At 41.8% G+C, this 219,530-nt stretch overlaps 2 protein-coding genes and 1 pseudogene across 2 annotated transcripts; 1 reads left to right on the forward strand and 2 right to left on the reverse strand.

Moving 5' to 3' along the window:
* The first annotated feature begins 7,955 nt into the window (after positions 1-7,955).
* LOC149471048 (U2 spliceosomal RNA) lies at positions 7,956-8,070 on the forward strand (annotated as a pseudogene).
* Positions 8,071-72,192: 64,122 nt separating this feature from the next.
* Positions 72,193-123,101, reverse strand: HSF5 (heat shock transcription factor 5). Its single transcript, XM_089657943.1, has 5 exons — positions 122,636-123,101; positions 114,783-115,148; positions 110,466-110,557; positions 74,082-74,450; positions 72,193-72,210 (listed from the first exon to the last, which is right to left on the reverse strand). Exons 1-5 carry the CDS (start codon positions 123,099-123,101, stop codon positions 72,193-72,195), a joined length of 1,311 nt encoding a protein of 436 aa, XP_089514069.1.
* Positions 123,102-133,995: 10,894 nt separating this feature from the next.
* LOC149471050 (4-hydroxyphenylpyruvate dioxygenase) lies at positions 133,996-190,203 on the reverse strand. The gene is made up of 14 exons (XM_089658022.1): positions 190,077-190,203; positions 181,006-181,032; positions 176,120-176,182; positions 173,839-173,943; positions 171,102-171,144; positions 165,456-165,538; positions 152,090-152,179; positions 151,676-151,782; positions 150,677-150,754; positions 147,933-148,095; positions 145,466-145,537; positions 141,936-142,058; positions 141,738-141,854; positions 133,996-134,264 (listed from the first exon to the last, which is right to left on the reverse strand). The coding sequence occupies exons 1-14, from the start codon at positions 190,077-190,079 to the stop codon at positions 134,151-134,153; spliced, it is 1,188 nt and encodes a 395-aa protein (XP_089514148.1). The 5' UTR covers positions 190,080-190,203; the 3' UTR covers positions 133,996-134,150.
* Positions 190,204-219,530: the final 29,327 nt, after the last annotated feature.

Raw genomic sequence — 219,530 nt, forward strand, 5'->3', positions numbered from 1 at the left:
ATATATTACATTTTGGGGCTGGGGGAGTTAATACAACTTTAAAAAGGTTATATCTGAAGTAAATATATGCAGGGGCAGGGGCGGACTGACAACTCATGGGGCCCCCGGGCAATAGAGGATCATTGGGCCCCTGTGCCCTTGCCCAAACTCAAAAAAGCCTAAGAAAAAGGTACCTGGGGCATCTCATGGGGCCCTATACTGACCCCAGGCCCTCGGGCAGTGGCCGAGTTTCCAAATGGTCAGTCCGCCCCTGTGCAGGGGTGTAACTACATAGTAACATTTGGAAGGGGTCCTCAGCCACCTCCCTTCTGTTACTAATCTTAACAAAGTCTTTAGAATTGTGTTGTCCAAATGACAAACATGAGTTGTGTAGACCAGCCGTTTTCAGCCAGGGTGCCCAGGCACCCTAGTGTGCCTCCAGAGTTCTTCAGGGGCCTTGGCAAAATGCTTAAAATTGCCCAGAAGATGTATACAAGCCAGTGGGTGGAACAAGCCCGCCTTTTAGCTACACAAAGCCACAGGTTTTCATTGTGCAACATTACAACTTTCTAGCTGCTGGTGTTGTAACAATTCACAATGTCATTGTTTGATAAGGAGGACATCGGGCCCCTGCACAACATCCTTGTTTACCCCTCCCCCTCTCTGTTAGCTCTGGGGCCACAATCACAGAGTGAGTGAGAGAATCTGAGAGAGAAGAGAAACACTGGAATACGAGCAGGGGCGTTCCTAGGGTTGGTGTCACCCGGTGTGATACCACTTGGTGACACCCCCTCCGACGATCCACGCAGAATGGATCAGATCTGCAGATTGAGCATAATGGATTGGACTCCGATCCATTATGCTCCCCAATCCGCAGATCCGATCCATCCTGTGGGGATAGTCGGCATGCAACCTATACGGGGTGACACTGGACACGCTCCACGAAAATTTAAGTTGTAAAGAAAGCCGACGATCCATCCTGCGGGATCATCGGCTTGCTTTACAACTTACCTTTTCGCGGAGCAGGTCTGGTGTCACCCCGTGCAGTAGGTGTCACCCGGTATGGGACGCACCCCCCACACCTGCCTCGGGACGCCACTAAATACGAGTAAGTACCAGTCTTAGCAATTAATAACACTATGTAGCTGACAGGGTCCTAGCAATCAGTGACACTGTAGCTGACAGTGTCCTAGCAACCAGTGACAATATGTAGCCAATGGCCTCCCAGAAACCAGTGACACTGTGTAGATAACAGCATCCCAGCAACCAGTGACACTGGGTAGCTAACAGCATCCTAGCAACTGGTAAAGTTGTGTAGCAGACAGTGTCCTAGCAACCAGTGAAGCTGTGTAGCTGACAGCCTCCTAGCAACCAGTGAAGCTGTGTAGATAATGGCATCCTAGCAACCAGTGATGATGTGTAGCCAGTGGTGTCCTAGCAACCAGTGACACCATGTAACTGTCAGCATTCTGGCAACCAGAAGCTGTGTTGAAGACAGCATCCTAGCAACTAGTGAAGCTGTGTAGACAACACCAAACTAACATTTGTTTCCATTTACATATGATTACCTCTGAGTCCATCTAGGTCCGTAAAAAAAAAAGGAAAAATAAAATCTATGTTCTTTTCCCTCTTTTTGGACATAAACATAATGGATCTGAGGTAATCAGACATAAATGGATATGAGACCACTTACATATGAAGAAGCAGCAGAAGGAGCCAATCAGGTATGCCACAGTGCGAGGAACATACTGATAGGAGCTCATCAGTGTGCTGCTTCTCCTCTCACTGACCTGTCACAATGCAGGGGTCCTGTAAGTGAAAGTGAAACTGTAGCAATAAGCAGCTATGCTAGACAGAGTTCTTTATTATTATTATTAATATTATTATTATTATTAATAATAATAATATTAATAATAATAATGTATTTTTGTTCGGGTTTAGATTTTGTTCGGGTTTAGATGTTTAGGTTTAGGTGTTTATTTTGTATTATTATTATTATTATTATTAATAATAATAATAATAATAATAATAATAATACTCTGTTATATTTTTTGTGGGTTAGGGGGTTAGGAGTTAATTATTATTTATGTATGTATTTATTTATTAATACCTAGTATTTATTTATGATTTTTTTTTTCATTTGTGTATTTATTTTACATGTATTTATTAATTTTATTATTATCATTATTATCATCATTAACCCTAACAAAAAATAAATAAATAATTAGAAAATAATAAGTAAAATACTATAAATAAAATAATAAATAAAAACTATTACCAACCTAATCCTAACCTAACCATAACTAACCCCTTACCCTAACAAAAAACAAAATAATAAAAAATTAATAATAATAAAAACTAAAGCTGATGGAAAAACTAAAAAAAGAAAAAACAAATGATGTAACAGATTACATTTTTCTCTATTGGCTAATAAAAAAATGCCAAAGTTCAAAAATGCCTAAAAATGCTCTATGAAAACGTGCAAAAACTGCACGCCACAAAACATGCCAGAAACACTGAAAAATGCTACACACAGATCTGAATGGAGCCTTAAGGTGTAAATGGGCCCTGAGACAATTTTCACTGGAATAGTTGTCCCCAATGGTCAGGCCGAGTGGCTTTTCACGGTCCGAGCATTGCTTCCCAGGAGGAAGGGGAGAAGGTCACATGTTCCACCATACCCAGAAATTCTAGGTATCTCCAAGGACTTGTACAGATAAAGAGAGCGGCAGGGGAGCACAATGAAGATGAGTATTTGCTGGGGGTGTTATTAAAAGAGACCATAACTTTGCCCATTAGGGTGCATGTAAAAGTAAAATTAAGTCCATTATAAAAATGTCAATTCCTAATGTAATGTAATGCTAGCTGTATACTTGGACATTTTTTGAGCTTTCAACTTTCAACTACATGGGTCGCACTGTTTAATTTTCTTTTCCATTTTTGAGGCAATTAAATAATGAACATTGCGGTGGAAATCTATTAAAAACCACTGAAAGGTATTTTTATTACTTAAAACTGGGAAACGATTGAAACATTTAATCAGCAGGTAATTATAATTATACAGTAAAGAATTCATTAAAACCTAATTAAACATTTATTTATATTCAACTATTGTAATATTACAGCTACATGGGCATTAGTAAATCACACTGTCATAAAACCTGCCATCAGTCACCTGCTTTAGGCCTCATTCACACAAGCACAGAGGGTCCTACAGTGCTAAGAAGGTGTGGCCGGGAGGCGTTTGCATTCAGCTGTCTGTACTCATCATTGAGGGGTCACAGCACATCCAAGTGTTTGTATGCATACAGAGACAGGTGAGCAGCCATGGACACAAAGGGGGGGATTTACTAAAGATGGTTCACTTAAATCTGGTGCAGCTGTGCATGGTAGCCAATCAGCTTCTAGCCTCAGCTTGTTCAATGAAGCTTTGGCAATTAAACCTGGAAGCTGATTGGTTTCTATACAGAAGTGCACCTGATTTTGCACTCTCCAGCTTTAGTAAATAAACCCCAAACTGTCTTCATCCAGGGCTGCGTAGCCATTCCTGTACACATGCAAACACTCATCTGGTGAGTGACCTGCACACAACTGCAGCCTGTCATTGATTTGTACAGACTCAGGTTCCACCCTGCCAGATAAACACATGCCTTCTTTATGTTCTATGGCTTCCTGTGCCCAGGCAAGTTAGCTGTCAGACTCCATGATCGGCCTCTCATCCAGGCATCTAGTTCTCTCTACTGTTATAAGCAGAGAAATGTATGTGAGGTGCCGTAAGCTCCACAGTGTTGTCTTCATTTTATGAATGGGCCACAAAATGCAGGTCGTGGTGAGAAGACTAGCAAAGTGTATCAAATCTCTGAGCCGAGAAGCAAACAAACTTTACTTTACACATACTGTACATATATATATATATATATATATATATATATATACAGTATATTTACTTATATTATTCTCATTGTTTTTTATTCTGTAAAATTCATAGGCACTTTTAATCCCCATGATCATGTGACCACGATGCTCTAAATCAGTTGCATTGTCGATAGTAGTAGTATTTTTTCCTATTATTTTGGGCAACTGTAATTAGTCACTTCTTTCTGCGATTTTGTGTGATTTTAAGTACATAAAATATAGAACATTACCCCTTTGTAAAACATTGATTGCCTGAAACAATTGTAGAACATCATTGCACACAGAGGCATGGCATTAATGCATCACTAATATAATAAATTAGACTTTTTTTCAAACTGATTAACAATGTATGGCTAAGTTCACACTCGATTATTCTCTGAAAATCAATCTAAGTTGGCCACTGTCAGGCATTCAGGAGGCGATCTTGCCACCTCCTGAATGCCTGCAATTTACAATTAGATCAATGCACAACAACCACGTTTGGCCTGTGGTTATGGCCTCATTGACTTGAATGGGCAAGTTTGGCAGGCAGTGTTGTCTGTCAAATCAGGGGCGGACTGACAACTCATGGGGCCCCCGGGCAATAGGGGATCATGGGGCCCCTGTGTCCTTGCCCAAACTCAAAAAAGCCTATGAAAAAGGTACCAGGGGCATCTCATGGGGCCCCCTACTGACCCCGGGTCCTCGAGCAGTGCACGAGTTTCCAAATGGTCAGTCCGCCCCTGTGTCAAATTGACATGCATGCCACTTTAAATTTGCCATGGCCAGAATGCAGAGCATCACTGCTGCGGTATGTGAATAGCCCCTCTGGCTAGACTTCAGGGGGACAGTCAGGGGGTAGTAAAACTGTAGCTCAACCAACTTTTTTTTTACCACCACCCAGCCACCTGTGTGAAAGAGGCCTAACAATGTAAAGCTGGTTTTGTATTCTCATTTAAGTCTATGGGAATGCAAACCCCCACATGCCAAATGCAGGTCAGAAGGAAGTCAACTGCTGATGAAATGTACCGGTCAATGAATTTTGAATAATCTGAGAAACATCTCAAATTTATGCCATCAATGGAAGGCCAAGACCTCAGAGTACTCCAGTTTCCTCCCAAAATCCAAAGACATGCTGGTGGGTAATTGGTTCCTGTCTAAATTGGCCCTAGTATGAGTATGGATGATTGTGAGTTTGGGATCCTAGATTTAACCACTTCCCGTCTGGCCCATGTATATAAACGGCCAGAAAGGAGCAGTTCAGGTGAGGGTGGCCGTTTATAAACATCCTCCCGCATTCCCTGCCTGTGCGCGCTACCTGGGAGCGCGTTGCACTGGAGGACACAGCGGAACACCGATCGCTGTACAGCCAATCAGTGATCACATGAATAGTAGTAAGCAAGATGTCATTTCTGACATCATTGCTTACTACTAGTGAAATCTGTGAATGATCACAAAGGTCACATTGTACAAGACTATTCACAACAGCCTTGTACCATGCGACAAGCTGTGACCAATCACAGCTCTCACTGTATTTCTCAATGGCTGCAAGAATGCAGCCAGAGAGAAGGAGAAATTATTGCTTTTACAGCTTTTACAGTGTAAAAGTAATTAGTGTGAGAAAAAAAAATCTTCATCACCCCCCACAAGTAGCACTGCTATGGTGACAGTATGTTAAAAAAAAAACCACATAAATAATAATATAAAAAAACAAAATTAAAATGTAAACAAGTGTTTTGAAAAATTATAAATTTTGGTTATAAACTAATTTGGGTTTTTTTTTGTTTTGCTTTTTACTAAAAAGATAGCTAAATACATTTTGGCCAAGATTTGTGAAGAAAAATTATTTATTTGCAAACTTTTATAAGAAAAACATGTTTTTTCAAAATTTTTGGACTTTTTCATTCATATAGCAAAAAAATAAAAATCCCAGTGATGAATAAATACCACCAAAATAAAGTTTTATCTGTCTCAAAAAAATGCTAAAATGTTCATATGGGTACAGTGTTGCATGACCGCGCAATTGTCATTCAAAGTGTGATAGCACTGAAAGCTGAAAATTGGCCTGGACAGGAAGGGAGTAAAAGTGTCCGGACTTGAAGTGGTTAAAGCTCCTTGAGCAATATAAATACCTGCAATAAATAAAGCCCCTTGACACAGGTCTTAACAGTGTTAAGATGGTGTATCCATAAATTTTGGAAAAGCCATAATTTGTTAAGGTGATTGGTGGTAAAAAAACATTTGGAATTGGCAGTTTGGTTACCATCTACTGTATATTCTATGGATGAGTGTTGTACTTATTGGGAAATCACTGGGCACATATCCACTTGGTCGGTATGCTTCCAGGCAATCCCGTCTGGAGAAGAGAAGTGAAGTTATGTACATGTTCTTTCAGGTCAAGCTTCAGAAAATCCCCTCTTCCATCCTATTGTGTACTCACTGTCAGCTAAATAGTGATGGCTTTCAGCATGTAATGTATAGCTATGGAAGGTATGCAAGAATGATCAGTTATGTACATTGTGCACTTCATATATAATGTGAAAAATGTCATTGATAAACATGACAGGAAAACCGCTCTCTGCAGTATTCACTGCTACACAAGTACAAAACAGCCAGTCTACTGTAATAAAATGTATTTATATGAAGCATAAAATCTTCAAAAATATTTTTATACTGAAAAACAGTTTTTATAGGATGAAGATTCTTTTAGGGAGCTACCAAGAGCTACCAAAACAGTCTAAGAATAATAAAATACACTCTCATCTCTTTTATGTCATGCAAATTAGGCCTTAAATAATTAAAGTGGCACTTTACCCATAACAACTTGATAAAATAGAATGTTCTTTAGCAAGGAACATACATTCCACATGAATAATTATGCCACTAACAGTGTGTGCTGTAAACAGCCTCCGACATTGTTCCTATTTCTTGTTCGCAGAGGCTGCCATTTTGCTGAAATCCAGATCCTCTGAGCAGCAGTACATCTTTAGGCTGTCTGCAGATCTGCCTCTACATTTTCAGTACAGTGCCGAAAAATATAGAGCAACTGAGTGTGTGCAGAGCAGGGTGAGACAGTGTATTACTGGGTTTTAAACAGTATAGGCACTTCTTTTTAATGTTTTACTTTAAAACATGTTTTACCTCAAACGGGGCCAATATGGATTGATCTAGCAGGACTTTATTTTCTGACAAAAGTTCCACTTTAAGAGGTGTGATTAAATCAGCATGACCCTATCCATCAGACACTTGGCATCAGGGTGCCTAAAACCATAATAAGTTAGAGGTACTGTATATCTAGAGCCAAGAGTATTAATTTAAGAACCACAGGTCAACTCTGGCCCCTGGATTAAATGAAAATACTTCTGCACCTCCTTAACCTCTCACCCCATAATAGGATTCCTAAAAGTGTTCACTAGAATGTGCAAGACACTTGCAATATCAAACATATTAGGTCCATTAACCACTATGTGGAAACCTAGACTTTCCTTTGGGCCAAATGAAAAGCTTCCTATCCTTCTGGCATCTGGCTCCCACACTTATGGCTAGGACATTCTTTGAAAAGGACACTAAAAACTCCCCTAACACACTAAATGAAACAGCCCAATGCCCTATTGGGAAAATTTCCAAAAAAGACCATTCTCAATACAGACAACAATACCTATGTACCTGCACACCCTTTGAGGCCTTATGTTCCTCACTAGACCCAACCCCCCAACCTGATATCGATAATTTATGTTGGTATGGCCCAACCCCATCTCCCAAGGATTTGTCCTTCTGGGAAAGGGAAAGTGACCATAATCAAAACTCTACAGCTGAAGTATGAGATTAAATCAATTCTGTATTTTTGCAATGCTCCATTCATTTCAACATCCAGAAGACCAATCATTATCTCAAGTCCCGTTGCTACCAAATCCCCATAGTGCTACATCACGAATCAGCAGATATCCCAGATAAGTGAAATGGAGCTTATTGTGTTGTGCCTCTCCCTATCTAGGACAGACGTACTCCATGGAATGTTACTTCTGGGATGACAAAACAATTGTACCCACCATGCTAAACCTTGCTGTTTATATGACATCTGTATCGCTTCTCGGCCTTTTGGCTAAGATCAAGTGTAGTATCTGTTCTTATCAGTGTCCAGTGGGGGTGCTACCGACCATTCTAGTTTACGGGGATGGTTGTTGTACAGTACCCTCACTGGTATGATGGGGGTCCGGAAGGCTAGTACCGGAGGGACAGAAACCAGGGAGCGCCATGATTCGTTCTGGGGCCTTGGGAGTAATTCCTCTGGGGAGACCGGAAAGACCCAGTTCCTCCTGGTTCGAGCATGCTACCTTGGTCTGGCCTGGGGCTGAGGAGGCAAAAAGTCCGCAAACTCAGTGCCCCCTGAGGAGACGCGCTCAGGGGTGTCACTAGTAACACTTGGGTGTGGGACCCCACGGTGTGAAGATGACACATGGCCACTGTTTTTACACTCTTTTTTGCACAGCGCCCTAAGGACCAGGTCTTTTGGCTAAGTCCAGGGCAATTTTTGCTACGGGCCTCAGGGCCTGGTCTGTGCACTATTAGGCACGGTACCACTTTTTTATTTTTATTCTATTTATTTATTCACTCCCACGTTTTGTCACTTTTTGCTTTCTTATGTGTGTGTTTTTCCACGGATGGAGGGTGTGGGTCCTCGGGCCTTACCTGAAGTCTAGGGGGAGGATGTGTGGCCATACGGTTCCTTCCTCCCCTGATCCCTAGGGGGTTTTCTCTTCGGGAGAACCCCCTTGCCTAGTACTGGATGTCCGGCTTCGGCTGGGCATAAGGAACGGTGGTCCACCAGGCCTTTTGGCCAGGAGGACCAAATGGGAACCTTGTCCCTGTCAGGAGCTTCGTGCCCCGGGGGATCGGGTGAACGGTCCAGCCCTTTCGGGGGTAGGACAAACACACCCCTAAGTGCACGTTTTTCGTGTGTGTGTTTCTGCACTTGCACTTTTTTGCGGACACTTACGGGTTTTTTCGTTACAGTCTCACGTTTGCGGATTTAAAAAAAAAAAAAAAATTAAAAAAAAAAAAAAAAAAAAAAAAAATCTGTATCAAGCTTCATATTGTACTGTCCTAAGTATGATGTTAAAAAATAAATTGAAACATTTTGAAAAAAAAGGCATAGGATGAAAATTTTTCTTATTTGTTATATAAGCAAACAAAATTCTAACTGTTAATGTAATGTGATCCCTAGTCAGGAAAAAATCATACTTATTATAACGTGCAAGTGCTGTGAAAGATTTAATTTGGAATTACAACTTGTGGTCTTGAATATTCAATTTTGTTTAGTGATTACGTATTGCATAGGAATGTATGATCAAACAGCTTGTAATATTCATATACTGTAAAGTATGTAAGTAAAATTAATTTCAATTCTTCTTTAGTTGATTAGCAAGTAGCAAGTCCTGACAAAAGGGCCTTCAAACAAAATTAGTTGACTTAATCATGACATTATTGAATGCTTTGACAAACAATTTTCAGAATTTCATACAAATGTTGAAACAAAAATATAACCACTTATGGCCAGCTTTATTCTGAAAATCATGTATATCTGTAGTAATGCAAACTGATACTAAAGATAATGTATTTACTTATTCTCAATGAGCATTGTAAATAAATCATTTTGCAAACTATTGCAGTCATTATTTTATTCTGATGGTTTATTTTAATTTAAGGTAAGCCTTTCCATTTTCTTCCTTTGTCATTGAGTCTTTGGATTGATCCTCTGGTGCTGACCCTACAAATGTATAGGTATCTGCCAGTTGAGAATAGATCTCTTCACCCACATATACATCCAACATTCTCTCATTAATTTAAACACAATTTTGTCCACTTGTTGCATTTCCTGCATGTCTGAATTTTAACAGGAAACCTGTTTTCTACAAATACTATCAAGGTTGCAACTGTTCCTGGCTGTTGTTTCAATGAAAATCCAATGGGGGACCTGTTGCACATTCTCCTCGGACTAGCTCTGGGTTTCAGTTCTTGCCCAACTGTAAAAATAGCTTTTTAAATACAAACAAAAAATAAATCCATAATTACCATGTCCAGTTACCAGCAAGCATCGTATTCAAAACAACAGCAAAAGGCCAGTAAACATTGCAGGATGCCTTGATACATTTCACACCCAATTCTTTACTCATAAGAGCTGTAATGCTGACCCAGTGGCCTAAAGCCCAACTCCAGAAATTAAACAACATTTGTCTATGCTGCGATGTCCCCTGCACTGTAATGGTTAACCGATCATTAAGTCTAGGGGTGCAGAAATAAGGAATAATACTCGCTTCCTCACTTCTGTAGACTCCCTCCATCTTTGTGAATGCTCCCACTAAGCCTCCTCTCTAAAGTGCTCCCAGATATGATTGCAGCCTACTTCCTCCATGTACAATGCAGGGTTAATAGCCCTGCATTGTAAGTAATGGCACTGAAGGACTGCCTACATCCCAGAGCACCAGAGGGAGAAGAGGACAGTGCTGGAGCCTGCCAAAGTGGGGTATGTAAGATAAGTAATGCAGTCTTTTCAGCTCCCCCTAGACCTAATGAGAATTTAACCCTTGCAATGCAGAGGGAGGTAACTTCAAGAGAGGATGCTGTTTGATTCCTGAAGTTGGGCTTTAAGTTTTTTCCTGGAACAAGCATGTAGAACAGGATATCATACTTCATTCCGACTTTCTTGCTTGGCATGCTTGTTTTGGCTCATTGAGTCAGAAACTACCGATAGCAGAGATAAACAGATGACTAGCATTTTCACAAGGTCGGTGGACTTTTTTTTATGAAGGCTGGCAGATTGATTTCACTGATCCCTATAGTGTCTAATACTTAAATATCTATACACAGGAGTACCTCAGTTTATGAATTTAATGCGTTCTCCGGGACGTTCCATATTGCGAAAAATTCTTAAACCGAAACGCGGTTTCCCATAGAAATGCATTGAAAACCAATTAAGCCATTCCGGAGGTCAGAAAAAAGTAAAAAAAAGTCTTATCTGTTCAAAACTCTTTATAGAGTGCACTTTAAAGGCACGGAGCCGGCGCTGTAAACCTCCCAGGCTCAATGTATCCTGGGGAAACTTGATTCATATTGCAAAAAAAATTCATAAACCGAGGCACTATTTTGAATGGATTTTCATTCGTAAAACGAGGTATGCCTGTATAATGCAAAACGCAAAAAGAAGGAAGAAATTTGTTAAATGTGATAGTTACATCATAATCACTTTGAAGTGAACCTAGGATCAGATACAATTTTTTGTTCATATGTGTTAAAAATAGAAGTATGACCAAAGCTTTTTTGGCCATACTTCTCTTGTGGGTCACAGGAATACATGTACTTTTGCTCTCCTGTGATGCAGAGTCAGCTTATAGCGGACTATCAGCTGATGTCAGAGAGCTGCTTCAGGCTTTGGAAGGATCCTAGTCATATTGTCAGGAATTTGTGAACACAGCCAAGAACTGTACTGGCACCTCTTTTACCTCTTTTGTCATCTCATCTGGCATTTCTGTCCTGGAAGTAGATACTAACCCTGGATAATGCCTGAATAACGTTGGTGCTGGAGGACTGTGTACACAAGACCTCCAGGTAGCCATATTACCTTACATTTTATAGAAAATTACAGCACTGCAGATTAATTATTAATTTTTTTCATTTGCTAATTTTTTTCCCCACAAAAGTGGGGTTAACCTTTAAGTAATGTGTAAGGATAATTTTCAAAGGTATTTATCATCTCTCAAACAAATCACAATATTGGCTCTCCATCTGTTTTTCTCTCCAAAGGGACAGCACCATATTTCTCAGGCATTATCCAGAGTCAGTATCTACTTCCAAGACAGAGATGCCAGCTGAGATGACAAAAGTATGTAAAAGAGTTGACTATATAGTTCTTGGCTGTGTTCACAAATTTCTGGCGCAGAAAATTTTGCGGAACTTGGTGTAAAAAGTATTCCCCTTAGTGTATCCAACCCCAAGTCTGCAAGAGCTACAGGTCTTTAGTAAACTGTCTCTCTATGCCAACCTTTCTCAACTTTTTCAACAAGAGGAACCCTGGAAATAATTTTCCGATCTCAGGGAACCCCTGCTAAAAATTTCCATATCTGTAACTTGTGATACGTAAGTGTGATATCAATGAGAAGAATGCTCCTTACATTGGGAAGAATTTCCCCCTTACAGATACAGTAGCTAAAAGGATTAATGGTGCCAGTAGGAACTTATCTGAGTGGCATAAATTGGTCAATACTCATGGAACACCTGGCAACCTCTGGAGGAACCCTGGTTGGGAAACCCTGCTCTAGGCTGTGTGGTTGTAGCTATGTCATTAAAAAGAAGACATAAACAGATTATAGGACAAAAAGTTAACACCCTAGTATTACACTGACTATACACTGGTAGAATTTTGTTAGAAAACAGTTGTTTTTGAAATGTTCGATTTTATAATGGTTAGTGTGGTCAGATCAACAATTGTTTTCAACTGCTGTGATGATGAACATCAATGGAAAAGAATCAAACTTTTTTCTTATCTGATGGAACAAAATTCTAACCATGAATATGGTTCCCATTCATAAGCACATTTACATCTCTCTATCCCAAAGTGAAATGTTAAAGTGGAACTACACTGCATCTGAGCAGCACGATGAGAGGGCTCCCTTTATGGCTAAGTGCAAAGCACCCCTGAAGGTGCTTACAGAAGGTGAAGTGCCCAAAGAAGCACAGGCTGCCAATAATGTGTTTGCCTGGTGGTTCCAGATGAGACAACATCCATGGGAAGAGAGAATACAGTAGATGACTCTCTGGAAGACTGGCGGATCTTGACAGATGGGTAGAGCAGGAAGCAGAGTCAGAAGCTAGAGTCGGGGGTCAAACACAGGGTATAAATCAGGATCAGAGCCAGAGGCATTGTCAGGAGCAAGCCAGGGTCATAAACAGGACATCAATCAGGAATAGACAGGAGCAGGTCCGAGTAGCAAGTCGGGGTCAGATCCAGGAGAGAAGCAAGAGCAGGTTGTGGTCAAGCCTGATTGGGAACGGGAAATCAGGCAGAGTAACTGGCACAGGAACACAGGAACAGAAGGCTGATGATATTCAAGCAATTGCTGAGAGGAGCTGCAATCCTTACAAAGGCCACTGGGCTCCAGCAACTATCACGCCTTGTGTATGCCGAAGTGCCGTCGTCGCGCGCAGATGCAACACTACATGCCGTGCGCCTATGCGCATGCACTCATTTTTGCGTAAATTAGTGCGGCCATATTGTGCACTGGTGCATCTACCAGGATTTCTCCGATTTCTTCCCTGACAAGTACAAACCAAAAACACCATTTAATTCATTTTTAATATTCAAAGCAAACCCATCCAATCATGTCTTCATGCTTTAATTTTCTGAGAAATCACTCTGAAAAACACCCTTTTAGCATTTCTGGCCATCTTAAGTAAGGGCAGATTAATTTACTTCCTGGAATCTGGAATCCCGTCCTGAAGACTCCTGTTATGTATGACATCATTTGGGATGTATGACATCATTTGCCTAGGCATGGAGACTAGGAAGTAACTGAAGAAATGTCAATAAAGTTTACAACAAGTAAATATACTATACTTTCCTATTTATTTACTAACGCTAGCAGCATAAAGATTAAAAATAGTTACTTGAGAGAGTGGCGTTCTGTTTTAACATTTGCAACATTGTCATGGCAAATGAACAAAAGTTTTCAGGAATCTCATATGAAATTTGTATACTTACTGATGGCATTATTGAATGCTTTGGTCGAATAATCTTTGTGTGAAGGTTCAAAGGAAAACAGCATATGGCCAGCTTTAGCGATAAACCTACTGTGAGCAGCCTATGGAATATACTTGAAGATTTTTAAAAACAAAGTAAAGTACATAAATATTGCTGTATTCTGAAATAAGAGAGACAAGAGGATGGGAAGAGAAAGAGGGAGAGAGACAGAGATAAAGACAGAAGCGATAGGAGAGAAAGTGTTCAGCTGATGGTTGTAGATTTTGTTGTGGCCTGATGCGGAAAATTGTTTCTGCAACGATTCCAAAGCATAATTATCACCTGTCTGTGTGTTAATGTTCATCAAAGGGTAGCTACACCCAAAAAATGATTTACGCTTGCACTTAATTGCCTCTAAATCATATGTAGATTGTCTTGTTACCATGTGTCTTTTTGATTGCGCTGTTTTAGTTTCTGATAGAATCAGTGACAAGAGAAATGTAAATTGTGTGTCTGTCTTTAAAGGTTTCTTTTAAATTAACAAATTAACAAAATGCATCACTACACTAAAGAACAACTTTGTATGCATCACTTGCATTCAAAATGAGCATAAAAAGGCAAATAATACATTTTGTGCATTAATGAAGGGTTATGCCCCTTGTCTCTTGAGTAATTTATCGAAAAGGAATGTATAGTCATTTTCTAAATTTTTTTTCTTTTTAGATCAAGACTTTAACAAAATGCAAATGTTTTTCTTTTTTCAGTCAGGTAAATATAAAATATTACTTGTTGTGAACCATAAACTGCAAAAAAATTAATCTAACAAAATGAGGAACATACAGGGGTTAGACAAAAAAATTGAAACACCACTTGATTTGCAGATGTGAAAGTGATGACGTTTCCCATTAAACCTGGAAGTGATGTAACATTTTGCTCCTGCTGTGTGATGAGACACCTAGCTAACAGGTGAGAAGCCTCACTTTCATCATTCACTGCGTGCGCTGCTAGTGATATGGAGTCGAGCTTACTGAGCTTCAAAGAGGGCAAATTGTTGGTGCCCACTTAGCTGGTGCTTTTGTGACTGAAGGTACAGTATCAAAGATTATGACAGCGTATACAGTTTTCAGAAAAACATCGTCTGATAAGCATGAGCGCGGTTGACTTGGTCAACTGACCAAAAGAGACAAAAAGGACATTGCGCAGGATTGTGACCTGGAATAAGAAAACAACTGCTGCAACAGCGACTGCAGAGCTCAGTCTTCATGGGACTGAGATTGAGCTCTCTAGTCACTTTTGCAGCAGTATTTGTTTTTGTGTCACAATCCTGTATATCACAAATCAGATGCATCACTAAGCATAGAACATGTCTTTAATCCCTATATACAGATTGTGTTAAAGGGGGCAGAAAATCTGACCATATTCACTTCTGTATAGGATCTTCCTTCATGACACCCTAATTTATACCTGAGCATAACATTGTATTCTTTCCTTCTTTTTGTATTTGCAAAGCCCTCTGGCCAGTAAAATGATTGAAGCCTTTATGAGCATAGCAACTATGCTCCCAGGTTTCCAGATGCGAGCCAAAGGTGAGCAAAAAGGGCTTGTAAATTGGACCTTATCCAGTCTAGTTTCAGGGCTTTGGCTTATAGCATTCAGACAATGGGAATGAGCTTGAGTCACGTTGAGACATTTCCAAGTTTGGTGTTGCTTCTAGGGCACCTGAAGGACTCTGGAGAGCTCACTTAGGAGGTATATTTATAAAGCAGTGAATGTGACAATCACAAAATATTCACTGCAGGTGTTTCTCATGTTTTGCCTTTTTAAACATGCTGCAAATACAAAAAACAACCCAGGGTGTGCCTACAGGAGTAGCAATTGTGACCCGGCCACATGCTCTAAGGGGCCCGTGCGGCTCCCCTGTACACCTGGATCGGAGGGGCAGCAGCTGCAGCATATAAAGGAACCGATCTCCTACATTTTCCTCCTACAGCTGTTGTAAGCCAGGCTTTCAGCAGCTGCAGGAAGAAAATGGAGAAGATCAGTTCCTCTATTTGCCCCCTCCCCATGCCCCTCTTATCCAGGTCTTGCTGCCCCCCGCACTCCTGCATGCTCCCCTAGATCCCCCCCCACCCCCCAGCCCCGGTTTTACCCTTCTTTCTCCTGCTGGCTACTATGATGAAGAATGGAGTAAGGGGCCAGTAAATATGTAATTACCGTCCCCTTCCTTTTCTGAATGGACACCGATCAATGAAGCTGTCAATTCATAACTGAGGCATGGTAAACTGTGTTTACTATGCTTCAGTTTGTGAATGAACAGGAAGCTCTGTACAGAGCTATTTCCTGTTTACTCTCTGTGTGCAGCTGAGGCTGCGTCCTCAATCTCCTTTCTCTGCCTCAAAGGTGGAACATCAGAGGTTTGTTTAGACCCATTATATCTCATCAAAGCTCGCCCCCAATGGGCGTCCTAAAAAAATTAAGAAATAATAAAAGATAAATTAATTAAAAAAAACAAACAAACAGATAAAGTAAAATGGTAAAAAATGATAAAATAACAAAGATAACAAACTACTGACACCACTGGCAGAAGCACCAGGGTTGCAAAGGTCGCACATGCGACCAGGCCCTGGCATTCCACTACCTTGGGGGGGTGCTGCAAGATGGCAGGAAGGGGGCCCACTGCAGAACAGGGTCTCAGAGGAAAGGACCCCAGCTGGGGGTCAGGGGGGGCCCTTCATGGTTTCTTTCACCTGAAGGTTCTAGTTCTGCCGCTTAAACCACCTATGTCAGAAATATAGTATGCTTCTACCTTCCTGTTAGAGCTGAAAACACAGGCTCTTTTGCAATTCTAAGCACATGGTGTTAGCCCTGCCTACCTAATTTCTGTTGGACTACAAAAGAACACAGTTCTCTCATTATCTTCATGCATAACCTCTTGTGCACAGGAAGTCATCATCTCACAAGATTTCCATCAGAATCAAATCAAATAGAACAGATATAAATAAACACACTTTCAATGGTATGTTAAACAGAAAAAAAGGGAGCAAAAAGGAGAAGCTCATTGTTAGGGTTTACATACATTGATCGGTATGTATATCAATTCATAATAATGGTTAAAATCATGTTACTTGGGATTTACGTTAACCATAATATACATTATGTATATACAGCTCAACATGTTTTGGATGGAAGCCAAACATCTATATGTACAAAGAACAAATGAGAAATCAGAATCTCACTTAACTTCCTTAGAGGTAAAATACAGTAAAAGGTGTCCTTACATGACTTTTTATAGTCTTTTTATTCACAAATATTTGCAGGTATTACGCACTCAATAAACATAGCAGATCCACTTAACAACAATAAAGCGATAACTTGCCCAACTTGAAAGTGTCCTTTCCTGGAATAATTTACAGACCATCCATAACTATAAATGTACAAAGCAATAAAACAGTATAATGTTATCAAGAGCTCGTATTTAGTTTGAAAGTGCACGTCATGAAAAAAAAAAACAATGACCTTCTTCTCTTACTTGCTTGGTTGTGTCCATCATACTAGTTACTTGGTGGTGTCAGTACTTCTGAGTGACGAGCCTAAAAAACACCTTCAGCAAATGGAAGTTCACAAAGTGTCTTAATTTTTTTTTTATCTATACATGTTCTGGGCCAGTGAAAGTATTGAAGCAAAAGCAGCAGCATGAGAGCAGGGGCATTTGCCTAGGGCGGTATTTTTCAGGGTGGCAGCGCTGCCCCCCGGAAGAAGGGATGGAAGAAGGGGCACACGCAGCATGGGGACCAGGTGGGATCTGAGAAAGGCTGCAGGCTGCTTGATGGTGTATGCAGAGCCCAACTCTCGTTACCAGGGATGTCCAGAGCTGTGAAGGCGAGTGTCTTCTCTCTCTCGCTGGGGAGGGGGTGGCCAGTATATGGGGGGGGCGGTGGTAGAGGAAGGCTCTCTTGGGTGGGGGTGGGTCTGGGTTGTTGTTGGTCAATGTCAGGCTCTCTTCGTGGGGGGGGGTGTTGGTCAGTGTCAGGGTCTTTCCGTGGGGGGCTGATTTTTGTGTTGCCTAGGGCAGCACGATACCTACATACACCACTCCTTTTGAGCCAGGGAAACAGAGGTCAGCAAAGCCAGCCTACATAATTCCTCTAAGTAGCATTCTCTGTAGTTTACTGGATCTGACAGTTCTTTCAGATACAGAGCAGCAGATACATACAGTGGTTACTGTTAAATGATAACATTTTACATATTATGTACATTGTTTCTGTCAAAGACTTTTTACAATGATGGAGTTGTTTTAGCTAGTTGATCAGATGACTTTTGCATATAAAATTTCAATTTGCTCAGGGTTTGGAGTGGTATACTTTTTTTTACAACCCACAAAAAGTAGGTGCCAAATAAACAAGGACTTTCTGTTTCAACACTTTATCGGTTTTCAAGGAGAAGAAAACAAAACAGTTGCTCATGCAGGGTCTACATAATAATAGTAGTGTCTTATACCAGAGACGTCTATACAGCATGGTCCTGATGTCCACTAAAGGGTGTCCTCCTATGAAGATGTCCAGAGATGCAGACATCACCTAGGAATAAATGGAAGGTGTGGAGAAATGGCGGGAAGGGGGAGGGGGGGGGTTAGGATAGATTCTCAGGAATCAGAGTTAACTACAAAACTAAGATTCCCAAACATCAAAACAATCTGCACTGGGAGTCAGTAAGAAAGTATTGGAGTTTTTTATTAGAAAGTAATGCATTCATGTACATCCTGACTTTTACCCAATCAAGGTATTCCATGCTTCAGCTATCCATGGTGCCACTTCAGGGTCCTTTGGAACAGCCTTGCAAAACAGTGTGAATGAGGCCAAAGATCCTTAACCAAAAAGTGAACAATTTAGGGTATGTCCACCAAATTGGCAGGACATCACCTTTCTGGCCACATCCTCTGAAGCATCTGTGATCCTAGGACAGTGAGCCTTTGCTTTTCATACTGGTGCCCAGTTCTAGTGAAAAAGAGCTTTGTAATTAGATTCATGAAAAGTGGTGTTGAAGGAGCATTAAGCTGGGTCAGGCCTTGCTCTAGTCCTCAAGAAGTATTGCACAATTAAAGTTTTGTTAACGTGGTTGTAAACCCAATATCTACCAATATCAAACACTCATATCTCTGTACAGTTTGTAGAATGAACATGACAAGCACATTATTTGTTCTTCAATTTTTTTTTATCTCTTTGCCTGTTTCAGCCCGCTGAATGTCTCCCAGTCTGTGGGCATGTACAGTGCCCAGAGTTTGTCATGGCGAAGTCATGATGTCACTAGACTCCCCTCCCAGCTGTACACACAAAGCTGTTGGATGGTAGTGCTGCAGGTCCAGAGCAGAGAGGAATGGAGAGCAAGTGACAGTGTGGGCTCCATGCTAAGGCTGTGTGAGACACCTGAATAAGTCTGTCATTCAAAGGAGGGGGGCGTGGTGACACCTTTTTTATTTAGGTGTCGGAATTTTTTACTGTAGAAGAGAGGAGAGGATTGCAGATGACAGGATGCTCTTCTCCTGGCCAAACTGAGGATAGTAGAGTTCTGCTGCGCTGCTGAGTTAGATTCAATGTTCAGCTTAATTTAGAATTTTTCAGTTTACAACCATTTTAAGCAACAACTTTCTGTGTAGGAATCAATCATTTAATTGCTAGAAGAAGTCAATCAGCATTAACCTGCACTTAAACAAACATTTATCAGTGAGCAAGATTGAGGTTTGGCCGTCGTTAGTAGGTGGGAACAATGAATAAGTATACAGAAGATGTTAATTAGTATTTTAATGTAGTTCTGGCTATTTATTGGTGGGATGTCAACACTTTGCAGGAATCTGGTCCAACTCAATGACCCATCGCTGAAATCAGGGGAGGCATTAATCCACTGTCACCGTAAGTTAGTGCTTGCAGTAGGTTGTGGCTGTGTAGGTGGAATCATATTCTACTATGAGTGTGCAAGAGTAACTCTTCATGTATTCACTTACATTTTTGGGAATCTGTACATGCATAGTAATTATTTAGGCAGGTGGCAAACTGCAAGAAAGCTACTAGTGCCCATTAGGTAACAGATGCAGCAACACATTTACTACTGCTCTAGTGTCTATCTACAAAATACATAATAGGGTACTTGGTTGAAGAGCCTTCATAGGCTGAGAGCCCAGTTGTATTATCTGTACTGACATAACCTACCCTACCAGACACCAACCTGCAAGTCCATCCTCCCTTGTGAAGTGACAGGTGGGTGTGTGATTTTGGCCAATTGTGCTATCCCCCTGGTTTACTGCAGAAGAATAAAGGTTGCTGCTGGGATTTCCCCTGGACCTCCTTCAGGCCTTAGGTTCCTGGTCAGCTCTGATTATAAATTCAAGGTAATCTGTCATCTGTCATGGACAGCACAGTGGTTTAGTTGTTAGTTTACTCTTACCTGGAAGTCTCTATTAAGAGGAGCTGTTTGCTAACCTCTCAGCCATTTACTAGTCTACAAAACATAAAACACGTCTATTACTTTGTTGCTACCAGCTGACCTGGAACTAGTATCACTCTCAATAGTCAACTATACCACAGGGAGCCACAGAGAGAACAGACTCCTTAATTACTGCATTCAGGGCTGAAATAACCAGCAGGAGCGTTGGCAGAACTTGTCACATAGGACATCTGTCCTGAATCATTTACTGAGTGTTCTAGGTTGTCTACTGGCTGACCTAGAACTAGTATCACTCGCAAGACTCAACAGTACCACAGGGAGGTACAGAAAGAATAAGAGAGTAAAATGGAATTGACGCCTGTTGGGAATCACAAGTACGGAGATCCTAATATGAGTAAATACAGCAAATAAAATCACATACAGTACAGATAAAAGGTGATATATTGGGCATAAAGTCCAAAAATCCAAAAGTCCCAAATAGGGTATGACAGGTGAAGGCAGCTCCCCATAGAGTGAAGCAGTACTCTGCAGGAAATAAAATCAAACAGAAGGGGGCGCCAATCTGAGTGTAGAGGGTTAATACTTTAATGGTATCAAAAGGAGTAAAAACTACTCACAAACGTAAGGAGTTAAAAGGCATGGTTTAAAATCATCCTCTGGTAAGCTGTTGTTAGCCAGCAATGTGGTTGTGGGTCCTGGTCAATCGGGATGACTTCTCCTCGCTCTGCCATTGGTTGCCCGCCGGGTCAGGGATTTCCTTTTGGTCCACGCTGGTAAACAGCACCATTTTCAAATCTCCTGCACCGCTGACAGCTGACGGCTCCATCCCTGTTCATTCTGATTGACCAGGACCCACAATCACATTGCTGGCTGACAAACGGCTTACCAGAGGATGATTTTAAACCATTTCTTTTTTAACTCTTTACGTTTGTGAGTAGTTTTTACTCCTTTTGATACCATTAAAGTATTAACCCTCTACACTCAGATTGGCACCCCCTTCTGTTTGATTAGGTACAGAGAGAACAGATGCCTTAACTACTGCATTCAGGGCTGAAATAACAACAAGAGCATTGGCAGAATTTGGCACAAAGGGCATCTGTCCTGAGTCATTTATTGAGTGTCTTAGGTCCCTTTTGCAGTAGTTTTGTCTCTAATTCCAAGTATGACAAACTTACTTTAGCCTTTGCTTTAGCCTTGAACTTTAGTTGTGAGATTTTTTTTCTTTAATCATATATATTTTCACATCCACACTAGCATCTCCATTTTTTCCATCACAGTTCTTTAGAATTATACCAAATGGATCATTTAGTGAATTAAAAATATAGCATTTTTAATGAATTACTGAATTCTTTATGTTACCTATACATTACATATTTCTCTTTAAAAAAAGTGAATCTTTCCATCTCTCCAACAAGTAAATATAGTGGTACTGTAATGATATGCATCATCAGTTTTTTCAAGCACACTACCCAAACATGCAGTCTAAACAACGCTGTTACAAATTTTGACTTTCTCAAGATTTAACAACTAAGCCCTCATTATCTAGAGCATGTCTAGAGCTGGCTAAACATTAGTAGAATTTTGTTGGAAAAAATGTTCATATTCAGTACATTCAATGGATTTTCTCTTCATTAGTCAAATAGACATTTTTTTTAATGTTCGACTTTACTGGTGAGAAAATTTGAAGCAGCAGGATAGAAAAGTTTCCTCAAATGATCTCAGTTCTAAATTTGAATGTGGTTTATTGTATTGAGCATGTTCAAGGTATAAAACAAAGCTGTTTAGTACTTCTGGGATTCCATTCAAGTAGCACATCTAGATGAGATTTTAAGGACTTTCAAACAAACTTAGTTGACTGAAAAATGGTAAGGTCAAATGCTCTGATTGTTTTGGAAATTTAGTATGAAAGTTCAATCAAAATTCTATGGCCAGCTACTACCCACTGGCTGGTGATGTATGTGGAGGACAGAAAGGGCAAAGGTGTTCCTAAAATATGGGCTGTAATTGACTGCATGGTATTTTATCTTCTTTATTGTGCAAGAGAGAAGATGGTGGCACTCAAATGGGAAATATCTGTGACTTTGGGGACACATTTATGTTCCTTGATTTTGCACTGTGGATTATAAGCTGAATAGTTCCTATATGGTTATGATTTCTATAAATACTGAAAATGAAATGGGTTGCTTGGACTTAAAGTGTTACTAAACCCAGGACCCTGCATTCACTATATCTGGTCTCCCACAGTACACAATTATTTTAGTAAATATAAATTGCTAAATATATTTTCATTCTGCTCTGTCTGTCCTATGAGGCTGCATAACCCCTGACCCTCTATCTGGGCAGTGCTAATTGGCTCTGTGCTGATCACATGTACTCTCCTAAAGAAAAAATGTGCAGAGTGTCTCCTAAATCTCTGTATCAGCAGATGGATTGGGGACAGTAGAAGAAGGAGGAGATAAAAGGGGGACACTGGAAGAAGGGGAGGATCAGAGAAGACAGAATCAAACAGCCTTTTTACATCATGCGTAGTATTAACCCCTTAGGTTCCACAGTGAGTATAACAAGCATGCTTTACTGCATATATAGACTGATTTTACTGTTGTGGGTTTAGTAACACTTTAATAACTAAAGTTCAAAATGTGCTCTTGAAGATCATGTAGTTTATCTGTTTTCAACTAACTTACTTCTTTTTAAAGCAATGATCCATTTTTTTTAACTTTCATTTTCCTGGCAGCTCTATGTCAGCACAGCTGGGTAAGGGCCCTGCCCCCCCCCCACCCCCATGCTTCCAAGACCTAACTCATTAATTTGAGGCCACATGCAGCCTCAGCATTCCTCTTTTTTCATCCAATGTGCAGGACCTAGGTGAGCTCCTCTACCTAGCTGGCCTAAATGGCTGTCTGTCCATGTGTGTGGGTTTCAGATGTACGCGGTCCCTGGTGTACCGGCTAAATGACCCATAATCCAGGGAACACCACTGCTGGTCCTCAGGCCGGCATTTATCATGGCTAGCACCCTTATCTGGGGTTCGCTGGGTCCATGTGAAGTGGGCAGTGGTGTCAGCAGAGTCTCCCCTAGGAACGCACACCCGCGCAGTGCCAGTGTTTACAGTCGGGTGACAGAGGTTGGGTGAGCGAATGTAAAAATGCTTTGTATCCAAATAAATGATGCATTGCTGGGTATTGATGTGTCTTTCTCCCTGCAGCTGCTGTGCAAATCCTGAGCTCATCCACAGATTGTACTCATGCATAACACGTGCACAAAGAAATACTTTGTCTGTTCACACATGGCATTAACTTGTTGGTGGTTTCTCATGTTTGCTTTGCTGTTGTGCCATTATAACAACCCCCTCTAAAGACCAGCATTCCCAGAGAAGGTAAGAGGAGTCGCCTGTGGATGACTACTGTAGCCAGAATTGCCTGCTGGAATATAGGACATTCTTTCATATTTGTTTGTGCTTTCCACTTTCTCAAAAGAGAAAAAAAAAAGACAAGGTGATGTCAACAATTTCCTTGGACGGTTTGTGTACATTGTAGAATATTATTGTAACTCTGTTGCAGATTCCTACTTTTTTGTTGCTCTTCTTAACAAAACATTTCATTATCTCCTGCTCTCTGGCAAGGCAATGTTTGGTTCATTAACCGCCTGGTGAAATCTGGCTGTGGATGGAAGCTGAGTATCAATCTCCATCTTGCAGTTGCTAACCCTTTAGGGTTTGTTTTTAACCGCTTCCATACAGGACACTTTTACCCCCTTCCTGCCCAGGCCATTTTTCAGGTTTTAGCGCTCTCACACTTTGAATGACAATTGCGCGGTCATGCAACATTGTGCCCAAACTAAACTTTTATCATTTTCTTCACACAACTAGAGCTTTCTTTTGGTGGTATTTAATCACCGCCGGGGTTTTTATTTTTTGCTAAATTAACAAAAAAAGACTGAAAATTTTGAAAAAAAACCCCACGTTTTTCTTTGTTTCTGTTATAAAAGTTTGCAAATAAATAATTGTTCATCATAAATTTAGGCCAAGATGTATTCTACTACATGTCTTTGGTGAAAATAACCCAAATTAGGATGTAATATTTAGTTTGTAGGAAAGTAAGGGCTTGTTCACACTTTACTGTTTTACCAACGCTTGCCAAATGCCCCTATAGCGTTTGGCAAGCGTTGGGCCGGCGTTTAAATGGTGTTACCGCTCCGCAAATGCCCGGAACCGCGTCACAACCGCACCGCAAACGCCGGCTGGGCGTTTTCAGAGCGGCACCATAGACTAGAATAGGAGGCTTCAACACCTCCTGACTCGACCAGAGGCGTCTGTTTTGCCACGACGCGACGCTAACGCTCCCATTAGAACAGCACCATTTGCTGCAATGTGCAGAATTGTCCGAGGCATTTGGGAAGCGGTAAAAACGCTTCCCAAACGCCTCTCTGCTGCCTACACACAAAGCTAGTGTGAACATAGCCTTATAGAGTTCACAAACTATGGTATATATCTGAAAATTGATCAATCGTGAAGAACTGACAGCTAATCTAATTTCTTAAGGTCCAAGAATGTCAGAACAGTATAGATATCCCCCAAATGACCACTTTTTGCAAAGTAGACAGTCGAATATATTTCATGAGAGTTATGGCGAGTTTTTTGAAGTTGTAATTTTTTTGTCATAATTTTTGGGAAAATGAAAAAATTTTAAAAATTATTTTCACTATTTTTTATTTTACATACTGTCACCAGTGCAGTACAGCGTCATCATATAACTGGCATGGCAGTGATCAGGGACACTGACAGTATGAAAAAAAAAATTGATAATTTTTAAAAAAATGTTTACTTTTTTTTATTAGTTTTCATTTTTTATTACTTTTTTCTCTTTTTTTTAAATTTTTTTTTTTCATATTTCACTATGACCAAAGTAGTATAATGTTACCATAGTAACATTGTACTACTTTGTGGAAGTGATCAGTATTATTTTTTTTTTTTTTACACAATTTGCTTATAGCAAAGAATTACTTTGCTATAAGCAAGCATTTACCTGAAAAACATCGATTCATTCAGGGCTTTTTTTTTTGTGCTTAGCTGTGATTTGGCCATGGCTATTCACATGACACAGCTGGGTTGTGACTGGCCCAGCTTGTGCATGTGATCGCTGTGACCATTCAAACTAGACACACTTGTATACAATGGATGGCATGAAAGGAAGCCATCCATTGTATACAACTGTCATGTGACCTGCTGTGATTGGTCACAGCAGGTCACATGGTACTGGAAACTGGGCCGGTACACATATCTGTCATCGGCCATGTCCGAGGTACACGGCCGGTGACAGATCGTGCTGCAGAGCGGCCCTGCGGGCAGGCGCAATGCGCGTGCCTCAAAGGACGCCATATTGTGTACACCCGGAGGGATGAGCCGCTCGTCCGGCCACCATCTGGCTATAGGCTGGGCTGCAACTGGTTAAGCAAGCTATTTTCTACTTGATTACATTATTATTATTTTTTTAACTGCTTGTAAAGTGGCAGGCAAAACCCTATGAAAGGATTATCTAGTCTGGCAATGAGCACTCTCAGAGTTTTCCCAAGTAAAACAACCCTCTTCAGACTTTTCAAAAAGAAGACGCAGATGAATATGACTGTATGATGGACATGAATGTAGGTGTTTTATTCACCCTGTAAAGGGGTTAAATGTTCTAGGAAAGAGCAGTCTCATAGCCTTCCCAGGCAAAACAGCCTCTTCAGACTCTCCAGAGGGGAAGAGACAGATGAACATGATGGTATATATCTTGCTTTGTTCAAGCAACCAGAAATGAGGATGATTATACCTAACATGTTGTCACATTAATTAAACAAGTAGCCAATACACTCGAAAGAAGTTGTTTCCACTCACCTTGTGAAAGGGTTATATGTTCTGGCAATCAGAAGTCTCATAGCCATGCCAGACAAGACAGCCTCTTCAGACCTTATGAACAGGAAGATGCATATAGGCATGACTGTATATATCCTGCTGGTTTAAGCAGCCAGGGATAGAGATGACACCTAACAGGATGTCACATTCAATAAACACATTGCCAATACACTCTTAAGGAGTGGTTTCCACTTACCCTTTAAAAGGGTTATCTGCTTTGCCAATGGGAAGCAGCCTAGCCTTCCTAGGTGAAACAGCCCTCTTGAGAGTTTCAAAAAAGTATGATGGACATGACTGCATGAATACTGCTTTGTTCAAGCAACCAAGGATAAAGATGACACCTAGCAGGTCATCAAATGAGGCTAATACACTCTAGAGGAGAGCTTCCACTCACAATGTGAAGGGGTTATTCTACTCTATCAATGAGCAATATCCTGGCCTTCCTGTAAACAATCCTCTTCAGACTCTTTCAAAAGAGTTGGATGAGCAGGACTGTATCAAGCAGCAAGGGATAAAGAAGTTAGCACCTAAAAAGTTATCAGATTGAATGAACATGTGATCAATACATTCTAAAGGAATTGCTTCCACTCATCTTGTGAAGGGGTCATCTATTCTGCCAATCAGCAGTCTCAGAACCTTCTCAAGCAAATCAAACCTTGCCAGATTCATCCAAAGAACATGTTTATGAACATGACTGTAGGATTCCTGCTTTGTTCAAGTAAACAGCGATTAGGATGATAGTGACCATGTTGCCACAATTAATTAAGCATGTGATCAAGACACTCTAAAGTAATCGCTGAATTCACCTTCTGCAAGGGCCATCTGTTCTGGAAATGTCCAGTCTTCATTTTAGGGCCATTATAACTGATCTCAGAGCCTTCACAAGGCAATCAATCCTCTTCAGTCCCTTCTGAACAAGAAGACGAGAGCGACCTTTGTCCAGGTTTTTGACTCCTCCTTTTGTAAGGTTGATGAAACAATTAAATAGAAGCAAAGCTGTGGAAGTATTTCAAGTGCCTTCAGAGGATGGCTTGACAATTATGGTGACTGAATCAAGTGCTTGTTCTACAAGATGGAGCATGTTGTCACAGCAGGATGTCAAGGGGTTTGAATCACCTCTTTGGTCAGTGTGTCCCCTATGGGACTGGCCAGATACATGACTTTACCATTAGAGGATGCTGTGGTCTTTAAGAATGTACTCAATCACCATATTGTTCTTGATCTTAGAAAGTGAAGCCTAAATTAGCAGTGGTCAGTTTGGCTTCCTGCCTCAAAATTAACATCTGTTGAGTTAAGGGAGACTGAAGAGTCAGTTTCCAATCTCACTCCAGAGAGGTCAGCGAAGAGCTTTATGTCAGGATGCTTTCTGGTATTTTGGAGATTGTGCTATCCATACATGTCTTATGGGCTCCTGCTGGCTCCACCTTGCCAGCAGGAGCCAGCAGGAGCCCATAAGACATACATACAGCTTTGATGATGGACACATGGTCACTTAAGGCATGCATTTCAGGAAATATTTGGGAGAACGTTCATCCTTCACATCTCAGATTGGGCAGCATAAAATCACCTTGCTCCAGCAAGTTAGATAGGTTCAGCTGAACTCTCACCCCCTTTTAAGTCGAGTTTCTGGACTGGAAGTAGTCAGATGGCCTAGGTCAGAAGATATGGATTACGCCCTATATGAAAGTGAGCCTATACTTGTGGATGGAGAAGCAGAATCTTCTGAGATGTCATTCTCATCTGATGACCTAGTGGCTGGTAATGCAGTAAGACACCAGCAAAATAGTTGGAGAGCCCTAATTCAGGAACAATGGGCTCAGGACCAATGGCCTTTGTCAAGGGTCCAAGATCGTGTCCAACATCCTTAACAAAATTTCAGGCTCTCCTGGACCTGTTCTGGTGAAGTTAGACAGTACAATGACTGTGGCTAACATCCAGAAACAAGGAGGCACTCAGTGTCTCCCTCCTGAAGGAGGTTTCTCCAATTCTAGAGTTGGCCCAAGTAAATATCTTGCAGCTATATGTGGCCTATGTGCCTGGTTGGAAGAATCTTTTGGCAAACAATTTGTCCAGGTCAATCCTGGATGACAATGAATGGTCCAGACTGCCATAAGTCTTTTGAGAACAAAAGGGCTTGATAATCTCTTCCAGAGGTAGACCTGTTCACATCCCTAGTCAACACCAAGTTGCTAAAGGTCTATTCCAGGGATCCACAAGAAATCTGGGTGGAGGTGCTGATCAGACTGGATCTCCAGGACAGCTTTTACCTTTCTGCCTCTCCCTCTGATTCTCAGCTTCCTGCTGAGGCTGTGGTAGGGGAAGGCAATAGTTCTGGTGGTGATCCCAGATTGGTCGAAGGGGCCTTGGTACCCTCTGCCCCTCCTAATGGGTGTCAAGGATCCACTCCCTCTGCTGGTAAGATTGGATCTTCTCCAAAGTCTCATTCATCCAACATCTGACAAGCTCAAACTCAAGGCTTGGGTCTTGAGAGGCAGAGGCTAATAGATCTCGGGTGCTCTGTAGAGGTTGTGCATATGAAAGCAAACAAGAACAGCACTAACAGTTCCTACAGTAGCATATGACATAAACTCACAGGATTGCTGTTGATCAACGTTTTACACTAGGATCTTGACAAGTCTGTCACATTCTGAAGTTTCTGCAGGCAGGGCTTGATTTAGGTTTATGCGTAAGTATGCGATCGGCACATTTCGGCTATCTTTGCCTTCACTGGCATACAGTGAGCATTCAGTACTCAATTATACTGTTTTTAACCTGCAACTTGGTTGAAATCTACCAAAGGAATTTTTGTTTGTGAGATGGGATCTCCCATTGGTGTTGGACTTGTTTGCACCAGATGCCTTCAATCAAAGTTGCTCCCTGTGGTACCTCTTGCTGCAAACTGCTTTCCTGGTGGCAATCACATCAACCAGAAGAGTGTTTACTTTGGCAAACCTGAGGTTTAAAGAACCCTTTCTTACGTTCATCCTAGATAGGGTGGTACAGATGCTCAAGATTGTGCCTAAATGGCCTTCAGAGTCTATATCACACAAAAGGTTGTCCTTCCTACATCTTTTTTGGGGAGTACCCAAGAAGTTAGCCCTTCAGATGTGGGCCAAGCTTTAAAATGTTACATCAAATGCTACATCAAGGCAACATCTCGCATCAGAAAGCCAGAGCACTTGTTTGTCATTCCAGGTGGAGATTGTAATGATTTCATAGCTTCCAACAAGATTATTGCCTCTTGGTTGGTGAAGTATATCTCCTTGGCCTACAAGTTGAAAGGGTTGGCTGTACCAGGGGTATCGCATCACTGTCCACCCGAAAGGTGAGTGTTCCCAGACACTATCTGCAAGGCAGCTACCTAGGGGTCAATATATACATTAATGACTTATTACTGTAGAAAAGCAGTCTTAATGACAGTTGTGTTTAGCAGAGGTATGTTGGCTTCTGCTTTCAGTCAGAATGGAGGAGTGTGTAGCATTATCCCTCCCCTGTGTGGCTAGTTAGTTCTCAGCTGTGCTGACATGGAGCTGTCAGGAAAACTAAAAATTGAATGACAGATACTTACTAAAATTTTCCTTTCCTAACAAGCTCCATGTCAGCACAATTCCCACCCAGGTTGGTAGGACTAGTTACAGAACGCCGAGACTGCAGGTGGGCTAAAATTTATGAGTTAGGTCCTGGAAGCATGGGGGGGGGCTTACCCAGCTGTGCTGACATGGAGCCTGTCAGGAAAGGAAAATTACGGTAATTATCTGTCATTCAATGTTCTGTTTTTTTGTTATGTCCTCTCGTCCAAGAAGTTAGTTACACATTCTTAGATCCAGACAGACTTATATCTTAAAAGACTGTGCTGCAGCTTAATTGGAAACGAGTGGTTAGCAAAGGCTTATTTCATTCTATAGAGCTGGCTATACACTAGTAGATTTCTGAATAAACATTTGTACGCACATTTGCATGAAAAGTCTTTGCACATTTGATGACTGAACGTGCTTCAAATTTTTATTTGCTTTTAATATTTGATATTGGATTGAATGTAATTTCTGGAACAAAAACAACATTCAATGTTAGAAAATAGTTATTTGAGAAACAAATTAGTTCTTTTTCTTTGAGAAAAAATTCCATCCTGCTCTTTCAAGTTTTTCATCACTGTAGTTGAAAATGAATGTCAATTGACCCTACTAATGATTAAAACATCAAATAAATGTTCCGAAAATTAAAACATTTGAGCAAAATTCTACTAGTGTATAGCCAGTTCAAGGGTAATTTACAGATATGCAACATTGTGATGGACACTGTGGAGTTCCAAGCTACATTTCAATCTTTCTGAGTGCCTGCTTCCCTGGCTTGGGACTGCTGTCAGCACACAACATCAATGATTCAATTCCAAAGGAGGGAAGGGGAATGAAATCAAAGTAAGGAAAAACAGCAAAAAGAAACAGGAAGGAAAAAAAAGAGATGACATGTTAATAGGAAATGGCCTCATTAACATTCCATCATATTATGCTACCTGGTCCACCATATTTCAATAAAGGTGTCCAGGGGGCTTCTGGTCTTTTACGACCCTATCAACAACCATAAATAACAGCCTACCTTTGAAATTGAAAGTCACTACCCTGCCCTTTGATTTCCCCAATAATTCTGTGAAACAATGCAAAGACAAAATGGCAGATAAAGACGGTATGGGACCTCCACAGACAGCTAATCTCTTTTCAGGCAACATCTGGATAAATAAAAGCTTTATGTGTTATTGCACACACTAAATCCCACCCAACCCTGAGTTTTCAGCAAAGGACAGCTGGATACTTTTGGCCTAGAGGATAAAGTTGAGTGGCTCATTCAAAACGCTAGAAACCACTCAAATATTTGCAGTAAGATTGTTACGGGAAAGAATTCTTAGAGTGAGACATAATGGTTCAGCCTGATATCCTGTTGCTAAATAGACCATACAACTATAAAGCATAAGCAATCACAGGGGAATTTGGGAAAGAGAAACATGATCATATATTTGTATGATTGATATTTGTAGAATCCAAAAGAGCCAATTTGTTTATTTTAGTGCTTTTCCTAGAGTTACAGAAATTATTTCCATTACTGGCTGTAATTCTTTCAATTATGATAGGACAGTGCCACTTTCACCTTTTTAATGTTTTACAACATGATTGTAGTAACAATGGCTTAAGATATGTGATACACCAAATTGCTTAGCTTGCATTTCAATCAAAATTTGCCTGTGACTGAGACATTTTGCAACAGCTTATAATACTGTTTTTTAATTAATACTACAGGTTGCATGAAAATAAAATAATATTAGGTGTTTTTTTAATGCTGACAGGTATCAAATACATCAAAGTTTAAAAGAGTTTTTACAAAATAAAAAAAAAGCTATTTGGATGGAACCCCAGACATATTAAACAGATTTCATTACAATACGTATGATTTTTTCCCAAATGAAAAACCACATTCACAGTTACATTTTGCTAATTCCAAAAAAAAAATTTTCATTCTGCTTCTTTGAATTTTCTCATCAGAATAGTCGAAAAAGAACATTTTGATTGGCCCCACTAACCATTAGAAAATTGAATGATTGTGCTGAAAACAAACATTTCAAACAAGATTCTACTGCTGTATGGCCAGTTTAAAACTAGTGGGAAGTACAGTACATGAAAGAGAAGCAGTTGCATCAGATAGGTATTTACTGGACACAATTTGTGGCTAATGTCCTCAGGTAAATGCTTTTCCTATGCAAGTGTCATCTTCTGAAGATAACTAAATGGCTTAAAGCTTGTGCAAAGTACTTTATATTCCATTCTCATGGCGTAGACAAATGTACCACATCAGTAATATAAAGAAATTGCTTTCCATCCTTCTAATTCTTTCTTATATAACAGCTCAGGACAAAATAATGTTTCAATCCTTTTTCCCCATGTTAACCCTAATCAGAGTAGGAATCAAGCAGATGTCAGAGGTCAGGAATTCAGCTGTTCCCATCCTTTGACACTCATAGGACGATGGGGCTAATGCTTTGCCAGTGACCTCTGACCCCACAATGGTCCTGCAAAGGTCAGTGTTGGGCATTGGCAGCACAAAAGCCGCCCCACTAACACACTCTACCCTTCCACCTCACTAAAGTGCTTCAGTACTTCACAACAGAGCTTCAAGAATATAAAGGCGAGCCACCCGAGGCAATAATACAGACACAAGTGTGATTTCAAACAACAAGCCAGACCACAATTATTAGGGACAGCTAATTAATGACGTATGTTATTTAAAGCCTTTGAAGTTTTTCGCCTAGCACCAAATGACTGCGATACTTGAAATACTACTGATGTGCGTATTCATCTATTTCAGCATTGTCGGCTTTATTTAATACTATAGTGGAGAGCGATGATAGAGAACTCTTGTGAAGTCACACAAAGAGTTCTACTTGGTTGCCAAATGCAGCTTAAGTTTTGTCTTTTAAAGTGAAGCTGAATGGACAAAGCGGGAAGTTCACCTTAATACTGGTCCTAACAGTAGCTTATACTTCCCATTATTTTGTTCCAGGAAAGCAAGAGTGACCCACTCTCCTTCCTCCCATCTGACAATAATGATGCTTGCCAACTGGCAAGGACTGGCCAGGGACCAATGCTGTAATGCTGGGATGGGCAAAACTTGGTAAGGTCAAAACTTTTGGCTTCTACTGGGATTTTATCCATGCTCCTGCAGGTGCTAAGATCACCAGGGACAAAGGCAATGTCCAACTGGCCATACAAGGAGTGATTTTTGGACAGTTCCCAAAATCAAGCTGTGGGTAGCCCAGTCAGCATACTCCCACCCAATCTCCCTTGATCTGACATTTGAAGACAGAAAACTGTTGGCTTACCAGGGACTGCTTCCAAACAGATGCAGGCACTGGAGACACACGTGTCTGCTGTCAGAATACAGTAGTTGGTAAAAGAGATTTGCCTATCCACACTGTTTAGCATGGTTGGAGGAATCAAGTGATTTCTCTCACTCTCTTTCATCTTACAGTGTACGACCAGCTTAAAGTGGTTGTAAAAGCAGAAGATTTTTTACCTTAATTCATTCCCCCAGCCACCCAGGGCCCCCCCCAGCCCCCACTCCCCATTCCCCCCTACTTACCTGAGCCCAATCTCGATCCAACTATGTGCGTGAGAGCAGCAGCTCTCTCGGCTCTCTCTCCCCTCATTGGACAGAGAGGCAGCAGCAGAAGTCATTGGCTCATGTTGCTATCAATCGCAGCCAGTGAGAAGAAGGTGAGTGGAGCCGAGCCATGCTCTGTGTGTTTATGGACACACAGAGGCAGCTCAAACGTGAGCACACACAAATTCCCCCAATAGCAGGTGTCTTGCCATAGGGGCACTTGGCAATGATGAGGGGCCAGAAGCGGTGGCGGGGGACCCAAGAAGAGGAGGATCAGAGCTGCTCTGTGCAAAACCATGTCACAGAGAAGGTAAGTATGATAAAAACATTTTACCTTTAGTAGCATTTTAAATAGAAACAGCTCCATAGGTACAGCACATGTTCAATCTGAATAAAGCATTCAGTATATATTTAAACCAGCTCAGATTAAAAAAAGACAAAAAGAAATAAATACAAATGATTGTTTGATGCTAGTATCTGTTTATAAACCCTTTCGCAGCCAGAGCCTTTTTTGCACACATGTATAAAAAAAAAAAATTTAGACCTGAAGATTACACAAACCCCCCAAACATTATATATTTTATGAAAGCAGACACCCTAGAGAATAAAATAGTAGTTGTTCCAATTTTTTATGTCACACGACAACTGCAAAAAGTCTAGGAAATGCAAAATTTCAGTAAAAAACACACTAAAGTGAATATTAAGGAAAACAAATGCAATAAATTACCCATATTTTTGGTCAAATATATAAGACGAGGTTGTGCCGAGTAAACAGGTAATCAACATGTCAAACTTTAACTTTGTGTGTGCCTGTGAAATGGCAACAAACTCCAGTACCCTATATTTTCTATAGGTGATGCTTCAAAACAGGGGCGGACTGACAACTCATGGGGCCCCCGGGAAATAGGGGATCATGGGGCCCCTGTGTCCTTGCCCAAACTCAAAAAGGCCTATGAAGAAGGTACCAGGGGCATCTCATGGGGCCCCCTACTGACCCCAGGCCCTCAGGCAGTGCCCGAGTTTCCAAATGGTCAGTCCGCCCCTGCTTCAAAAGATCCTACAGGTCATCCGTTTAGTGTTACAGAGGAGGTCCTGTGCTAGAATTATTGCTCTCACTCCAGCGTGTGCGATGATATTGTAACATGTGTATTGCAATTGATGTTTTCACGTAGTGGTACCCCCAACGCTGTGTTTACATTCATACATGCATATATGTGGAGGCGGGGGCCTCAAGAAAAATTTTTTGGGGGGTGTTATGTGCTTGGGTGTAACTTTTTTTTGCAAACAAAAACATTTTGTTTTACCTAACATTTTTTTTCATCACATAGGGGACACAAAGTCCCCTGTGTGATTATTTTTAGGTGACAATTTCTCTTTAACGAGACATGCAGGGTCCTCTGGGCTCCACTGCATGTACTGAAATGCAGATTGCATTGCAATACATCTCTCCCCAGCTTTTCTAGCCTGGAAAAGTGACAATGGTGACCTGGAAGTGACATCATACACGTCGCTTTTCATGTCACAGTAAGAAAGGGGAGGAGAGCGAACGTGTTTCCGCTCTCCTCTCTCCACCTGCTGGCACCCACTATGTCAGTCCTGGGTGAGCAAGCAGAGCCCGAATTACATGGTGAAAGCACACATGAGTGGGCGAGGGCATGTTACTGGGGCTGTGGAAGCAATCTGAAGGTAGTGCAACTGCCGACTGCTTTCACCTGACAGGCAGGAGTCTGCTTGTCAGTTTTAGGCACAATCCCGGTGGCTGCAGCCACTAGATTGTGTGAGAAACCCCCTGCTGTCAGGCCTGTACAATGTACGGACCTGGCAGTAAAAGGGTTGAAATGTATGTAAAACCTAACAATAAACTTCTTTTTTGGTCCCTTAAAAGTAGGCCATGGACGATGTGAAAACCAAATGAAAATTTAGAATTGTTCGTCTTTCGCATCATTATTGTACCAGTGGTGACACATGATTTTCGGCCTGCAAATAAAAGTGCCAGAAAAACAAACAATTGATGGCACAATCATATGAGCTATTTTCATTTTTCACTCGACAGAACTTTTGACTGGTCTATGGCTTACCTTATGCCTGGTACATACTATCAGTTTTTTCATTCAACCCAGCGAGTACAGCGATCTCCCCTCTGACCTACTGTGTTCTGACAAGGAGGATGCCCCCTGCCCAAACACACCAGCCATAGGTTGCCAGCACTGATCGGATGCCGATGGGATGCTGGTTTTCCAGCATGCTGATCAGCCGACTTCTGTCTGTCATGCAGGTACACACAGGCCGAATATCGGACAGTTTCTATTGAATTGGCTGATACTGGTAGATATTCAACCTGTGTGTACGGAGCTTTAGTCTGTAAATATACCCCTGGGAGCGTTTTGTTTTATCTGTTTGACAAGTTCATAAAAATACTCATGCCTAAAATCTTGTGCTTTTTGCTGCTATCAATTACTGTGTTCACTGAAAACTTCAGAATGTTTTGGGTTTAGATAGGTTTTAAGACAGTGTAAAATTTCATTTGCAATGCAAAGAAGGTAGTACTTTAGCTAACTACTACTAAAGATAATTAAACTTAATTTCATGAAATTTTTATAACTGGTTCCCTGCTACGGTTGGACTGATTAGTCAGGGTTTATGGTGTAATTGTTTGCCAACTGGGAATCATCTGAGCATGGAAAAATATGTTGTTATTATGGTGATCACATTGAGTATGCTGCCACTGTATAAGTTATTTATGTCCTGACAGGTTCATGTTATGTTTTCTTGATGGAAAGGCACAAAATGCAAAGATGCCAAATTACACTCACCAGTCACTTTATTAGGTACACCTGTTCAATTGCTTGATAGCAGAAATTGCTAATCAGTCAATCTCATGGCAGCAACTCAATGCATTTCGCCATCTAGACATGGTGAAGACGAATTGCTAAAGTGCAAACCGAGTATCAGAATGGGGAAGAAAAGGGATTTAAGTGACTTTGAATGTGGCATGGTTGTTGGTGTTAGAAGGGCTGGTCTGAGTATTTAAAAAACTGTTGATCTACTGGAATTTTCACGCACAACCATCTCTAGGGTTTACAGAGAATTGTCCGGAAAAGAGAAAATATCCAGTGAGCGGCTGTTGTGTGGACGAAATTGCCTTGTTGATGTCAGAGGTCAGAGGAGAATGGGCAGACTGGTTTGAGATGATAGAAAGGCATGCTATCATGTCAGTATGGAACAAATTCTCTGAAGAATGTTTCCAACACCTTGTTGAATCTATGCCACAAACAATTAAGACAGTTCTGAAGGCAAAAGAGGGTCCAACCCCATACTAGCAAGGTGTACCTAATAAAGTGGTCGGTGAGTGTGTATGGCAGTTATTACAAGACATGGAAACGAAGGCTGACATTAGTACCTGTTTTATACATTTTAATATTAAAACTATAGTCATGGTACTTGGGAAGCTGCAGTGCCTAAGATCTCGTGCCACAGATATACAATGTGCCTAGGCACACTCATATACCAGGAAGTGCATTGCTATTTGCCAGAGAGAAGTCAAGACAAAGTGAACATTTTTAGGGTACTTTTTTGGTAAATGTTGAGTTTAGGTCTACTTTAAAATAGATGAAACCCCAAACTGATGAAATTTAGTCTTCTGAAACAATTGACAGTTGCTTGATTTTTTTTCACCCATTTTTTTCTGCTAAAACAAACTAGATTTAGATCTTTATTTCTTTGTTTTATTTCACTGCTGTTAATCTCCTGTAGCTTCTTTTATAACCTGTTCGTGTCTACAGGCCTGTACCTGAGTGATGGCAGCAAGGCATTTCTCAAGGGAGGTTTGCTGATGGTGACTATGGAGGACTATGTCTATATAATGTGTGTTGAAACCTCTTGTAATCTTAATAGCATCATGGGTCCCTGGGCAAAGTAAATGCGCTGGGGCCCCTACACCAGGGAGATAGTGACCTGTGGTGCGCTAGGGGAGCCACGGCAAAACGTGAGTGTGGTTAAATTATGCTACATATTGGGCGTAGCTTTTTAGTCTGATTAGAAACAATGTTTTTTTGATTTTCTAATAATTAGTGGGGTCAATTTGATGATTCTTTTCGACCGGACTGAAGAGAGAATTAAAAGAAGCAGGATTAAAAAATGTTCTTATCTGAAAGAGCGAAATTCAGTGAATATGATTTCTGTACATATTGTAATGTGCATGTGGTAGGCACAAAAAACTGTTAAATACATCTGGGATTCCATTCAAGTAGCAGGTCTATACAACATTTTAAGGGCTTTTCAGCAAAATTAGCTGACTCAATCATGGCAAAATCAAAAGCCATGATGAACGCTCTTTCAAATGCAATTAGAGCACTGTATGGCTAGTTTTAACAGAAGTGATATAAAATATCAAAATGTTAATATATGTTTAAAAAAGGAATTAAATAACTACCTGGAAATTAGATTAATTTATTTATATCACTGTCTGGGATGTTTTTAAATTATTGTTTTTGGAAAAGCAACATTTAATACACAAAATAAATGTACAATATATTCCAGTTTTGTAGTCATGTCATAACTGGCCATATGGTGTTTGTGGGACAGCATTACATTTGATAGGCTTTGATACATCAGCTCAGATGCAAAGTGTCCCTAGAAATAATTTAAAATGTTGGCTACTAAGCGTGGGATAAAAGAGGGGAAAAAAAGAGTAAAACAATGAAATGTTTGATCTGCATCTAAGGAAAGTGAATCAAAATGCAAGTGAGATTTTACGGATTATAATGGCGTATCACAAGCATCAAAAGAATTGGAGAATCAACCCAGCGGCTTTTCAGCATCTGTTCTTGAGCTTTGTGCCACACACATACACCGTGCCTTTGTAGGATTCCAACAATCTCTGAAAATCAGCATTACAAAAACACGAGGGGATAACAGCTTAGAACAGGGCCAGCAGTGCATTGCTGGGATCTGACAGAGGAACAGCTAACAGACCTGAACTGAAGGTACAGATAGCTTAATAATGGAAATGTATCCAGTAATTTCACAGCAGGACTCTGAAGAATGTTAAAATTCCAGCAGTGACATCACTTGAAGGTTCAACAATAGGATCACTATGACTTCAAATGGTGAATTAGCTGAGATATAATATAAAAAAACAAGTGCAGACTGGAATCATATTTAAACATCAGCGGCTTCTGATTTTCTGTTTTCTTTTTAAACACTGTTTCTTCAAGACATTCCTTATGTAAACAGCATAGCCGTTTCATCAAATCCTTAGCTAATTCACATACTTGCATGGCGCTAAACACACAAGAGTATTTTTTTTCTTCTAGTAGGTGTGGTTTGAATCATTCAAAAGTTGTTTGAAATAACTTGTTGGGTTTTGTCTTTGAACAGAATGAATGTACGGCCTTTAACTGCTATTGATCTTCACAGTTATACAGTGGTGTAGCTTTAAATCTATGTAAAATGAGGAATGTTTAAAGACATTTGCATGTCCTTGTAAGGGCCTCTGCAAAACTAGAGCATTTGCACTAGGGCAGAGCTTTCATGTTTGGTCTGGTCACTGCTGAGACACAATGGGGTGGATTTATTAAAGGCAAACAGTTTGTGCTGTTTGCAAGTACAGTTGCTTCAGAGCTTAGAAATTGAGGAGAGGATCTACTGACTGCCATCATCTTATGTGCAAAAATGCTGTTTTTTTTTTTATTTACCTTGCATGTAATTGGATATTCTTTTAAAATTAAGCTTCACCTCAGTTACTAAGCTCTGGAACAACTGCACTTGAAAAGTGCACAGTCTACAGTATTTGCCTTTAGTAAATACACCCCAATGACTGCTGCTCCAGCAGTCCCATCCTAGAGAAGAGACTTAATTTTCTTTTTCAAGTATAGATACCGTTCAAATCAGAAGATAGAGGGGTTGGATGAGGAAAAAGCTGGCCATACACCAAATTAATTTTGTTTGAATGTTCATTTGGACATTCAGAAAAATCTTAAATCAGAGCATTCAATAGTACCATTATGGCCTCAACAAATTTTGTAAGAAAATGCAGAAAGATTGCAAACTCATGGCAACTTCTATTCAGGCGTCACCCAGGTGGCCCTCCTTTTCATGATCCTTGGATCCTTTAGATGCCCAAAAAGAGACATCCTCAGCAGGGGTGGACTGACCTTTCGAGCACTCAGGCACTGCCTGAGGGCCCGGGGTCAGTAGGGGGCCCCATGAAATGCCCCTGGTACCTTTTTTTTGGTAGGCTTTTTTGGGTGTTCTTTGAGTGTGGGCAAGGACACAGGGGCCCCATGATCCCCTACTGCTTGGGGACCCCATGAGTTGTCAGTCCGCCCCTGGTCCTCAGATACTTCATTGCTGTAGCTAGGGCAGTTATTCCCCGCCACTAGAAATTGACAGCACTACCCTCCCTTGAGGAATGGGCAACAAAATTAGACTCCATAAGGGACCTGGAACACTTGTTGGCGCAGGAAACAGGAAAGGAAGAACAATTTTCCTACACCTGGACTGCATGGTCCATGTTTCACTACTTCCTTGAACTTCAAGCTTGGACTAAAGTTGACCAGACCCTCAACTCACCTCGGCCATGATGGAGTGTCTCCAACCTTATCCTCGCTTTCACCCTTCTATCCTGGTTTCTACTCTTCATATTCCCACGTCCACCTCAATTTCCCCTATATACAGGTGAAACTAAAAAAAATTGAATATCGTGCAAAAGTTCATTTATTTCAGAAATGCAACTTAAAAGGTGAAACTAATATATGAGATAGACTCATTACATGCAAAGCAATATAGTTCAAGCATTTGTCGTGATTGTGATGATTGTGGCTTACAGCTCATGAAAACCCCAAATCCACAATCTCAAAAAATTAGAATATTGTGAAAAGGTGCAATATTCTTGGTTCAAAGTGTCCCACTCTAAGCAGCTAATTAAGCCATAACACCTGAAAAGGCTTCCTGAGCCTTTAAATGGTCTCTCAGTCTGGTTCAGTAGGAATCACAATCATGGGAAAGACTGCTGATCTGACAGTTGTGCAGAAAACCATAATTGACACCCTCCATAAGGAGGGAAAGCCTCAAAAGGTAATTGCAAAAGAAGTTGGATGTTCCCAAAGTGCTGTATCAAAGCACATTAATAGAAAGTTATCTGGAAGGGAAAAGTGTGGAAGAAAAAAATTCACAAGCAGCAGGGATGACTGCAGCCTGGAGAGGATTGTCAGGAAAAGGCCATTCAAAAGTGTTGTGGACTTTCACAAGCAGTGGACTGAGGCTGGAGTCAGTGCATCAAGAGCCACCACACACAGATGGATCCTGGACATAGGCTTCAAATGTCGTATTCCTCTTGTCAAGCCGCTCCTGAACAACAAACAATGTCAGAAGCGTCTTACCTGGGCTAAAGAAAAACAGACCTGGTCTATTGTTCAGTGGTCCAAAGTCCTCTTTTCTGATGAGAGCAACTTTTGCATCTCATTTGGAAACCAAAGACCTAGAGTATGGAGGAAGAATGGAGAGGCACACACTGCAAGATGCTTGAAGTCCAGTGTGAAGTTTCTACAGTCTGTGTTGATTTGGGGAGCCATGTCATCTGCTGGTGTTGGTCCACTGTGCTTCATTAAGTCCAGGGTCAACGCAGCCATCTACCAGGAGATTTTGGAGCACTTCATGCTTCCTTCCACAGACGAGCTTTATGGGGATGCTGACTTCATTTTCCAGCAGGACTTGGCACCTGCCCGCACTGCCAAAAGCACCAAAACCTGGTTCAATGACCATGGGATTACTGTGCTTGATTGGCCAGCAAACTCGCCTGACCTGAACCCCATAGAGAATCTATGGGGCATTGCCAAGAGAAAGATGAGAGACGTGAGACCGAACAATGCAGAAGAGCTGAAGGCCGGTATTGAAGCATCCTGGTCTTCCATAACACCTCAGCAGTGCCACAGGCTGATAGCTTCCATGCCACACCGCATTGAGGCAGTAATTGCTGCAAAAGGGGCCCAAACCAAGTACATATGCATGCTTATACTTTTCAGAGGTCCGATATTGTTCTGTGTACAATCCTTGTTTTATTGATTGCATGAAATATTCTAATTTTCTGAGATTGTGGATTTGGGGTTTTCAGGAGCTGTAAGCCATAGTCATCACAATTATGACAAATCACAGCTTGAACTATCTTGCTTTGCATGTAATGAGTCTGTCTCATATATTAGTTTCACCTTTTAAGTTGCATTACTGAAATAAATGAACTTTTGCACGATACTCTAATTTTTCGATCAGGTGATTGACTCGGCCATTGCAGAATATTCCACTTCTTTTCCTTCAAAGCTCCTCGGTTGCTTTTGCAGTGTGTTTTGGATCATTGTCTATCTGTACTGTGAAGTGCCATCCAATCAGCTTTGCTGCATTTGGCTGAATCTGGGCTGACACTATATCTCTAAACACTGCAGAATTCATCCGGCTACTTCTGTTTCCTGTCAAATCATCAATAAACACCAATGACCCAGTGCTGCTGGAAGCCATGTATGGCCATGCCATCACACTGCCTGCACCATGTTTTACAGATGACGTTGTGTGCTTTGGATCATGAGCTGTTCCAAGCCTTCTCCATACTTTTTTCTTCCCGTCATTCTGGTACAGATTAATCCTAGTTTCATCCATCCAAAGAATGCTTTTCCAGAACTGCTCTGGCTTTTTTAGATGTTTTCTGGCAAAGTCTAATCTGGCTTTTCTATTCTTCAGGCTTATGAATGGTTTGCACCTTGTGGTGAACCCTCTGTATTTGCTCTCGTGAAGTCTTCTCTTGATTGTAGACTTTGACAATGATACGTCCACCTCCTGGAGAGTGTCCTTCACTTGTTTGGATGTTGTGAATGGGTTTTTCTTTACCATAGAGAGGATCCTGCGATCATCTACCACTGTTGTCTTCTGTGGACATCCATGCCTTTTTGTGATGCTGAGCTCACAAACGCCTTCTTCTTTCCTCAGAATATACCAAACTGTTGACCTGGCCACTTCTAATGTTGCTGCTAGCGCTCTGATGGATCTCTTACAATGGCATGATTCACTTGCATGGACAGCTCCTTTGAACTCATGATGTAGGTTCACAGCAATAGATTCCAAATGCAAATGCCACACTTAGAATCAACTCCAGACCTTTTACCTGCTTAATTGATGAAGAAATAACAAAGGAGTAGCCCACACCTGAACATGAAACAGCTTTTGATTCAATTGTCCAATTACTTTTGGTCCCTTGAAAAAGGGGGCATGGCTATTCTTAAGAGCTGTAATTCCTAAACCCTTCCTCCAGTTTGGATGTACATACCCTCAAAGTGTGCACTTTCAGCCCATATCCATTATATAACTATAGCTTGAATATGTTTTGGTAAATTCCTGGGAAAAAAAACTAAAATTGTGCCTGTGTCCAAATATATATGAACCTAACTGCACTTGCAAAACTTCAATAAAGTAGGATTGAACAGAAAAAACCCCCGAAAGATGCTTTCAATTGCCATGACAATTCATGAAAACTCTTTGATTAATTTCAGGACTTGGCACATGGTTAATTGATGTTGGGTTCGTCATTACATCATCAACACCACTATGCATCATGGGTAGAGGTAAATGTGATTTTCAGGGGGGTTCACAACATCAATTAGCCTGGTAGTCTGTTTAAAGGGAACACCTTTTTCTTTATTTGGTGATATAATTACAGGTGCATCAATTACTTTGATGCTGAATATGATATTGGACAATTTTCTAGTTAGCTGGTTGAAAGCTTTTAAAGTTGCATGCAGTATAATTTTTTTTACTGTTTTTGTTAACTCTCAGTTTAAATTCCAGTAGAGTGGAGTTAGAACCTTTGTAAGGTTTTATCTGCTATCTGTGAGTCCCTATTAGGGGGACTTCCTTCCCCCTTACAGTAGTAAGGAAATCTTGCTAATAATGACAAAAGACAGCAACAAACACATACCTTCTAGCTATTTTCCACTCAGGTTTAAAAGAGGTGCTGTTATTGCTGTTTGTGCTTATGTGGAGAGATTTCTCTCACTTCCTGTCCTGGTTATACAAGAGGAATTTCCCCAGTGGGGTTATTGGAAGTACGGGCAGACAGTGTAATGACAGTTTACAAGAGCCTGACATTGCATCCGCGATCTGCTGATCCCAGTGGGGATACAGAAACTAATAAATACCTTTTTGTTTGGAATTTTACTATAAAATGTAAATTATTCTTATTATACAATGTTTATATAGCGCCAACAGTTTTCTCAGCGCTGTACATTGCAATGGGAGACAATACAAGAGACAGTACAATGACAATACAATGCGATACACGAGGGGTTTGAGGGCCCTGCTCCTTGGAGCTTACAATCTAGGAGGGAGGGGATAGTGGTACGGGAGGAATATCTGTGGGGGATGGAGTGGTAGGAAGAGTGGAGGAGATCGGCAATTAGCTTAGGGTGGGGTAGGCTTCCCTGAAGAGATGGGTTTTCAGGGTGTGCCTAAAGGAGAGGAGAGTAGGTGATAGTCTGATGGATTGGGGTAGGGAGTTACAGACGATGGGGGAAGCCCTGGAGAAGTCCTGGAGACTGGCATGGGAGGAGGAGACCAGTGAACTAGAGATTAGGAGGTCTTGTGAGCAGTGGAGAATATGTTTGGGTGGTATTTGGATATCAAGTCAGTGATGCAGTTTGGGGCAGTGTTATGGACAGCTTTGTACGTCAGTGTTAGCATTTTGAATTTTATCTGTTGGGCAATCGGTAGCCAGTGGAGGGATTGGCAGAGGGGTGTGGCGGATATGGAGTGGTTAGTAAATGTAAATGTACTTTTGAATAACCCCCTCACTCCAGACCTCCAAGGCCTCCCCACCGTAGGTAGCAAAATTTTTAATATGGATTCATGGACTAAGGACTGGTAAGCTGCATATTTAGATTTTTGGGTTTAGATACAATCAACCAGAGGACTGGACTAAACTAAAAAAAAAAAAAAATCAGGTTCCTCCATCCACAAACAGGTTCCTGTGTGCACACAAACAACATGGATGGAGGAACCCCCCCCCCCACCGTCAGATTATTGTATTCTGACAGTAGCAACTGGCAATGTCAGAATACGCTGATCTGCAGATTCAGTTGATTGGCTGCAGTCGGTGATCCATGGAATATTTTCCAACAGGCCCCTTTGACAGAGGTTGATTATACAATTGACTTCCGTAAAGTGGTGAACCGCACACTGTTCAAAGTTTGGCACTGATTGAAATTTCAATCAGCATATGGCCAGGCTCTAACCCTTAGTGGTGATCACTTTCGTAGTCCATTGAGCTTTCTTGACTTCAGTAACTGCCTTCCCATATTGGAGGTACGGGCAGACAGTGTAATGACAGTTTACAAGAGCCTGACATTGAACCCGTGATCTGCTGATCCCAGTGGGTGCAATGCTTTACCTGCAAAAAAAAGCGTTTTTTTTTTTTAGAGGTGAACTTATCCTTTACATTAAGTTAAACATTTTGATGAATATAGTTGCATTATTTGCTGGATCACAGTTCACTGATTTCAAATGCTGCATAGAATTGTTCTGTTGCTATACTTATGGTTTGTTTTATAGACTTCTGCACAGACTCAATTATTAAAACAATTTTCCAGTCTAACTCATTTTGGCATCAATGATCAAAAAATAACACACAGATAATAAAAAAAATGCTTCAAAGTGTTCAGTTGCCATGAGTAATATAAACACCCTTTGTTGTGCTACTCTCCCCTCTGGCAGTGTAACTATCTAAAAATAACTGACCCAATATACAGTATAAATAAGCTGAATGTTAGACTTTTGTCCAAAAGGCAATGCAAGTTGAAACATCCTTACTGCTTGCAACTACATTTGAGGATAGAACCCCCCACATCTCCAGACTCTTTCAAAAATACATTTACTAATTTATAAAATTTACACACAAAATTCAAATGTGGTAAAACACACGTAACAAATACAACTACAATTAAAAAACAACACAAAACAAATTTCTGTTTGCTCAGAAGCTTGTGCCCAGAGGCGGTAATTCAGCTACAATTGCTGGTTTCTGAAGATCAAAGGAGTTTACAGTCAAATGTGTTGACATTATTATTTCCCTAAACTTCAATCCAGCCGTGGCTTCTGCTTTACATTTATAGCCTGTGTTAGTTACAAAGAGACAGGGATAATATGGCTGCCATTTTCATGGGGCAGGAAACAGGTTGGCAATTCATTAATCGAGAACATTCTTACAAGAGGTTCTCAGACTACATTAACTTATTTGAACTTACTCATGATAATAACACTTCTTGGCACACCTTCTGTCCTATTTTTCATTTAATTTAAGTAGGATCATAATTTAATTAGGCAAGTGTATGATTCAGAATGTCTATTGTAAAGGGTTTATATGATGCGATATAAATAGTTTTTGCAGTGTAGTCTTTTAATTAAATGTACGTTTTCAATGTCGCTGTTTTCCAGCTTGTGGTGATACTGGCATTGTGACAAGGCGAATGAGCAATACAATTCTAGGAAAAAGACGAATTAATGTGATACTTAAGGATTTAATGAACAGAAGGACTAAGTTGTGTTTAAAAAGTGTTTCACTTTAATCCCTCTTTTGCTCCTTCTATCAATGGCTAATTCAGTTAGGGTGACCCTTAGACACAGGATGAAGATCTGTCAAGCACAAGCAATTAATTATTAGAAACATTATTCATTCAAGCTAATACAATATGGAAATATATGACATGCTTTTACAGTTTAAAATTGTTCATCAGTTAAAACAAAAAATTAAACACATACAGGAAGCGTACGCATTTTGGTTTTTCATTCAGGCATTGTAGTAAACACTAGTCCATCCTGCTTATTTCTGTCAGTAATATGGTAATCTTTAAAGCTCTGCTTGTGATGCAAAAGAGCTATTTTCAAACATATCTTCTGCTGGTTACTTGCGATATTTCCCATTCAGATAACCGAATGTAAAAAAAAAAAAGACAAAAGCAAACCATACGATTCCCCAATGCTGGGCTACTGTATTCTGACAGCTGTTTGTCATGCTTGAGGTTATATTTAAGAAGTTTATTAAACTTAACAGTTCACAGGTGATAAGTAAAGTCAACGTGTTTCAAGGGAAATGTCTCCACCTTAATCAGCGCTGTGATGGTAGGTGTGGTCTGAACACATCTGGAATCATGATTTAGCGTAAGCCTAGTTTGGTGCTGTCAAATGATAAAGTCATGTACTTTTTCATCTAAAAGTATTTTGCAGAGTGTTTCTTCTGTCAGCAGCCCAAGACCCTAACAGGGCTCATCTACACCACACCTTCATCGGTTACAAGCCCCCTTAAGGGACAACATAGCCCAGATTACACCCGTTTAGCGCTGTCACACACATTGGATTTATTTGTTGCCTGGAATTGGTCTGTAAAGTGTCAGGGTAAAAACATGCATTACACCAGAGCATTACATGCACATATTTAACTATTTAAACAGAGTACAAATTTGTACTACAGATAATCCAAAAACTTGCAGATTTTTCCCTATTCGACAACCAGACAGCAGTTTTTTTAAATCTGACACACATGCCCAGAAAATGCTACTACAAATCTCTCCCTAAACATCCTCTAAATGCTGCCAGGGCCTTTATCCCTACCAAGTGGAAACGACAGTTCCCACCTACTCTAGCACAATGGTTTGCTAGGGAGAATGATATACAATGCTTAAAACAACTGACCTCTGCCGTTCGGGGGGGAATATGAATAACATAATACCGGATTGCTTTGCTGCAGTGCTGGGACAAGGTCATCCAGTGCCCAGGTCAAAGATGCCAAACTGCCCAGCCATATAACAGGGGGAAGGTGCCTCCATCCCTACAATAAACAATTGCTCCCACAGCCGCCCTTTCCCTACAGCCGCTCTTCTGCTCACCCCTTGTTATGGCCCTGCTCTATTGAGAATTACTTTGATTCTCTGATAAGTACCTTCAGTATGCATAAAGTTTATACTTATACCCTTTCCTTGCATATGACAAGAGGTGCACCCCCCAAGCCACTCCTCTATAGCCCTCTTCCCTGCCCTCTTCCCTCACTCCCTTTTTTTTTCTTCCACTTTTTATGTCACTCCCTTCCCCACCTAAGGTTACTTCCTTCCCACCCTCTACCAAAACTTGAAAAACTCACAAATTTATGTGACTGATGACATGTATCCGTTGATAAGAACTGACAATTTAAGGTTAAACCTTCAAATGTATTACCAGTTTACCTTTGACTTTATGTTTAATGCTGTTGAGAACATCATTGCTATTAAGTGTGAACTTATTCCCCATTCTGGGAAATGTTGAATTGCCAACTTGGCCTGTTCCCTCTTCTTTCTTTTATATACACAAGAAACAGGATAATTTCTCTCGTCTCTGAACACAATTGTGTTTATTGCTAACATTTACAAAACATTGTTATTAGTCAATTTGTTCATTTCGTTTGCATACCTTTAAAGAATTAAAAAAAAAAAAAAAAAGGAAATATATCTGTTGATCTGGTGTAAATGTAGTGTGGTCTTAACGTTTTCTTTGGCTGGGTGGACTAAAGAACTCCATCTATCACCCAACCTTCTCTGTCCTGTATGCATCCATTTCTTTCCCAGCAAAACCATGTTTCTGCTTGGATTCCCAAGAGCCTGCCTCCACATTGAGGTGGATTTACTAAAGAAGTTGAGATTCTTCACTCAATAAATTGTGTGAATATTCACTTCATCCATTCATGTGAAAAATAAGCAAGTAGGAAGGAATTTGCTTTTGACATGAATTGATAATTGAAGCGAATATTTAAAATATTCACACAAATTATTTAGTCAAGTAAATCAGCCCAACTATATGAAAAAAATGGCCCTCTGGGAGAAGTTCTGGGGGATGTGCTGACATCATTAGGAATGCAAAAATGAAAAATATGGTAAAATGTCCCAACATTTATACTGTTTTGCCAACATCCCAATATACAGAAACCAAGAAAAAATGTAGAGATATCCCCCTGGGACTTTGTATGGCAAAAAACGCAGTGAGTATACCAAAGTGTAAAACAGTAATGTTTATTACAAAAAATTATTGCGATAAAACGAATCAAAAAGATTCAATGCAAATTACAATACAATGGTTCATAGTTCACATACAAAACATACACAGTGTGTATAGGACCTGACAATCTGTATTACATTATTATTATTATACAGGATTTATATAGTGCCAATAGTTTTCTCAGCGCTTTACAGTATAAAGGGAGACAATACAGCAATAATACAGTTCAATACAAGAGGATCAACTGACAAATGGGCTAGCTACCCAAAAGAGCTTGTACAGAGATATTGTCCAGATAAATCTAACGCGTTTTAAAACTCATATTTCCTTCTTCAGGTAATACATATGTCAGGTCTAGAACATAACAACATATCAGATAAATATAAACAACATAATAGATGTTAACACTGATGTATAAAGCCGTTCATAACTCTGCCCCAAATTACATCACCGATCTTGTCTCCAAATATCACCCAAACCGTCCTCTCCACTCCTCCCACTACCTCCTGCTTTCTAGCTCCCTTGTCTCCTCCTCCCATGCTCGTCTCCAGGACTTCTCCAGGGCTTCCCCCATCCTCTGGAACTCCTTACCCCAATCCATCAGACTATCGCCCACTCTGCTCACTTTTTGGCGCACCCTGAAAACTTCTCTCTTCAGAGAAGCCTATCCTGTCCTCAGCTAATACTGAAATCCTCCACTGTTCCAACCACTCCATCCCCCACAGTTATTACCTCTTATACCACTATCCCCTCCCTCCTAGATTGTAAGCTCCAAGGAGCAGGGCCCTCAAACCCCTCTTGTATTGAATTGTATTGTTACTGTACTGTCTCGTGTACTGTCTCCCACCATAATGTAAAGCGCTGAGCAAACTGTCGGCGCTATATAAATCCTGTATAATAATAATAATTATATCACTTTAAAGATATGTGGTAAAAATCTGGTTACTCAAACACTTACAAATTGCACTACATCTAATAATAGATCAAATATTCGTATAGAATTTAATGAGGATACTTTCGGAATGACACATTAGCGAGAGGACAGGCAGGGACACCCCTGATGGACCATCCACCAACAAGGACCACATTAGAGCAGCCAATAAGGGGATCTATCAAGTATAATAGAAGCCATAAATAAAAGATCTACTGTTTATTATTTTACACAAAGGTGTAGTCTAATATATAGCTCAAACACATAAATCATTGATGTAGGGGCTCAATGCAAATATATAATATAGTAATCAATAACCTAGTAAGTCCAGCCCGAGTAAAAATTGTAAAAAACACACATGTGAGCCTATATCTACAAGGACCCATCCCACTAAAAGGACAGCATGGAAGAATATTGAAATATTATAAAGTGCTCACTGATGGTACCGCTGTATTATCACATGGAGTTATGTCATTAGGAACTGAGCTCCCAACAGGAACCTCTGCAAAATTTTTATAAGCCTGGCAATGATGTCCTAAGGAGTAATAAATAATGCTGAGGCATGTTCTAGAACGGGAGAAGTAAGTTCTGCTGAAAAATTTGGAGATGCCTGGATGTAAAATGTACTTCCAACACATACATTTGGCCTTAACTAGAGTTATAAAGGAAGTGATAATCAGAAGAAACCAATGTACCTAACAAGGTCAAGGTACACTTTTCTTAGTTATTCCTTTATAACACAAAGACCTGGTTCACATACACAGTGCCTGCATTACTGAATAGTATACTGAAATAAGAGAACTGAACATAATTTATTATATATAAAACACATATAAAAAAAAAAAATCAGAGCAAAAAGTGAGCTAGATAGCACTAGTATTATTTGTAGCCCTCTTTTGGGGAAGGGGGAGGGGTTATGAGTAATGACCTTCCCCGAACAGGATATTGCTCTAAACCAATAGATAAATAAGAGAACCAGAACCTTTGCTAGGTCGAAGAGTGGGTTCGATAATAAAGATGGCAGTGCCTCCACCCTGGACAGGGCCTCTGAACAGAGAGGATTCCCTTCTTGGGAATTTAACCAGTAATATAATTAAAGTAATTGGGAGCAGAGGAACTACTGCAACCATAATATAACAATAAACGTAAGTATACAGATGCACACCAATATGGCAATAACACATGCTTTATGTAAGGAAAAATGTATATTATTAATAATAATAATAATAATAATAATAATATTACATGCATACAAACAGGTATTAGCAAAGGAACCAACAAGAGCCCTGTTGGAATTGTTCACATACATTGCAGCAAAGTTCATTTGCAGGGGCCCCTGAGGATGATCGCAATGTGGCATTCATCTTGGTGTAGGAGACCTGAAGACTAGATCAGTAGTGATGGGGAGATCCTCCAGCCCTGGTCCAACCAGCCCAGAGTACTGATTCTCACCAGTGTGGTACTGGATTTCAGAGTCATCTACTCTGCGTCTTAGTCCCTAGTAGTTTCTAATCTTTTGTACAACTGAAACTAACTCCCTGAAGTGGAGATCGAATGCCTGGCCTGCCTTTAGGCTATGTTGGTTATTGAGCCCCAAGCTAAAACTAGCTATAGAATTGCAGACCAGAAGAGACAAGGTTAACTAAAATAACAGGAGTTGCATATAAACTCTATAGAAATAAATAGGTTCACCTACTCACATTCAGCAAGGTGACCAGTACACAAACACACAAACATATACACAAACTGTATTACAGACATAATTCTCTGGTATAGTGCATGTAGAATAACAACAAGGAGACAGATACTCTCTTTACCCAGTTTTTTATTATATACAAATATACACCCAGAAGCTATGGGCAACAATAGTAAACTAATAAAATAACACTTGCCTAATATCCCTGTTTCTGGTTTGGGTTAGCAAAAGTTCTTCCAAGGGAACATGTGGTCTCTGCATCTCTCTCGGTCTCTCTCTCCCCTTCCTCATTCTGGGGTTTTCAACCCAGATAATCTATCCTAAATACCCTTATGCCATTGTACAGGTAAAATCAAAGGCCCTGGGAGGTACAGTTATTCTTCATACTCAATGATCATAATACAATCCTAGATTGGACTCGATTTTTTTGCTTGTGTTTGTATTATGGACAACCGATACTTTTATAATACCTGTCTCACAACCCCTTTTTCCTTGTTTCCTTGTATCCTGCATCCTGTATATTTTAAACTTGAAAAGCTAATAAACGCATATTGCAAATAAAATCCATATCAGACCCGCAGGGCCTGGTAGGAATTTTGGAAGGCTACTGTTTTTTTTTCTTAACACTGTTCCCACGCCAGTTTTTACATTCACAACTGGGAATCCCCAGTTGACAGCTGAATGGGTCGGGTGGAGATGGGTCATGGCTAAACATTTAATTTCCTGCTGGAGCTGCAGGTTCAGTTCAGTTGCACACTCATTTAGTTTGGCCATTCACCAAATCTCTGAACAGTTGAAATTCTGTCTGAACTGGCATCTCATCTTTACTGTTGAGACTAGCAGTCAGAGGCAGCAGTGCCTTAGATCTCCCACTGCATATACAGCTATGAGGTTGTAGGCAAAGCAGTGCCTAGGCATACTCACCTACTAGAAAGTGTACTGCTATGTTTTAGGAGAAATTCAGGACAAAAGATTCATTTACAGGGTACTGCATAGTCACAGAAGCACAAATATTTCTAAATATTTCATATTTTGTTACACATTTTGGGTGCCATTGATGATGAATCTCATAAATGCACACAAAACACTTAACTATGAATGCAGCCTTACAGTTTTGTGTGTTTTTTTTTAGAAAATCATAACTGATGGTAGAATTATTAAAATTCTATGATTTTTTTTTCTTGGAATAACAGGCCAAAAGTCTGGTGAGTACTGCCTTCTGGTAGATTTAAGTGGGTTTCATCATGGTTAAGTTGTGTGTTTCTGTCCAAAAGTTTACCCCCACTTGAGAAAAAAAAAGAAAAACCACAAAACACAAAAGGTCACTTTAGTCACTGCTGGTGGACAAAGACAATGGCAAGTGGTACTGTAAAAGCAACCTGTTTTATTACATTTCATCATGTGAGCACAGACTGAAAAGTCATATATTTTCAAAGCACTAGTAATTTCCCCTGGGCAAAGGGGTTAATTAAGATTCTTTATACTTTTTCTTTATACTTTTTGTACACTCCAGGGGCTGGGACATGTGTTACACCCTTTTGGTGAGCTGAATGGATGAATGCCTGATTAGAAATGATGGTTTCTTTTATCTTAAAAGATTAATTTATACTTGCAAATTCCTTTCACATTTATGTTGACGTGTTAGCCTCGATTAACATGGGCAGTAAAAGAAGGTGCTAGGCATGTGTCCCCAGCCAAGTGCTTCCTAAACAATGGGGCAGATATATTGTACTGAGCCAAATGTGTATTTAATAAAATTCTCACTTCAAATTGGCACGTCTCTACACTAACCAATATTACTACTACTACTACTACTAATAATAATAATTTGTTACACAGTGCCTTTTTTTAAGCAGCAGTATTAAACCCAAAACCAAAAATGAAATATATTACCAATCCTTGGATTCAGTGGCTGCATTCGTTTTCTTTTTTTTAGGCATTTACCCCATTGTTTTCACCTGGTGATCTGGACAGTATAATACCTTCTGTATTAGAGTGCCCCCACTCTGAATGAAGGACAGGGGCACCTTTGGACAGTATCACTGTTAATCTGGGGGGAGGGGAGTGTTAGATGGTCTAGCAGATTTATTTCAAATGTTTTTATTGAAAGATTTTAACACAATAAAAAATAATATATCATTACGGTTCACAATCAAATGTATACATACTTAGATGAAGGAGTAAGAGAAAACCCCACCAATTGGTCGGGGGTATATGAACAATTAGTTAGTGTTTCAACGTGTTATTTATTTAGTGTGAGCCGTTAGGTACAAAACGTTATATAAGTTGGAACGGGGTAGGGAGGAAGAGAAAAGAGTGGGGGGGGCCGGTCTAGCAGATTTAGATACACCGGCGGAGCCAGAGACACAAGACGTCTGTACAGTTGGGTGGAAGAACATTAGGAAGGTGCTGCAGCCTCTAATGGTGATGCCACCAATGGTGGATTGAGTTATTGTACATGCGAGTTATCTGTTGTGTACCAGTACCAGTGCAATTTTACATGTGAGTGTGATTTTATCTTTAGCTTTTTAATAAAAGAGATCTATATGGAAAGCACAAATTGACAAGCCAAGGGCTTTTATATCAGTATCATAAATTGCAGTGCTAGGTTACATTCTCTTATGTAGCCTAACTGTGTGCAGAGATTTGTACACCCAAAAATCCTTTTAATGGTGGTCATACACATTTTGATGTTATTATTTGACGTATGTGTGTGTCAATCAAAACAATTACATAGTCATAACTTTTCTGCTGATCAATTTAAAGTGTTACTAAACCCAGGACCTTGCATTTACTATATCTGGTCTCCCACAGCACACAGAACATGGAAGTGCAATTAGATTAGTAAATATAAATGGCTAAATAACTTTTCTCATCAGCATTTAGAGCAGTCTTGTGACTTCTATTAGTGTCCTGCTGAGCCCTGGTTAAAGCTTGTAGGAGGAGTTTTCTCTAGAAGGATGCAAAACCGCTGACCTTTGGCTGGACAGTGCTGATTGGCCCTGTGCTGATCATATACACCCTCCCAAGAAAAAAAAACCTCTCTAGCAATACACACTAAATTGAGCATGAGCAGAAGGGCTACAGATTCAGTCTGTCTTATTAGCATGGACATTTGAACAAGAGGAGGGGCAGAGAAGAAAGAATCAAATGGCCTTTTACACAATACAGAGGATTAACCCCTTAGGTTCCACAGTGAGTATAACAAGCTTGCTTTACTGCATACACAGACTGATTTTACTGTTGTGGGTTTAGTAACACTTTAAACTTACATCAGATTTGATTCTTGATCAGTCAGGGAGGAAAACTATTGATTGTGTTGCATCGATCAGTGCACTGAGATGCTTTGTTCATGAATGCAATCATTTCATTCGATCAATCTGAATATGAGACTGCATGGTGAAAACTTAAAAAGCAAGGACAACGACAGCCAAACCCCAAAGTGATGTACTTCACTTCCAGGTCCTTATTAAGTAGAAGAGATCAACAAGTGAACATTCACTGGTCTCCCTACCCTATACGTGGTGACACTAGTCCATGGTCTTCAGGGTGTGTGGAAGTAACTAGAAAGCAATACAGCTACCTGAATGCTTCTACCTGACAGTTGGCTTGTCAGATTTCTAACCCTCCTTCCCTTTGGCAGTGAGTTAAAAAAACCCGCTAAAACACTGTTCACCCAAAACACTGCACACTGTAACGTCAGGTGCAATTCTTTTCCGTATGCCCATAAACACAATTTTTTCCAGAAATATCAGAGCTTTATTTTTGCAAAGTTACTGCAAAGTGAGCACCGCTGCTACAGTGATTGCTGCTAGTTTCTAGGTCCTCTGCTTTTTTTCAGGTTTTTATTGCTACCTCTGCCCGTTATTTACCCTCTCTATTTGTCCTGTTAACTGTTATCATGGAAAGTGAAAGTAAAAGAAAATCCCAAATTTTGGGTTGTCGCCAGAAAGTAATAGAGGGGAAATCTTCCAATGCGGACACTAGTTCCGGTGACCCTGGGGGAGCCCAATGGAGTCCCTAAATTTGCAGAGATTTCTTCTCACTTCCTGTTTTGACTATGGGACAGGAGGTAAAAGGAAATCTCCCCAATGGGATACAGATGGCCCAAAAAAATGACAGGGATTATAACCCTCCCTTACTCTATCCAGATTTAAAAAAAAAAAGTTTTGTCGATAGTTCTACTTTAAAGCAGTATATAAACCCAAATGCAAACAATTATTATATTGCTGCTTACCAGTTCCTAGATGTAATGACTGCTTAAGTTTTCTTTTTTATGCTTTCTTTTTTTTTCATCTGGTGATCCAGCATGAAAGTATATTGTTTTTCAACAGTACAAGCTTTCCTGCAGATGTAGCAGTTAGCAGGTTGAGACAAACCATTTACCCCTCACATGGGGTTCTTACAATAATTTGTTTTTATTTATATAAAACATTTATTTACAGTTGCTGTAACTGCTTGTGTAGTGATAGCTGGAGTTTGGCTTCAATTTGTTTAGTGTATTTAAATCTGGATGTGGGTGGGGCCTCCTCCCCTGATGTGGGGACCCTTAGCGAGCACTCTGGGAAAATGGTGGGGCTGGGGCCATGCGAAAATCAGCATTAAGACGGCACAACAAACATAGAAGCTAGTCATTTGCCTTGTACAGTTCCACTTTAATACACGTAAAGCAGAACTTCAGGTCATCAACACTGACTCTTTTTAATCCTTATGCTTCTAGCATTAGTAATCAGATAGGAAAGTATATTATACTGTATTTATTTGTTTTAAACTTTTTTTTACATTTCTTCAGTCACATCCTGGTTTCTAGGCCTAGACAAACAATGTCATACATCTCAGGAGTCTTCAGGAGAGGAGGGATATTTTCACCTAAGCACACCCAGCTGTCTGTATGTCTGAGCTAAGGGCAGATGGATTCCAGGAAGTAAAGGCAACATGAATCATCTTCCCATATGGTGTTTTCTAAAGTGATTTCTCAGAAAAATAAAGCATGGAGACATGGATGGATGAGTGAATTTGAATATTAAAAATGAATTAAGTAACATTTTTGGTTTGTGGTGCTCAAACGCAGTGTAGTTCTGTTTTAAGCACTTCTCTGTCAACACTCTTTCCATGACACTGTACAGCTTTTCTTCCTCCTGAATGCAGCATTTTGAGGGGGACACCGTGGAACCTGTCTCCTGCTCCATCCCATCAGCTCAGCCGAGCCTTGTCACCTCAATCCCAGTGACAAAGCAGAACAGCATTATATATTTGTGAATCCACTTCTCTCTCTCTCAGTCCCTCCAGTTAGGTCCATAGGCTACCTGTGCTGCGAGTTTGATCCTGGATACAAAGGGGCACCGTTCACTATGCAGGGGGTCATTCCACCAACCTCCTTGCTACCAGCAGATGCCATCCCCCATGCCTGGTACTACCATTCCGCTGGCTGCTATAGCATTCCCACCAGTCCTTGTTACTCATAGCAACAGCATGTCAGCCATCTTTCTGCCAACTCCACTGTACAACTAACCCCTACATGGTGATTCTCTTACTTTAATCCTCAGTGCACCTTGATGTTACAAGCTAATGTTTTTTTTTTAATACGCCATGTACCTTAATGCACCCCTTGGAGAACATTTGCTGAAGCTTCCTTGCAAATACAGAGTTAATAAAACACAGCCTCTCACAGTTCATTACAGACATAGTTCCAATTCATAACATAGGCTGCCCATATCATACCTCTAAGCAAAGGAAGAGTCCTTGAAAGGTCCATCATCGGTTTCCGGACAGTATTCTTACCTGTGTGTACCAGCCTTAAAACGTGTCCAGGTCTAGGCAACTTCCTTTCCTACTCATCTCAATGATCATATTTATACCTTCAGCTGAGTCAGAGAAACTATAGAGACAGTCTTTGTTTCCATTATTTTATAAGATTGTAAGATCCAACCTCAAGGAAACCATCATTTCAGAGATATGGTTGGGCCTGTTGCTCAAGTGTATGTGAGTAGCAAAGCCGCTACTCATCTCAATGATCATGTTTATAACTTCAGCTGAGACACAGAAACTATAGAGACACTCCGTTTCCATTTTTTTTATATGATTGGAAGATCTAACCTCAAGGAAACCATCATTTCAGAGATATGGTTGGGCCTGTTGCTCAAGTGTATGTGAGTAGCAAAGCCACTCTGAGGAGTCCTTTACTTTACTAGTTCATGCCTAGCAGTTGTCCCTATGCCAATGTCAGAGAACAAATCGAAACTTATGCAGGCCATACATGGTTCGAATTCTGAATGATTTTTCATCCGAAAATCGGAAACGCTCTGTAATCCAACGGTGCCATCATTGATTTTAAAAATCGGCCGACCAAGTCATAAAGTTCACCCTATAGAACATACAAAACTTCTGTTCCTTCCAGGTCATGGCTCATGCGCATATTCATTTTGGAAAAACGATTGTACAATTTGACCATCATTGAGTCAAAAATCAGTCGTTTTTCACGAATATTCCAACATGCCCGATCACCGAAAAGGGGAGGAACCATGAAAATCAGCCAGTGCCATTGACCCACTAACAGAGCGAAAATTGACCAATTATTCTTAGGTCTGATTGTCAGATGAAAAATCGGTCGATTTTCGACCTATTAATGGTCGGCCTTAGTGGGTATCTTTAATTTAGACACCCTAGACAGCCTGCAAAAATCAAATTGCTAACCTTATAAAAAACACAGTAAATAGAACATTGTAAATCTGTTCTGTTTTATCTTCACAAACTACTAGAAATAGGCTTTCAAATGAACAAGTTGGATGACCACAGTGAAAGTCTGAATCTTTCTAAAAACCATAATATTTGAGCAAAACCATTGTAAATGTTCCTCTGATAAGGGTGGGCGGTAAACCAACTAAACATATAGCTACACGAAAAAGCTTTTTGGAAATGTTAACATATCCTCCAGCCCAGGCATGCTTACTGTGATCTGTCTTACTTTTCCGAGTCATTTCATCTATATTTAGGTAAAAACAATAACCCCCCTTTTTTGTTTACGGATGAGCGTTCCTGGTAACAAAATACAGACGTGGTTCTTTGAGACTGAAGGTATATTGACTCACACCTGGTGTCAATGTAATCTGCAACAGTAGTATAACAGAATGATCCTTTATTTGTCACCAAATTTCCACAACGTAAAAGGAACACATATCCAGCCGGTACACATCTTCAGTCATTCTTTATTTATGTAAGCGTTAAAAAAGTAATTGACGAGAGCAGAAAAACAAACATATTTTCTATAGCAATTTGGGCATATTGTATTTCTATTTTCAAATGGGAACTACATAGAACGTTTCATTTAAAAGTGAAAGTCAGGTGAACATTCAGTAAAACAGCAGCATATGAGTTTTTTATGGGGGTATCACTAGTTATTTGTATTTTGTTCAAGTACTGGAAGTTGCTTGGGAGACTACTAATGGGTTGATTGCTAAAGAACTTATCAAAGATCAATTTCAGGGACACTACTACCAGAGTACTAAGTCATCTACCCCACCTTCTTTCAAATTAAGAAAGGTTGCTTCACAGTGAGACCATGCCTTTTCTAGAAGTAGCATATTGTTTTGCAGTATTCAACACATAGCAAGATTTAAAGTAGAATTAAAGGCAAAACTTTTTTTTCATTTTGGATAGCATAGGGGAGGGTTATAGCTGCTGTCGGTTTATTTTTTTGCCTTCTGTGTGCCTTTTGGAAGATTTACTTTCACTTCCTGTCCCCTAGCCAAAACAGAAAGTGAGAGGAAATCCCTGCAAATTAAGGGAATTCCCTGGGGACCCCCAGGTCAACAGAACTTGTGTCCCAATTAGAAAATTTCCCCTATATTACTTTTCTGGGGACAACTCTGTAACGAACTAGGAGCGCAGAGAGAGAGTACATGGAGGCAGACTGCACGGAACCCGACGTGCGGGCATTTATTGGGGGGTTTCGTGGGGTTACAGATGATTGGGCAGCTATTCCACAGAACAACACAACACAGAGCAAAACAGTAGGGTTCTCAGGATGGCAATATGGGACAACAGGGGACTGACAGTCCTCTGGGTTCAAGAGGACAGAGCGGCGGGAGTACCGGCAGTATTGGGCTAAGTCCAGCAAGGCAGAGATCCGGGCAGCATGGGGTTAATCCACTTGCTGGATGCAGGGAGCAGGACACGGAGGGTTAAATCCACACAAACAGAGATCTGGGCAGCACAGGGTTAATCCACTCACTGGATGCAGGGAGCAGGATACAGAGGGATAAATCCACACAGGCAGAGATCGAGGCAGCACTGGGTTAATCCACTCGCTGGATGCAGGGAGCAGGGCACAGAGGGTTCAGTTCACACAGGCAGAGATCCAGGCAGCACAGGGTTAACAAACTCGTTGGATGCAGGGACCAGGACACAGAGGGTTCAAGTTCACACAGGCAGAAATCCGGGCAGCACGGGGTTAACAAACTATCTGGATGCAGGGACCAGGACACAGAGGGTTCAGTTCACACAGGCAGAGATCCAGGCAGCACGGGGTTAACAAACTCACTAGCTGGCCGTGGAGAGCCTGGATAAGAGAGGGCTGGGAGGTCTGTAGCCGGCTTGCAATGGAGGAGGCTGGTGAGAAGAAGGGTGGGGAGAAGTCTGTGGGGGCATGGCCACCGCACAGACCTTCCTCAACCTCAGGCAGGGGAGCAATCAGCAACGAAACACAGGGACCGGGGGCCCACTCCGCATTATAAATGGAGCTGGGCACGTTCTCGTTGCCTTGGTAACCCAAGACTTAGTGTCGGGTTTCCATGGCAATGGGCCCTGCCACTTGATGCCGGCCCCGCACAGGGAGCGCAACCTTTGTCTCTGGCCGTCATGGAGCGTGGGAGAGTGGGATTGCGCCAATTTGGGGTTTCTTTTACTTTCACTTTGATGATAATGGTAAACAGGACAAATAGGGGGAATTTCCCAAAGGGGAACACAGACAGCAATAAAAAACCTCATAGATGTTCTAATCTCTCTCTTTGCCGTCAGTTATACTTTAAGATTTTCAATCTTCATAAAAGTTACCCTGCTATACTGCTAAAGACGCTGGACATCCTAGAATTCTTATCAATGTCTGAAGAGGGATTACTTTTGTATGCCCTTCCCAGCAACTCAGTCATCCTGCACCAACATTGGTGTAACTGGGCATTGCAATGGCACATAAAACAGGGTCATCATAGTATGTTTTACTTTCTGGTTAAGAAGCAGGCCCTATTTGTTGCATTTATTGATGTTTTCCATCTCACAGTTGATCTCTGCCTACTGGGAATATTTCATGTCATTAAATACAGTAGTAAGTTTTTGAGGTTTTTTTCAAACAGCCTTGTCCAGTAGACTTTCAATCAGATAAGTGGAAAAGCAAGGTACAACATTGTATTAGGAAATCGCTGCCTGTAGTACATATTGCAAACTAAAACAAGGTTTTCAATGTAATAGCATATGCTGATAATATTATTTACACTAATCCAATATTTTCCTCATATATCTAAAACAATAGAAAGACTACAATTCCCCTTTACTGCAACCAATAAAAAAATGACATTTTCATATGTAGTGCTACTCCTGTAGGAGCTGCAGGAGTACTGTCCAAGTCTTCTCCACAAGCTTTGCCCTGAAGCCAGGCAAATAGGCTCATGCAAAGGTTTCTCCAATGACAAGTCTAAGGGTGTTTTTGTTGTTTTCATTTTTGGAGAACTTGAATGGGGTTGAGGGAATGAGGTGGGATACTCCAAAAAATCATCTACACTATGAGAGGTGTATTTTCTGTTCATATGCAACTACACTATACTGCCAAAAGTAATGGGACGCCTGCTTTTACACACACACACACACACACACACACATTTTAATGGCATCCCAGTCTTAGTCCGTAGGGTTCAATATTGAGTTGGCTCACCCTTTGCAGCTATAACAGCTTCAACTCTCCTGGGATGGCTGTCCACAGGGTTTAGGAGTGTGTCTATGGGAATGTTTGCCCTTTCTTCCAGGAGCACATTTGTGAGGTCAGGCACTGATGTCAGATAAGGAGGCTTGTCTCGCAGTCTCCGCTCTAATTCATCCCAAAGGTGTTCTATAGGGTTGAGGCCAGTCAAGTTCCTCCACCCCAAACTCACTCATCCATGTCATTATGGACCTTGCTTTGTGCAGTGGTGCGCAGTCATGTTGGAAAAGAAAGGGGCCATCCCCAAACTGTTCCCACAAAGTTGGGAGCATGAAATTCTCCAAAATGTCTTGGTATCCTGATGCTTTAAGCGTTCCCTTCACTGTGATGACATGCCTTATAAAGGGGTCCTGCAAGACCCCGAAACGTTGCTTTGCTGTAACTATGTGATTGTTCATTAAAACTTTTGGACCCATATTGGTGATCCTCGGTGTGCTGGTGACATTCTCCCTTGGTCACTCCAGAGAACACACCTCCACTGCTCTAGAGTCCACTGGCAGTGTGCTTTACACCACTGCATCTGAAACTTTGCATTGCACTTGGTGATGTAAGGCTTGGATGCAGCTGCTCCGCCATGGAACCCCATTCCAGGAAGCTCTCTATGCACTGTTGTTGTGCTAATCTGAAAGCCACATGAAGTTTTGGAGTTCTTTAGCTATTGACTCTGCAGACGGTTGGCGACTTCTGTGCACTGTGCTCTTCAGCATGCACTGACCCCGCTCTATCATTTTCCGTGGCCTACCACTTGCGACCCATTCTTTCACAAATGTTTGTAGAAGCAGTCTGCATGCCTACGTGCTTGATTTTATACACCTGTGGCCATGGAGTTGATTGGAACACCTGAATCCAATGATTTGGAGGGCTGGCACAATACTTTTGGCAATATAGTGTATATTGGTCTCCACCTGAGTTTTATTTTGAACTACCAGTGGCTGTATTTATGTGGAGGTTTCGGGTTCTGGCATACTAACCAAAGCGCTCACTGACCACTCTGTACAAGGGGGTCAGTCTGGTAAGCCCACATATTGCTTATATAGTGGTGTTGGGTGTCACTGGTGAATTTAAGAAGATCACTAAGTTTGGATTGCACACCTTCAAGCGTACTGTTATATAATTTACTTTCTTGGATTCTTCAATTCTTGGTTTTTACACTGGAATATTTGTGCGAGTTACATTCGGTGTCCTGCACCGCACAAGTATGAACCTAGACTTAAAGCGGCTGCTGCAGCCAGTCCACATCTTTAGAACACTTGTAGACTGTAACTTTTTGGTTTGCCTTTTGAAGTACCCTATGAGAAAACCTTGACTTATATACAGTATATTATGTTCAAATATTAAAAAGTATTTTTGCATTTTGATCTGTAGCTACTGTGATTTTCTAAAAATACCTAATAAAAAAATGAAAAATTCTGCACAAAAGTTTGTCAAATTTCAGGTATCATCTGCGATAGGACCTTCATTTTTTTGTGAAATACTCCTATTGCCAAAATAAAGATGGTGCTCCCTTTCCAACTGAGACAAATCAGGTAGCAGTAATGAAGACAGACCTTCCATCTCCTGTTAGTTTCAGAACTCATATGATCAGAAAAATCACATTAATTTAAGAAAGGGAAGAATCAACCAAAAAAATGTGCTAAAGTCTTCAAAAATATATCATACAGCAGGAAGGATGCTTTGAACTGGGCTCACAAAACACTCTGAACAATAAGGGTTCATGTATACTGTTTTCAGCAGCCCCTGAACTCTAATGTCCCTAATGTTTTCCTATGTGTCCATGTACACTATGTCGTTTACAGGCAGCTGCGTATACAGTTGTATTTTTGAACGCACCAAACTTGCGTTCAGAAGTAAATTTTATCAGCATTTCAAATGCTTGTAAATGCGGTTAACCACGTTTATAAGCGTTTGCGTTTAGAAGCATTTTTTAACTGTTCCATATCCAGATGCTGTCCAGATTTTTTTCATCAGAAAACGCACGCATGTGTTCAAATGGACCCGGTACACCAGTGCAGTCACTTCCAGGTTTTGTGTGAAGGAAAAAATGGTAGAACATGCCGCATTATGCTCATGATGGGATCCATAGTGAATACAACCAGAAAAAACAGGTAATTTCAACACATACTGCTCTCTCTGCTTCTGCTCTCTCTATTTCTCTCAAAATGTCTAAAATAGTTAATTTTTTACTGTTTTTCAGTGCTTTCTGGGCATTTTGGAAGGTCTCCTCAGATTATCTTAAAAAAAGCTTGTAAACACAAACGCTCATAAACACGCATAAACGTGGTATGCAAACGCAGCTAAACAGATGTTTTTTAACCTACGTTTTTCAGCAGTCAGTTTCCATCGTTCAGAAGAGTTTTCCAAACATCCCGTGTACCTGGAGCCTTTACAAAAAAGGCTCTGATACTCTGTGTATGTTTGTTATCAGCATGAAATTAGGAAGTTGGCAAAACAGTGATTATCAGATTTTAGGTGACCTATCACCTCTTACTCCAATTCAATACAGTCATACTCGCAAAATAAATTATGCTGCATAAAAGGGCAAAAATAAGTCTTTCCTAGGCATGCCTTCACATTTATGATAATTTAGGATGAAATTCAAATTCTTTAAGAAGGCAAATTTAATGTTTTTTTTTCTTTTCCAATGTATTTTCTGTCCTACTAATCAAACTCCCACTTCCTTTATGGCTTAGCCCACTTAGCTCATTGTCGCAAAAACTGCGCAAAACACAGTGAAGTACGCAGTTCAACCATTTTGTAGGCACCTCCATCTTGGTACGGAGTATATATTGTGTCTCTCATTTCTCATTCTCCTTCCCCCTCCCTTCCTGAGAGGCACAGTGACAGATGTGTGTGAGTTAATAGTGTCATTGGCAGGTAGTGCAGCAAGGGGCCCAGAGCTACAAAGCCCCCCAAGAGAGACAGAGCCTAGCTGCCCAAGAACATGTGTAATCTCTCACCTCGTAACAGCAATAAGGCAGCTTTTCCCAGGAAATAAAAGAGATTGTAACCTCATAAAACCTAGCAGCGTAGGTGACAGAATTAAATGAACATTCCTCAAGTCAGTTTGTCCCCTATGTTTCATATTATGAATTATGAAGATGTTGGTTCTAATTCAGAGTCCGCCCGATGATCCCTCCCTTAACAGAGTATTGGTCAGTTACTCAGAGCCACCCCCCTGCTGGGGGACTTTAAAACACAGGCTAGCAGGCCTAAGAAGTTAAGTTGAAGACTTCTCCCATTTTTTCCATCATAACAGCGGGAGATCAAAGCACCATTCTGCTCTGCAACTTGGATCTGCTTACATCAAAGGCTTAATGGCAAGTAACTTAACCCTTTAACTTCCTTCCTATTATCTCTCTGCTGTGCTATGGTTCTTTGTGTGTATATATATATCTTAGTTACATCTTTTTCTGTAAATATTTTATTGCACCTGTTTGACTCTTTTAGTAATAAATCTTTCTTTCTGAAAGTGTTAAACTGTTTCTAAAGTGCTTAATTGCAATTTACGAATTCCTGCCTCTAAAGAGATGCTACTGTGTTTGTTTAATCCTCTGCCCAATTGGCCTGCGGTGACCGTATTGGACAGATGACTTTTCAACCATTACAGTGTATATTTGATAAAGAGAGTTTCCCCTTTCTCTGTACAAAAAGGGGTGGTGGCAGTGAAGGGTTAGTTGTGTAATTAACTTGACCCAGTAACAATCGCTCAGGCTGATGGCACATCGATCGGTTGACCATTAGCTGGAAAATCGCTGTGTAGGGTGCAGCTGGGTGTGGCAATGTTACGCACGTCACATCGCGGTCTGAATCGCCCAGTCCTTTGGTCACGAGCTTGGTGAGAAGGTCTGGGGTCTGATGCTGCGATCGTGACATATTGGTGGTCGCGGTCATGAGATTGTCGCATGTTGGTGGCGGGGATCTTGCACCCGTGACACTCATGTATACTGCAGCTCCTAAACTGACGTTCAGGAGCTGTTCAGCGTTTTTTTCAGCAGCCCCTGAACTCTCCCTAATGTTTTCCTATGTGTCCATGTACACATAGTCGTTTACAGTTGTTTACAGGCAGTTGAGTTTGCAGTCGTTTTTTTGAACGCACCAAACTTGCGTTCAGGAGTAGATTTTACCAGCATTTCAAAACGTACCAATCGCTTGTAAATGAGGTTAACCACGTTTATAAGCATTTGCGTTTAGAAGAAGTTTTTAACTTCCATATCCAGATGCTGTCCAGAGCCTTTTTTCATCATCAGAGATGCATGCAAGGCATTTTCCATGTATTCAAATGGACCTAGTACACCAGCGCAATCAGTTCCAGGTTTCGCGTGAAGGAAAAAATGGTAGAACGTGCCGCATTATGCTCATGATGGGATCCATAGTGAATACAAGCAGAAAAGACAGGTCACCTCAACACATACTGCTCTCTCTGCTTCTGCTCTCTCTATTCCTCCCAAAATGTCTGAAATAGTTAATTTTTACTCATTTTCAGTGCATTCTGGGCATTTGGGAAGGTCTCCTGAGGTTATATTTTAAAAATGCTTCTAAACGCAAATCTACATAAACGCGCATAAACACGGCTAAACTGACGTTTTTTAACCTACATTTTTTAGCACTTTCCATCGTTCAGAAGAGTTTTCCAGATGCCCCGTGTGCATGAGCCCTAAGGCTAATCTATGCAGTAGCAGTAGTTCACAGTTTGTTTTTACTGTGTCAAATTAGAAGTATTCTGAAATACAGTCAGAATGTAAAGGCTATCTAACTATCATTTGGGTGAACACAGACATCTTTCTTAAAAGTTGATTGTTTTCTTGCACTGTGCTTTGCGTGTTTATCTGATGCCTTATCTGACGTTGATCAAGTTTACTTTTTATGAAAGAAGTTATACCAGACTCTGTTGATAATATCAAGCTCAAACTGAATTTAACAATGACTATAGATTCAATTAAAAAAAATACATGGTTGCTATAAAAAGTCCAGTTTTACTACTCCCAAAAAATTAAATATTTTAAGTCAATGTTAAAATGCATGTGGGTGCAAATCATACTCTTATCATACTCTTTTAAATGCTGGGTAAAATAACTTTAATAAACACATGCCTTATATATTTTATATAGCAGAATTAACTGACACACTGCAGATTAACATTAAAATCTTGTCTGTACTAAAATCAATCTCACCCAATTGTCAGGCTTTAAGGGAGGTTTCATGAATAGGACCCAGTGCCCAGGCTGACCTACAGTAGCTAAAGACAGCTAAATCACAAGAATGACAATGGAATTCTCTGAGAAATCCACTGCAATATTGTAAATCTTAGTTTCAAAGGGGTCTCATTCTGTTATCTCTTCCTCTTGCTATGCTAATTCACACTGATTTCCATGAGTATCCAAGGCCAATGACGTGTCAGCAAAAAACGAAGCTGTTTATTTGGACCCTTAAAACTGCTTATTTGTGGTGGCACAATCTTTTAACTGATATGGGAAAATCTCACGACAGGGAAGTTTAAACAATTTTTTTAAAACAGAAAATGAAACAATTATAAACAACTAAACACATATATAAAGTCTCCTAAAGCCTCGTTCACACCATACATGCAGAAAAACTGATGGAAACCGACATGCAGGTTTCACTTGAAGTTTTATACATGTTGCAGATTCCTGCATAGAAAAAATCCACATGTGATACTAGTGTTGTGGTGTGAACAGGGCACATAGAGAACAATTGTTTTCACTGTGCCCTCGCAGGACGCATGCAGAAAAACTCACATCTCTTCACACTGGTGTGGACAAGGCCTAACAGTCCAAAGTTTTCTTTCAACCAGTGTTGAGATTCAAGACACTTGTAGAAAAGTATGGCCGGGACTTGCCCTTCCAACCCCCCCAACTTAATTACTTCCTCCCCCTAATAAAGTATGTCCTATCTCATCTGATAGGAGCAATTTATCTGTACATTTGCTCATAGTAATGACACTGAAGAGTGTGGATATGGCTAGGTAGGATCAATGAGCTCCTTCAGAACAGGAGTCCAGAGCACTTGCTATCTCTGCTAATCCTGATCCTAGGCCTCCATACCCCAGTCTTAATGCGGTTGTACAGGAAAGTACAGGAGACTGATATCAATAGAAATTTAGGATCTTTTACTATCTGTAAAAATGTTTTTGTTTCCTGTTATTAGATTAAATACTGTTTTTTATCAGTAAGGAGTCCAACTTTGAGAAAACTGCAACAGTTCAACATGCAAATATGACCTTGAACTAAATCACTTCCTTTGTGTACGTTCATTTTTACCAAAACTACCTAATATTATTTTGGCCAACATGTATAAAACTCTTTTCCCATCAACAGATGTTTTTAATGCTCTGGCTGCTGTTGAGCATTTTTTTGAATTATCCCTTCTTGTATAAAAAAGGCTTGATATTTCAATTTTGAAAGAAAAAAGATCAAAAAGTTTTCTTTATCCTTATACTGCCCAAATCACCTTGCTCTAAAGAAATGTAAAATATGCTTCTCCAGCAGGTCGCTTCTGAAAAAATCCTCAAAAGATCCTTGAAGTAAAACATGACAGAAGAAAGGAAACAGAGAGCTTTATCTGAAGAATCCTATGTGTATTGTCCCAGTGTTTAAAGACATCTGGATCATAAGGAAACAATTTTTATGTGCATTTAAGAATCATGGCCAAAATGTTCCTTTTTTCATGCTGTGGATTAAATATATGCTCTGAGGCAACGGTACTGTATCCAAAGTAATGCTTTATAAATATAGTTAAAAATACCTTCAAGGAGTTTCCTGGCACTAACATCCACTTCATTGGATATGGTACATGTCAACTTCTCACTTGTGGCATAAAGCTTCTATGCAGCACAGGAGGTGTTACTAAACCCACAACAGTAAAATCAATCTGTATATGCAGTAAAGCATGCTTGTTATACTCACTGTGGAGCCTAAGGGGTTAATCCTCTGCATTGTGTAAAAAGGCCATTTGATCCTTTCTTCTCTGTTCCTCCCCTTTTTCAAGGGACCACCTCTTATCTCCTGATAAGACAGACTGAACCATAGACATTTTGCACTTGCTTATTTTGGTGTGTATTGCTAGAGAGGTGTTTTTTTCTCTTGGGAGAGTGCATGTGATCAGGACAGGGCCAATCAGCACTGGTCAGACAGAGGTCAGGGGTTTTGCATCCTCCTAGACCAGAATGAAAACTCCTCCTACAAGCTAGTAGTGCTTGGCTGAACACTGATAGAAGCCACAAGACTGCTCTAACGTCTGATGAGAAAAGGTATTTAGCAGTTTATATTTACTAAAATAATTGCACTTCCATGTTCTGTGTACTGTGGGAGACCAGATATAGTGAATGCAGGATCCTGGGTTTAGTACCAGTTTAAAGTGAATAAATATAAATGGTGAATGCTTGTGAGCTATTATGAAATGAGGTGTTCAATATGTGACTTTAGATGTCCTTATTTCTCACGTGAGGTTCGCTGGCACTTGCACTGACTCATATGCTAGTGTATATATAATATTTTCAAAATAGATAGTGCCGCGCTCCCATGTACCAATATGTATATCTTATACTTTCAAAGTGCTAATGAATAGCTTTCAAGATACTGCATGTATCAAACAATTATTACTAGTGACTCAAAACATCATTGTGAATATTAATCTTCATGCAAGTGACATTAATAACTGATAATCCTAAGGTGATAGTGCCTATTAAAGTACAGTGATATACAAATCAGAAATACTCCTCTATTCTACTGTGATCCTTATATTTATATTGTGCAAACACATATATATTATGTGCACGTGCTTATGATATATTCAATAAAAAAAAAAAAAAAAAAAAAAAAAAAAAAGTCTTTCAAAATAAATGTGCAGGTGGATTCTTGGTTCCCTCTCGCCGAGTGCTTAATGGTCTCCCTATGTGCTCACCTCTATATTTGCCTGAATGAATCCAGGCAAATACACTTTTTATCCTTCCAGGATAGATGGGATGGAATGATGCTCTTGAATTATCTCAGAAGGTGGATGTGGATTTATATTTGTTCTCCTGTAGCTGCTCATGAGTGGGTATACTGACCATCTCTCTGAGGATCTCCCAAATCCCCTCCTGGGGCTGTTTCCTTTTCCAGTCCTCCTTATATCAGCTCAAAGGGTGTTGTTCAATTGAGAAAGGAAGACAAACAGACCATAGTGTCTTATCCTTGTGCAAAAAGGGGGTTTATTGCTGCCAGTTGCACAGTAGTATACAATTGTAGTCCAGCATAAATGTGCTCTGCCTCTGTTCCTGCAGTGCTGTCTACCTGTGTCTGTATTCAGATCACCGAGCCTCTCCAGTGCAATGTCGTGACGTCAGAGCCCCTCCCCTACGCGTATCGTCACAGGGTCACGTGACTTCATCAGGGGGAATGATGAAGTCACGTGACCCTGTGACGATACGCGTAGGGGAGGGGCTCTGACATCACGACATTGCACTGGAGAGGCTCGGTGATCTGAATACAGACACAGGTAGACAGCACTGCAGGAACAGAGGCAGAGCACATTTATGCTGGACTACAATTGTATACTACTGTGCAACTGGCAGCAATAAACCCCCTTTTTGCACAAGGATAAGACACTATGGTCTGTTTGTCTTCCTTTCTCAATTGAACAACACCCTTTGAGCTGATATAAGGAGGACTGGAAAAGGAAACAGCCCCAGGAGGGGATTTGGGAGATCCTCAGAGAGATGGTCAGTATACCCACTCATGAGCAGCTACAGGAGAACAAATATAAATCCACATCCACCTTCTGAGATAATTCAAGAGCATCATTCCATCCCATCTATCCTGGAAGGATAAAAAGTGTATTTGCCTGGATTCATTCAGGCAAATATAGAGGTGAGCACATAGGGAGACCATTAAGCACTCGGCGAGAGGGAACCAAGAATCCACCTGCACATTTATTTTGAAAGACTTTTTTTTTTTTTTTTTTTTTTTTTTTTTATTGAATATATCATAAGCACGTGCACATAATATATATGTGTTTGCACAATATAAATATAAGGATCACAGTAGAATAGAGGAGTATTTCTGATTTGTATATCACTGTACTTTAATAGGCACTATCACCTTAGGATTATCAGTTATTAATGTCACTTGCATGAAGATTAATATTCACAATGATGTTTTGAGTCACTAGTAATAATTGTTTGATACATGCAGTATCTTGAAAGCTATTCATTAGCACTTTGAAAGTATAAGATATACATATTGGTACATGGGAGCGCGGCACTATCTATTTTGAAAATACCAGTTTAAAGTGAGTTGACTTGCACCATAGCTAATGCAGTGGTCATTAGTAGCCAGGAACTGTGTTGATGGTGTTCCTATTTGTTCTAATAAAGCCTTATTCAGAGGACATTTTTTCTTAGGATCCAGATAGCTCAAGCAGCTAGAATGTATCATTACAAATTTGGACAAAACTGCCAGAATTAACTACCATAGCTCCAAATAGAGCAGAAGGGTAAAGGACACATACAAATGTCATTTCAAACATTCACAATTTTAATATCTCATTTTGTTTTCTGAAAGATTGCTGAGGATGCTGTATTTCAGAACACATGAGATGTCTGGAGTTGTTAGCTTCTACAATGTGTTGTGCAAAAACAGAGGACTGCTGATGAGAGAAAGTTCACATGGGTGCTGGATGCAGAAGCTCATCCAGTGCCAGGTTATGCAAGCCCCATATGTCCTGCACTGAGAATGCTCTCATGGCATGAAATCAATGGAAAGGCAAAGCCCAACTGCTAAAACACAGTCTGGATTACAGCTATATGACACAATGCAAATCTAGAAATGTGTACTGAGCTCAGAACACCCTTTCAAACCCGTCAGCTTAGAAGACACTTGAAAGGCAATGAAAACATGTGGCAAGCACTACATTTTGAAGCTCATGTGAACTTACCCTACATGGCATATGGACAACATAAAATATACAGATGACCCTTTATGTTCAAATTATGTGCAGGCAAAATTTACTGTAGTTCTCCTTATCAACAACCAGCATATACATTACTTTCCTCCTGATCCTCTCATCCACTGGCCTTTGAGTGATACAGCTTGATGGCACCTGCCTGGAATGTCCATATCTATAAAATTTTGGTCATTACTATGTATAGCCAAATTTCTACGGACTGGGCTTCCCACAGGAATTCACAAGCAGCTTGATTTGCCTATGTATAGGAGTTTAAAGATTTAGAGAAAAAATGTGTTTCTAAAATGGCTTTGGTGTTACTACTTACTTACTAAACCCAGGACCCTGCATTCACTATATCCAGTCTCCCACAGTACACAAAACATGGAAATGCAATTATTTTAGTAAATATAAACTGCTAAATACCTTTTCTCATCAGCAGTTAGAGCATTAGAGCAGTCTTGTGACCTCTATCAGTGTTCAGCAGAGCACATGTTAAAGCTTGTAGGAGTTTTCATTTTGCTCTAGGAGAATGCAGGACCCCTGACCTCTGTCTGGACAGTGCTGATTGGCCCTGTGCTAATCACATGCACTCTCCCAAGAAAAAAAAAACAGCTCTCAAAAAACACACCAAACTGAGCATGTGCAGAGTGCCTCCACGCCATATGTCTTATCAGGAGATAAGAGGAGGGCACTGGAAGAAGGGGATGATAAAAAATTCAGGATCAAACTGAATTTTTACACAATGCAGAAGAGTAACCCCTTAGGTCCTACAGTGAGCATAACAAGTATGCTTTACTGCATATACAGTCTGATTTTATTGTTGTGGGTTTAGTAACACTTTATTTTATTATGGTTAAAATGGTGCTTAGTAGAATTATTCTTATTGTAGCGTTCCAGGCAAAACTTTGGTTTTGTGTAAAGTAGGAAACCTCTGTCAGGTTGCTAATGCTATCTCCCCATTGGGAAGATTTCCCCCCATTCCCTGTCTTGGTGACAGGTGCAAATCTTACCAGGAAACGAGAAGCAATATGTCTTACTGACAATAAAATAAATAAATACATGACCTCCTAAATCCCACCAAAAAGTCACACTTTCTCCCTAGAAAGTACAGTATAATAAAATACCTTTTTGTGTAAAATTCAAATACTGGATGGAAGTTTGGAATTTGGACTTTTGGATTTTGTTGGACACATTTTGTTGGACACATTTGAATTGGACATTTTATGATTATATTTGGTGATAATTTTGAATTATTTTGAATTATTTTAATTTTAATTGTATTTGAATTTTACACAAAAAGGTATTTTATTATGTCTTACTGACAGTCTGCCCTTGTGCACTTGGTTTCAATAGCAATACAAATGAAACTAACTATTAAGCAGTGAATATGTTAGACTTCATTTATGTCTACAATTTGCCATTCTCGTTAAAATATGACTAGTTCAGTGAATGAATACTCCAACATCACATCCCTCTTCTTTCTTTAGGAAACTTGATGGTCCTCAGAGTTCTTCTACTGCAAGGGTGTGGTCTGTGGATAAAAAGCAACAAAACTGTTTATGATATTATCTCATGTACATGACGTGCTGGTTGTCCATTCCAGTTATAAATTGGGAAACGATTCCATGCCACAAGAATTCCAGCTTGTTGCACAGTTGTAGGATATGTTTGTGCCTCCTAGTCCCCCCATAAATGCTTGCAAAATCTGTGAAAGGGATGTGCTGGTAATTGACACACAGCTGTTCAAGGTCCTCTCTCTATACGGTGGGCCAAAGAAGGAATGGGGCATCTGGCAAGTGACCATTGTTCATGACTGGTCTGAGCTCAGTTGTATGCTGTTTGTTGAAGCTTGTAATGGAACTTGTAGATGTATTCACTGTGTGTTGCTTACTGGGACCTGTAGCTCATCTCCTGTGTGTCAGCTGCTGGATCCAGTAATCCCTTTACTGTGCGGTTCATTTTCAGAAAGCTAACAACAAATCATTAATATTGGTTTCTTTGGTATTACCCCTAGACTTTTTTTTATTGTAGGATGACATCTATCAATAATGTAGCAATAGTTCCATGACTCAACTGGATGTTTATGCTTTCTAGTAGTGTGTATAACCTGTACTATCTTTGTTGGAGCCTTTTTGAATTCAAGATACATACTGCAAGTTGAGTCCCTTTGCTCCTTGTTTGTTAAATTGCATAATTACAGTGTCCACACTGATACAGAACTAGGTAAATGTGGCTATAATTTTTTTCCTACTGGGGTTAAAGTGATATTAAAGCTTATCTTTTTTTCTTATTAAAATAAAAAATAAGAGGTTTATACTTATCTGTTCTGTGCAACGATATTTTAGCGGTCCTCTGCTGGTGCCATCCGCATCTTTTTCCTGCAGGTGCTATGGGGGCAGCCATGCGGGCATGCTCCCAAGCAGGGCTATGTGCATCCATAGACACACACAACACAGCTCGGCCATGCTCCACCTACTCCCTCCTCACAGGATTTGATGACAGCAGCAGGAGTTAATGGTTCCTGTGAGACCAAGAAGTAAAGGGAGAATACCTGCAGCCAGGACAATGCTAGGACAGCAATAATAATAGAAACCAGGGATATACAAAGATATACAGTTTTGCTGGGGGAAAATACACTTAGTCTTAAAAAGATACTGTAACTCAAAAGCTTTAGCTGTCATTGCCTCTGCACAAAAGCTGGGGTGAGTGTAATTCTGTTCCTTCTCCTTTGCTAACAAGATCATGCTAGATGGTACATCCTTGAGCACATTTGCAAGAGAGAACGTGTGCTTGTGATCTCAACTCAGTGGATGATCTCAGGATGTAGCAAATGTCTCAATAATAGGGGAAAGTAAACAAGCATTGTTAAAAATTTACAGCCAAAGGATTCAACAAAAATGTTTTTTATTTACTGTAAATATCAGTAGCCACAGAATGACCATTTATAGATATGGATGGACCCAAAGCAAGTCATCTGGAGCAAATGCCCTTGCAGACTGCAACTGCACTTGTAAAGTGCACAGTCTATAAACAATTGGACATCTGCTATCAAGGATGGGGCACTATTACTCCCCCTAACACTAATTATGGGGCACTAATCCTCCTTTGGACCACAGGCTCAATGTAATTTTTTTTAATCCCACTGATGCTGTGGTAATTTCTACTCCCACAGTCTAGCCCCCCTAACGTGTAAAGGACAGTAAATTGGCCCTCTGTTTAGAAAGTCTGGAGACCCCTGGTTTAAGATAGTAGAGCTAGGAAACTAAGCAGAAACAGCTAAAGTCATCTGGCAAGGGATTTGAGGCACTAAGGTCCTGAGCAGTAAACATATGCCCAACTAAGGAGCCCCATGTTATGGTACATACAATTCCATATAAAATAACGGGAGAGCCTGCCACTTACCTCAGTGGTACTACTTGAAGGACATGTACCATCTGATGCCTGTGTATGCACGAAAGGAGCAGCCTGGTATGATCTCACAGCACAGTTGGTGATGTTTATATCTGCAGGCTGTAAGCATTCCAATTGCGGTGTTGGACTATGTTCAAAGGTCTCTGGAACATGACTATGATTTAATGATGATAATGGCTCTTTGTGTTTTTCTTGAACATCTAGTTGAGCTGTTTCTAGCTGGGGTGAAACCTGCAGGTCATCTCCAACCTGAACAGCTGTATCCAAGTTCACCTGGTCTTTCCTGAAATCATCATAGTTAGCAAGTGGTAAATATGGATGGAAGCCCTCCACAGGGAAAGGTGCCTGAATTGGTGGTCTCTGTGAGATGGGGATAATATTGTGATAATTAAGTAACAACATATGTTTTCTATGTATGATAATAAAATGAAAACCTGAAGGAGAACTACAGGTATTTCTATTTTTTCCAATATGAGGCTTAATTTATTATTGAGTATTTCCAGCCAAATGTTTTTTATCTTTGGAGTGGAGAACTCTTGGGAGCCATTTGTAAGTTTTTACTGCTCTCTGTGGATATTTCCCCTTACATCCTATCCTGCTGATGGGTCACTTGGAAAGGAAGTGGGGGAGATATTCAATAAAGACAGCAATAAAGCTCTTTTTTTGTGAAATAGGAAAAGGCTAGAATTCCCTATAGTGTTATATTGCTGTCTATGTTGTAGTTTGTGAATTTCCTTCATTTCTTTTTAATGTTGACAACCTTGTTTCCAAGAAAGGAAGCGAGGGAAGTTCTCCCCAACTAGGTCTAAAGCTGGGTACCCAAAGTTAGTTTTTTTCATTCAACCAGTGGGCTGAATGAAAGAAAATCCTGATTCCTGCATCCTCACAAGTGAAGTAAATGCAGGACACCCCACCTTGTCATGCTGTGCTACTGTATTCTGAGAGCGGTGCAGCTTATTGGCTGAAAGCTGCTGGTCAGAGGAGGCTTCCAAGCAGGACTGTTGCCCGATTTCTCCCACTGACACCATTGGGCCATAATTTCTCCCTCTAATATCAACGAAAGAGTACTATTCCTCCCATAGGGGAGGAATAAAGCTGCAACTGACCACAGGCTCTATGCAATTGTTTTTACTCCCATTGACTACCACTGTCTACTCCAACTGAGTAGAGACCTCTGGTTTGAGATAGAGATTGGAGCTAGGAAGTTAAACAGCCAAAGTCATCTGGCCAGAAATCTGAGGCATTTAGGTTCTGAGCAGAAAACATTTATCCAACTAAGAACCCCCATGTTACAGTATACACGATTCTATGTAAAATAACAAGAGAGAGTCGGCCACTTATCTCAGTGGTACTGATACAAGAGAGGAGCAGCCTGGTATGATCTTGCAGCACAGTTGATGTTCATATTTACAGGAAATAAGCATTCCAACTGTTGTGCTTGACTATATTCAAAGGGCTCTGGTACATGACCATAATTTGAGGATGATAATGGCTCTTTGTGATTTTCTTGAACATCTAGTTGAGCCATTTCTAGCTGGTGTGAAGCCCTCAGGTCATCTGCAACCCAGGCAGCTTTATCCAAATTCACCTGGTCTCTTCTGAAATCACTGGAGTTAGTATGTGGTACATAGCCGGATCTAGGAGGGTGCTGGGGTGGGCTACGCCCCCCCAGATTTCTGTTTTGCCCCCCAGGCCAGCCACCCAGTGGATGTTTTGCCTGGGTACTTCCCTCTAGCCCTGCACTCAGCGCTGGTACAAGCCTACAAGGGGAGGGCAGCCTGAAGCGGTGAAAGGCAAAAAAGGAGAAGTGGCAGAGAGAAGAGAGGCTGTAGCAGGTGCTGTGCTTTCCCCTCCTATCAATACAGCATTCTTTTATGCGTCAGATAACACAGGATCGCTCTTCCATTAGGCTCCACATGTACTTTGATTACCTACTCCCTATGTCCTCCAAGGGCTACTCATCACCCGGCAGCAGAATACGTGAGTAGGGAGCAGGTGGTCAAACACCGTGTGCAGTCTGACAGAAGAGTGTCCAGGAGGGAAAAGCACAGCATAGCACATACCTGCTCCTAGCTCTGTAGCGGTTTCCCTCCCATAAGGTGGGGGGTGATATTACAGGCAAATAGCACACAATGTGGGGGAATGATATACAATAAAAGCGGAGGGGGACAGAACAGTTATTTGTAGGGGGGGGGCAAGGGCAGACTGACAACTCATGGGGCCCCCGGGCAATAGGGGATCATGGGGCCCCTGTGTCCTTGCCCAAACTCAAAAAAGCCTATTAAAAAGGTACCAGGGGCATCTCATTGGGCCCCCTACTGACCCCGGGCCTTCGGGCAGTGCCCGAGTTTCCAAATGGTCAGTCCGCCCCTGGGGGGGGGCTATTTGTGCTGGGAAGTATAATGAAGGGTTTAAATTTGTGCTAGGAAGGGGAAGTTGCAGGGATTTGGGAATGTGTGCTAAGAGGAGGAATGGGAGAAGGATGGTATGTGCTAGGAGGAGGAATGGGGGAGGGATGATATGTACTAGGAGAAAGAATGGGGGAGGGATGATATGTGCTAGGAGGAGGAATAGGAGAGGGATGATACGTGCTAGGAGGAGGAATGGGGGAGGGATGATATGTGCTAGGAGGAGGAATGGGGGAGGGATGATATGTGCTAAGAGGAGGAATGGGGGAAGGATGGTATGTGCTAGGAGGAGGAATGGGGGAGGGATGATATGTGCTAAGAGGAGGAAGGGGGGAAGGATGGTATGTACTAGGAGGAGGAATGGGGGAGGGATGATATGTGCTAAGAGGAGGAATGGGGGAAGGATGGTATGTGCTAGGAGGAGGAATGGGGGAGGGATGATATGTGCTAAGAGGAGGAATGGGGGAAGCCTGGTATGTGCTAAGAGGAGGAATGGGGGAGGGATGATATGTGCTAGGAGGAGGAATGGGGGAGGGATGATTTGTGCTAGGAGGAGGAATGGGGGAAGTTTGGTATGTGCTAGGAGGAAGAGTGGGGGAGGGATGATATGTGCTAAGAGGAGGAATGGGGGAAGGATGGTATGTACTAGGAGGAGGAATGGGGGAGGGATGATATGTGCTAGGAGAAGGAATGGGGGAGGGGTGATATGTACTAGGAGGAAGAATGGGGGAGGGATGATATGTGCTAGGAGGAGGAATAGGAGAGGGATGATATGTGCTAGGAGGAGGAATGGGGGAGGGATGATATGTGCTAGGAGGAGGAATGGGTGAAGGATGATATGTGCTAGGAGGAGGGTTTGGGGGGGAATTAAGCCAGGAGGGAGGATTGGTGGAAATGATTGTGCTGGGAGGTTGTAGTAAGAGGAGGGATTGGGGGGAGAGGGACTTGTGCTAGGAGGGAGGATTTGGGTAGGGAGGGAGGATTTGTCCTAGGAAGGGTAATTTGTAGGGGGTTGTGCTAGGAGGAGGAATTGGGGGAGTTTGTTTTGAGTGAAATTGGGGCTTGGGGGGCTGTGCAAAAAGGGGGGTGGGGGAATTTGGGATAAAAGGGGGGGAGAGATGATATGTGCTAGGAGGGAGTTTGGTGAGAATTGAGCCAGAAGTGGGGATTGTGAGGAATTTTTGTGCTGGGGGGTTTGTACTAAGGGGGGGATTGTGGGGATTTGTGCCGGGGGGGGGGGATAGGGGTAGGGAGGGAGGTTTTGTCCTGGGAAGGGTAATTTGGAGGGGTTGTGCCAGTGGGAGGGATTGATGGGAGAGGATTTGTGCTGTGAGGGGGGATTGAGGGGGATTTTGTACCAGGAGGGTGTAGGGAAATTTAGGCTAATAGGGTGACTGGGAGAGGGGGTTGTGCAAGGAGGGGAAATTTGGGGGGATTTATGATAGTAGGGGGGATTTTGGGGGGAGAATTTGTGCTAGGATGGGAAATTTGAGAAGAAAGAGAATGTGTGCTAGGAGGGGTGACTTTTTGGGGGGGTGACAGAGATTTGTGCTAGGAGGGGGGAATTGGTGTGGAATTTGAGCTGGAAGGTGGGATCGGAGGGCAAAGATTTGTACTGGGAGGGTGGATTTGAACCTAGGAGGAGGTGGAATTTTTGCATTTTTGGGTGAAAGAAATGTAGATTGCAGATGGAATTTATGCTTATGGTGAGTGTGCTAATTAGTGCAGTCTTTTTTTCCTTTTTTAATTGATGGGGAGGGATTTATGCTGAGACAGGATGCTTACACTTCAGGGGTGCAGTTTGTCACCTTCAGCCTAGGTGCTAGATGACCTTGTCCCAGCACTGCCCGTGCTGCACACAGGGCACACAACAGATTCCCCCCTCCCCCCCCCCACACACAGTACATAGCTTAGATAGAATTTCCTTACAGACACAATCTGCATAGTGTATAGCTGGCTGCTATGTTGCAGTTTTGACCTGTGAAATTCCCAGATCTGAATGGCAGCACAGCTCCAGTAGCCAGCTACAAACTGTGCAGATCAGGGCTATGTTTGTAAGGGAATCCAACCTGAGCTGTGTCCTGTGTGGGGAGGAAGAGATTGGTCAGGGTGCCCAGGTTATATGCAGTGGGGGGATGGGAGAAGGAGTGATCTGCCACTAGTAAACCCAGTCATCTTCTCTGCTGACCCCTGTACACTGACCCCATCCTCTACCCTGCTGCCCCCCTGTACCCTGCTCTGCTGACTCCTGTACACTGGCCTGCTGACCCTTGTCCTCCGTCCTGCTGACCCCTGTACAGTACCCTTCTGACCACTGTCCTCTGACCTGCTGTCCCTCTTTCACCCTGCTGACCCGTCTTCTGCCTTGATAACACTAGTTCTCCATCCTGCTGATCCTTGTCATCTTCTCTGTTGACCCCTGCTCTCTGCCCTGCTGACCCCTATCCCCTGCCCTGCTGACCAACTGTACACTGCCCTCTTGTGCACTCCACTGCCGACCTCTCTTCTGCTCTGTTGACCCCCTGTCCACTGCCCTGCTGACCTCTGTCCACTGTCCTGTTAACCTCATACACTGCCTTGATAACTCACTGTACACTGCCCTACAAACTAATAATCTCTGTACTCTCTGTGTCCTAAACACTGCTGACCCTATTCTCTGCTCTGTTGACCACTGTACACTGTCCTACTGACTCCAATACACTGCCCTGATGACCTCACATCCTCTGCCCCCCCATTTTATACTGCACCCCCACATCCAACAGGCTATATCTGGCCCTGGTGTGGTATATCTGGATGGAAGTAATCCACATCGAAGGGTGCCTGCATTGGTGGTCCCTGTGTGATGGGAAAATAATGTGATCATTAATAAACAACATGTGTACTGTGTATGATGATAAAATGAAAACCTAAAGGAGAACTTTTACCGTTGGGCTTATTTTCCACAGATATTCCTATGTTTTTCCAGTAAGAGGCGTACTGTATTATAGAGTATTTCCAGACAATTTTTGTGTGAACTCTTAGAACCATATGCCAGTTTTTACTGCTCTCTATCATCCCATTGTGGACATTTCCCCTTACACCCCGTCCTGTTGATGGGTCACTTGGAAAGGAAGCAAGAGAGATCTTCAATAAAGACAGCAATAAAACGAGAAATAGGACAAGGCTAGAACCCCCCATAGCTTTATATTGCTGTCTTTGTCGTTGTTGGTGAATTTCCCTCACTTTTTGTTGACAACCTTGTTTCCAGGAAAGGAAATGAGGGAAGCTCTCCCCAACTAGGTCTAAGACAAGAAAAAAACCCAACAGAGTTTATAACTGTTCCTGTTTGTATCCAAAACTACATTACTAAAATGTGAACTTAAATCCTCACATGAATGCGTTATCTTTTGTTATTTATGTAATGATAATATTGTCTTAAAAATGTTACATTTACAAACAGACAGATCTCCTAAGTGTGGAAATATTATTTTGAGCATTTAAACATTGATATTCTAATTTCCTCCCAAGGTGCTTCTTTTCCTGCTCTCCTCAAAAGGCACCTATTTGAATCACACAGAGCAATAGTATTCATGAATAAGATTTCTTTTTATAGTTTTATTGTATTTACAGTGGGGCAAAAAAGTATTTAGTCAGCCACCAATTGTGCAAGTTATCCCACTTAAAAAGATGAGAGAGGCCTTTAATTGGCATCATAGGTAGACCTCAACTATGAGAGACAAAATGAGAAAATAAATCCAGACAATCACATTGGCTGATTTGGAAATAATTTATTTGCAAATTATGGTGGAAAATAAGTATTTGGTCACCTACAAACAAGCAAGATTTCTGGCTCTCACAGACCCGTACCTTCTTCTTTAAGAGGCTCCTCTGTCCTGCACTCATTACCTGTATCAATGGCACCTGTTTGAACTTGTTATCAGTAAAAAAGACACCTGTCCACAACCTCAAACAGTCACACTCCAAACTCCACTATGGTGAAGACCAAAGAGCTGTCGGACACCAGAAACAAAATTGTAGACCTGCACCAGGCTGGGAAGACTGAATCTGCAATAGGCAAGCAGCTTGGTGTGAACAAATCAACTATGGGAGCAATAATTAGAAAATGGAAGACATACAAGACCACTGATAATCTCCCTCAATCTGGGGCTCCACCTAAGATCTCACCCTGTGGGGTCAAAATGATCACAAGAACGGTAAGAAAAAATCCCAGGACCACACGGGGGGGACCTAATGAATGACCTGCACAGAGCTGGGACCAACGTAACAAAGGATACCGTCAGTAACACACTACGCCGCCAGGGACTCAGATCCTGCAGTGCCAGACGTGTCCCCCTGCTTAAGCCAGTACATGTCCGGTCCCATCTGAAGTTTGCTAGAGAGCATTTGGATGATCCAGAAGAGGATTGGGAGAATGTCATATGGTCAGATGAAACCAAAATAGAACTGTTTGGTAGAAACACAACTCGCCGTGTTTGGAGGAGAGAGAATGCTGAGTTGCATCCAAAGAACACCATACCTACTGTGAAGCATGGGGGTGGCAACATCATGCTTTGGGGCTTTTTCTCCGCAAAGGGACCAGGACAACTGATCCATGTACAGGACAGAATGAATGGGGCCATGTATCATGAGATTTTGAGTGCAAACCTCCTTCCATCAGCAAGGGCATTGAAGATGAAACGTGGCTGGGTCTTCCAACATGACAATGATCCCAAACATACCGGCCCAGGCAATGAAGGAGTGGCTTCGTAAGAAGCATTTCAAGGTCCTGGAGTGGCCTAGCCAGTCTCCAGATCTCAACCCCATAGAAAACCTTTGGAGGGTGTCAGGCTCCGCCCAACGGGATCTCTAGTGGTCCACGGCACGGGGTCTCCCAGGACGCGGAGTCTAAGTCCCAGTCTGCCTTTTCACCAGGGCCCCTGATGGTGGGGATGGACTTGGTGCAAGAGTGAAACCAGGTCGCGTCCCTGGGCACCCCCGGCGGTGGCAGAGGGGTCCCGCTGAGGGTATGTGCCCGGGTAGAGCCTGCTGTGAAGGGGATGACAGATCCCGATCCGAGCGGGATGGATGGGATGACAGATCCTGATCCGAGCGGGATGGATGGGCAGCTATCAGGAGTAGGCAAGGTCAGACTAGCCGGGTCGGTATTGTGCGGGCAGCGTGGTACGGGGGAGTAAGCGGAGAATGGTCGGGGTCACAAGCCAGGTTCAGCAGGTAGCGGGCAGCGCGGTGCAGGAGGTCAGGCAGAAGGATGGTCAGGGACGAGCCAGGGTCAGAGCAGGAGAAGGTCAGCATAAACAGGACAGGCAGAGTTTGGCAACAAGAAGCGTACTTACAGGAACAGGAACGAGACCTTGCGGCAACTTGGAGATGCACAGGCAGCTTTAAATAGGGCGCCCTGCTCTCCCATTGGTGCGGTCGCGATCGCTACTGCGCATGCGCGGCCGCCGCGATCGCCGAGGATTCTGCGCTCGCCGGCTGGGACCGATCGGCGGTCTGCGCATGCGCACGCCGCCGAGGACCCGGGATCCCTGACATTGCCCCCCCCCACGGGCAACCTCCGGATGCCCAACCGACCCCTACTCAACGGCTGGTTCCGAAAAAATTCCCGCACAAGCCTTGGGGCGTGCACATTTTGGGCCGGCTCCCATGAATTCTCCTCCGCCCCATATCCTTTCCATTTAACCAGAAACTGAGTTTGGCCTCCCCTCTTCCTGCAATCTAAGATAGCTTCAACTTCAAATTCCTCCTCCCCATCCACGTCTACTGCCTCCGGTGGCTTAGACCTTCGATCCGGGAAGGGGTCTGGAGTTGCCGGTTTCAACAGGGACACATGGAAGACCGGATGAACCTTCATAGATTCGGGCAGTGCCAGCTCGTATGCCACCTCGTTGACCTTACGTTTGACCCGGAAAGGCCCCAAGAACTTGGGAGCCAATTTCTTTGAAGGGCAGGACATTTTTAAATTTGCGGTGGACAACCAAACCTGGTCCTCTGGCCGCAAACTCAATTCCCCTCTTCTCTTCCTATCAAACGCCCTCTTGTTGTCATCCTGGGCCTTTGCCATTGCTTCCTGCAATACCTTGCTATTGGTTGACAGAAAGGTCAACATATCCTGCGTAGCTGGGACTGCGACCTCTGGGATTAGATCTGGCAGGAATACAGGGTGGAACCCATAGTTTGCGAAAAACGGGGACTGTCTAGTAGCAGAGTGACTCGCATTATTATATGCGAATTCCGCAAGCGGCAGAAGAGTAACCCAGTCATCTTGGAGGAAGGTGGTATAGCACCTGAGGTACTGCTCTAGGGTCTGGTTTGTACGCTCCGTCTGGCCATTGGTCTGTGGGTGATAAGCAGAAGAGAACGATAACTTAATCCCCAGGGTTTCACATAGAGCTTTCCAGAACCTGGACGTAAACTGAACCCCTCTGTCAGATACAATGTCCCTGGGAATTCCGTGGAGTCTTACTACTTCCTTAATAAACACACGTGCTGTTTCAAGGGCCGTAGGTGTGTCCTTTAAGGGTACAAAATGGGCCATCTTGGACAGGCGGTCCACAATCACGAAGATTGCTGTGTGGTCCTGAGAAGGTGGAAGTTCCACGATAAAGTCAATGGAAATCATGGTCCATGGCCTGTCGGGAATGGGTAATGGGCGCAAGAGACCCCAAGCTTTATTCCTAGTGGGTTTGTTTCTCAGACACACGGGACAGGTCTTAATGTAGGTTTCGCACTCCCTGGCCATATTAGGCCACCAGAAAGTACGCTGCAGCAGCTCCAAGGTCTTACGTACCCCGAAGTGCCCGGCCAGCGGGTGATCGTGGCAGTATCCTAATACCAATGTACGGGCCTCCTCAGGGACCACAATCTGATCCTCCTTCCAAAAAAGTCCTTCCCTATTTAGTAAGGGAACCCCAGGTGGACCTTGCATTCCTACGGACGCGGTCTGCAGTTGAGAATGGAGCTCCGATTGGAGAACTAAGAAATTTCCTGGGGACAGGATAGTGTCTGGCTTGGGGTTCTCTTCGGGATCCCCAAACATGCGGGAGAGCGCGTCTGGTTTTGTGTTCTTGGACCCTGGCCTATAGGTTATATGGAAAAAGAACCGTGAAAAGAACAGCGCCCACCTGGCTTGACGTGGCCTCAGACGTTTAGCTGTCCTCAGATACTCTAGGTTCTTATGATCCGTAAAAATCAATATTGGGTGTACCGCCCCTTCTAACAAGTATCTCCATTCCTCTAGTGCCACCTTAATCGCCAAGAGCTCCCGATCCCCGATATCATAATTCCTTTCCGCAGGAGTCAGTTTCCTGGAGAAGAAAGCCACTGGGTGCATGAGTTCTTTGATGCCCTTCCTCTGGGACAGGATCGCCCCGACCGCATTCTCGGATGCGTCCACCTCCAAGATATATGGCAAGGACGAATCAGGGTGGCTCAGAATAGGAGCCGCCGTAAACAATTCCTTCAAGGCTTCGAAAGCCCTCTGTGCCTCGGGTGTCCATTGGAAGCGAACCCCCTGCCTGGTCAGCTGGGTGATTGGGGACACTAGGCCCGAAAAGTTCTTAATGAACTTTCTGTAGAAATTCGCGAAGCCGATGAAGCGTTGGACCGCTTTCTTATCGGCGGGGGCTGGCCAATCTAAAATGGCCGAAACCTTTTGAGGATCCATGGCTATTCCCGTGGGAGAGATGGTTAGACCCAGAAATGAAATGCTACTCTGTTCAAAGCAGCACTTGTCTGCCTTGGCATATAAGCTGTGTTGGCGGAGCCGTTCTAACACGCGCCTCACGTGACCTCTATGGTCCTCCAAGGTTGGGGAAAAGACAAGGATATCGTCCAGGTATACAATGACGAAGATATCTAGGTAGTCCCTGAACACATCGTTTATGAAATGTTGGAAGGTGGCAGGGGCGTTGCATAGGCCGAAGGGCATAACCAAGTATTCAAAGTGTCCGAATCTGGTACGGAATGCTGTCTTCCACTCGTCCCCCTCTCTGATACGAACTAAATTATAGGCACCTCTCAAGTCTAGTTTAGTGAAGACAGATGCTGACTTCCGCCTCTGAAACAGCTCGGGGACGAGTGGTAGCGGGTAACGTTTTTTTACTGTGACCTTATTCAAGTCCCGGTAATCTACGCAGGGCCGGAGGGACTTGTCTTTTTTCTCCACAAAGAAAATGCCCGCCCCGGCTGGTGACGTGGAGGGTCTAATAAACCCCTTATGGAGGTTTTCATCTATATACTCCTTTAGTACCCCTAACTCCCGCTCGGATAAGGGGAATATCCGCCCAAATGGGATTTCCGACCCCGGGAGGAGATCAATTGGGCAGTCATAAGCTCGGTGCGGAGGGAGAATGTCCGCCCCCCGCTTGCTAAACACGTCCAGAAAATTATGGTAAACTGACGGAATGACTTGCGCCAGCTCTGCATCTGTCTCTAGACACAACAAAGTCGGTGGAATCGGGGAGATCTTAGGGAGGCAATGCTGCTGGCAGTATGGGGAGAGGAACTGCATAGAACCCGCCTTCCAGTCCACCTGGGGATTATGGGCTCGTAACCATGGGAGCCCCAAAATAATTGGAAATAGTGGGGATGCTATGGCGTCCAACCGAAGGAGTTCTTCATGATGGGTCGATATGGTAGTACGGATAGGTGGGGTCTCGTGGTCCACCACCCCTGACTTAATACGTGATCCATCTGCTAGAAAAATATTCAATCCCACCTCCTTGGTTTGTAGGGGAATTTGTTGCTGAACTGCAAAGTCTAAATCTATGAAGCAACTACACGCCCCAGAATCCACAATAGCCGTGGTCACCACTGTTCTCCCCGGCAGCTGAAGTGACACAGGTACCGCCAGATAACTAGTATTGCCCACACTGTTAGAAGTGACTGTAGAGAAAACAGCGGAACACTTACCCCTCTTGGCTGGACAGGTACGTACCACATGGCCTGCTCCCCCACAGTAGAGGCAGAGATGGTTGGCAAGACGCCTCTGGCGTTCCTCAGGCGTAAGTGTCGGTCGGATCCTTCCCGATGGCCCGGTCTCGGGTGAATCCATGGCAACCTGATTCTGGCCTGCCGGCTGTAACTGGGTAGAGGCCTGAGGGGGTGTTCCAGTTGATCCTTGTCCTTGGTTGCATCTTCCCTGCCTGTGCTCCCGTAACCGGCGGTCAATTCGAATAGTCAAAGCTATCAAGGCCTCCAAAGTGCTAGGTATGTCTATTCGGGCCAATTCGTCCTTCAGGGGTTCAGCTAACCCTACGCGGAACTGGTGGTGCAGAGCCGCCTCGTTCCATTGGCAGTCACTATGCCAACGCCTGAATTCGGTGGCATAGTCCTCCACTGTCCGGTGACCCTGCCTGAGTGTATATAGGGCCCTCTCGGCCGTTGTGGTGCGCAGCGGGTCGTCATACAAGAGGGCCATAGCCTCAAAAAATACCGTCACTGACTGCAATAGTGGGTCTCGCTTCTCTCGGAGACAGTGGGCCCAGTCTTGGGGTCCCCCCTGTAGTAGGGAAATAATGAACCCTACCCTCACTGATTCGGAGGAAAAGGTCTGAGGCTGGAGGTCAAAGTATAACTGACAGGAGTTACGAAAGGCCCTGAATCTACTTCGGTCTCCGGAAAAACGTTCCGGTGTGGGGACACGGGGTTCTGGTGCGGGTAACAACCCCGGAGTCTTCCTAATGGGTTCCCCAGACCCCCTGGTAGGGGTAGCTAAGGTCTGCGTGCGTCTGTCCAATACCGTATAACCTTCCTGTAGGCCCCTAATTCCCAGTGTAAGGGTCTCCATCTGTCGACAGATGTCATCCAGAGGGGAAGTTCCCCTTCCAGGCTCAGTCATGGCCGCAAGGTACTGTCAGGCTCCGCCCAACGGGATCTCTAGTGGTCCAAGGCACGGGGTCTCCCAGGACGCGGAGTCTAAGTCCCAGTCTGCCTTTTCACCAGGGCCCCTGATGGTGGGGATGGACTTGGTGCAAGAGTGAAACCAGGTCGCGTCCCTGGGCACCCCCGGCGGTGGCAGAGGGGTCCCGCTGAGGGTATGTGCCCGGGTAGAGCCTGCTGTGAAGGGGATGACAGATCCCGATCCGAGCGGGATGGATGGGATGACAGATCCTGATCCGAGCGGGATGGATGGGCAGCTATCAGGAGTAGGCGAGGTCAGACTAGCCGGGTCGCTATTGTGCGGGCAGCGTGGTACGGGGGAGTAAGCGGAGAATGGTCGGGGTCACAAGCCAGGTTCAGCAGGTAGCGGGCAGCGCGGTGCAGGAGGTCAGGCAGAAGGATGGTCAGGGACGAGCCAGGGTCAGAGCAGGAGAAGGTCAGCATAAACAGGACAGGCAGAGTTTGGCAACAAGAAGCGTACTTACAGGAACAGGAACGAGACCTTGCGGCAACTTGGAGATGCACAGGCAGCTTTAAATAGGGCGCCCTGCTCTCCCATTGGTGCGGCCGCGATCGCTACTGCGCATGCGCGGCCGCCGCGATCGCCGAGGATTCTGCGCTCGCTGGCTGGGACGGATCGGCGGTCTGCGCATGCGCGCGCCGCCGAGGACCCGGGATCCCTGACAGAGGGAGTTGAAAGTCCGTGTTGCCCAGCGACAGCCCCAAAACATCACTGCTCTAGAGGAGATCTGCATGGAGGAATGGGACAACATACCAGCAACAGTGTGTGCCAACCTTGTAAAGACTTAAAGGAAACGTTTGACCTCTGTCATTGCCAACAAAGGATATATAACAAAGTATTGAGATGAACTTTTGATATTGACCAAATTCTTATTTTCCACCATAATTTGCAAATAAATTCTTTCCAAATCAGCCAATGTGATTGTCTAGATTTTTTTTCTCATTTTGTCTCGCATAGTTGAGGTCTACCTATGATGCCAATTACAGGCCTCTCTCATCTTTTTAAGTGGGAGAACTTGCACAATTGGCTGACTAAATACTTTTTTGCCCCACTGTATATATATATATTTATCCACATTCAGACCAAGTTACTCAACAAAAGTGACACTGACAAGGCTTTGGGACAAACTATGCCAGAGTGCTTATGATAGTTCTTAGCATGTTCTTTACAAAAACCCTGTTGCCGCAACTGCTCAAGTACTGCTCACCTTTTAGTTTATCCCAACCCCTATCATTGCCCTTTGTTGCTAGACAACTGGATCATCATGTAAATGTAGAGAAACATATAAGGGAACACCATATTCTGAATTTTGTTCATGCCATGTATATGCATATTTCCTACATACAGTTATTAGAATACAATATTGGTTCTTTAACCACTTCCTAACCGCCCATCCACCCACAATGTACTGTGGGTAGACGGCTGCTGTAGGCAAAGTGATGTACTCGTACCTGTGCTTACTTCTGGATTTTGGATGCGCGCATGCGCACCCCCTTGCTGGCACCCGCTGTGATTGTATACAGCGCGAGCCTGTCAGCAAGTCCTAGCCAATGATTCAGGCCAAGACCTGTTGATCAGCTGTATACGATCACCTCCCAGAGCTCTGTGTTGAAAATCAACACATAGCTCTATACAAAGAGAACAATCTCTCTGTGTCCCTGTAAAGCAGGGATGAGAAACGTAGAGATCTAGTAGTAAAAGCAGCGCACATTACACATAGTGCAGCATATATTTAATCCCATAAATGCCGTAGATGTTAACCCCTTCCCAGCCAGTGTCATTAGTACAGTGACACTGTACTGACACATTCCACTGAATATACCATAGTTTGTAGGCTGTATAACTTTCACACAAACCAATCATTATACACTTAAGCTGGCTATACATTATACAATTTTCTTGAGATTTTTGGTTTAGATTTACCAAAAACCATATAATAGGAGGTCAAACCTAACAACACTTTCAATTGTATCCAATTAGGCAGGCTCTTGCACTACATAGTTGAAGGTAAATCTAAAGGAAATTGGGCAGAAATTGGACAGACAATTGTATAGTGTATAGCCAGCCTTATTGGGATTTTTTTTTCAAAGACATGTAGCAGAATACATTTTGGCCAACATTTATGAAGATGTTTCATTTTGTTTTATTTTTTCAGACTTTTTGTATATATTGCAAAAATAAAAAAAACAAGTGGTGATCAAATACCACCAAAAAAAAGCTCTATTTGTGTGAAAAAAATGACACAAACTTTGTTTGGGTACAGAGTTGCATGACTGTGCAATTACCAGTTAAATTAGTGCAGTGACAAATAGAAAAAAAAATGGCCTGGTCATAAAGGGGGTAAAATCTTCTGGTGCTCAAGTAGTTTAGTAACTGTCAAGTGCACACACATTAGCAACAGTCCAAAGAAAAAGTACACAATAATACAGTGTAAAAAGGAAGTGAGGTTATATCTTTTACAGACTAGTGAAAAACTGTGCATGGAAAAAAAAAGCCAACTCCCACATTAAAATTGTGATTTTTACAGTCTAAAGGGGACAGATACAGTTGCAAGAAAAAGTATGTGAACCCCTTGGGATTACGTGGAGTTTTGCATGAATTGGGCATAAAATGTGCTCTGAACGTCATCTAAGTCACAACAATAGAAGAACACAGTCTGCTGAACATAATACTACACAAACATTAGATGTTGCCATGGTTTAATTGCACATAACATGTAAACATTCACAGTGCAGGAAGGAAAAAGTATGTGAACCTTTGGACTTAATAACTGGTTCACCCTCCTTTGGCAGCAATAACCTCAACCAAACATTTCCTGTAGTTGCAGATCAGACCTGCACAACGATCTGGAGTAATTTTGGACCACTCCTCTTCACAAAACTATTTCAGTGTAGCAATATTCTTGGGATGTCTGGTGTGAATCGCTCTCTTAAGGTCATGCCACAGCATTTCAATTGGGTTGAGGTCAGGACTCTGACTGGGCCACTCCAGAAGGCGTATTCTGTGCTGTTGCAGCCATTGTTTTGTTGAATTACTTGTATGGTTTGGGTCATTGTCCTGTTGCATCACCCATCCTCTGCGGAGCTTCAGTTGGCGGACAGATGGTCGTACGTTTTCCTGCAAAATGTCTTGATAAACTCTGGAATTCATTTTCCCATCAATGACAACAATCCGTCCAGGCCCTGAGGCAGCAAAGCAGCCCCAAACCATGATGCTCCCTCTGCCATGTTTTACAGTGGGGATGAGGTTTTGATGTTGGTGTGCTGGGCCTTTTTTTCTCCACACATAGTGTTGTGTGTTCTTCCCAAACAACTCAATCTTGGTTTCATCTGTCCACAGTATATTTTGCCAGTAGTGCTGTGGAACATCCAGGTGCTCTTTTGCAAACTTCAAACGTGCTGCAATATTCTTTTTGGACAGCAATGGCTTCCTCCGTGGTGTCCTCCCATGTACTCCATTCTTGTTTAATGTTTTCCTTATTGTAGATGTGTCAACAAAAATGTTAGCATGTGCCAGAGATTTCTGTAGGTCTTTAGCTGACACTCTGGGATTCTTCTTTACCTCATGCAGCATTCTGCGCTGTGCTCTTGCAGTCATTTTTACAGGACGACCACGCCTAGGGAGAGTAGCAACAGTGCTAAACTTTCTCCATTTGTAGACAGTCTGTCTTACCGTGGACACATGAACATCAAGGCTTTTGGAGATACTTTTGTAACCCTTTCCACCTTCATGCAAGTCAACAATTCTTGATCGTAGGTCTTCTGAGAGCTCTTTTCTGCGAGGCATGGTTCACATCAGACAGTGCTTCTTGAAACCAGTAAACCCACAAAAGGTGTGTGTTTTTTAAGGGCAGGACAGCTGTCAGCAACACATCCAATATCATCACACTACTTGGAGTCAAGGTTGGCTCACTCCTGGCTCCAATTAGCTCTGGGAGAAGTCATTAAGCTAGGGCCTCACATACTTTTTCCTGCCTGCACTGTGAATGTTTACATGTTATGTGCAATTAAACCATGGCAACATCTAATGTTTGTGTAGTATTATGTTCAGCAGACTGTGTTCTTCTATTGTTGTGACTTAGATGACGTTTAGAGCACATTTTATGCCCAATTCATGCAAAACTCCACGTAATCCCAAGGGGTTCACATACTTTTTCTTGCAACTGTAGATAAAGCAGCACACATGCTATTCTCTTGGTGAAAGCACTAGCTGGATTTTTAACTGAAAACACACAAAAGATCATACAAATTGACAGTAAAACATGAAATTCTAAAGAGAAATATATTCACAGTAAAATATAAGAATTGTGAGAAGAATAATTTTACATTTGATCAATATCAGATTTTAGTGTAATTTGGTCATACTATAACAGACACATCTAGCTACAGTCTGCTCCATGAATCCCTAAAGCAGGGGTGGGCAAACTTTTTGACTTGAGGGCCGCAATGGGTTCATATATTGGACCCGGGGGCCGGACCAAGAGTAGATGAATGATGTGTATGTGTCATCCATAGTAAGTATAGTAATATTCCCCCATAGTAAGCATAGTAATTAATCCCCCATATAGTAATTCATCCCCCACATAGTAATTCATCCCCCACATAGTAATTCATCCCCCACATAGTAATTCATCCCCCATATAGTAATTCATCCCCCACATAGTAATTCATCCCCCATAGTAATTCATCCCCCATATAGTAATTCATCCCCCATATAGTAATTCATCCCCCATAGTAATTCATCCCCCATATAGTAATTCATCCCCCATATAGTAATTCATCCCCCATAGTAATTCATCCCCCATATAGTAATTCATCCCCCATAGTAATTCATCCCCCATATTAATTCATCCCCCATATAGTAATTCATCCCCCATATAGTAATTCATCCCCCCTATAGTAATTCATTCCCCATATTAATTCATCCCCCATATTAAGTCCCCAAGTCCCCCCTGTGTCAATTCACTTACCTTTACTCCGCGCGTTCCTCTCGCCGTATTCCCGCGCCGTTCCGGTGTAGCATGAAAATCTGTCTCCTATGAGGATCTGTCCCCCTCGACGTATCTGCGCATGTGCCAGTTTCAGGCATTAGCAGCCGATCGGCGATCTCCGGCACATGCGCAGATACGTCAAGGGGGACAGATCCTCGTTGGAGACAGATTTTCATGCTACACCGGTCTTCAGGGCGGACTGTGAGAGGAGCCTAGCGGGAGCCTAGCTCCGCGGGCCGGATTAAAAGGTCCGCCGGGCCGTAGTTTGCCCATTGCTGCCCTAAAGTCTGTAAAATAGGTACTGATGTATTCCCTGCACATATGCTGCAACAAAATGTTGTCTGAATTGTAAGAAAAATCAAGTCAGGACATGGCTGTGAGCAATCCAGAAAAGGGTAGCCTGGTCTCAAATCGTCCAAGATTTTTGGTAAGATAAATTAATGACCAAGGTCACCTAGGCCTTAAAGTGTTACTAACCCCACAAAAAGGATGTTTGATCCTGTCTTCTCTGGTCCTCCCCTTCTTCCACAGTCCCCAATCCATCAGCTGACAAAACAGCCTTGGGGGCAAGATGCACTTGCTCAGTTTGGTGTGTATTGCTAGAGAGTTTTTTTCTTGGGAGAGTGCATGTGTTTAGCACAGGGCCAATCAGCACTGTCCAGACAGAGGGTCAGCGGTCCTGCAGCCTCATAGGACAATCAGGGGAAAATGAAAACTCCTCCTACAAGCTTTAACCAGGGCTCTGCTGGACACTGAAGAACATAGATGTTACAAGACTGCTCTAGCTGCTGATGAGAAAATATATTTAGTAGTTTATATTTACTAAAGTAATTGCATTTTCATGGTCTGTGTGCTGTGGGAGACCAGATATAGTGAATGCAGGTTCCTGGGTTTAGTAACACTTTAAGTCTGAAACCTGGGAACTGGGACCTCACATGAAGATTTTTAAATGCTTTCAATTAAAGTGTTATTAATGTTATTTTTTTGTAATTAAAATAACAAACAGCTTATACTTACCTGCTCTGTGCTACGGGTTTGCACAGAGCAGTCCCGTACCTCCTCTGCTGGGATCTCTCGCTGGAGGTCCTGGCTCCTCCTCTTCTCAGTGGGCCCCCATAGGAAGCCGTTTCCTATGGGGACCAAACTGGTTAGGTCTCTTCTGAGCTGAGCTGCCTGTATCCTCAGACATTGCTGATCAGCCCCGCCTCCTGGTCACAGGATTTGACAGACAGCAGCAGGGGCCAATTGTTCTCACTGATGCTCAAGTCCCTGTGCGAAGAGGAAGAGAGGGGAGAGAATAATGCCGCTGGGACAGTGCTGGATTCCTGATAGGCTCAGGTAAGTGTTTAGAGAGGGTGGGGGGAGGGGCTAGGGAATTAGTTAGTGGGCTTTTTTTTTTACCAAAATGGAGTGAATGCATTAAAGCAGAAAACACCTAAGCATTTAGAATCACTTTAATCTGGCCAGCATTTCTGGGTGGTTGGTTTGGATTACAACAATTTGCCCATCATTATTGCTTTTCACGTTTTTTAACAAAAGGCATCCAGCATTATAGACAACATGTTTGGTTAAATTACAATGCTATGGAAACATAGCATCGGGAGGTGACAGCTCAAGTTAAGAGCTTACAATCACATTTGAAAAGAACATTACTTTACACACTAACATTACAGATATCTAAGTAGAGTCACATTCTTTTCCTGACTAATTTTTGATCTGATAACTTATAATTGATGCAATCTTAAAGTGTAACTAAAGGCATTTTTTTTCATTTTGGATAGAGAAATGGAGGGTTATAAACCCTGTCAGGTTATTTTTCACCATCTGTGTCCCATTGCGGAGATTTCCCTTCACTTCTTGTCCCATAGCCAAAAAGGAAATGAGAGGAAATCCCTGCAAATTAAGGGAATTCCTTGGGGGCACCCAGTTTCATGAGAACTAGTGTCCTAGCTTCTACGTTGGCAGACTTCCCTTCTATGACTTTTCTGGGGACAACCTAAAATTTAGGATTTTCTTTTACTTTCACTTTCAGTTATAATGGTAAACAGGACTAATAGAGAGGGTGAATCTCCTTAACAGGGGCACAGACAGCAGTAATAATTGACAAATGTTCTAATCCCTCTCCAGTCTATCCAAAACTAAAAACAAAAGTTTTGCCTTTAGTTACACTTTAAGGGAGTGCTTTAACCCCTACAGTTGTTTTGACATCTTTCTCACATGGGGAGATTTCCTTCACTTCCTGCCCCATAGCCAAAACAGGAAGTAAGAGGAAATCCCTCCAAAGTGATGGAATCCCAGCGTGTCACCAGGTTCACCAGAACTAGTGTCCCCATTGGAAGATTTTCTTTATATTATTGTGCTGATGATTGCTCAAAATTTGGGGATTTTCTTTTAGTTTCAGTTTTGATGATAAAGGGCACAGACAGCAATAACAACTGCCAGGTGTTCTAATCCCTCTCCACTCTGTCCAAAACTAAAAAAAAAGAAAAAAGTGTTTCCTTTAATTACAATTTAAAATTAAAAACTCCTATTTTGTATTGTGGCTTAAAGTGTACGTAAACGTTAACAAAGAACTTCTATTTGCTCTTTTTGATCTACCATTAAATGTGTTTTCTTACATATGTGACATGCTACTGTCTAGCTGCACTAGGGTCATCGGTTCAAATCCCAAGCATGGCACTACCTGCCTGGAGTTTGCATGTTCACCCTGTGCCTGTGTGGGTTTCTTCCGAGTACTCCAATTTCCTCCCACACTCCAAAGACACGTTGGTAAGTTAAATGGCTCCTGTCTAAATTGGCCCTTGTATTTGTATGTATGAATGTGAGTTAGAGACCTTAAACTGTAAGCTCCTTGAGGGTTAGGGACTGATGTGAATGTACAAAATATATATATAGAGCACTGTGTAAATTGATGGAGCTATATAAGTACCTATAATAAATAAATACATAAAATACATGTTGATCTTCTGACACACTGAAATCTCAAGCATTGTTAAAAGCCCTACCCAGGGTATTTTTCTGACACTCATTAGAATTACAAAACAAGACCAACTGAATGTGCACGCTATTGTGTGTAGAATTTTCTGTCTATCCCTGATCCTGGGCACAGTGTCTAGCATTAAATATGGATTTAGGCCCAGGGCTTTATGTACACAGGTGAATAAATATCTTTACTACTGAGAGATTCAACTACTTGCTAACATTTATCTCATTACCATGACATTAAATGCAGTTTGCTGCAAATAAGATGACTGCCAACAAATTATTAAATCTCTAATTTTGCCTGGAGATGGCCTTTAAGATCTGTACTAGCAAGCTGGAACTGAAAAGTACTTTGGGGGCTTTGAAAATAGGAATTTTGACCTACCTGTAAATTTCTTATCTTGGAGTGCAGTACAGGACACGGGAGATGTATTTATTGATCATGGGTTATACCCCGCTTCCTTCAGTTGATTGGATACTGACCAAAACATACACAGAGACACATATAACCCTGCCCACTCCATAAGTCTCCAGTTTTTTAGCAAGCAATAAGGAATGATGAAGACATAGAGAGGAGGACAACGTGTTCTTTACTGTACTCCAGGATAAGCAATTTACAAGCAAGTCAAAATTCCCATTATCTATGTCATACAGTACAAGACACAGGACTTGTGTTTGTAGACCATGGGACATACTCAAGCAGTAAACTAAATGGTGGGCAACAACATAGCAAACAGAACTGCCAACAAGATAACGGCTAAAGAACAGCTTGAAGTATCTTGTGGTCAAAGCTCACATCAGTGGAGGCTTGATGATCCACTTAGTAGAACTTGGAGGACATGTGAACAGAGACCAGGTAGAGGCCCTGCAATCCATGAAGCAGATGCTTGATACTGAGGAACCCAAGAGACACTAAGAGCCATGGTGGAATGAGCTCTAATAAAGAAGGGGAAAACTCAGTCCATAAGGGTGTAGGCCCTGGAGATGAGTTGCCTGATCCACCTGGCAATGGTGTAGTGGGAAACAGGATGCTCACATGCAGGACAAAGAGGGCCAAGTGGATCCGGACAACCCTGAACACATCCAAGCAATGTAAGACAATTTACTTGTTATTGTCAGGATAAAATTGAAGGAAGAACAATGTCCTCACTGAGGTAGAAAGAAGAGACCACCTTAGGTAGGAAGAAAGGTTTTATTCTTAAAGCCACTTTGTCCTTGTGCAAAAGAAGAAAGAACTCTTACAGGAAAGAACTCCCAACTCAGAAACAGATGTAATGGCTAACAGGAAGGCAACCTTACAAGTCAAGTTTTCCAAAGGAATATCTCTAATTGGTTCACGGGTCTCATAAGTACAAAGAGCAGAAGGTTGGGATCCCAATATGACATAGGAGGTTGAATTTTGGATTTATATGAAGAACTCCCTAAACAAAAGTCTTGATTAGGGTTTGTGAGGCAAGAGGTTTCTGGAAGACATTGGATAAAGCAGACACCTGTCCCTTAAAGTGGTTGTAAAACTCAGACATGAAGTATGAACAAAGCATATCCCTTTATAGTGTGTAGCTGTCTCAATCCAGAGCACTAAGTGTCATTTCTCTCTGCTGCCTCATTCCTCTGCTATCTGCAGGGGTCACTTCTGACAAGTTTTCCTAACACCAAGAGAAAAAGGTGATAGGGGAGGGAGCTCCAACAGATAGACAGCCTCAGCTCTGTTCCTGTGTGCTGTGTGTTGTGTCCCTTCCCTCCAATCAGCTCTGAGAACTTCCCTCACTGAGCTCTGCAGTGTGTCATTTCAGCTCTCCGCCCACGTTTTTCTGACAGCTCAGATAACCTTTGGACATTGAATGGATGCAGAGAAGAGAAGACTGCAGATAAACATTTGCAACTCATATTCAGTAGGAGGATTTGTTTCATCTCTGTGTATCACCTGAGGCCAGTTACTTCACTAGGTATTTGTAAGCATTTACAACCATTTTAAGGGTACTCAAGGCCAGACGCTGGTCAAGCAGAAACTGCTAAAAGGTCAAATTACAAGTGATAGATAGAATATTCCCTTAGACTGAGTTTCCAGTCCTTGCACCAGTAAGACTTCAAAGTGTGAAGGTACTGTAAATCTTATGAGAACTGGATTTTCTTGCCATTAGTAAGGTGGGAATTACACAGTCAGAAATACTCCTATCATTTATCTATGCTGTCAAAGCCAGCATCTGAAAAGCAGGATGGAATAGGGGACTTTAAATATGCAGTAAATCTAGTTTGCTTTGAAGAGGCCAGGTCTCGTCCACCAGAAGACAGAGTATGTCTGTGTATCATATTCCTCTGGAACAATTTGGTGCAAGAAGAATCACTGAAAACCATTCTTCCTCTATAATTTACAGCAGTCAAGGGAGGTTCTTTATCAATAGGAAGGCATAAACCTGCTTGAACTGAGTTCAAGTAATCACTAGAGCATCTACTACAAAGGCTATTGGATCCCTGGGCATGGCTACAAGATTGTGGATGGCCCAGAGTTTCTGTCCAGGAAATGATCAGACTTGTTTCTCTTAGAGCAGGTGGACATCTGGTAGCCCCTTGGTAGTTTATGTAGGCCACAGTTGTGGAATTGTTCAGCTGTATCCTGAATGGGTGACCCTGCAGAAGTGAGATCCAATGTCACAGATATAATTTGATAGCTGTCACTTGGAGAATGTTGATGGGAAGTTTTGATTCCTGTGGGGACCATGCACCCTGGACAGTCGGAGAGTTGTAAACTCCTTCCTAGGCTGTAAGGTTAGCATCCATTGTCACCACATTCCAAGGAATGTGAAGGAAAGACCTCCACAACTCCAGGGCAGGATTGGGGAGCCACCATAACAGGGAGAGCTTTGTCTGCCTGGACTCCCACTAATGCCAGGGCATTTTCTACTCTACTGACCACAATCCAGCCCCCCTAAAGTCTAAAAACAGTAAACTGGCCCTTTGTTTAGAAAGTTTGTAGACCCCTGCTCTAGGACATCAACACAAAACAGTAAGGCTGAGGGCATCAGCTATAATCGTTCTAAAAGAGCAGAGTCCTCAACGACAAGTTTCTGGTCTATGTTCATCTGTCTTGACCAGTTTGCAATAATCTGGCAAGAAGTCATGGCAGTAATAGGAATGCAGAACATGCTGTGTGCCTTTTTAGCTGAAAAGGCAGGCAAGAATTCATCATCCAGGAGGCATGACACACTTACCTCATCTCCCTGAAACTAAGTCTATATAGGAGTAAAGGATGCCCAAATTTAAAATTAATTGAGCCATGAAATGCTAGAGACACAATTGTAGGGAGTACCACAATAAAGTGAATACCTCCCTAATTCTTCACCTATTAAATTACATAGTGTGTAATACACTGTGGATAGTAATATTAAACGCCTGCAACAGGTGTTAATATACAGGGTAATTCTTTCTTACTTTACCGTGCTGGGCCTATTAGAGGTCCAGGCTTCCGTTATAGTGGGCAAATGTCATACGGGTCTGGGAACAGCAGAAATGCACTACTATGTGCCAAGTTATGCACCTAAAGCAAGATTCAGTGCCCAAAGCAAACATTACAGGCCTTCTTCAAGTTACATTGAGAGTAACCAATCTGGAAATTTTGTTACAAAACTTTAGCGAAAATAATTGAATGGTTTAAAACAAAATACATCTCCAGAGGAAAACAGGTCAATCATGCTAGCAAAAAAACTAGAGGCTCTCGATGTGGATGGGGTTATATGTGTATTCTCTAGGAGCGGCCCTAGTAAATTTTTACCAGTGCCCTAGCAGTTTTTACCTAAAGGTACCTGAGTAAGACTCATGGTCTATAACTACAAGTCATGTGTTCTGAACTGTACGATTAAGATAAACTGCTTGATGCATTTGAAAAGAAACCTGTCAATGTTGTTGACCCCTCCTTTGAAGATGCTTGTTTCCTGGCTGTCATGTTTACCTTCTTGTTTTAGTATTTTTCTTTCACTTTCCTAATCCAGATAAGTAACTTAGAATGTATTGAAGGCAGAAGGAGGTCATAAATGGTACGCTCCCATATTCCTTTCACGACAATGTAAATGCTGTGGTCAACATAGACGTAATTAAAGTATAATTAAGTGCTGCTGCCTTCAAAAAGAATAGGACCCTGGCAAGGAAAAAAGGTAATTGGCTAGCCAGGTATAACTCTGTCTACACCCATCATTTTTTAGTTTTGTAGCAGTACAAGGTATAGATCACAAACATAGAGGGGTGGAACCTGTGCCCCTAATGAACATTAAGAAACACATTTTTTTCTAGTAAGTATAATAATCCTGTTTTCTTCTCATTTATTAAAGGGCATATTATTCAGTTATTCTAAGGTCATTGGGGTGATCAAAAGCACCCCAAATCAGGGGTGGTTGTAGTAATAGTACAGTAACAGGCCCATATAACAAAACAGTAAAACTGGCCAGGAGCCAGCAGCCAAGACAGCTGCCTAAAAGACATTATCCCTGATGCTGACATCAGATGAGGCCTGAACATTCACCTTACCAAGCTGCTTAAAAGTATATGTGAACTCTCAATTCGTAAAACAACCAATTCAGTTTAAAATAGAAATGCAAGGCAAAACATTTGTATATAATTATAAAAAAAAAATTATAAATACCTTTTTTTTTATACATGATCACTTAACCTCTGTTCTCAGTTATCTAAAAGGTTTAGAGAGTTGAGGGAGGAGACTACAGGGGATATGTCAGTAGGAGGCAGAGAAAGACCAATACACTGATCTTTCCAGTGAATAGCTGTGCAGTAGGGTGTATCAGCACAAGCCATTGAAGGACAGGCAGGCTGTGCTCCTAGAACAGTCAGACAACTGGCCATGCTGGGATGGATATGCGTCTATGCCTAGCGTGGTCAATTTGAAATAGGAAAGCAGGGGGACTGGCTGGATCACCAGGAATTTCACACAAAGGTAGCAATGCAAAGAGAACAGGATACTTTTGATTATATATATATAATCCAACATACAAATATCAGGAATATGAAATGTTGGCGTATCATATTGTACACTTTATGAACATGTTAACAGGATATTAGATGGCAGTCTTGCATATCTTGGAAAAAAATGTATAATGCCAAAAAGCCCAAGAAGTACTCTCAGACCAAGTAGAGTGTACCTTGACAGGAAAGGGTGGAACCTTGTCCTTAAGACCATATCATGTACAATGACCTGTTTGGGCCACCATAAAATGGTGGAGTGAGAGCTGGCTGGGTGACAAATAAGAGTCACGCCTTTTAATGGAAGCAGTGCCTGAGAGGTAATCCCACAGAGTTTTGATATCACATCCAGGTAGTGAAGGAAAACTTCCTTTGGATGTCTTGGAGCTGGGCAGAGAGATGAAAGAACAATATCCTGGTTTAGGTGAAAGGCCAAAACTGCCTTAGGAAGGAACAAAGCTTTAGACCTCAATACTACCTTGTGCTTGTCTAGAACCAAACTGGATTCTATACAGGTCAAGGCTGACAGCTCAGACATATGCCTGGCAGAGGTGATGGCAAAGAACAAAAGCTTATGAGAATGGAAAAGTTTTTTCGAATGAATGTCAAAGGTTGTTCTTGAAGTGCTGACAGAACCAAATTTAAATTACATGTAGTCACAGGTGGTTGCACAGGAGAAGCACAAGAGACACTCTGTACAAACCCTAGTGGCTAGTGGTCTTTGGAACATCGCAAGGGCTGACATTTGTCCTTTGATGGTACTTATGCCAAATGCTGATCCAGACTTAGCTGCAAAAAGGTTAGGATTCATGGGTTGAACATTTCTTTCCTTGCACCGTGCAAAGTAAACCTTCAATGTGCAATGAAGTACTTGATAGCTTTTACCACTGTGGAAATTACTGGATCCCTTTGGACCAGGGCTTCTAAACTACTCTGTTAAAGCCAGCAACTGTGAAGCAGGGTGACAAACTGGTCCTTGGGATAGGAGATCTGGTTGATCTGGAAGAGCACATAGGGTGTCAGGGCACTACATCTATCTGGGCCAGTTTCGGCACTATGAGAATCACCCAAATGGAATGCCTCCATCTTGAGCTTGTGACATAAGTGAGGATAGAGCTTCAGAGGAGGAAAAGCATACATCAGGCTATATTGACTCACCAGATCATCCACTGCTTCCATCAGAGGATCTCGGCATCTGGAGACAAGCCTGTCTAGTTTGTTGTTTAACCTGGAGGAAAAGAGTTCCACATCTGGCATTCCCCTTTGTGACACAGGTACCGAAACACTTCTGGATATAGAGACCATTTCCTTAGATCCAAGCCAAATCCTGAGGTAGTCTGCATGGCAATTGTCCACGTCTAGAATATGAATGGTAGACAAAGCTGGAACATAGAGTTCTGTCCTGACCAGAATCCTTTCTACCTCTCATACCATGGCAAGACTTTTGGTCCTCCTTGGTGATTGATGTACACAATTGCTGTGGTATTGTCTGACTGGATCCTGATCAGATTAACCTTCAATCTACCTTAGATTGTACACCCCTTGAGGGTTAGGGACTGATGTGAATGTACAATATGTATGTAAAGTGTTGCTTAAATTGACGGCGCTATATAAGTACCTGAAATAAATAAATAAATAATCACAGTGTCCAACATTGCAGGAACGAACAAATGACTCAGAGTTCCAGAATGTTGATCAGGAGAAAAGATTCCTCTGTCAACCTAGTTCCAAGCACTGACAAAGTGTCTAGGACTCCTCCCCAACCCTTCAGGCTGGCATCCATTGTGGCAAGATAGTGGAAGGAAGGATTTATCCAACTTCAGAGTTGGATTCTTGACCACCAGGCTAGAGACAACCTGGTCTGCAATGTCAGGCAACTGATTTGCCTCACAATGAGAGAATGCTATGTTTGAGGGGGCTGAAGTGGAACTGAGCAAATTACACTGTCTCAAAGGAGGCTACTATCAGGTTGAGGACTCTACAGAGTGGTGTAGTTTGAGAGCAGAGAGTTAGGATGAGATCCAGACACTGGAAGCTAAGCTATGTGTTGGTTCCGGTGCTTACCTATGAATGCTCAGAATACATCTGAACCTTTTTAAGTCTGGCTTGTTCACATCACATTGTCAGTTAGAATTTGTGTCGACTGTTCATCCAGTAGGACACCATCTAGGTATATAATGAGTATACCTTGGCAGCATAGTAAGGCTAGCATTGGTGCTGATATCTTGGTGAACACTTGGGGTGCAAAAGACAGGCCAAATGTTAGGGTCCCAAGCTGGTAGTGTTAAGTGCCCATAGCAAAATGGAGGTTAGTGTTGGTGCACTCAAAAATTGTGGACATTCAGGTACACATTCTGGAAATCCACAGAGGCTAGAAAGGATTCCTGTTTGAGGGAAGCTATGACAGTCCTGGTGGATGATATGCTAAGACATTTAAAGCCTGCAACAGTGAAAAGTTTTTTTGCAACACTGAAAAGATTGGAGTAAAACACATAAAACAACAGTAATAACTATCTGGCTCAAGAGATCTGCAAGAGCAGCTTGATACGTCTGCTAGTCTGCGTAGGAAGGTTGGATTGTATTAAGCAGGCAGGGGGCAGAGTGGAATTCTAGCCTGTAGCCATAGGAAACCACTTCTATTACCTATGTATCTGAAAAAGGCCAACAAATGTGCCCCCACTTTGGAAAGTGGGGGCATTCTTTATTACTGAAGAAAACTTGTCTGAAGATTTGGGAGATTTACAGACTCCAGGTCTATGAATAAACTGGGCATCTGGCTTGGGTCTAGACTAAGTGGTTAAAGCCTGGAACTAAGGAAAAAACTCTTCTTGGCCTCATAGAGTTCAAACAGGTACCAAAGAATCATTCTCTATCAAAATACATTTCTAGCAATAGCTTTTTGCATTTCTGTTAAACAGACCAGCATTGAAGCCAAACAGTTCTTTGTCAGAGGACTCATTTGGTAAATATCATATATGTTATTTATTACAGGCACAGGAGCTTACAGTCTAAGGTCTCTAACTCACATTCATGCATACACAAACTAGGGCCAATTTAGACAGGAGCCAGTTAACCTACCAGCATGTCTTTGGAGTGTGGGAGGAAACCGGAGAACCTTGAGGAAACCCACGCAGGTACAGGAAGAACATGCAAACTCCAGGCAGATGGTGCTGCCAGGCAGAAGTGCTAACCATAACCATTTAGCCACTGTGCTGCCCTATATATGTGCAACAACACCGCTTTTATATATATATATATATATATATACAAAAGAATTGGGATGCCCAGTCTTAGTCTGTAGGGTTCATATTGAGTTGGTCCACCCTTTGCAGCTATATCAGCTTCAACTCTTCTGGGAAGGCTGTCCGCAAGGTTTAGGAGTGTGTCTATGAGAATCTTTGACCATTCTTCTAGAAGCGCATTTGTGAGGTCAGGCACTGGTGTAGGACAAGAAGGCCTTGTTTGCCTAATTCATCTCAAAGGTGTTCTATTGGGTTGAGGTAAGGACTCTGTGCAGGCCAGTCGAGTTCCTCCACCCCAATCTCCCTCATCCATGTCTTTATGGACCTTGATTTGTACACTGGTGCGCAGTCATGTTGGAGCAGGAAGGGGCCATCCCGAAACTGTTGCCACAAAGTTGGGAGCATGAAATTGTCAAACATGTCTTGGTATGCTGACACTTTAAGAGTTCCCTTTACTGGAACTAAGGGGGCAAGCCCAACCCCTGAAAAACATCCCCACACTGTAATCTCCCCTCCACCAAACTTTACACTTGGCACAGGCAGTCAGACAAGTATCGTTCTCCTGGCAACCGTTAAACCCAGAAACCTCCATCGGATTGCCAGGCAGAGAAGCATGATTCATCACTCCAGAGAACACATCTCCACTGCTCTAGAGACCAGTGACAGCGTGCTTTACACTACTGCATCCGACGCTTTGCATTGCACTTGGTAATGTAAGGCTTGGATGCAGCTGCTCGGCCAAGGAAACCCAATCCATGAAGTTCTCTATGCACTGTTGTGGTAATCTGAAGGCCACACGATGTTTGGAGGTCTTTAGCTATTGACTCTGCAAACAGTTGGCGACTTCTGCCCACTATGCGCTTCAGCATGCACTGACCCCGCTCTGTCATTTTACGTGGCCTACCACTTCCTGGCTGAGTTGCTGTTGTTCCCAGTTGCTTCTGTTTTGTTATAATACCAATTGAGTACTGTCCGTGATACTTTTTTTATTTGCACTAACATACAATTTTGAGGGCAAGCTTTTGGGGAGTGTCCCCTTCTTCAAGGTTCGAGCAGTACTATACAAATCACAAAGTTTTAGCAGAATGTTAAAAGAGATGAAAAAAAAAAAAAAGAGGCTAGAGATAAGACACAGCAAAAGCAAAGGGGGTGGGGGGGTGGGAGACAACACTCACTCACACAGAGGGAGTCAAGCTTGAGCTGATAGTCATAAAACTGTTGTATAATGAGTGAGGAATGCCATGTCCAAATTCAGGCCGTTATCTCTTGTGTCAAATAGAATTATCATTCTTAGTTCAAAAGCTTTTCTTTCCTGAATGGATTGGAAATTTCCTTTAAGAACTAAAATATTGAAGTCTCCCATTATGTGGTCTGGTTGTGCGAAATGGTGTCCCACAGGTGTGCAGAAGTCATCTTCTTTATGTTCCTTGATGGTGTGTCTGTGTAAATTCATCCTTGTTTGCAACTTCTGTCCTGTTTCGCCAACATAAGATCCTTTGCTGCATTTTCTGCACTGGATAAGGTACACAACATTACTGGAGGTGCAGCTGTATGATCCGGAGATATTGAAGATCCCTTTTGAGTGTCTGACACTTTTTGATGGATTGATTTGGTTGCAGCTTTCAGCGTTTTTTATTGCAGGGTTTGCTTTCATTATTTGTGACATCATAATCAGAAGGAAGTTTCCTAGTGATCAGTTTATTTCTGAGGTTGGGGGGTTGTCTGAAGGCCAGTATTGGGGGTTGCTGGAATATTTCTTTCAGAGTTCCATCCTCTGTTATGATGGGTTGTAAATCTTTGATTATTTTTCGTATTCCTTCTAGTGCTGGGTTGTATGTGGTTACTAGAGGTACATGGTTGTTTGTTTTTTTCTCTTTGTACTGAAGTAGATTTTCTGTTTGGGTTCTCAAGGCTGTTTTTATGCTGGTGTTGATAGTTTGTCCTTGTAACCTTTCTTATGGAAGGCGTCTGCTAGTGTCCCGAGATGTTTATCTCTGTCTCTTGGGTCAGAACATATTCGGTGGTATCTAATGGCCTGACTGTGTATGATGGCACGTTTCGTGTGTTGGGGGTGGAAGCTGGAACTGTGGAGGTAGTTGCATCTGTCAGTGGGTTTCCTGTATATTGAGGTGTGAAGCGTATCATCCCTGAGGTATACTGTGGTGTCTAGGAAGTTGACCTGTGTGTTTGAGTATTCCATTTTTAGTTTGATTGATGGATGAAAAGTGTTCATCAATGAGTAAAATTGTTTTAGGTTTTCTTCACCTTCTGTCCGTATAACGAAAATATCATCAATATAGCGATAGTATTTGTATGGTTTTTGTTCCATGCTGTTCAGGAATTTTTCCTCCAGGTCAGCCATAAATAAATTGGCATATTGGGGTGCCATTTTACTTACCATCGCAGTACCCATACATTGAAGATAGATGTCTTTATTGAAGGCAAAGTAGTTGTATGCAAGTATGAATTCAATGAGCTGTGTAACATCCTCAGCAGTGTATTTATGGTTTGGTGACGATGATAAGGATCTGTGACATGCAGCTAATCCATCCTTGTGAAGGATATTACTATATAGGAATACTACATCCATAGTCACTAGAAGTGTATTAGATGGTAATTGCTGTATGTTGTTGATCTTGTTCAGAAAATCAGTTGTGTCTTGCAGGAAACTAGCAGTATTCTTAACTAACGGTTTTGAAATATTTTCTACAAAGCCTGAGATTTGTTTGGTGAGTGTATTCATACCTGTTATGATGGGTCTGCCTGGATTTCCAGGCTTGTGGATTTTGGGCAGCATGTAGAAGTCCCAGATTTCTGGATGATCCGAAATCACTAACAGTTGACTGTGGAATATTTAGCAGCAAGGAAATTTCACGGATGGACTTATTGTTCAGGTGGCAACTGATCATACAGTTGTGTCCAAAATTATTCAACCCCCACTGAAATTGAGTGTTTTGGCCAGTTTGACATTGCTTTTGATCATTCAGTCATCTTGCTTACATTTACATTAAAGAGGCACTTGTAGGTCAGACAAATATAACATAACAGTTATAATGAAATAACCACAAATGTCTTTTCTGTGCTCACAGCATTATCAGTTTTATTCAACCCCCAAGTGACATTCAATCTTAGTACTTAGTACAGCATCCTTTTACAGTTATAACAGCTTTTAAACGTGAAGCATAGCTTGACACAAGTGTCTTGCAGCGATCTACGGGTATCTTCGCCCATTCTTCATGGGCAAAGGCCTCCAGTTCAGTCACATTCTTAGGCTTGCGCACTGCAACTGCTTTCTTTAAGTCCCACCAGAGGTTCTCAATCGGATTTAAGTCTGGTGACTGCGATGGCCACTCCAAAATGTTCCAGCCTTTCCTCTGCAACCATGCTCTAGTGGACTTGGAGGTATGCTTGGGATCATTGTCCTGTTGAAAGGTCCAACGTCTCCCAAGCCTCAGGTGTGTGACGGACTGCATCACGTTTCCATCCAATATCTCCTGGTACTGAAGAGAATTCATGGTACCTTGCACACGCTGAAGCTTCCCTGTACCTGCAGAAGCAAAACAGCCCCAAAGCATGATTGACCCTCCACCATGCTTCACAGTAGGCAAGGTGTTCTTTTCATCATAGGCCTTGTTCTTCCTCCTCCAAACATAGCGTTGATCCATGGGCCCAAACAGTTCTAATTTTGTTTCATCAGTCCACAGAACACTATCCCACAACTTTTGTGGTTTGTCCACATGGCTTTTGGCATACTGCAGTCGACTCTTCTTATTCTTTGGAGACAGCAAGGGGGTACGCCTGGGAGTTCTGGCACGGAGGCCTTCATTACGCAGTGTGCGTCTTATTGTCTGGGCTGAAACTTCTGTACCCACATCTGACAAATCTTTTCTCAGTTCCTCAGCAGTCACACGGGGACTTCTCTCCACTCTACGCTTCAGGTAGCGCACAGCAGTCGAAGTCAGCATCTTCTTTCTGCCACGACCAGGTAGCGTTTCAACAGTGCCCTTTGCCTTGAATTTGCGAATGATGCTTCCTAAGGTGTCTCTTGGTATGTTTAACATCTTTGCAATCTTCTTATAGCCATTGCCCTTCCTGTGAAGAGAAATCACCTCTTCTCTTGTCTTCCTGGACCATTCTCTTGCCTTCACCATGTTTGTAACCACACCAGTAAATGTCTAGAAGGAGCTGAGTATCACAGTCATTTTAAAGCTGCCTAATTGGTGCTTATTATGCTTGATTGCTGCTCGGTGACATCCACAGGTGTTTTCAATACCTGATGGAAAGCACCTGTATGAACCTCTGTTCTTCAGAGTGGTAGTCTTTAAGGGGTTGAATAATTGTGGCAATGAAGAAACCACATAAGAACCATTTACTACTGTATTACATAAACAATTGATGTCATTTTAGTTGCATTTGGGTAGTTACAACGTCCTTGTAGGATTTGATTCTGAATACAATTCCAAATGTACACTATAGTCCCTAAACCCCTTTACAGCATTGGGGGTTGAATAATTTTGGACACAACTGTAGTACCACATTTGAATTCACTGAGCTCCTGAGAGTGACCCATTCTTTAACAAATGTTTGTAGAAATAGTCTGCATTCCTAGGTACTTAATTTTATACACCTGTGGCCATGGAGGTGATTGACACACCTGAATCCAATGATTTGGAGGGGTGTCCCAATATAGTGTGTGTATATACATACATATATGTATATATATAATTATTTCAGGTACTTATATAGCGCCATCAATTTACGCAGCGATTTACACATATATATTGTACATTTACATCAGTCCCTAACCCTCAAGGGGCGTACAATCTAAGGTCCCTAACTTACATTCATACATATACTAGGGCCAATTTAGACAGGATCCAATTAACCTACAAGCATGTCTTTGGAATGTGGGAGGAAACCGGAGTACCCAGAGGAAACCCACGCAGGTACAGGGAGAACATGCAAACTCCAGGCAGGTGGTACCGTGGCTGGGATTCGAACCAACGACCCTAGTACTGCCAGGCAGAAGTGCTAACCATTTAGCCACTGTGCTGCCCATATTCCTTATATTGACCAATATTACTGCTATTTTAAAGGAACAATGCAATTTGAAATCATATTGTGAAAAACACTGTAATAGCGCTATTCACTCACTATTAAAAATAAGTGTATCCAGCTGTGCAATAACAAATAAAAATGTTTTTTTTACAAAATAATCCAAATACATGTGCTTCAATCTAAAAACATATGTAAAATCCAATTTTATATGTGTAACATACTTCATTCTAATAATGTGGATTTCCTATGAATTCTTCCCAGCTTCGATAGTACTCTTACCAACGTGATTCACACTTCAAAACACCATATGGTAAACAGCGCTCACCAGATACCCAAGACCTTTTATTACAGAAGGTCAAAGTACAGCACAATCCTTGATCAAGCAATGCAGTTTCTCTGTAGTCTCCACTTCTCCTTTACAGCTCCAAAAGTTTATAGTATGACCTCAGTTAGAATCAGAAGAGTATGTAAGAAAAGAAACCAAATAGTGTAATATAGCTTTTTATTTGGCTCAGCAAAAGAATACAATTACACTTACATTGTAAAAGTGCATCACACCAGTCTTGCATACCTCCCAACTTTGCAACTTAAGGGTCTATTCTCACCAACCACCGGGTTACCATGCAGTGGCTGGAGTGTGGTGCAATTAGTGCAGTGACATTTCATTAAGTTTTTTCGGCTGGTGCTCAGTGACTGCGGTGTGCTGGAAAACAAGCATGGCCAACCACAATGCAGGGATGTGAACTGGCCACACCATAGATAAAGCATTTTGCTGAGAGCAGGCAAGGTTTAACTGGAATGAAATGACCAAGTTACTGCAGGATACAGCAATGAATACCTAAACTGTGTCACCTACAAATGGGAGCAATGGGGGAAAACAGCTACCTCACAATGAAAATGAGGGAACAGACTGGCCCTCCAGCTTGTGACACAGCATGTAATTCCCCAGTGTATTAGTCCTTATTATGGACCCAACAAAAAGAGGGGCTGATGATGCCCCTCCCCACGATTACAATGAAAATAGTAGCTCCTGATGCTCAGCACACATGGTGCACTCACAGAGCCTTCAGAGGATGGGTCACACATGAGAATGTGCCATGGCTCTGTGTCTGAAGAGCACTCTGTGGCTACCCAACACCGTACACTCAGGTCTAGAAAGTGCCACAAGCAGAGTCCAATGCAGTCTTCGGTCCAGCAGAGTCCAGGTATTAAAATATATTTAACCTTTTTGTGATATAGTAAATTAACAAAATAAATTAAATTAAGAAATCATAAAATATATACCAAGAAATATAAAATATAAATAAAATAAAAAATACAAAACTCCCCAAATCCAAAAGTGTCCAAGAATAAATCCAAAAATAAGTCCAAAAACAGTGTCCAAAATTCCAATCTTTTTCTCCAAATACGAAAGTTGACCTCTATTTCATCCAAAACATACCTCAAAAAAATATAAATAATCTAGTGCAATTCAGTTAATTAAAAGAAATCACCCCGTGCAACTTCACACTTCACTTCAAAAATATTTGTGAAAAAAAAACTATATATATATATAATTAAATTATTCCAGTCTTAATTTTTTATATATAGTGCATCTAGACACATCAATCCAAAGTGTACACACTCTGTGATCACTGCAACTCAGTGAATAACATCAACCACCACACAATAGTACTAAATACTATTACCCTCTGTGAGCATTATGAGAGCTCTACAAACATTATGGATTAGTAATCCTCCAAACTCTTCTTTAAGAATATTTTTCCAAGGTCCTCACAAAGATAAAATGGTCTTAGGAGCAATATTCAAAGCATAGGGATAACATTTATTAGTAACTCACATATTAAAACCAGATTATCAGCTCCAGACTTGGTTTCTATCTGTTTCCACCAAACATTTCCTAAACCATGTGGTGATAAGCTTAAAAATGGCCGCGGCGACACTTCCGGTCTGCGTACGTGCGTCTTGACGTCACTCCTTTAACGCGTTTCGTCACTTCCGGACTTCATCTGAAAGGATCCAGGTATTGCCCCCAGTACTATTGCTGAGAATAAAACAGTCTAGACAGTTTCTTAAAAAGTCCAGCTCAGCAGAATTTAGATGAAGTCTTGGTTAAGAGAAAAAATAATCTCGAAAAAAGATAAAATGGCTTGAACAAATGGTTAAACTTTAGAAAGAGAACAGATGTTCATCCTCCCAGGACACTAGCAAAAGACTGAAGCATGATAGGAGTGGGAGGGGTTATACCTGACTTGCCATTGTTTTCTTTGTTTGCCAGTGTCTATTTCCTCCAGAATTTGGCAGTATAACCCAATTGTCTCAGAGTAACTGAACCCTGTTTCTCTTAAAATATACAGTACTTTTTAAAAACATAATATCTTTATTTTTGTAATCAGGTAAATAAAATTAAATATGGAATGTGAATACTATGTATTCTAGTTTTCAGCAAACAGGTGGACCTTGATGCACTTTCAGACATGTTTACTTGTCTGCCCTTATTTGCTTCCTGAAAAATAAAGCCCATTAACAGAGTTCAATAGCTCAGGCTGAAATGTACACAATGAGTCCAAACAGTGACTCAGCTCTCAAACCTCTTCCAAATGTGACTGCTCTGAAATTTCAAATAGAGAGGAAGTCTGAAAGTATAAAGCACTTTGTCATCTGTGCACCCTTTATTGATTGTTTAAAAACTTGTGAATAAAACAGTAAATTTAAAAAAATAGTTTTTAAAACATATAATTATAAAAAGCTATCCCTGCCCAAAACCACTATTGTTTCTCTTTAACTTTCAAATCTATGTATTACATAAAATGTACTTCTACTTACCTGATAATAACTATCAGGGTTGTATGAGAAAGCAGGATTAGAAAAGCTTGAGGGACATTCCATGTATGATGATGGAAAATCCTGAAACATCGCTAGACAGAAAACAAAGAAAGCTGTAATAGATTATATAACTTAAAGTGATTGTAAAGCTTCATTTTTTATTTAATTAAAATAACAAACATGTTATAGTTACCTGCTCAGTGCAATGGTTTTGCACAGAGCAGCCCTGATCCTCCTCTTCTCAGGTCCCCCCCAGCGTTCCTGGCTCTACCCCCCCACCGAGTACCATTTGCTCTAGGGGCACTCGTGCGTGCTCACTCCCAAGCCCACCCGTTCCTTATCACTGGCCGTGACTGACAACAGCAGCAGCAGAAGGAGCCAATGGCTCTTACTGCTGTATCTGAGCCAATGAGGAGCAAGAGAGCTGAGAGAGCTTCTTCTCTCGTGCACATCGCTGGATTGAGATGAGGCTCAGGTATGTATTTAGGGGGGGGGGCTGCAGGGAGAGCTGCACACAGTAGCAGTAAGGTAAAAAAAAGAGCAAGGTAAAAAAAACCCTTCTGCCTTAACAACCACTTTAAATTATTCTACTAAAGACAACAGGGCAAAAATAAATGACTAGTTTCTTTAGAGAATAAACACCGGCTCCACTGCCAGGATATTTCTACATAGGATTTCAAAACCATAAGTGTATTGGAGCTGTCTATTAGGCTTCAAGCACGCGGATGTACAGATACGGTATGCAGAGGCTGCGTAATCGCTTTCCTGGGATCTGTTGCTGCTGTGTACAGCCACTCATTGAGACTAATAAGAAAACGTGGCTGAATGCAATTATACACCAGGTGTTGCATAGGCAGCCCAAGTGAAAGCAGATAGTCATGGCCACTCTCCTGTGTCCAGGGCCAACAATCACTGCATGAGCAATTACATGCAAACTGCCGCAGCTGGCAGCAGGAGCTGACAGTCTCCCATTGCTTTCAATTGGGGCTTTCTCCTGCAGCTAATTACTGGGACCCCCACTGGAGTTCTTGCAAATAATCAGTGCTGGGTGCATTCGGAGATGAGAATGTACCCTTAAAATGAAAGCTTCATCATTTCTGTGGAAACAGGAGCCAGTATAAAAGAACCACAGCCACACACTGTATATACAGCGTTCTTCAAAAAGTCTTATTGATTTTGATGCTAAAGACAAGGCCCTGCTAGGGTCCTCCCACTCTGACATTAGCCAACAAAAAGCAGTCTAATATGAAGAATAAAAGAAACGGCTATTCTGTTTTTTTATTTTTTTGGTTTACCATTATTATACTTAACTTTGTGTGTAAATAAAAGATAAGGAATTTTAGGATTGTGAGCATAATGATTCCATTTATGGCATGATAAGTCTTTAAACTAGTTTAAATGCACTGCATTGTTGTGTCTGTTTTGCTAAGCTGCAATTAGCGTATTACACTCGGCGCTCCGGCAAGTTCACATCCAGGCAAACAGCTAAATTCACACATGAAATACATTTATTGAAGCTGATTTATCTGCTAAATGATTTTTATCTCTGTCCATCCAGTCCTGAGATGTACACAGTTCTGCCCCACAGAGGAACAACACTCCAACCCAGTAGAGTATTTAGATTTTTGCTGCCCTAGGCAAAACAAAAATTTTGCGCTCCCCCCTCCCCAATGAGAGAGCGAGAGAGTTCAATAAGTGTGTGTATGTATATATGGTTCTCTCTCTCCCTTTTTTTCTGTTCTCTCTCTCTTCCCTTTCTCTCTCCCTCTCCCCCCCTCACTCTCTCTCTCTTCCCCCTCTCTCTCTCCTTCCCCTCTCTCCCCCCCTCTTTCTTTCTCTCTTCCTCTTTCTCTCTCTTCCTCCCTCTCTCTCTCCCTTTCTCTCTATTCCCTCTTCCCCTCTCTCTCTTTATCTCTCTCTCCTTCCTTCTCTCTCTTTCTCCATCTCTCTTTCTTCCCCTCTCTCTGTACCCCCCTTTCTCTCTTCCCCCATTGCTCTCTCTTCCCTCCCTCTCTTCCTTCTCTCTATTCCTCTCTCTTCTCTCTCTCCCTTCTCTCTCTTTCTTCCCTCTCTCCCTTCCCTCTCTTTCTTCCCTCTCTCTCTCTCTTCCCTCTCTCTTCTCTCTCTCTCCTTCTCCCTCTCTCTCTTCCCTCTCCCTTCTCTCTCTCTCTTCCCTCTCCCTTCTCGCTCTCTCCTTCTCCCCCTCTCTCTTCTCTCTCTCTCTCCTTGCTTTCTCTCCCCCCTCTTCCTCAGATGTATGGGACCACACACACACCCACCCCTCCACCCTCTCCAAGGGCTGCTGATCTCCGTGCAGCAGGAAGGGGGGGAGGTGTGTGCTGTCCCATACGATCTGTCAGTGATCAGTGTCAGTGTAATCTGTTGGATGGATGACAGGAGGGAGAGCCCACAGAAGACAACACAGCTCACCTCCTTCATGCTCTTTCATCACTTCTCTCCCTGCTCCAAGACTTTCCCTGGTCCTGGCTCGTCAGCTGCTGGAGAGAGAGGCGCACAATCGTTGCTCTGCAACTGCCCTCCCCCACATCGATCTTCCTGCTGTCCGCCGCTGCTCAAAAGGTCCCTTCTTGGGGGGGTGGTAGAGGGGGGGAGCAGTGCCGCCCCCCTAAAAATTGCCACCCTAGGCAAACGCCTTGTTTGCCTTGCGGTAGATATGCCCCTGCTCCAACCAGCAGATGATGTCAGCACTCAATCCCTTAGCACTCAATCCCTTAGTGCTAACCCCTTCCACAGTAAATTGATTAAAAGTGGGAATTTGAAATGGCACATAGCAACCCTAGTAGGATTTTAGATATGGGATGTCCTAATAAACTTTCTAGGATGCTTCTCCTACAGTCTTCTCCCCTCCTCCTGCTGCTGCTCCCCATGCTGCTATTACAAGTAATTTTAGTAGAGTGTTATCTGATGCCCAATAAAACTGTGAAATCATGCAAATTGCACATATATTCTGCCTAGTGTCATACATTGTGCACTCCTCTCCTGCACATGATGCTCGCTGTCATACCTGTAACACCCCTCTCCTGCACATACTGCTCATTACCATACCCTCCACACAGCCCTCCTACATGTACCTCCCCCTATCCTACCCTTAAGTCCTCATGAACACTGGACGTTTTGATAACGCTGGTAACGTTAGCTGTGTAAAGTCGCGTTAAAAGCGCAAGTTTATCACTTTTTTTAGCGTTTTCGCATTAGCGTTTAGCGTGTTTCCCGTATTTTTCCGTGTTTGCAGTTTTTAGTAAGTTTTTTTGGTCAAAAAAAGTCCAAAAATGCAGTTTTGCAGCGTTACAGCGTTTTTCAACGTTAGAGTGTTTTTACAGCTAAATAGCTCCTCTAGAAACCCACTAGTCCTGGTTTTTTTTTCCAGCCAAAAATGTTAATTAAAGTCTATGTGTGCATGGACACATAGGATAACATGCAGGGGGGTTTACTGGCTGTAGAAGAAAACATCAAAAGCCAAAAACAGCAGCTGTAAAAACGTCAAGTGTGCATGAGGACTTAGCCCTGGTTCACATATGTGCGTTCCTGCGGTCTGTGTTTTGAGCGGGCACGAGAGCCCATTCATCTGAATGGACTCCCGTGCCCCAGGACATGCAGGAAAGTCCCTGCACTTCTGAAAGCGCAGACCACATAGGAACCTCGGTTCCCAGTGCAGTTGCAATTTCCAGTGCGGGCGGCGTGCCATTAGAATTAATGGCACCCACCCACAGGTCCGCAATCTTCTGTGCGGGTGGTGCGGCTGCACGGATTTTTGTGTGGATCCGCAGCGGCACCACCCGCACATATGTGAAACTAGCTTAAGACTTCTCTCCTGTATGTACTGCTCTCTACCATATCTTCTGCACTCCTCTCCTACACATTTTACCTGCTTTCTTACCCTCAGCACTCCTTTCTTGCACATACTGGCTAATATCATGCCCTCCGCACCTCTCCTGCTCATAGTAGAAACTATCAAAGCGTCCGGTACTACTCTTTAATTCAGCAGATACTACCTTCTACCACTCTTTTCCTACTTCTACTGGCCACTGGCATACACTCTGCACGTCTCTGCTCCACATACTACCACTGCCAAACCTTCCATTGCTTCGCTCCTGCAGACAGAAAACCTTTAATCACTCTTTCACTACAAAAGTGTACGCATTATTTCTTCTTATTATTGCCACTTCTGTAAGTAAAGCTCTTTGCAATATCCTTTACCAGCTCTGGAAAAAACAAATTTTTTCTGATCTACATATAAAATGTATTTGATGGACACCTTCAGCAGATCATCTTGTTGTCTAGAGACTGACGACTCACCTGCTGGATAATAGGCATTAGGATACTGCACCGTAAGTAAGTTTCCATAATTATGTCCAGATTCCATTATGACAGAGGGACTTTGTTGGTCATAAAGAGAAGTGGTTGTAGATTGCAGTATGTATTCAGCTGGAAACTGCTGTATGACAGCAAAACGGGCTGGACATTCTCGGTATGGTGATGGAACACTTAAGTGCCCTTGATAAGGTCCCACTGAACTTGGCAACATCCTAGTAGACACTGGAATTTCAACAAAGTCTTTCATAGAAGATGCAGAATGGCTTCGGGATACCGGACCAGCATATGGATATAGAGAAATATTTTCTTGCCTAGGAAAATGATTAATGTGTTCGAGTGGTAGCACACCTACAGATCAGAAACAGCACAAATTAGATAAGACAGATAATGAAAACTTTAAACTTAAAGTGTTACTAAACCTACAACACTAAAATCAGTCTGAATATGCAGTAAAGCATGCTGGTTGTACTCACTGTGGAACCTAAGGGGTTAATCTTCCACGCTGTGTGAAAAGGATGTTTGATTCTGTCTTCTCTGTTCCTCCCCTTCTTCTGCTCTCCCCAATCCATCTGCTGATAGAACAGAACCTTGGGGGCAAGCTCATGTTTGGTGTGTATTACTAGAGAGTTTTTTTGTCTTTTGGAAGGTGCATGTGATCACCATAGGGCCGATCAGAGCTGTCCAGACAGAGGGTCAGGGGTCCTGCAGCCTCGTAAGACAATCAGGGGAGAAGGAAAACTCCTCCTACAAGTTTTAACCAGTGCTCTGCTGGACACTGATAGAAGTCACAAGACTGCTCTAACTGCTGATGAGAAAAGGTATTTAAACATTTACTAAAATATTGCATTTTCCATGTTCTGTGTACTGTGGGAGAGCAAATATATTGAAAGCAGGGTCCTGGGTTTAGTAACATTTAAAAAAAAACTACACTTATGAATTTTTTAGGTTAGGTCAAGGATACTTTAAAGAAAACATGGTAGCTATTTTAAACTGTCAAACGTTGTAGCCTATAAGGGCCTGCTATTAACTTTGCTATTCAGATAGACTCTTTTGTGTGTCCTTTTTTAAATAAAAATTTACTTTGGGGATCTCCTATCTTTTATTTTATGCAGAAAAAGAAATCTTGCTAAAATGGACTTCACCAACTCCCGCTAGGGGTCTTCCTGGGAGGCCATGGTGGATGCGGCCCTACCTATGTACAAACCTACCTATATGAGTTGGGTTGTCCTTGGAAGTATGATAAAGTGTGGTTCCCCTTGGACTTCCGGCTCATGAGACTTAACTGTAATCCCATTTGGATGGTGGGATAGAGTGCACTGGACAAGGTGATAGGCTTGTGTTTCCCTGTGCCTACACCCCCCCCCCCAATCTCCCTTCTTTCTCCTTTCCCGACATCCTAAACTGCGCCATTTACCCTTTCCTCCCTGTTGGTTATGGAAAACGTGACTGCTGCATTGACTATGCTGATCATAACCGTGGTATTCTATTGGTATTTTAACATATTATTAAACAGGATTTATATAGTGCCAACAGTTAGCGCAGCGCTTTATAATATGAGGGAGACAGTACAATTACAATACATTTCAGTACAGAAAGAATAGGAGGGCCCTGCTCATGGAGCTTACAATCTAAAGGAAGGGATTCTGATTCCTCTTTACCATTTGTATATTTTCTTTCACTGACTAATTGAACTGCTATACTTTCTGATCACCATTTCCTGGATTTGTAATGCACTGAACCATGTCACTTTGTATAATTTATGCTGTTTATCCTCCCTGGCAGTATTCCCGAGTTTAGCTCGGGGTAAAGTTTCAGTACCACAAGCGGTAACCCCGAGCTACACTCGGGCTTACCATGCGGCGCTGCTCCGGGATCTGTTCTTCTCTTACCTTGTCCTGCGCTCCCGCGATGTCCCTCCTGCAGTGTCCCCTGTAATGTCCTCTGGCGGATGCCGGCATCTGTCTTCTGGATTCCGTCCCCTGCGACGTCGGGACGTACGGGGACGGAGCGGTGGGAAATTTGAAAATGACAAAAAGTGACATTCACTAAATTCACTAAAATAACATAGTAAAACATTACTGTATCAAACCATTTATTATTATTATTATTATACAGTATTTATATTTCGCCAAAAGGTTTGCTCAGCGCTGTACATTATAGTGGAGGACAGTACATGAGACAATACACGAGGGGTTCAAGGGCCCTGCTCTTTCGAGCTTACAATTTAGGAATCTATTTCACATACATTTTGTCCCTAGTGCTTTGTCCTGTGCCCTGCCTACATTTTTACCATTCTTTCTTCCTAGAAACTGAGAAACGTCCATGGCGTCCAAAAAGTGTCCCTTTAGGTCAAAATCGGTTTTAGACCAGCTAGAGAACAGTGATAGTAAACTAGAACCACTTGCAGAATTGAGTGATAATGATTTGTGGGGAAATTCGTCATCAGACACTGAAACGATTTTGCGACTTTGCTCAGTGATGTGCGAACTTGGCGCTCTATTTTAAAATTCTGTGTTTTTGGTTTGATTATATTATTGAATTAAATTTACTATTATATTATTATTTTTTATGATTATTTATTAAATTATAATTTATGTTTTCGTGTTTCAAATTTTAACATACACAGGATGTTTACTAGACTCTAGTTCGGACAGATTTCAGTGAGTTATTCCTAAAAATTACAGGCCTACAATAAAACAAATACATATTTCCATGTACCGCTTTGAGCACAGAAATGTGGACATAATCAGACTGCTAGGGAGGTTAATGTAACTGACTTTAACCATTTGCCCTCCGGAGGATTTATCCCCCCCCCCTTCCTGACCAGTCCATTTTTTGTGATACAGCATTGCGTTATTTTAACTGACAAATGCGCGGTCATGCAACGCTGTACATAAATTAAATTTATGTCCTTTTTTTCCCACAAATAGAGCTTTCTTTTGGTGGTATTTGATAACCTTTGTGGTTTTTACTTTTTGTGCTATAAATGTAAAAAGACTGACAATTTTGAAAAAAAAACTATTTTTACTTTTTGCTATAAAACATATCCAGTAAAAAAAAAAATTTAAAATCTAATTTTTATCACATAGGGGATAAAAACAAACTATGAAGCTTTGACCAACACTGAATAATGCCCTCGCTATAGGTGTAGGCCAGGGCTTGACAAATCTGCTTTGAATCTAGGAGCTAGCTAAAAAAGTTAGGAGACAGTTTTTAAATCGGCTGCCTGGCACCCCAAACTGCATGTCCAGGGCAAGAGGAATTGCTCACACCTGGTGCTAAACAAAAAAGTTTTTTTTAGATTCTGTTTAAAATTTTGAAAATAAGTATTTTTTTATCCTTCACTGATGTGCTCTGATGAGGCTGCACTGATGGTCACTAATAGGCGGCACTGATGAGGAGGCACTGTAAAGCGGCCCTGAAGGACACTGATAGGCGGCCCTGATGGATACTGATTGGCGGCCATGATGGACACTGATAGGCAGCCCTCATGTACACCTACAGGCAGCCCTGATATGGGGCCCTGATGGGGGGCACTGATGGGGTGGCACTGCTGAGGAAGCACTGATGGGGCTCCACGGATAATGTTTTGTTATCTAACTCAAACCTTTGTTTCTCTTTTAATGGGGGGGGGATAAAATGAACTGAAGCTATAGCCAGCTGCCCCACACTCCCTGTCCATTCACCGGTGGAATCTGGCCAGGGATGTGCAATTCATATCTCCCAACGCCCAGGAACAGGCGCCAGGGAGGTAGGCTTTTTTTCCTTTAGCCCTGCAAGCAGCATGGCTCATCTGTAAGGTGAGCTTGCTTCCACACAGCCCACAGTGACAGCTGTCGCCCCCCCCCCCCCTTCTCGCCTGTTATATGTCCTAGGCTCCGCTTGCCCAGGACTGGTTCAGTGGGTGCCGGGATGCGATATAGAGGAGGGAGAAGAGCGGACACATCCGCTCCCCTCCCGTTGTTGTCCTGACCCAGAAGTGATGTGATATCACTTCCGGGTCCCCATTGACAGATTCATGGTCATTGAGGCCGGGAAAGAATGTAATGCAGTGCGATGTGCACTGCAATTATATTCAGTGGAGCATAGGGAAGATATCTGGATGTCTCAAAAAAGATAACCTATGACCAAAAATCATCACAAAGGGAACTTTTTGTCCCCTATGTGATAAAAAAAAAAATTAAGTAAAAAATTTTTTTAACCCCCCAAATTTTTCATGGCCCCACACCCCACATATGTACGCATGTACAAATGTAAAAGCACATGCCGGGGTGCCTACACATGAAAGCGATTATTGAGATACACATGTTACATATTGCCACACACACCAGAATGACAGCAATAATTCTAGCAGCAGACCTCCTCCGTAGCACTATGCTGATGACCTATAAGGGGCTTTAAATGCGTCACCTATAGAAAATATAGGGTACTAAAGTTTGTTGCCGTTTCAGGAGCGCACACAAATTTAAGGTTTGATATGTTGGATATCTATTTACTCGATGCAACCTCATTTTTTATATTTTACAAAAAAATTGGATAATTTATTGCTTTTTGTGCTCTAAAATTAATTTATGTTTATTTTTGTACTGAAATTTAGCATTTCCTAGACCTTTATGATAATATTGTGTGACATACAAAATTGGAACTACTGCTATTTTATTCTCTAGGGTCTCTGATTTCAGAAAATATATAATGTTTTGTTTTTTTTTTGTCATCTTCAGGCCTTAAATTATTTTTTTAAACGTGTGCAAATAACACAAATACGGCTCTGGCAGCAAAAGGGATAAAGGATAAGTCGGACACTCCTCTTTCCTGACAAGCACCCAATCAGTGCTCATTACACTGCAAGGTCTCTCCCCTCCCTGCTAGTCCTGGGTGTGGTGAAGGGAGGGGAGGAGAAGATAAACAGCGCAATGATAAAAATATTACACGTTTAAGTCGCCATAAACTTATGTTTTTAAAAGCCCCAGACATTCCTAAAATCACCTCCGATTTAAATATGATTTTGGTTAATTTATTTATCTTTTATCAGGCCAAGTAGATTGTCATGAGGGACAAGTAGATTGGGGCACCGATTTAGTCCCTGTACAAGCAGTTTTTTCACAAATTTTCACACCCCTGCTGGTGCCCATAGCTGCAGTTCCAGCACCCAGCTGTCAAACTGGGAAGGAGATGTTGGCGGTGGCCGGGCAGTGACAGCAAGCAAGGGGAAGCCCTCAGTAAGGATGGCAGGCACGCCGCACTCATCACAGAGGAGGACACTGGTTCCCACAAACAAGAGATGTATCAAGCTCCAGCAGGCCGCAAACCCGCGGCCTCAATTACCAGGCATCCTGACTGCTGCACCCGCATGGGGGGGCGCCACATGGGGCTGCTACACTGTAGCTCAGGCACCAGGACACAATTTCCAGTCGCCATGGCAACCTGGTGTCTGGGATTTGTTGAGCCCTGGTGTAGGCCATTTGCATAACTCATGAAGTCTAACTGGAGAACTCTCAGAACGTTGCTATGGATGTTGCTAAGAGAGGCCCAGCTGTTACTGATCACCTCCACCATCACAGCAGTGAGCTCTTTTTGTATACCAACCCCCTCACATGTGTATTCTATCCTCTAATGCAATAATTCTAAGCTCATAATTTGAGAGTTTACTCCTGTATTTGTGCAGGTGAACAGTAACAGCTAGATGTCTCATAGCAACGTCCTGGGAATTTTCCAGTCAGGCTTCACGAGGTCCATAAATTGCCTACACCTATATCAAGGGAATTACTCAACTTTGGTCAAAGATGCACAGCTTGTTTTTATCTACAGACGCCCCTTATCTGCATACACAATTTTTCAGTAAAAATGAACTAACCTTTTAAAGCGGTAATAAACCCAAAGCCAAAAACGTAATATATTGCAGCTTACTAATCATTAGATGTGGTGGCTCCATTAGTTTTTTTAGGCTTTTTTTCTTCAGTTTTCACCTGGTGATCTGGCCAGTAAAACACCTACTGTAATACATAGAGTTCCCCCATTCTGGATGAAGGAACAACAGAGACACCTTTGAACAGCAGCAGCGCCAGTCTGGGGGAAGGGATGTGTTAGATGTAGTAGCAGATTTAGATACACTAACAAATGGAAGCCAAAATCCAGAAAATATTTTGTAAGCAGTTACAACAAACTGCTTTATTCCTCTTTTTTTAACGTTTTGCATATATAAATAAAGGCTGATCATTGTGAACACCCCGTCATTGGTATATGAAGGCCATCTAATAGCATCATGGGCCCCTGGGCAAAGTAATGCACTGGGGCCCTTACCTGCCTGCCCCAATTTACAAAACTACTCTAGAGAATTAAAGTGTAAATAGTTGATAGAATTAAACATTCATTTATTAGTACTTTCAATAAAAATTGATTTTAAACAATAAGAAAGCATGTCCTGTATCAAAATCTAATCAACACAAAGGGCACCTTATGGGGGAGGGGGGGGGGGCGTTGGGGGATAGGCAGAAGGGCACAGTACAGGGAGAGTTAGGAGAGCACAATACTGGGATCAGGAAGGCACAGTAAAGGTTCTGGGACACTACCTATTCCATCCTGGGACACCTTAGTAAAAAGCCTGACTGTCCCGGCAAATCCAGGACAGTTGGCAAGTATGATGTAATGCAAGGAAGTGCAGCGCTGAAGAAAATAAAAATATAAAGTCCAAGCAAATCAATAGACTCAATAACTGAATATAAATTATAGATATCCCATCTAGGGACCAATAAAAGCAAGTTGATAAATAAAATCAATCAAAAGTTCCAATAAATAAGATAAAGTGACTCTGGTGCTTGGTGAATCTGGACCCGGTAATGGTGCAATAGTGGTAATAGGTAATGCGCACTCACCGGACGCACATGTTAATTGCGCCTTATGTTATTAATCCAGATGTCATCAGATAGGGTCAGGAGATGGATGGTCTTCACTCTAAGGGATGGTGGGTCATCAGACAGGATACTAAGAAGCTGGTATAGGTATTCCTCGTCCTCTAGGGGTCCCCCTTTCCCAGACCAGTGTTAATCTCTTGGTAAGTAGGTATATACTAATGGGTAGTAATCCGTCCTGGAGTGGTGGGTCTGTAAATTTAAAGAGCTCTCCCAAAGGGTAGGAACAAGGATACTCCCATAGTGTAGTAAGCAATTACAACTTTATTGTGATGCATCAAAAGGTATAGGTAAAAAACAGCAGATAGTGATAATGACTAACCATCTGAAATCGAAGATGGCCACCTGAGCTCCATGTTGCTCCGGCGGCGTGATGTCACGGCGTGATGTGGCTCCTCCTTAGGAGGACAAGTACATCATACTTGCCAACTGTCCTGGATTTGACGATACAGTCACGCTTTATACTAAGGTGTCCCAGGATGCCTGGAGTTTGCATGTTCTCCCTGTGCTTGCGTGGGTTTCCTCCGGGTACTCCGGTTTCCTCCCACACTCCAAAGACATGCTGGTAGGTTATTTGGCTTCTGTCTAAATTGGCCCTAGTATGAATGTAAGTTAGGGACCTTAGATTGTACACCCCTTGAGGGTTAGGGACTGATGTGAATGTACAATATATGTAAAGCACTAAGTAAACTGACAGCGCTATATAAGTACCTGAAATAAATAAATAAACTCTCTGCTAAATCTGCAGAACACATTGTTGTTTTAAAAAGCAACAGACTTACTGGCCAGATCACCAGATGAAAATAAAACAAAGAAAATCTAAAAAAGAAAACTAATGCAGCCATCACATATATGAACTGATAAGCTGCAATATAGTAAATGTTTGCCATTGGGTTTAATACTGATTTAGGCCAACCTCGGTCTCACCTTGACACTTTCCCCTTCTCTGTTCTTCCAATGGATTTATAAGTACTTTCTGGTATCGGTTCGGAGGACTGGTGTGCACTTTAACTCCTGCTTCCACCTTTGCCTTGGTAATGCTCTTCTTCCTCTTTAAATTGACCAGATATTCTGGGTGATCTCTGTGGAAGAAGGCACAATAGAAGCGAGAACTGTGAGCTCCACCTCCTAGGTTCCTGGCAGAGTGACCGAAACCGCCAGACCTGTTCAACTTCCTAAAGCCATACGCATTGAGCTGACGGACAAAGCTGCCAAAGCTGGTTACCTTTAATGAGTCTTTGGGCACAGTTATGCCTCTGGGGACCAGTAGCTCAGCCTCCAATAACTCCTGATCGATGGTAATTCCTTCTCCGCAGAAGTCCCATTGGATAGACCGGTATTGGGGGTCATTCACAAGTCGCCATAGCTTGGCTGGAAAAGTATTGGGCGTCATTTGAGCAGGTAGGTTATATAGCTCTACAGACATTGGAAGGGCTTGTATGAACAATATATAGAATATTCTATATAACACCAGCTGAATGCTGCCTAAAAGCTGTGAGCCCCCTTTAGGTACCCCCAGATCTCTTCTATCAAACAATTAGGAATTTCTTCTACAGAATGTGGAATCGTCTATTTTCTATAACACCTATTTTCCTGGCACACCTCAACACCCGGTTAGATAGATGGTACATCAGGTCTGTAGAAGGAAGGAGCAGCCTGTCACCCGGGAGATCCCTCTCATCTAATCTCTGACGTACTTTCCTTAATGCGTCACGTTCCACCGAACTGTCACTGCAGCTCCGCCCCTCCCCGCCCTTCTCAGAACTCCAACCAACCGGCTTCCGATTTTGCTTAACAAGGGCTGTCCGCTGCTCCGTCACCTATAGTCCGGCCCTCGCGGGCCGACCGGCGTCTGGGAGGTGCTGCTGGGAAGGAGGAGGAGATTCCGCTGTGGAGAGATTCGGCCTTTAGAACGTTCTAGATTGCATGGGGGACGTGAAGTTGGCTGTCAGTGCAGGGGCGAGCCCGGCTCCTAGTGGAGTCCTTCTTTCTACAGACGGACAGACATTTTTTTTACTTTATGGAAAAGAAACCAGTGTGTAATAATTCAGTAAGGTGTCATTACTATGTATGTTGTTTTTTTAATTAACCACTTGCTCTCAGCAAGATTTACCTCCCCCTTCCTGACCAGGCCATGTTTTGCGATACAGCTCTGCATTCCTTCAACTGCGCGGTCATGCAACGCTGCACCCAAATAAAATATATGTCATTTTGTCCACCACAAATAGAGATTTCTGTTGATAATATTTGATCACCTCTTTGGTTTTTATATTTTGTGCTGTAAACAAAAAAGACTGACAATTTTGAAAACCCACTATTTTTGATATTTTTTATTATAAAACATATCCAATAAAAAAAAATAAAATGTCTTCATAAATTTAGGCCAACATGTATTCTGCTACATGCTTTTAGTAAAAAAAAAAAAATCCCAATAAGTGTATATTAACTAGTTTATGTGAAAGCTGTAGTGTATACAAATAGCGATATATATATATATATATATATACTGGAATTTTTACTTTATTTTTTTATACTAGTAATGGTGGCGATCGGCGACTTATAGCAGGACTGTGGCAGGCATTCTGACACTAACACTGAGTGGGAACTGACTACATGCCACTGACATCTCCAGTGACACTAAAAACAGTGATCAGTGCTGATAAAAAGCACTGACACTGTACTAATGACACTAGCAGGAAGGGGTTAACATCTGGGGTGATCATAGGGTTAATTGTGTACTGTTTTGTGCTTACTGTGTGGTGTTTTACTAGGGGAAATACTGCTTTCTATCTCTCTTGCAGAGAAATAGAAAGCAGCATCTGCAGCCATAATCCTGGTACCATTTTTTTAAAGTGATATTACAGGCAATTTACCCACTTGCCCTCCAGAAGATTTACCCCCCCCCCCCTTTCTGTCTAGACCATTTTTTGCAATATGGCGCTACGTCACTTTTACTGACAATTGTGCAGTCAAGGAATACCCAAATTAAATTGACTTCCGTTTTTTCCCCACAAATAGAGTTTTCTTTCGTTGGTATTTGATTGCCTGTGCGTTTTTTTAATTTTTTGCACTGTAAACAAAAAAAGACCAACAATTTTGAGAATAAAACAATATTTTTGACTTTTTGCTATAAAACATATCCAGTAAAAAAATTTTAAAAAATCAAATTTCGTCATAAATTTGGACTTTGGAAAATGTACTGTTACATAAATCAATAAAGAATGCAGCGCAATACTATACATGTAAATACAGTGCTAATAATATACAACGTGCATATATGAATAGTGAAAACAAAAAATTGTGCTTGTGACAATAATATGTGCTACATCAAATGTATATCAACATATACACATAAATACCCATAGAACTGCATATACCATGCTGAAATGAATAGCGCATACAAATACCAAATGAACCGTTCTAAATAGTGAACTGTCCCTTTAAAACTCCAATATCTTCATGTGTGCTTGTGTGGTATATCTCCTGTGCATCGTGTTCCAAATATACCATCAACAAGTGTCTCATAAATATAGTCTCAATAAATAGCGAACCGTCCCATTAAATCCGCTGTACTCCAAGTGGGTCAGTGTGATGACACTACTGCATACACATGTATGGTGCTCCTGTGTGTCTCCCCTTAGTGCTCATCCACTTACAACAAACTGTTGCACCCACCTCCAAGTTTGACCCATAATACCAGGTCAAACTATGCTTTTCCCTTTAACCAAATAAAAAATGACTTTATTAAAATAATCAATACACTCACATTTAAAAGTGTCCCATGGGGCAGGGTCACTCAGGTGATGTCCCCAAGTGGTCCTGCCTCTTACATTTTTAAGAACTGTCAAGTTGCCTCAGAGGCAGAAGGCTGGAAGCCATCGTTGGGAACGGAGCCTTTTTTTAAAATTCTTTTTGCAGGTCGTTGGCGACAACGGGCATCGTGATTGACGTTGGATCTACTGAGGGGGACAGTTTTTTCTTTTAATAAAGGACTTGTCAAAGACCATGTCCTGTCTTTTTTTCACGCTACACTTTTTGTTTTTTGTGAATGAGTAGGGGTACCATGTACCCCATACTCATTCACATAGGAGGGGGCAGCATTTGGGGGCCCCCTTGTTAAAGGGGGCTTCCAGATTCCGACAAGCCCCCTGGCCACAGACCCCCACAACCACTGGCTAAGGTTGTGGGGAAGAGGACAAAGGACAAGGTGCTTTGGGGGGGGCTGCCCCCCGCCCCAGAGCACCCACCCATGTTGAGGGCATGTGGCCTGGTATGGTTCAGGAGGGAAGGTGCTCACTCGTCCCCCACCTTTCCTGACCTGCCGGGCTGCATGCTCGGATAAGGGTCTGGCATGGATTTTGGGGGGGACCCCCACACAATTTTTTAAAAAATGTTGGCGTTTTTTTTAATTTATTATGGTACTGGTTTTTAAATGTAATTACCGCTTTTTTTTTCCTTCACTTAGAAATTCATCTGTCACTTTCCCCCCAGCTAAAAGAAAGAAAGTTTTCTTTTAGTTTTTTTTCCCAGTTACGAGAAACAATGTTTCTTTTTAGTTTCTTAAAAGAAACAAAGTTTCTGTTAACTCTGGGGAAAGTGAATATTTCTGTGAGTTATAGTGAAGAAAAAAAGGAAAGCAATTGCATTTAAAAATCAGCACTGACATACACTTCGTATTGCGAAAACAATTTGTAAAAAATTTGTAAACCGAGGCATTATTTTCAATGGAGTTTCATTCGTAAACCGAAAATTATGTTGACCGAGGCATTTGTAAACCGAGGTATTACTGTATATATATATATATATATATATATATATATATATGCAGAGCAATACAAAGCAGCATGCTGTAGCTGACGGGAGAGATCTGTATTGTTTACATACAGACCTCTCCCTCGTCAGTGATAGTTGGCGATCAACAGGTGGCGGCAGGGAATCTCCAGCCGGGACCACGTTGATTAACAGCTGTAGCTGCCAATGGCAGGGCGGGTAGGGCGTGCGCTCCCTACCCGAAAATACATTTTTCGCAGCCCTGCCACCCTGTAACAATATTTGTGCTATAGGGCAGCGGGGAAGCGGCTAAAAAAAAAACAGCAAACAACAAGCATGTCTATACTCACCTGCTCTGTGCAGTGGTTTTGCACAGAGCAGCCCCAATCCTCCTCTTCTCGGGTCCCCCACCGGAACTCCTGGCTCCTTCCCCCTGCCGAGTGCCCCCACAGCAAGAAGCTTGCTGTAGGGGCACCTGAGCAGGATTGCTCCCAAGCCCTGGTGCTTTGTGTCCATTCACACACAGAAGTGGATCCTGGTATAACTGCTCGCTACCCAGGACATTTATTTACATACGTTAAGCAGCAAGCAGTTAATACCTTTCTTGGGGAACACATCCCTGCACATCCTGATATATTCAGGCTTCCGGAATTCTCACATACAGTAACTCACAGAAGGAAGTACACCCCTCACATTTTTGTAAATATTTTATTCCCCTCAAAATAACTGAACACACAGCCATTAATGTGTAAACCGCTGGCAACAAATAGTACACCACTAAATGAAAATGTACCAATTGGCCCAAATTAGCCATTTTTTCCCTCCCTGGTGTCATGTGACTCATTAGTGTTACAAGGTCTCAGGTGTGAATGGGAAGCAGCTGTGTTAAATTTGGCGTTATCGCTCTCACTCTGTCATACTGGTCACTGGAAGTTCAACATAGCATCTCATTGCAAAGAGGATCTGAAAAAAAGAATTGTTGCTCTACATCAGTGTTTCTCAACTCCAGTCCTCATGGACCCCCAACAGGTCATGTTTTCAGGATTTCCATTATTTTGCACAGGTGATTTGATCAGTTTCACTGCCTTAGTAATTACCACAGCTGTTTCATCTGAGGGAAATCCTGAAACCATGACCTGTTGGGGGTCCATGAGGACTGGAGTTGAGAAACACTGCTCTACATAAAGATGGCCTAGGCCAGGGGTCTGCAACCTTTAAGACATAAAGAGCCACTTGGACCCGTTTCCGAGAGGGAAAAAAAGACTGGGAGCCGCAAAACCATTGCAACATTTAAAACAAATCCGACACTGCATATATTGCGAAAAGCGCTCTGGTCATGAAGGGGGTTTAAGGGCCCAGTAAGCAAAGGGTTAACCAGGGCCACAGTGTATCATCATAATCACAATCATAGCCTTAGGTCAGTGGTGGGCAACCTTTTTTTTCAACTGAGCCAAATCTCGCCAAAACCACGATTGAAATTTATTTTGAGAGAAACATTTTTAAAACTGAAAATACATCCCCCATATAGTAATTCATCCCCCATAGTAATTCATCCCCCATATAGTAATTCATCCCCCCATAGTAATTCATCCCCCATATAGCAATTCATCCCCCATATAGTAATTCATCCCCCCTATAGTAATTCATCCCCCCTATAGTAATTCATCCCCCATAGTAATTCATCCCCCATATAGTAATTCATCCCCCATATAGTAATTCATCCCCCATAGTAATTCATCCCCCATATAGTAATTCATCCCCCATAGTAATTCATCCCCCATATAGTAATTAATTCATCCCCCATAGTAATTCATCCCCCATATAGTAATTCATCCCCCATATAGTAATACATCCCCCATAGTAATTCATCCCCCATATAGTAATTCATCCCCCCTATAGTATTTCATCCCCCCTATAGTATTTCATCCCCCCTATAGTAATTCATCCCCCATATAGTAATTCATCCCCCATATAGTAATACATCCCCCATATAGTAATTCATCCCCCCTATAGTATTTCATCCCCCCTATAGTATTTCATCCCCCCTATAGTAATTAATCCCCCATAGTAATTCATCCCCCATATAGTAATTAATCCCCCATATAGTAATTCATCCCCCATAGTAATTCATCCCCCATATAGTAATTCATCCCCCCATAGTAATTCATCCCCCATATAGCAATTCATCCCCCCTATAGTAATTCATCCCCCATATAGTAATTCATCCCCCATATAGTAATTCATCCCCCCTATAGTAATTCATCCCCCATAGTAATTCATCCCCCATAGTAATTCATCCCCCATATAGTAATTCATCCCCCATATAGTAATTCATCCCCCATAGTAATTCATCCCCCATAGTAATTCATCCCCCATAGTAATTCATCCCCCATATAGTAATTCATCCCCCATATAGTAATACATCCCCCATAGTAATTCATCCCCCATATAATAATTCATCCCCCATATAGTAATTTATCCCCCCTATAGTATTTCATCCCCCCTATAGTAATTCATCCCCCATATAGTAATTCATCCCCCATATAGTAATACATCCCCCATATAGTAATTCATCCCCCCTATAGTATTTCATCCCCCCTATAGTAATTAATCCCCCATAGTAATTCATCCCCCATATAGTAATTAATCCCCCATATAGTAATTCATCCCCCATAGTAATTCATCCCCCCATAGTAATTCATCCCCCATATAGCAATTCATCCCCCCTATAGTAATTCATCCCCCATATAGTAATTCATCCCCCATATAGTAATTCATCCCCCCTATAGTAATTCATCCCCCCTATAGTAATTCATCCCCCATAGTAATTCATCCCCCATATAGTAATTCATCCCCCATAGTAATTCATCCCCCATATAGTAATTCATCCCCCATATAGTAATTAATTCATCCCCCATATAGTAATTAATTCATCCCCCATAGTAATTCATCCCCCATATAGTAATTCATCCCCCATATAGTAATTCATCCCCCATATAGTAATGCATCCCCCATAGTAATTCATCCCCCATATAGTAATTCATCCCCCATATAGTAATTCATCCCCCCTATAGTATTTCATCCCCCCTATAGTAATTCATCCCCCATATAGTAATTCATCCCCCATATAGTAATACATCCCCCATATAGTAATTCATCCCCCCTATAGTATTTCATCCCCCCTATAGTAATTAATCCCCCATAGTAATTCATCCCCCATATAGTAATTAATCCCCCATATAGTAATTCATCCCCCATAGTAATTCATCCCCCATATAGTAATTCATCCCCCATATAGTAATTCATCCCCCCTATAGTAATTCATCCCCCCTGTGTCAATTCACTTACCTTTGCTCCGCACGTTCCTCTAGCTGTGTTCCCGCGCCGTTCTGGTCTTCAGGGCGGACTGTGAGAGGAGAGGAGTTCGTCACGCTGCCCCGCCTACATCCTGACAGCCAATGTTTGGAGGAGGGAGGGGAGCGGGCGCCCGGCACATAGAAGAGCTGCATTAAAAGAGCCGCGGCTTGCCGACCCTATTGCCTGTCACCTGGTGGGCAGTGTGCTCCGGAGCCGCAGGAAAGGTGAAAAAGAGCCGCATGCGGCTCCGGAGCCGCGGGTTGCCGACACCCGGCCTAGGCTATAAGAAGATTGCCAAGACCCTGAAACTGAGCTGCAGCACGGTGGCCAAGACCATACAGCAGTTTAACAAGACAGGTTCCATTCAGAACAGGCCTCGCCATGGTTGACCAAAGAAGTTGAGTGCACGTGCTCAGCGTCATATCCAGAGGTTGTCTATGGGGAATAGACGTATGAGTGCTGCCAGCATTGCTCCAGAGGTTGAAGAGATGGGGGGGTCAGCCTGTCAGTGCTCAGACCATACGCCGCACACTGCATCAAATTGGTCTGCATGGCTGTCGCCCTAGAAGGAAGCCTCTTCTAAAGATGATGCACAAGAAAGCCTGCAAACAGTTTGCTGAAGACATGCAGACTAAGGACATGGATTACTGGAACCATGTGCTGTGGTCTGATGAGACCAAGATAAACTTGTTTGGTTCAGATGGTGTCAAGCATGTGTGGAGGCAACCAGGTGAGGAGTAGAAGGATAAGTGTGTCTTGCCTACAGTCAAGCATGGTGGTGGGAGTGTCATGGTCTGGGGCTGCATGAGTGCTGCTGGCACTGGGGAGCTACAGTTCATTGAGGGAACCATGAATGCCAACATGTACTGTGACATTCTGAAGCAGAGCATGATCCCCTCCCTTCAGAGACTGGGCCGCAGGGTAGTATTCAACATGATAACGACCCCAAACACACCTCCGAGGCGACCACTGCTCCCTCAGCCTAAGCACTGCACCCAGTCCCCAAGTAAAATAATCCAGCCCGTGTAGCTGCTGGGGGGACAGTGTCAGTTGCAGGTATAATGTGTATAAAAATACCAGGAGGAGTAGTCCCAGAAAACACTCAATCCTTGAGCCTGCAAACCCAGGCTTTACCCTCAACACCACACATTACTTACACCATTCTCTGAATGGCAACATAATTATTTTTGTCTGTGGGCAGAATAGTTCTCCATCATTGATGTCAGTGGTAGAAATAGTGCTCCATCGTTGGTGTCCATGGGTGGAGAAATAGTGCTCCATCGTTGGTGTCAGTGGGAGGCATAGTGCCCCATCACTTATGTCCATGGTAGAAATAAAGCCCCATTGTTAGTGCTGGTAGGAGGAATAGTGCCCTATAGTTGGTGTCAATGGAAAGAATAATGCCACATCATTGCTGTCGGTGGGAGGAATAGTGCCCCATCATTTGTCAGTAGGAGGAATAGTGCCCCATCGTTGATGCCAGTAAGAGGAGGAATAGGCCCCATTGTTGGTGTCAGCAAGAGGAGGAATAGTGCCTGATTATTGGTGTCAGTAAGAGGAAGAATAGTGCCCATCACTGGTGTCAATGAGAAATAGTGGTCCATCATTGTCAGCAAAAGAAAGAGTGCTAGATCAATGGTGTCAGTGGGAGGGATTGTGCCTCATTATTGGATGATGGAAAGAAACTTATCCTTTTGCTGGTATCAGTGGAAGGAATAGACCTCAAGGACTAGTTAAAGGCAAGCAAAGGTAGGCTGCAGTTTAAGGTCTAGGTTAGAGCATTTGTCAGTATTTTATTGTCATCTGTGCCCCTATTAGAGCAATATTTTTCCTTGTTTTCTGTTAGGACAGGAAGCGATGGTGGATCTTTCAGATGGGGGTGCACACAAAAAATAAACACATTTCACTTTTCATACAATGAGGGAGGGTTTAATTTGTAAACAATTTGGGTATTATTAGGCTTTAAGTAACAGATTTGCTATTATTCGGAACAATATTTTATTGTGACATTATTTTATGGGTTTCAGCATACACAGTTATATCTGTCAAACTATCTGTTTGGCTAATTCATATGCAATCCTAGTTGCCAGTTCAATGGAAGAATTTACTAAGGATAATACAAAATAGGATTCCCACTCTAGTACTTTCAGTATTTGATGATATCTGTGGGATGTAAGGCCCAATTTATAAGGCTGAAGGAGATATGAAAATTTTTGGGGGATAATCGTCAAATGTTCAGTTAACAAACTTTACTTAGTTTAATATTTTTTCTTCTGCATGAAATAAACATTCTACTGTTGAAAGCCTAAATTTCATATAATTTGGCTGTTTACTTCCTCTGTGAAAAGCAGAATTAAAGTGACAATATTTGGGCCTCTTCATTGGCCAGGGGGAGATAATGACACTCCTGTGCATGTGCAGAAGGCTGTCATCCCAGCACTCAGAGACCAGCCCAGTGGTGTAAGCTGAGCTGTGCATGTGCAGCTCAGCTTACAGTGCCAGAGAAGACGACGAGCATGCAGGTAGGGGCATTTTATTGCAGAAGAGACATTGCATGTTGGTGTTGCCTTTTTATGTGTTTTTTACTTAAAGTGATTGTAAAGGTTTGTTTTTTTTCTCTTAAAATAACAAACATGTCAATGGTTTTACACATAACAGATCCCCTCTTCTCAGGTCCCCCGCCTGTGCTCCTGGCTCTCCCCCTGCTGAGTGCCCCTACAGCAAGCTGCTTGCTATGGGAGCACTCGTGCATGTACAGTGCCCTGCTCTGTGTGTCCGTAAGACAAGTCGAGTGCTCGGCCTCGCCGCCTGCTCCCTTGGGACTGACTCTGAATGACAGCAGTGGAAACCAATGAGAAGCAAGAGGGCTGAGAGAGCCTCGGTTCTCATGCACATCGCTGGATTGAGATTGGGCTCAGGTGAGTATTTTGGGGGATCTGCAGGGAAGCTGCATGCAGGTTTTTTTTTACCTTACTGCATAATGCAGTACGGTAAAAAACCTTCTGCCTTTACAACCACTTTGATGTAGGCAACAAATGAAGGAAATGTGAACCGAGACATACCGTACATAGCTTGCCATTCACAGCTGACTTCTGTTTAAAATTGCTCTTTGCCTGGTTGCCATACTGATTCACTGACCAATAAAAGTATGTATATCAAGGTTTCCTACATCACTTGCTGCATGCTTGTTCCAGGCCAGTGATTCTGATAGTGTTGGGGTCAAAAACAGCCAGGAACCTAGCTATTTAATAACGGGAGCAGCAATTGTAACCATCTGTATTTCTTTGCATGGTCGTCTTCCAACAGTGCTATTCATTATCTTGCCTGGTAGAATATTGCATTTAAGGGGTTAGGCTGGCCATACATTATACAATTATCTGCAGATTTTCTGCCCAATTTCCTTTAGATTTACCTTCAACTATGTAGTGCAAGGGCCTGCCTAATTGGATACAACTGAAAGTGTTGTTTAGGTTTGTCCTCCTATTATATGGTTTTTGGTAAATCTAAACCAAAAATCTGCAGATAATTGTATAATGTATGGCCAGCCTTAGTTCACCTGTACAAAAAACTGCTTATGCAGATAAGGGGTGTTTGTAGATGAAGACAAACTGGGCAGCTCTGACTAAAGTTGAATAATTCCCTGACTATAAGTGTAGGCCACTTACATACCACCCAAAGCCTGTCTGGAATACTCCCAGGACATTACTAAGTGAGGCCTAGTCATTACTGTTCACCTCCACCATCACAGGAGTAAACGTTTTCTCTGATTCAGAGCCTCTCACATGGCCTTTCTCTCCCCTGATGCAGTAGCTCTGAGCTCAGAATTTAATAGCTCATTGCTGTGATGGAGCAGGTGAGCAGTAATGACTAGGCCTCTCATAGGAACGCCTTAGCAACATCCTGGAAGTATTCCAGTCAGGCTTCAGGAGGTATGTAAATGGCCTACTCCTGTAGCAAGGGCATTGTTCAACTTTAGTCAGAGCTGCAAAGTTTGTTTTTATCTAAAGACACCCCTTATCTGCATAGTCAGTTGTTTGGTAAAAGTGACTTAACCCTTCAATTTTGTTTTGTGCATTTATTTTAAAAATAGTGGCATAAAATAAGAGTGTAGGCTCTTCCTGCATAGTTTAAAATATACCGTAAAGCAGCTATAGTCACAGTCAGTTTGACAGCAACAACTTTATTCTTACAAACATAATATAGGTAATAAATGAAACATTTTAGACTTTATTGATTTATGTAGTTGTTGCATGTATTCAAATATTCCCGTTATAAATGTGTGCCCGCTCAGCCATTCTTTTCATTTCCCCTGTCTTCAGTTGAATGCTTGTTGCTCTCCATTACTCGTGTACACCGTTAGGTTTCCTCTGGCATCTTGATCCTTTTCTATTGCCTCAAACAAAGACTTGAAATTACCAGCTCCAAAACCCTGCAATATGAATAGTTGTATCATATAGTATGGTGATGAGCATTTTCTACTTTCAAGATTCCTGAAAATTAGATTTTTTTTTTTGTTTCACACGTTTATTTACTTATTTATAGCATGTTTATGCACAACTTTAAACATTTGGGGGCCCATTTTTAACAGAGAGCAGATATTGCTATCCACTCTTTACTCTAAGTTCTCATGCACACTGGCCGTTTTTACAGCTGCTGTTGTTGGCTTTTGATGTTTTTTTCTACAGCCAGTAAACCCCCCAGCATGTTATCCTGTGTGTTCATGCACACATAGACTGTAGCGTTTTTTCACAGGGGCGTTTTTTGGCTGGAAAAAACTCCCAGAACTAGTGGGTTTCTAGAGCAGTTTTTTAGCTGTAAAACACTCTAATGCTTAAAAATACGGCAAAATGGGGTAAAATGCAGTAAATCGGTCAAAAAAACGCAACCACGGAAAAATGTGAAAAATCGCAGCAAAACGCCGCTAAACGCTAATGCAAAAACTCTAACAAATGCTGAAAAACTCAAGTTTTTAACTTGACTTTATACAGCTAATCTTACCAGCGTTACTAAAACGCCCAGTGTGCATGATTACTCTACAACCATGGACTGATTTTTTTCTTTTTAATGCCTGCTGTGTCAGTACCTGAATGTAACCTGATGCCAGCCTTGTGCACCTCTGTGTAGCAGGGCTGGAGTTTGAGAGGAAGAAACAGCACAAGGAGCCAGTCAGTTCATGAGAAGGAGCATGCTGATAGGAGGAGAGAGAAGAGTGTCCGAGAGATTAGCTTATCACTGTGCTGCTTCTCCTTTCGTTGCTCAGTCACAGGTTGGGTGGGTTTAGTGTGACCTGGGCTCAGAGGAGTGGGTTGAATGATGCAGGGTATCAGTCTACGGACGTCTAATGCAGAAAAAATGTACTGTAGGGATAATCACTAGATTGAAGGTGAATATTTCATCAGAAGCTGATATGTTATCTTTTATTGAGCCATTAGTTGTTATCTATTATATTTGACTGGAGTCCTGCTTGTCATGTTTCCGGCCGTATAGCGCATATGTGTCACTGTGTTGCCAATGTTTCTGTGCTGAGAGTGCGCACAATGCACACACTCAGCACAGAAACTGAGCTGCCAAAGACAGCTTTCAGTCCAGAATAATGATCAGTAGCCGGCAGGTTCAGCTCCTGATCATGTGACCAATGTGACAGCCTATCACATTGGTCACATGATCCTTGATTCTACTCCCTGGGCATTCAGAACTTTTTAAATGGACGTTGCAGTGGGTGTAAAGGGGTTAAGATACAGGCCAAGGTGTGTAGCCTGCAGCATGTCAGAGAGTTATCTCTGCTTAAAGTAGCAAAGAGAACTATATGATTAGTAGAGATGCTGGTCACATGATCGAGTACTCCTAGAAACTTTTAATTTTTTAAAAAATTTTACTCAACTCTTTATAATAATAGGAAGTCAAGTCAGTGTGGTGTAAACACAGCTGTGCTTGATAAATGAAATAAAATAATTTAAAAATAATTATTTAAAAAAATAATTAAAAAAAAAAAGTTAGCAGCTACAAAAACTGTAGCTGTTGACTTTTAAAATACAGACACTTGGGTTTCGGGGATTCTATTCTCTCTTGGATTCAAGCCTTGTATTCCTTTCCTTCGGCTTCCGTTAAATACGCTGGGTATTTCTCGGATCCCTTTCCTGTTGGGCGAGGGACGAGGCAGGGCTGCCCGCTGTCCCCGGCGCTCTTTGTCCTGGCGCTTGAGCCACTGGCTTTAGCGCTCCGGACCGACTGCAATGTATCGGGGGTTCCATACGCGGGACAGGAGTTTAAGCTGAGCCTCTTTGCGGACGATGCCCTCTTGACCCTTACTAATCCTCTGACGACGCTTCCTAATTTGCAACGGGTTCTTGAGCGCTTTTCCTTGATCTCGGGTCTACGTATTAATTTGGATAAAACCGTTGCTCTCAATATTACTTTGGCTTCAGATTTGGTTTCGCGCCTACAATCCCACTTCCCTTACCGGTGGGCTTCCTCTTCTCTTGAATACTTGGGCATTCGCTTGACCCCCACCTATGACTCCCTTTTTGCTGCAAATTATTATCCTTTGCTTAGCTCCTTATCTTCTCTTATGCATTCCTGGCAATTTCCGCACCTGTCTTGGATAGGACGGGTTCATTCAGTGAAAATGACCATCTTGCCGAAATTGTTATATTATTTTCGCACCCTCCCAGTGCAAGTTCCCCCTCATTTTCTTCGGTTGCTTCAGGCGAAGTTTATGCGTTTTATCTGGGCCAATAAGCATCCCAGAGTTTCTAGAAATACGCTCTTTGCTCATAGACTCCAAGGTGGTCTTGGGGTACCCAATGTAACTAAGTATTATCAGGCGAGCCAAATTGCCCCGCTGTCTATGTTGCACGCTTCCTCCGATGTTCCTCTCTGGGTCCTGCTGGAACTGCCTAATTGTGCCCCTATCGCACTATCGACACTTCTATGGCTTCCCCCTGCCCTGCGCCCTACGGTGCTGAGTCCGATGTTGCTCCATGGCCTACGAGTCTGGGACTCGGTACGTTACTCCAGTGGCCTGATGTCACCTTTCTTGCCCTTGCTTCCAATCGTTAATAACCCTCTTTTCCCACCGGGTCTAGATCACCCGAGGGCATTTTCTTGGTGGGTGGCTCATGGTTTCTCACAGGTGCGACACTTTTTGATTTTTCGGTCCTTTCCCACCTGGAATGTCTTCCGGGAGTCTCGGGATGTTCCCCCAGCGGAATTTTTTCGGTACCTTCAATTGCGGCACTGGCTACTCTCACTGAGGGCCACTTCTGCTTTCCCATATCAGACATCTGCCTTTGAACGGCTTTGCCAGCAGCGTCCGGGCGCCCCGGGCCTTATCTCCCTTCTTTACGCAGCTTTGAACAGATGCTCGTCGCACACTTCTCTTTCATATGTAGTTCAGTGGGAACGCGACCTGGGAGTGGCTGTGGATCCGGAGGACTGGAATAAAGCCTGGTCACTCATAGCTAAATGTTCGTTTAATACGACCACGCTGGAAGCAGCCTATAAGGTATTGTTTCGTTGGTATTGGGTGCCGGCTCGTTTGGCCCAGGCTAACCCTGCCTGTAGTGATCGATGTTTTCGGGGTTGTGGCCATCGTGGCGATGTACTGCATATCTGGTGGTCATGCCCGAGGTTGGTTCGTTTTTGGTCTCGTGTGTTTGGCCTCCTTTTCACTTTGTTTCATCTCTCCATACGCCGGGATGCTCGGTATGCTTTGCTTCATTGCCCCATACCGGGCCTCTTGGCTCGTCAGCAGCGATTGGCTTCCTATTTGTTTTTATCGGCCACTAGGACAATTGCCCAGGCCTGGAAGAGTCCGTTTGTACTTTTTCAGGGGGTGCGGGATCGTATGACTACTATGATGCTCAATGAACAGATGTCGAGTATATGCAATGACTCTCAACATAAATTTTTGAAAATATGGGAACCGTGGTTGCAATATGCCTTTCCCACGCTCCCCCCGGCCAGTGTAGGGAGGTGATGGAGTTTTGTATTGGCGCTCATGGACCCTTGCTCTCTGATGTGTGTTTTTGTTTTTTCTCTTTCTTTCTTCTCTGCTTTTCTTCTTTCCTTTTATGTTTGTTTTGATGTGACAGTGGACAGCTGTCTTTAGTTGCGTTGATCTGAGTTTCACTGATGTTATTGTAACCTATGTGCCATTGATAGCCCCTACGTGGGCATACGTTTTGCCTTATTGGAATTAGAGCGTTGTCTGCTCTATTATACATTTTCTATCGGTGCAATTGATAGCCCCTGCGTGGGCGTGTTTTGTTGCCTCTGTTTTATACTGTTTAAAATTAATAAAAACCATTGAAATACAAAATACAGACACTTATGCAGGCCATAGATGGGGAGAAAACCGGCCATTTTTTTAACAAAAAAAGAAAAATCGGTTGTTCAATAGGCCAACGTTACCACCAACAGTAAAATAAATCGGCCGATTTTCTTCCCGTCTACGGCCGGCATTTAATTGCTTCTGTCCCTGCAGAGAGCCCCACTATTATATTTGACATTAAAAAGTAACGCGGTTGCAACATTCTCCTCTTCTTTCTCTTCTTCCTCTTCTTCTTTCTACTCTGCTTTCTCTTCTTCTTCTTTCTCTTCTTCTTTCTTCCTCTTCTTCTTCTTCCTCTTCTTCTTCTTCTTCCTCTTCTTCTTTTTCTTTTTCTTTTTCTTCTTCTTCTTTTTCTTCTTCTTCCTCTTCCTCTTCCTCTTCTTTTTCTTGCAGGTCACGGCTCATGCGCAGATTTTTTTATCGGTAAAAAGATCGGCCGATTTGCCCATCATTGCTGCGAAAATCGGCCGATCAGCAAAATCGGCCGATTTTTTTCCAACTTTACCGATCAAAAAAATCTGCCAAAATCCAGAAAAACAGGCTGACCAATTAACCCATTAACAGTGCAAAAATTGGCCGATTTTTTTTTTTCGGTTGAAAAATCAGCTGATTTTCGACTCATCTATGGCATGCATTACCTGTCCCTCGGTACAGCGGTGTCTTCACAACCGCTGGGTTCACCATCCGTCTTCTCTACCTGGAGCCGCCATCTTCAGTGTAGGCACCCGGCTGTGACAGCTGGCGGCTTCCCAGCCGGGTGCCCACTGTGAAGCGCTGCGCTTTGTGAATGGCCCCGTAGTCTTCTGGGACTTGTCACGTATCCCAGAAGACTACAGGGAGGGAGGGTAGGACATCTTCCGCTTCCGATCGCCTAGGCGATTGCAGCGGAAGTAGGAGCGGGTACCTGTCAAATTCAATTACCCGCTCCCCAAAGGTGCCAATCCTTAATGGGGAGCGGGGGACAAAGGCTTAAAGCGGAACTTCCCCTTTTGGGTGGAACTCTGCTATAAATAAGCAGTATTGCCGTGGTCAGGTCATAACACTGTTTTATACACTGTGAGGAAAGTCCATTTTTTTGTTCTTGTGCTCGTGTTATATCACATAGACTATTACAGTGTCATATGCACACCTGTGTGTTTCCCCGGGGGAAAGGGGGGGGGGAATTTTTGTGTTGCCTAGGGCAGCACACAAAGGAAATACACCACTGACCCTGCCCAGTGAGAATACTTCAGTGGTCAGATATGGATACCTATAGTTTATATGCTGAAGATAATTTATGTGTTTCCCTGAAAAATATAGTAAACCCAAAATTTAATTGAAAAAAATCTTTCTGTGTGTGCACTACAGCCGTGGCCAAAAGTTTTGAGAATGACACAAATATGAATTTTCGCAAAGTCTTCTGCTTTAGTGTTTTTAGATCTTTTTGTCAGATGTTACTATGGTATAATGAAGTATAATTACAAGCCTTTCATAAGTGTCAAAGGCATTTATTGACAATTACATTAAGTTAATGCAAAGAGTCAATATTTGCAGTGTTGGCCCTTCTTTTTCAAGACCAATGCAATTCACCCTGGCATGCTGCCAATCAACTTCTGGGCCACATCCTTACTGATGGCAGCCCATTCTTGCATTATCAGTGCTTGAAGTTTGACAGAATTTGTGGGGGCTTTTTTATTCACCCGCCTCTTGAGGATTGATCGCAAGTTCTCAATGGGAATAAGGTCTGGGGAGTTTCCTGACCATGGACCCAGAATTTCGATGTTTTATTCCTCAAGCCACGTAGTTATCACTTTTGCCTTATGGCAAGGTGCTCCATCATGCTGGAAAAGGCATTGCTTGCCACCAAACTTGTTAGTGAGTTGGGAGAAGTTGCTCTCAGAGGATGTTTTTGTACCATTCTTTATTCATGGCTGTGTTCTTAGGCAAAATTTTTGGAGTGACCCACTCCCTTGGCTGAGAAGCAACCCCACACATGAATGGTCTCGGGATGCATTACTGTTGTCATGACACAGGACTGATGGTAGCGCTCACCTTTTCTTTTCTGGACAAGGTTTTTTATTTTTGGATGCCCCAAACAATAGCAAAGGGGATTCATCAAAAAAAATTACTTTACCCCAGTCCTTAGCAGTTCAATCCCTGTACCTTTTTGCAGAATATCAGTCTGTCCCTGATGTTTTTCCTGAAGAGAAGTGCCTTCTTTGCCGTCCTTCTTGACACCAGCCATCCTCCAAAAGTCTTTGCCTCAGTGTGTGTGCAGATGCACTCACACCTGCCTGCTGCCATTCCTAAGCAATCTCTGCACTGGTGTTGCCCCGATCCCGCAGTTGAATCAACTTTTGGAGATGGTCCTGGCGCTTGCTGGACTTTCATGGGTGCCCTGAAGCCTTCTTCACAATAATTGAACCTCTTTCCTTGAAGTTCTTGATGATCCGATAAATGGTTAATTTAGGTGCAATCTTAGTAGCAGCAATATCCTTGCTTGTGAATCCCTTTTTGTGCAAAGTAGTGATGACTGCGCTTGTTTCTTTGCAGGTAACCATGGTTAACAGAGGAAGAACAATGATTTCAAGCACCACCCTCCTTTTAAAGCTTCCAATCTGTTATTCTAACTCAATCAGCATGACAGAGTGATCTCCAGCCTTGTCTTCATTAACACTGGCACCTATGTTAACAAGAGAATCACTGACATGATGTCAGCTAGTCCTTTTGTGGCAGGACTGAAATGCAGTGGAAATATTTTTTTGGGGATTAAGTTAATTTTCATGGCAAAGAGGGACTTTGCAATTAATTGCAATTCATCTGACCACTCTTCATAATATTCTGGAGTATATGCAAATTGTCATCATAAAAACTGGGATAGCAGACTTTGTGAAAATTAGAATTTGTGTCATTCTCAAAAAATTTGGGTCAGGGGTGTACTTTTCTCTGTTGATGTTTCTGTCACTATTGGACTATTCATCACTGGCAGTTACAGTCAGGTCAAAGTGTTAGCCAGCATTTTGTTTAACACAAAAAATCCACATGTTGACAGATCACCTATAGCAACCTGCATGTCAGAATGGGTGGGGTCCAAAGGATGCACCAAAGTGAAAAAGAGACAAGATGGAAAATTAAATATACACGAGAAATAAAAAACACAGCAATATGTTATTGGCAGAAAACATTACAAATGTGAAATTGCTGTTTAAAGTATATCTGTCATTGCAAGGATGGTAAACTTCTCTAAGGATGGTATTTCAAGTGTTTCCAATTGCCTTCTCAAAGACTCAGTTGCCTCGTTGAATGCCTCTGGTGCCCCCAAGCCCCAAAACACTAATGCAAACACCAACTTTCAGCTATGTAGGCAGTGTTTGGCCCCATTTGCCTTTGGTGCTTCATATTTGATCTATAATTGCTATTTACAACTTAGATTGCCATGGGTTGTGCGGCTCTTGGGATCTCATAGAAGATAGCTGAGGCACCTATAGCTGCCCAGTGTACATCACACTGACAACTTACTGAACACTGATTGCAGGTACACTGTTACTGTACACACTTATTATTTAAAAAGGAACATCTACTATAACTCACATGATGATTGTATCTTTGTATAACTTCTATAAAGAGAGTGGGCCTGTCCTGCATTGGCTTGGAGAAGATTTGAAGAAGGTAGCCTTTGTCGTCATAATCAATTAATATTCTGAGCTCCTGTAAATAAGAAAAAACAACATAAAACAGACTGCAAAACTGTATCATTTATATAATTTGCTTGTTAAATAACAATAATACCTGTAGCACACTCAAATCTTCTTTCACTGTGATCTTGGCAGTTTTTAGTTGTTTTCTTAGATCCTCGTAATAGGTGTCAGGAGCAGAAAGAAACTCTATGCCACGAGATTTCAGATGTTTCACCTGCAGGCATATATTTAGTTTTAGAAACTACATTTGATAAATAGTGAAATAAATAAACCAGTTAGTTATCTGCAGACAAGATGGCATGACTGCATGACATGACTGCATCTGTATATGTATTTACTCACTATGTAACTTTTCTTTTGTACTCTGTAGTATCAATATTAGAAATGAATGTCTAGATTTGTAAGATGGTTATACAGACTAGGCTGATTACTACTAATTACAGGTCAAGTGTGATGCTCCAAATGACCTGGGTATGCCTTAGATTAGGGGTTTCCAAACTTTCTAAAAAAAAAGGGCCAGCTTATTGTCCTTTAGACTTTTGAGGGGCTGAACTGTGGCCATTGGGAGTAGAAAATGCCTCAGTGCTAGTGGGTGTTAACAATGCCTAAGATTTGTTGGTCAATGGGAGTAAAAACATTACATTACAAAATGTAATGTCAGTAGGTGGAGAAATTGTGCCCATCATTGGTGTTAGTGGAAGGAATGGTGCCCCATTGTTGGTGTCAGTGGGAGGAATAGTGCCGCATTGTTGGGGTCATTGGAAGGAATAGTGCTCCATCGTTGGTGTCAATAGAAATAATAGTGCCGTATTGTTGGCATCAGTGGGAGGAATAGTGCTTCATATTAGTGGAAGGAATAGTGCACCAAGGGTAAAGGTTGCAGTTTGTAAACCTCTGCTGGAGAGTATACTTTGTGGATGGCAGTATGTGCTCTGTTTGTTACAAATGATGCACTCGGAACAGGTGACTATGTGACCATCTAGGATCTAGTGGGCAAATGATTGCTTTCAATCACTGCACTTGGTAAGACCAAATAAATGTAAACCAGCACTTCTGAGTGTGCAGAATAAAGAACATGTACAATGAAGGAAATAAGTATTTGATTCCCTGCTGATTTTGAATGTTTGCCCACTCACAAAGAAATTATCAATCTACAAATCGAATGGTAGGTGTATTGTAACACAGAGACAGAATAGCAACAAAAAATTCAAAAGAAATGCATGTCTAACAAATTATGCACTGATTTGCATGTTTATGAGGGAAATAACTATATGATCCCCTATCATTCAGCAGGATTTCTGGATACCAGGTGTCTTTCATACAGGTAACAATCTCATTGTGTTATCTGTATAAAAGACACCTGTCCACAGGAGCAAGCAAACAATCAGATTCCAAACTCTCCACCATGGCAAAGACCAAAGAGCTGTCCAAGGATGTCAGGGACAAGATTGTAGACCTACGCAAGGCTGGACTGGGCTACAAAACTATTGCCAAGCAGCTTGGTGAGAAAGTGACAACAGTTGGTGCAATCATTCACAAATGGAAGACACACAAAACAACTGTCAGTCTCCCTAGGTCTGGTGCACCATGCAAGATCTCACCTTGTGGAGTGTCAATGATCATGAGAACAGTGAGGAATCATCCCAGAACTACACGTGAGGATCTTGTCAATGATCCCCAGGCAACTAGGACAACAGTCACCAAGAAAACAATTGGTAACACACCAACAAGGATTGAAATCCTGCAGTGCCCACAAGGTCCTTCTACTCAGGAAAGCACATGTCCAGGCCCATCTGAAGTTTGCCACTGAACATCTGAATGATACAGAGGAGGACTGGTTGAAAGTGTTGTGGTCAGATGAGACCAAAATCAAGCTCTTTGGCATCAACTCAACTCGCCGTGTTTGGAGGAGGAGGAATGCTGCCTATGACCCCAAGAACACCATCCCAACTGTCAAACATGGTGGTGGAAACATTTTTCTTTGGGGGTGTTTTTCTGCTAAGGGGACAGGACAACTGCACCGCATCAAAGGGACGATGGACGGGGCAATGTACCGTCAAATCTTGGGTGAGAACCTTCTTCCCTCAGCCAGGACATTGAAAATGGGTTGTGGATGGGTGTTCCAGCATGAAAATGACCCAAAACCCACGGCCAGGGCAACAAAGGAGTGGCTCAAGAAGCACATTAAGGTCCTGGAGTGGCCTAGCCAGTCTTCAGACCTTAATCTGATTGAAAATCTGTGGAGGGAGCTGAAAGTTTGAGTTGCCAAATGTCAGCCACCAAACCTTAATGACTTAAAGAGGATTTGCCAAGAGGAGTGCGCCAAAATCCCTCCTGAGATGTGTGCAAACCTGGTGGCCAACTACAGGAAACGTCTGACCTCTGTGATAGCCAACAAGGGATTTGCCACCAAATACCAAGTCATGTTTTGTGAAGGGGATCAAATAATTATCTCCCTTATGAACATGCAGATCAGTGCATAATTTGTTAGACATGCATTTCTTTTGAATTTTTTGTTGCTTTCTGTCTCTCAGTGTTACAATACACCTACCATTCGATTTTTAGACTGATCATTTCTTTGTGAGTGGGCAAACATTCAAAATCAGCAGGGGATCAAATACCTATTTCCTTCACTGTATATACCACAAAGCCCACTAAAAGAAAATTCTCCAGAACAAAATCCACTCTGCTAAATAAAATAATGCATACAAAAATGGTTTAAAAACACAAAACATGAAAACTGCAATGGAACCTGTACAATATGCAGCACTCCACAATTAATTAAAAACACAAACAGGCAAAAACATACCCACATATCCCCATATGTCATCACCAGTCGTTCCTAAATATGCAAAATGATCAGCAGCCAAATAGGATACTCATGTAGAACCCTAAAATAGCATAGCATTGGTGGGGTTTGAATGACCTTGGGATCACTATTTGTTTAAATCGCTCCCTCTAAGCATTAGCTGCTTGTCCCTTTTACTTTGTAGAAAATGGAGCAAAACAGTCTTTTAAACTGATTCATCATATGGGTTGGAAAGGATAGCTTGGTAATTCTTGAAGGCGTAATAACGTATTTATCTATACTTTTTCAGTTCACTTCTTTCTGGGCAACATGTCCCCACCTATGGCTGGTGGTATCACAGATATGTGGATACCTTTTGTTTTCAGAAGACAGAGGACTTTCACACCAATCATTGACTAGGTCACATTATCTTGTACTGCTTTTGGCAGATTATAATACAGTTAATGATTAAAATTGTCCTGCTAAATTTTGTCTGTAATTTATTTCATCCAGATTTTCACTAATTTGTGTAAAGAAAAATAGAAAACATAAATACCCAACATTATGTTTGCTGCTAGAATTGTTATATAAATTTAATTGCCAATGCAACTTTAATTTTAATTCCTTCATAATAACTTAGAGCAAAAGGAGACTTAAAAAAATATAAAGCAGACAAGTTTCAAAACATATACAGGTATTCATGCACAAACTCGCATATGTAAACACACCACCCTCTTAGCCAAACAGCACAGAGATCAAAGCCTTAGTCACAGGAGGACTTGCCCCTCCCTCCGTTGCCTATTCTTTTATACCTATCTGTCTGCATTACTCACTGCTTTGATGATGTCGGAAGTATTAAGTGCAATGTGCTGTACACCAGCACCATCATAGTAGTCCACGTACTCCTGTAAAATATTAAAGCAAGGAAAGAGGTCATCCTTTTAAACTATGTCAGTTTTGTTTTTACCATATCCTTATGTACAGTAAACACTTAAAAAATACAGGAAGAATACATTATGTTCATATAACATTTATACGTATGGATATGTGTGCACGTAGAAAAAGGGAAAATAATGCTAACCATGCTGTCATGGTTTTCTGTGTAGGACTTCAGTTTGTGCAATGCTGCTAGACTCATCTGCCTAACCAACCACTCAGTGTCTTCCACCCCTCCCTGCCAATTCCTCCATTGGCTACCAGTTGCCTAGTGAATTAAATTCAAATACTAACAACAACATACAAAGCCATTCACAAGTCAGTCCCGGGCTAAATCACCAATCTGGTCTCAAAGTATCACCCAACTTGTCCTCTCTGCTCCTCCCAAGACCTATTGCTCTCTATCTCTCTTGACTCCTCCTCCAATTCTCTTCTTCAAGACTTCTCCAGAGCCCTTTCCATCCTCTGAAATTCTCTACCCCAGTCTGTCCAGCTATCTTCTATTCTGGCCACCATTAAGCGATTCCTGTAAACTTATCTCTTCAGGGAAGCCTATCCCACCTCCACTTAACAAATGAACTTTTAATTCTTCCATCAGCTCATCCCTCATAGTTATTATCTTTTGTACCCCCTTGCTCCACCCTATTAGATTGTAAGCTATATGAGCAGGGCCCTCTTAACCCTCTTGTATTTTATTGTATTGTAACTGTACTGTCTCCGTAGTAAAAAGCTGTGCAAACTGTTGGCGCTATATAAATCCTGTATTATAATAATAATAATAAAATAAGTATAGGTGGGAAATGGCAAACAATAGAGTAAGGGCATCTGATAAATTGTTGCTCTGCATAGATTTTACTGGTTGAGTAAATGAATGGTAGGTATTAGGCCTGGACTGTCAACATGGTACTTTGCTAAAACATCTTAATTGTCTGAGAGTATCTGTGGGCCAACTTGGTTTATTGTTTCTGTTTTCGTAGGTCAGCCCTGTATAATTAAAATAAGGTGTGACAATGTAAAATACCAGTTGGTGAGTACATAAAACAAAGAGAGGCTGCACTATGTTTTTCTAAATTGTTTATGGCCCCTCAAATATTGTTTCAGGTTTTTTTTGTCCGTTGTTTCATTTTCAAAGTATGTCTCAAGGCAAAAACTTTTTCTCTCTTCTGTAGAGAGAAAGGTAGCAACAGAGATCCTTTGATCTTGATGATTGAGTTATAGCACCACATACAGGAGTAGGAAAAGTGGCAAAAAAACAAAAGTACAGCCTAGGGTTGGCTCCTGCTGGTAGTCAAAATCCTCATAGTGCTAAGACATAAGGTCCTAGGCTCCATGCTGGGAATTCATTCCCTTTGTTTTGCAGGGAGTTCTTTATTTTTTTTCCTTCAGTCTATAGATACCTTTCTCCCCCTGCTCCCCTGTCAAGGCGGTGCAGTACATTTAGTTTAACTGGGCTTGTGGGCTTTCCTTGTGTGGATGGCAGGTGACAGGTTTACCCACAGCTACCATCTACACTTCCACAGCCAGTGTTGTCCCAAGAGAAAAATTAACCAGAGAACACCATTCCTACAGTCAAACACGGAGGTGGAAACTTTTATGCTTACGGGCTGTTTCTCTGCTAAAGGTATAGGCCAACTTTGCCACATTGAAGGGCCAATGGACGGGGCCATGCATTGTAAAATCTTGGATGAGAAACTTCTTCCCAGAACACTTAAGATGGGACGTGAATGGGTCTTCCAGCATGACAATAACCCAAAACATACCAGGCATACAAGGCAACAAAGGAGTGACTCAAGAAAATGCACAAGGAAACCTTAAGGATTTAGAGAAGGTCTGTAAAGAAGAGTGGACCAAAATCTCTTAACAAGGGTTTCTCCACCAAGTACTAAGTCATGTTTTGCTTGGGGATCAAATACTTATTTTACTCACTGAACTGCAGCTCAGTTTATAACATTTGTATCATGTGTTTTTTCTGCATTTTTGGTTGATATTATGTCTCCATCATTTAAAATACACCTATGATAAAAACTATAGACCCTTTATTTCTTTGTAAGTGGGCAAACCTAAAAAATCTGCAGGGTATCAAATAATTATTTTCCCCACTGTACTTCAAAACATGTTACTATTACTTTTTTATTTCCTCATATTTAAATACAAATTTACATATAAACAAAGGAAAAAGGAAACAAAATAGAAAAAATAACTATTTCCACCCTAAAAATTTTAAAATATTAGCATGGCCCTAAGATATTTCCAGTCATGGTGGTTTTCATCTATAGAGAAGGAGGTGAAAATCAACACTGTCTCATCCAAAAAAGTATTCAAAATATTGAACATTAACATTCTGCAAGCTTGGAATCTGATTACCTGAATCTGTGACTTTTTCTTTCCAGCAGCTGGCTCATTTATTGGCATTTTTATGGTCTCTTCATAATTTGTTACCACAATTGAACGTAATGCACTATATTCGGTATGAACCTGTTTGTCATCTACAGACCAGAATCTATGAAATAGCAAGCAATTTTGATACCTAGAAAATTATGAAACAAGAAGATCAATCTATTTTGATTTTATTATCAATATTGATAACAAACTAATGTAATAGAGGTGGGAAAACACTGCATTGCATTTAAAACAGGTAAATAAAAGAGTTGCTATATGAAAGCTGATAAGTGCAATAATTAACATCACAAATGTGGTAGTGTTCACTTGTAGTTCAAATATACAGTAGTTCTATTTGCAGCAGGCTGTTAGCTTTTTGATGGCAATTCTCTTAAAATATTATTTTTGAGATAGAAAATGATTGTGAAAATATTTGTGTATTATGTAATAAACTATTTCCTTTAAATTCTTTACATGGTAGCTTCAGAATCTAAATAAGGAACCAAAAGATGTTTGTCTACTTCAACGAGTGCTGCCATTAATACATTACATCCAAAATCAAGTTATGAAGTTTTATTCGGATAGACGTCTAGGTGCCAGGTGGGTACTTAATTCAAAATAATACTTCTAGCATCCTGAAAGCATCCCCAAACAGCAGCTGTTATGACAGTGTCTGTATTAAAAATTTTCTCCAGTATATCCTGGCTGGGACTACTTGATGGCATTAACAGAGGGGAGTGGAACTTAAATTAACTGTGGCTGCGTTTTCTGATACCAAGTGGATGTGTTTTCAACACATTTGCAGCTATTCGTCGTGAAACTGTGCATACATTGAATCTTTGGAAATTGGGGCAAAATCGAATGTTAATGGGAAATTTTCTCTCCAGTTCGAATGTTCTTTAGAGAGGATCCAAACACATCTAAGCACATCCATAGTGGTCAGTGATGCAGTGGATGGCTGAACACAGTAATACTGGATTCGAGATTGTAGTTCACAACAGGCCAACACTGTGAGCTGCTTACTATGATGTGTGCAAGGTACAGGAGAGGGATTGTATGAAGGAAAACTCCATTTTGGCAGTTGGGGTTTGCTTGAATGTGCTCTGGGTTATTGCTTGCCCTAACACTTGCTGGGAGGTTTGCTGTCATGTTCTACTTCAGTCCAGAGATTTTCCCTGCAGTTCCCTGCCATCATAATTCAACCCACTTCCCCTGAGCTCTGGTTATTCTGGCTCTGCCCCTGGCCTGTGACTGGACAGTGAACAAAGAAGCAGAACAGTGATAAGCTGATCTCTCTATCACTCTGTCATCTACTCCTACCTCCTGTTTCTTGTTAGAAAATGAACTGATTGGTTCCTTGTGCTGTTTCTTCCTGCTACAGTCCCCCTTAAACTTGCCTGAGCCCTATCTCGATCCAGTGATGTGTACGAGAACGCCACCAGGTCTCTTTCTTCTCATTGGCTGATACAGCAGCGGTAGCCATTGGCTCCAGCTACTGTCAATCACAGCCAGTGAGCCAATGAGAAGTGAGCACAGGGGAGGGGGGGTTGCAGAGCCGGGCATTCCGTGTGTGAATGGACACAGAGCAATGGCTCGGGAACAGCTTGCTATAGGGGCACTATGCAGGAGGGAGGGGCCAGAAGAGAAGGATTAGGGCTGCTCTGTGCAAAACCACTACACAGAACAGGCTTGTATGACATGTCTGTTATTTTTAAACAAAAAAAAAATTATCACATTAAGTTGAAAAAAACCCCTTTTAATGGTAGCTCCCCCCCTAAAAAAAAATACTCACCTAAGCTCAATCTCATTCCAGTGCTGCGCATGTTTGCAGTAGTTCTTGTCTCCTCTCCCTGCTCTCAAAGGATTGGCTTAGAGCAGCAGAAGCCATTGACTTCTGATGCTGTCAGTCAAAGCCTGTAAGAAGAGTTCAGAGGGCGGGGCCAAGATACTGCTGTGTGTTTGATTAGACGCAAACAGCCCGACTCGGGATCGAGCATTTACGAGTGACCCTATAGGAAGTGGTTTCCTATGTGGGCACTTGGCGGGGGACCCCAGAATAGGAGGATTGGGGCTGCTGTTTGCAAACCTTTGAAATTTTTCTAATAGGTTTAAGATGGCAAATAGCATGCATATGCTGCAGAATAACACAAATATGGTCAGCGGTTAGCCCTGTCGACACCACTTTGCCCGACATCTTTTGATTGAAAAATCAAAGGAGGCAGGTGGAAAATTGTAGGAACTCAGGACACAATAGCCTCAGCAAGTTTGGCCTAATTGGCAAATTATACCACTATCAATCCAAAGAAATATCATCAGTATACATTTGAAGAATTAATGTCTTCTGTGAATCTACTGAAATATCTTCTTCAAGTCTTTAATTAAAAGCACATCTGAGTAAAAGTCTTAGGCTAGGTTCATATTCATGCAAGTTGAGGTTGATGCGTTTTTCCAGTGCGTTTTGTGGTGTGTTTTGCGTTTTTTAACACTCTCTGTTATTATTAAGTCTTTTAGAGACTGTGAAGAGTCCATGTATGTGCAGCTTTCATCATTTGTTTTGTAGTTGTGTTATTCTGCAGCATACTTTATGCATGCTATTTGCCATCTTGAACCTATTAAAAAAATGTCATAAAAGTAGCAAGCACATATTAATTGGACAGGTTATTTAATGCCTCTCTCTATGTTATTCCAAACCATTAGTTTGGTATTTAGTTATCCTAATATTTGCTTACCAGTCCACCACGGAGAGCATATCATCATTAGCTTGATTTCCAACAATGTGATCAACAAATCTAAGACAACCTGGTGGCCTGTGGGAGGAAAGGGGCAGAGCAGTGAATTGTTGTTGTATTTAACCATTTTTGTTTTACGTATATAAAAAATACACAATGTATATTACTGTTACCTTGTCCTCCCATTTGTAATTATGTACACCTCTCATGTACACATTTTATATATATGTTAATATGGTTATGTTATAACATTTGCTCTCAATAAAACTTCATTGTGAAAAAATACACAGTAATGGCCCAGGCTAATTCACTATCGGATGATTTCACAAAGCAAAGGGCAGGAACATCAGAATTAAGTGTAACTATAGGCAAATTTTTTTTTCATTATTTTGGATACAGAGGTGAGGGGTTAGAACCATTGTCCATTTTTTCTCCCTGTCTGTGTCATATATATTTGCGTGCTGTAAGAAACCAAAAAATAGACCTATATATACTGTATAAAGATGCATTGCATTTCAGGTTTAAATCTGAACTTCAGAAAACCGAAAAAAATCCCCTTGCAGTCCCACTGCCAGGATTAACTGCCTGTTTATGTCTAGGGGACTTGGTAAAGCACTTTTACTTACCTATTAGACAGTTCTCCACAGCCTCTTCTCTCCTATACTCCAGTATCTAAGGTCCTCTGACATCATCAAGATCGATGCAGGAACCATAACCCTGCACTGGATGTGAGGATGCTGAGAAACGATAATCCACTGCTGGAGCATGGAGTACCATCTGCTGGGGGATTGGAAGTATCTGGAAAGTAAACCTGCTTTCCCATCCCCTAGACATAAACAAGCTGGTAAATCTACAGTCCAGGCACAGCCCCACTGCTAGGGGTTTATAGGTTTCCTGGAGTTGGACTTTAAAGTACAGTGCAAGATCAGTCTATTTTAACAAAAGCTATTTTAATATTGTTTTTAAAAATAGGTGTGCCTATTATCACTATGAACTTACAGAGAAGAAAGCACCGGATCTCTAAACAGTGGCTCTTTAAAACCCGGGAGGAATAGACCTTGATATGGCCCCAGGTACTCAACAAGGGTATGTGTAGTATCTCCATACTGCAAAAGAAAAAAATAGTGAAATAGTAGCATGTTGTGCATTCTACAATGTCTATTAGTTCTCCTAGAAAGAATTTGCCGCAGGCACATAGCCTAGGAAGTGAAATGAAGTCCCCCCTCCCAGTGACTGTCAGAAGGGAAAACTAGCTCATCAGAAAGAAGCCAAAAGATCAAAGAGAAAGAGTTTAATCACTGGACAAAACAAGGCCTGCGGGGATAAGGGAAACAAATAGCAGCTTTCAATAATCTCTAGTGTCAGAAGAGAAATGATAATTCAATTAACCCTTCAATGAGAGTCAAAACGTACAGTTTGTAAAACAGCATATTTCACTTTGCCACCTTGATCTTCTTCAATCCATGGCTCTTTTACAACTATTGCCCCACGTTCTTTGGCTTTCTGTAAATAAGAAGGTCACACACAGAGTTAGGTTTTATAATTGAAGAGGTTCTCTTTGTTGCACCATTAAACATATGAAAGCCATGTAGAAAGCCTGCTGTTTTTAGTAAAGCTAGCCATATATGGAACAAAATTCGGCCAGTCCACCAGGGACCAGCCAAATTTTGATCCATGTATGGGCAGGCTGGTTGTACACAAGTCATTCTATCAATCGTCTGGTATACAATCAACCTGTTGGGGTATTCTGAAAAATCAGTGCCACCGGCTATAGCCTGCAGCACCGATCATTGTATTCTGATGGTGGGGAAGTCACCCCACCATCAGAACACAATGATTCAGTGGAGCGATTCTCCCATCCAGTGTGTGGATGGGGGGATTGGCAATTTTTTTTTCATTCAGCCTGCTGGTTGAATGAAAAAAAAAGTTAATAATGTATGGCCAACCTTAGTTCAAGCCTGGGGTCTCCAATCTTTTCAGTACATAGGCTACATTGTATATTTTACATATATTCCTGTGCTGAAGACTGTGAGTGTGTGTTGAGCATAGCCTCTGCTGACCTGTAGCCACACCACAATCTGTGCACATTGAAGATATGCCACTAACCCTTTAAGGCAAGAAAAAATCTTGTAGTGGGCAGGATGTCACCCTTTAGCTATAGCCTGGTGACCCCTGGTCTAGTCATAATAATTTATTTATTAATTTAGCCATATTAATTAATTTGCACAAGAGAGAGAGAAGAACAGTGCAGCCCAGTCTGTGAAATCAATCTGTGAAATCAGCAGTTATTGCTGACTACATGTAGAAACAGTAAAATAACAAACTATAGACAGAAATAACCAAATATTGATACCAATGCAGCAACATAAATCTGACAGTAGTTCATTGTATCCCCACAGTATTCAAAGCAAAGAAAAAAAATTGCCTTACATTTGCTTACATTAGAACTTAGAACATTAGGGACATATTTATGAAAAAAAATTGGCAGAGCTATTCATCCTGTGTACTTGCATGTACATTCCTTATGTGTGACTGCTGGCCAAATATACTTTTACTAAGCTATTGTCTTTTCAGGTTGAATGTTCTATATTCATAAGAACATGAATCAGGAAAATACTGTATTATGGCCACTAGATGGAGATAAGGTTTATATTAAATAATAGGAAGACATTCTCTCTATTCCTGCTCTGCTGGCAGATCAAAATGTTAGATTCATCCTCATTTTCATTCCTGGTGACATTGGTTATCATGACATATAGAGGAAAAATCTCCTTAACAGGGACACAGACAACAATATAAGCTTGCCAGTGGTTCTGACCCTTCACCACTCTATCCAAATCTAAAATCAAATCTAAACCAAAAAAAAAAAAAAAAAAAGTTTTGTCCTTAGATATTAGTAAACGTCATGTCTAAATAGATCGTACACTTGCAAATCATTGCCATTCTATTTGCCAGACACCTTTGTCTTTATTTTATTTCCACAAATAAAGAAGACATTTGAAGAGCTGATTATTCAGTTATAATATTAAACATTTGGTTTTTGTGTGGCATAACAAAAGCAGTTTTGCAATTATTAACTGGACAGTTCAGCAGAGGCGTCCCTAGGTTTGGTGTCACTCGGTGCCGGTGTAGCAGCACAATGAGTATCCCGACCCGTGAAGATATGTATCCCCTGAAGCAACTGCGCATGTGCCAGTTTCAGGCCGAAGCAGCTGATCTTCGACTTTAGCGCAGAGCTGCCACAGTTAACCCCTTACAGGCTGCAAACCACTGAAGCTGATCCCACAAATCACTATGAGTTGCAAGATCAGTTAGCCCCGTATAGGTTCAATGGGCGATCGGTTTCTTCGGCCTGAAACCAGCACATGCGCAGTTGTTTCAGGGGATACATATCTTCATGGGTCCGGGATACTCATTTTACCGCTACACTGGGGGCAGTTGTCACTGTGCTGGGAATCCGGGATCACCCCAATAACTGGACAGGACCTTCACAGAGCCCAGAAGCTCTGCTGGCATCCTGCTCCTGCACCCCCTGGTGTCATCCGGTGGGGCTTGCACCCCTGCACCCCCCTAGGGACGCCACTACAGCTCAGATATAGTCATTTTATGACTGAGGCTCCATCTCCACTTCAGCACATAAATATTTCACTGGAATATTTTGTTTTCCTTTTTCTTGGTGGCACTTATACTGTATTACACACTGTTTAATGGATAACATTGTTTTAATTGTCCTAAAACTTTCCACACAGGGACAGTCTGTGAAATTCTGGAGAGGTAGTGGCTCTCAATTTTGCTCGGTGACATTCTTAGTTGAAATTTGTCTTTCTTTTCTTTGTTTTTTATTTTATTTAGAAGGGTATGATTTGGGGTGTATTTAGGATAGTTTTGTTTATTTAATTTAGTGTTTTGTTTAATCTTACTTTTATAACTGTTTGTTTTTTTTCTTCCTGTAATAAAAAGTAAACTAATGAGGCTAGTAAGAATCCCTTTTTGATACAAGAACAGGTCCAGGATGTTTATCTATTTCAGCACTGGAGCAATTTTAAATTTTTTTGGCACACATGTAAAATCTACATTTTTGGCTATCTGCATTTTGCAGGCCACGCTGCCTGCACTGTGAAAGTGATTGGCAGTACCAGACCACTTTCACGTTACAGCCAGGAGCTGGCTGAAGAAACAGAGCACAAATTAATAGCTGCTTCATATGCTTTACCCTACACTCCTTGGATGCACCACTGCTCTTTAGCCTTCACTGAATCAGAGACTCATATGCTTTTCACCAAAATGCTGAAGCTGTGCCCAAATCTGCCAGTTGTTGCTGACATTTTCAGTGTAGTTATAAATTTCAGTTTTACTGATCCCTATCCAGCAATAGGGTGTTTGCTAGCAGCTCTGATTCTGCCCCGCCTCTTTTTCTTTTTGGCCCAGAAGTCCCTAAATACCCATCAGCAGATTTGACTTCTCCAACTCCAGGACCCTGGCATGACCCCTGTCCTCCCACTATCTTTATTTAGAAGGATCAGCATGACAGTTCAAAAGTCAAAACACATAGTCACCACATATACAAGAAGCGAGAGACCGTGTTACATCTGCGTTAGCCAAGAAGCATACACAGGACAAGGACCCATGAACCCTATAAACACAAAAAGGTGGTGGCCGGGTAGCGTTTCACACCTACACACCAGATCATACCGACCCTCCCATTTGTCCTCCCACTACCTGATGGTGCACCTCTATTAGAAGCTAATAGTGTGAAAGCATGCCAAAGTTCCAAAAATGGAGAAGTCAGCACTTCATGAAGGAACTACAGGACATTGAGATAACATTTTGTGCAGAGATAAAGTATTATGAAAGCATATTGTGGTCCTAACCACTTCCTGATAGACTAACGCACATGTGCAGTTGGGCCTTAACACCAACATTCACCACTTAGGAGTCCATAGTGCACCTCTGTGTACTGAGAGCATGCTCACTGATCAGGTAATCCACCTCTGTCCCCGTCCTTCAGAATCTCTCAAACAGCCTGCAAGAGGCGCCGGCATTGGGGTAAGGTAGGCATTCATGGCTCAATGAGAGAAAGTCAATCTTTTACCCTATCCACGCTAACAGCATGGTTGGAGGAATCTCTAATGCTGGCTGTCGTGGTACTCATAAAATTCCCCCACTGGATTTTCTGTGAGATATAGCAATTTGCATGAATTTACTAGAATCTACCGAACACTGAAATAACAGGCTTTGGGAAGCATAGCCTTTTTACTTTACTAGCTGTTATAAATCTGTTACTAGATATATAATTGCCCAGTTTGCAAGGTTTAGGATATAGAGGTGATGTGTTGTTGAAATAACTTTTTGGCCTACAATCAGCCAATTACCTCATAGCCACTAGCATTTTAGGAATGACTTTACAGCTGGAACACGCATCAGAGTCTTTAAAGACATTTAGGCATCACCCTAATAGTTCTTATCTAGAAGAAACTTGAGTATGATCTAAATAAAATCAGGCTAGTCATTATGTAAAGTATACCTTTAGGTATAGTAAGCAATATGTGACAAAGAAGGGAAATAATGGTTTATGATAGTAAAGGTTTCATCCCTGTAAAAGTAACAAAACTGTATTCCTTTGTGTATCTGTGTCAGGAAGTCAAATTGCATGCTTTAAGTGTCTTATACGTGTTCTGTGGCACTGAAGACAAAGGGAAATCTTAAAGCAGAACTCCACTTAAAATTATTTTTCCATGCAGTGGGGCGGTGCCCGCACTGTATGAGTTAACTGCTCGTTTTGTCCAGGGGCTCTGGGTAAAGCTATACCTACCCTGTCCTCCGCGTGGAAAACCACGCTCCCCCATGTCCAGCTGTGGACTGCTCATGCTATCCTCAAGTCTGGAGCCAGTCTATGGGCATGATGACGTTAGGAAAAGCCCATCCACAAGACCACTAGCATAAGTATATCTCCACTTTCCAAACCCCTAGACAAAAACGAGCATTTAACCCAAGCAGTGCAGGCACAGCCCCACTGCATGGGAAAATACAATTTCTGTCCAGAATTATTCTTTAAGGAAGAGAGCAGTTTTAAACAAGGTGACTAAACTATATTAGTCTCTCTGTTCTGATTTCTTCACTACACCTTCTCTTCTGACCATACTAAGATCATTTACAAACAAGCTATCAGACTCTTAGATGATCCTTTCATGCCCCAACATGCACATCCTTTACTGCCAGGAGCACTTGCTTAACTTTCAGAGATGGAAAAATTCCAACCTGCCAAATCCCTTGGGATGCTAGTCTCCTGAAGTGCTTAATTCCCCTATTTTCCACATTCACAGTATTATTTTTACTCCACAAATCCAGAGGCACTTTAAATAGTTATTTCAGTAGACCATTTTGCCTGTTTTACTGTAAGATAGACTTTTTCATTCATTGGCCTTCTATAGATTGGCTTTGGCTTGACAGCAGTTCAGGTTTTTAGTGGTCCAACATGCCCCGTGTTCAGTTCTCCAGTCAGCACAGCACTACTGATTGCAGCACTGGGCAGGGGGTTTGAGGACCGCTGGAGACCTGGGGTGCTGCATTGTCTTGTACAGCAGTCTAGGGTATTACAGTGTTAAATGTATTAGCAAATTTAGATACACTAACAAATGGAAGCCAAACTCCAGCTCATACGTCATAATCAGCTACGGCAAACAGTTTTTTTTCCTTTTAGGATAAAGGTTTTGCATGAATAAATAAAAGCTGATCATTTTAATGATCCTTGCCAATGTTAAGTGGTTTGTCTCATCCATGGAAACTGATACATTCTGCTGGAGACTTGTAGATGGAAAACAGAAGAAAGAAAGCCTAAAAAAAGAAAACTAATACAGACAATGCATCTAAGAATTGGTAATCTGCAATATAATAAATGTTTGTTTTTGGGTTTAATGCTGCTTTAAAGTGTTAGCTGAATGAATGCAGCTTTAATTTGTGAATAGTTTGCTTATATAACTCTACCCGCTCCTTTGATTGATGACGCTGCTGCCCAAAGTTTCCCTCTTTTCCAGAATGGATTAGTGCATTTACTCTTAGTATAGATGTCTACGGATAGCTTTTGGTAGTGCAGTACCCCCCTTTCCTAGAGAATTCCTATTTGTGGTGCCTTGCAGATGCCAGCAGGTGCTGGACACATGGAGGCTGGTGCGTACTGGGAGGAATACTACATATACATCGCATGCTTTTTTTCTTTTTTTTTTTTTGTTAGATCGTAATTGAAATGGCAATGCGTTCTATTGGCTGCAGCACAGTGCAGTACGGTGGATTGCATCACACCACCCTGCTCTAAAAAAGTACTGCATGCATCTGCAGTGATGTGAATGGCCTGATAGGGAACAAGGCTTTTTGTCTTGTCTTGCATTGGGACTGCACTGGGCAAGGCTGTCCCGCACAGTTTCAACACACCTAGGGGTTTATTTACTAAAGCTGGAGAGTCCAAAATCAGACTCCCTTCTGCATAGAAACCAATCAGCTTCTAACCTCAGCTTGTTCAATGAAGCTTTGGCAATGAAACCTGGAAGCTGATTGGTTTCTATGCAGAAGTGAGTCTGATTTTGGACTCTCCAGCTTTAGTACATAAACCCCCTAGTGTCAATGGGCCTCTTGGAACCCTCCAGAGCTGAAAAAAGTACGAGTATATTTGAGGACAAAATTACTTGAGAAACAAAAGCTGACATTTGAATGCTGGCTACTGTAACTACGAAAAACTAGCAGTGAGTAACTTTCCAATACTCCCATAGTAGTATAGCAGATGATATATAATGCAGCTGCACCATCTAGTGGGCATATCATACAACTGCTGAAAGTTTTGCAACGAGGGCCCTAAACAGAACATACATACATTACTTCTACAGTGTATGCTTAAACGCCCAAAGCTTCCATATCATTTATATGCAGTGTGACTGTATTGTTATTCATTTGACTTTTTTGCTACAGCACATTGGTCATTGGTTAAAATACTCTGTGCGAGCAGCATGCTAGAGAGTAGGACTGCTGTACCCCCCCCCCCACTACCCCTCGTTCTGTGCTTCAGTTAATAGTACTCATGGTCTTTGATCAACGCTGTTTATCATAGCAATGGACAATGGACAGGGGGTGATCACTAGAGAGCCAGACTGCTCTGCTCTGGTTTGACTCTCCAGCATGCTGCTAGGCCAGGGTGTTTTAACCCATGCTGCAGCACAAAGTAAAAAGAGAAGCATATTTGTTACTACATATGACTGCATTACAGGATTGCATTATAGTAACAAATATCTAAGCTTCAATTGGAATATAATTACATTCAAGGTTACATAACCTAGGTATCCTTGAGGTACCTCTAAACAGAAGGAAATGATTGTAGTGAATGGGGACTAAGTGTATAGGAGTAGAGGGAAGCATTGTTTAGGTAAAGATTAAAGAAATGTATATGGTGGTAGGGAAACAATCTAGTGCAAAGTCTTTATAAAAAAAATGATTCAGTCTAATAATAGTCTTTTAAATTCCTGTAATTATTGTAATTTTGCATCAGAGTACATAAAATTATTCTAAAATTTTAGCACTAAGCCCTATCCCCCGTCCCTTTCCATTAATCATATATATATATATATATATATATATATATATATATATATACACACACAGTGGGGCAAAAAAGTATTTATTTAGCCATCAATTGTGCAAGTTCTCCCACTTAAAAAGATGAGAGGCCTGTAATTGGCATCATAGGTAGACCTCAACTATGAGAGACAAAATGAGAAAAAAATCCAGACAATCACATTGGCTGATTTGGAAAGAATTTATTTGCAAATTATGGTGGAAAGTAAGTATTTGGTCACTCAGGGTGTCTCTATTATGCAGACTGTACTGTATGGGCTCTTCTCTGACACCTCCACTATATATACTGTATATTGGATATGTCACACCACTCCTTTGTGTATACTGTTCTGTATGTTTTATCCGCTCCACTGAATTACAGTGCTGTATATTTTATACTGGACAGCCACTCCACTCAGTATACATTACTGGACATTTTGCATTTCACATTGCTCCAATCTGCTTATTGTGCATTATATACCTTGCATACATTGTGCTGTACACTATCTACTGCTAACTCTTACACTTTGTACACTGAACTTTACCTTATGTACTTTAAAGCTCCTTACTATATACTCCACTGTATACTATACTGTATATTCCAAATCACTGCACTCTGTACTGTCCACTATATACTTTACACAGCTCTGTGTTATATACCTTCCTGTATGCTATACATTCCACACTTCTCCACTGTGTACATTCTACCACATAAGATGTTTAACTGGTGTTTTGGGGACTGCATGGGGTCCTCTTGTTCCTGCTTGTGGCCCCTGGTATTTTTGTTTTTCTCATAAAAAAGGTTTTGATCATATTTATTTTTTTCAGTAATTTTCTTTTTTTTTTTAAAACATTGTAATGCCTTCTTCTAACACTGTGGGGTGTAGTTATCAAGCAGTGAATGTGACGTTCACCAAACATTTACTGCAAGTGAATCAATTTAAAATTTAAAACACATGCACCTGGAAAATAAACTTTCAGTGTATGTTTGATAGAAGTTGCATTCGCTTCTTTATAATTCACTGTCCTGTTCTCTGTGTATAGCCAAGTGCAGAGAGAAAAGCTGCTGGGAGACATTTGTTTATAAACAAACCTCTTATGACCATGATTGTATATCAGGGTGATCACATACTCAAGAACCATGCTGATTGGTTCCAGACATTAATATTAGATATAGAGCTTTTAGTGACAGATTGAACTCAGGACTAGCAGTGCTCAATAGCATTGCATCGTCACAGTATAAGGAACTGTGCTTGATAATGTACACTCTGGGGGTTATTTACTAAAATGGGAGAGTGCAAAATCTGATGCGACTCTGCATAGAAACCAATCAGTTTATCAGTTTTGTTACCAAAGCTTAATAGAACAACCTGATGTTAGAAGCTGATTGGCTACCATGCACAGCTGCACCAGATTTTGAGTGCACCTGTTTTAGTAAATCTACCCCCCCCCCTTTTTTTTCTATGAATGTTGTAAGTTGTAATAGTTACTGTAATGTTATATATGAAATCTTTGTCTAAAGAATCAAATTACAAAGCTTTGTTGACTTGACACAAGAAGACAGTTATGCGGCCATTATTCTGAGATCATCTAGAAAATGGACAAAAAATGTATTCTATTATATAACCAGGCCCAACAGCCTACTTAGGATTTGTACGGCAGATCTTAGAAAATAAAGATAATTTCTGTTAGGTGTAACATTATCTATTATGAACCAAGTGGGTACAAGCCACTGAACAAATACATTCCTAAGCTGATCTTTACTATAAATATGTATTTGATTGCGGCAGTAATTTGTGCTTCTAGGCCTTTGCCTTATTTTCCTCCTCGTGAAGCCTTCACAACGCCTCTTCACTCCATTAGCTTATTTGATTTGGCTGTAATGTCACTGAGATCAGAACTTTGCCCAGTCTTTTGCAAACAGCTTTTTTTCTTTTTTTTCAGATTAAACAAGCCTGTCTTTCAAAGCGCCGTCATGTTTGTTCTCATATTAAATCTTAACCACAGTTTGTGTGTCACACTACAACTAGAATTTCTTACTCCTGAGGTCACATATTTCTATCAGGTAGACATAAACTACATACTAATGAGTCAAGGTGCCCATAAACATTGGATTATAGACTCCCTTATCTGGTTATTTTCTAATGTCTACGAGGCAGTAGCAGACACCACAGGCCAAAGTTTCATGGGCAATAGCCAGTGGTGGATTCAGGGTATGGCATATACGGCAGGTGCCCTGGACGCCACTTGGAGGGGGCACTGAGCCACTCGTCGAGTGGGATGGTCAGGGCCATCAATAGGTGGGTACAAGTAGCCCTTATTTACCAGACCCAGGGAGACTTTGATGTGAATGGGTCTTTGATGTGAAAGGGGGACTAAAATATGGGTGCCAGTTGTTTGGACATTTTTGGCACAATTTCTGCTTGCCATAAATGTTTTTTTTCCCTAGATATGCCCCTGTCAATAGTAATCAAACAGGATGGAAAACCTTGTCTGATTCCTATTTTCTACCCCCTGATAAACTTGGACCAGAAGTGTCTACAGATTTCTTCTACCCCACTCATCTGCATATCCCAAAGTTAGGAGCCTAAGGGCAATCAGATTATGCCTAAGGGTGACACTGCTTTCTAATAACTGTGGTGTCCGTTATAGCTGCTGTGAAGACTTTTGGCCAGTGCTTGCTGTTTGTTTAGTTATTTACTTTGTAAATATAAAAGACAAATACATGACATATGAGCAAGTGAGTGGCACGTGCAGGCACAATCACATACCTTTACACAGGGGTGTATCTGCTGTGAGGCAAACAGGGCGTTTGCCTTGGGCGGCGTTTTTCAGGGGGGCGTCGCCACCGCCAGGCAGAAGGGACCAGTGTCGTCTCGGCAGTGTTTGGGCAGTCTCGGCAGTGCTTGGGTGGGGGGGCTAACTTGGCAGTGCTTGGGCGTGGGGGGGGGGGGGTAGTCTCAGCTGACCATCTCCTGTATCTTGTCCGCAGCCTCCTGTATCCTGTCCACAGTCTCGGACCGTATCCTGTTTGCAGTCTCCTGTATCCTGTCTGCAGTCTCTGACCGTCTCCTGTATCCTGTCCACAGTCTCCTGTATCCTGTCTGCAGTTTCTGACCATCTCCTGTACCCTGTCCGCAGTCTCTGACCATCTCCTGTGTCCTGTCCGCAATCTCCTGTATCCTGTCCACAGTCTCTGACCGTATCCTGTCCGCTGTCTCTGACCGTATATCCAGTAGTATGTCAGCAGTCTCTGACCATCTCCTGTACTATGTCTGCAGTCTCTGACCATCTCCTATACTATAGCTGCAGTCTCTGACCATCTTCTCTACCATATCCACAGTCTGTGACCTTCTCCTGTATCCTGTCCACAGTCTCTGACCATCTCCTAGATCCTGCCTGCAGTCTCTGACCATCTCCTGTATTATGTCTGTAGTCTCTGACTATCTCCTGTATTATGTCTGCAGTCTCTGATCATCCCCTGTAGTGTGTCTTCAGTCTCTGACCATCCCCTGTACTAAATCCGCAGTCTCTAACCAACTCCTGAGGTGGAGCTCTAATGGGAACAGCTGGAGCCTAAACAGGATAGGATGATGTTTACAGAAGAAGGGGTGGATCTTAAACAGGAAGGAGAGGGATAAATGTAGGTGAGCGGTCGCCGATTTTAGTCTTGCCTAGGGCAGTGCAAAACCAAAATACACCACTGCCTGTATGTCGACTCTTTTTTCCGGATTCAGTGGCGCGCATGTGGTTGGACAAAGCTTGAGTTTGGACTCAGCCAATCAGCTGTGTTCAGCCAAAATTGGCTGAAATCAGTTGCCAATCATACACAGAGCTTTATGACTAAAGCTGTGTAAGCTGAAACGCGTCAAACTACTGTATCTGTGATGCATGTACTTTGGTCTTTATAATAAATCAAGCTTTTTAGAGCAGTGGCGATAGCGCTGATCATTTTCTCTATTGAATTACTTGCAACTTAGCAACTGTGGATCAAGCACCCTCTGCTTCAAACTACAAGCAACTAGACTAGTAGCAGCACCTTTTTCTTTGTTGTTTCCAATCACACACAGTTTTGTGCTTACAAAAACACAGAATTCTGTGTACAGGAAGCAGTGATCTGACCTGTCTTCTCCCTGGAAAGCAGGGAGAAAAACATGCCAGATAGTAAAGTAAAGCAGCACACATTACACATTGTTAGGCACACAGTTAACCTTTTGATTGTCCCTTTGTCCCTAGATGTTAACCCTTCCCCAGCCAGTGTCATTAGCACAGTGTCAATGTACAATATTATCACTTATCGCTGTAACAGTGTCACTAGCAATGTCAGTGTCAGTTAGTGACCCCCCAGGATAGTGTCTGTTAGCACCAGATTGCCCACCACTCTATCACAGTCCCACTATAAGTTGCTGATCACCACCATTGCAGCATAGAAGAATACATGTTGGCCTCAATTTATGCAGTAATTTGATTTTCTATTGGATATGTTTTATAACAGAAATTAGAAAATATTTTTTATTCAAAATGTTCGGTCCTTTTTCATTTATATAATACAAAATTGAAAACCCAGTGGTGATCAGATACCACCAAAAGAAATCTCTATTTAAAAATTTAATTTGGGTGTTGCAAGAACGTGCAATTGCCAGTTAAAATAACGCAGTGCTGAACAGCAAAAAATGCCCTCATCACAATGGAGGTAAAACCTTCCAGAGGTCAAGTGGTTCAAATGGAACTTCAATACTGTAGCTGTTAACCTTTGAAAAGTAGAGTCTGTGGAGTTGTTTGCATCAGTGGGAGAAATTATATTGCCCCACAGCTGGTGTCAGTGGGAGGAATAGTGCCCCACAGTTGGTGTCATTGGGAGGAATAGTGCCCCACAGTTGGTGTCAATGGGAGGAATAGTGCCCCACAGTTGGTGTCAGTGGGAGGAATAGTGCCCCACAGTTGGTGTCAATGGGAGGAATAGTGCCCCACAGTTGGTGTCAGTGGGAGGAATAGTGCCCCACAGTTGGTGTCAGTGGAAGGAATAGTGCTCTTTTGCTGGCATCAGTAGGAGGAATAGTGCCTCATATCAGTGGGAGAAGAGGTGCCCCAAGGGTCGGATAAAAGAGCACAAAATTGGGCAAAAAATTAGGTAGAATCTTTTTTTGCCATCACTCTTCTATGTTTCTATTGGTAATGCTCTCTCCCTACCCCTACCTCCTTTAATTCTGCTTTTCTTTTGATTTGGACAGGGACATTTTACAGGGAATTGGTGATTAAAGTACTGTATAACTAAAGGCAAATCTTCTTTTTAAGTTTTGGACAGCGTGGAGGTGGATTAGAACACCTAGTAGGTTTTTATTGCTGTCTATGCCCCTATCAGGGAGATTCACCCTCTTTTTGTCCTGTTTGCCATTATCATTGAAATTGAAAAAAAAGAAAATCTCACATTTTGGGTTGTTGCCAGAAATGTAATACAGGGAAAATTTTCCAATGGGGACACTAGTTCTGGTGACCTGGGGGTCCCCAAGGAGTTCTCTTAATTTGCTGGGATTATCTGTCACTTCTTGTTTTGTCTATGGGGCAGTAAAGGTACATCTCCCCAATGGGACATATAGGGCAAAAACATAACTGACAGGGGTTATAACCCTCCCTTGCTCTATCCAAAATGAAAAAAACATGCCTATAGTTCTACTTTAATTTAAAATTAGCATAGATACATGTAGCCAACACATTGTACCATTCTAACATTCTACTACCTAAGATTTTCTTGGGACAGATAAGGTTTAATAGAGAACTGTAAAGACAGATTATTTACCAGGATCTTAACTAAATACATATTCTTCAAATTTACTCTTTTCATATATGTGACTACATACTATATATTATTATAATATACAGTATGTAGGGTATAAGAGAGATATCTAGTCCTAGGAGGTGACACAATTAATGTGTTCTTTGGGAAAATGTAATGATAGCGTCTTATTCTTTTTTTTTTCTGTCTGATAAAATTAAACACTTTTTTCATGATTACAAACATACTTTGTTAGATGTTTAAACACTTTTATATCATCATGTAATTATCTGGGTACAACCACTCAATGGTTGTTGTGTGATATATGCTATGTATATACAGTAGATTCTGTAGAAAAGTAACATTATACCACTAAACATTTCAACTGATAATATAAACCAGGAATACCTGAAATAAAAAATCACAGTCTTCAACCTGGAAAGCTATGTCTTTCACGCCATCTCCATGCTTGATTAAATGTTCACCCATCTCTGATAAAAATGGAAGAAACGCATTATTGGAACAGTTGTTGTCATTGGTATTTTTACTCAAATGTTTTGAAGTTCATTTTAGTTTTTCTCTGGTGATGTTGTCAAAATTGGTACCAGAATTAAAGCAGTATTGCTTACTAATCCTTAAATGTGGTGTCTGCATTCATTTTTTAGGGTTTTTTTCCTTCATTTTCACCTGGTGATCTGGCCAATACACTTCCGGTCTAAATCTGGCCATACCAAACCTACGGCTGATCGATGTGAAATTTTCCAATATGTCCCTTGGATGTCTATCGAGCAGAGAAGCCCACGCATGGACTGAATTTCAATCAGTGTACGGCCAGCTTTGGGATGTCTCCACTCTGAATGGAGGAGCAACAAAGACCTTTGGACAGCAGCATTGTCAATCTAGGGGATGGTAATGGTAAATGCACTAGTAGATTTAGATGATCCTGACTAATAAATCAGAGCTGAACTCCACATAGCACTTTTAAAGCAGTTAGAGCAAGTTTTTTTTCTCCTTTTAGGATAAAGGTTTTACATTAAATAAATAAAGACGACCACTGTGAGCACCCCTGTCAGTGTTGAATGGTTTCTCTCAACCCTCTAATTGCCACTTTTGCTGGACAGGTTGGTCTGTTACAGTGGTTGTACACTTTTGATATGAAAAATTAAAAAAGTATATCCTTTTTCATCCCAGTAACACCGATCCCAATTTTGAAATTGTGCAACTTACAGTGAAGTCACACAGTTTCAAAGTCAGATGACATGCCGATTTGAGGTGCGATTTGCAAGACAACTCACACGGATGTCTTTGCAAATCACACTAGAATTAGTGCATGTACTACTTTAGAAATAGGTGCGGCTCCAACCATATCCACTGTAATTGAGGACAATAGGGTGCGACTTGCCATGCGATTTTCAAGTCGTATGGCATGCAAATCGCATGCCAAGTTGCATCCGGTGTGACCAGGGACTTATAGTGTGTACTAGCTTCAACCCAAGACACCTAGTGTGATTTCCATCTCTTTTCTCATCCCTCTGCTATCCATATGAGTGTCTTCTGACAGATAATGCTGACAAGACAATCTGAGGATACAGCCCCCCCCCCCCCCCCTCCAGCACACAGCAGGTAATTGTCAGCCTCAGCCAATGCATGTTTCCCTATGAGACTGTGTGGAGGGAGGCTGTCCTACTCGTTTCTTACCACTCCGGTCTCAGATTGCACTCAGCTCCCTACTCTATTCTGTACAGTAAGTAACATCAGATCTCTGCCCACTTCCTTCTGGAGCTCAGAAATGCTGTGTAAAATGTGTGCTTTGGGAGGCCGTAGAGGAGAAAGGCCTGTAGATAAACAAATACAGTGGAAGAGAATTTGTTTAATCTCTGTGTATCACCTGAGGCCAGTCACTTCACTGGGTGTATGTAAGGGTTTACAACCACTTTAAAAAGGAAGATGAAAAATAACACACATACTGGCCAGATCACCAGGTGAAAATAAAGGAAAAAAGCCTAAAAAAAGAAATAGAATACAGCTACTACATCCAAGAATTATTAACAATATTTTCTTGCTTTCCGCTGTAAGTCAAAAGAAGGCTTGACATGTAATGTACATTGACTCTTAATTTATGTGGCAATGCTTTACTGAGTGCAATGGACTCATGATGCTCATGCATTGTATATCAGCAAACATATTACTGATGTGGTACCCAAGAGCAGAATGGACACACAAAATTAATTTTTATTTTATTGTTTTTTACATGGCTCCAAAGTCTAAAGGGTTTTCATTCTCTGCAAGGTAACAAATCTTCCACTGTGTTCACCCCTCCCCCTCCCTAACACTTACACTGTATCGATCCAGCGCTATGCCTGGCTGCAGGTCTTTTCACCCTCTCTTCCTGGTCTCACAGGCTTTGCTGAGAACAGAGGGGCCATTGGCTCCTGCTGCTGTCAATCAAATCCAGTGAGCAGAGAGCTGGGATGAGGCAGATCTGTGCTGTGTGTGCCTATAGACACACAGCCCAGCTGGAAAGCAAGCTTTTACATCTGAGACTTTCTTTGAGTGTAAACATAGAAGTGGAGGAGCCAAGACCACATTAGAGGAGGATTGAGGTGGCTTTGTACCATTGCACAGAGCAGGTATGTATAAACCTGTTTATTATTTTGATTAAAAACATATTAGACTTTACACTCACTTTAAGTCAGTTTAAGGAGGTTGACCATCCCAAAAGTGTCACCTTACTTTGATAGAGACCAGTCATCTTAGTTTTGTATCATACAAGATTTCACTATGTCTAGTCTAAAAGGCCTATAAACATAGCAGGGTGCTCGGAGATGCAGACACAATCTGACTACCCTCTGGCACCTGTGTGCACTCCATAAACACAGAGGTTTGGCTTGACTGAACGTCCATGTTTATAACAGTTGGAAGGGGTGGGAGAAGAGTAGTGCTAGAAGACGCTGCCACTACCAATTGCCATGGAGAGAACCAAATAATCAGGGAAGTTGTCTGTGGATGCACAAATTATTAACATTTATTTAAATTCTAAACTAAGAGGTCATCAGGAACATTTAAAGCAGTAATAGGGCTCATGTACACGAGCAGCTGCTAAACTTGAGTTTTAGAGCTTTTGGCATCTTTTTGCCAAAGCTCCTAAACTCAACTCCATAAAAGCCTGTGTCCATGTACACATAGGCTTTTAGCAAAGTTTATGAGCTGCCACGGTTAGGCGAGGTTAAACCTCCCTCTCCTGAACGCAGAAGAATTGCGTTCAGGATAGGAACATGTTGACTGCCAGCCGCGGGAGAACGCAAAATGCAGCAAAATCGCGGTACCGCGGTTGCTGCGATTTGCGTTTTCCCACAGCCGGTGGTCAGGTTAGGCTCGTGTACATGGAGCCTTAAACCCAAAACAAAAAATGTAATATATGGTAGCTTACCAATTATTAGATGTGGCTGCATTAGCTTTTTTTAAAGGCTTTTTACCCTCTCTTTTCACTTGGTGATCTGACCAGTAACATACCTCCTTTATTAGAGTGCCTATACTCTGGATGAAGAAGCTCATAGACACCTTTGGACAGCAGCATTGTTAATATCGGGGGAGGGGCGTGTTAAACGCACTAGCAGATTTAGATACACTAACAAATTGAAGTTAAACTCCAGCTAACACTTAATAATCAGTTACCTCGACGGTTTTGTGCCTTTTGGGATAATGGTTTTACGTAAATAAGTAAATAAAAGCTGATCACTGTCAGTGGTAAATGTCTCACCCCACTAACTGCTGCATCTACAGGACAGATTGCTCTTTTGAAAAACAACAGACTTACTGGCTGAATCACCAGGTGAAAATAAAAGAAAAAGAGCCTAAAAAAAGAAAACAAATGCAGCTATTACATTTAGTCTTACACTAGTGCGGGTGGAAGCCGCTACGGGACCCACACTTCTTCCTGCAGCTGCAACCACCTGCGAACAAAAACGGGACCTGCAGGCGGGTGCCATTAATCTTAATGGCACACCACCTGCACTGGAAATCGCAGCTGCACCAGGAACCACACTGTAGTGCGGTTCCCAGTGCAGGCTGCGATTTCTGGAAAGGTGCAGGGACCTTTTTCCTGCGTTTTGCAAGACACGGCAGCCCATTCAAACAAATGGGCAGCCGTGCTGTGTCCCGCAAAACCGCACTAGTGTGAACCGAGCGTTAACAATTGGTAAGTTGCAATATAATAAATGTTTGCTTTTGGGTTTAATACTGCTTTAGGACTGAAAAGATTACTACTGTTCACATAGGCATGCAGATGAATATGTTGTCAGTGGTACCATCATTTTAAATACATGCAACACACTATTTTCACACACATGCGATTTATAATAAGTGTGAAAATGACAGTTCCAAGGTATACATTTTTTTAAGGTATTGAAACAGTAGATCAGTATATAATTAATAGCCATACATTGATCAAATGTATTTAGACGTGGATTTTGGACATGGCAAAAACTGCATTGTATACAGTGCCTTGAAAAAGTATTCATACCCCTTGAAATTGTTCACATTTTGTCATGTTACAATCAAAAACGTAAATGTATTTTATAGGGATTTTATGTGATAGACCAACACAAAGTGGCACATAATTGTGGAGTGGAAGAAAAATGATAAATGTTTTTCATAATTGTTTAAAAATAAATATTTGGAAAGTGTGGCATGTGTTTGTATTCAACCCCCCTGAGTCAATACTTTATAAAACCACCTTTTACTGCAATTACAGCTGCAAGTCTCATGTCTCTACCAGCTTCGCACATCTAGAGAGGGACATTTTTGCCCATTCTTCTTTGCAAAATAGCTCAAGCTCTGTCAGATTGGATGGAGGGCGTCTATATAGCAATTGTCAAGTCTTGCCACAGATTCTCAATTGGATTCAGGTCTGGACTTTGACTGGGCCATTCTAACACATGAATATGCTTTGATCTAAACCACTCTATTGTAGCTCTGGCTGGATGTTTAGGGTCGTTGTCCTTCTAGAAGGTGAACCTCCGCCCCAGTCTCAAGTCTTTTATAGACCCTAACAGGTTTTCTTCTAAGATTGCCCTGTATTTGGCTCCATCCATTTTCCCATCAACTCTGACCAGCTTCGCTGTCCCTGCTGTAAAGCATCCCCACGACATGATGCTGCCACCACCATGTTTCACGGTAGGGATGGTGTGTTCAGGGTGATATGCAGTGTTAGTTTTCTGCCAAACATAGCATTTTGCTTTTAGGCCAGAAAGTTCAATTTTGGTCTTATTTGACCAAAGGACCTTCTTCCACATGTTTGCTGTGTCCCTCACATGGCTTCTCACAAACTGCAAACAGTACTTTGTATGGCTTTCTTTCAATAATGGTTTCTAAAAAATGTTTAAACCCATTTATCATTGTCCTTCCACTTCACAATTATGTGCCACTTTGTGTTGGTCTATCACATAAAATTATTTTTTTTTTAAATAAAATGTATTTTTTTCTTGACCTGTGTGTTGGTTGGTTAATTGTGGCTGATGAATCCTTAGTAGACTCTTGCTAACTGAATTGTGGTTTCATACAGTGAGTTTAGAATGTATTTGCTGTTGATTTATCAGTCAGATAACCTCCAGGCTTTCTCATGGTGGTCATTTGGCTAGAAGCATTTAGGCAGTTGGTAGTTAGTGGCTTAGTCATTAATTCGGCTGTTCTGGCGGCACATCCTCCTCTTAGGTGAATTGTTTGCTTCCCTTGCAGTCTCCTTTTTATTTGAGATGTGGTAAACATAGGTCATGTTAAAGTATCAATTTCATTAACTATTTGAAGTAGATCTTCAGACATTTTAGTAGAGCGTGGAAGAGTTAGAATCTCTGTCAATTTTGTATTTTTACAGGGAAGTAAGGAGATCATTCCTACATGGTCATAGACATCAATAAAAACTGAAAAAAAGCTTTTGACTTCCTTCCCACTCTATTCACAGCTAAGAATCATTTGGGCTTGAGTACTACCTAAATATCACATTTATATACTGTATACAGCATGAAATAAAAAAAAATAATAAAAAAAAAAACATACCTCGATTACCCGGATTTAGTGGGGATTCAAACACGAAAACAATCTAAAATACAAAACAGAACAATCCTTTGTATATTTAAATATCCATAAAGAATTAGCAATCCATAACATGGTTTCAATTAAGAGAATTGGGAATTCTCAAAACAATGCGATGTGTGGAAAGTCACATATGTATGTTGTTGTAAAATTCCAGTTACTACAAGGAGAGTGTCAGAGTTGCATTTGGAGATGCAGTAATGGGGATAGGGGATCATTGTTCAGAGGTGAGGTAGGCTGCTGGCCAAAGCTGCTCTACACCTTTGCTACATTAACACAAGCAATGTGTATTCTGTAATTGTGACTCAAGTAGAACTAAGGGCAAAACTTTTCTTTTGTTTTTTTTTTTTTTAGTTTTGGATAGAGTGGTGAAGGATTAGGACACTTGACACATTTTTATTGCTGTCCCTGCCCCAGGTAGGGGGATTCACTGTGTATTTTTACTGTTTACCATTATTACCAATACTGAAAGTGAAAAAGAATCCCAAATTTTGAGTCGTTACCAGAACAGGAATAGAAGGGAAATCTTCCAATAAGGACACTAGTTCTGGTGATATTAAAAGTTTGGTTATTTAAAAAAAAAAAAAAAAAAAAACATGCCATCCTTACCTGCTCTGTGCAATAATTTTGCACAGAGCAGCCCCGATCCTCTTCTTCTCGGGTCTCCCGCCTGCGCTCCTGGCTCCTCCCCCTTGACCAGTGCCAAGTGCAATCCACTTGCTATTGAGGCACTTGTGCATGCTGTCTCCCAAGCCCTATGCATCCATAAGACACAGAGCCACGGCTCAGCCCCACCCCCACTCTCTCCCCATTGGCTCACTGTCTGCGATTGACAGCAGTGGCTCTCACTGCTATTTCAGCCAGTGAGGAGAGAGCAACTCGGGACTCCTGAGGCTCCTGTGCACATCTCTGAATCAAGAGAGGGCTCAGGTGAGTATTATGGGGGAGCTGCACACAGAAGGTTTTTTTTCTGTAATTGTGACTAAAATAGATCTAGAGGCAAAACATTTTTTTTTTAGTTTTAGATAAAGCGGCAAGGGATTAGAACACTTGACAGGTTTTTATTGTCTCTGCCCTCAGTTAGGGAGATTCACCATCTATTTGTACTGTTTACCATTATCACCAAAAGTAAAAGAAAATCCCAAATTTTGGGTCACCATCAGAACAGGAATAGAGGGGAAATCTTCCAATGAGGACACTAGTTCTGGTGACACCCTTGGATTCCCTTGCTTTGGGGAGATTTCCTTTCACTTCCTGTTTGGGCTATGTGACAGGAAGTGAAGGGAAATCTCTCCAATGGGGCACAGATAGTAAAAAAAAAATAAATAAACTGGACGGGGTTATAACCCTCCCCTAATCTAAAATGAAAAAAGCTTTCGCTTTTAGTTGCATGGTAAGCCAATTGTCGTAGCTGCCCTACACGTTCCTTTCACTAACACAAGCAGGATCTGGATTACGATTTTGATGAAGCGTGATTACCAAGAAGCTTCCAGGCAAACAGGTATATCTGACCCAATCAAGGGTTATTACATTCAGTATTTAATGCTATAGAAAAAACAGTGGGGCATACTGCTTGATTATGAAAAGTGGAGCAACATCAACAACAAGCAAGAGACTCTTTTTTAACATTAATAACTTTTTAGGGATTGGGAACATTTTGTGTATTTTTTGCTTTAGTTTTGTTTTATCCTTTTCTTTCTTGATTTTACCTTTTACTATTCAAATATAATGGGATTCCCTAGGTGGTTACCATGTTACCACACTGTCTGAAAACTAATAATAGATCACTCGCCACAAATGCACCAAAGCGTTCCTTAATCTGACTTTATTGTAAAGTCACCAAGAGGAGCAACTTTCAATGTGTCGGAGCCACGTAGGGTCCCATTTGTCAGGCAGTAAGACAGATAAAGGGCCTGTGTGACCTGCTCCAAGCTGGTTTTGAATTCCCATAAACTTGTACGAAAATGCAAAACCAACATCCATCACCACAGGCCCTCAGATTATGAAATGCTTTGGTGTGCCATTGACATGTGACCTTTTGTTTGAAGTTGATGGAGCCTGATCACTAAAACACCCTCATTACGGAACCTGTGTCACTAGCTCTCTCTGGTGTTCAGGTGGGCCTTCCATTTTCTTTAAAATGTATAAACTGAGTTATTTAGTTCTGCTTTAAGATTAAAATAAAATCAACTTTACAATTGACTAAGAGAAGTCTTCTGCAACATGAAAACTAAGCTGCGCATGCGCAGCTAAGCTTACAACTCTAGCACAGACTCTGTGTGCCAGAATGACTGACTCCTGCATATGCACAGGAGTACATCTCACAGCTGTCAGTGAAGATGCCTGAAAACCTGCACCCAAGAAGAAGATGGCTGCAGCCATGAGGAACATGGACTATTTTTTGTTTTCTGTTATTTTGAAAGTGTAAATGATGGAAATAAAATCTAACTTTTGTTGACATATTATAAGAATGTCTAATCTGTAATTTGATGCCTTTTGGAGATTTTTCCATCTTTCCTTGGCTTCTTTATGCACATTAATACAAATTTTTAGCTGGGGTGCCCAAACTTTCGATCCCCACTGTATATAAAAAATGTACAGATGTATGATGTGAGTTTCAATTGCACCAAAACACAATGAACGTCTTACATAATCAAATAATTTGGATTGCATATTATTCACTGTATCCCTCTTTGCTTACCTTGTCCTGCTTGACAGCATGTGATACCACATCTCGATTACCAGTCTCAAGACCTTTATAGGCCAAAGGTTCAAATCCCAACTTGTCACAGTAGAATGATGCAGCCTGCAGGGAGATTCCGGCTGTGAATCACATTTATTTTTCAGTTGCAGTTTACGGCAGTTTCATGTAGTCACAGTTTGCACATGCATGAGTAGAATTCTGCTGAAGAACATCTGTTCTTTATAACCCAGAATTCTGAGGCTAGATTATTACATATGTCTTTGCCTTTCTTAATATTATTACATTTAAGTGATAATGAAGTGTATTGAGTCATTTATTACAAAGCACCTTAGATCTCAAGAAGATTCTCTATAATTTGAGATATTAACTTGTCGCTAAAGGGCATTAAATAATGGTTTCCAGACATTTTTCCATGCTTAGTGTTCTGCTATGAAGTCAGTCTTATTAATTAGTTGCTTTATTAGAAAATAAAAAGTATTTTTTACATATATATATATACAGTGGACTGAATTCAAAGACACCTGCAAAATCAAAGTGAAAAAATTATGCAGCAGGCTAATCCATTTTGCTGAAATTTCATTGCAGCAACCCACAGTAGTACTTTTGTAGTTTATATGGCCCCCCACATGCTTGTATGCATACCTGGCAATGTTGGGGCAAGCTCCTAATAAGATGACAGATGGTGTCCTGGAGTATTTCTTCCCAGATCTGGACCAGGGCATCACTGAGCTCCTGGACAGTCTGAAGTGCAACCTGACAACGTCGGATGGACCGAAACATGATATCCCAGAGGTGTTCTATTGGATTTAGATCAGGCGAGCGTGGGGGCCATTCAATGGTATCAATTCCTTCATTCTCCGGGAACTGCCTGCATACTCTCACCACATGAGGCTGAGCATTGTCGTGCACCGAGGAACCTAAGAGTCCCTGGAGCAACGTAGGGTCTGACAATGGGTCCAAGGCTTTCATCCCGATACCTAATGGTAGTCAGAGTGCCATTGTCTAGCCTGTAGAGGTCTGTGCGTACCTCCACGGATATGCCTCCCCAGACCATCACTGTCCCACCACCAAAACGTTCATGTTGCACGATGTTACAGACAGCATAACATTCTCCATGGCTTCTCTAGACCCTTTCACGTATGTCACGTGCTCAGGGTGAACCTGCTCTCATCTGTGAAAAGCACAGGGCACCAGTGGCGGACCTGCCAATTCTGGTGTTCAATGGCAAATGCCAATCAAGCTCTATGGTGCCGGGCAGTAAGCACAGGGCCCACTAGAGGATGTCGGGCCCTCAGACCACCCTCATGAAGTCATGAAGTTTCTGATTGTTTGGTCAGAGACATTCACACCAGTGGCCTACTGAAGGTCATTTTGTAGGGCTCTGGCAGTGCTCATTCTGTTCCTCCTTGCACAAAGGAGCAGATATCGGTCCTGCTGATGGGTTAAGGACCTTCTAGGGCCCTGTCCAGCTCTCCTAGAGTAACTTCCTATCTCCTGGAATCTCCTCCGTGCTCTTAAAAATGTGCTGGGAGACACAGCAAACCTTCTGGCAATGGCATGTATTGATGTGCCATCCTGGAGGAGTTGGACTGCCTGTGCAACCTCTGTAGGGTCCAGGTATCATCTCATGCCATCAGTAGTGACACTGACCCTAGCCAAATGCGAAACTAGTGAAAAACAGTCAGAAAAGATGAGTAGGGAAAAAAATGCCAGTGGCCCCCACCTGTAAATCCATTCCTGTTTTGGGGGTAGTCTCTTTCAGCATGACCCAAAGCATACATCCAAGTCAACAAAGGAATGGCTTCACCAGAAGAAGATGAAAGTTTGGAATGACCCAGACAGACCCCAGACCTGAATCCGATTAAAAATCTATGGGGTTACATTAAAGGTGGAAAACGTTCTGAAATGTATCTTTGTCTAATTTTTTTACATCACAGAAACCTGACATTTTAACAGGGGTGTGTAGACTTTTTATATCCACTATATATATATATATTTTTAGAAAGAGAACACTTTTTCAAATGAAACCTCAAAATGGCACCTGTCACGAGACTGTACACATAGAAGTAAGTGATGCCTTCGTTCATTTGTAATTTACTTATTTTATTGTGCTGCAATTAGCAACACTTACAAGAATGTGGTTAACAGATACTGCTAGTCTCTCTTGCTGGCCCTGATGTTACAAATGCTTCTGGCAGTGACAAAGATAGTTCTAAACAATCTGCAAAGACAATCTTTAAACATAATGTATTAAAATTATAGCATTATAATACCTTACCTGTTTGGCATTTCCAACCCAAAAAGTGAGATGGTGGAAGTTTAGAAATCGACCTCTTTCATGCTTAAAATAGAACAGTATGTTATGCTTATATTGAAAATCATTTTCATGACATTTTAAAATAAATTCTATTAATGTACCTTTTTGTTAGATATAGTGAATAATTTTGCATATAGATAATTTTTATAAGATTATTCCTGTTTTAAGACTCTCACTGGTTACCTGTATCTCTTCGGGAGTAATGAAGAAAGGATCTTTTCAATAGGCCTCCCCTTCCAAAATCACATTTCTGCATTTCTGTTGGCCCATCACTGTGATAAGCTGCCTCACTAGCCAATAGCAAAGTGCAGGGGGCAGAAAGATGTAGGTAAGCTACAGTACTGTGAGGGTCCTTTCCAAGAAAAGAATAAGCTGTACTTTCCTTTGTGTTCCCATTTAACTTTCTGCAAATTTTAAGCCAGCTATAGATGATGTGATTTTCTTTTCTGCAACCCATGGCTTGAAAATTGCTTGCTTCCCCCATTAACTCAGTCAGTGTTGATGGGGGAATCCCACCTATGATTTGGATACAATCAGCCTGCTCATATATGGTTTGAATCTTGGTTGGTCTCTTCCGAACTGGTCGAGATTCGCACCATCTATGGCTAGCTTTAGATAGATAGATGGTTTGAAGCTTGGCTGGTCTCTGCTGAAGCGGTCGAGATTCGAACCATCTATGGCTAGCTTTAGATCATAAAATTATATGTTGGTGGAAGAGAAGAACTGTATGGAACTAAGTGATGACACAAGAGAAGAATTGTATGGAACTAAGTGATGACACAGAAGTGGAAATATCAGTTTGGAGTATATATAGTGCTTTAAAGGTGAAGCTATTTTTGCTGTGGATCACAGGAGTGCAGTTCATTCTGCACTCCTACGATGTTACTAAACCAGTTGAGGCTCAGGAAAGATCAGGAAAGATCCCCAGATGCCTAGACCAACAGAAGGCTCAGCCTCTCAGCGAGTCACTGAGAGCCTCAGTGAGCTTCTCCCACCCCCTCTACAGCCCGATGCTCCAGTGAGCACTAGAGGGGCAGAGCAGAAAGCCAGTGACTGACAGTGACAGAGTGAGAACTGAGCAATCAGCAATCTTTGATACTCAGTTCTCAGTTTTAGAGCCGGTAACGGCAGATGCAGAATCGGACCGACACTGCATCCACCTAGGTGAGTATAAATGTTTATTTTTTTCTATACTATGGAGTTTGTATGCTCTCTTTGAGTTGATTGCTTTGATAATTTTATAGAAATGAACAGGTAAGTTAATGAACCATAGTAGGAGTATATACATATGTAAAGCCAAAACCTTTTCTTTAGTTTTGGATAAAGTATAGAATGTTTAGAACCCCTGTTAGCTTTTTATCACTTTATGTCTTCACTGGTGAACACTGCCTCCAGTACAGAATGTGAAGGTAAAGCAAAATTTTTTGAGTTGTTTCAGTTGAGCTGTCCAAGAATTTCCCCTCACTTTGGAGAGATCTGCTCTTACTTTTTGCAATGTCTGTTGGACAGGAAGTGAGGCGAAATCTCCTCAATGGGCCATAGACGTCAGAAAAACACCTAATTGATGAAATATGAACAAAGCATATCCTTCTATAGCGTGTACTTGTCTCAGTTAAGAGCACTAAATGTCATTTCTGTTTGCTGCTTTGTTCCTCTTCCATCAGCATACGTTTTCCTTACACCAAGAGAAAAATGGTGATGACGAGGGACCTCCAGCAGATTGACAGCCTCAGCTCTGCTCCTGTGTGCTGTGCGAAGGGGGGGGGGGGTGAGTCCCTTCCCTTCAATCAGCTCTCACTGAGCTCTGCAGATTATAACTTCAGTTTTCTGCTCCCTTTTTTCTAACAGCTCAGCTAAGCTTTATAAATTATGGATTTTGAATGGCTATAGAGAAAAGAATACTGCAAATAAACAGGTACAACTTACATAGTAGGATTTGTTTAATCTCTGTGCATCACCTGAGGCCAGTCACTTCACTGGGTATATGGAAGAGTGTACAACCACTTTATCCATTCTTTACTCTATCAAGATTTTGGCTTTAATAATGTGAATGATTCTATATAATTTGTACAGAATGGCGCTATTTGTTACAGTGCTGCTGAACTAAACAGAAATAAATAAAACCCTTCCTAAAAAGTAGAATAATTTGTATGTTTCCTTTGTTTAATTCTTTATAAATAAATTAATAGTACTCTGTAGTCACCAATAGTGTGGTGGCAACAATCCACAGGCTCACAGAGCCTCTGCTTTGTTGCCACCACACTGCGCATGCACCCCTCCCTCAGTGTTGTGTCTATACAAGGCTTACTGTGAAGTAAATCCTGCATTGGGGATGGGGCTAAGCTGAAGTGGGTCACAAGTCCTGTGACATCGTGACTCAGCTTTTTCAGGCCCTCCCCCCAAGCCGTGCAAAGTGAATTGGAGCCAAAGGCATTGGCGGGTGAATTAGGTCTTGACTTTAGCTCCACTTTGCTTTACACACCCTGGGGGGGAGAGAGCCTGAAAAAGCTGAGGTGATGTCACAGGACACATGACCAGCTCCGGCTTAGCCCTGCCCCCAGCCTGGACCACACTGAAGAAAACAAGTCATGTGACCTGCATTTCAATAGATAAAAAATGTATTTGTTAATAAAATGTTAAATTATATTCCATTGTGGTTCAGTGCCTGTGGGTGTGCCCCACCATTTAGATGGGATGCTACTGTCAGCCAACAGAAAACAATTCATATACTGCTTTCCACCCTATTTCACATAATACACTTATTATATACTTTACATGATAAAGCTGAAGCTTAATTTGCTTATATTTTGCATTTCCGGGTTTCTCCTTTCTCCACCCTCATCAACATGCTAACATAATTATATATATATATATATATATATATATATATATATATATATACACATATATATACAGTATATATATATATATATATATATATATATATATATATATATATATATATACAGTGAGGAACAGAAGTATTTGAACACCTAACAGCAAGAATTCTGTTACTGTGCCTTTAAAAAGTCCACCTCTACTTCACTCATTTATCTAACTTAGTAGCACCTGTCTGAGCTCTTTAAAGACACCTGTCCACCCCACAGTCAGTCAGACGCCAACTACTACCATGGGCAAGACTAAAGAACTGTCAAAAGACACCAGAGACAAAATTGTGGACCTCCACAAGGCTGGAAAGGGCAATTGCCAAGCAGCTTGGTGAAAATAGATCAACTGTTGGAGCAATTGTTAGAAAATGGACTGGGGCTCCATGCAAGATCTCACCTCATGGGGTATCACTGATGATAAGAAAGGTGAGGAATCAGCCCAGAACCACAAGGGAGGAGCTGGTCAATGACATGAAGAGAGCTGGGACCACTTTTTCAAAGGTCACTGTCGGTAGAACACTACGCTGTCATGGTTTCTAATCATGCATTGCACGGAAGGTTCCCCTGCTCAAGTCATCACATGTCCAGGCCCGTCTGAAGTTTGCCAATGACCATCTGGATGATCCAGAGGAGGCATGGGAGAAAGTCATGTGGTCAGATGAGACCAAAGTAGAACTTTTTGGTCTAAACTTCACTCGTCGTGTTTGGAGGAAAAAGAAGGATGAGTTGCATCCCAAGAACACCATCCCTACTGTGAAGCATGGGGGTGGTAACATCATGCTTTGGGGGTGCTTTTTTGCGAAGGGGACAGGACGACTGCACTGTATGAAAGGGAGGATGAATGGGGCCATTTATTGTGAGATTTTGAGCAACAATCTCCTTCCCTCAGTCAGAACATTGAAGATGGGTAGTGGCTGGGTCTTCCAACATGACAACGACCCGAAGCACACAGCCAGGATAACCAAGGAGTGACTACGTAAGCAGCACATCAAGGTTCTGGAGTGGCCTAGCCAGTCTCCAGACCTGAATCCAATAGAACATCTTTGGAGGGAGCTGAAACTCAGTGTCACGCAGCGACAGCACTGAAACCTCACAGATCTAGAGGAGATCTGTGTGGAGGAGTGGGCCAAAATCCCTGTTGCAGTGTGTGCAAATCTGGTCAAGAACTACAGGAAATGTTTGACCTCTGTAATTGCAAACAAAGGCTTCTGTACCAAATATTAACACTGATTTTCTCAGGTGTTCAAATACTTATGTTCAGCAGTGCAAGACAAAGAAATTCTTTAAAAATCATACAATGTGATTTCCTGAATGTTTTTTTAAATTCTGTCTCTCAGAGTGGGAATGCACCTACAATGTGAATTTCAGACCCCTCCATGATTTCTAAGTGGGAGAACTTGAAAAATCGCAGGGTGTTCAAATACTTCTGTTCCTCACTGTATATATATATAGATATAGATATATATACATATACATACACACACACATATATACACTGTATTTTATTTTTTTATTATCTTACATACCTTATTTTAGACCCAATGATGTCATCACTGGGTCTCTGTACTTCTCTACAGGCAGATCATGGCTGATGGGAGGGGCTGGCAGGCTGCTGTATATAGCTTCCTGAAAACAGGAAGCTGTGGTAATGCCCGCATATGATGCTGAGAATCCTTGATTGAAAGAACTGAAATCTAATGAATGAAAGTGGTAGGCCAGGGAATATCAGGCTGGGAAGGAATGCTAAATAACGCTGGATGTCTTCCAGCCAAGTAATGTTGCAAGCTGTTTGACTTGTTTCAACTTCTAATGCGCACTGTAGGAAGCTCACAGTGTGCAATGAAATCAGATTAAGCAATTTCAGTATAGAAGAGGAGCCAGCGCAACCCTGCAAGACTGAATGTCCCTGTGGTTTCAGCTTCAATATTCAAACATTTTTTTCAAGAAATGTTTTATTACCTTCTCTCCCTTGTCAGTGTAAGAAGTCTGAAAAACAGAAAAAAAGTTTGTAACACGTATATGATGCAAAGAACATCTGATATGCGAATTAAATAAATAAAAGTAATTGCTGTATTTTATGGTTGAGTTATTTCATTCATATTGTTAGTGTGGTAGTAAAGCCGTATATTTATGTTTTAACTATAATGCTTACCTGTAGGTGCTGTAAATATCTCCTAAATGTGCACCGTTTAGGAGATATTTACTTGTGCAGCCACCAGTGACATCACCAGTGCATGTGCTCTGAAGGAACAGTATATCCGTGCCATTCCTTTAAACTCTGAGCCGCAAGCAGTGACTGCACAGGAGTGACGTCATTGCAGCCTGGCTATTCAAAGGACCAGAGCCTCCAAACTCAGAAGGAAGTCTGGGTGAAGATGGAAGCCCTTTCAGCTTTGACAACGTGCTGCTGGAGAGCATTTTAAGGTAAGTTTCACATAATGTGCTAGTATGCGCTAGGCAAATTAGGCAGCCACCTAGGGCACACTGCCACCTAGGGACACCTGGGAGCAGCACAGGCCTGCAGCCTCTCTGTGCGGAACGCCGCCACATCATGAATGATCCTCCAACTGAGGGGAGGAACGGCAGAGAGAAGAAAGAAAGAACAGAGGAAGATGCCAGTGTCTGGGGCCAGTGTAGCAGCTGAGCTGCCATTCCATCCAGTGTTCCTCTCAGACTCAGTTCCTTACTGCAAGCCAGCTGGCAGCTGCTGCTTATCACTGTGGAGTTCCCATTCATCAGTGGAGGGGGAGCTGTGCCTGTGGAGGAATGTAATTTCTGACTCTGATGTCTCGTGTCTGTGTGAATGTGACCCAGCCGGCTGGCCATCCATCACATGTGCAATGTGTCAATGAGTGATGAAATCATCACAATCCCAAAACCTGCTCTTCCAGTGCCTGCTGGGCCTGCTGATCTGTGTCAATGTTGGTGGTGGTGTGTTGTGTCAGATGTGACACTGTATGGGATTGCTCAGTTCCGGTGTTCTCTGTGTGTGTGGGCTGGGCTGACTGCTGTCACAGCGTTTTATCTACCCCCATTGCCTGGGGAATTCCAGCCTGGGATCCATCATCATTAGTGTGGATCAATCATCATCCTCCACTCGCTGCAACTGTCACCCTACCACTGCCAACGACAGATACAGCCTGTCTGTGACACTGATTTTGTCTTTAACCACTTGTCAACTGAGCACTTTTACCCCCTTCCTGCCAAGGCCAGTATTCAACTTTCAGTGCAGTCGCACTTTGCATGATAATTGCGCGGTCATGCAACACTGCACTAAGCAACATTTTTTTTTTTTTTTTTTTTTAGACATATAGAGCTTTCTTTTGGTGGTATTTAATCACCACTGGGTTTTTTATTTTTTGCTAAACAAACTAAAAACCTGAAAATTTTGAAAAAAAATTTTTTCTTAGTTTCTGTTATAAAATTTTTTAAATAAGTCATTTTTCTCCTTCACTGATGTGCGCTAATGAGGCTGCAGTGATGGGCACGATAGGCGGCACTGATGAGGAGGCACTGGTAGGTGGCACTGATGGGCATTGACAGGTATCACTGGTGGGCATTGACAGGCATCACTGATGGGCACTGAAAGGCAGCACTCATATATGACACTGATATGATGGGGGGGGGGGGGCGCAAGTAGCTGGTCTTGCCTTGGGTGTAAAATAGTCTAGCACTGGCCCTGAGTATGTGGTGCATACTATGACATTATAACATTGTTTTTCAGGGGGAAATATTTTTTTCGCTTACTTTCAAGTTTATTACCACTTTAAGGGCCTAAAAATTCTTATTTGCAGACATTAAATCTATGTCTGCTTCCCAATACCCAATCAGATTTAGGGATATAATAAAAGGTTCACCCAAACCTGATTGGGTATAACATGGAAATACAGGTTTGTGCTACAACTGCTTTTTACCTAAATTATACTTATAATCAAATTTAGGTAATCAGTTTATGCATGCCCAAATTTTTGTAATTCTAAAAGCATTATATCTACACTCCAGACCTTCCCTGGAAACAACTATGTGAAGATGAACAACTAGAGCGGTTTACCTGTGGTTTTAGGTGTGTTCCCACTGACTCCTATTAGACCTTGCATTTTCTGAAAGCACATTAAAGATGCAGCATGCAGGACTTTGGTGCAGTTTCATAAAAACGCATGGTCTAATAGAATTCAGTACCTAATAATGGGGGTAAACCACACATACAATCACACTGCAGCCAAACTGCAGCACACTAATGAACCCACTCCTAAACAGTCCCAGAACTAGGAGAATCTGAAGCAGGCTATGCCCCCCCCCCCTACAGATTTTAGTTGTGCCCCCCATACCTCTGAGAGTGCATCCACAAATCCATGAGACCTGATAGGGACAGTAAAGGGGCACTCTGAGGGGGACAATTGATGTAAGGGGACACTCTGATGGGGACAGTTAATGTAAGGGGGAACTCTGATGGGGACAATTGAGGTGAAGAGGGCAATAGATGTAAGTGGGCACTCTGATTAGGCAATTTATGTAAGGGGGCACTCTGATGTGGACATTTTATGTAAAGGGCACTCTGGTGAGGACACCTGATGTAAGGAGGGACTCTGAGAAGAACTCCTGATATAAGAAGACACTCTTTTAGGACACCTGATATAAGAGGGCACAGGTTCTGTTTAATCACCCTAAACTAATGACGGCATTCCCAGTTCACTCCTGCACCACCTCTGCACTACCTGTCAGACGATACTTCTGGGTTATGACTCCTTGATACAGAAGTGTGCCGAGTGAACAGGGAATATTGGTTTCATGCATCCTGGTCACACTACTGACCAGGGGCGGACTGACAACACATGGGGCCCCCAGGCAATAGGGGATCATGGGGCCCCTGTGTTCTTGCCCAAACTCAAAAAAGCCTATGAAAAAGGTACCAGGGGCATCTCATGGGGCCCCCTACTGACCCCAGGCCCTCGGGCAGTGCCCGAGTTTCCAAATGGTCAACCCGCCCCTGCTACTGACATTATCCCTCCTGAATTTTTTTACTGCACCTCCAGATCAGATGTGCTAGATCTGGCCCTGCTCCTAAATGTAATAAATGTCTGGAGGCGGATGAGGAAGGAGCAGACAGTTCCAAGCTCATTTTGGCATAAGTTTGGGTGCCGTTATCATTAACATTTTGAGGGATGGGGAAGGTGTTTTGCTTTTTTCCCTTAACATGTTTTGTTAGTGTTTGAAGAAATCAGCAGATAGCTTTATTAGGCAAGAAATACGGACAGTGTGAGCAAGTAAAAGTGAGAGAGTGCAAGGTTATATTTGCAAACTTACATAATGTTTCAGAACATATTACTGATCGTAATGAGTATCTAAAGTTAACTTTTTTTTTAAGTTTTGGATGGAATTGAGAGAGATTTGAACCTTTTTCTGTTACTATACTGGAAAGATTTACCCCTACTATGGTTGTTGTCACCAGGCCCAAAAGTGAGAGAAAATCTAAACGTCTTTATAGTTACTTGTTCTGCTGTCTAAGAAGCAATTTTCCTTACCTTGGAGAGATTTTCTCTCACTCTTGGTTGTGTTTAGAAAGGAAAAGTAATTTTTTGAATGGAACACAGGGCACAAAAAATGTCAGGATTTTAATAATTCTCAACTCTAGCCAAAACTATAAAGAGATTTAAATTTAGATCTATTTTAAATGTCTTTGAACTGCATTATGTTATTATTCAATTCAAAATGTATTTTGTTAATTGTACATTGCAAGACACAGGATTGTAGTCTTAGTCCATTTGCCATGTAGCTAACTTGAAGTGATTGGATACTGGAAAACAAAACTGTAACAACAGTTCTACTGTAACCCCTCCTATTTTCAGCAATCCATAGTTTTTTGCTCGTGTCTTAGGTATACTGACATCTTTACTCTGCCCTGATAGGGGAAAATATTTTTTCTTTTTTGTTTTTTTAAACTAACTTTTGCATCTAGACTCTTTTAGCAAGTTATTTGTTACTCAGTTCAGTTTCCATTTAGCAGATATCCAGATTGGTTAACTTCTTGGCTCCATCTTTGGGGACCATACTTGAATTCTCTGTAATGATGCTTTGGGCAAAGTATCCTACTTTGGAGCACTAACTTTCCTCTTAAAGCTTCTATGCTTAAGAGGAGGAAGAAGAGAGTTCCTCGTCTGGCTCTGAGGACACATGAGGATACCTAATCAGCTGATATCTCTGCCAAACATAAAGTGGTTGTAAAACTCAGATATGAAATCTGAACAAAGTACATATTTCTACAATGTTTATTTGCCTCTTTCCAAAGCACTAAGGGGTTTATTTACTAAAGCTGGAGAGTCCAAAATCAGACTCCCTTCTGCATAGAAACCAATCAGCTTCCAGGTTTCATTGCCAAAGCTTCATTGAACAAGCTGAGGTTAGAAGCTGATTGGTTTCTATGCAGAAGGGAGTCTGATTTTGGACTCTCCAGCTTTAGTAAATAAACCCCTAAGTGTCATTTCTCTCTGCTGTCTACTTCCTCTGCTATCAGCATGAATCACTTCTGACAAGTTTTCCTGACGCCAAGAGCTAAAAATGTGGCAGGGGAGGGCACAGCTGTGTGCTGTGTGAAGGAGGTTTTATTTATTCCCTCCAACCAGCTATCAGAGCTCTTGAACAGTACACAGCTGCAGCTTCCCACCCCCTGCTTTGTGAGTCTTTGAAAAATCCTTTTCATCTCTGAGTTTTACAAGGACGTACAGGCGATATGGCTGCAAATAAACAGGTAAAACGTATGTAGGAGGATTTGTTTAATTTCTGTGTATCATCTGAGGCTAGTCACTTCAGTGGGTATAGGTAAGGGTATACAACCATTTTAAGGATACTATTTCTAGCCTTACTGACACTTTTCTGTATATTGTTTCCTATCATTGTGTGGATTAGGGAGCCATCTATTGGGCATTGACTGCAACTGCTCCTGTTTTTAGCATTCCTTTTCAACAACAGGAATTGTCTCGGTTTGTTAAAATAAATATTTCCCATTTACCAATGCAGTTCCATTTAGCTTCCAGAAGAACGCCAGTGGATGCCTCCATTCTCACTTTGATACACATATGCCTGTAAGTTCTTCCATTGTGTTTGTCAAAGTCACATACATAGCTAGATCGCATTTCAATATATTCAATGTGATTTGTAGGTATCTGTTTATAAGAAATGTGTTCTTTGTAGGCATTTGTGAGAGACACGTCTACAAACATATTGCAGTTTCAGTTTATGTGATTGTATTGCAGTTATAAAGAACTATTCACAGACGTAAAGTCAGTTTACAATGAAACACAACGCTGCTTCTGTCAGTTTTGTTAGCTAGCTGTCTGCTAAACATTAGTAGGACAGTATAGACACATTAACAGGGGCGGACTGATCATTTGGAAACTCAGGCACTGCCCGAGGGCCCGGGGTCAGTAGGGGGCCCCATGAGATGCCCCTGGTACCTTTTTCATAGGCTTTTTTGAGTTTGGGCAAGGACACAGGGGCCCATGATCCCCTATTGCCCAGGGGCCCCATGAGTTGTCAGCCCGCCCCTGCACATTAATCATGAGTTTTGACCTGGAGCAGCCTGCACTGGCCCAGCCAAATGTCACCAGCCTAGCTTTATAAATTATGCCTTGGCTGACCAAAATGTTCCCTGTACAATTGCTCATGGAGCCTGTCTTTTAGGTGTCTGGCCTCATTCTGAAAACATCTTTATCTCTTCCAAGCTCTTTGCTCAGCAAAACCCTATTGAGGAGGGGTTTCTAAAAAAATAGACAGTCCTTGTGGTGGACCAAGCCATTTCCTTCCTTAACAAAACCTATCAGCCTTTACAGTCATTGGGAGCTGGAGGTCTTTTCTAGAGCCGGAAGCCTTCTAGCCTCTGTGGGCATCAAGGATGCCTACCTAATCATCCCCTTCTTTTCTCCCTATCAATTCTACTTGTGCTCTTCTGTGGCCATGCAACATTACCTGTTTGTTTCCCTTCCCTTTGGCCTGTACACAGCACCTCAGGTCTTCCCCAAGGTGTTAGCTCCCGTTCTAGCTCTTCTGTGTTCTCGTTCTATCCTCATTGTGGGATACCTGAACAATTTTCCCCATAAAGTAACAGTCTATCCACACCTTGTCAGAGAACATCTGTTGGATGTTGCCCTGCTGAGCTTTGGATGGATCATAAATCTTCCAAAGTCACTTCTTGGAGAATCTGGACTTGATTCTTAAAATGGCCTGGACCAGAATTTTACTCACTCTGCACAAACTTCCGGCCTTCCGCTCACACATTTGGGCCCTACATTTGCATGAGAGTCCTGGGCATTATGGTAGCCTCCATCAAGGCAGTATCATACACCACTTTCACTCCAGACTGTTGCAGCGCAACATTCTGGCTGCATAGGACAGGAAGACACAGTTTCTAGTATGTTCCATTTGCTTGACCAACAACGCCAGGCTTGCTTTAAGGCTGGGAAGGAGTCCTGGATACTCTCTCTGTTACAGGGGCTTGATCATTGGTAGACGTTCAAGGATTAACATCCTTGAATGCAGGGTGATTTAATTGTCCCTGCAACACTGGACCTCTCGACTATGAAGGCCACTCAACTGGCGTTCAGACAATGCAACAGCACTGTCTTACATAAACCAACAAGGAGGCACAAGAAATTGTGCAGTTCAAAGAGCAGTAAGCCTCATTTTAACTGCAAAAATTCAGTGCACATTCCAGGTGTGAAAAATTGACAGGCAGATTTTCTCAGCTGTCAGTATCTGGCTCCAGGGGAATGGTCTCTTTGCCCGGAGGTGTTTCAAGACCTGTGTCAAAGGTCAGTGGGTTCTTAATTGCTCAGAGCTACTGCATCAGGAAAGAGAAAGCACATGTGAGTTTTAATCAGATAAAGATCTTGCTCCTGTGATGGTGAACAAGAACAGTAACAGCTGGGAGTCTCTTAGCAACGTCTTAGCAACAAGGCAAGATGGGATGATGCAATCTCTGGGAGTTTTACATTCAGCTTTGCGGGGATATGTAAATGGCCTTCATGTATAGCAAGGGCATTATTCAACTTTGGTCAAAGCTGCCCATTTTGTTTTTGTATACAGTCTCCCTTAGCTGCATAAGCAGTTTTTTCCCAAAAAGGAGAACTATGCCTAAACTAGGTACTTTAAGTATCATTGGGTAAAGTAAAGTTTTTTTTTTTATAGTAAAAATGATTCCAACTAACATTAATCAGTGCTTATGCTGCCTTAAATGCATGCTTGTTTATAAATAAAGCATTACCCTTCAGTTATATATCTATTATGAGGGAACTAATTTTAACCCAAGGGATCAGAACAAAAAGACAGAAACTTGGGTGTATATGTAGAGACTGGCTTGGAGCACATATTAGGGTTTGCTTGCCAAATACTATAGGATTTCCACAGTAAAACAAAGGGAAACCATGTCTTTTTAGTGTGGCTTAGGCACCCTCAAAGCATCATTAGTTACGTAGGACTGTAATAACACAGCACAATGTTTCACAGAATGTGTCTGTTTATTTTCTATGATCATCAACACCATCTTGTGGCCATAATGTGGTATTTTCCTGAATTACCTCAGTCAGGAAAATACAGCATTATTGCCTCTAAATGGAGCTGATGATCATAGGAAATAAACAAATTAAACACATTACAGCGATTATTTGTGACAGCTGTGCAAATGCTCATACATTCACACAGCAATTTTGTTTTGTAAATATACCCCATACTGCTGTGCAAGCCCCAGTTGTATCTATATACATGTAAGGGAAGGCTCTGTAAAACTGACCACTTTATTGAACATGCAGAACATTACTTTTCTTGCCCAAAATTTGCTAAACTGAATTAATGCAATGCCTGAGTAACATTTCTATAGTCTATAGATGCCCATACAAAATACAATCAATTTTAAGCACACTGCACCATACTATTTGTCAGTACACTCTCCTTACATCTACCAACAATCTATCAACAGATCTTCCAACAACTATTTATTTCAAGAGTCTGCGTGACTGGATAAAGATTTATTGCATAGGTTAGGTAGGTTATTCACATTACATAGTTCTGGTAAATCTAAAGTTGATTGTACAAAGATAGTGCAGTGAGATTGTAACTTATGTAATGAGCTTTAGCATTACCAAAACTATATTGTAATGGGAGGTCCTGCTTATGCAATCCATTCAATTGGTTCCCAGACACACCCTTCCACTAGTTAAAGTGGAACTATACTCACCTTAGTTCTAGCGATGCAGCGTCCTTCTGCTACCTGCCCGGCCAGCTTCCGGGTCTCGATCGCCAGCCGTTGTCATTGGCCAGGGAGGGTGCGCATGTGCAGCTCATTGTACAGTGGCGGACAGGCAGGTAAGTACCTTTAATGCAGGAAAGACAAAGCATGTCTTTTCTGCTCTAAACTTTCTGCCTGTCTGCCAATTTTTATTTTTTTAGTTCCACACTATTTGGTATACATAATGGAGCTTGTACAATCATTTTGCCAAATGTGTATCCAATTAAAAGATCTTTAACATTGAGGAGAGCGCTTGGTCATCTAGCTTCATGGCAACATAAACAAACCATAGTTCCACTGAGTCTGTCCGTGTCCAGGTTACTATTACAGTGTAATATAAAAAAGTTTAATGTGTCCAATCATTTTCAATAGTTATTTGTTGTGTCTCAGTTGCTGATTATTTGACAACAGTAATAAAAAAAGGTAAAACGTGTTTGACTGTGATCTTGTTCCATAAATGTTTAAATAGCTTTGTATGAGACAAGAGAGGTGATATAGGTTTTATTGTTCCATACTTCATAACATTCCTGTTTTCATATTCCTGTATATCTTTATATATAAGAATTTTCCAAATAGAGATCCTATAACAATTCGATGCTGGCCCTTTAAGCCTTCCTATAGGTATATTTTATACTGTGTATATGCAATGTATATATCACCTATAATGACTTCAATAAATAAACAAAAATGGGACACTGTTCTTATACACCATATTTAAAATAAAACTAAATTAATGAGAAATGTTAGTACATACCATTCTGGGATGTGTTCAGACTCTTGTAGAGTTTCTCTCCTAGTGTTCGTTTTCAAATATTTCAAATAACAATCTGAAGAAGAGCATTGATGTATAAAGCACAGAAATGTATTCCTATTGGCCAGCTTAGAAAACACCCTCTGATCATCCACCCCTAAATATATAAATGTTTTGCCGTTACTTTAACCTGTCCTGGGTCCCTCACCTTTCCCCTCTAGGACTGAACATTGGGTGTTATTCACCTAAAATGATTAACCATGGTCCTGCCTTTTCTTTTACTGGTTTTCCAGAATGTAGTGCTGATGACACTGGAAGCAAAGCCTCTAAATGGAATCCAATGCTGTGCTACATTTTCTAAGATATACAATATGTGAATGTGGTAAACTTAAAATGGAATGTATAGTGCTTAAGTGTTTATATATATACATACACACATATACATACACACACACACACATACATACACACGCACACTATATTGCCAAAAGTATTGGGACGCCCCTCCAAATCATTGGAATCAGGTGTTCAAACCACCTCCATGGCCACAGGTATATAAAATCAAGCACCTATTCATGCAGACTGCTTCTACAAACATTTGTGAAAGAATGAGTCGCTCTCAGGAGCTCAGTGAATTCAAGCGTGGTACCATGATAGGTTGCCACCTGTGCAATAAGTCCATATGTGACATTTCCTTGCTACTAAATATTCCAACTGTTAGTGCTATTATAACAAAGTGGAAGCAATCGTGAACAACAGCAATGCAGCCATGAAGTGGTAGGCCATGTAAAATGACAGAGCGGGGTCGGCGCATGCTGAAGTGCACAGTGTGCAGAAGTCGCCAACTGTCTGCACAGTCAATAGCTAAAGACCTCCAAACTTTGTGTGGCCTTCAGATTAGCACGATAACAGTGCACAGAGAGCTTCATGGAATGGGTTTCCATGGCTGAGCAGCTGCATCATCCAATCCTTACATCACCAAGTGCAATGCAAATCATCGGATGCAATGGTGTAAGGCACACCGCCACTGGACTCCAGAGCAGTAGAGACCTGTTCTCTGGAGTGACAATTCACACTTCTCTGTCTGGGATTCCGATGGACGTGTCTGGGTTTGGCGGTTGCCAGGAGAATGGTACTTGTCTGACTGCATTGTGCCAAGTGTAAAGTTTGGTGGAGGGAAGATTATAGTGTGGGGTTATTTTTCAGGGGTTGGGCTTGGCCCCTTAGTTCCAGTGAAGGGATCTCTTAGGGCATCAGCATACCAAGACATTTTGGACAATTTCATGCCCCCAACTTTGTGGGAACAGTTTGGGGATGGCCCCTCCTTTTTCCAACATGACAGCGCACCAGTGCACAAAGCAAGGTCCATAAAGACATGGATGAGCGAGTTTGGGGTGGAGGAACTTGACTGGCCTGCAGAGAGTCCTGACCTCAACCCGATAGAACACCTTTGGGATGAATTAGAGTGGAGACTGTGAGTTAGGCCTTCTCGTTCAACATCAGTGCCTGACCTCACAAATGTGCTTCTGGAAGAATGGTCAAACATTCCCATAGACTCACTCCTAAACCTTGTGGACAGCCTTCCCAGAAGAGTTGAATCTGTTATAGCTGCAAAAGATGGCCCAACTCAATATTGAACCCTTTGGACTAAGAGTGGGATGCTATTAAATTTAATGTGTGTGTAAAGGCAGGCATCCCAATACTTTTGTATTTATTATGTTTTTTTATATCTATACACTAATGTTTTGCCTTTCATATGCATTTTAAACTGAATGGGTTGTTTTTCAAAGTGAAGGCTTACATATACACTGCTCAAAAAAATTAAGGAACACTTTGAGAACACATCAGATCTCAATGGGGAAAAAATATCATGCTGGATATCTATACTGATATGGACTGGGTAATGTGTTAGGAACGTAATGATGCCCCATCGTTTGATGGAAATTAAACTCATCAACCTACAGAAGACTGAATTCAAAAACACCCCGAAAATCAAAGTGAAAAAATGATGCAGCATGCTAGTCCATTTTGCTGAAATTTCATTGCAGCAACTCAAAATGGTACTCAGTAGTTTGTATGGGCCCACGTGCTTGTATGCATGCCTAGCAATGTTGGGGCATGCTCCCAATGAGATGGAGGATGGTGTCCCAGGGTATTTCTCCCAGATCCTCTACCAGGACATCACTGAGCTCCTGGACAATCTGAGGTGCATCCTGGTGGCGTCTAATGGACCAAAACATGATATCCCAGAGGTGTTCTATTGGATTTAGGTCAGGCAAATGTGTGGGCCATTCAGTGGTATCAATTCCTTCATCTTCCAGGAACTGCCTGCATACTCTTGCCACATGAGGCTGGGCATTGTCGTGCACCAGGAGGAACCCAGGACCCACTGAATCAGCATAGGTTCTAACAATGGGTCCAAGGATTTAATTCCGATACCTAATGGCAGTCAGTGTGCCATTGTCTAGCCTGTAGAGGTCTGTGCGTCCCTCCATGGATATGCCTCCCCAGACCATCACTGACCCACCACCAAAACGGTCATGCTGAATGATGTTACAGGCAGCATTACGTTCTCCATGGCTTCTCCAGACCCTTTCACATATGTCACATGTGCTCAGAGTGATCCTGCTGGGCAGTGAGCACAGGGCCCACTAGACGACATCAGAAACATTCATACCAGTGGCCTGCTGGAGGTCATTTTGTGGGGCTCTGGCAGTGCTCATCATCTTCCTCCTTGCACAAAGGAGCACATACCGGTCCTGCTGATGGGTTAAGGACCTTCTACGGCCCTGTCCAGCTCTCCTAGAGTAACTGCCTGTCTCCTGGAATCTCCTCCAGGCTCTTGAGACTGTGGTGGGAGACACAGCAAACCTTCTGGCAATGGCACATATTGATGTGCCATCCTGGAGTAGATGGACTGCCTGTGCAACCTCTATAGGATGCAGGTATCACCTCATGCTACCAGTAGTGATACTGACCCTAGCCAAATGCAAAACTAGTGAAAAACAGTCAGAAAAGATGAGTAGGTAGTAGTACAAAAATGTCAGTTGCCTCCACCAGTAAAACCATTCTTGTTTGGGGGGTTCGTCTTATTGTTGCCCATCTAGTACACCTGTTGTTAATTTCATTAACACCAAAGCAGCTGAAACTGATTAACTGACCAGATCAATATTCCAGGAGTTTAATTGACTTGATGCTACACTCTGATTAAAAAGTGTTCCTTTAATTTTTTTGAGCAGTGTATTTTAAAAAGGAACTTCTCTCTATAAAAAAGATAAAAGTAAGCAGCCACAAATACTGTACCTCTCTCCTGTGGGTCCCCAGCACCACCATCTTGGATGGTGGAATCACAGCCGGCTTCACACTTCACAGTGAAGGGATTGGACATTCAACCATCAAAATTACTTTTTAGTTCCTAGTTCCTTCCCTCTCCCTCTTCAACAATTTGAGTGACACTTTTTGTTTCGAATGGTCTCTTACCTTTATGTGCTGCAGTCAGGAACATACTGCTTTCTCACCAAGGCAAGAATGATATACAGACTTTTCTCTGCTGCCTCCCGGATTACCCATCACACATCCCAGGAGGCAGTTTTACAGATGGGCACATGCACATTGTGACATTCAGTGCATGCGCAGACATGACAGCACTTTTTGGCAACTGTTAAAGACTCACAGCTTGCCTGCACACACTAGGGACGTCCATGCATTCATACACATGGACCCATAGATTAGAAATTTATGGCATATTTGCACACGTGCAGTACAAGTAGAGATAGCAGCACACAAGAGGAGCTGCTTCCCACAGGCATCATTTCCAGACTGGTCACTAGGCCTTGTAAGGAGCATAAAAGGCTGCATAAAGTAATGATAAATTGGATGTCAGCTTATCTGTGCTGCTGACACTGTCCCCAAATTTTCAAACTTGCAAGGTGTAGTTTCCCTTTGAAGAGCTTCCTTCAGGATTCTGGACTTCGGTCAGACAGACTGTCTGCACACTCCAACTTTGCTGCACACTTTGACCTGGGGGTGTTTGAGAATTATCTAGATGAGGATGAAATTAAGAGTTTTGTTGCAAAAGTTGCACATAAGAGGACAACAGGTTTATGAATAAAAGAGGGATGAGGCATTGGTGGACTGATGATTACTAAATTGAAACATGGTGAGGAGTAAATATGAGGGAAACTGATGGTTAAAGATTTTGCGAGAGACCGGATATTAGGTTGGTTGGTGATTAATTATTGTCAGGGGGCCTGTACAATAAGGACTGCAAATGGATGTATATGAGGGGGCTGGCAATGGATAAATGTGGGGGCACTCTATACTGAGCACTGGCAGTGGATATACTGTATGTGGGGAGGATGATAAAGGATGATTATGAAGGCGGTATATTGATACATGCACGTGGGGTAGGCTGCAGATAGATGAATATGTGGGAGCTGTAAACTGAGGGGAGATTATAAGGGTCTTTAATTTGGGGGGACATACTGATGGATAAATATATGAGGACTTTACTTTGGGAGTGGGAGGGGGGACTGCTGATGGATATACTTTATATAAGGGGGCATTACATTGGGGAAGTTGCTAATGGATAAATATATAGGCTGCTGATGGATAACTATAAAGACAAAGATAAAACATTTCAGAAAGTTTTCCACCTTTAATGCGATCTATAAACTGTACAACTCAGTTGAAACACAAACTGAAATCTTTTAGGGGGGGAAGTAAACATAAAAAAACTAAAATAATGTGGTTGCATAAGTGTGCACACCCTTAACCTAATACTTTGTTGAAGCACCTTTTTATTTGATTCCAGCACTCAGTCTTTTTGGGTATGAGTCTACCAGTATGGCACATCTTGACTTAGCAATATTTGCCCGCTCTTCCTTGCAAAAACACTCTAAATCCGTCAGATTGTGTGGGCATCTCCTGTGCACAGCCCTCTTCAGATCACCCCAAAGATTTTACAATGGATTCAGGTCTGGGCTCTTGCTGGGCCATTGTGTCAGATCAGTTCAGAAGCCACCTGAACTTCTAAAGAGTAGTGATCACGATCAGCCTGTACCAAAGTGACGTATTTTTGTCTCTTTCTGTAGCAGCAGCAGCACATCATCCAAATAGTGGTACACATCCAGCTCTGTTCCTCCAGCTGTTCCAAGCTGGAGATAGGAAGTTTGGTAAATGCCGTCAGGGATGTCAACAGACCAAATTGTAGACAGGTCAACTGGATCACGTCTACTGCACACCAGAGGTATATAAGTGAGTCGGAGATATGACAATGACACCAGCTATTTGTGTCATTTTAGGTGGCTTGTTTCTGTTCTATTTTTGTGACATACTCTCTTAAAGGTTCTTATAACCTGTTCTGCCACCTTGGAGGTTTTGATTTTACTTAAACATTTGCACGGTGTACATTGACTGTTGGATAATTAATATTCTTTGACCAAATCCATTAGATAGGTTGTATTCCCCTCCCTTTCGAGGGAAGGGAGAATATTAAGGGGGGAAAAATGGCCTATCAGATCAATGAGGAGATGGATGCTGAAATTAGATCTGCATTCACGAAGAATCTAGACCCTCAGGTAGAGGGAAATGAGGGAGACATCAAGACTAAGTTTAAATTACATAAGAAGCTAACTACTAAATATTTGAATAGAAAGTGAGATATTACATCCCTTGAATCGTATATAGAGAGAGGAATTGTTCGTAGGGGATTAAAGGAAAGAGTAATTCCAGCTGAACATCTTCACACCCCCAGATTTCTGGAAAGGTGGAAAGAGGTCTGTATAAAGCATGGCATAGGGATCATGCGACTAATTGTGGAAGAAGAGAAGGTTCAATTGAATGAACTCTCTAATGAAATTAATGAAAGTGCAAAATCACTTGATCCCCTGAAGAATGATCCTGAGTTTGATAAACATAATGACTTCCTTAGAAAAGGAGATAGAAAAAATACAAAAAAATCTGAAATTTACAAAACAACAAAAATTTAGAAGAGATCTAGAGGATTGGGAGAAAGGCGAGATATTTGATCTAACAAATAGTAGAGGAAGGAGTCGATCAAAACGCAAAAAACATTTCTCTAGGAATAATAGACGATATTCGTCAATGAGCGAAGATGACGATGAAAGTAATAAGAGATCTGTCAGTTTTTTTAGAGGAAAAAACGGCTGGCGAGAATCAGGGGATACTAAAACAGACAAGCAAACAAATAAATGGGACAAAGGAAGAGAGAAGTACCATAGTTGCCCTAAAACCACCCAATCAAAATCGAACCAGAAGCCACAAGAGGTAAAGACTAACCCAGAGGAGGGAACCAATGATCTTAAGGTAATAAATCTTTCCAACTTTGTGTTGAAAAAAAGACATTATGATTTACTACGGAAAGGCTTGACCTTTTCTCCTACGGATAAAATGGACCTGTTTGAGGTCTATAAAGATCTAAATCTTTTCCTGAGAAAGATCCTTTTAAGAATTCCATATCTATCTAAAGAAGAACTAAATCCCTGTGACCTTAATTCAGAGAGGGAACAACAGGCACTAAGTGATCTTATTAGTCTTCTTGAGGAGACCCCTATAAGTGGTGAGACTGGGGAGGTGGATGTCTCAAATAAGTGGAAAAGACACACTAGACTTAAAACTCCATCTAAAAGAATGCTGAATATTAGGGAAAATAAATGGCTAAGTACTTTTCTAGACCTAGTACATGATGACCTTGGAAAAATAGACTGGACAATGAGGAACACCGATAACCTTACTAGGGGTGAAAGAACAGCCCTGAGGGAACTTAAGAATGCTAAAAATATTGTGATTAAAAAAAGTGACAAAGGGGGAAATGTAGTATTACTAGAGAGTGCGGAATATGAAAAGGAGGTACTTAGACAGTTGAAGAGCCCGGATACATATTGTAAACTACACAATAATCCTTTCCCCAAACTCGTGGTTGCCCTAAATAAAAAAGTGGAACTGGCACGTGAAGCAAACCTATTAACTAAACGGGAATGTGACATGTTGACAGTTGACGCCTATAACATCCCCACCTTTTATGTAATTCCAAAAATACATAAAAACCCTACTCAACCACCGGGACGCCCTATAGTATCGGCTATCGGTGGTCCGTTGGAACCAATAGGTAAATTTGTAGACGATTTAATTAAGGATCTTGTCTTGGAACTCAGATCCTATGTGAGGGATACGGGAGATGTATTGAAAAAGATTCTAAATGTAAAAGTACCCAAGGGTGCATTTCTGGTGGGCATTGATGTGGAATCATTATATACCTCTATTCCACACATCTGGGGACGGAGAGCTGTGGCCCATTTTCTGGAGACATACTTCCCTGAAATGGAGACTCAAAATGAATTTATATTGGACCTGTTGGAGTTTATGCTGACCCATAACTGTTTTCAGTTCCTGGGTTCCTTCTATCAGCAAATATGTGGTACCTCCATGGGAGCACCCTGGGCCCCGGCATTTGCATGTTTACATCTAGGGTTATGGGAAGAGGAGTTGGTATATCCCTCCACTCCCTATAAGCAACATGCAATAACATGGTTCAGAATCCACTGTGAAGTGGTCCCAGATGAGGAGTAGTTGAGTATTGCACCTGACCGCCCTTTCCCTTCTGTGGTCCAAGGGGTGAAGGAGTACTCACACTGTCCTGTCCTGAATTGGTGGGTTGCAGCTGCTCTCAGGCCTTACACTGGGCTGGCTCCTTCCCTGCTAACAGGCTGTCCTCCCAAGGAGACTGTAGGGCAGTAGAGATTCTCCTGTCTGCTTCAGCCCGTAGGTATTCCCCCCCTCCCTGGGGGCCCCCCACCCAGGCTCCATACTTCAGCACCTTCCTTACTCCATCTTCCACCGAACACCAGCACTACTAACCTTGCTGTACAGGCTCTCTCACATTTAAGAGTTGCCCTTAGCCACCATGGCCAGCCTCCTGCCTGGGGATTGGCCAAGTTCCCTTAAACATGCAAGTCTAGGCCTCCTCTCCTCCTCCACCCCTCTTCTAGAAAGTTTCTCCAGTTTCTAGAAGGGTGGGAGGGCTCCAGAAGCCATGACCTGTACAGCCTCCCAGCCTGACCTGAGATAACCTCACTGCCCCACTCCCAGGCTGACTCATCCCAGGCCTCTAACAAGCCTCTGACTACTACACAAAAACACTATGTAAACTAGAGGGCACTACATGAGCACAATTTAGTTGCTTTGAACATTCTTATCTCTTGCCCATTCTGCAAAGCAAGTGGTGCATAATAATTTGCCTGGGAGAGGGTCAGCACCGCAAGCCCAACATTTTCCAGAATTGGGTGAGGAACAAATTTCTGGTTGGGGAAAGTGAGTGATATCTGCTAGATAAAGCCCCAGTCTGATTATGGGATTATATGACTTTGAACATGGCTCCTAGAGCAACAGTAACTGCCCCTTGACCATTTGCTTGAAGCCTTGTGATCATTGTGGCATATGTACAGCATATGCACAGCTTTGAGTAGCTGCATGCCAATTTAAAGGGGGGCAGTAAAAGCTCAGCCACCTGCTTTTAACACTTCCCGCCAGACTGCTCATGTGAGCGAGCCCTTTTACAATATTGTAGGTGGTTGCTTAAAAATTTCACTTGGTTAAAAGTAAGAAAGTCCTTCTCCTACTCCTTTAGTTGTCCCAATTCAGCAAAATGCACTGTGTATTGGGTACATTGGAAATAGACTTGATAAAAAATGTATATAAATGTGAAGACAGCAGTGTGCAGAATGCAGACTAACATCAGTGCTGAATGTGTGGTAAGTGCGCTGTACATTTTTAAATAGGATCCTCACTGTTAATCAGAACATTAATTGGGGAATTACAGGAATAGTTTACAGAATGCCAGTGCTTTTAGACTAAACTAGAGGTCCCTTTATGGAGATAAAGATTCCTGTCCACCTTTATATTTTGAATAACAATTCACTGAACAGTTACACACAAGCACACCCCTTGTTCCACTCTATAAATCACATAGGTCCAGCTTCCTCCCAAGTCCAGACAATGTATCTCTTCATAGACAGGAGAGATTAGTATATAGTAATTTATAAAAGGAGGTAGATAGCAAGCTTCCCATCCCCTCCATGAAGAAGGCTCTTTATGCCTTTGAAACACATTGGATGGATAATAGGTAGGGAGAGACACCTACTGGAAGTCTGTTTGCAGTGCCAGCCTCAGATGGGGAATGCCAATGGGGTCTAACCCTTTAAATGTCTGTGATATCAATGCACTTGTGAGTAGCTGTCCTTTTTATTATTAAACTTGATGATCTTACTATACAAGGAGGAGCGTTTTGTTTCTGTTCCACTTTGCAAGGATGGTGGTAACCCCAGAGTGAGGGCAGGTGAGCTGAGGAGTAAGCCATAGATCTTTGGCCAGAAGAAGCACAGGTGGATTACAACCAGCAGTGCAGGATTCAGAACAAGGGCTGGAACACCCACAAATGGTGGATGGAGGAGGAAAGGAGGTGGATGTAAGCCAGACACAGTGCTGTACACAGGAGACATTTTGCAGATGTTATATTCAGGCCTTTTTTTTCCCTCATAGAATAGGTGCAAGTACTCTCCCCCGTGTCACTCCTTGTCTTCCTCCCCTATCCACCTCCCAGTACCACCCCTTTTAGAGAATTCAGAACCAAGTATCATTTTGTGGTGCTAAAAAAAACAAAAACTTGTGTGGGATTTTTAATGATCATAAGAAAAGTAGTAAAATAGATCCCTTGCAGCCAGCAACAATATCCCCTCCCAGAAACAGTAGACCCCCAGCAACAATAGACCCCCAGAAACAATAGGTCTCCCTGCAGCCAGCATCAATAAAACCTCCTGCAACAATAGACCCCTTCCCTCAACAGTTGATCCCTCCCAGCAACAATTGACTCCCCAGCAACATAAGGAACCCACAGCAGCACCAGTCCCTCTATCAGTAACAATAGACCTCCCCAGCAACAATAGATTCCACCCAGTGACAACAGATCCCCCAGCAGCAAGCCTCCAGCACACCCAACTCCCCTTGCCATTACATACATTTAGTGCTGGAGGTGAAGACGATTAATGCATATCTTAACCCAAGAAAATAGATTTTAGATATTGCAGCTTACCAGTCCTTAGATGTGCTGGCTGCATTAGTTTTATTTTTTTACTTTCTTATTTTCACCTAGTGATCCTAGCAGTAGCATACTTTCTGTCCTGGGATGACAACACTTACTCATTTTACTGTATATATAAAGGATCAACGATCTCACCCTGGTCAGATAGTGTGTTAGGACTAAAACACCTTCCCTTCCCCTCATCTCTATAACATAAGGGGAAGGTATTCTGCAGTCTGCTGAAGAGAACTGCAAAGGCTGATAATATTGTCTGAGATTTCAATGCACAGGAACAAATTTAAGCGGATCCGAAATAGCACAACAAAATCTTATCTGAAATTCGAATCCAATTCAAAAACGAAACTGAATTGAATTTGAAATTGAAAACAAATTTGAAATATAAACATATTACTGATTCCTTCAAAGACTTCATGATTATTATTATTATTATACAGGATTTATACAGCACCAACAGTTTGCTCAGTGCTTTACAATATAACGGGAGACAATACACCAACGATACAGTTCAATACAAGAGGGAAAGGAGGGCCCTGCTCCTTGGAGCTTACAATCTAAGAGGCTACATGTATTAGTGTATGAATATAGCCATCTTACGAAATTCGAATTTGGAAAATAATAGAATAGAATATAAAAGAATTGAATAGAAAAATAAAGAAATAAAGAATAAAGGAAAAGAATAGAAAAAAATAGAATATAGCAGTCTCCGGAAATTTGAATTTGGAAAAGAATAGAATAGAAAAGAGTAGAATAGAAAAGAATAGCAGTGAACAGAGTAAAACAGAATGGAGTAGAATAGATAAAAAAATAGAATAGAATAGAAAATAAAGGAATAGCATAGAATAAAATAGAATAGAAAATAAAGGAATAGAATAGAAAAGAATCGAAAAGAAAATGGAGTAGCATAGAGTCGTCTTCCGAAATTCAAAAAGAATAGAATAGAATAAAATGGAAAAGAAAAGAATACATTTAAATAGAATAGAATAAAATAGAAGAGAAAATAAAGGAACAGAATAGAACAGAAAAAAAAATAGAAAAATATAATTGTCTTTCAAATTTCAAATAGAATAGAACCAGCTATTCTTCACAATGAATTTAGATTGATTTGAGATTTGCGATTCAAATTCTATTCGAATTCAATCTGAGTATTTTGAATCCAGTCGAAAACGAATAAACAAAATGAATTTTGTTACGAATACAATGAAGGGAAATTAGTAATTTAATTGATCTGAAGCAAATCTAGCCCCCAGCTAGGGTCAGCGGCGTATCCTTGATGTGCGCTGATTGAGGATTAAGGTCAGCAGAGACTGCCAATAGTCTACGCTTCTAATGTAAGGGGAAACTCTGATAGGATTTTTTTTGGCCTTCAATTATTTGTAAAATATATGATGTGGTCCTTGTACTATAACATTTATAGACCCCTGTTCTAGAAGACAATTGCTCTGAGATGAGCTGCCTAAGATGTGTGATGTAGTTTTTTCATGAGTGGACCTCATACACCTCTGTCAGATAGCACCTCCAGAAGTGTGGCACCCATTCTCTGGTATGAATATAATGGTGTCACCTTCCAACCCACAGTTGTCTAAGTGTATTCCAGGTATTTATTACCGCTCATAGAACTCATCACAGTACTCTTTCTCAGAATGCTTCCATTTTCATTTCTCTATATCAGGGGTCTTCAAATTTTCTAAGCAAAGGGCCAGTTTACTGTCCTTCAGGCTTTAGGTGGGTCATAACGCCGCCAGTGGCAGTAGAAAATGCCCTGGCATTGGTGCCCTATGGTTGGTTTTAATGAGAGAAATAGTGCCCCATTATTGATATCAATGAGAAGAATAATGCCCCATTGATGGTGTCAGTAGAGGGAATGGTGCTCCATCATTGGTGTCAGTTGGTGGATCAGTGCCCCAAGGGCCATATAAAGGCAAGCAAAGGGCCACAGTTTGAAGACCACTACTCTATAGAAAGATGACACCATCATTGTTCATGATCAGCATCTGCTTCCTAGATGGAGTTCCTGGCTTAGAGATGACACATTCATACTGTGTTCACTAAGGTCTGACACTGAAAAAGACTGATGGCACTGTCTCAACCTAGGCAAAGTCAGCTAATGGGAGCTTATGCATGTTTATTTTATTATTACACTGCTAAATGGTTAGCACTTCTGCCTGGCAGTACTAACGGCGTTGGTTCGAATCCCAACCATAGCACCACCTGCCTGGAGTCTGCATGTTCTCCCTGTGCCTGTGTGGGTTTCCTCGGGGTACTCCGGTTTCCTCCCACACTCCAAAGAAATGCTGGTAGGTTCATTGGCTCCTGTCTAAGTTGGCCCTAGTATGTGTATGTATGAATGTGAGTTAGGGACCTTAGATTGTACACCCCTTGAGGGTTAGTGTCAGGGCTCCCAGGTGTGACCAGAGGTGTGTGGCTGACGCAGGGAAACGCAGACCTCAGATATGTTATAAACAATATAATTTATTAACACTAATAATACAAACATAAACGCAGTGCAATACTAAAACATAATACAGTGAAACCAAACCAACCACCCACAGATAACAGTACATACAAGCAAGCGTCGTCAGGCAGGCCGGGTCAATATCAATAGGGCAGGTAGGTACAGGGGGAGCAAGCGGAGATTGGTCGGGGTCTCAGGCCAGGTTCAGCAGGTAGCAAGCAGCGTAGTACAGAGGGTCAGGCAGAGGGATGGTCAGGGTCACAAGCCAGGGATCAGAACAGGTAGCAAGCAGCGTGGTACAGAGGGTCAGGCAGAGGGATGGTCAGACAAGCCAGGGATCAGAGCAGGGTCAGCAGAGAATCAGACAGGAACAGAGAACAGGATACAGGGCCCAAGAGAAACACAACACCAAGGCAGAGTCTGTGGGTCTGGCCATCCCTTAAATACCCCAGCATAATCAGTTCCAGGTGTTAGCTGGCTGCAAAGTTGAGTCTCTGATTGCTGGGAGCATCCGCTGGCCAGCCCTGGTACTGCAGATCAAAAAGGCAGGTGAGTCCCACCATTGCTGGCCAGTCCATTCCTGACAGTACCCCCCCCTCAAGGAGCGGCCTCAGGACGCTCCAAACAGTCCTAGCTGGGAAAAATGTTCCACCGCCCGGGTCTGGTAACTGGCGGGATATCAAAGACTGGCACACCGGGCTGGACTCCGGGCAGAGGCACATCGGGCTGGACTCCGGGCAGAGGCACATCGGGCTGGACTCCGGGCAGAGGCACATCGGGCTGGACTCCGGGCAGAGGCACATCGGGCTGGACTCCGGGCAGAGGCACATCGGGCTGGACTCCGGGCAGAGGCACATCAGGCTACCAGGAGAAGCAGCAGGCAGCGGGCCACCGGGCAGGGCGGCAGGCAGCGGGCCCCCGGGCGGGGCGGCGGGCCTCGGGCCCCCGGGCGGGGCGACGGGCCTCAGGCCCCCGGGCGGGGCGACGGGCCTCGGGCCCCCGGGCGGGGCGACGGGCCTCGGGCCCCCGGGCAGGGCGGCGGGCGCCGGGCCCCCGGGCGGAACTACAGGTCTCGGGCCCTCAGGCGGAGCGGCGGGCGCCGGACCCCCAGATGGAGCGATAGGTCTCGGGCCCTCAGGCGGAGCGGCGGGCGCCGGACCCCCAGATGGAGCGACAGGTCTCGGGCCCTCAGGCGGAGCGGCGGGCGCCGGGCCCCCAGGCGGGGCGGCGGGCGCCGGGCCCCCAGGCGGGGCGGCGGGCCCCCAGGCGGGGCGGCGGGCCTCGGGCCCCCAGGCGGGGCGACGGGCGCCGGACCCCCAGGCGGGGCTACAGGTCTCGGGCCCTCAGGCGGAGCGGCGGGCGCCCAGATGGAGCGACAGGTCTCGGGCCCTCAGGCGGAGCAACAGGTCTCGGGCCCCCAGACGAAGCGGCGGGCACCGAGTCACCAGGCACGACAGTGGGCACCGAGTCGTCTGGCAAGACTGCGGGCACCGAGTCAACTGGCCTAATAGGATCGTCGGGCTGGATCAGTTCATCATGCTGAGTAGCGGCATCAGGCTGAATGCAGGCTTCAGGCTGAGGAGAGGCTTCAGGCTGAGGAGAGGCATCAGGCTGAGGAGAGGCATCAGGCTGAGTACAGGCATCAGGCCGAGTAGAGGCATCAGGCCGCGTACAGGCATCAGGCCGCGTACAGGCATCAGGCCGCGTACAGGCATCAGGCCGGGTACAGGCATCAGGCCGGGTACAGGCTTCAGGCTGAGTAGAGGCTTCAGGCTGAGTAGAGGCTTCAGGCTGAACCACGGAAGGCAGGTTCACCGGTTTGGATACTGGCAGGATGGTATTGGTTGGAAAGAATTTTCGCTTTTTTCTGGTTTTAACTACTGGAGCACTGCAGTCTGCAGGTCTGCAAACGAATGGAGCAGCTGGAGACAGAGAAAAACTGGAGGATGGAACAGGAGAGGGAGCAGTTGCTACAGAGGGCTTTTTTACAGGGTTAAAGGCAGGATAGGTGCAGCGAGTGGGAACAGGGTACTGACATGCGGTAGATAGCCAAGTATACTGGGCTGTAACTGGGGGAGCTGGTGGGAATACAGGAGTAGAGTTAGAAGCAGGACTGGGTTTTTGTAAGCTGACTGAGGCTGGGTGCAACAAGTCTGTCCATGTCTGCAGTAGGGGTTGAACAAAGCTGAGCTTACACAAAGCCTGTCTGGTCAATGACTGCACTGCGTTTATACAATCTCTTAGTGTCTGTGGTGAACATGTGGAATAACGCTCCAGAAAGTAACCCACATCATCCTCTAATAACCATACCAGGGACTCTACCTGCTCTGCACTAAATGGTGGCAAAACTTCATCCCTGCATTCGGGGGAACCAGATGAAACCAACTCAGCACAAACCTCAATCAAAGGCTGCACCTCAGAGAACTCTGTGCCCTGATCTACTAGAACATGAGCGAGCCGTATACATTCTAGTAGTTGATCCCTGGGATACTCCTTCAGAGTTTGATAAGCATACTCCCTGTCATCAAACACTAGCAGATATAAATACACAACCTCATCCAGATCCATCCTTCCCAGCAACAAGCCAAGATGGCTTCCCTGTGCAGCCACTTCTGGTCAGGATTGGCCTTGGTGTAATGTCAGGGCTCCCAGGTGTGACCAGAGGTGTGTGGCTGACGCAGGGAAACGCAGACCTCAGATATGTTATAAACAATATAATTTATTAACACTAACAATACAAACATAAACGCAGTGCAATACTAAAACATAATACAGTGCAACCAAACCAAACCAACCACCCACAGATAACAGTACATACAAGCAAGCATCGTCAGGCAGGCCAGGTCAATATCAATAGGGCAGGTAGGTACAGGGGGAGCAAGCGGAGATTGGTCGGGGTCACAGGCCAGGTTCAGCAGGTAGCAAGCAGCGTAGTACAGAGGGTCAGGCAGAGGGATGGTCAGGGTCACAAGCCAGGGATCAGAACAGGTAGCAAGCAGCGTGGTACAGAGGGTCAGGCAGAGGGATGGTCAGACAAGCCAGGGATCAGAGCAGGGTCAGCAGAGAATCAGACAGGAACAGAGAACAGGATACAGGGCCCAAGAGAAACACAACACCAAGGCAGAGTCTGTGGGTCTGGCCATCCCTTAAATACCCCAGCATAATCAGTTCCAGGTGTTAGCTGGCTGCAAAGTTGAGTCTCTGATTGCTGGGAGCATCCGCTGGCCAGCCCTGGTACTGCAGATCAAAAGGCAGGTGAGTCCCACCATTGCTGGCCAGTCCATTCCTGACAGTTAGGGACTGATGTGAATGTACAATATACATGTAAAGCACTGTGTAAATTGACAGCGCTATAGAAGTACCTGTAATAAATACATTAAAAATAAAAAAATACAAGAAAAATATTCTTTTGCTGTTTACTGCAACATGTAATTAGTGAAAGTTTTTGTAAAGTGTGTTTTTCATATCTTCCTGGAGTTCAGCTTCTATCTTTAGGCTCCATTCACACTTGTGAAACGTCAAAATTGTGTGATATTCATTGTGACTTTACAGTGGGACTTGATGAGACTTTGACCAAGGATGATTGTTTATGATGTAAAAAGTCACACACAAGTCGCATATATATCATTCATTTGCGACTTTGGAGGGTTTACATTGAAGTCTGTGGCCCTCAAGTCGCATTAATGTCAGACCAAAGTAGTACAGGAACGACTTGAAGTCTCACAGATATAAATGGTACTCATTAGGAAACATTGGGTGCGACTTGTCATGTGACGTTGGACCCCAAAGTTGCATGACAAGTCGCACAAGTATGAATGGGCTCTTAAAGTCAGTATTTTTAACTTAAAACAATGAGCATAATAAAAATAAACAGTGCGCAGTAAAAAAAATTCTTACCCCAGCACTTGCAGTTTACAACTTTCAGTGCTGCTGGCTCTTGCTCTCTGTGCTGCTTACCTGAACTTCTGGTTTTCCGGCCCAGCAATCCCAATGCTCTTATCTCTCACTCACCTCGCCCACAAACAGTTTGAAATGTTATGTTTCTGTCTACGGTTTACAACAATCTTTCTGCTTGCATCACTTCCTGTAGGCCATCTTGTTCATTCTCTGAGTTTTTGCATCACAGAAAAGGGTGTGATAGGGCGTGTATTACCAGTCTGGACCACACCTCCCTCATTATCACCACCCACTTCTTCCCTTAACCACTTGCCATCCGGCTGCTATATATAAACGGCCGGATGGTGGCAGTCCAGGGGCGGGTTGCCGTTCATAAACGGCGCCCGCCATTTTGGATTGTGCGCACTCCCTGGGAGCGCGCAGCACCGCAATCCGGAACACCAATCACTGTACGGGACCTCTGTGTGAGGTCCGGATCATGTGATCACTGATTGGCCAATCAGTGATCACATGAACAGCAGTAAGCAAGATGCCACTTCTGACATCATTGCTTACTACATGTGAAATCTGTGAATGATCACTGAGATCACATGGTACAAGGCTATTCACAACAGCCTTGTACCATGTGACAAGCTGTGACCAATCACAGCTCACTCAGTATTTCTCAATGGCTTCAAGAATGCAGCCAGAGAGAAGGAGAATTGATTGCTTTTGCAGCCTTTATGGGTGTAAAAGCAATCAGTGTAAAAAAAAAAATCATCACCCCCCCCAGAAGTAGTACAGTCACTATGGTGACACTGTACTGCAAGGGTGACAGTATGTTAAAAAAAAACCCATAGATAATAATATAAAAAAAATAAAATAAAAATGTAAAACAATTTTTTTGTAAAATTATAATTTGTGGTTATAAACTAATTTGGGTTATTTTTTTTTTTTTACTAAAAAGATAACTGAATAAATTTTGGCCAAGATTTATGAAGAAAGATTATGTATTTGCAAAATTTTATAAGAAAAACACTTTTTTCAAAATTTTTGGACTTTTTCATTTATATAGCAAAAACAATAAAAAGCCCAGTGGTGAATAAATACTACCAAAATAAAGTTTTATCTGTCTCAAAAAAATGCTAAAAAATTAATATGGGTACAGTGTTGCATGACCGCGCAATTCTCATTGCGCTGTCGCACTTAAAGCTGAAAATTGGCCTGGACAGGAAGGGGATAAAAGTGCCCAGACATGAAGTGGTTAAGGTAAACATACACATACAATCTGATTGTACAATCTCCTTTAAATCTCCCATCAGCTATGTAGTGCAAGGGCCTGCCTGATTTGCTACAAATTGATAGATTATTCAGGTGGGTCCTCCTATTCCACAGAGATTGTACAATCAGTTTGCATAGTGTATGGCCATCTTTATACAAGTACATAGGAGGGAGTGAATGAGACACTCAGTTGTCAGGACCCAAACACATCTTCGCATAGTAGAAACTCAAGTTTTTGTTTTTGGGAGGAGGGGGGGGGGCTTTTGGAGCATTTCCACTCATCGCTTGAATGGGCTGCCCCATGTGTAACAATCGCCCCAAAGAAGCTCCAGAACTTTTTTGTTATAGTGGACTGTTGCGCTCTTTTTTATATTGTGCTTTTTGGTGTGTTTGCAGTGTGGTTTGCCGTGTGTTTGGTAACAGATGTAAATGCAGCCTCACGTTTTTTGGCTCATTTTTCCCCTGATAAGCATAGGGCAGACTGTTGATTCCAAAGGGCTGCGCTACACGTGGCAAAGTAGCTCATGGGACATTTTTGGCCAGGTGCGAGCTGCAAGTTTTTTACTGTGCATTTTGCTGCATCTGTCTTTCATTATTTGTGTGTAAAATGTGTGTTTGGTGTGCCGTTAACAATGAATGGCACTGAAAGCGCAACAAGTTAAATTTAGGTGTATAAAGGTGGCCATACACTGTACAATCTAATTGTACAGTCTCTGTACAGTTTCCTTTAGATTTACCAGAACTATGGAATAGGAGGACCCATGTATATATCCATTCACTCTGTATCCAATCAGGCAGGCCCTTGCACTACATCAGGGGTGTCCAGCCCACAGGCTGCATACAGCCCCAGAGAGTTTAACATGCAGCCCGGGACCGCCTGGAGGGATGCAGGGGAAGCCAGGCAAACATAGCTGATGGGTGAAGGGTGTGGATTTTAATTACGTCAGTGCAGGATGTGTGCGCTAATGAGATCAGCTGATAAATTCCTTCCTGTGTCCCGCTGGCTCTCATGTCCAAAATCTACATATCAGGAAATGATGACGCTTTCTGAAGCATTCTTAGAAATACAGCAAGGGCTAAGGTATTGCTGGCCATACATTATACAATTTTCTTGTACCATTTCCTTTAGATTTACAAAAGCAATACAATATGGTCTTCTGAGACTGGCCTCCCTGACAACGTCTGTTAGGATGAAACGTACGTTGGGGAGGAGTCATCCGCGCTGACATCATCCCCGCCAGCTGGAGTCGGCGCCAGCAGCGTTTTTATATGCAATATTTGGATTGAAACTCTGTGAGTAGCTCTTTGGCTTTTACACAATAAAGTTTTTTACTTGTGGTACTTCTCTATGGAGATTCCTTTTTCTATATCTGAGTCTTTGTACAGGATAGAAGGTGGATGTGGTGGATGATTTGGATGGTGATCTCACAGCTTCTAGCCCTAATAGAGCACCTATAATTTGGGATCTATAATTCTGGTAAGAGGCTGTGTTTGGTAGTGTTTGGTAGTTTGGTCACTGGATGTAACAGGTTAAGTCCTCATGTACACTGGATGTTTTTACAGCTGCTGTTTTTGGTTTTTGCCGTTTTTTTATATAGCCAGTAAGCTCCCCAGCATGTTATCCTATGTGTCCATAGACTGAAATCTATGTTTTTTGGCAGGAACGTTTTTTGGCTGGAAAAAAAACCCAAGACTAATGGGTCTCTAATGCGGTAAAACGCTGCAAACCAACATTTTTGGACTTTTTTTGACCAAAAAATGCTACAAAACGTAAACGCGGAAAAACGCTGCTAAATGCTAACGCTAAAATGCTAAAATAAAGCTGAAAAACTCACGTTTTTAATGTGACTTTACACAGCTCACGTTACCAGTAGTTATCAAAACGCCCGGTGTGTATGGAGCCTTATGGAATCATCTATAAAGGCTTTATTGGATCCTAAGGACTTTTGATTTCATTGGTACATATATGTTTATAGTGATCTTTAAGGTTACCATTTTTACTAATTTATTTCTTGATAGACATACTTGTCCACAAATTGTTTACATTTACATACACAGCAACAAACTGGTTATTTAACATTTACACTGATCATCAGTGCCCTGATTAGTGCAGCCTAGCAGTACCCATCAGTACAGCCTCATCAGTGCTGCCCATCAGTACAGCCTCATCACTGCCCATCAGTGAAGAAAAAAAATTACTTATTTACTAAATTTTCTCACAGAAATGAAGAAAAATATGTTTTTTTCTAAATTTTCGGTCTTTTTTTTTTTTGTTAAGCTAAAAATAAAAACCCCAGTGGTGATTAAATACCACTAAAAGAAAGCTCTATCTGCCTTCCCCCCCAAAAAAAAAATTATAAAAATTTCACGTGGGTACAGTGTTGCAGGACCGCGCAATTGACATTCAAAGTGTGACAGCGCTGAAAGCTGAAAATTGGCCTGGGCACGAAGGGGATGAAAGTGCCTGGTATTGAAGTGGTTAAGAATATTTAGTATATCGGTAAAGAGAAGGCTAAATTCTGGTGTCAGTTTCTTCTGTTCAATTTCCTCCTTGACCTGACATCAGTAAAGTTTAACAAGCTCCCTTTGTACCCTTCATTCTCTGATGCCCAGTGTAGAAGGACATAACTCCCTCTACAAATGTGTAACAAATCAATAGCCACTTAGCACCTGATGTTCAGTTAAATGTAGATACAAGCAGGGTACCAAATTTTAATCATAAGATTTAATCCCATATGGAGGTCATCAATATCAAATAAGCAAGTGTCACTACTGGTGGTAATTAAAAGTGACAAGGTGCAAATGTACATAACAAGGTGCTCATAGGTTTGATTAAAGTGACATAGTTCTTATATAGATGTGAAGTCTCCAATAAGGGTGATCCTTTAAAGATTCTTCTGGTGAAAATTGTTAAAATTACGCACTCACCAGATGCGCAATCATATAGCGCATTTTAGAACATAAATCTCATGGGGTCAGCTGGATCATCCTGTGGGCGTCTATCCCTGGTAAGGACTCACTCCTGAGTCAACAATGGCACCTCACACCTCTTCTCTCAAATAAGACTCTGTGGGTGGTGGAGCTCAGAACAAAAGCCCCCAAGAAAGGATTCCGGGATAGTGAAATACTGTTTCAAATATTTATTGATCCAAAAGTGCAGGAGATAGCAGATAAGAAACAACCACTGACCATAACAGGATTCCAAAATGGCCACCGGATCGCCGTGGGCCTCGGCTGTGTGACGTCGGGACGCTGCGGCTCACCCTGACGTGTTTCGTGCTCTAGCACATAGTCTCTAGCACATAGTCATAGGGGTATCCACCTGGAAGGCTCATTGTGAATGGTATTCAATCAGTATTAGCAAGGATTGGCCAATATGTAGATGAATTCCTTCAAGCACTAGTAAAGCAGACTAAATCTTATCTGAGAGACACAAAACACCTAATACAACAATTAGACCAGTGTAAAGGAGATACAGAGATGTATATGGCGAGTGCAGATGTAGCCTCTCTATATACTATTATTGGTCATGAGGATGCTATGAACTCGGTTGGTTGGGGCCTCAGACAATATAGTAATTTATCATGGACACAGAGAAAATATCTATTGGAGTGTTTGGACTTTTGTCTTAATCATAATTACATAATCATATGCAAATTAAAGGGGTCACAATGGGAGCAAGATTTGCTCCCAGTGTAGCAAATATATGTATGGCCCATTAGGAAGATAATGTTATCTATCATAATTACACAGAAGAATTAAAACTATATAAAAGATTCATAGATGATGTTCTGATTATTTTGGAGGGAAGTCTTGATACAGTATTAGTATTTATGAATAAACTAAATAAGAATATTATGAATATTAAGTTTACCTGGGAATATAGTAACAAAGAGATAGATTTTTTGGATCTTATTATAAGAAATGATGAAGGAAAGTTTTTAACCAAAACATCTTTTAAAAAGGTGGATAGGAATGGTTACATTCCGTTAGGAAGTTGTCATCACCCAGCTTAACTCTATAATATTCCCAAAGGTCAATTTGTTAGAATTAGACTTAATTGCACTTTGAAGAAGGATTACCTTGAACAGGCAAATAAATTGGGAGTATGCTTTATGGATAAAGGGTATCCACAAGAAATTATTAACAATAGAATTGAAGAAATAGGGAATATGGATAGGTCAACTCTGCTTCAGGATAAAAATAAAGAGGAAGAATTTGGGGATAAGTTAGCGATTGTATTAGATTTTAATATCTATCATAAAAAAGTAGAGAAGATTTTTTAGAAAACATTGGAATATTTTAAAATCGGATCCTGTTTTACATAAAGTCCTGTCTGATTATCCCAGGTTTATACTATTAGATCCAAAGTAGTTAAAAATGTATTAGCCCCCCCCCCCCAATTAAAAATAAAGTTGTTACGTTCCTGGATAAGGGGTTTTTCCCATGTAAAAATTGTTATGCATGTTTGGCTACAAAAGGACAGAATAGTAAACCTAAAAAGTTCATAGCGAATACTACTGGTAAAGAATATGAAATCAAGGATTTTATATCTTGTAGAACGGGGGAGTGGTTTATTGCCTTGAATGTGATTGTGGCCTACAGTATATAGGAAGAACTAAGAGGCCTTTGTGGAAAAGGTTAAGGGAACATGTACAGAATATCAGAAAATAATTTCCAAAGCACAGTGTTTTAAAACATTTCACTATATATCATAATAAGAAGCCCTTAACATCGAAATTTTGGGGCATTGAAAAATACAAACGGCATTGGAGGGGCAGTAACAAGGTTAGATCCTTCAGTAAAGCTGAGTCGAGATGGATATACCATATGGGTACACAGGTCCCCAAAGGGTTAAATGTTGAGTTTGACCTCAATTGTTTTATTAGTGATTTTTAATTGGCTATTTTATTTTGTTAGTTTTAATTGGTAATTTTATTATATTTATTATTAAATTTTACAAATATTCTATAATATTTTAGTAGTGATCTGTGAGGTATTATAAGATTGTAAATGTATGGGTATACTGCATGAGTGGGTATTATAAGGTTTTAATATTCATTCTTAGTATTTTATATATGTAAGTAATGGGATAGTGGTTTTATTTAATGATTATTTTTAATTTTATAAAAAATTTTATTTAATTTTTTATATATTTGGATTTATTTTATTTAATTATATATATATATTTTTATGGCATTAATAAAGATTGAATTTTGCACATTTAGCTTTTAATAGTGCCCATGTATATATACTTTCATAAGGTCACATTTAGGTATATATGGTGTGACCATTCACACAAAATTTTTTTACCCTCTATAATAAGACCATTGTTGTCTGATAATTATTAGCAATAGAGTTAAAAATCCACAGGAACATGGCTGACGGTTGATAGACTACAGTAAAATGGCCGCTAGCCATATTAACTAGATGACCGATAACCCTCGTGTGTGATTGGCAATTAGGTTTCCTTTAAATAGGTGAGTTGCGCACCAATGGCGATATCCTGATGAAGTCACATGGTATAGTGACTCAACGCGTAGATACGCCGTGACGCAGCTTCCGATCCGCGGTGACGTACATCCGGCGCGGGCACCATCTTGGCACACCCAGATGAGTCCTAACTCATGCAGTACACCCATGCATGAGGTTTTTGCTGTTCATTGCTGATATTTGAATTTTAACAAGTGAGTGGGCATTTCTATTTATTAAAGAGGCTGATTTAACAATTAATACTGCACTATGAAGAATCTTTTTTTCACTTACCATGGTTCATGGTGAGGGATACATGTAGCTGGTGTACCTATCCTGAGAGGTCTTAAGAACTGATCACTTACCTGAGAAGGAATCCACAGGAGCAGTACTGAGGATACCAACCATTACTGGAGAAGGATTTAGGAATGATCCTGGAGGCTTAGTGGCCCTTTGGGTCGCAGATTGGAGGTGAGGGGGCATTTTAGCCACTGAGGTTAAGTGTGCTGAAACCATCACAGAAATCGTCACTTTTTATCAATCTTCATTAGTTATTGTTGCTTGGAGCACTAACCTGGAGGATTCATGAACTTTATTTTTGAGTGGAATGTTATTTGAAGTTATATATTTGAATTAAGTTGGTCACTTTTTTTATCACTGGTCACTTTAAGTGTGGTATATACATTATATTTATGGGGGGTTTGTTTTTATGTATCAATACAAATGCTGATTGGTTAATAAGGCACAGGCCCTTTTTTGTATGTGTATTCTTTGGGCACCATAAAAGTGCATTTATTCCAGTATTGGTATTTTTAAAGTTACTCCCACTCCATTACTCTCCTCTTCCCTCCCTGACACGAGCCAGTGCTACCACATCATCACATACAATGCAGGGCTATTAACCCTGCATTATACATGGAGGAGGTAGGAATGCGATCGCAGTCAGGAACTCTTTAGAGAGGAGGCTTTGTGAGACTGGCAGACAGAGCTAAGAGATCACTTGATGGCTCTGAAGAAATGTTAAAAAAAAAAAAGAATTTACACTTTGATCTATAACACCTAGCTACCTTTTACACAGTGGAACCCATTCATTTTATTGGTTCCTTGGTTTGCTGATTAATGCAGGCATGGAACTGCACTCAGACAGATAAAACATAAGCAATAGCAGAGATAGCAGCACTCTACAGCTACCATTTGTAAGGATAGAAGATCTGACCTGAAGTCTGATTTGTTTCAAGGTGAAGATTTGTAGTTCCAGTTGAACTGAAATTCCAACTTACGGTTCATTTACACTTGCGGTTGGGGGGGTTGTGACAAGAGGTTGAGCCGTGTTTTTCTGCCTCCCTGTTACATTCAGCAGGTAGCACTGCCACAAGTGAATGGGATCACATCACAGACGCCTTGTAACTATGTATAATAAATGCGGTTGCAGTGCAGTGGTGCAGCATTTACAGGATTAAAACTGGGTGAGGAGGCAACATATTGCCTCCTTAGTGTCTGTAAAATGCCTCTGAAAAGTGATCTAGCACAGATGGCTTTTTAGAGGTACTTCAGTGTTAACCTTACATCTAAACATAGCCTCACACTTTAGGGACTGGAAGATCTGGAGTGGAGAACAGCACATACAGTTGCAAGAAAAAGTATGTGAACCCCTTGGGATTATGTGGAGTTTTGCATGAATTGGGCATAAAATGTGCTCTAAATGTCATCTAAGTCACAACAATAGAAGAACACAGTCTGCTGAACATAATACTACACAAACATTAGATGTTGCCATGGTTTAATTGCACATAACATGTAAACATTCACAGTGCAGGGAGGAAAAAGTATGTGAGGCCCTAGCTTAATGACCTCCCAGAGCTAATTGGAGCCAGGAGTGAGCCAACCTTGACTCCAATCAGTGTGATGATATTGGATGTGTTGCTGACAGCTGTCCGGCCCTTAAAAAATACACACCTGCTTTGGGTTTACTGGTTTCAAGAAGCACTGTCTGATGTGAACCATGCCTCGCAGAAAAGAGCTCTCAGAAGACCTACGATCAAGAATTGTTGACTTGCATGAAGCTGGAAAGGGTTACAAAAGTATCTCCAAAAGCCTTGATGTTCATGTGTCCACAGTAAAACAGACTGTCTACAAATGGAGAAAGTTTAGCACTGTTGCTACTCTCCCTAGGCGTGGTCGTCCTGTAAAAATGACTGCAAGAGCACAGCGCAGAATGCTGCATGAGGTAAAGAAGAATCCCAGAGTGTCAGCTAAAGACCTACAGAAATCTCTGGCACATGCTAACATTTTTGTTGACACATCTACAATAAGGAAAACATTAAACAAGAATGGAGTACATGGGAGGACACCACGGAGGAAGCCATTGCTGTCCAAAAAGAATATTGCAGCACGTTTGAAGTTTGCAAAAGAGCACCTGGATGTTCCACAGCACTACTGGCAAAATATACTGTGGACAGATGAAACCAAGATTGAGTTGTTTGGGAAGAACACACAACACTATGTGTGGAGAAAAAAAGGCACAGCGCACCAACATCAAAACCTCATCCCCACTGTAAAACATGGCGGAGGGAGCATCATGGTTTGGGGCTGCTTTGCTGCCTCAGGGCCTGGACGGATTGTTGTCATTGATGGGAAAATGAATTCCAGAGTTTATCAAGACATTTTGCAGGAAAACGTATGACCATCTGTCCGCCAACTGAAGCTCCGCAGAGGATGGGTGATGCAACAGGACAATGACCCAAAGCATACAAGTAATTCAACAAAACAATGGCTGCAACAGCACAGAATACGCCTTCTGGAGTGGCCCAGTCAGAGTCCTGACCTCAACCCGATTGAAATGCTGTGGCATGACCTTAAGAGAGCGATTCACACCAGACATCCCAAGAATATTGCTACACTGAAACAGTTTTGTGAAGAGGAGTGGTCCAAAATGACTCCAGATCGTTGTGCAGGTCTGATCTGCAACTACAGGAAATGTTTGGATGAGGTTATTGCTGCCAAAGGAGGGTCAACCAGTTATTAAGTCCAAAGGTTCACATACTTTTTCCTCCCTGCACTGTGAATGTTTACATGTTATGTGCAATTAAACCATGGCAACATCTAATGTTTGTGTAGTATTATGTTCAGCAGACTGTGTTCTTCTATTGTTGTGACTTAGATGACGTTCAGAGCACATTTTATGCCCAATTCATGCAAAACTCCACATAATCACAAGGGGTTCACATACCTTTTTCTTGCAACTGTAGGAAATTCCAGGCTTGGGGACAACAGACTCATTACTTTTAAGACCACTTTTTTATGGTTCCATTGTTTATTTCCCACAGAATCCAAACTGACATCATTTAGTTGAAGAGAATTTTACTGATGATGATTACAAAGAAAGGAATTTAGTTAGAAGACAGAGCTTTATATACTGCAGGATCCAGAGTAGCAAGTGCCTTTATAAAAATGGTTGATGCATTATCTCCTTTCCTGACAACCATGTCAATCAGTTCCCGAGCTTTATCTTTTGTGACTGGAAGTGATTCAGTAATAATATCTTTCTCATCATTATTGAAGACATGTTGATCCAGAAGCACATCCACCAGTCCGTTGATTGTAGCTTTGTTTAGAGAATCCACAAGCCGCAACCTTGCAGCCCTCAGTTGGTCTAGGAAAGTAAATTTGGTTTAGTTATTATGTTCTCAGGGTATATTATTGTAGTTAGAAAAGTAAGTCATTACCTGCCATTGTCTATTGCTTCTCCCTCTTTGATCTTTTGTTTCAGGTGGGCTCTAAGAAAAATATCTGCAAGTAAAGACCAGTATATATTAAAATATGTGAGAGGTTTTTTTATATTTATAACCACCATTTGGAAGAAAGCGAATGTCTCTATAAAATGGAGCTTATTTCAAGCTCTTCATTTAGGCCACCAGGGAATAACACATCCAAGGTGTAGATCCAAAAAGTTTCCCTCTGACAGAGACACATAAAGTGCTCTGCCAGAGGGAGGTCCCATGGCATTCCTTCAATGATCCACACACCAACACCATCAGTGGATTTATTGTGGCATTCAAAGAAATGTATGGGTACGCTATGTTCATCTTTTCCATCCTCTATAAGACGACGGTGCTTGCCAAAATGTTTATGAAGGGTACGTGTGGTTCTACCCACATAGTTCAGACCACAAGGACAAATTAGTCAATAGACCACGTATTCAGAAGAGCATGTGAAAAATTCCTTAATCTGATATGATATCCCTTTGACACTGAACTCCTTTTGTCCATGATGAATAAACTGGCATGTCTTACATAAGGGTTTTTTGCACTGATACATACCAAGAATAGGGGAAAGGGTGAAAGGAACTGTGTTCTCTTAATTTTAAATTTGCTGGGTGCTATTTTCCCTTTTAAGTTGGGAGCTTTCCTGTATGAAAACTTGGGTTGTTGTGGTAAAAGTGATTTGAAGTAAGGGTCTTGGTGCAAGATTGGCCAGTGTTTGTGTATAGTATATTCCATTTGCTTATGATGACTATGGAACTGAGTGACAAATCTAATCTGGCATAAAAAAATGGCATATTGTCAGTAGGATGTTCTGATGTTGTAGGGCCATTGGAGGCAGGAATTTACGAATTCCTGCCTCCAAAGAGAACGCTACTGTTTGTTTAAACCTCTGTAGAACCGACCTGCGGACCGTTTTATACAGACGATTATTTCGATCATTATAGTGTTATAGCTGATAATGCAGAGTTTCCTCTTTCTCTGTACAAAAAGGAGGTGGTGGCAGTGCGAAGGGTTAATTGCGTAATTAACCTGACCCAGTAACAATCGCTCAGGCACATCGATCTGTTGTCCATTAGCTGGAAAATCGTTGTGCAGGGTGCGGCTGGGTGTGGCATTGTTACGCACGTCACATTGCGGTTTCAGATTGGCTAGTCCTTCGGTCACAAGTTTGGTGAGAAGGGCTGGGGTCTGATGCTGCGATCGTGACATATTGGACGTCGCGGTCGTGAGATTGTCGCATGTTGGTGGCGGCGATCTTGCGATCGTGACATATACCATCTCTGATAAATGATTGCAGATTTTGGGCTAACAATTGTAAGAAGAAATCTAGATATTGTGAGAAGCCGCTAGAGACACTGTTCATAGTGGCCACTATAGGTCGGCCAGGAGGATTGGTAGTATTTTAAGATCAACATAGCGTACCCAGACATTTTCTTGAATACCACTATAAATCCACTGACGGTCTTAGTGTGTGGAACATTGAAGGAATGCCACGGGACCTCCCTCTGGCAGAGCGCTTTATGCGTCTTTGTCAGAGAGAAACTTTTTGGATCTAAACCTTGGATATGTTATGCCCTGGAGGACTAAATGAAAAGCTTGAAATAAGCTCCATTTTATAGAGACATTCGCTTCCTTCCAAATGGTGGTTATAAATATCAACACAATATCCTGATACAGCTGTTTGTACTTTATCACTAGTAGTCCTTTCCTCCAACAAATTTTGGTATATCCCTTCCTTATCCCTCTCTCACTTATCTACGATCCCTTTTAGTACATCACAAAGGGATAATAAGGAGATGCATAAAATTCACATACTATTATAGCAAGGCCATGTATTAAAATGCATTTTTCTAACTTTGTTTTTAATCTTGCTTTTATATTTATTTCTATAATTTTTTTATTTATGGTACAACAATCTACCTTTTTCATTATCTCATTGATTTATTCATTATTATTAACATTTATTTTCACCTCCATTGTTCTATTCTATTTATTTTTAGATTTAATTTAATTGTCTATTTCCTATTTTTAATTTAATTTTCTATTTCCCTTCTATTGAATATGCCATTTTTTTAGTTATATGTTATTATATGTATACATACACACTCGTATACTTTTTAACCCAAAAGCATTAGAGCTATTCTCTCGTATGTTTTTATTTCTATTTCGGTTTTTATACCTGTATTAATTCCTGTACGATGCAGGAAAACATGTAGGTCCTTAGGACCCAGGAACTACTTGCCTCCCTCCCATTCCCTTCAAAATGTCAGGGTTCTACTGGGGCTCAGGTCTGAAGAAGGAGCCTATTGAGCATGCTCCGAAATGCATTACCGCCCCCTTCGCCTCCTACATCCGACTCTGCTCTCCTAGCTTCATTTTGATGCACAGGCACATCCTGGACTCTACTTCCTGATCCTATAGACAGAGTTTGCTGCTGGATGGATGGATGTCCCACCTGGATCTAATTACCACATGATGAGTCTTTTTAACTATTT

Source organism: Staurois parvus, unplaced genomic scaffold (genome assembly GCF_062004578.1).
Source record: "Staurois parvus isolate SC_StPar_1 unplaced genomic scaffold, SC_StPar_1.0 ptg000029l, whole genome shotgun sequence".
NCBI lineage: Eukaryota > Metazoa > Chordata > Amphibia > Anura > Ranidae > Staurois > Staurois parvus.

What these genes read in the sequence shown, in the direction of transcription:
- HSF5 (XM_089657943.1), bottom strand. Translation starts at nt 123,101, where the DNA reads ATGACGCCCAATACTTTTCCAGCCAAGCTATGGCGACTTGTGAATGAC. An exon ending in GAGAAGGGGAAAGTGTCAAG is followed by an intron (nt 115,149 to 122,635) that starts GTGAGACCGAGG and finishes TCTGATCTGTAG; the next exon opens with GTGTGCTACCACTCGAACAC. An exon ending in TAATGCCTATTATCCAGCAG is followed by an intron (nt 110,558 to 114,782) that starts GTGAGTCGTCAG and finishes TTTTCTGTCTAG; the next exon opens with CGATGTTTCAGGATTTTCCA.
- LOC149471050 (XM_089658022.1), bottom strand. An exon ending in GGGTTGGAAATGCCAAACAG is followed by an intron (nt 173,944 to 176,119) that starts GTAAGGTATTAT and finishes ATCTCCCTGCAG; the next exon opens with GCTGCATCATTCTACTGTGA. An exon ending in ACTGTGATTTTTTATTTCAG is followed by an intron (nt 152,180 to 165,455) that starts GTATTCCTGGTT and finishes TCTTATTTACAG; the next exon opens with AAAGCCAAAGAACGTGGGGC.